Source organism: Trachinotus anak, unplaced genomic scaffold, assembly GCF_046630095.1.
Source record: "Trachinotus anak isolate AG129_WGS33_773 ecotype Australia unplaced genomic scaffold, CSIRO_AGI_Tana_v1 ptg000001l, whole genome shotgun sequence".
In the NCBI taxonomy this organism is placed as follows: domain Eukaryota; kingdom Metazoa; phylum Chordata; class Actinopteri; order Carangiformes; family Carangidae; genus Trachinotus; species Trachinotus anak.
This window is the reverse complement of record NW_027273852.1, coordinates 17,158,774-17,445,905: the sequence shown is the minus strand read 5'-3', so window position 1 is coordinate 17,445,905 and position 287,132 is coordinate 17,158,774. Positions and strand designations below refer to the sequence as shown.

The following is a 287,132-nucleotide window of genomic DNA, read 5'->3' as shown; positions in this document are numbered from 1 at the left end:
CAACAGTTCCTGTTCCCTTGCGTTACACTGACCTGTAACTGGCCAAGCAATATTTCACCAGAGAAAAGAATGAGGTAGCAAACTGGAGCAGAAAAATCTGATGATGTCATGTATCACCTTCCTACATACTAGAGGAATAAATCATCTCTGTCATTTCCTGTTTCAAAAAAAAAAGGGGTGCTGTAGCTTTTGTGGCTGGGATCTTGCTCTTAGCATCAGGGAAATGTTAAGGTTAGAAAAATTGAGGTGAATATTGACGGGGAAAGGAGGTTTCAGTGAACACTGAAGCTGCATTCGATGAAAAGGTGTCACCTCACCATACACAAGACTATTAATTTTGACTATGATTTGAAATTGAAGATTTAAAAAGCATTGGTACTGTTAATGGTATTAATATTGGTATAGTCTTGCAGCTGCGATTTTCTGCTCCAGTTTGCTACCTCATTCTTTTCTCTGGTGAAATACTGCTTGGCCAGTTACAGGTCAGTGTACCTCAAGGAAGCTAGAAGCAAGAAATGTTACTCTTTTAATTGCCAGTTGCTTTGGCACAAACATGACATGCGTTGTAATGATTGTATGAGGTAGGAAATGTTGGGCACAGAGTGCAATAGATTTTTATTGGCCCTGACAGTTTGCTTTAAAGACAGTTGTCATAGAAATATATCAAATATCCTCAAAGTAAAAGACACATAGTCCACCATCACCATCAATGTAAGAGAGGAATAAACAGCCTCAACAACCAGCCAACACCTCACTGCCAACAGTCGCAACAAGTCACAGACCCCATTACAGCCTATTTAAAGGCCTATAACTTATGGGTGAAAGAACCTCATAAACCTATTAATGCCACCACCATGAGGAGTGTGGTGTTTCAAACAGAAACAGCTGGTACCTGTACTGTGTGTAAAGAATACAGGGAGTCTGGTAAGATAGTCTGAGCTTTCTGTGTAGTTGCAACGTGATACAAGTGACAAACATCTGATTTAACTTATTCTAGAGCAAGGATGTGAGGTATCTTGGATCGCCTTTCGTTTTCTGAAATAAATCACTTCAGATTAGTGGGAATGACGACACACTGTGAAGATTTACAGACTAAATGCAAGCCAACCCATTCTTTTTTCTTTTTTTTGCTTCAGAAATAATAAAAGTTTATCAGCTTCTTTTTTTCCTCAAAAATATCAAAGTGCCCATAGACACATTATGTAGGTCTCCCCAGCTGTAGATCCAGATGTAGTCCGGTCGTGTTAACCCAAGTTTTGGTTGTGAAATGACCAGTTTCTGTGTGGTTGAAGGACCAGACTGATGGAGTTAGCCAAGGTCCAAATGTATCCAGAAATGTGAGAATTTAACTTTAAGGTCACCTGAAACAGACCATAAAAATATATGTATATTCATGTACTGACGCATGTGTGTGTGTGTGGGTGTCAAAGAACAGCCAGCAGACAAATGGAGTTCATGGCATGTAACAACCAGAAATAAAACAGGATTGATGTGACTGCCATCAGATGACAACAGGAATCCTCTGAAAGGAACAAAGTGAACCAGAAATGTCAAGATGTCTTCTGAGCTGTTCACCGCCGACGGACTGTAATGTTAGAGGTGAATCTCTCCGTGTCCTCAGTGACCCAGAGGATATTGTAAGCAGGGAGGGGAACAGTAGACTAACTGTTGGTATTCATAACTCAACCTACCTGACAAGTGTTTTACTTGGAAAGGTTACAATGTACAAGAACGTGGACTGAAGTTGGGCGTGTTTGCCTCCCCGGTCACATGCTCACGATGGATTGATGGCTCAGAATCTGTGGGAAGGTGTAAAATTTACTGTCTCTACTTGCTAAGGCAAATAATTCTAACTTAACCTGCTCTGTAACAAGCACTGATTTTATCACTAGACATACCTGACACAGCGAGCTTCTTGTTTCAGAGAGGAGATGGTTTTAATCAGTGATCTGTGGATTTGTAGTGTTACTGGTTATATATACATCAACAAATATAATTTAACATTGGCCTCTTACACACCTGTTAAAGGCTACTGTTTAGTGTAAGCCAAGATAAAGTGAAGATTACCTCAGCACAACACTATAAAATGTGAATCTTATTAATCACATCAAATAAAGACGTAACACTAGAAGCTGCTTTTTACTGTCATTTACGACAGGGAAGAACAATATAAAAGGCAAGTCTGTAATAAACTTAAATCATACTTGAGGACATTTATATCCACCAAATGGCAGGTACTGTAATCACTGCCTCTCCAAGCCCATTGTTCTGAAGAGGCCCATAAGCGTCTGAATCTCTTGACTTCATGCTGACCCACACAGAGAGAAGTGCATCTGCAGCAGCTGTGGGATCTCACACAGCTGTATCAGCCTGGTTCCTGCTCATTCTGTGCTGGTTCCAGCAGAAAGTATGAGTGAATCACACCAGGGTGGAGGGGGTTCATTTCCCTCTGGGGCGTCTCCAACCAAAGACAACTGCACTGTGCATGAATACCATGTGCTTTTGATAAACCACGAGATACAAAAATTCCCCTGTTTCTTATTATGCGCTGAGATGTAGAGTAGGTCAGCAGCTGAACCTTCAACCTCACTCACAGAGCACCTCCGGCAGTACTGTACCAGCCCACTCTATTCTCTTGTCTGCGTCTTCACCAAAATGTTTTCAGTAACAGTTACTGCTTGTATATCCTGAGGTTGGCTCTGAAAGGTTTGTAGAGGACAGCAGCTGTAGCCAGCATAGACTCACAACATTAAAAAAGATTCTGAAGTTTAAAAAGAAAAAAAAAGAAATGTCTTTTGACACTATACCTAAACCACTGCTGCAGCCACTAAGCCACTTCCTGGGTCTGTTGCTGCTGTTCGTTGCTCGTATTGGTTTGTGTTATTGGCTTGCTGGGCCTCTCTGTTTGAAGCATTTTTTCCCCATGTCTGCGTGGACTTTCTGCATCAGTTTAAGGATGGCTGAATGTTAAGCCCAAGGTGGTGGAGTATTTCTTTATGCTTGTTTTCCTGTTCCTCTGCCTGAAGGCTTGTTGCTGGCTTTACAGGTGCACTCTCAAACCCCTAGCTGTCCTCCTGGCAACAGAAACGTTTGCTTTTGTTTTCCAGGGGATGATAAGGGAAGCTTGGCTTCGCTGTGAGATTCCTCAGCCAGCATGCAGCTCTCTGTGCAATGAGGTCACGTCTGATATGATCTATGCCACTCATGAATTTCAGTCAACAGCTATTACTCGTGTTTTCCTCCCTATGCTTCCACTGTTGACCCACTCCGAAAAGCATGTAACTCCCTTCTAAGGAACCCTGGTGATATTTCCCACATATTGTTTTTCTGACACACTTTTCTGCAGCTCTGGTGCAACAGTTGTGTTGTAGTGAAAAGCAGGCATGTGTAAACTCCCCCTCTGAGCCCCACCGGACCCTGCATCTGATGCTGATTAAGTTAACATGCAGAATATTGTATCACATAGTAATGGCACTAACAGAGGAATATCTCTGTGCCAACTTGCATCCACGTTTACAGTCCTGTCTTGTAATGGAAGTAGCTGCTGTAAAAGAACCCAGTGTGTTGTAGAATTGTTTCTTCCAAGCTGAAACCCACAAAATATAATTGCGCAGTAGTTTACGGGGCTCTGTAGTGGAGTAGAGCCATTTGAAGAAAAACATGTCCGCTTTTTGTTTGACATTTATACATCCAAATACCACAAATTGCAGCTCAGAAGAATCTAAGACCTCCAACAAAGTTCAGTTGCATAAGCGAAGAGAAGATTTATGTGTCAGGACCCAGATGACCGAGAGGAACAAGATGCAGTGAGAAAAAAACACCTGTTAGAAAAGCCAGTGAAGAAGAGTGAACTGGGCTCCTTGTTCCCTCACATGGAATGTAAAAAGGTGCATCAGTGCACGCCCTCTATAGGTGACCTGTTTGACTGTGATTGCTGATAATCAATGTCAGCCGATGCTGATGAGCTGACAGTTTTCATGACTTTACTCTGCCAGAACAAATGCAACCACTCATTAAGAGTCCACAAAACTGCAGGCAACAGCAATTAATTCACATTCAACTAAGACAACACAGTTTTAATTGGTTTAAACAAAGTGATTTGTTTAAAGGTCAAGTGTGAACCAGCCATCCCCTAAGTTTCCTGTTGGTCTGTGCTTAAACTGCACACAAACACGCTGCTGTGAGGCACCTTGGATAAAAGCTTCCAACAGGAGATGGACTCTGTGGCTGGAAATGACCCTGCCGACTCTTCCTCTCATTAACAAAGGCTGGAATCCCTGTTGGATTCCTGCCCACAGTTCCCTTCACCTGTGTGTGCAGCTTACACACCCAAACACACACCCACACATTTCTCTACCGTACAAATGATGATCCAAAAAATACAGACATTCAAGCACACATTTAATAGCTCCCTGCCTCAAACATGTCATCAAATCATTATGTTAAAATGTAAATGCACAGGCATGCACACACAGGGACACACCCACAGACACATGTCACTCTCTTATCTGCAATATGGGGGAACCTCGGGGCAGCTTCCCCACTGTTTTGCACATGCCAGTGTGTATGCTTTTGTATTTGCGTCCCTTTCATGTGTGTACCAGTGAAGGTGGGTGGGAGAGCATGAGTCTGTCCTCTGCTAACATTAAAAGAGGGGGGATTAGGCTGAACTTTCAAATACATCACCACCACCCTCGTCCACGATGCCTGAACGCTTTGAAGCTGTCCCACAGTGACAGGGGAACCCCAGAATGTACCTTAGGAGATTCCATAAAAAGCAATCTTGAATCTTGAGGACAGTAATTTGTTACTGAGTAACGCGTTAGTGTCCGACACTGTTCTTGACACAGGGAACATCTTCTCACCTTGTTTTCAGTGCAGTTTTATTTTGAACCTGTCTTTAATGTGGAGCCCCATGTCAGTCTGCAGCTCTTCTACAGCTCCTCGTTTGTTGCCCTGTGCCTCACCTCTGACTTTTCTACCTGCCTTTGCAGGAGGTGAAAGAGTTTTCTTGTGTATCAATAATGAATTACATTTAGGATGCACTTTGTTTGCAACAGACAGTGGAACAAGGAAGGAAAACATGAGTGGGCAGAAAATGGCAGGTGAGGTGGGGGTGCTGCCATGACCTATGAGTAAAACTGAAGACATCAAGAACCACTAACACCCCCCCACCCAACATCAAGGCTTTGAAAGTTCCCCCACTGTCAACACCATCACTGCATGTCCCTCTGTGATGGCTGACACGTATGTGAGTCATGGTTGGTGGCAGGTCAGAGTTTTTCATGTTGAGGGAATAAAGCTTTATATTTATAGATGGCTGCATGTGTTGGCTATCTTGCTGTTTTGATCCTGTGGCCACTTTAATCATTATGCAACAGATGGCAGACTGTTTCTTTTTTTAAAGATGCTGCAAGTTCACATCCAGACTGTTCTCATAACAAAAGGCCTTTGGACTGTGTTTGACAGTGTAAACCTCTGGTGGATCTGAAGGAAGATTTCCTATTTCTGTATACACCATCGGTTTTGACTGTCATTGTCAATATTTTCAATACTTTCATGTGTGTGCGAGCATGTTTGCGTGTGTTTGTCTGCAACATCTGCAGAGGATGACATAGACGAAGCCAAATTTATGCTTAAACTCTTTTTTTATTTTTGGAAATTTCAAAAACAAAAGAGATGGATAAGAGAGAGAGAGAGAGAGAGAGAGAGAGAGCGGGTCACTGCCCTGTTCAGTTACTGTGTAATTTACACCACAAAAACCATCCGTCTCACTTATTACCTCTTATTACCAACTAAACCCTTTGATGTGAGGCAGGCATGTACCTGCACACACACACACACACACACACACACACACACACACATGCACACTTCCAGTGTTATATAATGCAGCACCATAACCTAAACTAAACTAAGCCCATTTCACAGTGAAACTGTTAAACACATGATGGCAACACCAGAGAGTTTGCATTAACAGCAAATTAAAACATTTGTGGGTCAGAAAAAAGGGAAATGTTTACCATAATATCATATGATGTGATTATATAATATACAATTAACCTGGGAAAATTAGGAGTAAAGGCGTTAAGTTGTGTGTGTGTGTGTGTGTGATTCCAGGGGAAATGATTCAACAGCATCACCTCAAAGATCTTTGCAGGTGAAGTATAGTTGAAACCGTGGCCAGATGTTAAGAGTAATGTGGGTGCATATGTGTGTTTTCCCTCTCATTACCTGGTCAAAGATGGCCATTATATTCATGACCCCCCAACCCCCTTACGTAAGATTCTTTGTTTACTACACTCAGACCTTCTTACAGTTCCCCAGCATGGGTGTCCAGAATTTGATATGGCCAAAATATAAGTGTGTTTTTTGTACTTCAGGCCAAGAAGTGACTTGGAGCTGGCTTTCAGGTGATATAACACATCCTCTGCAGCTCTTGTGCAACAGTGGCTTTGTACGGCTAATTGAGTTTGAGAATGTACAACATTACCTATGAGGTCTGGGTACTGACCAAGAGAATGAGCAGACACAATAGTACAAGAATCTGGCAAAGATGCGTCTGCAGTGCCTCGGGCAGACCGAGATCAAGTTCATGGGGTTTTCACATCCCGTCTGGTGTGGGAACATCTTATGAGTTCCCAGGAGAACCTGGACAGTGTGACAGTGCCAAAAAAAAGTAAAGCTAAACAGCGTAGTTACTCTGTGTTTCTGATTCCTCAGTAATCCAATAAAGAGTGCTTTGGATACAGTATAAATGTCACGTTATGTAATTAGTGATGTAACCCACTGGACTGATCCAGTTCAGTTGAACATTATTTTCATAAATGAAGAAGTGTGCGCTGTGCACACCTCCGCCAAGTCCTTAAGGTTCCCCATCTGGCCATTAAAGTCAACATTGTAGAATACGTTATGGTTATGTAACACAGACCAGAGTCGGTGTTGACTGTAGAACAGAGGGAACGGTGACGGTCACCAACATCTCGAGCTTTGCTAGGACTGTTATGCACTACACAGTAATGTAAAAGTGAATAAGGAATGCAAACATGCAGGTCCGTTCACTGCAATGGAGGCTGCTCAGCCAGTGCATACGCTGACCCAGTCCATTCATTTCAATGGAACTGACACTTATGGATATATTGGGTCTCAGGGCGTCAATGTGACCTGCAGTTCAGGCTGTGGCCTCTATGCTGAAAACATCAGTTTGTGAGAGTTTGATCACTATATAATTAGTTAATACTATTTGTATATTTACTTACATTTATCTCTGACTTCTCTAACATCCAAATATGAGCAGATGTTAGAAATTCACAATTCTCTTGTGATATAGTTTTTTTCTAAATCTACCAAACTATTTATTTTTGGGACAGAGAAACTATGGTAGAAGTTTAAAGAGGAACTGGAGCATCTGGTACAGATACAGCAGGAAATGGTTTCCATAAGCCACACAAATAATAAAACACATTAAAATTGTCCTTTTCTCGCACTGTAAACTGACCCTTGACAACAAACGTTCATACCTCCACCAAAATAAATCTCATCTTACTCAATTGTACAATGAAATAATTGACAAGATGTTACCCAGAGTAGAATAAGTAGACTAAAACATGGATATATCACAGATGAAACAGATGAATACACTTAAGTGAAAAAGAGAGCATTTAAAGAATTATGCTTTGGTTTCAAAATGTCAGCAAAAATCAGTGTTGTGTGACACAGAATTAACATATCTGTTAATTAACATTTCACATTTTTTGACTCATTTATGGCCTTAATATATTCCAGCAAACATCATCAGACAACGACTTCAGCAGCTACCACAGTGGAAACAACTTGCAGTTTTCATCAGCTCAATAAATCCCTCAGAGGGATTTGATTTACAAATACCTTCAAATCAGATTAATATAATCATCATAAGTGGCTCTAAGAGGCTTTGGGCCAGTGGCGTTTATATCTGACCAACTGAACAATAAGAGAAGGAAAACTAATATCCGGGCATGTCTCCATCACTGACGGGAGAATAATCCACCATGCTGACCCACTTTCTGCTTTTCTATTGGCTCACGGCCCAGCAGTTGTCTGGGTAGACAGAGTTCACCAGCTGTCATTCACCAGCCTATTTGCAGGGATGCAATTCAGATAATCAACATGCTTATCCCCCTTATCCCCCATGTGTGTGTGTGTGTGTGCTGGTGCTGGTCCATAGACCAGGTCTAGTGTGTCCAGCTCATTAACTGTAACCTATCAGGGTGTGCATATCCTGTTTCATTGTGAGAGCTGGTGTGTATAAAAGTTCTTTGATTCATGAGTAAAAAACACAGATATATGAGACAGAAGAAGAGCCTTGTATCCTTGTATGTGTCGAGGTAAAAGTCACTTTTCAGCAGAATGTAACAGCTGTTTTTGGCTAAAAAGCTCCAGGAGCAGTGGAACCACAAGAACTAAACTCAGGAACTAAAAGTCCCTTTTGCTCTTTGCTCTGTTTCATTTGCATCTGAAGAAAATAACAACACAGAGTAATCATTGTGCCTGTGATAATTGAGCTGGATGTAATTAATGAAAAGTGCCTCTCTCCAGTTGACAACTCGCTGTGTGTTTCAAAACTACAATTAAACAATTGGGAAATGAAAATTTATTTCTCTTGTTCACTCGTTCACTCAGTTCCCTGTTGTTCGCTCATGCTCTCAGCTCGCTCACACATGGTTATTTTTTATGTATCTTGCCTTTTTTTTAAGCTACTCAGCCTAACTTTGGTTTTAATGTGAATAAATAATAAGAAATGCCCACTCTAACTCCTAATAATAATTTTCAAATTTTCTGAATGAAGCGGTTCACAAGTTGAAGCATTTGTAGCATCTGTTTTTGTCCCACTGGCAACAGTCAGCCCTGCAAACTCTACCCTAATAGATCCTGAGACGTTACAAAGTCTAACTTCCAGAGCCGGGACTTGTTACTCACACCTAGAACTGTCATACAGGAAGAAATAGTTGTCGCCGTTTCCCTCAGTTTTTTCAAAGTTCCTTAGTTCTTTAAAAGGTTCTTGGTCCCCTGGGAACGTTCCTGTGGTGGAAATTCAGTGTGTGTGTGTGTGTGTGTGTGTGTGTGTGTGTGTGTGTGTGTGTGTGTGTGTATGTGTGTGTGTTGCCCTTAAGCTCATTCTTACAGAAAAAGCCCATCTTGTTTTGCTGTTTATTTGAGGTGCCCTACCTTGCCAGTTCTTCCACTTAAGGACTTAAAGTAAAGCTGTTACATAAAGTGAAATATCATTGGGAACACAAGACAAATGACTGAAATAAAACCACTACAACAACAACTATGGGAACTCTGCAGGCTCTGGAGAGAAACTGTTTGGCAGGCTTGCTTCTTAGACTCCAATTGGAAAGCAAGAATCAAGTAGAAGAGACATGCATGCAGAGAGGTCATCCAAAAACCAAGCCACCCACTTTCCTGACCAGAGCACTTCCTGTTTGGTCTTACAAACCCAGCATTCCTCCCACAACTTCATCCCTCCATCACACAAAGTGAGACAAGTCCTCTCTGAATTTTGTGATGGTCAAAAAAGGCAGTTCTGGAAACAAAGAGATGGACAGTAGAGAGACACGGGGGCATTTAAATTTCTCTTCATTCAACTTTGCTTGACCGATGTTCTGGTATCCATCATTATAGGAAATAAAAAGATCTGATCATTGCTTTCATGAAAAGGCCATCAATGCATTTATCTCCTCCATTTATCTGGACCGCTGCAACGCCTTTCATTCTGGTATCAGCAGGGGAAACATCCAAAGCTGATACTACAGCCGATACAAAAGCTGCTGCCAGGCTTTTAACTTGCTCTGAGAGAAGCAACCACATCACACCAGCTCTTGCTACCTTTCATTGGTTACTTGTGAGTTTTAGAATTGATTTAAAGATTTTTAAAACCTTGAATGTTCAGCTTTCTGCCCATATCTGTGATCTACTAACTCCCTTTGAGCCTGATTGCTGCTTGACATCCAATGGCAGGGCCCCACCAATGCTTCCGAATCTTGACTTATCAGTAAAGGTAACAAGACCTTTGCTGTCCGGGCCCCTCAGCTGTGAGACTCACTGCCTGAGGAACTAAGACAAGCAAAGTCTTCTTGAAGCTCACTCTTAACTTATGGCTTACTGATGATATTTATTGTAGTAGTTTTAATTGCTTATCCTATTTTTACTGTAAAACATTTTGTAACTGTGTTCTGAAAGATTGTCTCATCAAAACCATCACGATTATCTAAAATCAGTATTTATTTATTCTCCAGAAAAGCAACATCACAGGGAGTCATTCGAGTCCGTTTTAATAGAAAGGTTTCGTTGAATGCAGCTTTAAGGTATCGATAGATGCTACACTGCAGATCTGCCTGTGCCTATACAGTTTGACCCCACAGACACCAAACAGTCAGGTAAATGCTGTAACCCTGAGAGGAACAGAGGAGCGTAAATGTCTGCACAGAAAAAGAGAAACATATTTCCAGATCTTGGGAAAGTTTTGAACATCTGCGCAGTGGGACTAATTGCAGATACTTCCTCTAAATATGATGATAAGAATAAGATTAATAAGACATCACCTGGCTCGCTGGTGTTGCCTGGCCGTGCAGGAACCAATCAGCCATTCCAGTCATGAAAATCATCTTGGTCTGTGACTGGAATGTAACTCCATACAGCTCGTTTTTTTTTGTCCAGCTCACGTGTTGCCATGGGGGCCAAATGGGGCCCTCTGACGGCATCCCTCCCACTTCAACATCTGCCATCTTGGATCTGATAGAAACACATGCCGTATGTATCACCTCCTGCTGATCCCTTGTGGCATAAAATTGGATGCTTTGCTCCAAAATGGAAAAATTGAGACAAGATGACTTGAGAAAAGAAGTCAGTTTCAGAATTCCATGAAATAAGGGAGAGGTTATAAATACTGTGTGAATGGTGGCACCTGTTTTCTGTGAGGGCTAGGTGAGGAATGTGTTTGATTGTGAAACTGAGGATAGTTTGAAACAAGCCAAAACAAAACAGGAGGATCAGGAGAGACCTGGAAGAAAAGGAGTGAAAGAAAAAGAAAAATGATTTAGAAAACCAGGCGGAAAGGAAGACAGAGTGAAGGAGCTGTCAAGTTCAAAAAGCATCAGCGCGTTGACTCCTGTCAGGGTTGAAAAGAGGTCATAACTGAGAGGAGGCTGTCGACGAGGTCAAAGGTCAAAGCTTTAGAGCAGAGAGAGAACCTGTTTACAGTCTTTTCGCTTCTAAAGCTTTTGCTGATGAAGCAGTGGGAGAGGACAAAGACATTAAATGAGTTTAAATGTTTTATTTAGCAGGATTGTTTGCACCTGTTGAGCCTCAGTGGTGAAATCAGAGGGAATCAATGGATCTGAGATCAAATGAATTTCTTGCTCTTAGCAGCTGAACAAATGCAGTTCTTGGCCGACAGAACGATGATCAGAGGTTTCCAAGCTTCCAATGTTAATTTTTTACATTTCATTTAAATATGTAGAAGCAGGTGTACACACAATATGACCCAGAGAACAGTTATATGCATGAGCGTGAGTGTGTGTGTGTGTGTGTGTGTGTGTGTGTGTGTGTGTGTGTGTGCACAGGACAGATTCACACACAGACCAGAGACTCACACATTTGGCAGCAAGCCTAGATTCCCAGGATTATCTACCTGTACATATAGAAAAACAAATGAGCGCAGTATAGAACCTGCAAACACAGAGGTCTGCAGCGTCTGTGCGTTTGCCAAGTCAAATATAGAAATGACATTTAAATAGCAAACCCTCTTGTGGAAAGCCGGGGCAGTGGAGCAACAGTGGGGTTGCCTGGAGAGCAAATAAAAGGTCACTGATAGAAAAGCACATGCATGCAGCCTGTCTATATCTGACTTTTTTACCTTCACTCAGGTCTACCAGAGAGGTTTGAGTTGATTGTGGTTGGTTTGTTGGGCCCTAGAACTGTGTCATTGTTGTGTACAACTTGCAACATTTCTGCCTGTGCTTCTGTATATTAACTATTTCAGAGCTGTGAATTGTTTCATAATTTGCTTGGTTTTTTTGGAGCTTTTTTTTTTCCTAACTGTGAGTTATATAAGGAAAAATTCATGTAATTTGCTTGTGACTATTATGTAATTTCAGGTGACTCTCAAACAGAATTTAAAATGGAAAAAGCAGAGGCTGAGATATCCAGACCTTTCTCTGGTCTCTAGTATGGGACATTTTCAGCCTCAGCTTAGTGCCGTTTCTGCCTTTTATCCTGAATCAGATGCAAATTTAAGCCTCAGCTTTTGCTGTCATCAAATTGCTTTCTCTGCATCTGTGTGTGAGCAATTTGGAAAATGTAAACCAGGCATGATAGAAATCCAAAAAGACTTAGTCATGCTCGCCTTCCTTTACAAATATTTAGACCATAATACCTTTTTTAAACAACTCTAAACAAAATGAATGTGTTTACATCTGTACTCGTGTTTTTTAATGGAGTTTACTGGCAGTCTGAGTCCACTGTATCTTATAAATTTACCAGAGTGAAATATTATATTTTAAGCTTTGTGACTTGACACAGTTTACATCTTCATACTGTGAGCAGGAGGATCCCAGTGTATGTCAATTAATTAATAGGACATCATCAAATACAATGATCCACTCAGCCAAACCAGCCAGCTGCTCTGTTTTAAAGTCATATTGGGTCATTGGTTGAACATGAGTTGCTTTACTGAACTGCATCAGAGCAGTGTGACAGTGTACATGAGCCTCTCTCTAATGTGTATAAAGACAAACACAAGCCCTCTCATACTGAGGGCAACTGAGTTCAAACCAAGTGCTAACTTTCTCCCACTCTCTCTCTCTGCATGAAGATTCCCAGGAAAAGAAGATGGTATCATCCTAATACCAAAATAGGTCAGAGCTGCAGGACAGTGAGGGAAAGTGGAGGACGGGGACGTGACAAGCAGACGACCTTGGTAACACTAACAGAAAACAAGTAACACTGATTATTTAAGGCTGCACTTACCCATAAAAATTTGTGGTTTTTTTACCTTCATGTCTGCAAATGACAAATATTCAGTCTTTGATGATAAATGTGCACAAAAATGACTAAAACTCATAAACAGGTGAACAAGGATAACTCCAGTTTATTACAACTTGGATTGCATTTTTGTCATTTTTCCCATCTTTACCTTTGATGATGATTAAATAAACCTGACACTCACCAAGTTAATTGCTATGATGCAGGAACATGCCTGAAGAAGTGAGATGGGACATGAAACACAAGCAGTAAGACAATCAGACAAAGTGTTAAACACACATATAGATTAGATTTATCTGGTCCAGAAAAAAACAGCAAAGTTATTATCACCCAAAGACTTCATCTCTTCACGTTTTACAGAGCAGCTTCCAGGTTCCGGTTCGACCTGCTATACTTACTGTACTTGTGCGCACACATAGTTTTACCTCCACAAATATTTTAACTAATCTTGCTAAACCGTTGGCTTGTTCATAACATTTCTGAACAACTGATTGCTCATGAATTTCCTTTTTTTTTTTTTTTTTGGCACCAGCTTTTGCTCAGCTATTAATTTGAGGTCAGTCTTACCTTAAACAACAGAAGCAAAGCTGTATTAAACTAGACAACAAGAACTGTCAGATGCATATCTCAAACAAAGCCACAACACTCAGCAGTTGTGTTGTTGAATTATTTCTCCTGTTTCCCTGACTTACTTTTCTCCTGCTGTTTTCTCTCTGCCTCACTCCCCTGCTCGGTTTTCTCCTCCTCCTCCTCCTCTCCTGCTTCTTGTCACTTTGAATTTCCATTTCATCCTCATTTTGCATTTCGTCTTCATTCCCTCGGCCCGCCCCCACCCCCACCACCATCTTTTCCCTTCACCTCTGCGTTTCTGGCCTGTGCTCTTTGATGCTATGATTCCACCATATAAAGCCATGGAAACACCGAGGGTCCTGGGCTGACGGTGACACGTGTCACATGTCATGTGACTGACGGGGCTGCATGTGAAGGTGCCCCTCTGACTAACACTGTGACAATAATCCTACAATACCTTATATGGCAAAACAACACGCAAACAGCTTCCTGCTGGCTTCATGTTGCAAAGGCCTTTAACAATTAGCAACCAGGGTTTATGTTTATTTATGGGATTTATTTACTTGAGTATTATCACTGCAGACTGTATAATATACAGAATCATTAGACAGGGCTCCTGCATGTGTTCCCCACCCCTTCAATGTGCCGACTGCTGAGCAACTCACAACATTTTCATATGATTTCTGTCCCCATTTTACATCACAATAGACACCACTACAGTAATAACTGTGAGAATGACATTTACCATTCTTGTCAAAATTAGAAGTATAACTTGATTTATTCAGCACTTTTCTTGCCAGCAGCGTATTATTTCACTGGAATAATATTTCATTTGGCATTCAGAGGCACTGATGGCTGGTTTCCCTGTTTCTTCTCTGCACTGCTGAAAACATCACGTCACCCTGCAGGCAGAGCCAAACTCTGTGTTGACTATCCAAGTCCAGTGGTGGTCTGGTTACCAGAGCTCGACACCCAAACAGACCTCAAGTAAATGACATTTATAAGATGAAGTGAACTGTGAGATGATTGAGATGATGGAGCAGCAGATATTTGATGAAAGTTTAACTCGTGTCTCTAAAAACAAGAGGGACATTAAGAAAAGCAGGTTTGTTTTCTGTGAGGTGGTGGGAAGCATTAAGGTCTACAGGAAGCAACAACTGAAGTGTTAGTGGGGCTGTAAGATGATGGATATGAGGAATAACTGTGACAAACTGTGTTTTCTCTGGCTAATGTGAAACAGATCTTGTACCATAACTTACATTAAATGTATTTTAAATACATTTCACGTGCACCAATGACAAGACACATGTTAAAGTATCAATCACATTTTCATTTGTAAGGCAAGAATGGTCTGTTCTACATTTTCTTATTGCAAAACCTCTGAAAATAACAAAAACAACCATTTTTTCCAACCTTCAGACATCCCTGTTCTGTGCTGTGGCTCTCAGCCTCAAACCCATTTGTATTTATCGAAGACATACAGTACATATTTACAAAAGGTTTACAAATATAGTTTAATTTCAAAAAGTCATTTCATTTAACAGGTGGGTACTATGAAGGAATATGTATGTATTTTTAATGGAGCTCTATGGCAGAGGAATAAGATGCAGAATATCAGGCTTTGGATACACTGACGATACTTGTTTGTAGGATCAATTAATTCAGTAACTAATTAGTTTTTTCTTTTCAGGGGATTTATTGACAAGGACAATACAAGAATATTGTTTGCCTTATCCTTAAGTTGACCTAGAAAGTTTCATACAATGAGGAAGTTTCTGAAAATGTTCTGAGGTAAGAACAAGTTACTATAAATCATTCACAGTGTCTGAGTTTGCTGTAAACTCTGCCTGCTGTAGAAATGCCAGAAACTTCAATCGCGGTTAGAGAGCATTCAGTCACACCAACTTACAATGTCAAACCACCTCCATGTGCAAACACACTGGCTATTGTAAGCTGTACTGTACTCATAATGTGGACATAATGGGATGTGCGAGCCGTGTTGACTCTCCTGTCAAACAGGACCAACCTCTGTTTGCTTAAAACTTCAAGGAATCAATAGACAAAGAATGATACAAGCAAACACCAAGATTAAACTGTTTGTTTAATATTTCAGATGACCATTTTCCATTTTTATCAGTGGACTGATTAATAAGACAATAATTTCAGCACTGTCAAACACAAAATAACTGTCAGTTGTAACCTTGTCTTATAATACAGGAAACCAGATGTGTGCTCCTCAGTAAGAACTGCTCTGCTGTAAGACCTGCAGACTCGCAACAACCATCATGGCATTGGAAGATTAGCTTGAACCACTCCTTGAAGGTCAGTGTGAGGTCACCTTTTCTGTCAGCATAGATTTTTATTTCAAACATGGATGTGCACTACAAACAAAGTCATGTACAGAAGATGTGATTCCTTCAGCGTTTAAAAGGTGAATGTGTCAGATTGTTGAAAACCTTGATTCCTAAAGGAAATGGAGCATTCATTTAAGAGGTTACTTTCTCCAAGAGGACCACATTTGACTTATAATACAGTACAGAGGAGCTCAGGATAGCGTATACACTGTCAGAAGGTAATCTGTAGGGTGACATACACTTTGTCATTGATTTGTTTTACTTCACTTTGCATTATTAGTTTCAGTAACTTGAATTACTCATGTTTTTATTTCTTATGAAGATTAATTCTACAAAAATGTATCAGTGACACATTTGCCCTGGAGGCAGGAATAATCTCATTGGATGCTTTAAAAAATAATGGATAAGGTCAAAGGTCAACTTGAGTTTCAGATAATGGGGAGGAAAATTGTCAACCTACAGCCTTAAACAGTCACATGATTCCAGTCTTTAGTCATATTCCTGGTGTCAAACATTTGAAACGATAACATATCATGTTTTTACTTAAATCTTCATCTCTACCTTAAACTACCGTCATACTAGCTTTAAAACACCTACACTGAAAACTCAAATCCTTCTTTTTCTTTTCTTTCTTTGCACTCAGAGCTCAGGTTCAGCGAAATAATTCAAGCTTGTACTCAGTGTCCTGCTCAAGGACAGCAGAGTGGGTGTTTGACTTGGATTCATCTGTTTGAGGAGGAGCACTCGAATGTCTTAACAACACCCAAACCACATCTTTACTCATTATCACAGTGACATTTCGTTTTACTTTAAGCTACAGATCTTCACAAAGACCATCAGGAACACACTGATGCTCTCAACGTTACAAATGACGGTACAATAAAGAGTAAGTTAACATACCTTTTACAATTATATGATTATATATCGTATATTTCACAAAAAAAAAAAAAAGATTGATGGGCTTACAGGTGTATGAGAATACAGATTTCATCTTTCTCATTTCTGATCCCATATCCCTACAAAAAGCAACATCATGTTGGTTAAGAGACAGATTTTTACTGCAGTGTCTTTGTATCTCCTGTTGCACTGGAGACTAACAAACTGATGTCATAAGGTAAATGACCACAGGGTGTCAGTGTTGCACAACACAAAACACCCATGAAGCATTTTAGTTTCAGGTTGCTCAAATCTAATGTCAAACACATTGTAAACATTCAACCAAGCAGATAGTAATTATATAAAAACTGTTTGTGTAGCATCTTTCATACAGCGTAGGGTGCTTTATATAAAAGTGCAAAAGGAAAGGTTCAAACAAAGCAAACAAAGAAGAACTGAGTAAAATACAAACTGTAAAATTTGATTAAATTAAACCATCAAACTATCAAACAGATGACTTAAGAACAAGATTTTACACTGTTTTTGAAAGGATAAGCAAACTATTCCACCATTTTGGTCCAGAATAACAATTGATGCATGTTTAAGTTTAATTAACTGGGCTTCACATTCACTGGTTACATTTGAAAAAAAAAAAAAGCTCCAAAGACTTCAGTTCACCTGGAAGGCAATTACGACCAGCTGTGTCACTGGAGTGCTCCCATGAGATTACTGTAATCCCATTTAATGTATTACATTACTTCCTTAAACTGTTGACTGAAAACACACTGGTGAGTGAAAGTGAGAGGACATGGCAGAGAAGAGGTGAGAGAGAGAGAAGAGGAAGGAAAAGTGGGAGGAATGTGAATAACATCAAAAATGTGTAAGGCAGCGCGTGTTTTAACCTGCTGCATAATGTTGTAGAATGACAGAGGACAAAAAGAAAGAAAGCACTTTCATCTTCCTCACAATGTCTCACATTTATGTCAGTGATATTAAAATAGGCCCAAGAAGCAAACTGATGAATCAACCTCCCAGGAGATCTGTCATTATAATCTGGCCTCCATTTTCAGCCGACTTCTTTCTCTCTTTCTATGTGTAATGAGAATGTTGGCATTCGACGCAGGAGCATAGTGCCACACATTCCTTTAGTTTGCTGTAGCCTGTATTCAGCCCTGACTTTCAACACACGCTCTGGACCAACTCAACCTAATGTATGGACGGATGCTCCCATATGTTTGAGCAAAATGACAGAAGGATAAAAGGAGACACTATCTGTCACTTCTGGTGCTCCATACAGTAAGAGTGTGTATATTTTTTGCTTTTCAGGGAAATCACAACTTTCATTATCAGGAGGCAGATATCCACAGAGATTGACTTATCATGTTGCGTATATTAGTATTTCTGTATTTAAAAACATATACTTAATAATCACATTTGAGGGATCCTTCCATTAATTACCATTAATATCCCAATGTAAATAACTAACAGGGAAAGTCTGCTAAGTGAGGATTCATATCAGGATTTAACTGCTCTAAATGTTTGTATGACCACTGGCTCCAGTCAGGCAGATCACAGATCACAGATCACAGATTACAGATCAGTGATGCTGGTGTCCTGGTGTGTTTTTCTCATCAGGGCTTCAGGTTGAGGCTTCATGCCGGTGACTCACAGCTCAAAGATGACACATCTCTCCTCCTCACAACCACACGAGCTGTTTCACAACGTGACTATTTTCGTGAAGCCTTAATTTACAGGCGGTGATGAATGGAGAGCTTTTTCAGGAGATGGAGATGGGCCGCACTCCCTGGTGAGGTGGTGAGAAAACTCGAGAGGAGAGTGTGGGTAAGGTATTGTTTACTGAACGTCCCCTTTCAGTGAATACATTTCTCATCACAGTCAAATGTCACAGGAGTTGTGAATGCAGCTCTGGAGAAACAGAGTGGCCCTGGGTACACTCTTGAATCTGTGTCGTGTTGAAAACCTTTGTTTATTCAGGTGAATCCCGTTGAGATAGATATCTCATACACCTGCTCGTCCATAAAATATAAAATTCAAAAAATAATAAAACCGTTCATGAAAAGAAATTCCAGAAGGAATTTACAATACAGTTTAAATAATAACAATAAAATACAAACACAAAATAACAATTAAATATGAAATTGTAATCAAAATAACACAGTAAGAATATTAAAATCAATAAAATGCCAAAATTAAAAACTCATTCATCCAATGAGATAAAGCCTCGTCAATCCCATATTTGTACCACTTAAGATATGAAGAATTCCTTTGTAATATAAATATCAGTGATAGCTTCTTTAAAAATATCTCACATGTAAGGTTGATTGCAGTATGTTCTGATTATTGAGCTTCTTATTCTCCCTCCTGGGTTATAGAAATGTAGCATAAAGTTTATGAAAGCATCAGAGGGGACTGTTCACAGTTATATTCTGGTGAAAGCAGAGTTTGCTCTGTTGTCACTGACACTTCTGTTATTGGCACTGATGCATTAAAGAACTTGTTCTAAACCCACCGGTCACAATAAGGAAGAATAACAACTAACGCAAATACATATACATGGAAATATCACAACGCTCACCACCTCTGTGTTTGTTTACTACAGCACCGTCCTGTAAGAGCATGAGCTACACTGTACAGACTGCAGGTGATGATAAACAGTGCCATACAGGACGAGTCTTGCCATCAGTCTAGTGCTACACTACAGCAACATAGCTGTGTTTGTATAGGTCACTACTGGCACAGGTGTCCTGACCACTAAGATGAGTCCTCCTATAAAATATCACAATATTTGGACCAAGGATAACCTGTCTGTTGAAAAAAAAAAAAGTCCAGGTCCAGGATAGAGTGACTTGCCTTGTGCCATTTATTACCTCCCCACAAACCAGGCTGTTATTCTAAGTCCACCTCAGAGATCAGCCTGTCCTGGACACTGAATATCTGTTTCACACTACATGTCTATAAACATTGTAGTGACCAAACTATACGCTGTGTGAACTACTCTAAATAAACTGTGACCTAACCCATTTACCCGAAGGGCATCCGAGGTATAACACGTCTCCTTTTTGGGTATGGTGAAGTTTGGGACCCCTGCTTTTACACTCCGCAGCAGATAGCCCTGCAGAGTTTCAGTCACGGGGTGAGGGAGGGGGTGAATCTGCAGGACTCTGCTCACCACGCCTCGGCACGGTAAGTTCGTCAGCCATATTGACTGTCTGTACCTCTTCTCCGGTCGTGGGAGCCTGGCGGAGGAGTCTCCGCCGCTGAAGCCCGTATCAGCTGTACACTGTCGGTGCGCACCGAGTCCGGTAAACAGCGCAGAGGACGGGAAGGTGAAACGCTCTATTTTTACTCGCTGTGGATATATAAAGTACCAGTGCCAGCTGGGGGGGGTGACAGTTGGACACATCCTCAGCGCAGCCAGGCGTTAGAGGTGAGTGTGATCGCCTTCATCTCTGCCTGCCTTTAAGCCGTTCAAGTGAGGGGGATTTATTTTCTTCTCCGGGCTTGAGAGCCTTTAACGGTGGTTTTACGCAGGCCCTTTAACGAGCCGTGGGGCTTATAACTTCTGTTACAGGTCACAGCTTACCTATGCGCCGGGCAGGTTGGACGCGGCGTGGTCAACCGTGCGGCTTACATTTGCCTTTACCTCCGTTTTTTACCGGCTTTTTTTGCACGTTTCCGGGCGGGAGGACGGGTGAGTAAAGTGGTGCCACTTCGCGCTGAGGCGCGGTGTGTGGTTGAGCATGTTGTGCAACAGAACATTAGTGGTCGGGGTAATTAGATGCTCGTCCTCTTTTTTTCCTCCAGCCTGACCTGAAGCCGGTTCACAGACCACCGCTCCCGTGAGGAGACTCTCTTCCACAGGCTTTTTCGCGGCTATGGGCGGATTATTTCAGCAGTCACTGAGACGAGCATGGACGTGCCCAGCTTCGGTGCTGAAATTCAGCGGTTCAGTGACGCGCTGTTGGGGGGTTTTTCCCCTGCCGCTCTGTTAGGAAGCTCGGAGCGGAAACAATGCTTCTTGCGCCGCAACTTTTGTAGCGAGTGCCGCTGCTGCTGCTGACGACGCGCATTTCTTTCTTTCTGTCCGAAACAATGCAGAGAGCAGCAGCTGCTAAAACAGCGAGCCTGTCGTGACATTCAAGCTCCGTTGGCCTTTGCTGTCAACCTTTATCGACCCGCTCTTCGTGCTCAGGGGACTCTGAAATTCCGCTATTTGTTCTTGCGCCTGCCCTGTGAAAGCATTGACAGAGGCCGCTCTAACTTTCCAACCGTGCCCGTCATGTGAACAACCACAACGCAGATGTAGCCAGAGATTATTACAGATGCTGCTCTGAGAGGGCTCATCTGCGCTCGGTTCCCTGCGCAACTGAGTGAGGTTTACGTGTGCTCAGGTGAGTTCAGCCTCCGTCCTGGAAACCACGCCGGACTACAGGGCGGGGAACACGGGCTAGTTGTGCTTTTGCGCGTAAGCGACGGTGCTGAATACAGTCAGAGAAGCGCGCCCTCACATGACGCCGGCGGTCCATCTGGCACGAGCAGATGCTCCGTCGGCGTCGGGGAGGTTAGTCTGCCTGTGATTGGCTGTTGTCCCTGTCGCTCAAGTCCTCCCGGCGCTCCTGGTCCCGCCCCCTTCCAGGGACCAAATTACAGCTCATTTGAGAAAGAGGCTCCGCATCATGACATGAGATACCTGTGACTGCTGGTTTTAGATTTCTCTCCTTTTTGTAACCTGTTGAATCATCTCATAGCTCTCGACCTGAGAGGGAGGATGTGGTCTCATCCTGACCAGACCTTTGTGTTAATTTGTGCAAACAAAAGATAATGTCAAGGTTTAAATTCAGTTGAAGTTAGTTGATTACTAATAAGCCCTAGAGTCCGTTTTTTATGTAAGTTATACCCATTTTGAATAGAAAGGATTGACCTGAAAGCTGGTTACCACTGGAAAACTTAAGTTTAAAGTGACATTTTGTCCCAGAACACGAACCACGTTATGAATGTCTACTAAATATCAATATGGATGAAGAGGAGAAGGCTTGAGATGAAGGCTGTAGCCCGACCAGTGACCTTTAACAAAGCAGCGTCCACAGCAGTGCATCTAGTGAAGAGCATGAGGACAAATTTGCCTTGGTTTACTTCATGCAGAAACAAATTCAAGCCACTTTTCACAAATAAACAGACACATTAAAGGGAGAAAGCAAATTAGCAAATTGGCCTCAGATTGAGCGTGAGGAGCTGGCTGGATCGAGACTAATTCTTCACACACCAGCTGCCTCTGTGAGACTGTCTGAAACTGGTCTTCAGTGGCAGGGTGTTGGTTGTGATGCCTGTGCAGCTCCTCGTGTTGAATGGTTGGCAGTTTGTCTCATTGAGCGTGTTAGAGGAAAATGTGTATCTGTCTCTGTCTCCCTGAGCTTCCAGTTTACATTTGCACTGTAAATGTGTTTAATTTTTGTCTTTTGTTCTACCAGCCGTGGTGACATGCCCGGTCCAGTTAAAGCCAAAATCAAAAGAAAGGGATGAAACAAAAGTGAATGTACCAGAAATAACCATTATAATCATCCACTGTATTGTAAGAGTGCATTCATGCATTAGTAATAAGTACAGTAGGTCAAAGTTGAACCGGGAAGTTGATCTGCACTGCAGTAAGCATTAAACGGTACAGTTTGAGTAACAATCAGTGTAGTTATCATTTCCAAATCTCTTTGTTAACGTCTGTTTCATGGACATTTATGTTCGTACAACTCTCTTCTTGTCTCCGGCTTCTTTTCTCTTTCATACGATAGTAAACTGTGTCACTTTGGACTTTGGTTTCAAATTCTAAGCAGCATATTTCTGATATTCTGTATTGTACATACAAAATGAATTGATTACTGGAGAAAATAATCCGCAGATTAATCAATGATAAAAATAATCATAAACTGTGGCAGCGCAGATGTTTTGCTTGGTTTGGTATCAGTTGGTGACAGAGAGCAAATGCTTTAGTTTCACAACCCACATCACAGCCAGGTTCACTGACAGACGCTATCCAGTTTCTCTTTCCGTCTCCTCACTGTCACGTCTTCTCCTGTTTGATTTCTCTCACTTTCTTTTTCTGAATCTGCATCTCTATCAGCCCTGTGCTGTGTCTGTGAAACGTGATGCAGCAGGTTATTTTTCATTTCAGTTCATTTTGGGGGTTCTTCTGATTTTCTTCCTGTACCTACACAACAGATAGTGGTCAGTCCATGATCAGTTGAAACACTGAACATCAACTCTGTAAATCCTTGTAAGTCCACCTGGATGAGTGTCAGCTGCATGCAGGTGCAGACAGGAGAGATGATGCCTTTAACCTCAAAAAACAGCTGCTCAAACCTGTTTGTCACTGTCTGTTTAGCCAAGTGAATATTTATTACAGTAAATATGGATCACATGAATATGAATAAATCTGAGTACACCAGCCTGTTGTTGTTGTTGGACTCATCAAAAGATTAATAAACCTGGCAGGAAATGGCAATGTCAGGTAGTCTGGGGTCTATTTCCTCTTTCATTTATAATGTACCATAGAACAATGATGTTTCATCTCATTTTTAATTTAGACTGTTGTCCTTATGAGCTTCTCCGTATGTTCAACAACAAACCAGTGTTGGACAGCTTGGGAGAATCATTTGTCACAGGGGCTTAGAGGTTTGTTAGCTCTGTACGTGACCTTATTTACCCTCGATGCAACTATGCCAATCCGGTTTAGGTGAACTCGTATCCATGTGTTTGTTTATATCTGCTTAACTTTAACTGCTGCAGTTGACTGTCGAGATCCAGACTGATGCTCCATATGTTCCTCTGTATCCTGCTCATTCTCCATCTTCTCCTCTTCCCTTCCCTCCAGTGTTTGGATGTGACACTGAAAAGGAGTCACTGCTCACAGTGAATAGTGCATCTGGTTAAAAATGAGGAATTCCCCGCGGCGTGAAGGCAGTATTCATATTTCAGTTTGAAGGACTATGCCAGTGATTTTTATCATTATATCATTTCCCAAAACATGCAGCCACGTTTTCACTTTGGTAATATTTTGTTATATGGTAATATTTGGATTTATAATCCTTTAAACTGGGGCTAATTTGCACTGATATACAGCACGTTCCTTCTGTGTAGCTCTGTGTTGGATTGGTTCGCTGGGCAGATGTCCCGCCCACGAGTAGTTCTGGTTGGACACATGGTGCTCCATGATGCAAACCACATTTCTAAACCAAAACATTGTAGCTCAGTGAGATGAACGACTTTGTCAACTTTACAATGTACTTGGCAAGTGGACGCCCATGAAACCATGAAGTGTGTGGTTCCTGGGTGTGAGAAAGGAAGTTACACATTTAGAACACGTTAATTTTCACAGTTTTTTGACCAGCACAGGTTAGCTCAATGCAATCTAACAAGAAGAATATGGTGTCAGCACAGTGGAGGAGGTAATACTTATCGAAGGATACAAGGAAAGGCTCCAAAAGAGGATCTTGTCATGGAGTTAGAATATGTCACGATCTCAATTTGAGAGAAAATATACATCAAGTGAACAGAATTTGTGTCAGTAGCTTCTGAAAGGAACCTTTCTTTTGTGTACCCAACATTTTAGGTTACCTGTTGTTACATTACAGTCAAAATGTTTTGGTTGATGTTTGTTGTGATTTTTATGGACTGAATTAAATTTACTTTTGTGGTAACTGTAATCGTGACATATTTATTTTACAGTGCAAAATGTATTTTCTTTTTAAAAGTAGGACATGTAGAATCAATTGTAGTGTTATGATGCATCTTTACTATAAAGGGGGAATTTATAGGCCCCTATTAACAGGTGCATTTAGTTTTTTCTGTTATAAATGTTTAGTTAATTTGCAATTAGGTATAAAAGTGCCAGTCTGTGAGTTACATCAGGGCTTTAACATTGCACATATCCTTGTACCCAGAGAAGGTGCCAGTAGTAGAGGGATATTTGGCTCTGACAGCCAGTGCAACACAGGAGGGAAGTACTCTCCTCTCATCCCTGCCAAGACAACCTCCTTTGAGAAACCACTCCAAGGTGATGAGATAGTCCACCAATCTGTACTGGCTGAAAAAAAGATGTGTGTATACATAATCAGGTTACATCAATGTTAATGTATACCATCCCTACCTATCAGTAACCAGAGGTGTCAAGTTCACTTATTTATTAGAGGAGGCATCATCAGGGCCTTCGAGTACAATCCACCATGTCACTTCGCTCCAGAGTCCGGCGTTCTGGTTGATCCGATGATGTAGCAGCAGCGTCCCCTCTCCTTGGTCTTTCCCTGTCTCTCTCTGCTCGCCTCTGCACCATTTCCCTGGCTCAAAATGATGGGGCAGTTAGTCAGACAGTGTGATCATTGGAGCTCCTCATCATCATATTCTCTGCCTGACATTTTCTTTACCACTTTAGATAGATAGATAGATTTACTTTGTTGATCCCAAACTGGGGGATTCTTGAATTCTTTGCAGAGGTACTTTTGTGCTAACAGCTGTTTGTTAACTGACCTGTATGCAGATTAGCCAGCTCTGCTCATCCAACAGGAGCGCCTGTCTCGGTTGGATGTGCTGGAATGCAGCTAAAAGGTCCACAACTTTCATACATCATTCAATACAACTAACTGTCAGAAGTATAAGTTTTTACTACACTCTTGTCTGGCAGGTGCTTGTATTCCCTCTTGAGATTCCTAACATCACTGCCTGTGAATGCAGCTCTGTCGTCAGACCTTCACTTGAGCTCTTGAATGCACCACCACGGAGGAGTCACAGTTCACTTCACAATTTTAACACTAATAAAACTACAAAATTAACTAACTTAAACACAATCCAATTAAGATGTGTGTCTCATTGTGCTGCTTTAGCTATGCTGAGCAGGTTTCAGGTCCCTGAGTAGATTCTGATAACGTACTGAAAAGAGCTGAAGGAAACACTGATTTCAAAATGAGATGGCTGTCTGTAATGCCAGCTGGAGGAACGCAGGATTCACTGGACTGGTTGTGCAAAACCACTGGAGTGATCCTTTAAGTGGCAACATCAGAAGTGTGTTTATGTTTGTGGTTTCACGGGTCACACCCTGGACAAGCCATTTGTGCTGTTTGACAAACACTCGCCTCCTCACACTGGATGACAAATTACTGTCCTCCGTTGTACAAGTGAAGCCTTGTTGTCAGGCGAAGCAGTTGGTACAGTTTCCTGCTGTTAGAACAGCTGTTGGAATGTGTGTGTGTGTGTGTCGTCTCCCGCTCTCACAGCAGGAGATGTTGTTGCCTCTGCAAACACACACATAATAACAGACATAACAAAAATAAGGAAATATTCCTCTTTTGTTTTTAACACATGGACAGTTTCATTATCATCTATTAGGCAGCTTTTTCTTATCTTTAAAATATCTGTGCGTTGATATTTAGACCCCAGAGGGCTCAGGTTGAAATACAAGCACACACACACACACACACACACACACACACACACACACACACACACACACACACACACCAGGAGATAAAACCTCAAACCGCCACTCAGCTTTCACTTTCTCAGTGAGAATTCATTTAGTGAGAAAACACTTCAATCATAGTTCAACGTGTGCGGTCTTAAAAATTACATTACAAGAAAAGACACAAATTGTTCAGTTGTGCAGTGATTAATGATTCACTAAGTAAAGCAAGTAAGAAAAGTCAAAAGTCAAAATTAAAGATGAAAAAAGTGAAACCGTTGCCAGAATCTAAACAGCTGAAGGAGAATCAGTCAAAAAATCAAGACCTCTTGTTAAGAGACCCACTTTTGAATTTTTTTTTAATCCACATGCTGCTCCAGTAAAAACAAACATAAACAGCCAGTATTCAACTTGTACATGGAAAGACAGAGAATATCTGCATTTGCTTTATTTTCTCTTTTCTTTCGTCAGCCTGAACCTGCAGAAAACTCAGGTGGTTTGTTTTTTTTTTACTTAACTTGAATATCATATCTGAGCTATGACTGATGTCACTGATTGAGTTATTTAAGGGGAGAGGAAGCAGGAGGAGGAGTCTGTAAAGCAAAGTGTTTACAACACAACAACAGTGTGTTCACATTGATTCGGACAGAACAGAGCGAGTGAGTGGAAGAGTGTAATGTGCACAGAGAGAGTTTCTTTCTACGTGAGTGGTGACCTGGAAGCTGGATCCACATGGGAGCGACCCCCTGGTTTCACTGAGTGAACGCACACACACACACACACACACACACACACACACACGCCCTGAGGGCTTATCGAGGGTTACGAGGCAGTGGGCTGCTAAACAGAGCAGACCTGTGTTCCTTTGGAAAGCTCCAGATGCTTTCCACTACACTACAAGTCACCCTCAGGTGTGTGTCGGCGTGTGTGTTTGTGTGTGTAGGTCAGAGGGTCATGTGTTTCTGTAAGAGCCTGGAGCATTACATTCTATTACATTTTGTAGATGGTAATCACTTTCACCTTGTCGAATGGAGAACAAAGCAGATGTTATCATTCAGGCCACTGAAGAACCAACAGGAAAAAAGGAGACTGAAAGAAAGAATGAGATGAGGTGTAAATTTACCCAGAATATATTCAAACATTTTTCAATATGGATGAATTACGCTCTTCTTAGTAAGAACCACCATCTCCAGCTTCCTGCTCCAGTTTTTTGAAGGAAAGCTGTTTTAAATCTCCTCATTATTTTAGTATTCAGTGTCTTCACCTATCTCCTGGCTGCAGGTATATGGGTCAAGGCAAGCTGTGAATTCTTATGTGTCTCCCTCTGTTTTTTTCCTCTGTCAGTGCTCTGCTCACTCTCTTACTGTCAAACCATTGTTGAGGTGAAATGGAAAGACACAGCACAAGAAAAGGAGCTATAGAGATTGCACAGGGAGACCCAGCTGATAACCACAGGCTGCATATTGTGCAGATTTATTAAGTTGACCTCCTTCAGATTTTACGAGTTACCTTCAGCGTCTTGACCCACATGTGTGGCTGTTATTAAACTGGGCACCAACACCACATTTAGGGTGTGTGTGTGTGTGTTGTGCTTTTATCTTTCCAGGCTGCAGCCAAACTACTGCAAGGAACCACTGGACTTAGAGCTGGAACAATTAATTTGCTGCAACTGTGCATCAATTATAAATGATGCCGATTCAGTCCGCTGTTTAATGTGCTGAAGACTTCAGTGTTTTGTATCATATCGCAGTATTATATTATTATAACAATCCTGGGTTAGTTAAGCTGCTTTTGTGCCGAGGCGGTTCTGATTGCTGCTGCCGACTTTGAACAAAGACATATTCCAGGGCTCATATACCTCAAGGATTTGACCTCAAAAGGACACTGATGGGGTGATGGGAGGTCTCACCGAGCTGTGCATTGATTTGCAGGACATGCCCTACAGTTATGTGGCACATCAAAGTGAATTTCCTGAAGACTAATGTGAGAGAGAGAGAATTGGGGCTGAATTAGGCCACTTTTCTCTAAGTCGATTCATAATGCTCTCTGATGTGATTATACAATTTGGCACTTTGCCTCAAGAATATTCAAAGCACATTTCAAATATGTGGAAATCTCTTTTCTCCTTCTGCAGTAGGATTCTAGAGGAAATGGAAACATATAGATGAGTTAAAGAAGCATAAAGAAATCTGTGACCTAAATCGACTTGTGTCGTCGTATTGTGTCATATGAAGTGCACAGTTCTGCAACAGTAGTGTGTAATTAACATGGCTGATTTCATGAGTTCATAAACAAACCAGAGGAAAAGCCCAACATACAAAAAAATGATGATAATATTAATAGTGCAAGTCATTTGCTTTGTGTAGCCTTTGTAATTTATGTATAGTCTATTAATGTGATAATAATCAGTGTAAAGCCATATTTGTGTGTCTCTGTCTGAGTCCACCTAAAACGGTGACTTATTTTTAATTGCTGTATTACACAGCACTGAGACGAGCCACTTTCAAAAGAAACAGAGTAATGAAGAACTAAATACCAAGTCTGTTTTTCATTTTTAGATCTAACCCTGATTTCTTTTTTTTTTTATGACCTGGAATTTACCTCAAACCGCACAAAAATATTTGTGTGCCAGTTTAGAAATCATCCAGGCCAAACCGCAGAAGGTTTGGTTAAACATTTTAGAAATGAAAATATATTCACCAATGCTCTGTACAAGAGCCTGACTAATTTAGATTCAAAATCTTCCAGTTTAACTTAAGGTTTCATTTTGTTTCTGCCCTCAGACTGAGCTTGTGATTGAGCCTGGTTTAATTCTCTGTGCTGACACTTGAGAAAGGTCTATTTCTGGCCTCGCACATCACAAAGATCTGGCACCTATGGGACGCCTACCAACTGCCCTCTCTGTTTTACATTCTGGTCATTTAGCTGACGAGCAGTTCTACATAAACCCACACCACCCTGATATCCCTCACTGCATCTAGCAAAAAGGTCATGGGTCACCTCAGAGGGATCATGTAAATTGTTTCTCAAAAAAAAAAAGGGAAAGAGAACAGAGGAAGCTAAGCTTTTTCTTTTTCTGTTTCTCTCTCTGTGATTTCTGTCTCTATTTTTGGAGTTCTTGTTTTTCCTCTCAGCTAACTTGCCCACTTCTCTCTGTAACTGCCTGTTCCTCCTTCTGTCTCTTCTTCTACACTCTGTGTTTCTCATTTGTCCCAAACGGTCACTCAGCGTGTTGTGTTTGGTGCTGGTAAAGGTCCAGGGACACTTCTGCCAATCTGGACTCTGGAGAATTTTCAGCTGTGGCCGGAGTAGTGGAGCTCGGTAGCAGCTGTTAACATGAGTGTTTCTGTACGTGACAGTTTCTCATGTGGAAAGAGAGGAATCTCTACTGGATTCAGCTGAGTTCAGTTAAGTATAATTTGTTCCTGTCACTGAAGCTGGAGGTAACACAACTGTGCAGCAGTGTAACTTAACTAGTTTTTAAATGGTGAAGGGATTTAGCCTTTCAATACATTATTGACTTTGACCTGATGGTGATGTTAGCAGTGTTCAGTTTGGTGGTGGCTTTTGCTAAGAGCAGTAAACTTAACGCTTCTGATGTTGATTGAAGAAATATGACAATTGAAGAGTTGTTGATTTTCACCTGCACAGCTTGTACAACTGTGGCCATTTGTTTCTCTGGTTCTAGTTCATGCTTTTATCCAAAGCGACTTACAAGTGAGGGAACTCGCTAAAGCTTCAGTGCAGTAGGACAACTTGGTATAAGTACTGAGTACTACACCTTCCCAATAAGTGCAGGGAGATCCAGTAAAAAAGTGCTCTGATAGTGAATGGTAACTGCTTATTGGTCATGTTAGGGTGTTAAAGGTGTTTGGAGAGGTGGTGCTCTCAAAGAGATGCTTGAAGATTGAGGACGTCCCTGCTCTAACAGTATTCGGTAGCTTGTTCCACCGTCATGGAACCGCAGACGAGAGCAGTCTGGACTGTGATCGCCTTGTGTCTGGCCTACAAAGCTCTGATTGGCTCGGTTGTTTTCCAAGAGGGGAACCAGCTGTCAATGAGCCCTCCAGACCTATGCACTGGAGTCACTGAAAAAATCATAGCTGTGGAAAAGACCTCAGAAATAATTGATTAATGGGTTGAATAATATTTTATCAAGCAAAAACGCGAAACATTTGCTGGTTGAAGTGTCCGATTATGTGAGGATGTGCTGCTTTTCTCTGCTTTACACCAGTGTAAACTGAATATCTTTGGCCTTGGGGCTGTTGATAGGATGGAACATTGAATTTGAAGGCTTGATCTTGGCCTCTGGGAGCTTGTGACAATTCTATGACATTTTAAAGACGAAATGACGAATCGTAAAGACAAACAAATGGAAAAAATGGATTGAGAGAGACAGCAAAGCCACTGCATGACCACCTGAAGCGTACACTGCATCCAATGCTTATGTTATTTGTTTGTTGACATCGGTGCATTTGTTTTTGTTGGTGTTGTGTCTCAGGCGCTGGAGCCCCGGAGAGAAGCAGGAAGACGGAGGACGACTTCTTTCTGGTTTCTCAGCAACAGGGGACGGGCGGCGAGAGGAGAAAGATGCCCAAACCGGTTAGTACCTAACATACTGGAGATTAACAGCTGATTTACAGCACCACCCCTGGGTACATCTCATGGAGAGAGTTACTGACTGCACTGCTAGTATTTAATCCTACAAGGTTTTCCCACCTATCTGCTGCATTCCTCAGTATCAGATTGCAGGAGGGAGCTGTTGTCGCACATTTGCAGTTATTACCTGTTTTGTGTTCCCTGTTTTGGAGAACTCTGGTCTCTGCAGCATATGTGGCTCCTGAGAGTTTAGATGTGTATTTTCATATAGTTAAAAGAGTATGATGTCTGCATGGTTGTCTGCTGTTGAAAAATAAGACTGCAGTTGCACTGGGCAGCAGCTTGTTACCGATCCTGCAGTCAGCTCAGAAACTTCCACAGGAAGTCTTAGATTTTCTTTTTTTCAACTTCCACAGATTAAAACCAGCATAACAATATCAGTGTATTTCAACTTTAGCAGTAGCCTAATTCAAATGAAGCAGGAGGCTTAAAAAAGACATTAAGATGCACTTCTCTGTAAGCAAAGAAGCCCAGAGGAAAAGAGACAAATAAGCTGAGGAGGTTAAGTATTGGTCCAGAGGCCTTTACATGATGGAATCAAAAGAAATGCAGTGAAGCCCACAGTCCAGTGTGTGACTGAAGATTTTGTCCTTGACAACAATGTGCAAACTATTTCATCTTTGAAATACCATATTAGGCTACGTCCTCACTATTATTTTTTATTTTGAAACGCATCTCTTGAGCTATGGTTTTACCCCCTGCCCATGTTACTTTCGAGGTTTCGAGCCCTGAAAACAGAGAGTTTTGGAAACACTGCAGACTCTGTTTTAGTTTGAAACTCCAGGTTGCATTTTGGTCTGGACAGACAAAAACACAGAGCTTTGGAAATGATGACGTAGTCACACCAAGTTGTTTTTCCTGACTGGGTCTTATCAGCCTCGACTACCAGTGGTGAAAGCAACATGAGTAATGAAATATAAGTGTTACTGACCTTGTTGTCTCTGCAGCTGTTCTGCCTGTTAACGCTACACCTGACAGTAGACAATCTGCTTCCTGTTTACACCAGCTCGCACATGCCCAGTGTCTGTGAATGGTCACACGTGTATGCGTTTTCAGGTGTGATAACATGGATGCAGAATGCGGGTGAGTTGATGTAGCCTCAGAGGCCTGTGAATTTGTGTTCTGCTGTTAAACACAAACTCAAACATATTATCACAAATTAAAAGTGTGTTACGTGGTAAAAGATCAGGAGCAACCGGTCTGCAGCCAGCTGAATTTATGTGTTTTATTGAACCGCTTTAAACAGGCTAATACCGCGTCAGCTGTGATGTTGATCTCAGGGTTGTTTCACACACAACCAGAGGTTTTGTCTCACAGCTACACAAGTTCAGTCAAAACAGAAACCCTGCCATAAAAATGGAGGCGAACAGGAACTAGGGCTTTTACAGACAGTCTGTACTGATTACAGCTAAGATCATCAGTCCAGTTCAGACAGGTACAATAACTGCTGAGCTCCACTGGAACAATGCCCTGTGTTTTGCCCACATTGAATAGTACTCAGGAGGTTAGGGTTTTGGCTTAAACGAGAGGTTGACTCTAAGTTCAGGATGGGTTTCAGGCACTGATAAGAAATAGGTGAGAAAGACATAGAAATGAGCCATTGTTCTTTTTTTTCCCTAAAGCACAGCATGAAGCCGTTTTGGTGCCACTCGTACCTGCTCTGGCTCTGCCTGTCATCAGTTCTCCCAGGCAGAAGTAATCCGTTACAGGAGTGCACAGAGTTTTGGGAAAACACGCACACGCACAGTCCCACAGAAACACAACAGTCGGTCACTTTGTGGAACTGTCCTGTCTATTGAAAAGAGCAAACACAAAGAGGGCTTTCTCTGCTCTATTTTTGGACCGAAGGACACTGGGAGCTTTCATCTTGCTCTGACACAAACACACACAGACTGGGTTCGCAGTGCAGCTTAAATAACAGGATTATGCCCTGATGGTTGTGGACCTGATTGTACCTTTTATTATATTACCTTTATTATATTTTAACCTTGGAAGCAGGAGCATAAACTCCAGTAATCTCCTCAGTCACACAGCACTTTGAAACTGAGGCAGTTTTAAGCCTCGGTCTGGAACCTTGGTGTTGTCTCAAAGTAAAAAAAACAGATTTCAGTTCGACTGATGTTTTAACATTTTAATGAAATAACTTAAATACTTATATTTTTGCTCCAACTTAAAATATTTAGCAGTGCTGGGTAGACTGAGATTTAACGTTCTCAGGTGCAGTGATCATTTTGAATAATGACTGTTTCAGTTGACAGAAACAGTAAAGTGAAGCAGCATTAGAACAACCTAAATTTTGTTACCTAAGAAAATCAAGGCCTGGCTGTAAACCTAATACTCACATCAACTAAAAATAGATTGATAGAGGTCAGAGAAAACTAAAGCAGGGATAGGAAGCTTGCAGTCACAGGGTGTTTACAATTCTGACGCTCGTGCATGCCGGCTGCTTACACAGTTATCTACAGCCAGCCAGCAATTGTACTGAGCCCCTGGTCCATCAATCTCAGTAATGGGGAATTAGGCCAGGCCCAGTTCCTGGAAAGAGACGAGGGACATGCGATGGAAAAACGTAGTGAGAGGATGGAGGAGGTGAAGAGAGAGATAGAAGGTCAAAGAAATGGAAAGAGGAGGATGAAAAAAGAGGAGAGAAGATGAAACTGCTCATAATAATGAAAAAAAATGACAGAAGAGCTGAGGAAGCGACAGAGGGCTTGATTTTAAACAGGTGGTGGTCAGTGCATTTTGAGCTTGTGTCATAGGTCAATGTTAAACTGGTGCAAATCTGAAAATAGCATAACAAAATACCTGTGTAGAGCAGCCAAATGAACATTACATCTATGCTTAACATTTTGTAAAGTGATTTAGCTGCACTGACTCTGAGAAACACTGATTCAAAGGCGTCGATAAATTGAATCAGAGAGGAACAGTTGGAGAAACGCTGTGGCTGGAGATAAGAGGCCAAGCCATGAGGATGGACAGATGGAGAAAAATTTACAAGAGTCAGAGCAAAAAAAAAAAAAAAATTGGAACGAAGGAGTAAAGCTCAGATTATTGAAACGCACCGTAGGGAAGAAAAAAGGCACACAAAGGGATAAAAGAGGATTTGGGGGAGGACTGAGTGACAGGCACTTTGTTCATATCAAGCCTGGAAAAGTGACACCCAAGCTGCCCTCGAGGGGAACTCCCACTCCGGTTACATCAGGCTCTACTTTGACATTAAGCCCAGCAGTCGGACGGTAAACACGTCAGCCCTTTCGCTGCTTCATCTGTGCATTCCCTGGCTGGTTTTGCCGTGAAAATGCTAAAATGTCATATTGGATCAAAAGCTAAAGCCGAGTGGCCCCTGCGGGCGTGCTTGATAGCCACTGAACACATAAACTGGGCTGACTCCATCAGCTTGTAGATAATGACGAACAACAAGAATGAAATGTAGGCCGGACAAACACAAAGACAATTTTGCAGGTGGGGCAAGCAGACAACCCACAAGACCTAAAGAGTCTTTGTTTTGTTGAGCCACTTAGAAACTCTCTCTTGTCAACCCTAAAGGCAAGACAGGCTATAAGATAGTTAGCCTCAGGCAGGCCATTAAAAAGTGAATTTGGTCTGGACCTTATCCCTCCCCAAGGCTGTGTTTTAATGGTGTTTTTGTGTGTACATACACCTCTAACACTCACACAACATGGGTTTCCCCTGGTATTCACTGAAAAGGGGGTGGGGGGTACAAAAGGGGCTCTGTGCCAGTGGCCAAACAGAAAGGGATCACTGGACAAACAGGAGGTGATTTAATCAAATTAAGAAGATTTTATCTCTACCTGATATTTCACTGTGCTCTACATGTAATGTTGATAATAACGTGGACACAGGACTATCCTAACGTTTGTTTTTTTTGTTAAGGTATTTTTATTTGATAGGACAGCAGAGAGTCACAGGAAAGGGGCAGAGAGGGGGAATGACATGTGGAAAAAAGTCGGACCAGCTGGTGACTCGCCTGCTAAGAGCATTTGCGTTCATGTGGTACGCGCCCTAACCACTCGGCCATCGGGTCGCCCCCATCCTCATGTACAGTTGGAAACTGTAGAAGTGACTCTCCCCTTCATCCAACTTCAGAAAAATCTCAAGTGCTTTGATTTTGACGTCGTCCACGTGATGTTGGGCATTTGTTGTGTCATGATACATGTTTATGTTGTGATAGACTTGACTTGAGTCTGTCAGACACGTAGTTCTTGAGCGGCAGTTTCTTGATGTAGACTTTCAGAGAATATGACAAATGAGACCTTGTTGACCTCTAATCACATTTCGTTGTGACTTTCAGGTTGTAAGTTTTGAGCCACAAAAGTGGATTTACTGCCCCTCACAAGAGCTTTCTGTCTTTGAGTCAATCTCCCTGTTTTCCTGCAGTTTTACACAACTGTGTACGCATGGCCAGCATACGTGAACAGTCATATGTGTTTTGAGGTGTGTTAGCATGGACACCTTTTTAGAAGGAAAATGTATTAGTGCGAGCGTTGCCTTAGTTGGAAGCAGACTGATCCCTTTACAATGCAAATAAAACTTCTTAGATGAAAGAGGTCAAAGAAAAGAAACATGGGAAAATAAATAGAAGAGCAAACTTGGAGAGAATACAGAAAAAATCATTCTACTCATTCAACAACACACACCCTGTGGGGGGGGGGGGGGTAAAATGTGGAGAATCCTTTAAAAGATGTATTGATTTCCCCTATGTTGTGGTCAGTCTATGTATTTCCCCAGTGGCACTGTGAGAGTGTGTGTGTGTGTGTGTGTGTGTGTGTGTGTGTGCACGAGTATAGATCTTTATGTGTGTACACGTTTGACATAATAGAATAAAAGATTCAGGTGTTAATACATATTGATTTTTTCACTGTATCCATCTGCTTGAATGGAGAGTGTGTTTGGACTGTCACAGTTTGTTTGGTTGTTCAGTATGTGTGTGTGCATGAGCATGCAGGCCTGTTAATCCAGGGTGTGAGATGTGGTGGGACATCGTACATTATTGATTTATCGCTGCGTTTTGCACATGTTCCCCCTCCTGGTGATGATGTCCCTGGGGGCCAGGGGCTGGTGGAGGGAGGGGGGCAGCAAGTCTGCGGTGGAGGCTTTAAATATTTCAGAGGGCCATTTTCATTTATATAATGGGAATTATCCAAGTCACTAAATCTAATTAGAGAGAGGGTGTGAAGTTCACCCCCCCCCCCCCCCCCACCTCCTAACCTCAACTAAATTCAAGTCACTGCTTCATTGTAATGTATTAAAAATAGCTGCACTGCCAAAGCATCAGGATAAAACATTAACATTACAACCACTAAAGCTGAACGCAGTGTGATTCATAGCACAGTGATTGAAGACCTACACTATATGGCCAAAGGTATGTGGATAACACCCTGTACCACATGTTAGGTCTGGGATGTTTCATATAGGCTCGTCTTAATGTGACAGTATATAATGATATTGTAGACAAGAGTAAACATAAACATGGAAATGTCCCTGTGTGCAGATACAGGTCAAAAAAGAAAAAATGCTTTTTTGGCATGGAAGAATGTGTCTGGTCTGCAAAGACCCAGACCTCAACCCTGTCCAACACCTGGAACGCCTGGGGAGCCAGGCCTCAGTGTTGGACTTCACTAATGCTCTTGTGTCTGAACAGATGCAAATCCCTGCAGCCCGGTTCCAAAATCTGATGGCAACTTTCCCAGAAGAGCTGAGGCTGATATATGGGTTTAAAGGAGATATTGAGTTTTGCTACTGCTACACAGCCAACGTTAGCATTAACAGCTGTTTACTTGCCCGTCTTTGTAAGAGCTTTAGTCATTGTTGTGTTTACAAAACAAGAGGTTATAATACGTCCTCTGAGCAGCTACTTCTTCAGGGCAGACTGGACAGTACAGTGACTCAGTATCGGAAAGTGATAGGACAGTCTGGACTAGGCTGGAGATAGCTGGTTAGCATGCTAACTTCAGTACAAGAAAAGATACAAATAGAAGCAAATTAAGAGGATTGCTTTCCACCTCTGGAGACAGCTCGTAGTGAGTAAAGGAATGAAGTTTGATGCCGAACTCGCAGTTATCTGTTGATGCTAACGCTGGCTCTGTAGTTAGAGCTAGACTTACAAGTAGCTCCTTGAAGAATGAGAAGTTCAACTATTACATGTTCAATTCCGTTTTATTTGTATAACACAAAATCATGGCCTTTCCACAAGGAAAGGCCAAGACCTGAAATTATAGAGAGAAACCCAACAGTTCACACAATGAGCAAGTGCTCGGCGACAGTCAGGAGGAAGAACTCCCCTTTAACAGGAAGAAACCTCTAACAGAGCTGGCCTGGGTTCAGGGTGGGCGGCCGTCTGCCTTCACCGGTACATATGGATGTAATGTTCAGATGTCCTCATGCTTTTGGTCATTACAGGATTTCCTGCGGCATATTATAGTGCTGGTACCCCACCCCTCAACACTGTATTAGGATTATTAGACTTCATGGAAAACAGGTAGTGATGCTTCTGTGCTGCCAAGGCCACAGATTTTATGGGTCAGTCTATTCTTTAAGCAATAATCCACTGACTACATGATAATTATTATTATTATAATACATTGAGATGTATTGTGTGCTGTGCTACTGTGTCATCCTTTTTGTTTATACTTTGAAAAGCATTAGTTCAAGGAGATGGTGGTGTGACCCAGTGCTGAGGGATGGATCACCTCTTATACGTCCCTGATACCTTGCCTTGAGTTTGAAAATACAAACGGCTGTTTTGGAACAAGCTCAAAGCATGATGATGAATAAATACTGTGTACGCCTGGACCTAAACATGAGAATAGAAAACAGAGGGGGAAGAGTGGTTTTGGAGTGGAAAAGAAGAGTGGCAGGAAAAAAAGTGTTTTGAAGAGGAAAATTCTGAAAGAGAAGTGGAGAACGCTAAAAAGAGTAGAGGTGAAGAAAGAAGAGTGTCAGAGAGGTAATGTTAAGTAGATGAGTGGAGAGAGTGGATGAGGCGGGAAAGGAGAGAAAGGTGAGGAAGGCAGTGTGCCCCTGGTTGCCTCTAAAGCCTCTGTTAACCAGCTTAGCTACCAACAGCTTTTAATTATGGCTGTCTGAGTCTCTCACACACACACACACACACAGTCAACAGGTGGGCTGCATGCGTGGGCAGCCTCTGCCTGTACACACTAGCCTACTATTTAGCTGTCACTACTTGTTATGAATAACATTGAGGCACCGGAGGATGCTGGTAACCGCAGCCAGCTAAACTGAGGCATACACACACACTTTGTTTTCTCCAGAGCCTCCGGAGCAAAGATTTGGCTAGAATCAGTTAACAAAAATCACAAGTTACACCGCCAGAGTTTGTAGATAACATTGTAATTATAACAGCTCTAATCCCTGTTGCTTCTGTTGTCTCGTAAATAGAATAATATTCTGCAAGTGCCACACTAATTCTCTAATAGAAGCTGCACTGTAGATTGAAGCGGTGTGGTTCAGGATTTTTTTCCCTGTACAGTCTCTAGTGGCTCCTTCCCAGGAAAAATCATTTGGTTCCCAGAAATTTCAGTCACTCTGCCATTTCATAAAATTTGTTACGGGAACAAAGTTGAAATTTATAAACTCACCAGATGCAGTGACGTTGTTTTATTGACCTATAAGCTGGAAAGCAGCACTTCAATGAGTTAAACAGACATATTGGTTTTGTACAGTTTGTATTGTCTTCAGTGGAAGACACCATGGATGTTTTAGGAAAACTAATTTCTAAAGCTGCTCACTGGGATCATAAAATAAAAACATTTTTCAGGCTTCCAGTTTTTATGACCATAGTGTGTTTTCACCAGAGTCCTAATCAAGAGCTGGTTCAGAGCAACTATGTTAGACCTCCTCTGGCTGGGCAGAGTGACTTCCTGTTGGCTCCCTCCTTTTTTTTTTACCAGCATCCTCCAGTACCTCAATAACAGTTAAAATCCCAATGCTTCTCTTGTATCATAAATAAAATAATATTCTGCAACACTTAGACACTAATTCTCTAATAGAAGCTGCACTGTAGATTTTTCCCTGTACAGTCTCTAGTGGCTTCTTCCCAGGAAAAATCATTTGGTTTCCAGAAATTTTAAACACTTTGGCATTTCATAAACATTTTTGGCTCAAATTCTGATTATACATATTAATAAGGAGTTATTTCAGGGTGTTTCTAGATGCTCGGAAAAATGCATTCACTGTTTTACAGCTGTTCCTTTTCTAATGTTTGTGTACAGGGGAAAAGCCGTTTTTGACCAGTGTGTGTCCACTGATTCTGCAGTACCAAAACTGACCACTACACTAAAACATGAGAGTAATGTTTGGTTTACTCTTGATAACACAGATTATGAATCCGAGCCATAGAAGGTATATAAAAATGGACATAGACTCTGGGTCTGAAAAGTGAAGCTAATGGAAAAGTGCCTTAAACCTGCTTTCTATCTAATGACCATCAGGGGGTGACTCCACTGGTTGTATAAAGAAGTCTGATTGTATTGAGGTCTATGGGAAAATGTCTCTACTTCTCACTTGATTTATTACCTCAGTAAATGTTTTCCTAAAGAGTTTATGGTCTAAATCTCTAGTTTCAAGTCCTCTTCAATGTTCAGTTTTTAAATTATGGTCCCATTTAGAGGAAAATAGACGATAAAGCTGGGTATGCATTAGGAAGGGGCTGACAGACTGACAGACTGTATCACAGACAACAACCTGCCTGACAATCAGGATAGAGAACAGAGCAGGTCAGCTCCACCCCTCACTCCTCCTCAGCTCCACCTTCTCCTCCAAATATGGTTTCAAAAAAAACAAGATAGTGACAGGCAAATTACAAACTCAAGGTTTCAAAACGGCCGTTCACAAACCAATGAATGACGTCACGGTGGGTCACCACTTAATCAGAGCAGGGCTACAGCAGAAACTGCAGCAGTGAATGAACAAACAAAAAAAAGTACCTCTTAGATCTCCTGTAAGATGTTAGTGTATGGAATAATCTCAGAGGTACATTTATCATTTCTAGTTTAGGAATTGAATTGATGCCCTCTCAGTCACAACCTAAGAGATTAAAAGTTAATTTTCAATCTGTAAATTTTCAATATCATCCACCACCTTAACACTGTGGGACCTGGATGGTAGTTATTGACTGAGTCAGTGATGTTGATGGTTTTTTGCATAACAATGACTAGTGCCCACTTGCTCTCACTCCATCTCTGCAGTAGGTGCTAATAGGTTTTTAGCATCAGTGTAAAACGCTGTGTGGTAGTACTAGTAGTAGTCATGATCCCCTTTTGAACAGCCTGTTGGCATGCTACACGTCACACCTCTGATTCTCTAAAATCACACAAAGGGGCTGGGTAAATGCAGGCGTTGTGTGGTTCAGTGTAAACAAGCAAAGGCGGCTTAACAAGGAGTCTTCTTAACAACGGTGCAGCAGGATCTCTGTATAAAATACATATGGATTTGTTGTATACGTCAAAGAGTATACAATGTGGTTTCTGCTATGTCATTCAAATGCTGGCCAGAGCTTCCTCCGTATTTAAACCACAGAACTTCCCTCTAAACATAATAATATTGTTGTGGTTATCCTTCTGCTGCAGAATCAGATGTTTTGCCTATTTGAGTTTAATTTGAAACAAACCAAAAGTGCCCATGATCCTGTTCTGTAAAGAGGAGCTGAAGTGGAAAACTAACTGCATTCACTCAGTCAGCAAATTACTTTGTGTCCTGGAAGATTCAAACTTGACCAACACTGTCACTATTTTATGCAGTTTAATCATTTTTTTAATGAAAAATATTTCTGAATTCACAGCCTACCGAGGTTTGTCACAGTACACAGCCTGAACTCAGCCTCCACAGTTTGCATTATTACAGTTTGCCTCCATATAACACCACTGTGGAGAAGTCGCCTAGAATTTTTTTTTGGAGTAGTTAGCAGTGTATGTATTAGCAGCATTTGTACAAAGAAGCACCCATAAAAGTAGTACTAGAAGCATAAGTACAGGCAGTAGTGATCTTTACTAACTTCCTTCAAAGGAACAAAAACGCTAGAAGAAAAAGGACTGTGGTAGCAGTCAGTTAACGGTAGGAGAAAGGACTGTGGTCAGAGCGCCTGCTTTATCTGCTAACGCTCTGTAGCTATCAGCTGGAAGACATGCTGCTCTCTGTCTGTTTGCACCAGCAGTCTCTCTCTCACACACACACACACACACAAAGACACAATGTCAAACTGACTCACACTTGAAACAATTCCTCTTACAAACCACAGTACACTATATTAGAGGGGCTTTCTGCTGCAGTATTGCACAAATGAAATTGATTATTCTTGTGCACAACAGCAGTGTTTCCACAACTGGTGTATTTTTTCTTTCTCTCTCACCTATTGTGTTTATTCGCTGAGGCCATTAATTAAAAGTCTAAGTTTTAGTTGGTGTTTATTATATACAGCATGTGTAACTTATATTTAATGTGAGCAAATGATCTGCAGGATATGATCTGTTCGTATCCTCTTTTTCAAACACCTTTTACAATGCTTTGATGCTCTGCTCAGGGTAAAAAACGAAAATGGAAGATAGGAGTCCTGTGTGTCGTTCTGTACACATTTCTCTGTCACTCAGCCTCCTCAGCCTTCACTTTGGGTCTTGAATTTAAAGATGTCACATTAGACTCTGTTAAATCTTACTGGCCACTTTTCCTCGACTTTCTGATGTGTTATTGACCAACAGATTAATCAATAAATATAAAGAACAAACGAGTAATCGAATATTCAGACAAACTTTAAGGTTCAAACTTTACTTGCAGCCTGAAACAAAGCGAGCTGCAGTTTCATTGTTGGCCTCCTGTGTTGCTGTTGTCTCTGTTGAACAGCTGATATCTCACCTGAAGAGGGTCAATCCTCTCACCCTGTCACCCTGTCAAGTGTTTAAATCCCTCTCTAGGACGCCCACAGGGCTTTTTAGAAAATTACTTTAAAATCATTCACAAGGGCGTTGCTATGGAAACATTATCAGCCTGAACACAGACGCATAGCATGCACTGATGTGTAAACAGAATAATGCCATATTGTGTGTGAGTAATGCACACGCATGTAAAAACACCATATGGCTGCGCTCCCATATATACACCCAGATGCCAGTGTGGCTGAAGCACGCACACACACACACACACACACAGACACACACACACCGTCACCATATGGCTGTGTTCCCATACTTTTCCAACATCTACTAAACAAACTGTTTCTTCTTTAGCTGGAGCTGAGCAAATGCAGAACACACACTTGGAACCAAAACCCTCTGACTCTCTTATTGCACGTGTGATTTTCATGAGTAGAAGTAGAACACACACACGCACATGAACAACAAACAGGTTGAAATGGAGAACAGCAGCGATATTAAGTTCCATGGACCCATTTAGTCATGAATTTGGATCTGAATTTCTTCCAGTGAATCAGTTACTAAATTGACAGAAAGTGAAGTGAGTATTGAACATCAAACAGTTAATCATTTATCAATCAAAAATGTTTGTGTGTATTTGTGTGTGTGTGTCTATATGTGTTTCTGTGTGTGTATCTGTGTGTGCGTGTGTCTTTTTGTGTGTGTGTGTGTGTGTGTGTGGTCTGTGTGTATATTTTTCAGGTCAGTGGAACGTCTGTCAGTCTTGTGTTTTCTGATGCTTGGTTTCTTGTGATTGATGTACTGCTCACCTCAGGCGTTATCTGTCTATCTCTGTCTGTGTTTTTGTCTCTCTGTGAAACACACACACACGCACACATGCACACACACAACTTGATCGTGCAGCATTTTTCCCCTAAGGCAGTTTACAGGTTTTTACTGTACCGTTCTCTCTCTGTCTCTGTCTCTCTCTCTGTCTCTCTCTCTCTCTCTCTCTGTCTCTCTCTCTCTCTCTGTCTCTCTCTCTCGCTCTCTCTCTCTCTCTCTCTCTCTCTCTCTTGCTCCGTCAGGGTTACTTGAGGACAGTTGGTTTCACTGCAGCTGGGTTTGCTTACTGCAGCACAGAACACCACAGCCCACTGCACAGTCTAACATATTACACCTCCAATGGGAAGTGATAGGGACACACACACACACACACACACACACGAGCAGACATATACACACACGTCATTACTCTGACTAACTGTTACTGTGTTAATGCTGTTATATTCAGTTAAAATTCAGGTTCATCTTTCCTTTTGAGGCAGCAGCCCTGAATGAAGTTTCTAAATGGCTCACACCTGGCTACATAACTCCCAGAATCCCTTTCTGTACCAGCGTTTTTCATGACTGTTTTCTTATTTTTGCAGCTGAGCAGCACTGCAATGCACCTCACTGCTGCCTCCCAAGTGGCAATATGTTGATTTTTTTCATTATGAATAATTGCACCTATATTTGAGTTGAGGCACCTGTTTTTTTGGAATAAACTAAATTCAAATGACATAAAACTTTGTGCAGAGAGAGGAAAAATAGTGCATGTAGATTGTGTTTCAGCAAAACTATAGAGATGTCGTTTTAACCAAATGAGAAAAAAGAGTTTGATGCTGGAGTCCAACATCTTGCATCTTACTTTTCAAAAAGTTTTGAAGAAGAGGATGAAAAGGGTGAATCTGTAAATTACTTTGGACATAAGAAGCTTGTTATGTGATCATATTACAGGGTTGCCATCCGCCCTGGAAAACCTGGAATAGGGTTGACCAGTTTTCCAGTCATGGAAAATGAGAGAAAAAGTAAAATGTCCAGGAAAATCATTTCAACATTCTCTTATTTTCAGGCAAAGTTATGTTCAGGGTCATGTTGAAGTTCAATTGGTAGGCTAGTTCATGGACGACAGTATTTTGAAAAGGCTGCTGTCGGTTTTGTTTGGCCGTGAACACACACTGAAGTCACATCACATGTGTACAGGTTGGACGACTTACAACTTAAGTGGCTGAAAAGAATCATTGCTCGTTCAGTCAGTCCTCATTAGTTATTTTAAATCTGATTTCCGCAGATAGGAACAGTTTGGTGTATGGTGTGATTCCTGTCTGTCATATGAGCTAGATCACCACCGAAAACATCCTGGACAATGATCTCTAGAAAAATATCAGTTTTATTTTGGCTCAGTTTAAACATCCATTAAGCTGTTATTTATTTGTTGCCGAAAGGGAAATGTTGTTGCGGTTGTTGTGGTGTAGACTGTATGTGGCCTGTGAAGAACCAGGAGAAATGCAGAAGTCATTGTCTTTGTGTTCCAGTCTCACTGAAGACCCTCAGTGGGTCTCCTCATGTCTGTGTGGCTCTTTTCCTCTTCTCTTATCTGTCAGATACAGCACACAGTTTATTTTTGTATAAAACACAACAGGCCTGTGAACATAATTATAGCTCATGTGTGGTTAAGGTTCGGCTGCTGGGAGTCTTCCTCATGATTTTCCTTCATTAGAGTAAAGTGAAAGCGGCCTCCCCCCTGCAGCTTCCTGGCAGAAGGATGAGCTGCATAAACATCCTGCGCCTTATATGGACACTGGCTGTAACACAGAGGGTGTGTGTGTCTGTGTGTGTTCACTATGTGTGAAGAATATTTATAGAAATCTGATAGGAGAACACACACAGAGCTGGCGCAGGCTGTCCCACCAGCAGCCAGTTCATGCTTCCCCAGTTTGTTCTGCGTTTGATTTGGACTTTTCCATCTCACTCTCTTTGACAAAGTGTCTTCACATTTAGTTTCACCTGTTATTCAGCATCTTTACCATTTCTTTTCCCTCCTACTTCCACTTGTTTATTCGGTGTCTTTTAAATAATTGGTCTGTGCTGGAATTGAAAGTGTTGTAATTCACCATCACTGTAATAATGTATTACTGCTCTGCCTGTGTAGCTGTGCCAGTGCTGCATCATATTCACATGCTACACGCCAAACCTCACAGATTTGCTTTTACAAGTTTCATGTTTCAAGTATTCAGCTGAAACTGTCACCGTTAGTTCAGAAATTAAGTAAGCTTCTCCTCTTTATGAAGCAGAGATTATACTCATCTTGTATTCTTTCAGAATACATTTTTTTTGTCTCAAGTGCATCAAAACCCAGAAAATGATGTAGTTTGGTTCATATTTTGAGGAATTAATGCCATGCAAAACTTTCCAAAAGGAAAGATTCCTCTTTGTGTGTTAAGGCCCTTCACTGTCATATCCTTATATGTTTAGGATCTCCCATTATGACCGAACACAACCGCTCTTTCAATTTCTCATAGCAGGGAATTTTATTTTCCAGTCAAGAAATGTATTAAATTCTCCAGAAAAAGATTTAAAATCAGCTTATTTTACAAAAGGATGAAGTAACAGTAACAAGTAGCTGAATTTTACTTTGACAGGAAAACAACAACAAAACCAGGAAGAAACTGCATTTTTCTTCAAAGCATGGCTCCACTGCGATCACAACTTGTCAGCAGTGCAATGTTTTTTGACTTTAAACCTAATTTATGTATTTGTTCTATTGGTTTTATTGGTTCATTTATTTAGTTGCATTTCCTTCTTTTCTGCAGATCAATGTGCGCGTCACCACCATGGACGCTGAGCTGGAGTTTGCCATCCAGCCCAACACAACAGGCAAACAGCTCTTTGACCAGGTAAGAGACACACACACACACACACACACACACACACACACACTTTCTGTGAGGACCAACACTCCTAAAGCAGCTGAAAGGTGCAGAAAATACATCTATCACCAGGTGAGAGAAAAGAGTAAGAATACTTACTCTTCCAAGTGAAGTCACAGTGGCAAACAGCGTTATTGATTACTAATGAAGAGTAACACTGAAAATGAGCGAGTGTGTGTGTGTGTGTGTGTGTGTGTGTGCCAGTGGGTGCTTGGCTTGGTTTGGGTTGGTACTGGTTCTGTACAGAGATGACACACAAAGCACTCTTTGTGTCTTTGTCTCTTTGTCTGTCGGAGCTTTTAGGAGACAGTGGATCTAAGTGGTGTGTGTGTGTGTGTGTGTGTGTGTGTGTGTGTGTGTGTGTGTGTGTGTGTGTGTGTGTGTGTTTGTGTGTGTGTGCGTGTGCGTGTACGTGCTCACTGTCTGCTGAGTAAAGGGCAGCTTTCAGTGTTGTTTCATGTCAGGCTGTAAAGGTTTGCTGAGGTTGTAGAGGACAGAATGAAAGAGATCATTTTTATCCACATCCTGCTTTTTACTGTGAGATCAAATTGCAGAATACACCTGTCTATGAAGTGTGACACCCTTCATGTCACTCCTGTCCAGTCAAATTCAGATGTTCACATAGTTATTTTGTATATTTTTCACATTGTTGTTGGCCAAATGTCACATTACTCAGCTGGGCCGTGAAAAGCTTTTTCAGAGCCGTCCCAGAACCGTCTTGCAACATTATAGCTGTGTCTGAATTCAGGGGCCACATCCTTTGGTGGCTGCATTTGAAGACTGATTGCGTCACTGCAGTGCGACTAGGTTGTCTCATTTCAAAGGTCCCTTCAAATGTGGCTGACAGATAATGTGGCCTTCTTCTCCTGGGCAGCTGAGGCTCCAACAGGTGGATCCTTCGTGGCCCAACCTATCCCGAGATTCATCACACGCTGGTAATGAATGAATGTTACTGAGAGCCCAAGGATAAGAGTTTTAAATGTGATATTTCTGCTCAGCACAACCGCTAACAATACAACTGCCAAAAAACCAAACAAAATAAAAAATTACTTGTTGTCAAGGTTGCTAGGCAACAGGAGCAGCATGGGCACAGCTGGTGACGCAAAATGGAAAAACCTCCGTAGGCCAGACCAATTCGGCTTTGTTGGTCTGGCCTACGGACAGATGTGACCCGGAGTTGGGACACAGCTTATGTCCGTTCTTTAAAATGTGACCTTAACAAATGAGAAATGGCCTTTTGCACATATATTGCTCATTTTATTCATTAGTTGAGATATATGTGTCTCCCTGACGCCCACAGCTGCAGTAAGTGTGGTGAGGACCCTTGACACAGTTTCATGTTGTTCTTGCTGACAGCGACCTGTGTGTTGGTTTTTATTCACTTCCTTCCTTTTTCAGTTTAGATAAATCATTGAGCTGATCAGGCAGACTGCGATCATCAGATTCTGCAATGATTATTATTCATGTAGTAAGAAGGTCTAATGAAAACACATCTTCAGTAACCTACCAAGCTACTTTAGCATGTGGCTGTGTGTGTGTGTGTGTGTGTGTGTGTGTGTGTGTGTGTGTGTGTGTGTGTGTGTGAGAGAGAGAGAGTTTCTATGTGACTGTGGCACTGGAATAAGGCCTGGTTCAGATCCTCTTTTGCTGAGTCAGCTTCTGCTTTCCCATCAGCTCTTCACACACACACACACACACACACACACACACACACACACACACACACACTTGTACTTCTATCTTTGTGAGGACTCTCATTGACATAATGCATTCCCTAGCCCCTTACCCTAACCTTAACCATCACAACTGAGTGCCTAACCCCAACCCTGACCCAAACCTTAACCTAAACCTAATTCTAACCATAACTCTAAAACCAAGTCTTAACCCTCAAAATGTGATTTGAAGGTGTCTCAAAAAGTGAGGACCGGCCAAAATGTCCTCACTTTCCCAAAATGTCCTCACTCTGTTAGTAAAATACTTTTTTTGGTCCTTACTATGTAGCAAGTACAAGTACACACACACATACACACACACAAACACACACACACAAACACACACACACACCTGTTGCTGCTTTCTGTTTCTCTTGTAGAGACACTGTTATTTTCACTCTCTCTCACACACAGACAGGCTAGCCCAGCCTGAGGCCATGTCCTGACCTTTCCCTGGGTTCAGGTCTGGCTTTTCTCCCGCAGCTCCAGCTCACTCTACCAATTTCAGTTTCAGCTCAGAGGTGTTGTATTTGCAGGAACTTCCATCATCATCTGACAGATATTATTGTGAAGAAAAGTAAACGTTCTCTGTGTAGTGAGAGTAGAATAAAGCCAGCACCGGGAGGTTTCCCGATGGGTCTGTGGCTCCCTGTCAAACAGAGAGAGAGCAAGAGAGAGAGAGACAGTTGTGGGGCGATCGGCCCAGTAGAGCTCGCTCTGGTTCTATGAGGCCGTCATCTCCCTCACATCTGTCTCCACTGCGTCCTGTTCGACGCCGCAGCCCCGCCCACATGCCTGCTGTTTATGTGTTGGTTGGACCTTTGTCATCATTTAAATGCTGAGGGAACCAGCAGAGGGCTGCAATCTTCTATACCGGAGAGCACACACACACACACACACACACACACACACACACTGCCTTCTCGCTTTTACCTCCATCCTTCTCTGACACTCTCATACGCTCCTCTCTCTCTCTCCCTCGTTTCTATCTCCTTTCTATCTATGACACACACACACACGCAGCTGACTCACCAGATCTGAATGTTTCAGCTTACTGTGCCCATGCATCGTCATAGCAACCAGCTGTCAAATGTCCAGTGATGTCTGCACACACTCCTGCTGCTGTATAGTAACATAGTGCTAGTCAATCTGCCTGTGGACGCTTGTTTTACTGTGTATGTTTACACTCATGCAGTTCATATCTTATATTAGTGCATTCCAGCTTCTCAAATGTGAGGATTAGCTTGGTTGTTCGGTTTTGTAACTTTTGTTTGGACAAAACAAGCAATTGGAAGACGTCTCCTTGTGCTCTGAGAGCTAGACTAAATGATGAATCACTCAGTTTATAAAACCCTAAAGATCCTAACCAGGGTCGACTTGAGGAGCGTGAGGAGCCCTCTGGCTGCTACAGGAGAATGGAGAGGAGACAGGAGAAGAAAAGTGAGTGAGCAAACAGGTGTGGAAGTAACGATAGACGCCAGCGGTGGACGGCGCTGTGAAGTTTCATATGTCCATCATGAGCTAAAAATAGGTGTGGATAAAATAGTTAGGACTGTGTTTCATGGTGACTGCCAGCGTCAAAGTAAAACACATGATCGGGCTGTGATGAAGTTGTGTGACATCCTGAAGGAATACGTGGAGGTTTGGGGGAGTCTGTAAGATCATGAGTTGATGAGGACAGAATGCAGCTTAAAAATATTCACTGGATGTTCTGCAAGAGGAGCATTGTATTTCTACACTGCACTGATTCGGGAAGATGCTTTGGAATAGGATAACTTTGTCAGATAATGAAATGGGAGAAGTGACTGATGCTGAAGTTGCCTCAGTATAATTATCAACAACCTGCAGTATGATTTAAATATGCACATGCTGTGTACTGTTGTGGGATGAAAACACTCTGGTCTCCCTGCGATCATGTAACATACAGGAAGTCACTTGTCCAGCAGTGAATGGTGAGTCTGTGATGATGTGTAAGTGCCAGCAGCAGCTTTCAGTCGGGCCTGGGGGCTGTTTTAATTTCAAATGGTGCAGATTCACATGAATGAAGAGAGGGATCCATTGATAAAGAGGCTGCAGAGCTAAATATAAACACCCATAATCTCACTCTAACACACACACACACACACACACACACAATGATAAAAGGCCTTAGTGAGATAGGAAAAACTTTAATCAAACATGTAAACCTGCCTCTGAACACTTTGATGGACCATAATCACACACTTTAAAGTGTGTTTTCATCTAATATGAAAGTAAAGAGTCCTGTTCAGTGGTGCACTCAGCTTGATTTTTCCATCCCTTTTATGTTGCCTGTCTTTCTTCTCCTCTCCTCCACTTATTATTCCCTTTATCTCATGCCGACGTTCCCAAACCGTTCACATTCTGAGGCTCCACTTCTAAATCTGCCTGCTGAGCTCTCAGCATCCGCATAGCTGTCCCTGCATACCGCATTCCCAGCCCCACTGGAGGCCCTCTGCGTGTGGGAGTGTGTGTGTGTGTGTTTTAGAAATGTGACTGATTGTACCAGTTGCCATTGATACGGCATGTTTTGGATGGCTGTTTCATGGATGAGTGTTTTTGCATTTGATTGTGTGATTATTTGGTATTTAATGAGTTTATGTGAGCACATCTGTGTGTGTGAGAGGGTTCATTATTTTGCAGTGAATGCTGTTGTATTGACTGTGTAAATCACATTAGATTTACACGGTCAGTCTAATGTGAATGTAAATGGGACGCTAGTTTGTAAATGGCAGAGAATGTGAGCATGTCTGAGGGAGCAGGGAGGGAAGACAAAGTTGAAGTGAAGGGAAAGGACAAAAAAAACCACAAAAAGCATTTGTGTGATTTCAGGTGGTGAAGACGGTGGGTTTAAGGGAGGTCTGGTTCTTCGGCCTGCAGTACACAGACAGTAAAGGCTACGTGACGTGGCTCAAACTCAACAAGAAGGTGAGAGACCCCGAACACAACCACATCTGTCCAAAAGAGCTAATCTGTCACTTTTCATATTTTGTATTTTGCTCTTGTTTTTCTCATTAATTTCCACAGCTTGAAAACATGACATGAAACAGTAAACAGCCGTCCTCCTGTGGACTCGGCGCTTTAGACTTTATCATGGTAGAAAGCCTCAGAAGTAAATTTAGTATTCTGTTTGCTGAAGGCTTCAATCCAAATAGCCTCAGAGCAGTGAACACATTTTGTTTACAGAAATATCTCTTTAATCTTGTTTAAAGATCACACAGACGTGTGCAGGCAGAGGGTGAGGGGTAAAACATGAAAGGTGGTGTGTGGGTGTCTTCCCCAGGTGACCCAGCAGGATGTGAAGAAGGAGAATCCGCTGCAGTTCAAGTTCAGAGCAAAGTTCTTTCCAGAGGATGTTTCAGAGGAGCTGATCCAGGAGATCACACAGAAGCTCTTCTTCCTGCAGGTACTGTGCAACTGGTCTGCTCAGATGATTTGGTGTAAGGTCACTCACTAACACAGGGTGGACGTGGGGAGTGATTTACTGCACCTCACTGCAGTGAGCTCATTTTGGATTTTTTTTAAAAACGTGTTTTGTATTTTTTTTTGTTTGATTTCAATTTTATGTCATTTCTTTATTGATGTCCAACAGAGGTATACGTAGACATGTATTTATGCAAAAGTGAGTATGAATAAAAATCAACTTTTTGTGCTTTATTGAGTCATTGTTATGAACCGTATGTAGGTTTTTTATTCCTGTGAGCCATCAGCCAGTCTCAGCCTGTCTCCCTGTTACAACAGACCAGGATAATAACTCCACTGCACGTCTTGTTTCAGTGACGTGGGAATAAAAATGATTCAGACATATGAATATTCCAGCAGAGGTGACTATCTGTGCAGCGTGTGAATAGCTTTGGTTTCTGTACAGAAGCTTTGAGCTGCTGCTGCTCTCCTTCTATGGTGGATCCCGTCCTTCACACAGCAGTTTATAGCGACTATGAACATAGCACCCCAACTCCTCCAGAGTGCACTCTGTGTGGCCTGACATCTGACTCTGCACCACGCTGCAGGGAGGGGTAGTTGCTTGTCTTAGTGTGTGAGCAGTGTTAATGATCATTTCATCAGATATTTTCTAATTTACATAAACATTTTTAGACTGTATGCTATTAGGCAAGTTGTGTTAGTGTTTAGCATTTCAGGCTAGAAAAAGCTCAATAAACAGTATATTTTAATTTATATTTGTCCACAAAAACTATTGGTTTATTTATTTATTTAAAAAAATCAAATAATACCCAGCTTTAATCACCCCTGTGGGAAAAGAGAAGATGTATACCTGCTAGTGCTAAAGGGGATCCCCTGACTTTCTATTAATGCCTGGACTAAATTTCATGGCGATGCCTCCTTCAGTTCTCTAGATACTTGCCTCTGGACTGACAGAGCGGCAGATGGACTCACTGCTGCTCTATATATACTCTGAGGTTTATTAACCCAGGAAAGGCTGACTGAGCATCTGTGGCGTCTCTGCAGGGGAACCTCTGGGGTTCTGAGCATAGACTTGTACTGACTGAGAGTGTGTGTGTTTGTACATGTTTGTGCAGGTGAAGGAGGCCATTCTGAATGATGAGAACTACTGTCCCCCGGAGACCGCCGTGCTGCTGGCCTCCTACGCTGTGCAGGCCAAGTATGGAGATTACAGCAAAGATATTCACAAGCCTGGCTACCTGGCCTCCGACCGGCTGCTGCCACAAAGGTACAGTGTGTACACGTACACAGTGTTCAGGAAGAGTGACAACCATCATTTACACAAATAGTAAATGGACTTATGTGGTGTTTTCCTGCCTGAGCTGTCAAAGGACTTTACTAAGAGACTGACACAGACAGGAGGAGCTGGGGGTTGAACCACTGACCCTTCGATTAATAGACCCTCTCAGCTCTAACCACCCTCTAATATTATACATATTATTCTGTATCATCGGTTATTTTTAGGATTGTATTCTGAGTTAAATTTGCAGGTCTGGTCATGATGTGGGCCGTTCAGCAGCTACTGGCTCACAAAGAGAATGTGTTCTGGTGATATTTATTCCTCATGTTATTATATTATTATTTTCTTATTTGTTTCCCTATTTCTGTGTGCGTCCTGTAGAGTTCTGGAGCAACACAAGCTGACGAAGGAGCAGTGGGAGGACAGAATACAGACCTGGCATGAGGAACACAGAAGCATGCTCAGGTGAGTGTGTGTGTGTGTTTGTGTGTGTGTGTGTGTGTGTGTGTGTGTGTGTGAGAGAGAGGTGAGAAATCACTGTGTAATTGATAAGATAAAGATAAAAAATGCTTTATTAAATTAATAAATTCAAATTGTCCAGTAGCTTATTCGTGTATTTAGTGAAGATATGAGTCAGTGTCATGATCCACTGCCTTTGGCTGAGGTGTTGAACAGCCTAATGGCAGGGGGACAAAGGATTTCCTGAACCCTTGAGTTTTTAAGACGTTGACACCTGAATTCTCAGGTCTTTCTGTCTGCCATTGTTTTTATGTGTGTGTATGTGTGTGTGTGTGCAGGGAGGATGCAATGATGGAGTATCTGAAGATTGCTCAGGACCTGGAGATGTACGGTGTCAACTACTTTGAAATTAAGAACAAGAAGGGCACAGAGCTGTGGCTTGGGGTCGACGCGCTGGGCCTCAACATCTATGAGCACGAAGACAAGTAACCAAACCACACACACACGCACTGACTTTGATTCTTGTAAATAATTGAGTAGTTTTACTTCTTTTACAACTCATGTAAAAAATTATAGAAAAATGAAACAATCTGTGAAGTATTACTCTTTGGTGCAGCTGTTCACACATCTCAGTGATATACAACGTCTGACGAGGGGTCACCGGTAGAGGTTGCTTCATTTTATGGGACCATGAGGCCAGAAGGCGGAAAACCACTGGTCAAGCTGATGTGATCAGCACGTAATCAAACCAGAGAATCGAAATGTGAAAGAGAAAGAAAAGAGAAGAGAAGTTGTCTCTGTCAATGACACCAACACCAACGCCCACTCACTGTGTTTATTTTAGGAAGATTCTCTGCTACAGTTCATCCACCACTGCAGTTAAATGACACCTGGATTGCAACTTTATGTGCAATAAGCAATAAATCTCATATCAAACTGTATGATGGGGAAACATGTCTGTCATTAGATAAGTAAAATTAAGTTTTAAACAGTCTTAAACAGTGGAATAGAACTTTTGATCCCCTTCATTGATAAAAGCATGTCACATACAACAAGCGTTTTGTTTTTGTTTTTTTTAAGTCTACTCAGAAGAAAGTCTGGAAAATATAATCTGCAGTATTTCTATCAGACGGGGGATTAATGCATTGAAAATGGAGCTTCTACATCAGCTGCTACTGCAGCTACTTTACAGCCAAAGAATATGAACTGAAGACTTTCCCAGCTCCCTCACTCACCATGCATTTCATTGACAACAGCGCCCTCTCTTGGTGTTGAACAGCACAGAGGATGAACATCCTGAAAACAAAATACCCCTCACAGAGCTTCATCCTGACACCCAACATTAAAAATCATTTTTGATTTTGAATCTTTCAAAGAATGCACATGTGCTAGAGTTCACTAAATCATGAAAACTCTCACCACTTCCTGCTCAGGTTGTCTCCAAAGATCGGCTTCCCCTGGAGCGAGATCAGAAACATCTCCTTCAACGATAAGAAGTTTGTGATCAAGCCCATCGACAAGAAAGCTCCAGTGAGTGTTGGAGTGATGTGTGATTGATGATCATTTTTTTACTGTATGGTTTTGGTTACACTAAACCTGTTTTCTCCAGGATTTTGTGTTCTACGCCCCTCGGTTGCGGATCAACAAACGCATCCTGGCATTATGTATGGGAAACCATGAGCTGTACATGAGGAGGAGGAAGCCTGACACCATCGAGGTGCAGCAGATGAAGGCCCAGGCCCGAGAGGAGAAGCACCACAAACAGATGGAGAGGTACAGCACATGTTGCTTTTCCTTTCATTTACTCCTCTGGATGTGACGGCTTTTCTGTTTATTTATTAAACAAGAAAAGATAACTATTAATAATTTTCTTTTGCACTTTTTTGTCTGTTAATAATAGGTGTAGCAACGCCTGTACAGACTGGCACAAACACACTTATTGTAAATTATAACACTGACAGTCACATCAAATATTATATATTATATATATATATATATATATATATATATATATATATATATATATATATATATATATATATATATATATATATATATATATATATATATATATATATATATATATATATGGCTTCCTTACTGTGATTAGGTGTCACAGATCAGCATCAGCTTGTGTGAGAAGTTACTTGGCAGCTTTGCCGTCACTTTACCGTCAGTGCATATCTGAAATGGTGAGAGCACGTAGGGTTATAGGTCAGTATTCATCCTGACCCTGTGCATGCCCACATCCAGTGTGCAGTGGTCTTCATGGTGTATTAAAGGACCACATATGAGCCGATCTTTGAAGTGGACATTCACTGGTGAAGCTTTGTGATCAGCAGGGGGCAGTGTTGCATTAAAAGAAATCACACTCACACTTAACACCTGAAGGGCTGAATCTGTTAGTGCTGGAACAAACTGCGTTTTACTGTGGTGACACAGCTTAATACATTTGTTATAAATATGATGTCGTGCTGTAGAAAAACATGACACAGCGATCAGCACTACAACATCAAGGAGCAATGAACACAGCAGACAATATACAATATGGATCTGAAGTTTGTTTTTAAATGTCATTGGTGAGTCTCAAAGGAGTTTTAAATCGAAAGCAACTGGACTTGGTTATTTGTCTAGGAAGACGTTTCACCTCTCATCCAGGTCATTGGTGTGGGTTTCTGTTGCCGTGGAGACTGCTGCTTTAACTTGTGTATTTGTTGATTGTTTGTGGGTGTGTTGGGTGTGGATTTCTCATATTGATTTGTGAAGTATTTAAAGGTGGAGTAGACGATTCTGAATAAAGACTCAATAAAAACTCAACAGCAAAACAAATACACACCCTCATTCAGTGCTTCGTCATAAGCTCCGCCCCCTGAATTCATGGAGACGTATTGCCAAGACAACCACACTATAATATAATACGTCATCAAACAAACAACATGCACACAAACACCATATCCAAAACACAGTGGAGTAAAAACCAGTGTTTCTACTACATACATTTCTTGTTGACTATTCTGATGGTATATAACTTCGAACGATCAGCTGATTAGTCACCAGCCGGGTGTAACGTTTGCTTCCTGTGTGTCGTCGACAGAGCGCAGCTGGAGAACGAGAAGAAGAAGCGGGAGCTCGCGGAGAAGGAAAAGGAGCGGATAGAGCGAGAGAAGGACGAGCTGATCGAGAGGCTGAGGCAGATCGAAGAGCAGACGCAGAGAGCTCAGAAAGGTGCGACTGGACCAACACCACACGTGCACAGCAAGCGGGCACGTGCTCTCCTCGCCCTGCCTCCATTCACCTGCCATACAAGAGACATGCATTGTGTGAAGTTTACACAAACACTGTTCAAAGTCAGATGCTGAGAGCAATGACTTTCCCAACCTGAAAAACAACATTTTGAGAATTGAGGAGTTTCTCAAACAGCTGTCAGAGGCTGAACAGATCATACTGGTTTAACTTGAGCCAGAGCTTTGGCCATTTAAAAAAAAAGAATATTAGTTGTAAAATCGTTGCATTCACGTGATTTTGATACCAACTCAATCGTGTCTGTAAAATCTCATATAAACAACTATGTTAAAAGTTCAATGTTTTGCCAGGGTCATAGTTTCCTTTACTTCTTTTTTTACTTCTTTGACCAGATACTTTGTGTTTTAAATAATAGTTTAAACAATTTTCTAGTTCACTAGTGGACAAGGTTGATGTACAGCTGCTTGCGTTTAGGCAACATTAAACATTTAACAACTTTGGCTTCTTTTGTCAAATGAGAAAAAGGTTTTACAGGGAGGCATAGTTGTATTTTGTCAAAACATCAAAAAAGTTTTAGTATCAGTAACTGAAAGTCAGGTATCATATTTACACTAGTATCAAAAAATTGATTTGACACCCAGGCCTGTACCTGATGATACCTGGCCCTGTATGAGTCTCAGAATATTATATTGCTACCATGCAAACTTCTCTTCCTCTGAGGACCTTGTCAGCTCAGTATGGGTGTTCACAGACTGCAGACTCATGTCAGGCAAGAAGACACACAACCTATAGATACTTGTGTGACACCAAATATCTTATGTCCCATTTCTGTGAATTTGCATAAAGTTGAGGCTCCAAGACTGTGGGAGGTGGAGGAAGTGCGTGTGTGTGTGTTTTGGGGGGGGGGGGGGGGGGGGGGGGGGGGGGTTACAGCCTCAGGCAGCAACAGCAGGCTGTATTTTTACAGCTTCACATAAATCCTGCAGGTTCACCATGGTCAACCTTGTCATAAAATAACATTGTACAAAGAGATGTAAGGAAAGATAAGTCGTTTGCAAGCCTCGACTCCACATTCAGGGTGTTTAAAAAAAGAAAAAAAAAAGACAGAATGTTCAAAATCTTCACCTGTAAAATTAATTCAAAGCATGTTTACATCTGACACCTGTGAACTGCTCATGTGGAGAAGAAGGTTGGTCTCAGTGCAACATGCATACACACTCCTGCACACACTCACACTTCATCTACATTCATCTGCTCATGTACGAACAGCAAAGACAGTGAGGTGAAGATACGGTTTATTAAAGCTGTCTAAAAAATATTTCACTGTCACACAAATTTATTTTTTGATTAGTTTATCAAATAAATATAATCAATATGTATCATTTTAAAATGTTGTTATGCAGAATGTTGAGACCTGAATGTCATTAACAGATCCTCCAGGGCTGATTAAAGGAACATGATGAAACTGATAAATCTGACTGCGTGTGTGTGAAAATGAACATACACCTGGTTCACACACAAACATTTGTAAAACTGTTGTGTAACTCTGGCTTCACTCGCACAGCTTAAGGATGGTACATAACCCATATTTTTATGTGTGTGCGCGCAGAGCTGGAGGAGCAGACTCGCAAAGCGCTGGAGCTGGAGCAGGAGAGGAAGCGAGCGAAGGAGGAGGCAGAGCGTTTGGAGAGGGAGAGGCAAGCGGCGGAGGAGGCCAAGGCATCGCTGGCTCAACAGGCCGCCGACCAGATGAAGAACCACGAACAGCTGGTATCAACCACAACATATCAACCACACGTTTCCACACGTTTATTCAAATTCCTTTTGTCTGATGCTTTTGTCCAGGTACAAATGACAGGTGACAACAACTACAACTGACATTGCAATCATTCATTTAGCTCCTTCTTAACCCTGGACTGTGATGTCCAAGACGACATCATTGCTCAAAGAAAACTACCAACTTTAAAATATGAGAAGTTTCTTATTCCGCCTGTGTCATGTTGTTGAAAATTGCAAATAGTGTAAGTTTGGGTTTTTGGACTGGTGGCTAGACATCACATTGGATTCGGTTTTGGCATGTGTTTTTTTTTTCAATAGGCTGCTGAGTTAGCAGAGTTCACTGCCAAAATTTCTCTGCTTGAGGAGGCCAAGAGAAAAAAAGAAGAGGAAGCGACACAATGGCAACACAAAGTAAGTGTGACCCCTGAATATTAGTGTGTGTGTGTGTGTGTGTGTGTGTGTGTGTGTGGTGTTTATGTACGTTTGGGCTCCACCCTTTTTGAATCCAGAAAATTTAAATTTGGTGTAAGAAACAATTGATTGGATCAAAAAAAAAAAAAGGGAGTAAAAATCTCATTTTGTGGCCCCTAGTTGGCCTCACTCACACCAAAAACATGGGTGAGCTGTATCAGTGCCATCACCGTGCCCAGGAGCTAATTTTTTGGGATCACGTTTTCTGTCTCTCACTCCTTGTAACTGGCCGTGAGGCCTGCAGAGTGAAAATGGAACGGGGAGGTTCCCTCACACCCACAGTTAGCAGTGATAAAGACTGCAGTGCAGAGGAAACCGGACACTCCCGTCGGTTAGAAAAAAGGGAAGAATGCAGATAAACAAATAAAAGTGCACAGATTATAATATCATGTGCACATGCTGTGCTTTTAGAAATTAAGAAACTGGTTGATCTGCAGTATTATCAGTTACTTCCCATCATCCTCTGCCAAGTTCTGTTACCCATGAGCTGAGGCCTCACCTCCAAACGACCCTGTTAACTGCAGCTACTCAGGAACAGTGTCCTGGCAGCAGAAAACAAAAACATTTCACTCATATATTCCTTTTAGCTTATATTATTTGTGTAGTGTATTATTACAATAGCAGGAAATAGTTCCAGACTAATTATAATATAGTCATTAAAACCTTTATTTAAACAGGTATTCTCACTGAGATCTGGATCTCTTTTTCAAGAGTACAAAAATGTGTAATGTGTACAAAAATAAACATGTACAATTTATACCTGGACAGAGACACACAAATTATATTGTACAGGTTAAACACTGTAAACAAGTGTAGAAATTGTAGGAAAATGTGTAAAATTGCCACATGAAACATTTTTACTATAAAGAGACATTAATTTATTAATACATTTTTCTGTAACCTTACAAATAACCAGACCCTGAAGAAGAGAAAAATAAAAATCTGAATATCATAAAATATCATATGCAAAAACAGCTGACAGTGCATATAGGCTTGATAGTTGATACATGGGTTTAAGAAAAGAAAAAAGTTCATTTAAAAGTTCAGTTAAAAAAGATTAATTTAGTTTTATTCTTGTCTGAAAGAGTTAAAAAAAAAAAAAGCTCAGAAACAGACAGTAAATGTGTCCATATTTATCTTTGTCAACATCTGTAAAGAGTCAGTGTCTATGCATATGTGTTCTCTCCAGGCTCTGTCAGCACAGGAGGACCTGGAGAAGACCAGGGAGGAGCTGAAGACGGCCATGACATCTCCACCAGCGCCCGAACACGACGAGCACGATGAGACGAACGCCGAGGCGAGCGCCGAGCTGCTCAGTGATGGTGTCACCAGCCACCGCAGTGAAGAGGAACGCATCACCGAGGCGCAGAAAAACGAACGTGTCAAGAAACAGCTACAGGTAGAGCAGCGGTGCAAGACAGGAAGGACGGCCCATAAAACATAATTATTACAATGTGGTTCAAGAAGTTTTGTTTTGTGTAATGCACTGAAACTCAGTTCAATGTGTTATAAATCTATTTTTTAATGTAATACTTTTCTTTTTACTCCCATTTTTCTTGCGATTTTTTTTCAGTACACACAGAAAATACACACGCACGCACATACACACCCATTGTCATGCTATTCATCTGCCACCATTGCCTCATGTTGCAGCATGATGTGCACAAGCTTAATGCTTAAAACATCCCAGTTCCTCCATTGACCATGTTTGGGATACTCTGTTTCACTTCCTGCCAATGTCCAGCAACTTTGCACAGCCATTGTAGAGGAGAAAATTCCACGGCTCACAATCAACAACTTGACTGACTTTGTGCAAAGGAGATGTGTCGCACTGCATGAGGCAAATGGTCACGGCAGAAACTAGGGTTAGGCGATTGGTCGAATATATTGGTTATCTGCAATTGGCTGAGTCCATTGTGGTTGGTTTTTTTGGGTTATTTTGTTATTTAACGGTCTGTCTGGTAAATAATGAACCTGTACAGCACAATTCAAAGTGTGCACTAATAGGAACCGACAGTTGGAGTTGGGATATATTATGCACATTCTTGTAGCACTGATTTCCGTCTTTCACAAAATAGCACAGTGACTAAATGACATTTAAGCCGTCGTGATAGGTTGCTGTCTGATCAGTTGGTGCAGAAAAGCATTCATAAATCTGAGTTCTCACATCTGAGAACTACACCAAAAACTGTAAGTGCGGTTGTGCACCCTGATCATCTAATAGCATGTTAACCTCACCTGTTTGTTCTTTTGGAGAGTGGAGGCTTCTTACAGCAGCATGCTCAGCAGGATGGTGAATTCGCAAATGCTCAAGCAAATTGGTAGCAACTTTTGCTGGCACTATACGTTTGCAAAGATGGCAAACATATATATACCCTGTTTAGGTCCCCTGGCTTGCCAGTTGCATCAGGTTTAAAACCAAAATAATCCCAAACTGGTGATTTTGTGTTTTTCCATGATTTGCTGATTGTGCGAATATATCAGCCAGTTGCTGGGCTCACAGTGGCCGGCTGGAAAATTTTGACAACCCTACTAGATAGTGACTCGTTTTCTGATCCACCCAAGCCCCACACCCAATGCATCATCGCCTGAACTGTGAACTGTCATGTAGTTTTTCTGCTGTCTCTCACCACCTCTCTATCTGTCTCTCTCTTCTGTCCAGGCTCTGAGTTCAGAGTTGGCCGAGGCCCGTGACGACACAAAGAAAACGCAGAACGACATGCTGCACGCTGAGAACGTCAGGGCAGGAAGAGACAAGTACAAAACCTTGCGCCAGATCCGCCAGGGTAACACCAAGCAACGCATTGACGAGTTTGAGTCCATGTGAGCCTGGAGGAAGGGCGGACACAACGATGGAGAGGGACAGTTTGTCTCGTTGCCATGTCAATGCCTCACTTTCCTTGTAAAACCCAAAACCTGCTGCCACCGCAGGAACTCCAGCTCTTGTTCTATCGGGAGAAAGACCAGCTGACAGGCTTTGTAGCTTCAGCCTCGCCAAAGCTCTGCCGAACAGCAGTTGGCCAATCACACTGCTACCTGCTTTTTAAAGCTCTGCCCCCGCCCCAAGGAAGCACATGTCTTTTAATCTGTTGGAAAAATAGCAAGCAACGTATCCGGTCAAACATGGACTCATCCCTTGTACAATACTGACAATATTAATGCTTGCATGTATGATAATTAAACAACAACAGGACTGGTAGACAAAGTAAGACCGGACAGAATTGGCTGATATCGTTGCTTGTACTCAACAAAATAAAATGCCCATTTGTAGCTTTTTGATGTTGCTGGCACACTTGTCTGTAAAGCTTTAATATCTGTACCTTACTTTTACTTCTTTTGTCATCAGTTGAACAATTTAAATAATTTGTTTAAAAAAAAAAAAGAGAAAAGAAAGAAACGCCTTATTCGCCTCATTTCCTTCCCATCTAGTATTACCTTTTGTTATTCTGTGTAGAGATAGTTATCCTGTTCAGTTCTGCTGTCAGTGTCATTGATCTGTTTGTGTTACGTCAGATAACTTATCCTCTTGAACGGCTGTCAGTTTGCAAACGCTCACTCTGAGCAAACAGATATGCAAACTAAATCTGCTTGGTTTTAATGCTAACTCTGCTGGCGTTCTCCATCCACTGAAACATTTGTTCAAATATATATTTTGCCCCATAATAAAGAATGCATTTATATTTCCAACTATAAAGCTACAGTATGATCTTAAGGGTATGATCTTAACATGCCATATTCTGTTATTTACTTAGAGCGATTAGAGTAGATTAGATTGTTCTGCATATAGGAACACATCCATATGCACAATTAATGCGACTACAAACAGTGTAAGCAACAAACACCAGTGTGTCTTTTTATGCTTTAGTACAACACAGATTTAATTCATTGGCACAAGAAGACATTATTGCTGGGCCTCTTCAAAGGAGCTATTTTGGATCACTTAGTTATTTAGTTCTCACGGATATGCTTCACTGATACCAGTGACAGCTGGCTGCCATTATAAATAAGAATTCATTTTTAATTACTTGCCTGGTTAAATGAAGCTAAACGAAAAAAGAAAACAACAGGAATCTTTAAAATGACAGCCAGAACAAACTCCAGAATGAAAGATTTCTACACATGAAAACTTAAAAAAAAACTTTTTTAAACATGTTCTTATGGGGGGTAAAAAAAATTCTATTTGGATTCATTATATATAAAATCTTATAATGCGCCTGTTTTATTAATCTACATAATCCTGAACCGTAGTTCCTTCCATCAGAGGCCCTCAGTGTCAAACCGAAATATAGTGTACACACCGCTTCAGAGCCAGTAAGGAAGCTCACGAGGACCAAACAATCCATGAAAGCTTGAGTAGGACTTTTATTGCTCACTTATACATCACACACAAGAACAGTCGGTTCACAACAGCACAACAGTTTCCCAGATTCAGTGGGTATGACAGGTTGGTTTTATGTTTCATTGCCTAAAACTCAGTAGAGTTCCTTGGCCCTGCAGCGTAAAGAGACCCACTCCCAAAAGACTTTTTCATACGATATTGGGAAAATGAAGAACAAAAACATAATTAATGACATGAAGGTAAAATTCATTTAGGGAAATACGTTTCAACCAATTTCATTTGAATCTCAAGTTTGTTATCTTTTTTTTTTTTTTTCTAAAACGGATTATTTATTTGGGCTGTACATAGAAAACTTTAAAATTCAATACCACCTTAAAGCAATACCTTTTGTCAGCCTTGCACATTATGCTAAAAAGTAAAATAGATAGACAACAGATTTTGACTGGGCTTTGATCAGACCATCGTTTGGAATGAAACTCTTCATCTGCCCCAGCAGGATGCACAGTGAAACAGCAGCAGTGTAAAATACTAAATTTTGGTTTAATATAACCACCGTTGACCTGAGCAAGGGAAAACATTTGAAAGCAATACAAAGCCTTTTACTTGGCTTTGGTCCCTGAAGAGGCAGCACTTACATAATTTCTGTAGCAGAAATGAAGCTATATTAAAGCACATTAGGAGTAAAGGTGAGAATGGACTGTGATAAACAGGGACATTGTTCTAGATATTTTACACTTATTTTATTCCCATTGGATAAAACAGCTGGATTCAAGGCCATTTTAGTCAAATGAGCTACAACTTACATCTGTCTAGAGGAAAGCCACACATACATTTTTAAAGGTGTGCTCAGAATGAATATTAAGCAAATTTTAGACAATATATATGAGGATGTGAGCAGAATTTCACTTTGGAAAACCCACTGACCTCAGAGCAAACTTTCCCCCTACTCAGTTTCCATGGGACTCAAGCATCTCAAGGCATTGTGGGATAGCTGGCAGCACAGGATTGACCTATACCAAAGGATATATTTGTACTATAATTGCCCAACAGCTCCGTGATGATCTGCCAGAAAATAAATAAGTAAATTAATAAAAAAGTAACGGTGATGTAGTAGTGGGCAGGAAAGCCCTGACTTTTACTAGACGGAACTGCAGTTTTGTGCGACCTATGTCATTACACGCACAGGTACAGGCAAAACTGTTGCTTTGCTTCTGCCTTGCTGAAGTCATAAGGCCTTCTTCACTGAGATATACTCACATGTCACAGTAGGAAAACTACAGGAGTGAAAACATGAAACTAATGATCCATGAAGCGGCTTCAGTGTCAGCGGGCAGGTGTTGTGCAGGCCATCGTTAACATCAGGAGTAATACCTGTGCCCGCCTGCACACGCTCCTTGCTAACGAGCCAGCTTCCTCCCACACGTGTGCGGTTTGATAAGCAAACAGTCCCACAGACAGCGTTGCTTTCAGTGGATCCTCACTGCTAAGGCTTAAAGTTAAGGCGAACACTTAAAACGTTCTAGACAATATCCTCTTCCTGAACGCAGAGAAGACAAGAAGCTGCTGAGGAATTACAGAAAGAACTGGAATTCAGTTCTGAGGTAAGTCCAACACAAACACTTACCCAACAGACACGCACACACGCATTTGGTGCGGACATTGCAGACGAAATGAACAACTACAGCTAACAAGTGTGAAAAAAAAAAAACACTGACCACAAAAATATTCATACTTGTGTGGGGGGAAAAAGAACAAAGCAAGGCAGAAATTTGCTTCATGTTCAGTCTGAACTCATTAAGTCAAGCAACACTTGTGGAGAAGTCAAAACACAACATAACAGTAGCACGCTTAGCAATGTGTACATCCCCTTATCCAGCAACACTTAAGTTTCCTCTTGTAGATAAACATCACATACAATTAGAAAAATAGCTCTTTAACAAGTTCATGACAGTAGAAAAATAGTTTTTGCCCTCATACACTAAATGTCAACACAACACCTTTAGAGGTTTGTTTAATTAAATTAGAGAGTGTCTCACCGTGTGGCAAACACTGACACACGGTGCCAGATGAGCCAGATGAGAGCCCCTCAGTTATGACTGACTAACTCGGCCGTCACACCACAGCACATCAAGGCCGTGAGAGCATCGGAACAATAATTCAACTGACAGATGGTTTAGCTGCGTGATGACTGAGCTCTTGTTCCTGAGAGTGACACCTTTCACGTCGCAGAGCAGCCCTGGAGAGGAGAGCCTTTCATGGGAGACAGAGCTCGGTCATAATAAAGGAACAATTGTTGTGGTGTGGTTTTTAGATTCCTGGCGAGGGCATCATTAAATATTTGGAGCCAGGGGCAAGAATTTGAAAAGCTTTGAGCTAAGCTTCTTATAAAGCTCTTTTCGCTGCACCCACACGCACAGTCTGTCTCAGCTCCAGCCGTGTTCTGAGTAAATACTCTTCTCAGGTGCAGTATGACGTGAAGAAGCTTCAATATGTCTCAAACACACCTCTTTATATATAACACTTTTTAAAACGGGTAATTTTCTGCCACATACTGTGAATGTTTTGGGCTGACTCCTCCTCTACCCAAACCACTGTCTCATAGTATTCAAGCTACACAATACCAAGGTTTGACATATAAACAATGTGTTCCCAAAAAATGCATTTGAGACATTCTCTTCCCTGCACTTGGAAAAACAGGGAATAAATACCCCCTCATATAAATAAAGGCTAAGTACCAAAGGTGACAAAGTCTGCCACAAATACTCAAAATATTCAACTCGAAATATTTTTTTTTTGTTTAAATATTCTCATATAAAACAATGATCTTGTTTAAAAAGTTTAAAAGGATACAATTTGTATCAACAAAGAGAGGCGTCATCTGGCTACAAGATATTATACCGACCAGGCAAGAGTTTTGGCTTTACAAACAGTTCCTTGGACAATTACAACAATCCCATTGGTGGAGATAATAATAATAGAAATAACAACATTATTATTATTATTATTATTATTATTATTATTATTATTATTATTATTATTATCATTTCATACAACAAACACAGCCCAAAGTGCTTTACATTAATAGAACACAAGCTACAAATACTTTTTAAAGAGAAAGCAGACAAAAAAGAGAAAGCTGAGTGGTTTAAAAGATACTGATACTGATACTAAAATTAATTATAATAATTAATTTTTGTTAGCAAAAACAAGCAATTTGATTGGGTCTGAGAAATTTTGATGAGCATTTTCACTATGATTTGATATCTTATAGCTTTTATGATGATTTGATCAATAAAGTGTTGACAAAAATGACTGTTGGTTGTAGTATGTTTTTATGTTTACAGTATATATTACTTAAATCGGTTTTAGTTGAGTTTGAATTTAGCCAATGAGATTATTAATGCCTCTAAGAAAGGTTTGTACAACTAAAAACTACTATATCTATTGATGTTCACTGTAATGATATCGGTAAAATGCTCTGTGGGAAGATTTTAATTTTAAGAAAGTGTTTCCCAACTCTTGCCAAACTGTTCCTGTCTTTTACTGCAAAGCTTGTGGATCTGTGTATTCAACAGACAACGACATAAGATTTACATCCAGTGTTAGGCAGCTAAACCCTCCCTGATGGTGACGCTGACAAAGGAGACCCTGTTTCTCATGCACAAGACATTCACACACATTAAAAATGGTAATAAATTAAGACACATTTTACATTAAAATGGAAATAAAACCAACAATTCTATCTAAACATTTCTGGTGACCATGGTCTCAACAGCCACCTTCATGTGACTTAGAAATTTTATGTGGTTTAAAGAGGGAAAAAAAACAGAAGGTGGGTTATGAAAAAATCAGTACTGAAAGCTGATGAACTGTGAAGTCAGCTGACAGTGAACCAAGCAGAGGAAATAAACTGTCATTCATAAGTGAACAACAGCTTGGGGTTTTCGGGTGGAGTTTTTGCGATCTTCTCTTGCGGGTGCCGCAGAGTTTCACTTCCCTGTGGGGGGAAATCCACAAAATGTCACCACAGCATCTGATCTGCCACCTGTCAGACTGGAGAGAAACCCTTGAGCTGAGCTAATCTGAGCATTAAATGCAGTAGGAATGTTTTTGCAATGGGACAGTGATATTTTACGATTGACTCTTTTTTTTTTTTACATACTCCATGTTGTCATCTCAGTGACTGGAAAATTTCACTCAGATGGAAAATACAATTTGAGCAGTACTTTTACCCTGATATGATTGCCCCCCCCCCCCCAAAAAAAAAAAGAAAAGAAAAAAGACAAGAACAACAAAAAGTGCCAAAAACAGAATAATTTTAAATAACTTAAAATGTAACAAATAAATTAATTCAAAATGAACAACACTGTCACTCTTGACACACATTAAAAGTCTCCTTAAGCACACCGGTGCCTTGACAAAATAAAGTTTAAGACATGCACATTAAACCCCAACCTTTCCTGATCTTAAGTGCTGAAATAGCAGGCATATCCATAGAAAAATATGGCAATTTTTAGGACTTCCCTTTACAAAAATACCATTAAAAGTAATGAGACAACTTCCCTGCAGTGAAAATTAGCAGTTGATTAACAGCTTGAGGAGTCTTATATCTTGTTTTGGTTTGTGTATGTTCAACCTGACTTTAATCATTAAGATTATTGCAGGGGATAAATCTGCAGAGGAGAGCCGGGTTAAGATGAAGCTGTAACTTCACCCTCTGGCTACATTCAAGACCCGTGCTGCGTTTTCTCCAACAAAATTGCAGCTGCAAGTTCCTGAGCATCCATCACGTGAGGGTTTCTGGCCATCACCATCCTCACCAGATCTGTAGGGAAGATGCCACACAAGTTAACAAACATCCTCTCTCTGAGATCCTGGTATCGACCCAAGGCAGGGGGCTCCCGGTGTAGGGGCAATGAGGGCAGATGGCTTTTGTGTGAAGTGGTGGATGGAAGGGACAGCTGCGGGGGTGGTGGAAGACTTGATGTTGAAAGGCCATGGGGTGATGAGTGGGCTTGCCTGCCCCAAAGAGGGTGCCGATCCTTCTCATGGACTTCTTGATGGCCCTGGTAGGTAAACAGATCGTAGCAAGGCTTATTGGACTGCTGGTAACGGGGGTCCCAGTTTATCTGATGCTGTGGTTGTTGGTTTATCCCAGCATAGTTTCTTCTGGAATGAAGTGGTGACCCTTGGTACACTCGGGAGTCCTGGAGCCCACCTTCCTGCCAAAGGGAGCCCATCCATTTGTGGCTCAGGGGAGAGCTCTGAGAGTGGGAGTGAGCAGGGGATGTTTGGGGTGGGCATTGCGGACGAGTCGTGAATTCACCTGGGAAACTGCTCAGCAATGGATGCTGAAAGTGGGGAGAGATGTAGGCTGACGGGGTTTTGAAAGGATTTGGAGATGCATGAGGGGTCACCGAAGCTGAAGAGTTTTCCAAGCCGAAACCATGCTGTCTCTGGAGTGCTTGAGGAGTGGGATAGCTATGAGGAGCATGCTGGCCCAGTCCAGGTGGAACACGAATTGGAGAATGGTTGTACTGGCCAGAGCAGTGATGATGGTGATGAGGATGGTGGTGGTGATGGTGGCATTTGGGGCCATCATCTAACAAAGGGTCAGGGGAAAAAGAGTCAGAGCTGACACTTCCTTCACTGCTACAGTCTGATGGCAATGATCCAGCTCGCAGATCAGCTGGGAAGAAGCATTCAGGACTCTGTGGGACTACCAGACTGAGGTTTGAGTAGGCCTTTACCAGGGAACTGCAGCCCAGCTCTGGAGACTTGCATCTGTGGAAAGCATTGGCCTGGCTTGGTCCTGAGGCTCCAGCAACCCTGGTACCAGGGTGCTCCCATCTGTCCAGGTTTCCTGATGAAGGGGGGCCCCCTGGAGCAGGATGCCCTAGAAAGCTGCTGCTACAGCTACTGCTGCTGCTGCTGTTGCTTCCTCTGCGTCCTTCCACTTTGGACTGGACCCGTAGCCTGTCCTCAAGGAGGTCGGTGAAGGAGCTTCGAGGACTGGGGTTTGGCTGTTTTTTTGGAGTGCCCCGACTTCGCTCGGCCTCAGACATTCCTTGACTTTGGCTCTTCATCATCAGGGCATCTTCCAGCATGCCTCTGGAAGCTACTGATGAAATTTTGGCACTGGCACGGAGCTCATCAGCCACAGCACGCTGGGGCTGGCTACCTCTTTCAGGGTGGTAAAACTTGCACTTGTGACCATATGTGCACTTCTTCCCTAAAGGAAGAAACAAAAAAAGTATCTCTTATTAATGTGCTGGAAAGTTAGCTAGTGGATAGTATTTGCATCTTTTTTCTACTCTTGAGGAAAGTCATAATCTCTAGCATAAAAAATAAACATACTGAACATACTCCAGACTCATTATTTCTCCAGCAGCAGTCATAGCAGTTAAAATATTACAGGTTTTTGAAGACTTGTATGACTCCATTGACAGAACAGAAGTGTATATAAATGCATGTTTTACCATATGGACATGGCTGCTTCCTGTGTTCAGGGATCACAGGTCTCTTCCTAAGAAAGTTCTCCAGACTGGGACCATGGCGTCCCAGCGGGTCATCTGGTGGCATGAATCTAAATACACAGTTAATAGATTTAAACCCTTGTTAATCCCAAATTAGGGTTCTTTAACAGGCAGTGTGAATTTCTAACATCAGGGATGTGCTGCAGTGAGAAACCTGAAGACGCTTACGGTCAGTTATTGGATCGGAGATAAAAGATCTTTGTGCCTGCTAGTTTTTTGTTTTTTTTTACAGTGTATTCATATACCAAGTTACTGTGGAAGCTCTACACTTTGTCTAAGCTGAAAACAACAATTTCACATTTACATTTTAGGCATTAGGCTGAGCAACACAACAACAGCCACAAAGCAAAAGGTCTTCTAAGGAGAACACAGGAATAAGTAGATGTTTGGCACCCAAAAAAAATTCCTATGACTATTGATCATTAAGTAATACAAAGACTGGTCTAGCATGTACACAGGGGATTTGATCACTGGAGCAAAAATGAAGAGAAGTAATAAAGATCAAAAGAACAGCGGTGAGGAAATGAAAGTGTCTAAAGTAAGAAAGACATCCTCGGATAATTTCCCAGCAAAATTGCTTTGTGCTTTTACACTAGTGTTTTGGACACACGCTAGATGAAGTCATTACTAATTATTAACCTTTTTAAGTTGAAGCATTTTTTGGACAGGCAAAATGCAACTTAAGGATTTATGTCTGTTTTCTATCATCTTGCAGTTTCTTTTTCCTTCTCTCCAGTAGAATTTGTTCTTCTTCCACATGAGTTACTTACTTGTCATTTACAAATGAGTACATCAGCAGACGCTCATCAATGAATTTCTTCCACTCTGGCTTCTCATTGGCTAGGTCACGGTAATTGTCGTTGGAAACAATTATGCCGTCTGACTCGTACGCCAGTTTGACAATGAAGCGGTCATCATAGCAAACCACACGACGACCCTGCACTCGGCGAGATGGTGTGAAGACCAGGATCTTCTCTTTCTCTAGTTGCCGTAGGATCTCCTGGTCTGAAGAAAGAGAGGGTACACAGTTAAACTTCAAAAAAGGACAAGAGAAAGTTGATAGATGTTCTACTTGATATTGAAGTGGAAGCTGAGCAGAAGATTTAGGCACATTCCTTTGAAAACTACAGCAGCTGTTACCTGTGATGAGAGCATCAGGTCGCGACTGCTCCTTTCTCCAGGCAGGAACAAAAACGGTGATGTCACGGTGACCTCGCTCCAAGAACCAATCTACAGCCAGCTGGATGCCTTGACAGGAGAACACTTCCTTATTCCCATGACTGCAAAAACAGAAAAAAAATGTTTGAAGCATAACCAGTGATGCAAAGGCAAACACAGAGGTTTCCTCTTTAAAAAATATTTTTTAAGAGTCAGATCTCAAAAACCCTGTTAAATCAACAAGTGTAACTTCAGCCAGAACATGGCCTGTATCACAAAGTGAGGCTAGGTTTTGGGCTGAACTTATAACCTATAACTAACCTATATATAACTATGGTAGTCTATGCTGCATGGCTAACCTGACAAGGAGACTCAAGCAAATAATTAAAGTAAATAAAGACTGTGTTTACACGTATAAAAAAAACTTAAATCATCTCCCAGTGCATGATGCACACAGTTCAGACATTTCAAGATCTATCTGAATAAATGATCAAATGGCAACAACAATGTTCTATTTTCTCCATTAGGCCTGATATCTATATTGTACTAAATTAATTTACACACCTGTCAACATTTAGTGCTTTTATGCTTTTCTTTTGTTTTTTTGTATTATTAGCAATGCATTATTCTGTTCCAGTTTTTATTCTTGTTTTTTGCCTTCAATTATTTGGAAATTGTACTGGAAAACCAAGAAGTAAGAGGGCCAGTTGGTGACCTGCACTGTGAGACAAGTCACAGTAATCAGGATAATAATGCACTGCATTAACACAGAGAGCCTAACTAGGCTCTGCATTCAAGTTCAAAATGTGAATTATCAAAGACATTCAACTTTTCAGTCATTTATGAGACACAAAATATTTTGCTATTTAACATCTGTCCCTGTGGTTTTCATTCTCGGCTTAATTTAAGCTGCGGTATGTCGTAAGATATACTTCCTGTTTCTTAAACCACAGTAAAAGTTGATCAACACAAAAACTTCTGGCTAAAACTTACTTCCCAAAACATGCAGAAATAATATCCACACATACAGTCCTATTATGTGATGTCAGTGGGTATGACCCTGTACTTCTTCATTGTTTGTATAGGTTCCCTCCCTTGAAGACATTTTAATTAAGTATGCCATATGCTCATATGGTTGCTAACTTGGCTAGCATAGCTGGTAATAAAGGCCATATAATGTTTGTTTCATTTGACCACTCCAAAAAAGCAGGTATTTTGTACTATTTTGTCATAGCCACTGATTTTACTCATGGAGTGAAGCCATGGCGGACAGCCCAATCGGGAGAACCGGGACATTTCCCAGTGGCCTGAGGGTCGTTTTGCTCTGTGCATTGCACGGTCAATTTAACCAGCAACAATGTAACAGGCAGGAATGACTTCTTCCACCTCACCTGTGAATGACGCTACCTCACAGACACCTTGCTGCTGCACTGCTGCCGCCTATCCTATCATTCTACACCGAGTTTGATTATTGCAATCAATAATAATTAGTATCTATTGTTGATGAGCGTGTAATAGTAGAGTTCAGAAAGCAGTCAGGTGATTTTTGTTTACCCTCGTTTAGAGCCATAGAGAGAGAGAGAGAGAGACTGAAAAACTTCTTCCCTTGACCTAATGTTCTGTTAACTTATTGACATAATCATAAATAAAAATAGACATTTAAATATTTCTGCAGTGACTATAAAGTACTTATGAGCCTCGACTTTGTCCTGTAATAATATGCAATTATTTTTAATTGTAAAAAAGTATATATATATATATATATATATATATATATATATATATATATGGTATATTATACTAAGAAATACGCATAAAATACAATTAATAATAATAACAATAATAATATTTTCATATTTATTGGTCAGTAACACATTTTTGTATTTTGTAATCAGGATAACTTTGCTCTCAGTTGAAAATAGTGGCCAACTAGTGTGGTACTCAACATTGTTGTTCACGTATTGTTTCAGTCTGCCTGTGGGGTGAAGGGATCAGTATAATGTGGCTACATGTATGTGTGAGCCTAAGTGTAAGGCAGAGGAGCATAAACCTGACATTTCCAAAAGCTTCTCTTTCTCACCTCATGGCTACATTGCTCCCGTCCACCACAATGGGCCGAAGGTTTTCTTTGTCCTCCAGCAGCTGGGATGGACACCGCAGGCGACAACTGTCCAGAGAGGAGTTGAAAGAGGAGGAGGAGCAGGCCAAAGAGGATGATAAAGAGGTAGAGGGAGACTGGGAGACAGTCGGACCTCCTTGCTGCTCCATCTCTGTCTTGGTTCCCAGTTTTACCAACTCTCCCAGGATGTCATTGATAAGTGCGTCTGCACCCAGTTTCCTCAGCACCAGCAGCACCAGCTCCTCAGAGTAGCCCAGCTTGAGAGCAAACTCCACCTTGGTGCGGCAGTCTGCAACAGGGTCAGTAGACAGTGATGGTTCTGGCTGTGTGGGTTCTCGCTTTAGGGTCAGGTCCAGCCTGACTGGCTGACAGACTGAGGAGGACTCTTGGTGGTGTAGATGAGGCTGATGTTGATGAGGATTTTGAAATTCAGAGCCAGACCCATTCTGGAATCGTTCATCTTCACTGTCGGACACGGCACTCTCCTCAGAGAAGTTACTGCAACTACTGCTGCTGCTATAGATTGAATGAGTGCTAAAACTAGTGCTGGTGCTACCAGTGCTGTCACTGCTGTTACTCGAGGCACCAGTTCTGACCTGCAGGACTCCTATATTCCCAGCACCTGTTGCAGTGCTCAGGCTGCCCTGCCGCTCAGTGCCTTCCACATGGAGATAGTCCAGATCCAGCTCCAGGCTGAGGATGTGGCCTGTCCCATCCTCCAGATGGTCCTTCAGGCCCATGAAGCCGTCTCATACATCCAGCTCCCCGTCCTCCGTGACCTCCCAAGCACCTAACAGACCCCACCGTTACTGCTGATAGTTAACAGCTCACTGACTGGTCCTGGGAGTGAAACTGGATGGAGACACAAGAAGGTTTCACACAATCACTTAATTCACTATAATTTACCAGATGCATAAACCAGCTTATATATCATTATCGGTAATAAAAAGCCACCCAATAAGTTGAAAGGTTACCAGCTCCACCTGCCTAATTTGCATATTGAGATCTTCCAGCACAACTGAGATAAAAACATTTATTTATACCACACCTTAAACAAAAAGACCCATGATCATGGAAAAACTAAACTGAAAGTGGAGTAAAGGCTTTATGAAGTATAAAGGACACAACAAGCTTTCAAGAGGTAAAAGGGCAAGCTGGAAACTGTAACCTCTATTACCTGCTGCTCCACTTCTACTGATTTGCATTTTAGCAGCAATGAGTTGTCAAAGAAGCAAATTAGACTGGAGGCAAAATACCAGATACCTTAGCCAAGTGATGCTAAACCACTTCACTCTAAGTACATAATTACTGGGAATCATGGCCAAGAATCACACTACACAGACATGCAGGATGAGAACACTGCTTAACACTGGCAATTTGTTTTTACAGAATATATTACTTTGGATTCTCGGCACATAAGTTTTTATTACAGCCGTGTGAGAGAAACACAACATGCTTCAGACCTCCTGGTTAGCTATCTTTGCATGCATTGATATATAACACCTTCATCAGGTACATACTGTATGATGTGCTGCTATTCCTTGGTATGTGATCTGTAGGGTAAAAGCTGTCAGTCTCTTCCTGAGTTATTGTCAAATAATTCATTTGTCTTTGACAAATTACTTTAACTCAAACTTTGCACCCTCCAACTATAGGCTTGAAGCAAGCTGATGTCATCATGAGCAGTAATGTCTGGAGTAAGGTTGTGAACATATTTAATACTGGCTGGTGTACGTTTTTAGTTGTCACCTCAAAACAGGCACATGCACAGACAAACCTGAGGTGGTGCTCAAGCACTGGACCTTTTGGCCTCTGACTAGATGAGCGCTCTTTTAGCAGGACATTTTTTTCTATTTCTTTTTCTAATTTTCTGTTTGAGTTTCTAAATTTCATCCATGGCATCAATTCTTAATTAAAAGCGTGTTGTAATGCATTTAAGGTCCAGTTCTGCAAGATTCACAATCCCCTTCCCCTCCCTTTTTGGCTTGAGCCACCTCAGTTAATGTACCCTAACTCCACTCACTGACCTGCCTTCATTATACAGATAAAGATGGTGTTTGCCCTAAGCCAAACATACTAGGTCCAGACATATTCTAGGCCTAAACCTTGTATCTTTCTTATTGTGTCACACAGCTAACAGCCTCCGCTGGATCCACTTTTATTAGAGGCAGGTCTTTATTTCTATCTCCCTCTGTCTGATGTGTAGAATTGGTCACAGCAGTATTTTAGTACGAAGCCTCATTTTAAGTCACTCCAGTTTGCTGTGTTAAAGGTACTGCATTACAGATGAATACAAAGTCAACACTTCCTTTAATTGTTTAAAAATATTTTTTGATTGTTTTATTGCTGAGCTGCAGTGAGTGTGTTGTCTCACTTTCTCTTGCTCTGTTTCTGCTGTTTGCATGTTATGCAGACCTGCTAGTTTCATTAGCAGTTAGCGATGACTTCTCTCTCTCCCTCCCTCTCTCCTGCTCTCTCTGCTCAGTGTGTCTTATATTTGGTTGTTCCCCTGCCTTCTTTATTAATAATACATGTAAGGAAATACATTTGCAGTAATGTAGGCGAAGCTCAGGGCTGAGTGAACTGGAAGAGCTACTATTTACCTTAGATATTATTAAATTGTGGGAAGTGACAAGAACTCATCAAGATGTAGCTTCAGAAAAAGCAGGTGTGTGGTCAGGCACTGACAGTTACAGTCTGGTGAGGCTCACAGTTGTCATCCATCAAGCATAAACATCATATTCTACTGTTGGTGTCTTTCTGGGAGATTAACCCTTAATTATCATGCACAGAATTGATTTAGCTAATTTACCAATAGCAGAATAATGCGCCCTTCCCCTCAGGACAGAGAATGCACTTGTTGGGGCAATGTTGTAGTTTGGAGGATAGATTGGTTGGTTTATAGACCACATGCAAACAAACCATACGAGTGAAAACCCCTTAAAGCATGCACAGTGTGGTGCACAGTGTTCTTTGTTGTTGCCAGTTCTTGTGATAAATGTAGAAATGGTCAATGCTAAAGCGCATTGTCTCTGTGTAAATCTGTGGAGTATTAAACATTTGCATACATGTATGGGTATCAAAATTAATAATTATGTAAGCACTTTACTTATGTCACATATGTAACTTTATTTTCTATCAATAATTGAGAGTGATGCCCTTTTTTTTTAGCTTGAGCTACTGCCCTGCAAAATGTCTATGCACTGCCCTGCCTCAAAAGCTATCTTGACATACCATCAAGAAAATCAGACAAGCAGACGAGGTTCTTGGTGTTTGAGTGTACACAGTGGTGCACCATCAGGGGGGAAGAAAAACCAGGCAAATATTTGCCCCCTCCCCCCAAGAAATCGAGAAAGGGCCCTGGTTGGCCCCTCAAACTGGCACATTTTGCAATGACAGCTTAAACTTCCCATAAGGGCACGGTGCAGTGCACTGCCACTGCCCCTTTAGAGGGGCCTCTGATGATGGGGATGTGTGTCTCTCCAAGAGAGATGTTGCCTATACAGTGCTTCCCATAGAAAGGATCTACCTTACCAGCCTGCCCAGGTAGACTAAGACCAACCTAAGTAGATAAAATCACTCAGTTTAAATGTAGATAAATCTCATGTTAGAATGTTTTGTTTCATTCTTTTCTAAGTAACTAATTTTTGGCCACACACCTGTTTTGAGTTGTGTGTGCTGCAGTAACTGAGTGGGGACCACAGGCTTCTCCATGTACAGCCTACCAATAGTCTGCATGCATACATGCACATCAGTCACACGCTGCACCACCCACCATCACAAGTCAACTCTCAACCTGTGGGGAACACTAAAACATCGCTGTTGGTTACACATTTACATGTTACTCAGACGTGTGTGTGTGTGTGTGTAGTGTATGTGGTGTTGCTTATTAATAATTGCAATAAATGGTTATGTCAATTAATTTTTTAACTGAACTGACTGAGTGTGTGTGGACAAATGGTTTTACCTTTTTATGTGCATTGAAAAGCAGATTTCTGTAGGTGCGGCTAATTGTAATTGTAATTGTGTTTTAAGTGTTTGAAGGGGGGGGGGGTCCTAGCAAAGAGTGGGTGATTTTAGTAAAGTTACAGCATAATTCAATTCAATTTCATATTTTATTACATATTTAATAGCCACATATTTTACGTGGCTATTTAGAGGTAAGAAACTGTGATCTTTTCAAAACAGTCTTCCACCGCTTGATGCGTGGTTTTATATTTATTTATGATGTGTGTTTTATGTTGTGTGTTTGTATTTATGACGTGTTTGTATTTAGTTTTTTTAGTTTAGTTAATTTGTTGGTTTATACCTTTTAACTTAACTAAGCTTTTATAATTTCATTGTACTGGTAAAATTACAATAAAGGGCTTTCTATTCTATTCTATTCTATTCTATCCCTTCTTATAACTAGAAAGGCACTCAGTAGAGGACATACCTCCGTCAGGGCTACACAATCCTACACATGTCTGTCAGATCTGGATTATTATCTGGATTTCCACCAATGCCATAAATATGTCTGATTTTTTTTACATCAAGATCCAAACATTATTTCCTGAGAAATTGATGAAAATGTTGAAAAATGCCCTATCTCACAATGTTAAGGAACCTGTTTAAACATTCTTGGATCTGTTCCTTTAACTGGAAATTTGTATTCTTCCCTGGCCCATCCCCATCCCTCCACCAAGTTTAGTGTGAATCAGTTCAGTACTTTGTGTTATCCTGCTGACAAGTAATCAATCAAACTGACAAGGGTGAAAATATGACCCCCCTGGTGGAGGTAACTATGCAATAATACCGTAACTTTTACAAAAAAGACAAAGATGTGCAGTGTCACTGATGCCACATATGCCAGATGATGTTAAGTACCATACATTTACAGAGCCTCAGCACTAGCTGCTGTCCTACCACAGCAGTTTCCCTTAAAAATTCACACTCAAAATAAAGTTGAAATTCATGCTCATGAAATTAAACCACAGTCTTTAAAGCTTAAAACAATAAGGTCAAGGCAAAGGTGTAGTTTCCCTCTATAGCTGCAATTTGAAAGAACTTCTGAAAGCCCCTTTTTCCTCTCTGAGTGGGACCTGCTGACCTTGTGGGGGTCTGAAACAAAGAGCAATCTGTTTGGATGGGAAATTGCTTAGTGACCCTTTATAAAAAACAACATGTGTTCCATTGCTCACTCATCTCCACTGTATTAAGGACACACATATGCACACATAGCCTGCATTACAACACAGTCAGTAAAATAACCATACTTACAAAGGCTTCCTTGAAGGTTCTTAATCCTCAGATCTAGTTTCGATTTTGTTAGTTTGATGCATAATTTTCCCTCAGTACAAAAATCAGGGCATTTTGTTCATTGTTTGGCAGATTATCAAAAATGTGAACAATGAGCGAGCTCATTCTTTCAGTTGCTCTACTTGCAAACACAAAAGCTCATTCTTTAAGAGGGCGGTGTGAGAAGGAATTGACGGTCAAAGATCAGTCATACGGTAACTGAATTCAATATAGCACCTGTGGCCACTAATATGATATGGACAGAGTGGCTGTGGGCTTGCTTGGGTTGTTTTTGACACCAGTTCACACCACAAACAAATCAGCATCAGTGTATTTGTGTGTAAGGTTGTTTATCTGTGGAAATACCCATAAAGGGTACTTCCAAAACATCAAACTGCTCCTGGACTGTAAAAAAACTATTTCTCAAATGTTTCCGCTATTTACAGGTTTGGTGTTTGTTCTTTAAACTTTGCTCCTGCGTGTCACTGTACCCTGCCAGAAGGTGTGTTTCCATTAACCTGCTTAATGCGCAATTTGAAATTGCGAACTTAAAAACAAGTAATGGAAACACATGAATTTTGTAAAAACTGTCAAGTGTTGCAAAAAAAAATGTATATGCTCGCATGAGGTGGTTTTTCAGACAAAGCAATATTTCGTAGACTTGAAATGGAAACACTTTTTTCACATTCAAGCTGTGGCACCTGCTGTATCATTCCCCAACGAGCCAGCTCCAACCGAGAGGCAGGTTACTGGAAATCTGTCGTCACGTTTAATTGGAACGATATCGCGAGAGGAGAAAACCCAGCTTTATTTGCATAATATCATTCAGTGGAAACACAGACCATTCGACTTTTCTAAAAAATTGCTTCTATTTTGCTCAAATCTGCAAAGGAAACCTGGTTTGTGAAAGCATTATAAGGTCCCTGCTGCTCTGGACAAAGTGGAAACCTCTCAGATTCAGTCACAGTGGCAGTGCGAGGCCTCAGAAGCAAAACAAAAACTGTACAACATTTATGTGAAGCAGCAGGAAGTAAAGTGAGACCATGTAACTTTGCTGAAGAGGGGCACAAATGGCAACGATTTGAGAAAGATGCACCATATGTTCCTTAACTTTTTTGGTGATTCAATTGAAAGAGTTGCTTTAAAGATACCGTCTTTATTTCTGACTTGGCTCAGAGCCAGAGGGAGCAAACAGCAGACATGTCTCGTAAAGGAAAGAATTATACAGTGGTTGAAGCGAAATGTCAGTTACATGTTACCATTGAAAACTTGCTCCACACAGTTTGTTTTTTTATTGCTTAGGATTTCAACTTTTAAATTTGAGGAAGAGGAAACTCCACAGTCTAACTTTAGATTAAGAATAAAAAAGTACCTGGACATTAAATGTCTTTAAATATACATCAAGTTCAGCACATATTTCATTAGAATGCTTAATAATTATATTCTGTAGAGTTGTTTTAAGTCTCTGCCCATCAGTTCAAAAGAGTTCATTTTGAAACACTGTATGCATGCATATGTGTGGCTATATTTTAGGGACAGTTGTAATGAGAGGTCTCTTGGATCTTGGACTAAAGCACCGCAAAGCAGGGGCCTCTTAATGTCCTGACCCCTCATGTCTAAGCTGCCGCACCACTGTTTGTCACCCTGAATGCCACAAGAGAGCTGGAATAATTTAGTCCACCCTCCACAAAAGAGGCACAAAAGGAAAGACCGAGAGGGAGTGTGTGTGTGTGTGTATCAGTGGGTGGGGGGAAGAAGTGTGTCTGGCTTGCTGTCCTTCAACAATGCAGCTGCCACCCAATCTGTCCCTCTGTGACGGGAGTATTGTTCTCTCGGCCTGAGCAGCGTGCACAGACGGAGGCTGGGGGATTTTTAAACCCATTCACTCCCACCAACACACACACACGCACACACACATACACACACACACACACACACACGATGCCTGGTAATGCAGCAGTCACAGCAGCCTCAGTCACAGGTTACCAGACAATCTTTGAGGAGTCAGCAGAAACATGACAGTGAAACAGCAAGTGTAAATGACCCACTCAGGGGCAGGGAAGTACTATATGTATGATCATTGCGGTCTGATTTTAGGATTTGGCTTTTACTACCCCACTGTGACTGAGATTTACAAAAAACTAACAAGGTAAAACAAAAACCATTCCCAGAGTATCAGCGCTCCAGGCACAATCCTGTGGTGGTGAAGGAAACTCAAAAACTGGAGAAAAAGAGATTTAGTCACACATGAAATGACTAAATCTCATTTTGGAAAACAAGACCCACATTACAGAAGTACTATTGCATTAAGATGCTCTCTGTTTTTGATCAGATGAGTTATTCATTTCAAGCAAACTTTGTTTTCTGACAAGTTGATAAAACGTTTGCAAAGATCCATTTTTTTATGATACATCCCTAAAATATCTAATATCAATTATCAATATTTAATATACTATAGAAAGACCATCACAATAGTTAAGTAACATTGTCTGTGTATTTTCTATTCACAGGTCTTTCAGCAGCAAATAACACATGAATAAATATGTGGAAATATTTAGAAAATTACAGTAAAAATCTGGAGCATTAAACATTTTATTTGTGAAGAATATAGATGTAAAATCTATCAAAATTATCAATAGCAATTTTGTATGATCAACAATCAGTGAAATTAATAATAATGAATTAATAATACAATAATCTACGAGCTGCGAAACTATTGGTTCTTATACTTCAGAATATTAATTATGAAACATTTTATAACTATTTTCTACTATTGACAGATTACAGATTACTTCAGTAAAACACTGACATTAACGCAGAGAATAAGCTCTGTGAAATGAACCGTGGTCTATTTGAAGAGAAAACAGATCAGTCTCTTTGGTTCAGACCTGGATTTACATGCTGCAGAAAAAATATTCAGCACCAACAAGATTCATTCAGATTAACTGTAAGCAGTAAGGTACAGCTGCACAGGAACAGTTTACACACCGTTTAGGTATTTTTATGAATATGAATTTGGGCAGATTCTGCAACACACACTGTTGATATTTCAATATAAAATACCACGGATGGACATAACAAGCCCCCAGTCACTGTTTTATGGTTTTCTCTCTGCATCAAAGCTACAAATCCACCACAATATTGAACTGTGACATTTTCTCCTCACTATTCTGAACTGACAAACCTTTTCTGTATCATATGAATTTGCAATGAATTCTGATTTGTGAATTACAGGCTTAATGTAACATTTTCGATTTGTTTTGATGTTCTGAAAAAAATCTCTACACCTCAATGATGTTAAAGGATAATAATGATTCTTTTATCAGTTCCTTTGGTTGATAATTCAGACTCTGGGAACCATCTTAATAAAAAATGTGAGTTTTCCACTCAAAACACATTATACAGAAAGAATAACTCATTTCCCAAATAACTTCTGTAGGTGTGTGTATGTTCAGAGGGAGGAGGGGCCTGAGTCCTTCCATAGTGAGCAGATGCTGCAGCCTCCACCTCAGTGACCCAGCCTGCCTGCACTGCCTCTGCACTGTCTATCTCTGTATGTGTCATGATCCAGGGTTAGCTCCCTTGGGGCTGTATGGAGAGATGAGCTCCCCCGAGGCCAGACCGGGGGACCGGTCCCCCAGGGCTGCCGAACGGCTGCCATTTGCTGGCTGAGCCCAGCAGTGAACCAGTCTGCCACACCAGTGACCGGCTGGGAGGGGGACAAAAGGGGTGTAGAGGGAGGGGGTGGGGGTATATATATGGGCAGTGGGGGCAACAGATGCCTGCTGAAGCCACAGGGGACCCCCGTGAAAGCATCCTCCTCCTCCTCCCTCCACTACGGCTTTCCTGCAACTGGTGGTGTCCAGCTTCGTCCTCAGTGATACATATCACCACTTTCTGTCAAGTGACCTTTTAGGGAGGGGCTGTGGGTGGCTCTCACTTTCACCCTGAGCTGTGCAGACTCTCAGTTGGTTATGTCTGGTTCTGCCTCATTGGTGTAACTAAACCCCAGGTCAGACATGTCACAGGCCATAATATGTGGGCACACAGTGGTGAGAACTGAATCACTGATCATCACCGGTCCCACTCCCATACACAGTATTCTCTAATACATTCTCTTTGCTGGGATGAAGTTTGGGATGAATTAAACTGGAGTGAAATTTAATGGCTCCTGGTACTGTGGGGGAACCCCAAGGAATCCCCCTCACAAAGACTTTCACTCTCAATTTCACTTGTGAACACAGTTAATACTGTATATGTACACTAAAACCTTCCAAGGTGAAGATTACATCCCTAAAAATCACACTAGGGAAATATTACACATTGTCTGTCTAGAAATAAAACAATTTGAGTGTTGTGTTAATAAATCAACTTTCAATATGTAAAACATTTGAGCTACAGACAAAGAAACACAATCATCACAAATTTGGAAGTTGAAGTGTTTTTGTCTGAATGACTCATGAACATTATGTTTGCACCTGCAGGTTGTTGCTGCTGTTAAACTGTTACTGTGAGATGAGTACAGACAATGCGGTAAATGAGATTTTGAGCTAAAAAAAAAAGATCTACAAACACAATAAACATGCAAAATGTAGGCTACCCCAAGCCAAATGCACAGAAAAAAGAAAAGAAGAGCACTTACCACACAGCTGCAAGAGAAACAGCAGGACAGCAAAACAGAGATAAGGCAAAAACTCCTACAATTTCTCTCCTGAAACGCTGCCTGTGGTCATTCCAACAGAGAAACACACGGTAAGAAAAACTTCAAGGGGAATTTTCCAGTGATGGTTCTGATAAAGTAAGCCTGGATGTATGACAAAAAAATCCTTCTTAAAGCACAAAAACATGAAGTCAAATTTTTGTATCCACTAGAGAAAAGGTAAAGCTGTCAATCCAACTGGGGCTGAGCAAGATGAGTTTCCTGGTTGAGTTTAGCAGCAATCCTATGAGATCAGCCTTCAAGTTCTCATTTTTGGTTGAGAAGCAGAGTGCAGTGTCCTGAAGCTGCAGGTTTGGTGGTGTGACTGACAACAGATGGAGTGTAAGGCATCTACCATCCCCTCCTCACACTGAGTCTGCTCATGGACCAATACGAGCGCAGAGATCTGACCACAGACACACACGTCTCACTTTCCTGTCTTCACCAAAGCTGATTCTGTACACAAACCAATCACACATCTCTCCACCAACAAAAAGGGACACTAAGATAAGCTAGGATAACTCCACCCCCTCCACCCCCCACCCCCTCAGCCAAAACCTCACACACACACACACACACACACACACACACACACACACACACACACACACACACACACATTCACCATCGCCAGCCCATCCGCCGGCTTGAGCCATGAATGGACGAGAAGGCGTGAGCTGACAATGGTGGGGAGAGGGACACAAAGGAGGGCCCTCGGCGGGCAGCTGCACACAGACACACCATGCTTAGGGCCATTACACACACACACACGCGCACACACACACACACACATAGAAATACAGATACATGAGGAGAAAGAGCAAGTGAAAAAAAAACACAGAACCCAGAACTGAGCCCTGTGGAACACCTGGCCTGTTGGGGACGGCTGCCGCCTTCGACCTCTTTGTTTCATGGGTGGGGGATTGGTTTGACTCAGACAATGAGACGAATTATGTTAAAAGTAGTGTGTGCTCCCAAAATGGGTGTTAGGAATGTAAGTGCCTGTGTGTGTGTGTGTGTGTGTGTGTCTGACTGACAGAAAGTTAGCAGGTGGGGAAGGAAGCTGTGAAGGGAAAAAGCCTTCAAACTAACAAGAGGCAGAAAAGGAAACGAGTAGGAAAAGACAGAAAAAGAGGGAAAGAGAAGGAGTAGGACCTCATTGTTTGGACACGGCCCTGACAAACTCTTCAAAGGCCCCAGATTGTGAGGAGGGGTATTACTTTTAGGCTCAGAGGAGATTAGAAACAAAGACTGGCTGCCTGTCAGGCTGAGCTTAAACAGTTCCAGTTACTAGGCCATTTCATCTTGAGAATGGAGGGGGTTTATTATTTTTTCCAATAGTGACAATGGAACAAAACATGATTTACCAGTCAACAGAGAACAGTGCAGAACAAGTGTGATAATATACCAAAATAACCTGTCAAGCAGAAACTGAACCCCTGTCTAATTATGTGTAACTAATTAGTGCAAATGCCCAAATTTAATAGATTAAAGTAAATCATAGAGCATTATTTTTACTAAAGGGGAGATGTTTTTTCCACCATTTCAGAGCAAAGGATTAAAATCTTAAATCTATTTGAGCTGTTCGGTAAAGTCAGCATGACACCATGTTGACAATCACAATGATCATTACAGTCATCGCAATCCATTCAGTAAAAAATATCAACTTCATGGTGGTAGAAGAAAGTCAGAGAATCACCAGAATCAGCAGGATTTATCCTCTGGGAACCATGAATGTCTGTACAAAAAGCCAACTTTGTCTCTGAAGCAAGTGGCAGCCCACCGTGATGTCACCCACTGGTTTGTGAACAGCTGTTTTGAAGCTTCGAGTCAGAAGTAGGGACATTTTCCCATAGACTTCAATATTATCAGGCTTATTTTTGCGACCAGTGGAGTCGCCGCCTGATGGATTTTAGATGGGATGCAAGTTTAACGCACTTCCACATAAGCTTAACTTTCAGACCCGGAGTGTATGTCCATTTTTATGTACAGTCTCTGAAGCCTGAAAACCCATGTTTGAGGAACATGGTGGGGGAGGGTTAGGGTTAGGCTGAGGAGAGTGTTTCCTGCCTCAGTCCATCACCTGCACTCTCCTGTCTACACACCTGCTTCCCATTAGTCATCAAACCCAGTATATAACCACTCCTCCGCCTTAAGTCCCTGCTCCCTTCAGTTTTATCTGCCTATCAGACCAGCTCCCTGTCTTTATACTTTGCATGAGTGAAGACTGTTTTTGCAACTTCAACCCCTGCCTCAAGCCTCCTTTGGCAGACACACCAGCTGAAACAAATATTGTCACTTTGTCAATGTCAACTTTGGAGAGGGTTCCTGATTTAGTGCGGTCACACACCAAACTTAAAAAATATCCACACAGAAAATAACAAAAACCTTACATCATCTGCTCTAGCTCGACACCAAAACCAGCCCTCACCTGACACTAGTGACTAACCGTCTGCTCAGGTCAGTCAGCCCTCTTAATCCCATACATTCCAAATACACACAATAATTTAGTATGCAAACATTAGTATTTTGATTAATTTTTTTGGTTTAACGATCAAGTTTGCATTTTTTTTTTTTTTTTGTCATTTCAACTACATTTATTTATTCAGGACAGCAGACTCTAACTGATAACACATCACATAATATAGAGCACAAACAAATATTAAGTATATGGGTGAATCACAAACCACCTGCAATAAAAGATCTGAGTGTGCCAGGTGCACAGAATCAACAAACTATTTTGTGTATTTATTACACACGTTAATCAGTTTTATTCTTGAATATGAGATCAACACCCTTTCACTTCTCTAATTACACCAACTGATTCTAACAACTTTGGCAACCAGCACTGATGGTTTGCCGCTAGCATGACAAACCTGGCGCAGGCCTTTGGAAAAAAAACAACAAACTGGCATCTTTAATTTTCAAATCAAATCTACCGTATTTTCCGGACTATAAGGCGCACTTAAAAGCCTTTAATTTTCTCAAAAAACGACAGTGCGCCTTATAATCCGGAGCGCCTTATATATGGATTCATTCTGGTTGTGCTGACTGACCTCGAAGTGATTGTGTGTGGTACACGGCGCTCACGGCGCTCTGTCAAAATGTTTCAGTATGACTTTGGTAAACTACAAAGCCGCACCGCTTGCAGCATTACGGCTATCATAGTCAGGAGCGTCGCGGAGTAATACATACTGTGCTTCACCATAATATTACGGTGTGTGTGTATAAGGACCTATAAGGAGTTACTGTGAATACGCTAACGTTTGATTTAGCGGTATCAGACTGTGGTTTTTTTTTATGTGTTACAACTGAACAAGGTTGGGAGTTACTGTGAATACGCTCATTAACGTTTGAACAATGTTGAGAGTTATTGTGAACGCGTTTAATAAAGTTTGACTGACTTATCTGACTGTTTTGTTTCGCTTCATGCACCTTATAGTCCGGTGCGCTTTATATATGAAAAAAGTTTGAAAATAGACCATTTATTGACAGTGCGCCTTATAATCCAGTGCGCCCTATAGTGCGGAAAATACGGTAAGTTTATGACATAAAAAAGCAGCCAAGCTTCCTCTGGAAAGCCCAGGTCAGAACGTGCAAATCTGCTCGGTATAGTTCCCATTTCAGTGTTCAATTCAATTTTCAATTCAATTTTATTTGTATAGCGCCAAATCATAATATACATTATCTCAAGGCACTTTACAGGGTAAAGAGAAAAGCCCAACAGTTCCCACAAAGAGCAAGCGCTTGGCGACAGGAGGGAGGAAAAACTCCCTTTTAACAGGAAGAAACCTCCAACAGAACCGGGCTCAGGGTGGGCGGCCGTCTGCCTCGACCGGTTGGTGTTAGTGTGTGCATGAATCTCAACAGGTTCATTCAAAGTTATTAGAGAAAGTGCCATTGATATTGCATAATGCAAATTCACCTCGATGGGAGAAAGTTTCTGTTTGGCTTTAACCACGTGAGTTGTCAAAGACCTGTTCTGGGTCAGTTTACAAAACACGCCTACACAGTGATCGACAGTCATCACTCTGATTGTACTCTCTGATTACAAGGAGGCATTAAATTGGCTGCAAGTGGTTTTAAGTTTGTGAAAGTTACAGACAACACCGATATTTTAGACTGATGCTTCATAGCTGATTTTTGTGCTGGTGTCTATATCCAAAATCTGAAACGTTTAAAATGTTAAATCCTAAAATAATTTCACCAGGATGGAAATGCCTCAGTAACTGTGTAAAAATAGCAACTCATCAGGGAATTAAAATCATTTTATGCTTATCATCCCATCACTTCTAGCCATCAGTGGGGTAACCTGAGTACGCACAAAAACATAAACCAACCACTCAACATTTAGGTGAGTGTGTGTATATATAACACATAAATGTACACACAAAGAGGACATTTTGTCATATTAGAAGCAGACAACACTTCTCCCCTTAACCATCAGTTATATGTGGAGGAAATCACATGCATTTGAAAATTCTGTCAGTGTTTTTCCTTCTTTTAAAATCAGACCTGAGTTTCGGTGCAACCCAGCAGCATGATTTTAACTTGAACTGATCATCCATCCATCCATCCATCCATCCATCCATCCATCCATTTTCTATACCGCTTTTCTGAAGCGGGTTGCGGGGGGCTGGAGCCAATCCCAGCTGACATTGGGTGAGGGCGAGGTACACCCTGGATGGGTTGCCAGTCTATAACAGAGCTGACACAGTACCCGGAGGGAACCCACGCAGACACGGGGAGAACATGCAAACTCAAAAAAAAAGGCCCCAGGCCCAGGGTTCGAACCCAGAACCTTCTTGCTGTGAGGCGACAGTGTTCACCACTGATCATTTAAGGTTTTAATGCTGAGTCTTTCCTCTGATTGATTTCACTATATTGTCAGAGTTTTTCTGAAATTTGTCCTGCATCAGAAGGAGTACAGTGCCAGTAAAGTCCCATATGAATAAACCCTATGTAATAATTTCTAGTTCAGTTAAATTCTTAGGCTCAGTTACACTTTTTTAAGATGCATATTAACTCATTAGGTGAACTTCATTAATATAAAACATTTCTCTCACAGGGAAGCCAAGCATTAAGAGTTTACAAGACAAAGACTGACTTAAACAAACACTACAAAACAAACTAATTAAAACCTAAGAATACAAACTGTGCAACAGAGATTAGCTTCAGGCAGCTTTTTACACTGTTAAGGAAGCTTCATAGTAAAAGCACATTATATCTTGTCATGTATCATTCCACTGTGGGTGGAAGTCACTGTAAACTTGAAAAGAAAGGAAGCTGTCAAAGTATAGGTATTACAAAAATCCCATCAGTGAAACAGTTCATTTATCACATTACAGTCATTTCATTACTGATTTTCCTCTCGAGCCTCTGTCACCCTCCCCTGCCCCCGCTCCTCTCTGACTCACAGTGACTCCTTAATTGGGGTTCAGCTGACCGGTTTTCCCCTCAGGGAGCAGGAGCCATGTGGACCATCTGCTTCTAGTCGCAGGATGAACAGGTGTCCTGCTCCCCACCGCCTGCCTGCACCTCACCAAGCCTCTCGAACGCAGCCCAGCCCAGCACAGCACAGCGCTGCACTGCACAGTGTAGCTGCTGTTTACACAAGATAAATCTGAGTCATTCTGTTTGACCTGTGTGGCATTTCTGCCGCAAACAAAAGAGGAAACATATGGAAATACCATCTAATCTGACAGAATGATCACAGCCCTGAAGCAAAGAGTGAGTTTAACTCTTTGTTTGACCAATGTATCTGTTTTCTAAAAGGTATCCATGCACCATTAATAAGCTTCTCTTACATCTGCAAACCTATATAATCCACAATTATCCAACTTAAGTTTGTACAGTTTTTTGTCAAAATATTTCTTCATTTTATGTGTTTTATACAACAAACTAAGTTATAAATTAACTGATAAATCAATTTAGATTCTCATGACTGGCATGTGTTTTGAATGGGAGGAAACTGGAGCAAAAGCACGAGAAGAACATATGAACTCCAACACAGAAAGACCTCATCCAGTTCATAGACTTTAACTCAGGACTGTCTGTAAGTTAAGATTGAAAGCATATCAAAGGAAGGAATAAAAATGTTTGCGTTGGATTTGCAGTGGAGAGGAAGAGGATGAGAAGAAGATGGAGACTGTAAAAGTTAAATGATTCTTTCCCTAGCTGTTTTCTCTTCTGTTGGCCTCAGGTCTTTCTTGCTACCTGATTTAAATGTTATATATGCAGCAGCTACAACATTAACCACGACTTAATGCTTCTCTCTGTCTGAGCTCGTAGCTGATGAATTGCTGATGACCTGTTCTTGTTAAGTTCCCTCTTCAACATTTTATCTGAATCTGAACCGCTCAGCTCATTCAGGACGACTGTCATCATGAGCAGTGCTGTCCAGAGTGGGACAACATAGATCAAATAACAACTTCCTCCCCAACACTCATGTTTCAAAGCAGATTGCTCCAGAAGATAACGGGCTTGATTACAGTGAAAGTCCAGTGCAACTCATTTTACCCTGATAGAGGAGGAAAAAGGAAGCGAAAGAGGACAGAAGAAAGAGTAGGGGTGAAGATAATCCCGGCAGAAGGAACAGCAGGAGCAGAGGCTGCAGCCGCTCGTCCTTCAGCCCACTGGACAAACACTGACCAAGGCAGCAGGGATTACTGCAGCCCCTTAACAAGGCCTGAGAGGTGGATACAGGGAGAAGAAGAGGTTGTCCAGCTGGTATCATCCGCACACACTTTACAGGCATAATGCTATACTAACACCCCCCACACATGCTCCTACCTATGAAGAGGGAAGCCAAACAAACCAGACCGGACCACATGGTGTGTGTGTGTGTGCTTGTGTGTAGAGGGGGATGGGACAGGGTCATCAGACTTTGAAGGCACAAAAGGTTGGCCTTAGGCCCAGTGCCCTCTGGGTCACTGAAGGAGGCAAGGAGGCAGCATGAAAACATGTGCGCACACACACACACACGTACCACCTGCTGTTCGCCCAGGCTCGTGTTTGGTGTAATGAAGATGGAGTGATTCAGCAGCCACACAAAGCAAGACACATTGCTGGGATTTACCACATAGCTCAGGCCAATAAAACCGCTACAGAAACCTGGTCAGCATCTTTGGAACTGTAGTTTCAAAGAGGAATGTAGGGCTGAAACTAGGGCTACACAATATGAAAAAATCATACCGCGATTATTTTGGCAGATATTGCGATTGTGATATGAGTCACGAGTTTCAGTTGGAGTGATTGTTTTCTCATTTTCACAGAAAATTTTCAAAAATGACGATGATGTGATTTTTGTTGGGGCTTCTACTAAACAAGTATGTTCCTTTACACCTGGAGAACATGATCTGTAGGCCAGAGTGTCTCTGTAGCACCACAACACTCATGGTGCTAACAACACACCTATGGTGCTAACAGTGCACAACAATGTTGTGACACATTTTTACCTTTCTCAACAAAATTGCAATTTGAATATTTGAATACAGCACTTGGCTATTTTGCGATCTGGATAATAATTTGATTAATTTTGCAGCCCAATCTGAAACTAAGGGTCATTTTCATCAGCAGTTAGTGTGTCTCAATTCACCATAACATCTTCAAATTGCTTGTTTTTTCTGACTATGACTCACTTTCTGTGTCTGTGAGTGTGCGAGGGTCAGCTGGCATCCAAATGATGTGAATTTCGTCACTGAAGGGTGTATGTGAAGCTGTGTTTGTTGTGACTGCCTCACGATGCTACAAGGGCACAAAATGCACATGTGTCCTCAAAGCGGACTAGACTAGAAAGTAGTATAAGAACAACTACATGTAAGGGAGTGTAACTGAGCCTTAAAGCCAAAAATATCACAGATATTCAACTTGTTATCATATATCAGAGAAAAGCAGCAAATTGTCACATTTGATTTTCTGGCACATGCAAAATGTGTGATATTTGATAAATAAATAATTAATCGAACAGGTCCAGTGAATTCTTATCATGAGTTTGAACTGAAAATCACTGCGCCAGTCAACACGCACAAACTTCCACCATGTTTTTGCCAGCACAGTATCACACAACATGATGCACACTTGGGAATATGAAGAAATACTTTCAGACGTGTTTCAGAGAAAAATAAACTCTGCTGCGACCTACACTGTTCTGTCTCCCTCTGCCAGCTCTGTTTGAAGAGATACTAAAAGATTACTAAAAAGAATATAAAATCAACCCTAATGTTCCAGCTGCTGGGATTGTTGGAGCATAAGAAGTTTGTTCAAGAGAGAGAACATCAGGACCTTATCATCAGTTCCCACAGAGTCAGGAGAAACTGGGACTTTTCAGACAATGACAAACCAGGAAGGCAAAGCACTGTTTAGTCATGGAGCTGTGATTATGGCAAATGGTGGAAACATCATGGGAGTTCCCTTTCACAGCTCTACTGTTATGATGAGATGTTTTTCATAGACCGCATACAGCGGGTTAGGCACACACACACTCTCGCTCTCTGTCAAACACACACACACATAAATTTACAGCACCCTGATTAAGTCATGATTTATCGTGCCCACAGGGCCTGGCCTATTGAACGGTTTGTGTGTATGTATGTGTGTATCTGTGGTGTGTTTTAGCGAATTTCCACATTTACATATATCCCTGTGTGTGTGTGTGTGTGTGTGTGTGTGTGTGTGTGTGTGTGTGTGAGTGTGAGTGCATAAGTGCGGTCATGTGTTTGACTATGTGCAGGTGCGTGAAAGTGTGTGTGTGACATCAGGGCGAGTGCCAGGTCAGTGGGGTCAGCGGGGAACAAAAGCACGGAGCAGCTCCCAGCTGCCGGGCCAAACGTCATCCAGCAAAACCCCACCCCTCCCATCCCCCTTCCTTTTCAATGGGAGCGTGCCGCTGTCCTGCTTCTGCTGACACATGCACATTTACACACACACACACATGAAGAAATATACAGACGCACACATGTCCTATCCAGCAGTCCACCATCATGTCTGGAGCAGACTGCAGCAGGCTCAGGGGGTAAAAGGGCACATGGGGACATATGCAGAGCAGGCACGGATGCAAATGCACAATAATTATCTGAAAGTGTATTGTGTGTTTACAAAACTAACTAAAATAAACTGAAATGATACAGAAAGGGTCTTTAGTCTTCTTCTTCTTTGTCAATTTATTTCATACACAAGCCGAGTATTTTGGCTGGATGTGAAATCGATCTCAGTGTGCGACCAGTATATGTGCACTTTAAGGGTTCAAAACATTCATGTGTTAATGATGTCAAAGCGCAACGTGTAGTATTTTATTGTGAATTAACTGCACCGGTGAGCCACAGAGCTGCAGCTCCTACGACGAGCGCTGGATAGTCCTGTTTCATCTTTTTGAATCAAAGGTCTAGAGTTTGTTGGGTTTTTGAGTTTTTTCATGTTTTTTTCTTTTTTTTTGCTCAGATGCACAATAACACATATTTTGCACTTCACACATTTCACTTTAGACTGCTTCTTCTGTCGACTGTTTACATCTACATTTTATGTACTGCTGTTGTTGTTGTTGTTGTTGTTGTTGTTGTTGTGGATGTGTTCAGATGATTTTTTTCTGGTTAATTACACAAACACACTGACTAACAAACATCTTTTATAGTTGTCTTATGTTTACTTTTTTGGGAATGGTGTGATGTTTTGTTGAGTTTTTATTACACAATACGTGTATAATATGAATCTCGGCCCCGACAAATCCCCCATGTTACAAAAACTAACTAAAACTGAAACTGAAAAAAACTAAATGAAAAGGATTTTCAAAAATAAAAAACTAAACCGATGAGTAAAAGTGTTTAAAAAAAATTAGTAAGACTAAACTGAAACTGAAAACTTAAAGGACGGGAGGATTGTGGTTTCACTTTTTGTGTCTTTGCAAATAAAAAGTTTAAATGATTAAAATGCTTTTATTTGTGTTGATAAAAATGTAGCAGACAGCATAACATTTCTTGTAAAAGTGCATTACTTTAATGTGATGTAATGCTGTTTCAAAGTTGTAGCATAACACTTCTAGGAGACTTCTAGCATTCAGTGGAAATACTCAAAATACACAAGCCTTAAAATTGGACTGAAATACACTGCTTCATTAAATGTACTAAGTTAATTTCCACCATTCCTAGAAGAAGTAATTCATTTTTATCACTCATTTCACAATAGGAGGGCCAAGTAGACATCTTCATAACTCTTTATGTGCCACAAACACGTCTCTATAGCTTAAATGTCCAGTTAAATTTGATTTACTGGACAATACTCTCTGGTTTTGAAATGAACCTTGATTAATGTTTAATAATTAGAGGGGAAAAACAACAATCACATTATATTATTATTTATTCTGCCAAAAACTGCAACAGAAGAGGGTGATGAAGACTTAAAGTGATGTAGTTTACTCTAAATAAACAGACATGTCCTGCAGTACAGTGAAGGTAAACATGTATGTACTGCCTCAAGCTGGTGCTCTTTAGAGAGCTGGGGTCTCTTCAATTTGATTGGTGCTGTCACAATTTGTTCCAGTTTCAATATTGGAAAATAGGAAGAACTTTACATTTCTATTTAAAATTTTGGACGTAGAGTTGAATAAAAGTGCAGTAGTCGTACTGTTGTAGTGGTCGTATTTGAAAAAGCTATAAGTCTGAAAGCAAATTAAATCTACTCATTTTAAAAGTAGCTTAATCTGTGCCATTGATGAAAGTTACTGGGCCCAGTTTCTGTTCCCTGTCATCACAGCTGTCAGCTCACAGTGACTGGAGGTTGCTGTGTTTCAGGATCAGCTGAGGGACCAGACACCACAGGCGTGATGACATGTAGCTGTCAACAGCCAAATGTCTTGCTCTGTTTCAACAGTCAAAACATGTACTTTGCATATAAGTGCAAAGAATACTGTGTGTGTGTGTGTGTGTGTGTGTGTGTGTGTTTTGTGTCAATGAAGTTATTGAGATTATTCCCTTAAATTTCACAATTTTCACAATTTAAACCATTCTAATTTCTGACTCATTAATTCATCAAACATGTTGTTTTTAAAGGCCATTTCTACTGCATCATGTTTTTTCTTATACAAAAACACTGTTCTCCATAGATTTTATACAGACTTAACTCTATTAATGACAGTTCATATATGACTTTTAGACCTTTTCTAATACCATGACTTGAACTCTTACATAAAAATTGCATTTTGACAATGACTCGTAGCCTATGAATGATATCTTTGGGTGGTATGGTTTATTAAATTGATAATGTGCCCACAACAGGGAGAGTATCAATTTAGGTTTTTTTTTTAAATTAATTATTAATATTTCAGCCTACTCTAATACCTTAAACTTTCTGTAGGCTCCTAATACCCCTGTGAAATCATAGTGATGTTTAACGTTTACCACTCAGATATATTGTCTTGTGTGACTGATTTAGTTCTTTCACGTCTGAAATATAAAACATGTTGTGAATCGGGAATAAAAAAATTAAAAAAAAAAAAAAAGTCACCACTTACTGTTCGTCCACCCATCCGGCCCTGAATCAATCCTCCATCACACCCTGAGCCAAAAGCAGAAGGTAGAGCAGGGCTCCCAGGGACCGGCTGCCGTCTCTGTGAACAGAAAGTGGGAAAATAACATTGCCATCAGCCGCTTGCTGCATATGAGAGAGAGAGAGAGAAAGTTGTACAGTAGCAGAGGTACTTCCTCCACCTGCCTGACTGTCTCCACCCAGCGGCCACGATCCGCATCTGTCCGCCGTGCAAACCCCGTGTTTGTGTGCGTGTGTCTCTTGCACCCACTGTATGAACAGTTACAATATGAGCCTGGCACCACATGTAATACTACCAGCTAACAAGCTAACATGCTAATGTGTCAGATCTTATTGTCTTGTTCAGTCTGTTCTGTTTTCTTGTTCTCTCTCTTCCACTTTGCACCTTCTACATTTCTCAGAATCACAGAGACAACGTTTTTGCCTCTGTAGATTTGTTCATCGAAGTCTTTTCCAGCGTAATCTCTCACAGGATAGCTCGTTTAATGTAAAGTAAATCATTCTGTACACATGCAGAGAAATCCCTCCGGAGAAACCAGCGTTAGTTATTTCATACAGCTCATCTTCGCGCTGATGAATGGACGCGTTCGAGTTGTCGGACCACTGCCTCAGATTAAAGGCCTGCGTCTCCCTCTGCTGACAGACGCTGTGACTGCAGTTAGTATGGTCAGGGCCCAAAACCAGTGGGAGTATCACTGTAGTATATAACATACTAACCCGTCACTACATTCCCGATTAGATATATCTGTACTTCACCACAACATAACATTTAACACGTTATCAAACTAATAAGGACAGAGCACAGGAAACCACTATAGTAGCAACTTCTATAATATTTGTGCCATTTCTTAAAACTTCATAAGCTTAATTTTCACAATGACTGTAAAAAAAAAACAAACAAACATAACCTTTTTTTTTTAAACCTCATCCCTCTTATTAAAAAGAATTACATTAGTTTATTCTATACTGACTTGTGTTTTTATAACTTAAGGGATTTTTATTTATGTTCTGCAAAATAAGAGAACAATCTACGATGAATACAAATTAACAATATTGCCATGTCCTTATTAATTAAACAATGGGGATTGGACATAAATGGGTGGCCTTTAACATATGCTACACCTATGTCTCTGTGACACATACATTTCAAAATAAAAGCTCACACAAAAACAGGCATAGAAAATAAATAAAGACAACGTATAGAGTCCTATAGAGATATGAGTTTATATACGTCAGTCGAGAAAAAAATACAATCTGCAGGAAACACATTTCCTCTGGACTTATTTGCATCATTCTGACATACATACAATATAACCAATGTCTTTGATACACATCTGTATTAAGGGACAAGTGAGTCTGGACCTTCCTTCACATTTTTTAAACACGTTACATAGCTGTCATTCCAGGAGGGGCAGAGCAAATCGGACTGCAAAAGAGTTTCAAATAACAGCAGACTGTGGACATTTATTGGCAGGCGTGGCAGGCATTAGGTATCGCACTCTTTTCCAGAAGCGTGAGTTCCATGAAGCAGCAGCCCGTGAACCCTCCGGCCACCTCAGGGGGGCACTCTTGCGAATCAGGTGCTGCAAGCCGGCGGGAAGGTGTGTGTATCCTTGGGGCCCAGTGTCCCCCAGCTGGATCAGAATCACACTCATCTCCCTCTGGACCAGCGCATGGTGGAGCCCCACCTGGAAAATGATCAATAACTTTTTTTTTTACTCCTCTACTGGTGGTGGAATCAAAGAATTCTTAAGCTATATAAAACAAAATATCAAAGCCAAGCTGGATGCTCACAATGGTTTTTTTTTACAGTACAAGGTCATCATATTGTGTCAAGATATCAAACATTTCTATGATGATTCAATCTTATCTCATCATCTTAGGATAAAAAATTATAATTTTCTGGTGAAATTACTTTTTGGTCAAGAACCTACAAATAATTGTTTGATCATATTTTAAATATAAGAGATATTAGAGATATTTTGAGAAAAAAATCAGACATCTGCATACTCCACTGACACAGATAACAAGCAAAATTATGCATACATACACCAATCCACTGCTCATTACTCAGTGCAATAGGCATAGTTTTGGGTGTGGACCAAGTTGCAACAATAATATTTTTGAACAAATTCAAACAACCATGTCGTCTTAACTCCACACATAGTTAACCAGTATGGTCTGTGCAGAGTTGCTGCCTTGATGGATTTGCTCCACATTTGCAAGTCTCCTACCTGCCAGTCAAATCCTCCTATTACTGAGTTTTGGGTCGAGGTGGGACATTGGTCTGTGTTCTCAGACCCTGATGATGACCCCGGGGTGAGGATGACCATCAGTCTCCTGCTCTGCTTTATGCTGTCCTCCACCCGCTCCAGGCGGTCTGTGGGGTCGGACAAAATGGTCAACAAAACACAATTTCATGTAATGATATGATGGGTCCATTTTTGTTGTACCACAAAAACAATGGGCCCTTTTTAGAGAGATTCCCCATGTTGGTTCTTTACTTAGCGTTACCTTTTGTAATTTTAGCATATGTGATAGCTGTTACATCCTGAGTCCTGTAAACAAATGATTTATTGACAGCATAAAAAGAAGAAAGAAGAGGAAGGAAATGTAAGGGTGAGGGTGTGAGAGGGAAGAAAAAAAATGGAAAAGATCCATGATTTGCAGTTACTTCATTGCTACTATGACATCATAGTGTCTCATAAAACAAGCCTCTCTGTAACTGTGTTTTGAAGTTGGCCTCTCCTGTGGTTTCCAATATATACGAATATATATAAGAAAAGAAATTATAAGAAAATATATAAGATAAAATATATAAGAAAAAAATTTAAAAATTGAATAAAATTCAGACCTTCACCAGGTATGTCATCCCTCCCGTGGATGAATAGCCGATATCCACACTTTTCCTCGAGGACCGAGGGCAAAATCTGTGTGACAAATCGACTCAGTGTTTCCTCAGTGGCCTTGTCCATGCTCAGCATCTGGTAGACCACATAGGCATCGTACAACCTTGCATCTGTTAAATACAAATAAATCCATGGAAGCTGAAGTGTTCCATATTTTTGACCAATATTACCTCATGCAACTCTGTCACCACACCGTACCATGTGGTGTTAATGCATGGAAATTATGTGACTCATAAAGCTAACTTTGAGCTGTTTCACACACATAAAGTGGTGGAAAAACTCCATGAAAATGTTTGGTCCAAATATGAATAAGGAGCAAAGTTCCAGGAAAATAAAATACAGCATTTTCCTCAGGGAAAGGGAGAGCCCCCTCCTGGAGCCAGAACTGGGACGGGACCTCGCTGGTGAGTATCTGGTGACCAAGTCTTGACACATAAGGCCCTGTGGGGCACGGCCTGGAAAAGTTATCCTCACCATTATAACCAGGGTCAGGCACTATTGGAGCACTGGTGTGGACCAGTGGACCACACCTTTGGGAAGTATGGAGTACCAGGGCCACTATCACAAGCCATCTAGTCCTTATATGTCGAGTTGTGTTTGGCAGGAAGTCAGAAGGTAAAAAAAACACCTACATGCATCTCCAAAACTAACAAATTGTCACATTGTACCTCATTTGTTTAAGCTGTACATAACCAGAACTGTAAAAGCAATGGTGACCTTGACTTCTAAACCTTTCAATTATTAGAAAAAACATCTTTCCCTCCTTACCTTTATTGTGTCCACTATGAGGAAAGTAGGGTCTGAAGAGGAGAGCGAGGTCGATAGCAAAGCACTTCACCAGCACAGCAGCGAACACGCAGAAGAAGAACACGAACACTGCTTTTAAGACCAGTGGAATAATTGACTCTGGAAAACAAACAAAATGAAATTGAGTGAAATGCGTGCATGTACATACTGTATGTATCACTAAATTATAAGGCTGACAACCAAGACTAAAGCCAACAATTATTTCTGCTAACAAGTATTGCCTGTGTAGCCAAAGCCTGATCATTCCTGTCACTAACCTCTCCGCTTAAGAGTTAAAGTGGCAGACTTCTCTTTGAAAGCACACGTGCCAGTGCATTGAAATTCACTGACAAAATCCTCAGCTGACACTTTTTCAATGGTGAGGATCGCAGTGGAGATGGCGCTCTTTGAAGGGTTCTCAATGACTCTAACAGAGGACACAGAGTTTGGTTCATTAAAGAAAAGGAAACAAATTATCATTAACCTTGATTACAGTGACACTTATGCTTCATAGATGATGTATCCAACATTCACTTGGACTCAAAGATGACCTGAGTAGATTTTGCTGGTTAAAGGTGAAAGTTCAAGGTCACTGCGACCTCATGAAACGCAACACATTTTCGGCCATAACTCACGAATTAATTTGCTAATTATGACACAATTTAACTGAAATATCTATATGGATAAAATTAAGTCATGGCATTTTATATCCAAATGGTCAAAGGTTAGCTTCACTGTGACATCATAATGCTCTGCAAAAACACCTCTGGCCATTATTCAATGCTGTAACTCACAAAGGGAAGATTGTGACCTGTAACTTGGCTGGTTGTTGGAGGCATACAACCACAAGGCAGTAATTTAATAGTTTTATTAAATAAATGCTTTTTTGTAGTCTTACAGTTTGGTGGTTTGATTGTATCCATCCTTCTGGTTGACAGGGACCCAGTCTGCCTGACAGTCATGGTTGACATTAGTCCCACAGAAAACTGAGCAGTTCAACTTGATCCCATATCCTAGTAGAAAGAACAAGTCATATTTTATAAGAAACCTAAATTAAGTGTGTGTCACCTTACTGAGAAGTTTGAGAGAGATTCATTGAGTCATTGCAACAGTTCCTCATTTATTTCAGAGTGATATTGTGGTTTCCTGTTAGAGCAGTACTTATATATGAGTAAGGCTTCATGTGAGTGTTTTGTGGGCATTTTAAAGAAATTGGGGTATGTACAAATTTGATGTTATAGAATGCCCAGACTCAACTGCATGTTCAGTTGGTTGGTCTAATACTTCAGACCAAAATATCTCCCAAACTCTGAAATGGAGTGCTTGAAAATGTATACAGTCATTCATGGTCCTCAGAGGAGGAAACCTAAGGACATTGGTGATTGCCTGATGTTTCATCAGACACAACCCGCAGCTCAAAGTCTATACTTATCCAGTGAAATATTTCAACATCTTCCCAATGAATCAGAACCAAATTTCATACAGATGTTCTTGAGTTCAAGAACTGTACTCGAGATGAACTCTGCTAGTCTTGAAATCAGCAGGGATGCCAAAACTCTGGATCCAGGTAAGTAACTATCTGACTTTGGAATCATTAAGTTTCTTAACTTTTAAAGGATCCCTGTTGGTAGTGCCAACAATTGCTCTTTGATTCAACTAAAACATAGCACAATTCTAACAATTTACAGTTCAGATATCTGATCTATATACTAATACACTAACAATCAGTAACATGTAGGTGAGGTGTAAGTGGTTATCTCAATACAGGAACTGCTGTACTGCTGTACACACTACTGTGGAAGCAGACATTTTTCTACCTTCATCAGCAAACTGCTCCATGTTGATCGGAGAGAGGATTTCGCAATCGTGGGCTTCCAATTCTGCAAGCAAAAATAAAACACAATGATGAGTGCTCCCTTCTGCTCTGCATTGTAACCGTAATCAGTATTTATTTATTTATCTATTTATTTATTTATTTATTTATTTATTCATTTATTTTTACCTGACATTACATGAACTTTCTGTAACTCAGAGGTGTCTTTACACAACCAATGTGCAATCTACAGTGGCTCCTTTAAATTCCCACTATCCTAACTAAAGGTTTATAAAAAGTTGAAAAAACTCTCACCATGAACTATTAGCATCCTGGAGGCTGATGAGTTGTACACCTTGTGATTGTGTGTCCAGGTGCAAATGCAAGTGTAGATGCCCTCGTGATCTTTGATGGCATTTTTAACCCACAGTTCAGCTAGGTGGTTACCTTGAAGAAGACTGAAGTTCTGCAACCGAGGCAGAAGGAGCCACAAACAGTGAATATAAAAGACTCACATAAATATATATGGAAGGAATTTTTTAGAGAGGACAGTGTAATTTGGTAATACCACATCAATGGAAATAAGATGTATGTCTCTGGAAGTAGGCCTACCTACTAATTTCTAATTTATTTGAGTTTGTAAATAAATAATAAGAAATTAGGTAGCAGTTACATGAGAGTTGGAGATTAAAAACAACTGTAATGTCAAAAATAAAAAAAAATTAAAAAATATATAAATTCTGAAAATAGTGAAAATAGCTGCAAAATCCAGTTGAATTCATACAACTAGAAAACTGATAAAGACCAATTTGGTTACCAAATGGGTAAATATGGGTAAGTACAACTGTAATTATTCTTGCCAGACATCATCATCTTTGTAAGCTACAGTTGTAACTGAAATAGTGTCAAACTAATGTATTAATTTTTTAACATTTCATGGAGTGGGGTTGTAAATCATAGTGATTTAGTACTGTATGTTTACACTCTGTGTAGTTTGTACACATTATACCTACAGTTACTCAACACCCAATTTCTAGAGAACTTCACAGGAAGTAACAATCATGTCAGTTACTGCTTTGGAAATGAATAGGAAACTGTGGGACACCTACACAAAGAGTCTCAAAGAAAATGGTCATGTACTGCCAAATGAATTATCTCATGCTCATGTTGTGGGCTGGAAATTGGGTCAACACATAGATATACAAAAGTATTTATGTTTAAAGTGGCACTGTTACTGTTTTATGCTACTGTCACAAAGCACTGTTTCCAACTTTCAACAAACAAACATAATTGTAACATAAAACAGAACTGCTATTTACTGATATTCATACTAGGTGTCACTGTAATCACAAGTGGCCGTACTTTGTACCAGGTGAAATTTCCTCCAAACCTATCACATGTCTTTGTGACAGGTTCTGGACATGGGACTTTTATGTTCTTGTCAGAGCTTTCAGTATCTCCATAAAAATAATCAGGGTTCCTTCGGTCACTTGCATCGAAGACGTCAACTTCTATGATGTAGTTCTTGCACTCTCCTGATGGTTTTATACGCCTAGAACAGAAGCAATCCCAGATTGCAAATTTATTCTGGCAATTACCTGAGTCACATTTTTGCGGTTCTCTGGGCTCAACATACACCATTTTCTCTTGTGTAAAAGTAAGGATAAACACATATTGACAGGGAAAGAGACTTCAACACAAGACCAATTCCTCGGCCCAATTCTGGCCCACATACAGTAAAACTATCAGATGCTGCTTCCGCATCTGGACTAATTCTTGTGCACAAAAGAAAAGCTGGCTGGTTGTCAACCAACACTGGAGGACAACAGCCAGATTCAGCCCAGATGTGGATGTACATGGGCCAGACTGAGGATGCAGGCATATATTATATCATATCATCCACAACAAGGACAGTATACCAGTATATGTAAAGGGACTGTAGATCATCTTTTGAGAAAGAACACATTTTAGAGTTGGCAAAAAAAATCAAACTATGACATGAATTTGAAGACACATGTAATGATAGAAACAAGTAGAACTTTCTAACTTAAGTATCCAAAGATGCCAAAATGTTTTGTTGAGGCAAGTATTCTTACCGGGCAGTGTAAATGCCAGAGTCCTCAGGCAGGAGGTTTAAGAAAAAAAGCTCTCCACCGTGGTAATGTACCCTCTCTTTCTCATCAGATGAGATATACTCAATCTTGGAGTTATTTTTGTACCATGTCAACTCTTCATGTGTAGGTTCGTTCTGGTCATCAAACTTATGATAAAACGCTTCACCCTCAGGAAGGTAACGTGAGACCTTGTCTTTGTCCACACATAAGGGATCAGCTGTTTCTGAAAACGAGTTAGAAGATAATGAGAAGACAATGAGAAGTGAAATGCACAAAATGAATAATCCCACAGCAATTCAGGTCAATATAATTAGGCTTTTTTGACAAGAATTTACAAAAAAAAATCTCTTAAATGTCAAAGTGAAAACAGACTTTTACAAAGTAATGTCAATTAAAATAAGAATAAATAATGTAAAGTAATGTAAAGAGTTGGGGTTTTTTGGTAAATTCTTGTCAATAAAGCCAAATTATATTGACCATGATTCCATTTATAAAAGCAATAAAAGGGAAAGACATCCAAGGGGGTGAATACTTTTTATAGGCACTGTATATGTAAAGCTCCAGCAGTATTGTGTGTGGGTCTGTGGGGATCCACTAACACACTTTTCTTCTTCATCATAATGTATACACTACCTGAACATTCAGATGTAGACATCACCACAAAGATGAGGAGGAGAAGTCGGGAGGCATCCATCAGCTGAGAGGTACGGAGCAAATAAATAGTTAGAGCGCATTCTTCTGCTTCTTCTTCAGTAATGAATGTGGCACCTACAGGGGTTAAAGTTGTTCCTGCACCTTCAATTACTAAATAAATAAATCTAAACAGCGAGAGACAAACAAGCAAACAGAAACACGCATACAGGCAAGGGAGAGGTACCTCCCAGCAGATCACCACACGAGGTGATGGTCCTTTTAACTCATTGCTGCAGAAGAAGCAACACCCTGCTTCTCCAGGAACACACAGAAGCTTTATGTTATAAATTCTGGAGGCTATTCTGTTGATCTTTCTGCGCTGTCTTCCAGCTCAGCTCCACTCAACCACAATGGGCCAGCACAACTCCCACATTAACGCTGATGTTGCATCAATCATCTGTCAATCATACACTCCGCTATACTTTCACCTGTGAACAAGACCCCAGGAGTGTGTCAGTTTGAGCACCCCAAATTTATGCTGGAAGTCACATGCACCTCCAGTGCAATGAATACAAACACAGCTCACAATCTGGTTATATCAGAATCAGAATCAGAATCAGAATCAGTTTTATTGCCAAGTATGTTTTCACGTACGAGGAATTTTTTCTGGTGATTGGTGCAATTGAGGATCAGGGGGATCAGCGACAGTGGGGCTCTCTAGCCTTGTTGATAAGGCTAATAGCAGATGGGAAGAAGCTATTTTTGTGGCGAGAGGTTTTGGTCCTGAAGGACCGCAGCCTCCTGCCAGAGGGGAGTGTCACAAAGAGTTTGTGTCCAGGGTGGGAGGAGTCAGCTACAATCTTCCCTGCACGCCTCAGAGTCCTTGAGGCGTACAGGTCCTGGAGGGATGGAAGATTGCAGCCAATCACCTTTTCCGCAGAGTGGATGATACGCTGCAGTCTGTTATTGTCCCTCTCCGTGGCAGCAGCGTACCAGATGGTGATGGAGGAGGTGAGGATGGACTCAATGATGGAGGTGTAGAAGTTCACCATCATAGTCCTTGGCAGGTTGAACTTCTTCAACTGCCTCAGGAAATACATCCTCTGCTGAGCTTTTTTGATGAGGGAGCTGATGTTCAGCTCCCATTTGAGATCCTGTGTGATGGTGGTTCCCAAGAAGCGGAAATGCTCCACGGTAGCCACGGGGGAGTCGCACAGGGAGATGGGGGTGGGTGGGGCTGGGCACTTCCTGAAGTCCACTATCATTTCCACTGTCTTCAGAGCATTTAGCTCTAGGTTGTTCTGCCTGCACCAGGTCACCAGACGCTCAGTCTCCCACCTGTAGGCAGACTCATCGCCATCAGAGATGAGTCCAATGAGAGTGGTGTCGTCTGCAAACTTCAGGAGCTTGACAGACTGATGGCTGGAGGTGCAGGTGTTGGTGTACAGGGAGAAGAGCAGAGGAGAAAGAACGCAGCCTTGCGGGGATCCAGTGCTGATGGTCTGGGAGTCAGACACGTGCTTTCCTAGCTTCACGTGCTGCCTCCTGTCAGACAGGAAGTCGGTGATCCACCTGCAGGTGGAGTCAGGCACGCTCAGCTGGGAGAGCTTGTCCTGCAGCAGAGCCAGGATGATGGTGTTGAAGGCAGAGCTGAAGTCCACAAACAGGATCCTGGCATAGGTCCCTGAGGAGTCCAGGTGCTGGAGGATGAAGTGGAGAGCCATGTTGACGGCGTCATCTACAGACCTGTTGGCTCTGTAGGCGAACTGCAGGGGGTCCAGGAGTGGGTCAGTGATGGATTTGAGGTGGGACAGGACAAGGCGCTCAAATGATTTCATGACCACAGAGGTCAGGGCAATGGGTCTGTAGTCATTTAGACCTGTGGGCCTTGGTTTTTTGGGGACAGGGATGATGGTGGAGGATTTGAAGCAGGCTGGCACGTGGCAGGTCTCCAGTGAGGTGTTGAAGATGTCCGTGAACACCGGAGATAGCTGATCAGCACAGTGCTTCAGGGATGATGGAGAGACAGAGTCAGGACCATATAAGGACCAGATGGCTTTTAATAATTGCCACGGTACCCCATACTCCTGCAGTGGCCCCACATGAATCCACAAGGGACACGGTCATAAGTCTAATTTCCAAGTCCACAAAACATATGAAGACTGATTGTGCAAACTCCCATGATCCTACCATCCCCAGGTCAGAATCTGGATTGCTCCTCCTGGATCTGAGGTTTGACAGTCAGTTGGAACCTCCTTTCAAGCAACCTGGTATGAACTTTCATGGGGGGTGAGAAGTGTGATACTGTGATAAACGGAATGCACCCTCCGAGTGCCCCCTTTTTAAAATGGAAGCCACCACCTCTTTCTGCCAGTCCACAGGCACTGTCTCTGACCTCCGTGCCAATCGAAGAGGCATGATGGCCAACAACCACAGCTGCAGCTCTTTTAGCCATCTTGTACTCATTTGCTGCTTCAGGACACACCTCTGTCAGCCTTTCCTGTAAAACCTCCATCTTCAGCTTGAGGGCCCTCAGATGTGGTGTCCACCAGCAGGTTCTCAGGTTGCCACCACAACAGATACACAGTCTCTATGACCCTGCGATCACAACTCTGAACAGCTGACTCCGCAACTGATGCTCTACGTTTGGTCCACTCGGATTCATGTCCCCAATAGTAAAGAAGTTCTGCAACAGGTGGCAGTTGAAGATCTCACTGACAGGGGCCTCAGCCAGGCTTTACCAGGCCACCCTCACTACATGTTTGGGTTTACCAGGTCTGTCTGGCAGCCTTCCGCCATCTGATCCAGCTCACTACCAGGTGGTGATCAGCTGAGAGTTCTGCTCCCTTCTTCACTCAAGAAGCAAAGACATACAGCTACAGAGCAGATGATATGACCATAAAAGTGGTAATTGATCTTCTGCCCAGGATGTTCTGGTACCGAGTACACTTATGAACCATGCTTTGCTCGAACATGGTGTTTGTAATGGCCAATCCATCCAATAACAAAACCCCACACAGGTTTAGATCAGGCAGGCCTCTACTCCCAATCACTTCCCTCTGGGTTTCTCCGTCATTGCCCATGTCAGCATTGAAGTACCCCAACAGGACTACAGAGTCCCCAGGTGGTGCCCTTTCCGGCACCCCACCCAGAGACTCCATGCAACTTGCAGTGATATGTAGGCGAATCTTTTGTTCTCCACTGAGATCTCATTCACCACGGAAATTGTAAATCATCAATAAAATAAATTACTACAACTATCACAGATGCATTTTTACCTAAAATATATTTTTTGATCATTTACCCTAACAAGTGTCAAATGGTGAAAAGTGCATATCACAATTTCACAGAGTAACACTCCCTGTCAAGTGAAAAATATGTTTTAGAGGTGAAAAATTAGTCCGTGATCAGTGACAAACAAAAACCACAGCAGTTGTAAAAACACGCAGTGGAAAAAATGATGTCCTAAAATCTTCTCTGCACAGGATAGAAGGATCTTATCTTGTACAGAGCAAGTTCCTCCTCTGATATGACTGAAAAACTGCATGGTCAGTGAAACATAAAATACACTATTTGAAAAAAAATATAAAAAGAAGAAGAAGCAACCAGTTGATTTCCTGGTTGTTGAAATGTAGTAGACCTAGTAGTGTAGTACAGTGAGGTTTAAAAGTCTGAGGCAACACTGGTGTCAGACTTTTGCACTCCAGTGTTAGTGTTAGTAATCAGTTCCCTGCTCACACATCCACCACGCAGAGTAACACTTGCCGAGGCCAGCTGGCAGATGTAACCCATTACATGTCGGGCCAAAACATAACCAAAGGCTAATTTTAAGAAACTAATCGATAAAAATGCAACTGAAATTTACTTTATTGTGTAGCCACAGTCACATAATACGTTTGACTGATTCATTGAACTGGTGTTATTTTTTCATATCACAGCACATGTCTGCTGTTTCAGAGGTCTATCAAGCAAGCGACAGAACCTTTCATAATAAAAGCTAAAAGCTTGTTTGAACGACAGAATTGCAGAAAAAACGAACGTTCTTGCGCTTTTATTTTGTAGACAAAAGTGATTGTGTGGGTAAGTGTTACTGCTGTGACAGGGACCTGTTGTACAACCAGGCGCTGAGCGCTGCTCCTGGTCTGACAGGTTGTGTCTGTCATTCACTCTCAGCGTGGATAAAAGCATAATAATCTTCAGGTGGGGGGAGATTCGCTATTTCAACATCAGCTGCATCTTGATGTGAGACTGTCAGCTGAATATTGTAAGATTTAAAAAAAAAATCAGATTATCAAAATAATCTGGCGGGACAGATATTATTAGTGCAGGACCAGTTTTGGCCCGTGGGCCACCAGTTGCTGACCACTGCGCTAGGTGTTTGGTGATGGGCAGGAAGAATACGAGAGGTTTATCAGAGCGTCTTCAATTAATGAAACTGCCGCTGGCTGTTGGGAGGAGTGCTGGTGAGAGTAGAGTTTGTGGGACAGAAAACAGGAAAGAGATCTTAAAGAGGCTAGAAAGCTCCGTGGAGCTGCAGAGGTGGATAATTCACAACAAGCCGTTTCACATTATACATGGTCATTTGAGCCCCTTTTCTCAGACGAATAACAACTTTGTAATTGGCGTGTGTAGATGCTGTTGAAATGATTAATCAGCCCAAATAACCAAATCTATGCACCGTCTCTATGTGCCTCTCATCCCGTAATAAACTCTCCAAATAAATTCTATTTAAAGGTATTTGACTCTAATGAAACATATTGAGTATATAACATGTTTCATATCTTTTGATTTGGTCACTCCTGACTACAGTTGGGATTCTTTTACCTGTAAATATTTTTTTTTTAAATTGCTGCAACTATGTGAAAGATGGCAACACTTGTATACCTTATGTTCCGTCAAATAAACATTGATTAAATCACTGTCATAAAATGCATCAATTAAATAAAGTGCAGACTTCCTGTACACCAGTAAGTTTATATGTTATGTTTTGCCTTAAGTTTTTAGTTTCTCATAGTTAGTGGACACTATACTCACTAAAACTATAGATAAACATAATACAGTAAATACAGTATGAAAACACTGCAGTACTATTGAACAGGCTTGCTTACCTTTATAAAAGTACACGTGTTGACAGCTGCAGTGGCTAGAGTCAGACTTGTTTGTGTTGTTCTGCTCTGTGTGGTTTTATATCTTCTCTGCTATCACTGACTTCAGCAGAATGAGATGAGTGAGCAGCATCAGCTAGACTTTAGCATGAAGAAATCGAGTTATGCACGTACACACACACACACACACACACACAGACACACGCAGATACTGTCACATAATCATGGACTGAACGTATCACACAGAGTCTCACTCCCAACCTCCACACCAGTGTGCAATGCCTCGTTTGAGAGTGTGGATGTTTGAGGGAGTGTCTGGCAAACCTTACACTCGCCCAGACTGAAGTGAGCAATGTTCTTGTAGTAGTGCACTGAACTGTGAAGTGATGCAAACATCCACTGTGGCCAATGCTACAGTTCATACTAAAGCATATACCATGTACAAGTGTGTGTACTAACATGGAAGTTTGCACACAGAAATTATTGTACTTGACTTAACAGGAAATTATGAAAGGTATTCACTTTTTTTTTTTTTTTTTGTAGACTAAAAACAGCCAAAAGAGTGCATTCATACTGCTTCATATTGAGCAAACTGAGTGTGACAGGTGTGTTTAAGAGGACTCTCTGAGGTGATATATGTGTATAGTGAGTTTATTCAAAGTGTATCGGAACAGGGGCAATGTCGGTTACCTCCCTGTTCATGGGGAAATATTTACCTATTATCTCAACACATTAAGTCACACGACACACCATGATGTAAGGTGCATTTAAAAGAACAGGCTGTCAGAGAGGATGTCAGGGAAGTTGGTTTTTGTGTTCAGCATGATGATGTTTACACCAATTTACCTTTACAGTCTCACTGTGTTTATATTCTCGCTTTTGCAAATAATCACTAACTTTGTAAGTAAGAAGTGTAGCAGTGGAGTCGTTGGAGGCATGTAATGGTTGTGTAGTTCGTTTATAGACTAATGTTGGCTTTTACTTCTGGCGATTGTATTTAGGCTTCAAAAATCATAAAAGTGGTATTCCTTTGTGAAGATTATCCTAAGAACAAAATGTCTATATATCAGAAACTTTTTTTTTGTCACAGATCTTATTTTCTAAAGTAATCCAAAAGTCCATGTAAAAATCCCACTGGCTCTTTGTCGAGGGAACCAGGGTGATGCTAACATCCAGGTTAGCCTATAAAAAAGACCATTGCATTATCCATGCGGCACTCTATTAGTGATTTGCCTAAAGCAATATATTATGTAAAAAGTGTGAAAATAAGGTTTAAAAAGAACTAGAACTAGGAAATACATTATACTTTTCCTGTTTCCATAGAAAATGAAGGGAGTGAGTCAGGGGAATGTGGATTTACTGAGGGCAGACCAACCCTAAAACTTTCACTATTCCAACACAGGCTCTCCTGCCTAAAGAGCATCAGTTTTGCCTCATGTCATGTTTACATGTTTGGGTGGAGGAATGTGAGCCTTGTGGCCAACAATAGCAGACCACAGTTTACTATGAAATCAAATAGAATAGAGTGCCTTTACTGTCATTGCACAAGAGTACAACAAAATGGAATTTACTATGGAAACCCAGTGAGTTTATTGCATAACTGACACATTCAGGGTGCAGCTTAATTATACATGTAGCTTCACGCACCAAATTTGAAACAGGTCATGGGATTCCTCAAGCTTGGAGGCTTCCCACAACTAACAAATGGATGGTTTTGAACAAATAAATCCCTCTGGCTCAGTAACAAGGAAGATGACTTTAAGATGTTCCCAGTGAGAGGAATCAGTAAGTTAGAAGAGCTTTTCAACAAGGAAAGAGTAATTGGATGACTATGTGCCTCCTAACACCACATTTCATTTTCTTTTTTAGCTAATTCAAGTTCAGAACAACAATATTGTTCTCACCTGTGACTACAGTCACAAAATTTTACAGGTGTGTGGTTAGTCACAATAAAGGCTGAGTTCGAAGGTGGTTGAGGTCTGACCCACGAAGATTGAGTACTCATGTAATAACGCAATAATGACTACTCAGTCATGGTGGCTAAAGGGCACCTTAACAATACATGTTAGCATATATATTAGTGACAGGGGCCAGGGTCTGTGACTGGCTCTCAGCCATGACTGACGTCATTGGTAGATTCTGTTGGTCAGAGGACTGTGGCCACAGGGGCAGATATCACCAAGTGTTTGGGAAATATAATGAGTGGATAAATGACAATGATGCATGGACACTTGAATAATTGTGAGTAAACTGGTCACTGGATGTTTGACCTGAGTTATTCAGGTCCAAAGATGACACTGACTTATCTATTCATCCATCCATCCATCCAGTTTTTGCCACTTATATAGATCTGAGTTGTAGTGACAGCAGGCTAATCATGCTTCTAAGACATCTCGCCACATCGATTAGTTCCTACTGCAGGATCCCAAGCAGTTCCCTGGAGGGAGCTGTAGTCCCTGCATTGTTCTAGGTCTGTCCTAAAGTTTCTTACTAGCTGTATGTGTCTGGAAAACCCCTAGAACCTCTAGAAACAGGGAAATATCAGGTAGAGACAAATTAACCTGTCAATCAGGGCAAATTAACATTTTATCTTCAGAGAGCTTGCAAGTTTGAGCAAAGGTGCAGTTGTCAAGCTAGTAGTGTGATGTTGTGTAATGTGAACACTGTTAATAGATTTGGCATCTTGTAGTAGAAACTGTCATGTGCATGTTTTATTTGCTGACACCATGTTTTCCAATTTAGAAGTCATGTTTCATTTGACATGTGTAATGTGTAAGACGTACCTCACCATATTGAAAACATTCTGAGCTAGAACAGGAAACCAAACGCAAGCAAAACAGAATAACAATATTTTTCATAGGACGCCCATCATGACCTTGTTACAAAAACAGGCTGCAGTCAGTCGTGGGAAACAGAACCCTCTGCAATCCTTTTTGATAGAGCAATACTTCTCACAATCACCACAACAGAAGAAACCAAATTGATTAATTAAAACCAATATATGGTGAAACCAAAATCCAAGTTATTCAACTGGAGCAAGCAGGTTAACGACATGCATAAAAACAGGGATTTACTGTTTTCAGTTATGTGCTGTTTTTGGCCCCCATGCTCATTCGTGTCATTTAGCTTTTCTCAGAGCCCAAACTGATGTAAGGCACTGTTTTTCTCTCTTTAAGGCTTGTAGCAGAGGGATGCCTGGTCTGTCTTCTGTAGATCTGTGCGAGGGGTTCTTTCAATCAACCTCACATATCTCCGCTCATCCCTACACTGTTCTAAATTTTCCCTGCCTGTACCTGGGCAGCTGCTGACATTGTTTCCAGGTGACTGTAATAAACATAAATAAGTAAAGTGCTTCCAAATGCTACAGACACACGGCATAATGATGTTTCAGAGAACAGTGTGCTTCCAACTTTTTGTGGAAGCAATTTGTTTAAGGCACTTTACTTTTTTTTTTTTTGGTGTGGAAGAGCTTAATTGGTCTGCACAGATCCCTGACCTCAGCCCCATCCAGCACCATTGAAATGAACTGGACACTGGTTTCAAGACGAGCTTTATTAAGTTCCAGCAGGACGCTCAACTACTTGATGTAATTGGATGACAGCCAAAACTTGGAGCTTTGACAGATCATAACAAATGGCTGTGTGAGAACAGGAGTTGATGATGGGTGATATTTACTTAAAAACTGACTGACTGAGATGGTTATTGCATGTCAGCACTTGTAAACAGGTGTTTCTTTTATGCTATTGTGAGGGACCGAGTTGTAAGGCAATGAGGAGTCACAGGTTTCTTTTCAAAAAGAGGGTTTATTTACTCCAAATTAACAAACTTCAAATTACAAAAAATGAACCAAAACAGTCTGGGCTCATAAAAGAGGTCAACGTAACAAAACTAACTGAGGCAAAATAACCTCGAGCCAAGCTCAACCTACCTCAACTGACCTACAGACAAAGAACACAAGGGAACATATATACTGGCTGATCAGACCAGCTAAAACACACAGGGGGATAACATAAAAACTAACAATTTAACTAACAAATAAACAAACAGGACAGTTGGTCTCAAGCTTAAAACAATATCTAATAACCCTGCACAACAAAAAGAAATACCCTACTATCAAACTAAGGTCTAAATAAGTAAATAATTAAACATAAGAACCCCAAGCACCAGCAAAACAGAAAGAAGAATTAACACATCTTAAGGCAACTTATATAAATAAACACAAATGTTAAATGTAGAGAAAATTAACTAAACATGTGTACTACCAGTTAAACTAAATAATAAAATATGAAATAAACCATAAGTATGTCATATGAAATTAAGAACTATGTGTCCTTCTTTATGTGTTTACGTGTATGTGCAATATGGGTGTAAAGTGTAAAGAAAACCTAAAATAACTAAAGAGATGTCAGTGCATGGGGTTACTGGCTTTTAATGTGTAGCTGCAAGTGTGGCCATCACAGCTATCCTAGCAAGCTTCCTCATGTCCACCGCAATAATGTGGATTAAGGCACAGTTGTTGTACAGGTTTAAGTATTTAAAAAATGCAGGTGTTTTGATTGTCATTATATTGTGGGCATGTGTTGCCCTGTAGAGTCAATACTCAGAAGTTGAAAATGGAAATGTCCAGAAAGTAAAAACATTCATTTGTGTGTCAGTTAGCAGAATCTTCATTACAAAAGACAAATCAGAATTAGCTAAATTGAAATGGCACATATGATTAAAAACTGGACGCAAGTCAAAATTTTGAAAAATAGCCAAGAAACAAAATGTTACATAGGTCTGGCAAACATATAAATGCTGTTGTGTTATTTTTCAAACAGACTATACTAAACATCATAGTAGAAAACAGGTACAGGATACCTAAGATAAAATGACATAGATAAGATGCTTCTCTGAAAGACTGAACGGAAATGTTTGCTCAAGATTCATAGAATCTATTTAGTTTCTAACTTATAAGTCTGTGGGAGCAGACTTGGTCACAATTGAATTCTAAATTGTTAAAGTGAATCCCAGACTAGAAATTCTGCAGGGTGAATTTGTTTCTGATGACATCTCAGACAATGATTCCCCAGTTTGTGTGCATAAACACTTCAGTGAATGTGTCATTTATTGCCTTAGAGAATTTTTGTGAATTAAGCCCCTTGTAGTTAGAGTATTACAGAGTATTTCATATTTGCCCTGTCACATAAAACATAGTCAAAGGCAGCACCTGAAAAGGCAGAAAGGCAGACTAGACAATGGTTGTCTTCCTACCAGGCACTGCGCAATATACCCCAGAATCTGGAGATGTAGTTGCTCAGATATTTCAAATTATGATCCATATATGATGAAATCTGGACTGGACATGCTCCAGTCAGTATTGTAAGATGTCATATAAAAAAATCTCCTGATATGTTCCAGATATGATCCAGATTCTTGCGAGAACCTAAAAAGGATATCTCCAGATTCTTCTGCGGATTTTGTGCAGTGAGGGACCTTTAGTTTACTTGAAGGTGAGGTTAACAGCCTGTCATCAAGAGGCATGAGGCGATAGATATTTAAATATGGGGATAACAGCACTCATTTTCAGAAAGTTCCTCCTCAAGGACATTCATAATGTTGCACTTGGTCGTACTAAAGCACGAAGAATAGTTGTGTGAAGAATGAAAAAAGAGGGCTTATGAGAGAGATTTAAACCCTTCCTACTTTCTCGCCTGCATACATCTAGCCAGTCACCACACAGCATCAAAGGTCTGGAGAAAGAGCTTTCCAAAACTGTTTCCTGCCATTGGTGGAAATGGCCTGTCTGTAAATGTGAAAAATCTTCACCACAGGTTCCCAACACCCTCTATCTTAGATGTCTGACTAGGGAAAGCTGTGGAGTACTAAAAAGATTATATGTATAAAAGTAATTCTGAAACCTGCTCCATAATGCAATTGCTACAGTTACATTTTATTCATTTTATTTTTCTATATTTTAACGGGACATCCCATTGAGATAATAAAAAAAAAAATCTCTTTTACAATAGAGACCTGGCCAAGATAGCAGCATTACAAATTCAACATATTAAAACTCAGCCTAAAGCATAAAATACTGCTTACATGACATGACAACAATTTGATACCCTTAAATGATGCCCCTAAATTTTTCAATGGATAGAAATATATCTAATTTGTGTAAGGCGCATAATGAAAAAATACAGTTTTCCCCAGATCTGTCAGTGGGACGCTCTTATACCACTTGTACTATAGAGGGAACATCTGTATAAATGAGTGTCATCGGCATATGGCATTCAATAAATAAGCGTTTCTTTAACAGCCTTAGTACTGAAGCCACCATACAGTTTGGTCAGCAGCAATTTATGAGCTGCCATATTCTCTCCAGGGAGATCATTTAAAACTAGACTGAAGATGTCATTATCAATTAATAACTGTTTTAACTGCAAGTTTACCTGGTATTCAAGGATCCTGACCAATACTGAGAGTTTGGAAATTGGATGGTAGCTGGTCTCCACCTTTATTATGTAAGGGGAGAACATAGACAGCCTTCGAAATTTCATGTTTGGAGTTGCGCTGAAGACTCAGATTAAAGATGTGAGCAATAAGCTCAGCTAAGATATCTGACATCATCTTTAACAGTTGAGGGTCCTGCTTGTCTGGAACTGCAGACTTTTTATGATCAGTATTTTTTAGAGTGTTACAGACTTAAGCAGCTGAAATAGTTTAAAAGTCAAAGAAATCAGTTTCCATCAATTGCAGTAGTGCCATAACTTTGGGCAGGTTTATTTAGATTCAAGCTGTCAAGTACAGGCCCATCTTTTAAGATTCTTTTGAGATACTTTTTTTTTTCTTTTTTCTTTTTTTGCAGTAAATATCTCAAACTTGATGCAGTCAGTCTATGATGAAGCCCACAAAAGGATACAATTATTTTATGAAGATCTTTATAACAGATCATGGTTTCATAATTGCATTTGCTGTTTTGTGAACAATGTTTTGGTATTTGGTGTCACCTAGTCTCAAAATATTGCTAACCATGCAGCTGCAGGGTGTAGAAATACTGTAACATGACCTTTGTTTATCTTAAATAACCTTTTGCATAACATGAATATGGAAATCCCCTTGTACATGTCAAAAGGTTTCCAAGGCAAGGTTTCAAGTAAAATTTTATTTATATAGCGCCAAATCACAACAGAAGTTATCTCAAGGCACTTTCCAGGTTTCTGCTCTGCTAATCTGTCTGTAAAGATTCTCATCCAGATCTATGTCGTGGTCATCCAATGAAAGTTAAATCGAGGACAGATGGATTTGGAAAAATAGGGTTTTTTTTATACACCTGACCAATTTGTTTAATTTAATTCAGTTTAATAATATATTACAACCTTTAGTTCTACTGTTTCAAAGTAAGACAAACATTTCACTCTGCACTAGGTGATTTTATTTTTTATTATTATTATTTTTATTATATTTTATTTTTTATAAAGGAACTCTGAGAAATACATTCTTTTTCATAGAAAATAACACAATGTTACAATAGTGTGTGTTGTAGACACAGTAGGGCAAGGGCACGACGCTGGTGATACTATATATTTCCAAGCTGAGGCTGTGTTTTCCTATACTTTACTCATGTGATTCAATGCCCCATACAACTGCACAAATATGTTAGCCTGCATGGCTGATTAGATCTCTGATGAGGCTGCGGTATGATGGAGTCACCAAGAAAATGAGTATTGCATGACAAGCAAGGAAATGTCCATCTTTGTCTCCACATGCCAACACGTTTCTTCAGTCAAAATCACTTAAAACATTATGTCTAGATGTTAACTTTTGGTAGCACAAAATGTTTCCATGGTCATGATCAAAAGAAGCTGAGTGGCACAACTAATGTGTGAGGAATAGTTCAACATTATGCAATACATTCATATTTCCTTTCTTTCAGAGCAGGTTAGCTTAGCTTAGCATACCGACTGGAAGCAGGGGAAATAGCTTACTTTGTGCTGTCTCAAGATAAGATAAATCCTTCAATAAAGTGGCAAATCATAATTATTATGCTATTGTTTGTGTACAGACAAGACACAGCATGCCAACGAGCTTTACAGGCTGTGGTAGACTTTTGAACTTGTTATAGCTCCAGTCTTTAGGCTAAGCTTGGCTGACCACACCTCCAGCTCAATATTTTAACACACAGACATGAATCTGGTCTCAATCTCCTGATCTCAAACACTCAGAGAAGGCCAGTAAGTGCATTTCCCCCAAATGCTGAACTATTCCACAAAAATAAGTAACATGATGTGTTAATATAACTATCTGACACAAAAGAGACCAAAGGCTGAAGCAAAGTTTCAAATCTTTGGAAAACCATGCAGCAAAAGTCAAACTTCAGTCAACCTCATGTAGTCTGTGTGTGTGTGTGTGTGTGTGTGTGTGTGTGTGTGTGTGTGTGTGTGTGTGTGTGTTGGCAACTGAGAGGACGTGTTGCACTGGCATGAAATATAACATGACATTCAGGATTTTCCCCATCAGTGGTTCAACTTGGCAGGTTCCTAAACATGAAATGGCTCATTTGAGTCTACAGAGGGTGGGTTCCAATTTGGATTAGTCAGTCAGACTCAAGGAAAACCTTGTTTTAAAGGAACTAGAATATGTATCATATGTCTTACAGGTATTCTGGCTAAAGCTTATCTGCTACATGACTGGTAATGTTAATCCCTTGTATCATTTTCCCTGGCAAGCTGTCATATTCCCGTTTTCATCAGTGTTGATAAAAAATTACCTTGCCTTTGGAGCAAAATAATCACAAAATACATTCCAACTGTTATGACAACAATGTTCCTAGTAACATAAATATGCCAAAAAAGTGTTCTTGCTTTTACCATGTTTTGGGTTATTTTCCTACTAAAATCTTATTCAGGTATCAGAGCCAGGATTTAATAAAAATCCAGAACCAATAAGCAATATTGGAAGTAAAATTAGAACCGATACAATCTAAACAATATTCAGTCCTAGTGATCATGTATTGCTCATCACTCACATGAGCAACACATTTCACTCAGTCAGTAGGACTTCAGTAAGAGAACAAAATGCCACACACATATTAGAAATGGTTTCAGAAAAGAAACCAGGTTCAATCGGTAATTGCAGGTTTCATGCTGGAAACACTGAATGCATTATTTTCTCAAGCAGCAACCTCCAAGGCTGAAAAATGAAGCCAACAAAACTGCAATTCTTCGAATGGCCGCTTGAGGCCGGCTCCAGAAGCAGAGAACAGTCAATCCGCTTAGACTCCAGTGTTAATGTCCAATGTCCAACTTTACAGCAGAAATTAACATGTTTACAGTCTGGTATTTAAAAAAAAACATTTTTGGTCTCTTTAGCCAATTTCCCTCTTCATGACAACTGTACGGAGGGTGAATTTTTTTATAAATCTGTTCAAATTTTATTTAGGCTTAAAGTTCTGCGTAATTGAGTAAAAGGAGGGGGAAGCTGAGACATTATCAATGTCCTTCCGCACCATGACCACGAGGATATCTACACTTCATTTTGTTCTGATCATTATCTGATTACTGGAAACAGTTAAGCTTCTCATTTTCTCAAAATCAGTAGATGATACTGGCCCTATTTGTTCCGGAGAGCAGGAAAAAAAAAAGTATTTCCTGTTTTGTACCGAGAAGAACATATCCAGCAGATGTCTTTCCAAACTGATTGCACACAGTAGGAAATTCATTGTGCAGGTTGCCAATGAGCATGGCAAACAGTTTTGTTGGTTTACAGTGAGCCTAAAGTCACATAATTCAGGTGATGATGAAAGACAGATATGTTTTAGGATGCCATCTGGTCTCCACAGGAAACACACCTAAAGGTCCTGATGAAACAAATTAAACATGTGTGTTTGATCCCGTCTGTAAAACTTGAGGATAAATTAAAGTTCTTGGGTTTGTTTAGACAATAGTCTGGAGTCTTTTTGCAGGCACTGAGGGCATGTGATACCTCAGATTCTTCCAGAAGTTTCTGTTTGAGCGCAATTCAGTGAGTCTGTGGGTTTCAGAAGAGGCGTTCTTCCACTTCAGAGCTCCTTGTTTCCTCTTGATATAGTGAAGAGACTCTGGCAGGCGACCGTAATCCACCGGGCCATCTGGTAGAATTGAAGAGAATGACCATATATTCATTTTAAGACATAAAATGTAATGACATTGTATTCGATTGAACAATAATAATAATAATTAGTGAAATTTAGCATGTTTCCCAGTAACACATTCTAGAGCTCCTGGCCTTTGCAGTTGTTGGTGTAACTTTGATTGTAGTGTAACGAGCCCAGAGGTTTATACCCACACTTTTGTTGTAGATGGATGAAAAATGGGGAAAAAAAACTTCTAAACTTAAATATTAGAAGTTTTCACGGGTTTACTCACTTTCTAGAATCAAGACCAGAGTGGAGCCAACCCAAACAATCTTAAGGCTAACTATTTCTGACTGGGGTCCTGTTCTTTTGCCACAGGTCTTGGGTCCGTGTTGAATGTCTAATATCAAAGTGGATTCAAGTGGACTCACTATCAGCTCTGGTCATTCTCATTGATTCTGATGTGATTCCACACTTTTGGACCACTGGTGCCATCAGTATTGGTGTCCTTTCTGTATTGGTCTCCTCAGATCAATTGTATTTGGAATATTCTTGGGTCTACACATCTCAAACTGAGGTCCAACAATTAGGACCTGCTTGTGATGCCTTCAAAGCACCACCCATAACTACATCTAGAGACTAGTTTGCTAGGTTATGCAACTTTTAAGACCTGAAAGGACATTTTACATCTATAGGCAACAATGGTAATATGTTCACTTCTGAGGCAGAGTAGGGCTGCTGCTTATGTAGCATCCTCATGACATCTCTTCTTATGACTTAAAGACTCTTTCTAGGCACAGCAGAGACTGTCCTCACCAATTTCCAACAGAATCACTTGGGGTTCATTCTGGGTCAAAGCGTCATAAATGCCTATTTTCTGTTCATAGCACAGTAGATTTTGGTCTTTAGATAAGGGTGAGGCTTCCTCCGTTCTGCAATCAGCCGAGGATCTTGCCACAGGTGACAGTATGATTATAAGTCTGCGGCACTGATGCAATGTAGCAGCAATGACGTCATGCATAGCTGTAACAGATCAAACACAGGAAATTAATGAACTTCTGACTGCAAGGTAAAACCCCATCTTTGCAAAGTGAAAAACACCTCAATGCAGCAAATGAACACAGCAATTGTAGAAACACATGACAAAATAGGGTAAACGAAGAGAAAAAGCAGAAGTAAACCTCAGGTTTGCACAAGCATGTCCATGAAACAATAACATTCCTGTCAACTGCAGAGAACTGCAGTGCAAACTTGAACCAGGTGAGTTTCTGCTCCTGACCTTCTCCAGGGCAGTCGTCCCGTCCTCTGATGTACAGGGAGTAACCATGTTTTTTCTCCAGCTCCTCAGGCAGAATCTGCAGAGCAAAGCTTGCCATCTCAGCTGAACTCAGGGTGTCAGGATGGAGGAAGCTCACATAGCCATCATAGAGCTTCCCATCTGGAGCTGTAGAGAAGACAGCATTGTTTCTGTAAAGCGTCAGATATGCAGAGGCTCAACCATCATTGTATCTGTCAAATGTTAAGGATTCACTTCAGCTACATGAATCTATCTCTTATTGCCTTTTGAAATTCCTCCTTTTATCCTTACATGGAACTTGTTTTCAGTGTCAGTGTTTGTCTTTTCTTTATGCCATGTAACAGCCAGGCCACTCTTAAACAGGCAGGAGTGGAAAATGAATTGTAAAAAATAATTGATCATTACTCCTCATCTCATTTGTAACATACACACAAAAAAAATCATCTTAATATTCGCTATTAAGGTGTAAACAGAGTGAAAATGGTAAACATGTTTATTACTACATATACATGATTTATTATTTCTATCAAAGTATAGGCCTACAACAACCCTCAGTTCTGCCCATCCAGTGAAGGGTAACTACATATGAATGAAGTTTGATGCTGAACTCACATCGTTTCTTTTTGACTGGTGAGTAAACAGCTGCTAATGCTAATGTTGGCTATGTAGTGTTTTGACCAACTTTCTAACCCTAAGCAAATTTTTTCTTCATCAGTATATTAAGACAATAGTCATAATTAGTTTTATGAATTTATATTATTGTTTTACTCAAAGATTTAATTACTTAACAGCTGATCAGCATGTCTTGCACTGCTGGCGGCCATGATGATTTTTCATCAGGCTGACTAAATGATAGTACAATATTACTTGATATGTTGAAACCCTCATGCCTCCCACAGGATGTTAAAGTGGTGAAGTATCCTCTGGTGCATGTTGCTCATTTCCAGATTTTAGATTTGTGCAACAAAACAAAATGGTGTGTTCCTGGCAGTACCAAGATTCAACAGAAAAAGCACACGTTCTACAGATAAATGAAAAAAAACTGACCTTGTTTGGAAAAATGTCTCAACAGTTTCCTGTATGCCAACACCATATCTACTTTAAAGAAGAGGAATGCCGCGGCCAGGGCCAGAGTAGCCAAGGAGGCAGTGAGGCAGAGAGCAACACTGGTGTAGAGGGCACTGCGGTCAGCTGGAGACAGGGGGAGGCAGGCAAGTTTCATCATTTAAAACCGTGGTTTGCAGACACATATCAAACCAGCTGTAAACAAGTTTACTGGGAGGCCTGTCAGGGGTGACTCATAGAAATATTTCTTGGCAACTAGTAGTTTTGTTTACCACATTTCAAACAAATTAACTTTGTGAGGCTTTAAGTCCTAAAAAACAAACTATGTGACATTTAAGCCTTAAAAAACATGCTATGTTAAAAGTTATTCATGTGTTGAAAATAATACTTTTTTGGCATAAAAAAGGGGATTAGCACAAAACTAACAAATATCAAAAACATGTTTTTAGGGGTTTCAGTATTGTTAATACTATGTTCTGAAAAGTTTACAAACAATGATATTTTAATTTGTGGCCAAACATATGTAACAGGTCTCTGAGACTGAGGTATATAGGACTGCTCGGCAAAACAACAATGTCTTTAAGGGGTAAAAGAATGAGATAAAACAATGTCACATAGAAATAAAAGGTTCCGGAGTAGTTTCAGTAATAAGGTTTGGTACGCAAAATAAGATTGCAGACACCCTAACAATCATCGTAAAGTGATTGCTACATCTCATTGCACAACCATGGGTATTAATCTGCTATCTTTATGCCCCTGGTTTTGTGTCTGCAGGCACTGTCATGTTGAAACAGGAGAGACTTCCCTGAAGTGCTGCCAATAAAACTGAAGGAATAAGATTTCCCTTAACTGGAATTACAATAAGAGGCCAGGCCCAAACCACAAAAGACAGCCCCGAGACTCAAAAGTACACAAAGGTGGGGTGGGCCAGTAGCCAAGTGGTTAGGGCACATACCATGTGAGCGCAAGACACTCTTAGCAGGCAGTCGCCGGTTTGAATCCCGACTCTCTTCCCTGCATGTCATTCCCCTCTCTCTACCCCCTTTCCTGTCAGTCTCCACAGTACTACTTTTTCTTTTTTTTCTATTTTCTTGCTTGTTTTTTAAAAATATTAGAAGTTAATATTTATAATGTAACATATGTGTTTATGACATTGTTCAAAACAGTTTGTAAATCTGGCCATTTCTGTGAAGAGAGGAGAAGAGAAGAGAAGAGAAGAGAAGAGAAGAGAAGAGAAGAGAAGAGAGGAGAGGAGAGGAGAGGAGAAGAGAAGAGAAGAGAAGAGAAGAGAAGAGAAGAGAAGAGAAGAGAGGAGAGGAGAGGAGAGGAGAGGAGAAGAGAAGAGAAGAGAAGAGAAGAGAAGAGAGGAGAAGAGAAGAGAGGAGAGGAGAGGAGAAGAGAAGAGAAGAGAGGAGAGGAGAGGAGAGGAGAGGAGAGGAGAGGAGAGGAGAGGAGAGGAGAGGAGAGGAGAGGAGAAGAGAAGAGAAGAGAAGAGAAGAGAAGAGAAGAGAAGAGAAGAGAAGAGAAGAGAAGAGAAGAGAAGAGAAGAGAGGAGAGGAGAGGAGAGGAGAAGAGAAGAGAAGAGAAGAGAGGAGAGGAGAGGAGAGGAGAGGAGAGGAGAGGAGAAGAGAAGAGAAGAGAGGAGAAGAGAAGAGAAGAGAAGAGAAGAGAAGAGAAGAGAAGAGAAGAGAAGAGAAGAGAAGAGAAGAGAAGAGAAGAGAAGATACCTTCTTGAAGCAACACCATGCCGGCTTTCTCTCCCACTGGGTTTTTCACAATGCAGCGAATGGGCACATTCAGGAATTGATGACGAACTTTGGAGATGAACAGACTGGACCGACCATATACCTTGCCATTATCACAAAAACTAAAAAGGACAGGACCAGTCAGTCAATCAATCAGTCTGTCAAACAGTGGATCATTTGGTCAGTTAATAAGTCAGGCAACAAGGCAAGAATGTGATGAAAATTTTATGTCTTCATTGCTTTTGTTCTGCTATGTTTAAAGGTGCATTTGTAATATTTGGCAACTAGAAGGCAGAAAGCAACTTCAGAGTTTGAGTCCTTTTTCCAACAAGTGTTTAGTGTTTAACGTTGAGGCAGACGGCCGTCCACCGTGAGCCTGGTTCTGCTTGAGGTTTCTGCCTCCTAATGAAAAGTGCCTTTAGATAACTTCTGTTGTGATTTGGTTCTATATAAATGAAACTGACATGACTTAACTTGTTTTGTTAACAGCACCGTCCATAACCATGTACAATATAGAGTAAACAGGTAGTTACAGGAAACAGAAACTCACTATGTCTCGGACTCCTCGAGTTCCTCGTAATCCTCACTGAAGTTATCGTCAACAGTCCAGTACATGGAAGTCTGGTTGTCCTCACTGTAGCCTAAGTAGGCTAAACACGTCAGCTCTGTTCTAATACCTGGTCATCAGTGAAATTAAAAAACAAAACAGCTGTCACTCCACACATCCTGGTATTTTGATAAAATTGTCATTGTTGGATGAAATTTTTTTTAACTTCACTGTCATCAGTTACAGAAATCAGTCAGTGAAAACGTTTAACAACCAAGTTTGGAAAAAGTCTAAAAAACCCACACATTAAAGCCTTCATATGTCCTGCTGTAAAAAAAAACAGGCCCATAGATCGTTTGTGCAGCAGGTTATTATGACCTATAGTTATGTTTTGTTGTTAGGCAACATCTAGTGGCTGTAATAGTAATGACAGAGGCAAAAGGAAAAGTGGTGACGCAGTATATAAACCTACTAAGTCCACCTTTGAAAGAGGTTGGGGTGGATGGATTGGTCAACAAAACACGTGATTTGATACAAAACTGGACCAGTGTCATGTCAAATTTCTCACCAAAAAAGATATGTAAATGTATATGTCATTGCCTTAACTTCAAGAGATTTGAGGTATCCAGGGTAATGTTACAGATGAGTTATTCTAAATGGCAGCAAAAGGCAACATTTAAGCCCTACATTGCCTAGAGTTCCTGCATGTTGGTATCAGCAGAGACCAATTTCATGAATGTGTACATAAAGCATATAAAGCTGAATTATATTGTTGCAGTACAACTATGCAATACACACAAACGTTATGGGAAATGTAGGTCTTTCAAGGTTTGAAGATGTAAGGCAAAGAACTCCAGAGGTCTAGAACCACACACTCTTATGCAACACTCGTGACATGTTGGTAGTGCAGATAAAAGGTGTGAGTTGCTCAATCCAAGATTTGTTGGCAGACTTATCTTTTTAGAGCCCTAAAGAGGTGCAGGCCTGCAGCATGCCTGAGAAGGATTTTTCATTAAATGAAATGAAAGATTTAAAACTTTTCCTAAACAAACAAAAGGCTTCTTTCAAGTTTAAATCCGTGTTAGTTCTTGTCAAGACGATCCATCCACCTTACAGGTGTGGCAAGATGATGATTGCAGAGCATAATTACTGCACAGGTGTGCCTTGGGCTGGTCACAATAAAAGGTCACTTGCCTCATACAGTGCTAACAAATCTTTGTACAGAGTTGATCACGTTATTCATTATGGCCTGTGGAATTTTGGACCGCTCCTCTTCAATAGCTGTGCAAAGTTTCTGGATATTGGCAGAACTTGGAACATGCTGTTGTACATGTAGATCCGTAGCATCCCAAACATGCGAGAGGGAGATCAGCTTCACTATTTGGTTTCACAAATTGTCTTTGGGTTGAAACAGATAGTCCCATGACTCTTTTCAAGCATATGGTTTGAACATGCCAGTGGTGCGGCAGAGAGAAAAGTGTCCAATCCTTCAACTTGTACTAACTCTGCAGGCAACTTTCACTTGATTGTTAGAAAATACTGAGGCATTGTTGTACACAGTCACACAAAAGTCATTGAACCAATTACCAGAAAGTTCATTTTAGTATCTCAGTGTTAAATAGAGAACAGGACATGAGTCAACCTGCAGTCACGTTTGTAGTAGATAGACACATTGTGAAGTCATACCCGACTGACGTATACAGTATGTGTGTATCACTATAAGGTGGTAGTTATAATTTGTGAGAGACTGTTACTTGCCCACTTCAACCACGATCACCTTCTCTTGAGGGTACACCAGCTCAGGGACTGTAATAGGTGCAACTGTCAGGATTAAAGACAAATAATCAATGTGACAGAAAACAATACAGCACAATATCATACAATCTACTGAAACTGCCCCAAAAGGAAAAGCCAAATAAACTAAAATGAACTCTGCAGGGAAGTTACTGTAGTTGTGACACAATGGCCGATGGGTAAATCAGAGAAGCTTTCACAGACCACAGTTTCTCTGCTGCTGTGGCACTCTGTAACTCTCAAAACGATAATCCTCAGAGAGCTTTTACAGCCTAGTGCAAGTATTTCCGATAACTAGCACTGCAGATAATATAAATAATTTCTATCATAACAAAAGTGGTCTCTTGATGAAAAAAAAATGCAGTGTTGATAGAAAAGTGAATGCAATCAAAGTCAGTGTGATGACACTCTAGTGACTAACAATACATACGCCTATTAATAGTCAGCCGGATGCTGCGTGCAGCGGTGTACTTCTTGCCATCCAAGCTAATGTCTACCAGACAGGTGTATGTCCCAGCACTCTTCTCTGAGACTGAAGGCAGCCTCATGAAACCATCCTGTTCCACAGCAATGGGCTCCACTGGGTGGCAGTCCTACACACAGAAACACAGACTGTAATTATTATTTACAGCTGTGGGAAATGAAGATTTTAGATTGAGGTATTAATGTATGGATCTGGTGTCATTGCATGGGTTTGAGTGTGAGGATGTAACACGAGAGCCAGCTGAAAAGTCAACACCAAAGGGTCACTGTACTGAAAAGGCACAACCACCTGTATGTATGGCTGTTTTTTTTTTTTGTTTGCTTGAATGTATTTACAGCAAGACACCCTGAAAGTCTTGAGAGAATGAACACGTTAGGGTCTTCTCATCATGAAAAAACAGCACATGAATGTCGTGGAGTTGTTTATACCTTCATCCATCGTATGTTCCTTGTGTTATTCAGTCTGAAGATCTCCGTCTGTTTGCAAGGAAGACCCTCACTGTTGCCCTGGGGGATGGATATGGTCTCAGGTGGATCAGGACACTCTCCAGTGGACACTGACACCCCAAATATCACCTTCAGTGATCCAGTCTTGTCCCTAAAGAGAAGGAGATAAATACTGAGAGAGCTGCAGAAAAAGCAAACCTGACCTCCCATAATATATATGACCTTATACCATATAGGTCTTGTTTATTTTACGATTTGCCAGGTAGAAATTATTTTTGGAGAATTATGTTTACCCACAATTTTTCCCCTCATAATATAGCTCTTTGGAATATCAGGGTTATCAATAATATAAAGTAATCTATATATAAGCTTGATTTGTATGAAAGGGACACTATTCTGACATCATTGGCCCCTCACCTCCCCAACAATGACTTTATGTCTCAATTTAGTGTGAAGGCTATTGCCAAGACCTAATAAATTTAGTTCCTGAGGAAATTCCACAGGCCTTAGTGGGGCTTATATGGAACTACTCTTATATTATATTGCTCACTCCCACAACCTGTGATATAAACTTGTAATGTAATTCCAGACCCATCTGTAGGAGTTTTAATGAGTCATATTTTGGATATTGTCATTTTTCTTGATGCCTTGGTGAGAAAAAATGAATTTTCTTTTTAGTTGAAAAACGCCTTGTTTCTCCAAATGTAAAGGAGACCCATCACATGAAACAGATGCCACTCTTATAATATATTTCTGCTAAAAATGGACATTGGAGCTGGGCCTGTATCACATTTTTCTACTTTTTCGTTTTAAACTCTGCATTTCTCATCAGCTCCATTGCTTTGTGTCCAACTTCCCCGAAAAAAGATGTCAATAATCTATATCACTGATGACTTACAGATTTTAAAATTCTTCACACAGCTGCTTTGAGTTTTTCATACCATTAGGATTAGATGTCGTCAGACCTACTTAGTTATACAGGAGTTTCTATACCTTTTCTCACAAGTGTAGGTTCCGTTATGAGATGTCTGTACAGGTAGAAACCACAGCAACCCATCCCTGACTTCCACTCCACTGGGCAGGCTTACGTTGTGCCCCCCTGCTCTGCTCCAGGTCACATTGGCATGAGTATCAGCAGTGAGGCACCTCAGCAAAAAGAGGTGGCCGACACTCACATGGTAGGTCTCTGTCTCCCCGCTGTGGTCTGGATGTGACAGTGCAAAGGGAGGCCAGTCATTTAACTTCAGAGCCAGATACAAATTTTAACATTAAGACACCAGTATATATGGACCACATACTGCTGAAACAGAACAGTGGATATACAATTTCCGAGGTGAATGAAAAGCCTTCAGATTTTTAAGTGTTCTTTTTCAGAAACTAGCCCTTTACATACAATGAAAAGTGTAACACAACCCTTAGTATAATTTTAATCCATTCATCTCTGGGGGGTTATGCTTTTTTTTTCTTTTTAAGATAAAGACAGCTTTTATTAGTCCCACGGTGGGGAAATTTTTATTTCAGTTGAAACTGAACTGAAACTGTTTCAGTTTCAGTCCTCTTTTTGGTTTACTTGTAAGGCATTTAGCATAATGTTTAAAAAACTATGTGAAAACTATTAGGAAGTTCATGGACCATGGAGGAACTGATTAGTTTCTGGAGAAGACAGCACCACAGTGAGGACAATTTGAAAGAAAGAATTTCATGTTTTGTCCCATAACGTTTTAACCAGATAATTTCCTGACATTTATCGATATCAAAGCAACAGAGTATCAGATTGTGCAACAGAGCTGGAGGTATGTTCTCTGACTGCTTTCATATGCGGTGATGCAAGCTGTTTCAATATTTGCATGCCTTTCTATTTTCTAAAATAAGTTGACAGTGGACAATATGAAAGAGACTGACATACTAATACATGACATTTCACACTGATGATCACTTTTGAGCAGCTCCATTGCAGAAACAATTGCAAGTATTGATGATGAGGGAAAGAGAAGATGATGCTCATTCATTAGACTAGATGTAGCAAAAAGGTTTATACTCAGCCTTGTGAGGATCATCTGCTTTTTCAAAAAGTTTGAAAATTAATTATCATGTACAGAACAACAGTGAGGACTTTTGCTGTTAAAAAACAAGAGCTACAATGAAAAAAAATACAAGGTACAACAGGAAGGCAGGAAATGAAGGGTTTGCTGCCAAAATCTCAAAATGACTGTCAACAGAGATGCCAACATTCACTGCCCACACCTTAGGAAAGTTGCGAAGTGAAATGACTGTTCAGTAACATGCTCAGAGCAGTTATGATCCACATTTTCAACTGTAAAACGGTGTACAGCACACTGACCCTGGAAACAACCATTTGGAGATATATACTTGATTGTTTATGCCAGAACCTAGATATTTGAATAGCAATACGTTATTTACAAAAAATAAATAAATAAATAAAAGAGGAATATTGCCAATAATAGAAATCTTAAAGAGTGTTATAGGTTACTTTTATACTTGGGCCTTTTGGTTCTGTATCAGCTCTACATCCTCATTTACTCACTTTTGCACCGTCTTGCAATGCTGCATTCACGTACAGTTGGCAGAGTGGGAGGAACGAGCATGTTGGTGTTACCAGTGTAGCCTTTATGTCGCAGCCTCACGAAACCATAAAAAAAAGATGAATGGAAATATAGCCTAAATTTGTACAGGTTAGTTAAAGTCAGATATACTGTATGATATAGCCTACAGCCTATATCTGCATTGATAGTATTGTTGTTAATATACATTTCTGTTGTGAAACTGGAGTCAATGCAGACACCAGAAATTCGCTAGTTGCATTGTTACAACTAGTAGGCTACAAGGGTTTTCCCGCTTGGATGATCGTATTTATGATCGCACGTAAACGCAGCATTACACAGATTGCAAATGGCGGGCTAATTAAACGAGTAAAACTTCTACTAAGACTCCAAGATAAACTCACGCTGGTAGAAAGAAAACAGGCTACAGGACTGGGAGAAAATGAAGCAACTGAAGAAACAGACAACCACAACAATAAAAGTAGTAAAAGGGAATACGGTCGCGCAGTGGCTACGGTGCTGGAGCTGACATTGATGCTATAGTTGCTAGCTTAAATGCTGCTACCCTCTGTGAAGTAAGGAGTGCCGTCTCCAAAGAAAACCAAGATGAGCTCTGGGGTTCAACATGGCGTCTCCGCACTGAAGAAGAACAAACGCAAGGTAGTACCACGGAGTCCGTTACCACCTGCCAATGTTAACTGCAGGTTTGTTTGCTTGTTTGTTTGCACTGGTGTAGTGTGAAAGGATTATTTGTGGAGTTGTGCGTCACTTGCAGGCGGGTTAAGTGTCAAAGGTATGACTGACTTTACCAACATTTATACTGAGTGTAAAAGAAATATATAGATATGAGTCGTACTTTTTGTGGTCCTTGCAAATGTCTACAGTACCTTTTTTAATTTTAATTTTGTCTTATCGTGTCCTGGCATTTTAATTTTCATCAGTTTTCAGTATTTAGTGTTGTTTAACTACATTAGGCTTGGACTGATGAAAAAGACTTGTAGGTGGCAGTTGGTGTAATCCAGGTTTTTGGACATCATCTGATTGATGTGCACAAGGAAGTTGCTGTCTCTCCTTCAATGTTTTCCTGCAGCTGATTCAATGTACTGGGTAAATCCTGTATTGACACAAACGAGTGCCTCTGAATGAAGCCTCACCTATGTTCAATGCAGACAGTAGCATTACACATCTGATGTGTATGTCTTTAGGACTACCTGCATAAGTTGCTCTCCTTTGTGTGTCACCCTACAGGCTTCTTGGTGTTTGTAATCTGGGGTTGATGGCAACCTCATGTTTTAAAGTTTCTCTTTGACCAGTATACCTGTTGCAAAATTGAATGATTCCTATTTCTTGCATCCATCCTTTAGCTATACATGCTTATCTTTGAAGGGATGCCATGGGTGCTGGAGCCTACCCCAGCACACACTGGGCAAGAGGTGGAGTACACTGTGGACAGGTCACCAGTCTATCACAGGGCTGACACATTAAGACAGACAATCATTTGCGCAAGAGTTTCCAGTTAGGCTACATGTCTTTGGGCTGGAGCATCCAGAGTACCCTGGCACTTGGAGAAGATGCAAACTCCCCAGCCAGCTGGCAGGTTTAAACCCATGTCATTTTTTGCTGAATGATGAATGATTAATAGATTTTTTAAATTATAGCCAATTAGTTTCATGTCAGTTGAGTACCCATTAACTGAGGGTTTCAACTGTACATAGAAGAGCAGAGTTTACAGTACAGTTCATAGTATATAGCAGTGATCGTCAACTGGCGGCCCACGGGCCGAATCCGGCCCGCCGAAGCTTCCAATCCGGCCCACGATTGAATTCTGAAATAGTGAGGAGGAAAAAGAAAATCTCTTGTGGTATTTAGGGTATCTTTTAAAAAACAAAAAAAATCCCCACTATTAAAGCAACCCAAAACGCAATTGAGATCGAATTCTCCTCCTTCATCTTCTTCATCTTCTCTGTGAAGTTGCCACAGCAGCCTCCTTAACAACAAATCTGCCTGGAACCAATCAAGTTTGTTCCAAAACGCATCAAGTTTTTCCAGTGATGGACAGGACAGCCCCACAAATATCAAGGCAAAATATCACTCCTGCTGGCAGGCAGCAGTATAGGTGATTAGAGCCTGACTGATAAAGGCAAAAAAAATGCCATCAATTTTGTAAGAAAATTAAAATATCAAAACAACAATACATTAATGAGGCCAAAATGTAAATTTTACTTCATTTTATTTTAAGGTCTGCCCCCCACAGTGTCTGCCAAGAAAGATTCTGGCCCTTCCACAAATGTAGTTGATGACCCCTGGTATATAGGCTATGATGATATTACAGGTGCAGCTTGATTTGTCTAGCATTTTGTCTTTTCCTGGATTGTCACCTCCTGTCTAGAGGTTTTTCTAACAAGGAGGAAGAGCAAGAGCTTTGTCAGTGTCACAGACATAAATCCATTACACAGTTAAATGTTATCAGTGGGAGAAAGACACTAATCAGAAACTACGTTGCCGTCTGAGTGAAATCGCAGTGTGTTATCAGCTGATTGTGCTAGTTTATTGCTGTCAGAAATATAAATATAAAAATACAAAATATCTGGTGAACAATCCATCACGCTTCTTCTATGTCAGTGTTGACATTTTCACTGTATTTAATGCAGGGCCATATGAAAAGTAAACTGTGACACAGTAACATCAACACAAACACCACATTCATACAATCCTTTCCAGGGCCACATTTTTGCCTAACTGGGTTTTTTGTCAGCAAAACTTGCCAATGTGGTGCTTTCTTTAACTGACTCATATGTCAGTGATGTCAGAGAATCCCTGAATGCTTCAACAGGAGGGTTTCGAAAATTTTACTTGCTTCCTCCTTCTAGAGATTATGTGATTAAAATTGAGTAGCAATATTATCTCTGTTCCCTCACGCTGACAGAAAACTTGACCAAGCTGCATTAAGCTACTGTAGAAGTTTAAAAAAATGTATGTCACTGATTTTTAGCACTTCAGCACCCCATTCAAAGCTGATGTATATTGTGTAACTTTACCTTGAGTCATTCATTTCCTTTAACACACTGCTGACATCTTTCAGGTAAGGGACTTCCTGGAGATTCAACCATAAAAGTACAAGAGTAAATGTGTGCAGTCTTTGACCTATTTTAATCAACAAGGGGCAGGTTGAAAAACCCACTTACTGAACATCTGCAAATCATTTTTTGTCATGAGACAGATGTAGTGCATGTGGTCTGCTGTTTGCTGATAAGCCAGATGCCTTTGCACTGTGATTGGGCAACTATCCATATTTTCAGAGTGTCCTATCATTATTGTTAGCTCACTGATAGCTGATATCAGTGGTGGGAAAGAACCACGGTTTGTCTCAGCCCTCTGGGTGACCTAGTTCAGCTGGCACTTTGTCGGAGACATGCTGCTGTTGATGAGAGTGTGAGAAATGGGAGGTGTAACTAACATACATGTCAGCTTCGAGAACGTCTGTGAGATAATTATAAAGTAACCAAACAACATAAGTAACAGTAAAACTTGTCATTTATGTACAGTCAATATTTTTACATGTTATTAGAATTAACTTTGTTCAGTGCACACACCAGAGCTTTTGTCATTAGGGTGAACAGCAGACTTTAAAAGTAGTGAGCAGACAGAGCTGGTGCTGGCTGAAACCTTTGTCTGATTTTCAAAGGTACCAAAATACAGGAAATACACAAGTCATAAGTGTATTTTGCACACCTTACCAATCATAAATTAAAACAAGAAATTGTATTAAAATCTGCATCATCAGTGGGCAGTCGTTTCCAATCCAACTGATATTTTATATTTCTTTGGAGGGAAAATACGTTTCAAATCATATCTGGTTAGCTATACCAGATATTTCTAAATTTAAAAGCATCTTGTAACAGAGGTGTAACCTTTGGTTTTGCACCAAAACAAGGGTCAGCTCCCTTAGTCGCTACCCCTTTAACCCAAATCTGTAAGTTGTATGAACAACTTTTTGTCTGTCTGAACTGAGTGCTTAATCAACCAGATCACTCAGAGAAACCAGGTTATATGGGCAACAGGAGAACCTGTTTGCATGCAGTATAGTGACCTGGGGCATCAAGTACAAAGCCTTGCGTAGAATTCATACAGAGTTGGGGCATACGCACCAAAAAACCGTGTGCACACAGGATTCCACGCACATTTCTTTGTACGTATGTACATAGAAATATATGTATGTATGGGCTACCCCTCTCTTCAGAATCAGGAAAAATGGCATAACCAAGCGGTAAGTCGGCCCAAAAGAGAAACTTCTGAGCGTGCAAGGGGGAGGTCCTGTTTTCAGAACTAGGTAGGAGTCCAGACAAATAATTTTGGGTTCTGAAATGCCTTGCAGCAGAATGGAGTATTCTCCTTGTCCTTATGATATATTTCATATACTGTTTACATCAACCATACACTATCTTTGATATACACTCAGATGGAATGAAGCAGTGCACCAAGCAAAAGGTGAGACTATCCAAATCCTTTCCAACTTTATGCATTAGTTTATTGAAGTAAATGACTCACCCGGGGCTTGCCCTGTGATATTTTGGGGGTGCATGTGGTCCTGTGTGCTTCAGAGGAGTTGATTGTGAATTAATTTAATTTATGAATTTATTACTTATCCAGAAGCCACGCATCACTCACCCTGCCAGCATGTAGCCTGTCCCCAACCATGCTGTTTGTTAGAATAAATGAATCATGGGTCACCTTGCAACAATATTAGTCAGTTGCATTTGTGCATCTTATATTTGCATGTTAATAGGATGAAAATGCTTTTCCGCTGACATAAGCAAATTCACCCTCTGATGGTGACTTTATAGTAGTGTGTGTGCAGTCAATCGTTCCAATTATATCAGGGAAACTGACTGTGGTTGCAATTGCACAAATTGCACTGTAATATCCGCTTGGTCAACTACATTGTATGAGAACTTAATACAACTGTTTCCCTCTAATTCTGCCATTCACAACGTCCTCTAATAAGGTTAAAGCTACCATTGTAATTAGGGCATGTACAGCATCTTCTTGAACACGCTTTTATGTCCACTTATTTAATTGCATACACATTGATATGTTATTGTTGACAATCATGCCAGCAGACTGTGAACCAGTTCCTAATTTTAGTAGCTTCACTGCATCATCTCACTAGTTGACTGAAACCATTAGAAACATGCATACACCAGACATGAAGCTGGAGGAACACAAATTCTCACATTCATTTCACTCAATACATCTGACCGGGAGAGTGAAAGATGGCAGACACTGCGACACAGTTGTGCGTACACAACTTTTGTACCTGAGGCCCCTGGTTACTACATGCAGCAGGTAGTTAGATTTCTCCCCTGATCCTGACCTTACTTTGGGACCATGTCTTGCTTATTTTAACTGTATTACAGATAGAAAATGCTGTACCTGACTGTTTTCTCAGTTTTTTGCTCTGTGCTCTGTGTGTGTTTGTGCCAGAGCAGCCTGACAGCACAGTGTGAGGACAGTCTGACAGCAGAGCTTTCCCTCGCAGTGCCAGTGTGTCTGAATTCTTCTTTCATCCATTCGTTCTGCTGTTACTTTTGCGGTCTGTGGCCTTTTATCATGTACAGGCATACTTAAAAGAAGCAGATCCAAAACACAGTTACCTGTATATGGCAGAGAAATCAGTGTCCTCCTGGTGAAGTCTATCTGGGGAAATCAGGTTTCTCAAAACCCCTACTCTGAAAGTGTACTTGAAAAGAAAACAGTTTACTGGAAAAAGTCAACTATAACCTTATTATTTAAGTGCATGAGAACGCACTGAGAGATTAAGATGGACAGAACAGATGTAACCTACTCTATTTGCACCTTGACTCCTGTGGTAACCTGTATGTCTTGTATAATGATAGTATCGCAATACAGTGGACATATCCCACAACAACTCATCTGCAAACTGGACCAGTTGGGGCTCAACACCTCACTTTGCAACTGGATCCTGGACTTCCTCAGTGAGAGGCCACGAGCAGTACGAGTCGGCAACAACACCTCGGACAGCATCACACTCAGCACAGGGGCCCCACAAGGCTGTGTGCTCAGTCCCCTGCTCTTCACCCTGCTGACTCACGACTGCACACCAACCTACAGCACCAATCACATGGTGAAGTTTGCGGACGACACAACTCTGGTGGGTCTCATCACCAAGAACGACGAGACCCACTACAGGAAGGAGGTCAACCTTCTGACCACGTGGTGCAGGGACAACAACCTCCTACTGAATGTCAGCAAAACAAAGGAGATTGTGGTGGACTTCAGGAAGAGCCACACTGAACACCCACCACTGACCATCGATGGTGCTGCTGTGGAGAGAGTGGGCAGCGCCAAATTCCTGGGGGTGCACATCAGTGAGGACCTCTCCTGGGCCACCAACACTGCATCACTGGCGAGGAAAGCCCAGCAGCGCCTCTACTTCCTCCGCAAGCTGAAGAAAGCGAAAGCTCCCATACCCATCCTGAACACATTCTACAGGGGCACCATTGAAAGCATCCTGTCCAGCTGCATCACTGTGTGGGGCGGTGGCTGCACTGATTACAGCAGGAAGTCACTGCAACGCATAGTGAACACAGCTGGCAGGATCATTGGTGCCACACTCCCCTCCTTGGAAGACATCTATACCACCCGCCTCACCCGGAAAGCCATCTCAATGGCGAGCGACGCCAACCACCCTGCATACAGATTGTTCAGCCTCCTACCCTCTGGAAGAAGGTATAGGAGCCTTCGCTGCCGCACCACCAGACTCAGCAACAGCCTCATACACCAAGCTATCAGGAAGCTAAACTCTCTCCCCTCACTCCCCCCAGCCATACCCCCCAGACTGACAGGAAGCTGACCCCCCCCCCCCCCCCCCCCCCCCCCCGAAAGGAAAATCACTCAGGACTCTGTCCCCTGCACTTCCGTTACCTGTATTCCGTTTATATGATCACTTACCACACGAACTGAAACTGCACTATTAGTGTCAAATTGCTGCCTTTACTGAATCACCTTTGCACTACAATAACCTAACTTGCACAGAAACTCCTGCTGCTACTCCCAGTTATTCATGTATCTCATTTAGTTATTTTTATTTTCTTGTCTTATCTGTCGTGCTCTTGTCTTATCTGTCGTGCCTGCGCAGTGTGCACTTTATATGTTTCACCGCGGGAGAGTGGGAAACGTCCTTTCGATTCCTTTGTATGTCTTAACGTGAAGAAATTGACAAATAAAGCTACTTTGACTTTCACTTTGATTTATATTGTGGTCTTGGTTTCAGAATAGCTAGACCCCTAGTAGTGCCACACAAGTTTATGAAAGGTTAGATTAGTACAGTTATATCACAAACTGCTTATCTTGTCTTTCATAGGGAATGTGTGCCTAAAGCAAGCAGGATTTGCTGGGTGTCGCACTTTAAAAGGAAGCTCATTACAAGTAAGGCTCAAACAGGTTTCTGAAATGCCTGTTGAACAGGTTATAAACAGGAAATGCTACACAAATGTTGCAACACAGGCCATAACTGCTAACTTTCAGTTTGTTATTTAACAAATTTTGCATAGATATACCTCTGTCTAACAAACCCTATGTTCAAATCTACAAAATAGTCCATGGTTCTCAGCTTTGCATTTGTATAATTTTTTCTGGGACAATAGTGAAACTAAAAAAACTCAAACAAGAGTCAGCAAATAATTTCAACCACTGGACAACATCTTAGCGTTAAAAAGTATTCCTGTAATTCCTGTAAAACACACTGTGGCAGGTTTTTGGACAGTATTTCCAACAGCAGAAGTTTTTCTTAGTTTGTAAAATGTTTAGGAGAATTGTAGTGATCAGTACTCACTGTGTGCCACAGAAAATCTCAGAGACAGCAGTGCAGTCAACAAGTAGACCCAGCCTGTCCTCGACATGGTTCTCGTCTGTGGGATTTAACAGGTTGCATTTCATTAAAATCCTGTGTGATTTCTCAGACATGGCTCATACTCTCAGCCACACCGGCTCTCTGCAATAAATAAGGTTTCTTGACACATTTCCTGACAGGTCTCTGACTTGAACAGACTCCACAGTAAAGGGAAGTGGGAGAAACCCAGCTGACACATAGAAGGCAGGGCAGAAACTCTCCCAGTGAAGTCCGAGGAAGTTCCACTAATTGGGTGTTTTATTTGGAAAAGATCAAACATTTAAAGAACCTTTCTAGGTGTCTGGCTCTCTTATGTATCTTATCTCTTTGATTTATCTGAATCTCTATCTACCACTGTCTCTCTCACTATCTTAATTTACTACTTCAACTTTGTCACTGATAACAGTACTTTTGTTCTAAATTGGTAGTATAGTATCACTATGATACTGTCATTGGGACTCATTTTTCTCTCATTTATGTTGTATCCTGGAGAAAATGAATATATCCTGGAGTAATTCAAATTTGTACTGTGCTTTTTAAAAATAGGACTACATTGACCGCTTAAGTGTACCGCTTGGTAGTTAATAAATAACATATTAAAACAAAACAGGATGTTAATAAGGAGATCTTTTGGTATTATTAGTGGTTTTTTTCCCCTAAGAATATTCATTGGACTGACTAATGTAACATTTTTAAGTAAGATGCAACACATGTCTTTATCTATTCATAAATAAAAAATGCACATGCAATACATTTTATAAATATACAAATTAATCTAAAAATTACAATAAATGCAATGACCATATTCACCTAAAACAGCGGGTTGTCTGTATAAAAGCATTGATGTGTTTGATTTACAAGTCCTTATAAACACAAACAAACTTGGTGGCTAAATTTGTAATGAATAAGCTTTTCCTTTATATGTCACTGTATCGGCTGTGAGTAATGCTAATAAGTTTTACTGCTGCACTTGATCTCCAGTCAAAGCAGTCTTTCTTCTAATATGCACTTTAAACCAGGCAACCAAATATTTCCGTAGATTAATTTGTAATTGCTGAGAAATTACTTTGTACTATAATAATTTGTACTATGAAATTTTTTTTTTGCCTTTGGTATATTATTTTGACAATGCTCTTAGATATCCGGTATGGTTTACTGTAAAATGGTACCCCTCAAACACGGTGAAGCCTCTGAGAATCTCTGTTTTATATCACAGAGATATCTGAGTCCCTCTGTTCTGGCACTGCTAAACATTAGAAAAATATCTTGGGGTTTCATCAAATGGATGTTTAGACCTGAGTGCATTTGTAAATCCAGTGTGGGGTACCAAAGAGCACAACAAGAAATATAGGATATTATATGACATTATAAGAGATACACAGTAGGAAAATTACTATAAAAACAACTGAGTCAATATGAAACCAATACTAAATTTCACTGAAACAGTGAATACAAAAAGTAATCTATAGATGTACTGTACTACAGAATATGTAAACCCATTAAGATTATCAGTCCACAGTAAAACTCTTTAAAGGGCTAATATAGGAGAGAACACAGTTTTTAACTTACCAATCTGAGTGATGAGACCTAAAGACAGCTCCTTGTTACCGGAACTAAAAGTCTGAAGAGCTGCTGGGTTTTCCTTTCTCCTGCCCTCACACTGTTTTATACTGTTCCACTAACCCCTGCACAGAATTTCCACTCAACAGAAAAGTTTTGCAGTGTTAATGCACTACAGTGATCCACCCCCAGCTCAAAAGAGCTTTGGTGCAAATATAGGTCACCACACCTCATTTGCTTCAGATCTGAAAGTTTCAGCTATCTATTGCCCCCAATTTAAAGAATAAATTCAAAAACCCATAACAATTTGTATTCTTTGACTTTTAAGATATTTCCTCTTTAAGATGCCCATCCTCCAAGAGACAGGCATATCGTATGTATGTAATCTTTTTGGGTGATCTCAGTGTGAATTGATAGAAATTAAACCTCTAACCAATCTGACCTAGCCATAGTGGATTTTTAACAGCCTCCCTATCTAACCAGTTTCTCTCTTTATCTGATTCTGAAATTACATTTGAATACTACTATTGAATTACTATTTTAAAAATGATGGTACATTCAAAGATGCTGCAATATCCAAGATTTCAGAGATGGCCACCAACCTGTAACTTTATAGCTAGATAGATAGATAGATAGATAGATAGATAGATAGATGACTTTATTCATCCCCGAAGGGAAATTAGGTTGTTACAGCAGTCCGGTGTATTAGAATACAAAATATACAATAGAATAGAATACTGAGGTAGACAGAATAGAAATAAAAATACAGAATGGCAAGATATAAATAATAATATACTATGTATATGCATATGTAAATAGAAAGTGCAAAAAGAAGGATACAAATATTGTATGATGCAAAAAGAAGGATACAAATTTTATATGAATATGATATATAATATCAGTATTTGTATTATTAATATTAGTATTTGGAGTGGAGTGTTGTGATGATTTAGAGTGCAAAGGGTGACAAGTCATCTTGTGTCATCTTGGCTCTGACAGAGGTAGATGAGTTGTACTGTCTGATCACAGTAGGTAGGAACGATTTCCTGTATCGTTCCTTAGAGCAGCGGGGTTGGATGAGTCTGTTGCTGAAACTGCTCTTCAGCTTGTCCAGTGTTTTGTGGAGGGGCTGAGAGGGATTGTCCATGATTGCCAGCAGTTTTGCCAGCATCCTTTCCTCCACCACCTCCTCCAGGGTGACAAGTTTAGAGCCAACAACAGACTCTGCTTGTTGCTTGGGGAAGCGTTAGAGGGGCTGCCGGGTGTGGAGTTGAACCTATTGAAAAACATGTTCAACTCGTTCGCACATCGTTCGTCCCCCTCAGCTGCACCCCCACCTCTCCTCTGGAAGCCGGTGATCTCTCTCATCCCACTCCAGACGTCCCTGGTGTTGTTGTCCTCCAGTTTGTGCTCCAGTTTCCTTCTGTAGTTGTCCTTGCTCTCCCTGATGCTGCGCTTGAGCTCCCTTTGTACCTGCTTGAGTTCTACTCGGTCCCCTGATCTAAAGGCCCTCTTCTTCTCGTTGAGAAGGGCCTTCAGGTCGCTGGTTACCCATGGTTTGTTGTTTGGGTAGCAGCGGACCTTTTTCGTGGGGATGGTGTTGTCAATGCAGAACCCAATGTACTCAGAGACACAGTCAATCAGGCCATCAATGTCCTCACCATGTGGCTCATACAGAGCATCCCAGTCTGTGGCCTCCAGCGCTCCACGCAGTGTTTCCATGGCCTCAGGAGACCATTTCCTCACTGTCCTCACTATGGCTGGGTGTTGCTGAACCACAGGCTTGTATGACGGTGAGAGCAGGACTAGGTTGTGGTCTGACCTGCCCAGTGGTGGCAGGGCAGTGGAGCTGTACGCATCCTTAAAATTTGCGTACAGCAGATCCAAAGTCTTATTTTCATGGGTGGTGCATTTAACAAACTGGTGGAAGGTTGGGAGTGTGGATGAGAGGGAAACATGGTTAAAGTCACCTGTGATGATGATGAAGGCCCCGGGGTGTTTTGTCTGTAATCTAGCAGTCACAGTATTAAATACAATAATTGACTTCACCCAGACTATCCTTTTCCTATCCACCCACATTTGCTTGTTGTTTGCTTTGTGGGTTTGATTTTGTAATATTTTATGTGAAATACTTTGCAGTGGCCACCTATATCACCTCCAACTGAACATCATATTATCTGTAAAGGCACCACAATGAACAGTTTTCATTTAAGTCCCTCTTTGCAACTACATTACAACACGAAAATTGTGTAACTTTGATTAAAAAATATTACCAAGCTCAAGTAAGGTGTACAAAGAAAAATCTAAATCTAAAATTTAAAGTGTTTAGTAGATGAAATGTGTAAAATTTGCTAATTCACTTGAACTACTGTGTTTTGTTTTTTATTTTATTTTTTTTTTTCCAACGAGGAAGGAAAAAACAAAACACTGTTTCCTTTGCACACTTCCCATGTATTGACAAAAGTAAGCTTTTAAACAAAGACCCTCACTGGGGAGTTAATCTGGTTTCAAAGCTGTACTTTTACCCAGACTTTCCTTTCCACTGAATATACTGTATGTAGTCTTGTGGCAGTCTTGTGTGACAGTCAATGCTGGCTTTTGCATACAGCTAAGTACAAGACTTTAGGGGAAACATAAAAGTACTTAAACTTAACTTGTTTAGTGTTAAATGGAAAATAATGTATGTGCACAGTTTTGGTATTATTATTTTATTTTTAAGAATTTGGGATGGACAATTAATTGAAATATTATTGAAATCACAGGAGCTGCAATTTTTTTTCATAAAGGTAAAATGTGTCACAACATACTATCCCATGGCCTTCCAATCATAATCTCCAGATGTAAAGGAACATGCTTGTTTGGTGCAAGACAAAAATCACATCATAATCATTTTCATCACTGAAAATTTAATTAAAAAATCAATATATTTTTTACATATTAACACTTTTAATTTTACATATATACATTTTCTTCATGCACATTATTTTTCGGTCTCCACCTGCCAGGGAAAGTTAACAGTTCATTTACTGGTGCAGGCAAACTGAAGACAGCCCAGACTCTGTGATTAGTAGTACACCAGGAGTGAGCTGCTGTCATCGAGTCTTTGAGCAAAGCATGTTCCACCTTTTCTTGATAAGTCACTCAGCCTGCGGCACATGCTGTACATGGTGCGGCTATGGACCTTGACTTGGAGCATGCACCTCACAGCTTCTGGTGACAGCACAGTCTTTCTGAAGTGTCTGTGTGTGAGGGGTATTCACTATCATACACATGTGCAATGGAAACCAGCTACTCTCTGGTTCAACAGTTGACACATACATATCATAACCCCATCATAAGTTCAACAGGGCAGTTTTCTCTGGGTAGACTGCCCTCTTGCCCCTCACCGGCATATAATACCTCATCTCCTTCCAAAATCTGGAGGAAGGAGAGAGGGATGGTGTCAACTGTGTGTCCTGTCCACCTGTCTCCTCATCCTCTCTCCTCCTCATACATGTCCTCTGCCTTCGCCTCGTCCTTAGGTTCTTCCACCAACGCACGGCACCCTGCTTCTTCCTCAGGTGACGCACTGACTCTGGGAAGAGAGCCAGCTGAGCCGGGGTAATCTCTTCCAACTCAACCAGAACCACCTGTAAACCAGAGCTAAAATTAGAACCAGGTGCCTTTTTGAGCATTTGACCATGAACTGAAATAAATGAAACTAAAGAAATATGAACCAAATTAATCAAACCATCACTGAATCATCCTGAATGGTTTTCTGTCTTTTGGGCAGTTACAGTTAGATGCAACAATTGAAGCCATAAACCTGCAACCTGGGCTTTTGTGTCTTTATTGAATAGGACAGTGGAGACTGATAGGAAGGGGGCAGAGAAAGGGGGAACGACATGCAGGAAAGAGTCGGGCTGCTCGGGAGTCGAACTTGTGACTTGCCTGCTATGAGCATTTGCGCTTATGTGGTACGCACCATCATCATCTGGCTATTGGGTCGCCCCCACAGCAGTCATTTTTAATTCAATTTTTTTTTGGCAACTTTGGGGCAGAAGAACTCCACATCGAGCTGACAGTTACACAGATGTGACATTTTCTCTAAGGTTGTTGGCTCTTTGCACACAATTCACATCAGGATGTCCTGAGCTTTGGTGCTAGTAAATCAGTCATATCCCAAGCTTCTTTCTAATTAGCAAAGAGCAAACTTTTTGTTTTTGTAGTTCCCACAACCCCAACACAGTGATCCTTCTTCTCTCTAGCTGATCACATCAGTTTTAGGTGTGACACTCTTCCACTTCATCTCTCATTCATATCAATAAATTGAACAATATTATAATAATTTTGAACCAGGACCTCATTCAGATCAAGTAGCTCAGGAATAATAAGGTGTATATCAGTTTCAATGTGCCAGGTACATATTTGATAAACATTTAGGTAAATATAAGTATCAGGTTGGTCTTGGTGTAGACAGATACTCAATATTAAAAGGACTCTGATTAGGATTGGGGCAGAAACATGGCACTTATGTCAATTTGATAAATGTAATTCAGTCTTCTTTTAGCCGTGGTTTGGTCTCTACAAACCCCTGGCTTTCCACTTCAGCATCTAACCACTAATTGAGCTGTTTGATGCTGTGTACAGTGGGTTTATAAGACATTGTTTGCTGAAAGCAGCTGTCTGGAAATGGGATTGATGAAATCACAAACTTAACAGGCTGTAAAATCTCTGTGGATTTATTACTGAGAGCCAACCCTTTCACAATACTGGTTGGTAAATATTGACTATTGGAGCTGTAATGAGTACTTTGCAGTTAGCCCAGGGTAAATAAATTCACTAAATCAAGTGTGACTGGACTGCATGCAGCCTGGGATTAAGGTTAGGGTAGAGTTCAGTTTCATTAAAGCACTGAGCACTTGTACCTCCGCAAAATTTATCTGCGGTCAAGAATATGCATCAACAAGTCTATTTACTCACCTTGAGCGATCCCTCCAGCAGCACTCTGTACATTGCTGCCACACACTCCAACTGTTGCCTTGTGTCTGGATAGTCTTCATCACCACCATCATAACTTGTGCTGGTAATGTTGTCACCGGTCTTGCTTTCGCTGTTATCCTTGCTATTAATGTTCTTGGAGAGGTTGTTGTTATTATTGCTACTGGTGCTGCTTGTGTGTCTTTTGCTGATAAAAGTGGAGGCAGTGTAGAGCAGAAGCAGGCGGCGACTGGCTTGTATGTTCTCCTCCACTGAGTCCACTATGGCTGCAGGGAGGAAACGGAGGAAAATGTTAATAAGTGATTAAGATTAAGATGGCCTTTATTAGTCCCACAGTGGGGACATTTTCAGCATTACAGCAACAAAGTGGACAGTGCAGGAGAAAAAAAAACTGCAAATGTCAGTAACAGATACTGAATATACACAACAACAATAGCAGCAGATAATGGATACTGCACGGTTGGTTTGTGAAAGTATTGCACATGGTGAGTTGTCAGTCTTTGGTGTGTGTGTGTGTGGTCTACTGAGTGCAGTGGTTGTTGTACAGTCTGACAGCAGCTGGAAGGAAAGACACGTGGTCTCTCTCCTTTACACACCGTGGGTGCAACAGCCTGTCATTGAAGGAGCTGCTCAGTGCTGTCAGAGTCTCTTGCATGGGGTGGGAGACATTCTCCAACAGGGATGATAGCTTAGTCACCATTCTGCTGTGCCCCACTACCTTCACTGTGTCAAGAGGCATCCCAGAACACAGCTAGTCTTCCTGATCAGCCTGTTTTTTTTTAGATTGCATTTGTGTTGTAAGTCCAGTCCAGTTTATTGTTCGGGTGAACGCCAAGGTACTTGTAAGAGTCCATGATCTCAGTGTCCGTTTCCTGGATGTTTATTGGTGTGAGTGGAGAGCATTTGTGCCTGTGGAGGGATGAGTCCTAACATAGCTCTACATGAAGGGTACATTAATGTAATAAATCTAAGAGTGTAATTAAAACCAGTGGCTCCTAACTGTGGGTCTGTGCCTGGAATATGAGGCAAATAATACTACAATGCTGTCTCCACCATGTAGGTGACTTACCCTGCCCTGGTTGGCAGTCACGACCTGCTATGAAGAGTTTGTAGCCACAGGCCTTTTCCAACACTTGAGGCAGAATGTTAAGGGCAAACGTCTCCACTTTCTCGTTGAATCCGATGGTACAGGGTTGTGGGTATGCCACGTAGGCATCAAAGAGTTTCCCATCCAAATCTTACACAGGAAAAAAGAACATCTTATTTAGGGTATGTGGTTAAGTCTTTTGTCATTCTAAACAAGTCTGAACTGACTTAAATCAAGTTGAGTCTCATTTCTTGGCACATTGCTTTATTCTTAAAAGCAAGTAAAGATGCAAGTTCTTCATTTTTATTTCTACAAAATGCAAGAAGACTAGAACATAATTGAAATATAGTTTTTAGGACTTCGTATGTAAGATATTTTTGCATTATTAGTAATAGAAAAACTGCTAGACTGTCTTCTCTATGCACATAAAAAAATACAGGTTATCCCCACACAGCTATGGGCTGTCAGTGCAAGATGCTTCAACTAAGTAGAGAACAAACATACACTTCAATTAGAGGGGGCAGAAAAGTGTGTTTGTTTTTCCTGACATCAGCCTCATATCTTAATTCAGCCACACCATACTATTCTGAATGTTAAAGGTTCTTCCATTGCATAATCAGCAAGTGACATTTAATGAGAAGTAGTGCAGGTGGCTCTGTGGTTAGTTTGTTTCCTTTGTTTGCTCTCACCATTGACACATGCGGTCAGGTATGAGGTAGATGTAAAGATGTGCAAGTTGTGATGTATGTGTGGGTACTGTGTTACTGTGTGTGTGTGTGTGTGTGTGTGTGTGTTCTGCAACATTACTGAGTGCGTTTTTCCAACTTAGTGTTGTAAGCGAGCTGACATTATCATTAGATTGCATACATGCATATAATAAAGAGCATGTGACTAATTACACACCTGCTGTGTGAATTACCTTTATTTGTATAGAGGATTGGAAACACTCCCCTGAACCACAGGACAATGTCAACCTTGAAAAGGTAGTAGATGACAACACTGATGATAAAGAGAACCATCACACCAACAAACACGGATCCAATGGGAAGTATGATGTTTGGATCTGTAGAGATAAACATAGAGTATCTATCAGACGTGCAGTTTTACATAGTTTCTCCACCACGGATTAGTTAGGAGCACTGGATTATAATTAGATGACACTTCGTCATCGTCACAGTGTCATAGATGTTATTCTTGCTTTTGTGCCCTACTCTGGCTGAGCCGTCTCCGCAGACACATGATCGGCATGAAAATAATCTACTGACATTTTATGTTTTATTGTAGCTAATGGCATCAGTAGTGATAATACTGAATATAATAATGAAATGCAATGAAATGTGATTTGCATCTAAAATCACAGCTTCCATTGTCTGTCTTTTGGTTTGCGTTTCTCATTTTTTGTATTTTTGTGCATCTGCGCTGGCGACAGCCAGAGCAAGGTCAGGTTGTCCATCCCATTCTCGTGGACATGATATCTCAGTAACCCCTTGAATTAACTGAATTAATTGGTTAATTGGAATTAATTACCCCTTGAATTAACTGAATTAATTACATTTTTAACCTTACCTCTTTTACTGGTTACTGTATTACCATTTAATGTTATTCACTGGACTTGAACTGCTGAAATTTCAATTAAAACTGGGTCTGGGTGCTCTAAAACGTTTGATCTGTAGTGCATGTGCTTATTTTCTTAGTCTTCTGTGATAGAAACTGATGATTTAAGGGTTTTTGACTCATACTTGGATCAAACAAACTCTCTGACAACAGCCCAAAGTTATAAGTAAGATTTTTAAAAAGGAGGCTTTTTGTGTGTTTTTTTACTGGTGGTCAACCAATATACATTTTTCATTGGCTGATGCCAATCTATAGAGAGCAGTGTGGCTGAGGATGGCCAATATATATAATACTGATATTATGTAGTTGTATTTATGTTCTGCATCTGATAAAATACAATAATTTAATAACATTATTTGTTTATCAGCCTTGTGAGGCATCAGCCACTACCAATGGTCTTAAGATGCCATATTGGCCTGATTAATTGGCCAACTGAATAATCACAATCACTATTTTTACCTGCTGGTAGCAGAGTAAAATATCCCTCAGGATTGCCGCGGGAACTGTACACTCGACAAGTGTAGTTGATGTGGAAATCTTCCTCCCTCAGCTCAGAAAACAGCAGCAGACGCTCCAACCACACACCTTTTTTAGGAACCTCCTGGATCCACGAACTGGGGAGAATGGGGAAAAGAAAAAAGACAAGTAATGCAACAAAATGTGATTCTACTGTGCTTGGTTAGAGCAGAGGTGTCTTAAACTTATTTCTCACTTATAATACCTCAAAAGCAGCAGATAAAACGACACAAATAAAAGGACAGGTAAAAGTACTGACCGTTGTTGGGATGTGTAGACCCGGTCTGAGGGGAGGAGGTTGAAAATGAAATCATCTCTGGCTAACCAAAAGATATCAACGAAGGGCATCCCAACACCCGGCACAAACACACGGCACTGTTTGGTGAAATTGGACCCTAAACACATACACAAACAATAAAATAATTTCTCTTAATCTATACACCTATATTTTATTTTCCAAGTGGTGTTTCTCAAACAGATTAGTACACATCAAACATATGCACAGAAGGGGCATTAGACCCAAAGTGAGCGTTCAGACCAAGAGTAGCGCTGTGTTTGTGTGAATAAATGTTTCAGGTAACAGTGAAAAGTTGAATTTTGATGATCTAGAAAATCCATTTTGCAGTTTCTAATTAAGTGAGACAGAACTTTACAATCCTGTGAACTTGATGACAGTCGCGAGGATAACAATGTTACATGTTACAAAATATTCTACCTGAAGTGTGCACTTGCATTTACTCACCCTTTGGTATCAACAAATTGTTATCACTAAAATGAATGAGGAAGCTGTGTTTTTAGCCATAATGCAAATGTTGGTGTGAACAAACCCTGAGTCAACAATAAACATTTCAACTGTAAAACACCATATTTCTCAGAATATGTTAGAGACAAGGACTCACCCATCTGTACCTTGATTATTTCGTTGGCTGGTTCAAGCATTTGTGGAACCAAAGAGTACACATCTGAAAAGACAGACATATACACAGACATTTTACAGAATATGGAATGACACCAAAGAGTTAGTAGCTCTCTTACAGCTCCTCCCACTCTGTTGCTTGTGATCACTTTAGGGTCATGGGAGTAATTCTCGCTGTCTGCTATGTTGTGGACAAACCTAAAGCCTAAAGGCCCTCTTTAGCACGCTCAAGTACTTATCTCCATTCTAACCTGTGACCTCTGCGACAATTGTCTCTGACACGGATCCTGTGATGCCACCAAGGGTGAAGGTCAGGGTACAGGTGTGGTTGCCGTTGTGTTGAGCTTCCACTCTCTGAATTGTCATTTTGGTCATATCCCTGTAGCTATACCCGCCTGTCCCATCCACTATGGGCTCACAACCCTAGATGAAGAAAAGAAACACAAAAGTCAGGCTTTTTATAATGACAATAAAAAAAATGTTTAAAAAAAAGTTGAAATAGTGGCAGTAGATACTAGACAAAAACATCATAACATAATTATTGAATCTATGTTAGATTACTTATTCACAGTAAAATATAGATTTTTTTCAATTTGCCAAACTGACATATTTGTTATGTTAAATTGAGGCTCTGGAATGATCTTCCTGAGGATATCGGGTTGGCTAACCTCTTTTAAGACACTTCTTAAAACATACCTTTATTGAGAGCTTTTCCTGGTTATACTTTCCCTTGAACTGTTTTATTTCTATAAAGTTTATAAAGAAAAATAATTTTTATCTGTTTTTCCTCTTTTTGAAATTGATTGATTTTATTGATTTTATTTTGCTGTGGTTGTCAAGCACTTTGTAATGCAGTTTTTGAAAAGTGCTCTATAAATAAAGATTATTATTATTATTATTATTATTATAGAGCTGGCCAAGTAACAACATCTGGAATAAAGTCATTGGGTTTATGAGTGTTTTATGTCAGTGCTTGATTTTTCCATAACTGACCTTGTACCACTTGAGGGAGGAACTGATGTTATAGCTGTCCAGTTTATTAATGTACTCCTTCAGAGGGCAGGATAGGGTGTCCCATACTCCACTGGTAATCGTTTGAACAACTTTCCTTGGCCTTCCACACTCTCCAGCCACTGGCAGATCTACTACGAGGCTGGTGGCCTGCATGTAGCACTGAAACGGAGTTCTGTTGAAAAAAATTAGAGAGAAAATTAGCTTATTTTTAATATTACAACAAATAATAGAACCAAATCAAGAATCAAGTGTTTCTCAGGTAAACGGCATTTTAAGGACTTTAGTACCCATGATATCATGAAACTGCACATAGCACGTGTTCAGCTCTAAACATTCGAGAGTCCCTCTTTACCTGTATCAAGGCTCATTCACTGCTATTTAGAAAGTTGCATGTATTTTACTATCAGTTGCCTTTACTGAAACCTGGCACACTCAGAATTCATTTTACTTAGAGCAGCTTTAATTTAGCTCCTTTCTTTAGAACAAAAGATTACAATAATAGCAATAATGTAGAATTGTCACTATCCAGTTCGCTATCCAGTTCTGTCACTATCCTGAAAACCTTCTCCCAAAACATTCCCAATGGGCTGCGTGTCATTGCATATAAATCTTCCAGTCAGACAAGGTTGTACAATTGACATTGCTCTACTTATTTTTAAAACCTCCACTGCCTATCTCAGGTTCAAGCAAGAAGGTCAGTCCTCAGATTTGTTATCATTAGGTGCTGTTATCATTTAACTGTTTTTATGCCTGTTTTCAATTTGCACATAAAAAAAAAAACAATGCAAATAAATTATGACAGACAAAAATCACATGACTGAAATATCACGCACTTTGGCCCCAGGAGAGACGAGAAATGAAACACTTGATAGGGAGACGGAAATGTTCCTTGAATCAATACAAGAAACAGCAGTTTATATTGCCCTGTGTGCTCTTCATCACCAAGCTTTCCGTCACATTAATACATACATGGTTTTCCTGTGTTTGACTGCATGGTGCTTTTTTAATTCTAGTTGCACCCTCTTCTTCTGCAGTGGTATAGTGGCACATGAGTGGAGAATTGGTGCCACCTACTGCTTATCTTGGTGAACCTATTCCTGGTATCCACACAACTGTTTTGGATGGAAATGGGCATAAATTCCTGACTTTCTAAAAATTTGGTTAAAATTTGTGATACATTTGGATGGAAATCGGACTGTTGTGTAGCACAAGGCAACTGGTTTTTACAAAATCAGCAAGACACCTTATGCCAGTTGTTCCCATCTGTGGGCTAGGCCCACTGTTGCGCCAACAAACCATTTGCAAAAACGGTCTAAATTTGGTGAAAAGAAGCAATTATAAAAAAGAAAAAATATATAAATGTTTTGGGGTTTTTTTATATTTTAAAATGGAATGATCTTTAAAAACTAATTCATTGTTTGTTTTTTGCCTCCCCTCTTCAAACAAAAAAGAAAAAATAAGCTTTCCCTGCTTTCAGTTCAGTCCTGGTTATTATTACATTGAAAAGTGCTCTGAGAAGGCATTATTTGGCCTCCATGTGGATATGGGGTTGGATGTGGGTTGTCAATATTTTGAAGATTTTTAAGCCGTGAGTTGGAAAAGGTTGGGACTCACTGCCTTATGATTTTGTGTCAAGATTATCTGATCAGCACAGCTTTGCTTGATAGTGTCCTCTTCCATTTTTATTCATTAGTGTAGCCTACTGATTGGTCAATAGGAAATGCAGTATATCAAGCTGATCACGCCCTCTGCTGGACCATGAGGCAAACTACTCTGAATGGTCTGTTGCAATTCAAACAGGTCAGGATGTTTGAATATTACGTTTTTCTCACATTTGAATTAATGTTTTCAAAATTTGATGAAAAAGTGTCAGCCCTAGTAGACAGACATTCATACAGTACAGACAGACACACAAACACATCAGGACAAATTTTCTATCGCTTCTTTCAAGTTCTATTGATATTGATATGCTGATGCTACCATACCTCAGTACGCTCACATATTCCCCACTGTCGTCCAGCTTTACGTTAAGAAACCACAGAGTCTCCCTATTCACCAGGATTCGACCTGTCTGGTTGCTCATTTCTTGACCCGTCTTTGAGTCATACCAGGTGATGTTGTATGGGACGCTTGTGAAGTTGAAGACATCTGGAGACACTAAAGTGCTATTCAGCATAGCCATATCCCCAGGAACAGAGAAAACCCTCTCAAACTGGATCTTGTAGTTGGTACAGTTCTCTGCAACAAACACACAACAGTGGAGAATGGATTTGTCATTTATTCAGCCATTCAGAAGACAGAGCTCCGAGCAAACTTGTCTATGTCAAATTAAGAATTTTTCCTGCAAGAAATTAGATTTAATAACAAAAAAGAGAGATAAACTTTGGTTTGCTTTACCAAACTTTGAAGTGATTTTAAGAAGGACAGGTTAGGTTTGGGCTCTTTACTTATGCTTAGTATTTATATTTGCTCTTACATATATTCTTACTCTCATCGATTAGAAAAAAAAGGTATGTCACAAAAGAGAGAAAGTCTGAATCAGACCATGTCTTTTTGTTGGACATTGTTTTTGGCATGCGACTAGTAGCTCAGGGATTTGGTGATGCACAGAGGACATGGTGTCTGGCCTCCAGTATTTTTCCATGATGCTCTGTGTCACTGAGATGGATTCTTCCAATTCCCTGGCAGCCTTAACTGAAACTACGGTGCCTTTTGTTTTGTTCACATTGTACACCTAGAGTATTAGAGAACTGGGGCTGCAATGAGAATTAACTATTTGGTAATGAGCATGTCTGCTGTCTGCCTCACATTCACATCTGGAGCTGTCTGGTAATATTACTTCCAGTAATGGTCACTGAGCTGTTGAGGAGTGAATACCTTTCTCAGTGACACTGTTTTTAAAGTAGACTTAATCAGATTCATTTCAGCAGGTAGAACAAGTCAGTCCCCTTACAGTTTCTAAATATAAAAACAAACTTAACTGGTAATGTGCCATTTGGCAGCAGTTACCATTTGCAGAGTTAAACGTTGTTTTTCTGGTCAGATTCTAATCTCAGCTCAGCTACTACAGCACTAAACACTAGTGTGTTTAGTGCTGTAGTGCCGCATCTTATCAGTTTGATTACAATAGCGGCCTGGCAGTCTTTGCTTTTTTCCAGGAAAAGTCATTAATCAATGAGAGACTTCTGAGGAGCTCACATGTCAAAACAGCTACACACAAGTTGCTGCAGTTACAGCGGAGGCCACAAGGTGGCAATAAAAAGCTTCTGTACAGACTGGAGACAGATGTTACAGTGAGACTCAGCAAAACATAAGGAATATGATGTGTAAAAATACTTACAAAATGTATGCACAGTATATATATTGAGACCTCTAGTAGTATTTATGTAGTTCTGAAAATAGTGTGACTCTGCTCACCTTGTTCAAATCCTGTACAGATCCCATAAAACCCCATGAAAATCAGAAGACTTCCCACTGTTGAACTCAGGCCCATGGCTGAAAAACACACATATAAGCAACAGTAAAAATCAGACTGAAAATGCTACAAGAGAAAAGGCTGCAACAACAGCCTGAAACAGAAGCTGACAACTTACTGGAGCACTTCTGTCCAGTGACACTGACAGGTCACAAGAGGCTTTGAAACACAGCAACAATCAGCAAACACAGTTTTCTTTCCTCTTTAAGCCAAACTTCACACTACCTTATATTTCTAAAACGCTGTCTCTTTTCCCCTCTCTGCCTCTCTCTACCTCTCCTTTCCCCTCTCTTCCACCCTCCCTCTACCGCTGTACCTCAGACATAGATGACAAATGTTCTGGTATTTCAGGAGTCATTTGTTTGGAAACCACTGACAAAAAGCTGCGTAATATGTAATACTGGAAGGACGCCCAGTCTGCTGTGGGTGAGCATTCCTGCTCAGTCGTGTCTGTAAATCTGTGAATGAACACTGTAAACCCTTGTGGGGAATTTGCTTCCTCTTTTTCTCAAATTTGTACAGCTACTACAATTACTGTGCTGCTGCGAACCAGTCAAGGTTTTGACCTGAGTCCAGAGAAAACTATATTTGTGGAAATATTATTGTGTGGCAGTAGTACGATGCATAAAATCCTGCAGATACAGGTCTGGAGCTACAATTAATGTTGGCATAATTGTTGGTGCCAGACGGGCTGATTTGAGTATTTCTTAAATTGCTGGTCTGGAATTTTCACACACAGGTCTTTAGAGTTTACCCAAAATGGAGCCAAAAACAAAAACATCAAGTGAGCTGCAGTTCAGTGGAGGGAAACACCTTGTTGATGAGAGAGGTCAGAAGAGAATGGCCAGACTAGTTGGAGCTGACATACAGGCTATAGTAACTCACTGGACTTTTGAAGAGTAGAGCGTAGCCTGTTGTGATGAATCTGGTTTTCTGCTTATATTTTCTAGGTTCACTTTGGGCCCTTAATATGAATGACACAACCTTCTGGCACACATCTGAGGACTGTTGCTGACCATGTGCATCCAATGGTCACAATTTACCATCTTCTAATGGCTACTTCCTCTTCCGGTTTCATGACCATGACATTGAGTTCAGTGAACTTCAGTGGCCTCCCCAGTCATCAGATCTGAATCCAGGAGAACACTTTTGAGATGTGGTAGAACAGGAGATTGTCAGCATGTGCAGCTGACAAATCTGCAGAAATGAGAATCTCAGTGGTATATTTTCCACATCTTGTGGAATCCATGTCACAAAGAATTGAGGCTGTTTTGGGAGCAGTGCCTCAGAGTGTTTGACAGTTTTGCTTTAGTCTGTTAAACAATGTGCAAGTCAAAGCATATTTGTGGTTACTGAAGCTTGTGAATTTTGGATATCTTGAGTTGGTGTGAAAACGGAACGGTAACAACACTGTGGAGGTTACAGTTACTTGTACAAGCATGTGTACACTTAAGGGTCATGATAAAGTACCTTTTTATGTTTCAGTATGTTACTTTTAGAAATATAACAGTATCCTTCTAGAAAAAGAGAAGAAACTATACATGTGCTTTTACTAAATTTTTTTTAGAGTTACAAGTCAATATGGGGTCACTATTGGTTGGCTGTTAAAAAAACAGTTCTAGCTAGTATTATCATCAAGTACTGGATGTCCAGTCATCTGGGTGGATTGTAATTAAAGTATGTGACTAAACCTGGAAACAGATGTATTTAAGTGTGAACTGACTTAGTTGAATAGAAGTCTGAGTTTTCTAGGTAGATGTGAAATCCAGTGACTGAAGCTCCGAAGGGAATTTGAAGGGATTCCAAAAGCATCTATATAAAAGTATTCATTTCTCAAAGACTCTTGACAGCAAGTTAAGTCATCCTTATCCATGGTGTTACTCATTTTGCTGGCCGGTAGTTTTGAAACCAGATCCAAAATTAATTCAAGGAAAGCCTCTTTAACCCTTGAATTAGTTGTTTCTATGTTAACAGTGTTTTCAAGATAAAAACAAAGAATACAAATGTTTGTGTTGGGAAACAGGACTAATGAAAGGGTATCAGGCATTCCAAAATGTGTCTGTGTTAGTTATCAGTCTTGAAGTTGTACTCTGACTAGAGCTCGAGGAAAACTGGAGGAAACTCCTTTGAAAATGTGAGTTGATTAAAATGAACTAACTCATAACATACTGTTATGAAACAACATATGGTTAAATAGGTTGAAACAGCAGCAGCTGGGGTGAGGCCATATTCAGATCGGAAAGCCCTCAGCAGATAGCATATCTTATCTAACCAGATCTACCATCACATGCATTCACAATGCTTAGCATTTCCACTACCAGTTGCATTTTGTGGCTTCTGAACTAAATTTTGTGCAAGTGCTTCACTGGCAGTTAGGATGATCAGGGTTTCTGGCAGTGTATTACAAGCCTCGTGTTTTCCTGGTGGAAAAGCCAACAGAGACATCTGTTGATCAAAACACTTTGTCGACCCCCTGGGTCAACCTGACGATGTGTGACTGAAGACAAAGGTATTCTGCTCATGTCAGTTAAATCCTTGTATCTTATTATTTTCTAAGTGTTAAGACAAACACAAGCCTTTGCATGCAAACAGTAGCAGCAAAATGAGGAAAAAACAAAGCAACTAAATTTCTCACATTGCTACAGGAAGAGACAGATGGAAACAGAGCTTTGTAGATGGAGGTGTGCTTGTGGTTTAGCTGGCTGCTGTGAAAGTAAGATGCAGATGCAGTTTGACTTTTACAAACCACAGCATTTATTGCTCACACTTTTCAGATCAGCATCTTTCACATCTCTAGTTCAGTTCACTTGGTCCAGACCAAGGGAAAGCATATTAGTTCCCAGAGGAGTAAACATAAGACTGAAGTAACTGAATGACCATCTTCCTGCATCATCAATGCATCATCAAGACCCACGTGAAGAGTGACTTGTTGCTTCTAGTATGTTTAATTTCTCTGGTGTCAAGAGTTCATGAAAAATAACAAATTATAAGCATTATTACTATGAATAGACTGCACATCATCAAATGTCATGACTAATGACTAACGGGCAGAGATAAGACAAAAGGGCATCTTAACTATACAGATAAGGAAGACACATGCACAACACATCAAAGTTTTAATTAGAGACTGACAGAATTTTTAAGGTCAATGCTAATTTCAGTATGTGATGAATTTAAATAAATCTGATATGTTAGTCGATAATCATCTTTTGAACCAAATCACATAACATAAAAAACAATGTTTGATAAGGATCCCTTATGTTTAGTTAATAAGAAGCTCATGGGGAGTGTCTGTAACTGTACTGACATGTGAGCCACATATATTTACCATAAAGTAATTTAGGGTCAATCTATACATTAATGACTCTTTAGCTATCTTGATAGTATAAGCTACGTTCGTGGCTATTTAGCAACAGATAAAGGGATAAAACTCTTGCAGTGCTCTGTAGTGGAGAAATTACACAATAGTGACACTGGTAATATAACTACAGCACCTGTTTTGGCATTCCAGTTTTTTAATATCTTGTTACTTATAAACTGTTATAAACATGGATTCATCTGCAATAAGCTTAAATTGGCTGATAAAGTCAGCCTGCTGTTGTATCGGTCAGGCTCTACTAATTGTTATTGACTGTCTGATTGGCCGGACACGCATCTGTGTCATTTTAAGTTTAGTTTAATTTAATTTAATTTAACTCCGGTTCAGTTGGTTTTATATGAGATGATAAGCAAGTGTTATCTACACGATGGGCTTGACTTGTATGTACATTGCTTTTTATGATTGACCATAACACAGTGATTCCAATTTAGAAATATATAAAACAGGGAGAACCCTAACATTACAATAGCAGGAGACAGACGATGTTTGCCATTTTTCTTGATAAACATACAAGATTTTTTTTGTTTTACAAAACTGTTACCACTTATTTTCTGTTTATTAACTATTCTATCAATTAATTAACCAAACATTTCAGCATCAATGAAATTACTAATAAAAAAGCATTTGAAACTATTCATATATATACTTTTTAAATTGCCTCATATATTAGCCTAGAAATGCACAAAGGCATAATCCATGACATAACTAAGTGGTATTCAAGTGAATCAAAGTTCATTACAAAATATTACATCACATGTTGTAACACATTAAGAACCATAAACCATAAAGGAATATCAAACTTTCTTTATTACACCAATTTCAGCTGCTGCTTCTGGATGTTGTTAGGGATTTAGAGTATTACGACCAGTTAAGCAGCATAGTTTTACTCTGGGACAAGCCCAGGCAGAGAGGAGCGTGGGAAGAGCGCTATCAGTTCAGCAGGCCATGGTACGAATGGAGACGTGGGAGCATGGGAGGCTGAGGTGAATGGAAATGACTGAGTCACATGGAGGAGAGCAAAGCTGCTAAATGTTTTTCCTCCCGACTGGAGGCCCAGAGGCACTGACGGTTGGCTGTGCAAGAGGTTGAGCAGTGGTTTAGACAGTGTTGGTTTTCCTTCTATTCCATTTTGTTAACCAAAGGTTGAATGACATATAACACATAATTTTTGTTTACTTTCAATGTATTTAGAACCACACTTTGACACTTTGTAAACTGAGTATGTAACACTTATGGTTAGAAGCAGCGTGCCATCTTTAATCTTTTATTTTACTGCATTATCTTCTTTCTACTCTGCACTGAACTGCAGACAACAGTTAATGGATATTTGTCTTCCTGGTAGGAAACTGTTAAGATAAAAGAGGCTGCCGCTGCCTCCACGTCTGCTTATTAACGTTGTGACTCCCAAGCCCAACACTAACTTTTCTACTTGAGCATGAAGATTCAAATTGCAAGACAGCTGTATTTTTAAGGACCTTAATTTAAAAAGGCCATCACATTAAAGACTGACTCCCTTTATCAACTTCTTATCTCCTCTGGATGTTTCCTGAGTTCAGAGGCTGGATCCTCTGAAGGTGTGTCCCTGAACTGAAGACGAGGCTAGACCTGTCCAGAGCCTGTTCTGGCTCCACACACAAAGACAGTCTATAGGGTCACAGAGCCCACAACTAATAGTACATTCAAAAACTCGTTTTCACCTTAAGTCAGAAGTTTCCAAATGGTATCATGAGAAAGTTGCTCTCAAGTGAATTTTTGGCCTCTATTACCCCCATGCAGTTTTTGTCTCTGAGTGGGTCTCAGGTGTACCACAAGTAACAGCAACGATTGCTTGTAAACGTGGATGTCAAACTTTTAAGAAAAATCTGATTGGCATGTGTGTTCATGAGGTAGGAAATACATTCTTGACATTTGTTAACCCCCGAGAGTACACACAGTGTATTTTGCTGAGTAACACTGAATGTAAACGTGACTTTTGTTTGTTACTGTGCATTAAAACTCTACATGTTGACCTGAAGCTAACACGACTCTATTAAAAAACGCAAGGTGCCGTGATGTTTCAGGTCCTGAACACAATTAACTGTGTTCAGGACACTGGTCCTGTAGTGTAATGTAGTCTTTGGGGGATCCAGCCTCTGGAATGGGACACAGGTATTTTAAGACATTAAGTCAGATTTGGAGGAGACTTTTCCGGATTCCTTTAAGGCGCCAGAAAAGAGGATGGCACTATTAGTTCAGAGGAAACAAGGCTAAAGCTTCCAGTTTCCGGTAACAGCAGACGGTGGAAGGAGCGAAAGGCTGATGGAAATGTTACTACCAATGTGTTTGTCCTCTTCAAGGAGGGGAAGTGTGGATAAGGACTCGGGGGAAGGCTGCTGGGAAATGTGGAAAATTTCTATGTTTATTAAAGCAGTAACTGTTACAAACTTTAGATGGAGTCTGCTGATCGTGTTCAAAATTATTTTTTTTAATTATAAAATATACACTTGAATTAATAGTAATACACAAAGTGATATGTTGTAACCTGAGCTCTAAAGCAGGGTTGCAGAAAATGCTTGCATGGCAGAAACCACACAGACTGTTGGGAAACGGGCCTCACTAACTGAACAAATTTGTGCAATGTTTGATTTCACTACAGCAAACTCACAGAAGGAACAAGTGTCCATTTGTTTCTGTTTGCGTTCAGTGAAGAGGTCGTTGGGTGTGTTGGCCTACAAATCTGCTCAGTCGCGCGAACTTTGTCCATCTGTTTGTGGGCCTGCGGTTGCAACATTGACTGAAGAGTGATCACAGGTCCAAGGTTGTGACAACATGAACATTTACAGATGGCTTGATAAACAACATGAAGTTAATGTTTTTATTACCAATTCCATGTTATATTGGCAATCTTAGAGATAAAGTATGTGAATAAAGAATATTTCATTGTTCCTTTTATTGTCAATGTAGACAGACTTAGTTCAAAATAATGAGATGTCCAAGTTTGAATATGAAACCAGTGCAGATATGAAGCTGAGTAATGCTACAATATTCATCACAATTAAAGATTTAACTGGAAAAAAAGACAATGAAGTGGAAAGCGATGATGGCAGTGATTTGTTTTGGTCGATGGTTAAATAAAGCCCACCGAGGTGCCGTACTGATGTGAGTCATTATGAACATGCAGTCTCCAAACATGATTCACTGTCAAAACAAACGTGAGGCAGCAGCAGTAAGATGTACTTCCATCTGCCGTTCTTCAGTCACACTCATAGCTGAAACTGTGATTGAACAGCAAACAAAATGTGCAGAGTGGAACAACACCAAACTCCAAACCGGAGGGAAAATATTACAGTGAGTGCTCCAACATGGCCTGCCCTCCATCTGGTCCACTGTGTCTCATTTCCCTTCACAGCACCAAAAATTAAGAGATTTTATCAATGTGATTAGCAAAACTGTGAATTTATGTGAATAACTGAGGGCTGCAGCATTATTTTTTTATTTAAATAATCTGAATCCATTTCTTTATTGCTCTGTTTACAAAATGCCCATTATTAGTTCCCAGAGCTAAAGATGACATCGTCAAAATGCTCGTTTTCCAAAAATCAGTCCAAAACCCAAAGATATTACATTTACAGTGATATTGAGGCTGGTGAGGTTATTTTCTTGAATAATTAATAAATCATTTGTTCTATAACAGGTCAGATATCGCAAATCCAAATCCAAAACATTTAATTTAGTATTTCATGACACAAGCTGGTATCAGAGGATGTCTCGTGTAAAGATATCAACCTTCTTTGGCCCCATGCGGATTAGCACTCAAGTGAATTTAGTTTTGGAACTGATGAACTCAACAAGGTTGGGGCTCATCTCTTGAAAGTATTTTAAAGAGTATCCTCCTTCTAAAATCTAGCAGATTGTGATATAGCACTGAGATGATCTCAGCCCATAGAATTAAAAAGGGACAAAGATCAACTTTAGCCTTAAGATGCTTTTGAGAAAAAAGGCCCATGTCGGCTACATTAGTGTAATATTCTCATGTTCCTAGAATGATGAAGTGCTAAGCACAGCAAAAAAAAATTGGTTTATTTTGTTTTTTTGGAAGGGGAAGAGGATGTGATCCCAAGTTAAGATGGAGAATTGAAACCCTGGTCCTTGATGAATATCCTCAATACAATCTGCAGCACATACAACAGCTTGCTTAGATGAGTGACTCGTCATGTTTGAGAGTACAACCATCACACTATGAGTCAGAAGCGGTGACTTTTATCTTTTATTTCAGAAGCACATACCTCAATATTTGCAAATAAGGATGTGCTATAAATATAATAACTTTATGTTGATCTATGCAGCATGTAGGTTATTTTGCATCATAGTTATGTTAATACATACTAACTGTTAAACATCAGGTCAGGACTATTTTCTTTGGAGAAAGGAAATGTGCTAGCCATTTGTGGAACACTCCACATTATTATCTACTGATGATCATGTTCCGCAGCTAAAGCATGGTATTTTTAACCATCTCTGGGAAAATATTGCTGAAAGTAAAGACACAGTATTTAGCAGGCACCGGAAAATTTTGGAGATACAGCAGAAAATGCCTCTCTGCTGAACTGATTTGGTACAAACAGCGTGGGAATATTCTAATATAAATGACAATTTTCAGCCCTCAAGAGTCATAAGAAGGAAACTGCAGATATTATGTTGGAAATGTCATTTAAGAGCAGTCTGTGTGAGCAGCGCAATCTTTGAATTAGGATTAATGGAAAGTAAGTAAGAGGGAAAACAGTGGGAGTTACCCTTCCTACAGCAGAGCATGAGAATGACCAGCATGACCTCATGTGATGTTTGACACTGAGGTCAGTCTCTCGTATATTTCTCAGTACTAAACATGTTTTCTGTTTTGGCCTTGTGGTGAGATGCTGTGTGTGACTGCTGGCACATTTTTTTCACTTGTGCTGATTCCACTGTGGCTCTCAAACTACACAAACACTACACAGAAGAGCGTGCACTAACAACATACTGTGCAATAATGTAAAGTTGTGAAAGAGACTGATAATGATAAACAGCTACGTCTCCTGACCTGTCAAAGCAAATCAAATCATTTTAACAAACAACAAGAATTAACCTTCTTTAGTTTCACGGCTGTGCTCTTATTTATGGGCAGTTGATGTGTGTTCTTGTTATAGCTCTAGCTGTGTTGCAGGTACATGGCTCAGCTATGCAGGATGTGACAAAATACACCAATGAAATGCTCAGACTCTTTTGTAGAGAAAACACCTGCACGGCTTTGACAGTGAAAACACAAGCAGAGAGAAAAACTGCATGGTTTATCCAAATATTTGACATAATGTGCTGGTCTCTAGGAGGCTCTTGAGGAACACAGACCAACATTGAACAGCCGTAATAATACTTCAAATATTAAGTTTTTTTGATTTTTTTTTTTCTTTTTAAAAAAATGATTTCAAAGCAGTGGCACTGATTTTAGGTATATTTTGTTGCTTTAATAGTAGAAAATCGAATCAGTGTAACTATCAATACATACCTTAAAATTAGATCATTGTGTAAAAGGAAGTGCGTCTCCTTTGGGGTTAGAATTACAACACACCTCTCTAAAAGTATATACACACATTCCTTAATAGTGTGCTCCAAAAGCAAGCAGAATATATTGACTCACCTCACAGAAAGCAACACACAGCCACCGCACAGACAGAGGAAGGATGAATGAGTTTACACGAGACAGCAGAGCTGACAGAGGAAACCTCAACTCTGACCTTCGCGTGCAGATTGTAGGCTCGACCACACAGCTCAACCTATGATTCATCAGCCCTGTCCCACATCCATGAAATGAAAGCACAAACAGCACACAAGAGAAGGAAGAGCATGTTTGGATTGCAACTCTCGACTCTCTGTTCACCTTCCTTTGCATTTCAACACTCTGTAAAACCATCAACAGAACCTTCTGCTAACCCAAACCAATCTTACTGTAAGCTTGTCGAAAATAACTTTCATTGATCAAAGCAAACTGTGAACTTGCCTTACAAGAAGCTTAACCTCAGTGGCAAAATTTCACTTTAACTTCAGCTCACATACAGTATTTTAAAACAAAGTTCAGACCAAAAAAAATTAGTTGCAGAACAGATGACCAAACAGTTATAACTTCAGTTTATAGTACATACAGAACATAATCATGTTTCTAGATGTAGATATGACCGAAAATGTACGTCTTTCACCTTCTATCTCAACAAACACAACACAAGACAATATTGCTGTGAGAAGATACAAAGATTGTAACATCAACTGAGTTACAGTAAAAAGTAAAAAATCTTGCTTTCAAGAATCTATAATTACACATAGAGGTTTAATGACCAACTCTTTGATAAAAATGTCTACAATCTTTAAAAGAACCAAAGGATACAAAAGACTAAGATGAAGCATTACATCTACCAGGGAAAATTTTCAGTTCCCATCACTTAAATGTTAAACTGATTAAGGACAATGCAAACAATGCAAATGAAAGTGTAGAAGTGTGAAGCCACACCTGGGCTTCCCCACAGGGCAGAGGAATCCCCAGGAGACAGGCAGTATTTCAGCTATGACTCATTCCCTGGAAACCTGTCGAAAATGTGAACTACATTCACGGCCACAACGTGGCAGTTAGGGCACAGATCTCATGCTCCACTCTCTTTAGCAAAAACGCAAGTGTCTGTCTTGTTTTGTTTTTCTTTTGCCTGTACACCAGGGGACTTTTTTGTGGTTAGACCAGACTTTGGGGCAGGGGGGATTGTGGCAGTAACGTGGCGCGTTATCCTGCTGGAAGCGGCCGCATGTGTTGTCTGCTCGGCCTGTGGAGCACCTCCGACACACGCTGCAGCTCACGGTGCAGCTCACGGTGTTGCATAAAAGCCAATCTCGCCTCACTCCCGTGTCACTAAACAACTAACGTTTTCTCTCAGGTGCAGCGGTGCTTCCGCAGCTTTCCTCGCTTTGTCTCTTTGCTGGTTGCTGTTGTCCGGCAGTGTGTGGCCACATACTTGAAAACACCCAGCAAATATTCTTGTTCAGCGAACCTTACCACTAAGTAGCCCCGTTGGCTTTCTGCCTGCCTGCCTGAAGGCTGAGCTGAAGTTATAGCAGAGACCTTGGTGTGTTTTTGAATGCTGGGGCATGCACGGTGGACAGCCAGGGACAACTTCGAAATCCAAAACGCGATCAGTAGACCTGCCGTAGCTGTAGCCTATGTGTGGCGAGTGACCCAATTATTTTATCCGCCAAAACATATTTTACACGCATTTGGCGGGCAGCGGGTGCTAATTTAATTAGCACTAATTAATTAATTAATTAGAGGTGCCTTTGATTCATGGCCCTGCTCTCAAATCTGAGTTAAAGTAATTAAATGGAAGTTCAAAAGGAGGATTTGACCACCGGTCGTGTTCTGGAGCAATTTTCTGATGTACATGCACATGCTTGCAGGTGACTCAATACTCAATTTCTTTTTCTTTTTTTTTACCCACAGTAGACCTTCATTTGTCAAAAGACCCATTAGGGTGGGAATTTCTGCAGGTGGGGTCACATGAGCACAGTTTTGTTAAAAATCTTTGGAAAAAGTTACATAAATTTCGTCTGTCTCTGCAGTGCCTGGAATCCTGATATATATGTTAAGTTGAGTTTGGGTTGAACTACAAATGTGCTAAAGCAGCTCTAGTGCTTGGTGACCAGGGGGGCCAGTGCTTGTCCCAGCAAAATCCAGTTTGGTTGACATTAACAGTGATGTCAAGATTTCTGATTATACAGAGTAGTAGAATTATTCCAGCTCTTAGTTGTTGTAGATATTGCTCTTAGATCTTGTTCAAAACACAGAACTCACCAGCTTGATGTTAGTCTAGTCCGTTCGTAAAAGCAGCAGCCTCCTCAGGTCACACATGAAAATCCTGTAAAACATCCTGTAAACATCTTTAAAAAAAAAAAAAAAGACACACTTTAATCTAAGCTCAGACGTGTTCCCCCCGGCTTTGACTTCCTCTTCTGTGAGGACTTCAGCACATGTTGCAATTTCCTTTTCAGGGATCTTTTGAAAGCCAGCTAGTGTCCTAATCTGTTGCGCAATAACTGGGAGGAGAGAAGCTTGGATCCTCTTGTTCATATGATTCACATCATACACAGATCTCTTGCACAGCATTTACAGCACTTTTTTTCAAAGGAAACAATTTAATTTATATAACTACACTGTTAACAATTATCTGTGTCCTACCTTGTTCTGTCAGATTAATCAATGTTAGCACCAGTTTAACCAGACCTGCAGTGTGCAGTTGTCTCCCATATGGTTTATATTATTGAGTCATTGGAGGCTGCATTAAAACACTGTCATGTTGAGACCTCTTGTGGTGGCACAGAGAAACAACTTGAGATGAAAATACCTGCGAATGAAGTGTTAAACCAAATCTTAACCAATAAACCCACCATCACATTATTAAAATATGATCTAAACACCTATAAGGTGAAGTTGTGAAATCAACACTGTGACGGCCCACATGTTCTGGCTTCCTGTGCTGCTCTGTTTTCTTCTTGGAGGAGCCCGGGCGAGTCGTCAGAGCAACCGCCTGCACCTGAGAGAAGGGAGGGGCCATCCTCATGCCATGCATACATTTGTGGTTTGGTTTGGGCTTGCATCTGTTACAACACTCACATGCATACTTTCATTCATCCATACATGCCTCACCCTACTGACTACATCCATATCTTCACTCGCCATGTTATTTTTCTCATGAACTAAATGAATTAATTTGGCTTGGTGTGTGGACCTATGTTGTTTCAAGCCTGAGCCAAGTTGGTAAAAATGACAGTTTAATTTATTACTGTTTTAATCATAAAACTTTATATTTCTGTAAATGATTCCTGCTTTGTGTTTAAATATATGCTCATTAGGTTTATGTTTTATTATAATCTTTATTAACTATTTGAACTTCAGCAGGTCGTCTTCATCATGTCTACACGCCTTAATGCATTGAATTGCTGCCATATGATGTGGTGATTAGATATTTGTGTTAACAAGCAGTTGAATCAGAATCAGAATCAGAATCAGAATCAGTTTTATTGCCAAGTATGTTTTCACATACAAGGAATTTTTTCTGGTGATTGGTGCAATTGATCAGCAACAGTGGGGCTCTCTAGCCTTGTTGATAAGGCTAATAGCAGATGGGAAGAAGCTATTTTTGTGGCGAGAGGTTTTGGTCCTGAAGGACCGCAGCCTCCTGCCAGAGGGGAGTGTCACAAAGAGTTTGTGTCCAGGGTGGGAGGAGTCAACGGAGGAGTGAACGGCTGTACCTGTGTATTCCTGTGTACACATTATAAACACATATAAACATGTAACACACATAATGTTTGTGTGTAAAAAAATGAGAGTGCTTAACCTGAATGAACATTTATTTAAAAGAAATGTATTATTTATTCAGAAAAATGTGCATTCTACTTATGCACTGTACTTATTATTTTTTTTAAATGCACAGTTTATCAAAAAACTAATCTTTGTAAAAAAGAGAGAGGAAAAACAAAAATGAAATGTCTGCAGATGTGCATCGTGAGTCATCGGCCAATTACAATTATCTTCGGCTGACCGATTAATCACTAATAGTGACTACGATTAGTCACTATTTTTACCAGCTGGTAGCAGAGTAAAATATCCCTCAGGATTGCCGCGGGAACTGTACACTCGACAAGTGTAGTTGATGTGGAAATCTTCCTCCCTCAGCTCAGAAAACAGCAGCAGACGCTCCAACCACACACCTTTTTTAGGAACCTCCTGGATCCACGAACTGGGGAGAATGGGAAAAGAAAAAAAGACAAGTAATGCAACAAAATGTGATTCTACTGTGCTTGGTTAGAGCAGAGGTGTCTTAAACTTATTTCTCACTTATAATACCGCAAAAGCAGCAGATAAAACGACACAAATAAAAGGACAGGTAAAAGTACTGACCGTTGTTGGGATGTGTAGACCCGGTCTGAGGGGAGGAGGTTGAAAATGAAATCATCTCTGGCTAACCAAAAGATATCAACGAAGGGCATCCCAACACCCGGCACAAACACACGGCACTGTTTGGTGAAATTGGACCCTAAACACATACACAAACAATAAAATAATTTCTCTTAATCTATACACCTATATTTAAGTTGATAAATATTTTCCAAGTGGTGTTTCTCAAACAGATTAGTACACATCAAACATATGCACAGAAGGGGCATTAGACCCAAAGTGATAGTGTTGTCACTAAAATGAATGAGGAAGCTGTGTTTTTAGCCATAATGCAAATGTTGGTGTGAACAAACCCTGAGTCAACAATAAACATTTCAACTGTAAAACACCATATTTCTCAGAATATGTTAGAGACAAGGACTCACCCATCTGTACCTTGATTATTTCGTTGGCTGGTTCAAGCACTTGTGGAACCAAAGAGTACACATCTGAAAAGACAGACATATACACAGACATTTTACAGAATATGGAATGACACCAAAGAGTTAGTAGCTCTCTTACAGCTCCTCCCACTCTGTTGCTTGTGATCACTTTAGGGTCATGGGAGTAATTCTCGCTGTCTGCTATGTTGTGGACAAACCTAAAGCCTAAAGGCCCTCTTTAGCACGCTCAAGTACTTATCTCCATTCTAACCTGTGACCTCTGCGACAATTGTCTCTGACACGGATCCTGTGATGCCACCAAGGGTGAAGGTCAGGGTACAGGTGTGGATGCCGTTGTGTTGAGCTTCCACTCTCTGAATTGTCATTTTGGTCATATCCCTGTAGCTATACCCGCCTGTCCCATCCACTATGGGCTCACAACCCTAGATGAAGAAAAGAAACACAAATGTCAGACTTTTTATAATCACAATAAAAACATCCAAAATGTTTATTAATCCTTTAACACCTGAGCCTCAAAATGTCCGCCTGGATTTTTTTGCTTATTTTGACTATAAAAAGGTCAGAAAGTCCTGTGAGTAAGTGCTTTTGTCCATTTTTCCAGAATACTTGGAACTTTCAATATCTGGCAGTTCCAATCAAAAATTTGCTGTATTTCTCCACTCTGCTGTCTCTGTATTCGCCGGTAATGAAAGGGCACTTTCCCGGTCTTTCGGTAGAGGCGGGAGTGAAATTACCATAATGACACCTATATACCTATAAAGCGCAAGGTCTTAGCTTTCAGAAACCGTCAGAATTTTTCCGATTGCTCAAACCTTGACAGAGTTACAGTAATCCAAAGTGTGCTTGCGCAAATGTGTCGTCGACAACACACTCGTTTTTAAAGGGTTAAGGTAACCTGAATCTATGTAAGATTACTTAATCAAAGTAAAATATAGATTTTTAATTTGCCAAACTGTCATGTCCCATGATTGTTATGTTGAATTATCTGTGAAGATCTGGCCAAGTAACAACATCTGGAATAAAGTCATTGGGTTTGAGTGTTTTATGTCAGTGCTCAATTTTCTTATAACTCACTTTGTACCACTTGAGGGAGGAACTGATGTTATAGCTGTCCAGTTTATTAATGTACTCCTTCAGACGGCAGGATAGGGTGTCCCATACTCCACTGGTAATCGTTTGAACAAATTGCCTTGGCCTTCCACACTCTCCAGCCACTGGCAGATCTACTACGAGGCTGGTGGCCTGCATGTAGCACTGAAACGGAGTTCTGTTGAAAAATTAGGGAGAAAATTTGTTTATCAATGTAACAGTACATAAGCAATGAGCAGATGAATCAGGTACTTCTCAGGTAAAGGACCAATTCATACAATAAAGATATATTTTAAACAGCAGAACACTTTAAGGACTTCAGTACCCATTACATCATGATACTACACACAACGCATGTTCAGCTCTGAAGATTTAACATTCGAGAGTCCCTCTTAACCTGTATCAAGGCTCAATTGCCTTTATCAACACTAGCACACGCTAATGAGACCAGTTTTAATTTAACTTCTTTTTTTGACAACAGAAGACTACAATAATAACAATAATGTACAATTGTGCTATCGCTGGCTTCAGCTCTGTCACTATTCTGAAAACCTTCTTTTGAAACATTCGCATTGGGCTGCATATCATTGCATGTAAATCTTGCAGTCAGACGATGTTGTCCATTCATTTTTCATGCCTCCGCTGCCTCACGTGGGTTCCAGCTAGAAGGTGAGTCCTCAGATTTGGTGCATTACCATCCGTGTTCATGCACATTTTCAATTGTGCATGAACTCGGATGGTATAAAAAATATAATCAGAATGGAAATGCCAAAAATTTGAAAAATCTCGCAAAAATCTGGGAGGTGAAAAAGTTTGTTTATTAGTAAAAGGTAAATGTGAGTAAGTGCAATGGAAACAGATTCATTGAAATCATGTGATCAAAGGTTACTCAAGCTTACGTTCCAGGAGAGTGGACTGACTCTAACGCTGCAATATTCCGGAACATTCCCTGAATTAATACAACAAACAACCATTTCCATTGTCCGGTGTGCTCCGGTTTAAGTATTTCATGTCATAAAATAAAAGGTGAAAATGTCTTGTGCTTATGTTAACCACAGACCTTATTTCAGTCATCTAATCAAAAACCCATTCAGAAAACCCATAGACTTCAACAAGGGGAACTGGAAGTACTAAAATGCTTACTAATTTCTAGGTTTAGGAATCTTTATGCGGCCCTGAGCAGCACTGACTTCACCTAATGCATGCTGGTTAGAAATTTTGTCTGACTTGAGCTGCGGTATTCCGTGTGTGACCTTACCCCCCATACACCTACAGTCTTTCCTGAATTTTTTTTAGTATGTATGTTTGGATGAATAAACAGTGTTTATAGGTTTGCAAAACAGGCTGAGATATTGAGGATAATACTTGTAATTTTTAGATATGAAAAAACAGAACAGTTCTGCAGTTTTTCATCAGTAAGTTGAGTGAACAACCTGCTGCTGTGCAAGTGAGCTCAACCTGCTGAGACTGTTGTCAACGTCACGTTGACCATTAAGTCGGGCTAAGTCAGCCACAGCAGATAAAACACATCTAATAGCACATAACTGAAGCATTAGTGCTGTCTACTACTTATCTCGATTAACTAACTCCTAATAATTGCATAACAGTAGTGGATGGAAACGCGCATAAATTTGCATTTTATTCTGACGTCTTTTTGAAAATTCAGTTCAAATTTGTGACACATTTGTATGGAAATGTGACTTTTGTAAGGCAGCTGCTTTTCTACAAAATGAGTAAGGAATCTAATGCTTTAGTACCAGCATTATCTGATCAGCACAGCTTTGCTTGATAGTGTCCTCTTCCATTTTTATTCTAATAAGGTATAAGGAAAGCTTTGGGTCAAGCTGATCACGCCCTCTGCTGGACCATGAGGCAAACTACTCTGAATGGTCTGTTGCGCTTACAGACTAATTTTCTAATTCAAACAGGTCAGGAAGTTTGAATATTTAATTTTTTCTCACATTCGAATAAATGTTTTCAAAAATTGATAAAAAGTGACAGACATTCATACAGTATAAACAGACACACAAACACATCAGGACAAATTTTCTATCGCTTCTTTCAAGTTCTATTGATATTGATATGCTGATGCTACCATACCTCAGTACGCTCACATATTCCCCACTGTCGTCCAGCTTTACGTTAAGAAACCACAGAGTCTCCCTATTCACCAGGATTCGACCTGTCTGGTTGCTCATTTCTTGACCCGTCTTTGAGTCATACCAGGTGATGTTGTATGGGACGCTTGTGAAGTTGAAGACGTCTGGAGACACTAAAGTGCTAGTCAGCATAGCCATATCCCCAGGAACAGAGAAAACCCTCTCAAACTGGATCTTGTAGTTGGTACAGTTATCTGCAACAAACACACATCAGTGGAGAATGGTTTGCAAATTTATTCATTTGACTTCTGATATTTGGCATCGTGCATCTTAACAGATGCAGTTTGATTACAATAGCGGCCTGGCAGTCTGTGTTTTCCAGGAAAAGTCATAAATATGTGAGACTTCTGAGGAGCTCACATGTCAAAACAGCTACACACAAGCTGCTGCAGTTACAGCGGAGGCCACAAGGTGGCAATAAAAAGCTTCTGTACAGACTGGAGACAGATGTTACAGTGAGACTCAGCAAAACATAAGGAATATGATGCGTAAAAATACTTACAAAATGTATGCACAGTATATATATTGAGACCTCTAGTAGTTTTTATGTAGTTCTGAAAATAGTGTGACTCTGCTCACCTTGTTCAAATCCTGTACAGATCCCATAAAACCCCATGAAAATCAGAAGACTTCCCACTGTTGAACTCAGGCCCATGGCTGAAAAACACACATATAAGCAACAGTAAAAATCAGACTGAAAATGCTACAAGAAAAAAGGCTGCTACAACAGCCTGAAACAGAAGCTGACAACTTACTGGAGCACTTCTGTCCAGTGACACTGACAGGTCACAAGAGGCTTTGAAACACAGCAACAATCAGCAAACACAGTTTTCTTTCCTCTTTAAGCCAAACTTCACACTACCTTATATTTCCAAAACACTGTCTCTCTTTCCCTCTCTCCCACCCTCTCTCTACCTCTCTACCTCAAACACAGATACAAACACTCTGGTATTTTGGGAGTTATTGTTTGGAAACCACTGACAAAAAGCTGCGTAATACTTTGGAACTGGAAGGACGCCCAGTCTGAGCACTGGGGGTGAACATTCCCGCTCAGTCTTTCCTGTAAACTGTGAATGAACACTGTAAACTTTTGCGGGAAATTTACCTCCTCTTTTTTTAAATTTATACAACTACTACAGTTACTCTGCTAGTTCACATCAGTCAAGGTTTGGACATGACCCCAGAGAAAACTATATCTGTCACCATAGCAATTTACAAAACATCAGACTTTAAAAATCCCATATTTTACACTTTTATGGTGTTTTATTTTTAAGTTTTGATATCCATAAGACGATATATTTGTGCTTTTTAGTACCAGAAACCTTCTCAGTGTAGTTTTACATCTCCCCTTTCAGGTTCTCCCTGGAGCTCTAATAACAACAGGTCAGAAGAGAAGCTCTGAGCCTCTCTGAATGAATTAATCTGGATTACTGCTGAGGCACACAGATGGTACAGTCACAGTTTGGTATCAATAGCATCCGTGAATCCATGGACCCAACCTGCCATGTGTCCAAGCAGGTGGTGGTGTGATGGTTTAGGGAATGCTTTCTTGGAACACTTTGGGCCTCTTAATTCCAATCAATCATGGTTTGAATTCCTCAGGCTATCTAAGCATTGTCTGTCTCTGAAGTGCCTGAAATCTTGACAAATATATTAAGTTCAGTTTGGTTTGAAGAAAAAGAGGGAAATAATGTGATAAAGCAGCTCTAGTGCTTGGTGACCAGGGAGACCAGTGCCTGTCCCAGCAAAATTCAGCTTGGTTGACATGGCAAATCTAAGCTCAGACGTGTTCCCCCGTCTTTGACTTCTTCTGTGGAGACTTCAGCACATGTTGCAATTTCCTTTTCAGGGATCTTTTGAAAGCCAGCTAGTGTCCTAATCTGTTGCACAATAACTGGGAGGAGAGAAGCTTGGATCCTCTTGTTCATATGATTCACATCATACACAGATCTCTTGCACAGCATTTACAGCACTTTTTTTCAAAGGAAACTATTTAATTTATATAACTACACTGTTAACAATTATCTGTGTCCTACCTTGTTCTGTCAGATTAATCAATGTTAGCACCAGTTTAACCAGACCTGCAGTGTGCAGTTGTCTCCCATATGGTTTATATTATTGAGTCATTGGAGGCTGCATTAAAACACTGTCATGTTGAGACCTCTTGTGGTGGCACAGAGAAACAACTTGAGATGAAATGTGAAAATCTTTGTTTTATTATAATCTTTATTAAATCTTAGTTATTTTCGAATCCCTTCGTGGTACTACTGTGTACGCTGTGGAGTAAGCTGGAAAAGTTCAATATGAGTAATATATACTCTATATAATATACAGTACGCGTTGTCATGGTGGCTCAGAGGTTGGGCGAAGGCCTCTCTGTGTGGAGTTTACATGTTCTCTCTGTGTCTGCGTGGGGTTCCTCTGGGTGTCCCTGTTTCCTCTCACAGTCCAAAGACAGATAAGGTAGAAACTCCAAATGACATTTTGGTGTGAATGTGTTTGACTATCTATATCTGCCTTTCACTCAGTGCACATTGGGGCATACCAGTCCCACACAACCCTAAAAACGGTGTGGGAGGGTGGATGAATGTGTTGGTCTTTGTAGTTTTTAGAGTGACCTTATTGTACTGTACTGGTGATGAATGATGTTTCTTTAATGGAAATTAAACTGTTTGCATTTGTGGAATACAAGTTTTTAATACAGTGCATATTTAACTCTCTGTCTTTGAATCTGCCACTTGTCTGTCTCTTGCCCCTCACCCCTCTATGTTTCAGAGAAAAAACACATCATATCTTATATGCAATGGCCACATAAAATGATGCATTGTTTGAGTTTAGAATAGTCACCAGAACAATTAAACCATCACCATCATCAAATACTTTTAATAGAGCAGTAATGTAACACTTCTGTTATAACATCATCACATTAAACATGCTACATTCAATCAAACATACACATAACACAGTAGGTACACGGCATTTTCTCAAACCATTTTTCTTTAGTCAGATTTGACATGTAAATGTGCAGACATGTTGATTGGCAAATGGACTGAACATTTTTCTACTTCACAAGATGCTTCCCTCAGAACATTTATTATAGTTTGAAAGTAGACACATATAATTCGCAGTGGTGTTGGACTGGACTCCATTACACTGAGGGATTTTTTTAGATGTTTTTCCACTGCAAACTCAATAACAAACACATAGTTACATCTCTGACAGTGTCAATCAAAAATAAACATTGTTATCTTTGTAAAAGGCTGAGGCTGAAAATTTATGGCTGAGCTGTTGTATTGGATTGCATTAAATTTTACAGGTGTCCCTGATAAAGCTGCCACTTAGTATATTTTTAATGGAGTGTTAGAACAAAATAAACAAATGAATTGACTTCATACACTCTTATATGTTGTATACATGTATATGCAGATGTTGCCATGGTAGAAGCCTTCACTGAATTTACTGAACTACTGCTTGACTTTTGTGAAGCATCAGTTTGGATATTGTGTATTACATTTCAGCAGGACATTTCTGCTGCACCAATGCAAGATAGAAGCATGAAGGAAAGCTTCTGCAATCACTACATGAGCACAAAGTGTGTCCATCAAATGTGACAGCAGTGTCTCTGTGCAATTCTCTATTGAGTGGACGACAGCGGGTAACGATAAGTTACTGCAGCTGCTGATTTAAAAACACTGAATCCTCGTAAAAGGAGACTTTATCAAAAACACTGTATGGTGGCGTCACTGCACAACATCACATGCACACAATGGATGAAAGACTAATTTGATGTAACAGCAAACACATTAAAGAAGGTCTGTTTGTGGAGGAAATGTGTTCAGTAGCAGAGCTAGAAGGTGCTGTTCTGTCGAGCCAGAATGTAATCCATTTTCTTTTTTCTCTTAGGTTTGAAGAGGATGCAGAGGAAGATAGAAACCACTGTCAGGAAGCAGGATACAGCCACTGCAGCCACCACCAGCCATGTAAATGTGGAGTCTGCAAAGACAGAGACAAAGGTAAATGAATATTTTGATATACAATTCCACTGCATAGGTGTCATTTACACTGGGGACACTGGTGACATGTCCCACCACTTTTTAAAATGGCCAACCTGTCACATTTGGTGTATAGCATAGCATTTATCGCATGAATTTTACATCATAAGTACTTGATAAATTGCTTATCTGATCCGAGGAGGATTAACATCCTTGATTCTAATATGCTCAGTAACAAAAGTGTTTCGGTAAGGCTCTCTCATTTATGTTCTCTACATAAACACAAAAACACTCAACTTACCCTCTAGTTGAAGCTGTGCGACAACTTCATGTCTTCCTCCCTGATTCTGAGTGACACACTTCAACTCTGCCTTCACGTCTTCTTCTGTCATTGCTACAACAATGAGCCTCAGCTCAATCTGGCAGCTTTCAGACACTTTGGTTACCCTGCAAACATTGAAACAGACACAGCCATCTGTTTACATGGTATGATTTGCACATAGATAGACATAATGAAAATCCAAGATGGTCCTCAATGGCAGCAAGTGAAAAGGTGATATCACTTTTAACTTTGTTTTGAGTATTTATAGTTACACTGGGAAAATTAAGAAATAAAGGCTACTAAACTTATATGATCATGCATCATATAAGTCATGCAAACACTAAAAATGTTAATGTGTTGTTGATGGACCCAATTGTCCTCAAGTGCAATGCACATCTAAGGCTACCCATCAGTCATAAAAAGTATTTAAAAAAGATTAACTTGGTGTGATGGCTGCAGCACCACACACACACACACACACACACACACACACACACACACACACACACACCAAGTGATAAAGTCAAACATTTGTGTGAAGTTTTCCAGTTGGAATGTAGATTTCAAACTATTATAAAGTCAAGTGGTCATGTCTCTAGGGGGCAACATACTACTTCCCACTTACAAGTTTTTTTTGACCTCAGGTTTCAATACTAAGAGGAAATATCCATCAAAAACAAATCAAAAATTACCTGCGTCCCCCTTGCAGAGCCCGCCCATCGAGGTATGATGACTCCACTGTTTGACCATTGACCAGCCATGTGACCACAGTGGAATCTGCCATTTGACATTCAGTAAGCACCTTGCAAAGCAGCTCCAGTCCTGAACCTAAATGAAGTTAAAAGTGAATTGTCACTTATTGTCAATTTATTCATTAATGCATTTTGCATATAAGCAGGAAATGTGATATATTAGGACTAAAAAGAACATTTTTATCACTTACCATGTGCACTTTCAAAAATGGTTCCATTCAGTGGTGAAATAATCACAGGTGGATAAACTATTGGAGCTAAGACATAAAGACAAATAACATTTAACCAACGGACATGAGCATAAGGAATTCAAAAATTAGAACATTAACAATCTACGAGCAGTAGCATCATTTTTATTGTCCCCTCAGAGAAAAGTAAATTATGAACACCCCAAAAAAACAAACAAACAAAAAACTCACCGTCACCGCTGCTAATTAGCTCTGGGTCGTAGGTCATAGAGATGTCAGGAACAGTGGTGGTGACTGCAGGGTCTGGACCTGGCAGACACAAATTCACATACAACAGCTCTTCAAATTCAGCAACAATGACTTTTTTCACTCAATAGTAACAATCAGTGCTAGTGCTCTTCTGGATGTTTGGGGGGTTTTGTGTTCTGTGTGGACTGAGTTGTCTGGTCTAAGTCACTGTGTTGCACCTATTCTGCCAATAGAGGGCAGTGCATGCTAAAACTTTGTGATGACGAGTGTTGTGACATCACACATCACCTACCCTCCACTTGGAGCCGGATGGTTCTGCTGACTTTGTACTGCTGGTTGTTGATGAGCACCCTTAGCTGACAGGTATAGAGGCCTGCATGGGATCGCCTCACAGCAGGAATAATCAGTTTACCACTGTCCCGGCTGAGGGAGCCCACCCTGCTTAGCTGAAGGGCGGTGGGGCTGGAGTCCTGTCAGGGAAACACATACTGCATCACTTATGAGGAAAGAGCAAGGCACTAACAATGATGGTCCAAACAAGTTGAATTGTATTGACAACTGATTGAATGTTAAGTAGAGACAAAGTAAAAGACAAAAATTACTTTTTGTAACAAGGTTTTGGTTCAAAACAGATTGAAGTCCAGTCATCCTTTTGTATATGTCACAAATTTTAAAATGTGTAAAAACGTAAAGGGCAGAAAATAAGTTTTAAAAGATCGAAGTCTCAGCAGCTTCCTCTCACCTTGTACCACTCTATCAGTCTGTCTGTCTTGTTGAAGTGACTCAGAGAAGGACATCTGTACATCAGCTTCTCTCCCACTGTGGCTGAGATGGGATAGTGCACTTTCCTCATGTCCGGAGAGCCAGATTCATACACATGTAGCCTGATGCTCCCAGTTACACAGTAGGTTTCGTTTCTGGAGAGAAAAGCAAGGACAGAAATTTTAAATTGCAGTTAACAAGAAGGTGTAGCAAGTAAAGCTTCTGCCGTGCTGAAGTTCCTTTAAGCAAAGAGAAAGTGAAAATTAAAGTTCAGTTAGAGTTCAATTTTTGCATTTCCTCTCATTATAGTCTGTAACATAACAGCAGCAAGTTATAAAAATTGAAAGCAAAAATTTCAAAATACTATACAAAATATAAATGTTTTGGGAAAAAAAGCTGTTTGTCTAGTTGTTGTTCTAAATTACTCATTAATCTGGCTCATGGTTCCCTGTCTCATTGCATTATTATGTCTTGGAGATAAAGCTTAAAGAACAAAGAATATAGTTTCCAGAAAAATTACATGTATCACATGTTAGTGCATGCTCGTATAACTGGATTGATATAAATAGTTGGTTAGTAGTTGTTGGTTGCGAGTTTGTTAAGTTTGTTCAGTCACCATTTGCAGTGACGTTCAGTAGAGCCTAAGGAAAAGATGTGAGAAGTGTTTTAATGGTTACCTGTAAGTGCAGATATATTCCCCTGAGTCTGAAGCCTGAGCTGGGAGGAACCACAGCTGTGTGTCGTGCTGCTGAACACGACCAGCACCCTCATAGGCCTCACGCTCAGTCCCATTGTCCTTAGTGATGAGGTAAGTTGCTGCTGGGGGGGCTATGTTGCGTACTTTGAGTGCTCCCTTGAACATTGGGAAAGAGAGGATTACAGCCTCGCCCTCCACTCTGAATATATCCACCTCTGGAGACACCAGATAGCAGCCATCTGCTGTGGAAACAACACCCAGAAACTTCATTATTACAATTACACTAACATATTGTTATAGAAATACATGAATTATATTGATCAATTCTTTAATAGGAGACATTGATCAGACAGTGTCGTCTGGTACTAAAACAATAGGAACAACTGGATGAGGTCAAACTCATTGTTGGAAGAGATAATATACTAGACTTCTTCACCTCCACCTCATCCAATGTTTTCTTTACCAGGTAATCTTGTAGTTTACAATTTAGCTTATACATTAAATTATTACATTATATTAACATGCATATATAATGCATAAAATCAGTTAAGAAAGGCAGGACACGGTTAAGTGATATATGCGAAAGTGGTCTCAGACCGACTGTATGTATATATATATATATATATATATATATATATATATATATATATATATATATATATATATATATATATATATATATATATATATATATATATATATATATATATATATATATATATATATATATATATATATATATATATATATATATATATATATATATATATATATATATATATATATATATATATATATATATATATAATATATATAGAGAGAGAGAGAGAGAGATATTCAGGTTTAACAGACCAAAGAATAATTTGGTCAATTTTTAATTAATACACAATATGTGCAGCTACATAATATATACAGCATGCTCACCTTTCAAAGGCAGGGTAGGTAATGGAGATCTTCCATAAACGTGTTCAATGATGACCACAGTAAGCATCAGTGCCAAGCGGACCATGATGGCAGTCTGCAGGGACACAACAATCTGAAATAAAAGATTCACTGATAAAATGTGAAGTGACGTCTAACTAGTGCTTTCAGCTTCCAGTGAAAATAATACTTTAATAATACTGCTTAATACTAGAGAAGAGCAAAGGAGAGGAATAATGATCACAGTGATGATGACAAACTGCCACTAATGGAAAAAACAAAAGTATTAGGATTTCGCCGATGTCGATTCCTTGAGTGGCTTAGAGTTTTAGTGACGTTTAGCTCTAATTTAAACTCTCTTGTAAACCTTCTGACATCACAAGAGTTGTCATCTGACACTCCCATTCATCCCGCCCTCACTCTGATCAGCCAGATTTAACCAAAGGGGTTTAACAAAAAGATGAGTCACATTAAATGGTTAAAGGCCACTCATATCAGAGGTCAGCGAAATTTAACAACAGAAATAATAAAAATAAAAAGACATTTTGTTTTCAACTAATTATTTTTAATCAAAGATATAGGTCTGTTTTTCTTCTGTTTAAATAGTTTCTGAAAACATTAATAAATGAATAGATTAGAATAGTTGTCCAGTGTCAGTTCCACTAGTAATTATGTGTCAATTCATCTCAGGAGCAGGTTTCACCAATGATTTTTGGTGATTAAGGATCAAGTCATTAAATGTGATAGAATATATATATATTTAACCATGTCAAATCCAAAGAAATCTAATATAATCAGTCTAGTTAAGTCTGTTTAGTTTAGTTTACTATATTCTGTTTGTATACATGTAGTAATAAATAACATAGCTATTATTCTGACATTTTACATTCTACCTGTCTTGGTTTAACAAACCCTCAATGTAGTTCATTTCTACTCCACATTATTCTATTCTCTTCCAGTCTATTGTATTCTGTTCTTCCTCAGTTGTGGCTGGGTCTCTGTCAGACAGGAAGGTAAACTCTCGTGTTCGTGCAGAGAATTTTTGCCGCAGAATTAAATCATCATTTCCATGGAAACAAGCTGATTTTCACTTCTGCTTCTGTTGCCTCACTTGTGATTACAGGATCAGGCAACTCTCTCTCTTTCTCCCTCCATCTCCATCTGTCTCTCTGTCTCTCTGTCTCTCTCTCTCTCTCTCTCTCTCTCTCTCGCACACACACGCACACACACGCGCGCACAAGTGATAAATCTTTTCCCCAAGAAAACCTTTGTTTCATTGTGTCATCAAAAGCGTTCCCATTCATAAAATCAGTGGGAGTGCTATTGCTGTGAATTAATGTCTATACACATGAGTCATGTATCAAGTGTGGTAGCATGTGGGATTTAATGGAAACTTTGGCCCATTGATTTTGCCAATAAAAGCAAAAACTACTTCCTAAGCTAAATTTTGATTTGTCATATCTTACTGTTTGCCTGTTGCATAATACACATATTATGTTTGTCAGAGTTTTAGTTTCTGTCAAATAAGAGATATATAGGCAGGTTTCAGTGGTCCTCATTGCAGTACTTCAGCTACATTTGAACCGACTGTAAATATTACTAGATTTTTAGAATAAAACTATATAATTTATTAATATATTTATGTATGTAATTAGTATTTTCTATAATGTAAATTAATTTTGTCAAAAGTGTATACATGGATCATTTTAGCATTAAAAAAAAAAATCTTAAGCTGTTGTAAATGAACTGAAAATACCCACATACAGTCTGTGCTCAAGCTAGAAAATAAAAGCAGTAAAGCAAAAAAATTCAAAAAGAGCAATAAGATGAAGTAAAAAATAATGTATTAAAAGTATGTTTATAAATACAAATGTCTATGTATGTAGATATATACAATTGTGTTTGTATTTTATACACTGTATAATACATAAAAGCAATACTAATTATATACATATACTGTATAATACATAAAAGCAATACTAATTATATACATATACTGTATAATACATAATAGCAATACTAATTATATACATATACTGTATAATACATAAAAGTAATTCCACATATATACACACACATATACATTCATGAAAGTTAATTAGTCTTAGTATTAGTCTAGTATTAGTCTATGCCTATACACCTGCATATTTTAACCCCTACAGCAGCAGAGTATACTCACGGTGTACAGGTGAGCGTGGCGGCCCCGGCAGTGTGACAGTAACGACAGGCAGATGAGATGAGAGTAAGGTCTGGAGCAGCATGTGGTCAGTTTCTTGTCCGCTCAGGGGAAACCTGCGCTTTCTTTTCAAGGTTTCCACCCCTCTGAGATGGAAATTTCTCAGGTTTCCCAATGTAACGCAGTGTCTTGTACAGCTCACCACTCATGTCTGCTGACTCCTCGACACACTTTCTCACATACACACATACATTGTAGGAGAAACGATACAGATCAATGTATTTCCTGCAGGGTTATTCTGAAGAAAAAGCAGTGCTCTAGTTTTTCTAATGTTTACAACCATTTTTGCTGTTCCTCTGACATCATTTGCCTCTTGCGTCATTGGTGGACATCTGTTTGTTTTAGCACAAGAACATAGACAACACACGCACACGCGCGCACACACATGCACATGAGGGAAAGATCATCAGTAAAGGGTTGTTCACCCACATTATCAAAAAAAACATTCTCTCACCACAAGCAGTATCTGGCCGTGCAGATGCCCAGTTATTGAGCTTTTCGTCTGTGACATTACTGTTACCACCACAATATAATGGAGGCATAAAGAAGTTTGTCTGTGGTTCTGAAATCATCAAAGGGTTCTAGATGTAGAAAAACAGTTACTGTTTAATCAGTTTGTTTTAGAGGTGGTGGTGGCTCACTGTTTACTCCTGCTTCCACTGCTTCCAGTCTTTATGCTAAGATAGAGTCATCATCTCCTGGCTGCAGAGTCGTATCAATCTTCTAATCTGCCTCTCTGAAGTGTTCCCAAACTGTTCATTTAAGTATTGGTTTAGTATTGAAATAAAGAGTTTGGGTTGCTGTTTCATTGACTCCATCTCTAAAAAATTTTTGTTGTTTATTATAGATGATTATAATCATTTAATTGAATTGAACTCAGCTTGTTTGGTTTGTGTTTGTCAGTGCACTTTTTTTGGTATTTTGATGAGCTGTCATTTTGAAGTGAAAACTAAAACATAACTAGTTCCAGAGTTGTTGACTCAGTCATTTGACCAGAGAGTAACATTTGCTACTGTTGTACTAAGTGTTGTACAGCTATTTGTTGTGGTCACACTGGAGGAGTGGCACAGCTTATGGGGTGTGGTGACAGCTTCTCTATTGTTTTCTCAGTATTTATACCTCATTATTAGTAATTACAAGGCAGCTGGACTATAATGAAATGTGCAACATTACCTGATTTTCTGATGAGGCAGTACTTGATTAATCAGAGCAGGTGGCATTTGATATTGCAGCAAGTAGAAACCAGGTAAGGAGTGGCAGTGTAGAGCACTTTTGGTTGATGTAACAGTAGATTTCTGCCACCAGACCCAGACATATTGTTGAGAAAAGCTGTAGGCTTAGGCTGGGTGTAGGTCTACATCCATGCAAGACCTGGTGGAAGACAGATACAGGGAGAGTGCAGCCATCAGTCATGCTAGTCTGGCTTTTTTTTTTTGTAACGCAAGTAAAACAAACATTATTGTTTATGAAATTGTAAACATCATGGCCAGTAACATTAATATAGACAAATATATACTATCTTTAATTAGATTAGGAAAAAACTCCCAACTTTGACACTGGGTAAAAATCTTCTTCAGTGAGAGAGAGTCATTGAGGATTTTTGGAAATACTTTCAAAAACCTTTATATTAACCTTATTAACCTTTTGAATTTTTAAAGATCACCACAGAGGCATCTTTCACAAAAATGGAAGCTTGGCCTTATAATGCACAAGAAGGTCAAACTGTGGCAAGTTTCATAGTAAGCTTGTATTTAATTATTTTTTAGTAAGTGGGCATTAAAGAACATTGCCTCTTCACATTTTAAATCGCCTCCAGTGGAAAGTGGGATGACTGCAAGTATCGAAACAAGCTATTCTGAAGTGCACAGAGAGTAACAGGGCTTCATTTTATTTATGCAGTTTAGCTATTTTGAAATGTCCAGTTTTTGAGATGGTGTGAACTTTGTCTACTTTACATAATCAGAGGAAGGATCTTATCAAATAGTTGCCTCCATTCTAAAAAGGAACCCAGGAAGTTATTTCTTTATCTGTGCTTCTAGTAAATAGGACGTGGGCTGTCCTTGAGCAAGTTCATAATCCAGTGAACCTCTCTGGCTTTGTATGAGTGTGCAAGTAAGGCTGTGACTAAAAAGCAGTAAAATACTTGCTCGAGTACTTAATAATTGACTCTGAAGCAGATTGTGCCTGAACAGGAAAATCTGGCACTCAGACAACCCCTCCTGCATAAACAAATGTTTAAAAACAGCTGTGTAACAGTGGTGTGACTCACTGATCTGTCATTGTCCTGGACAGAAACTATGGCATTCACCATTGTGCATTCTTGTGCATTACTCAGTTTGGCTGACATATTGATCATGATTTGGTATTTTCCAATAAAGACATAGTCATGCAGGTGACATGAGTGCCTTTCAGTGATGCAAGACGTAGGGTGACGAGGTTGTCATTGAAACAAAACTGGGGGGTTCTGGTTGGTCCTGTGCAAGTGAGGCAACACAGAAACTGTTTAAATTAGTCTCTGGTCTGTTTGGATTCACAGTGATCGATTCCAAACAGAATCAGCGTGCGACAGAGATTTGGTAAAATTATGTCATCCTGTTAGGGTGAGGCCACACTGTAATCCAGTGTTTTAGCAAATGCGCTCACTTTATTAGGAACACTTTACTAATGTTTGGTATTTCTTCACTTTGCTCTCAAAACGGCTGAAATTCTACCTGGCATGGATTCCTCAAGATGTTGGAAACTTTCCTCTGAGACTCTGCTCCATGTAGACATGACTGCATCACATCATTTCTGCAGATTTGTCAGCTGCACATTCATGCTGCCAATCTCCTGTTCTAGCTCATCCCAAAGGTTTTCTACTGGATTCATGTTTGGTGCCTGGGGAGACGACTGAAGTTCACTGAACTCACTGTCATGTTCAGGAAACCAGTATGAGGCTACATTTCTCCAGTCTTCAACTGTCCAGTTTTGGTTCGATTTGGTTTGAGTCTGTGTCCACTGCAGCCTCAGATTTCTGTTCCTGGCTGACAGGAGAGGAACCTGCCATTGTAGCTCATCTGCCTCAAATATCAACGGGTTGTTCATGCTGAGATTCTTTTCTGCTCACCACAGTAGTAAAGAGTGGTTGTCTGAAGTAACCGTAGCATGCACGTCAGCTAGTCAGACTAGTCTGGCCATACTCCTCTGACCTCTCTCATTAACAAGGTGTTTCTGTCCACTGAACAACTGCTCTTTGGCTTTTTTTTATTTTTGGCTCCATTCTGATAAAAAAAAAAACTCTAGAGACTGTTGTGTGTGAAAATCTCAGGAGATCAGCAGTTTCAGAAATACTCATATCATAATATCTCATACATCATGATAACAATCATGCCATGGTCAAAGTCATTGAGATCACATTTTTCTCCCATCTGATGTTTAATGTGGACATTAACTGAAGCTTCTGGCCTGTATCTGCATGGATTTATGCATTGTACTGCTGCCATATGATTGGCTGATTGGATAATTGCATGTATAATAAGGCGTACAGGTGTTCCTAATAAAGTGCTCAGTGATTGTACTTAAGAGACTTTAGTTTGTCTACCAGGCTTCTACACTCTGATCAGGAATTTTAAAACAAATCTGAATCCAAGTCCTGTAACTAAGGACTAACTGAAGTGTAGGAACTGCATTATTTGCCACCTTCTGCCCATGAAACCTTGCACACTGATTTCCTCTGCAGCCTTATTCACAACTATCGGCTTTGCAGCTGTCATAGATGGAGAGAGATAAGTATATTAAGGTATTGTGGTGTAGCAAATATGAATTACATTGTTCACCCAACCAAAGTAACCCAAGCCATGAAGAAACACAGATGCATTTTCATGTTAAACTTGAATTAAAAGAGTTCTCCAACGATTTAGCGGAGCTTGTCAGAACAAGCAATATCACCTTTTTCATCCCACACAATCTTCTTCCATGTCTGGTGCATACGTGACACAATGCAACTCCACCACTGACAGTTTGTTTGGAGATTCAGGTGTTGCTGCGTTCATACCGAGTAAGAAATTACAAGCTCTGACTTTGAAAAAATCATTTGAAAGCATGAGCAGGTTGAAATGTTCGCTCAGTAACACGTCATAACAACCACAATCATGGCGTCCTCTGTCCTGACTGGTAGTGAGAGTAATTTTACAAATGCTATTTAATTACTTTTAACAAGTCATTTGCTATTTACTGATATATTGACATTCTTAATATATTGGTGAAGTCTGTCTTGCTGAACGCACGCAGCTGCAATAATTTATTTGTGTTCTTTGTAAAGACAATGTGGAAATTATTAGTTTACACATTACATAACTAACAATTAATGTACCAGTTTAAAATCAATCCATTTTTAAATGTATCTAGTTTGTGGACATATTTAGTGTAATTCCTGAGTGACCACTGTCGTGTTGGTAATGAGGCTTTCTCTACTATTTCTACAGTCTTTGCTTGTGGTTGACTTGAAAAGTGTCAGATACATGTCTAAATTATGAGTGACTATTTTTAAAACCAGAATAAATAAATACATCTACTCATAGTCTGGTTGTAGGTCTAAACAGTTTTCCTGCAATCTGAGCCTCTCAGATTTGATTAAAATTTAATTTCAACATAACATTAACTCAGAGTAAGGTGGACAATTAGACACTGAACTCAGCAGATTCTATTCATGTCTTAGCCTCTATGGAGCATCTGCAGCTGCAAAGCAGAACTTTAAAATTAATTGGAGTTCATGTGTTTAATATTGTAGTTTTGTTATGGGGGAGATAAATGCATAACCATAAATACAGACTGAGCAATAAGAAAATAAAGACCATTCACATGCAGTAGCACTGTTTTTCCAGTGTCTTTGACACAGGCAGGTTAAAAGGTGAGTGACACAGAACACATCATTCATTACACTCAGACTGGCCGTTGAGAAATTCGGATATGTTGCATGTATTGGGAATTCTCCAGATCGCCTCATTATCTGTGATACCCTGGTGCTCAATAACACTGGACAGATGAGTAAACAGTTGAACAGGCCTGCTTTGTTTCATCTGCTTAGAAATTTACCTTCCAGCCACTAAACATATGCGTATAATTACACTGTAAGTCCAACGTGACCCATAGCTATCAATATACTAGATAGATAATTTTGTGCATCTCTGAAAAAAGCAAAAGATCAGAATTTCCTGACAGAGCCATAATGCAGCAGTAAGAATGAAGCTAAAGTAGGTATTTTACAATTATGGCATCTATAAATTAAATATTCTGATGAAGCAATCGTTTTAACATCTTAAAATTAGTTTTTTTTACACTAGAGATACAGTAGGGCATAGTGGGGAGATTTGAAGACACATGCCTGCTCTCACAGGAAGCTGGACAGAAAATGAATCATCACCAAGTATGAAAAACTCCGGGCTGCATGTACTCAGAATAGTTTTTAACACTGAAGTAGGTGAAACCCTGACTAAAATCCTTACCCAAACCATGTCTGCAGTAATGCAATTGCACCGTAACTGAATGACCTTACCCTAACTGGAACTTGAGATAAAAACATTTCCAGAAACGTGTTGCAGCACTTTCAGTCGCTGCTGAGAACAATATCAACTTTTGTAGAACATTAGCCAGAGACTGACTGCAGTAATAATGGTCAACTGATACAAATCTTTCCTTCTTTGAAGACCTTTCCTTCTTCAAAGACATCTTCTTTGAAGATGTTTCAATTAGCATTCATTCATTCTTTTATTTTTTCCACACATACTTAGTAATACTAAACAATTGTTTAAGCATAAAATCTAAAATAGCCTTAAGTGATGAGTGCATTTTATAAATTTGAAGATGGGCTAAGTCAGCAAGAAAATAGGCTAGTAATGCAGAGACCAAAGGGTCAAGTGCACCAAACTGCTTGAGCTAGATCAGTTGCTTCTAAAAATTGTCCTGACAACTAGATAATGTCAATAAATGACCCCTGACACCCTCAGAAAATTACATTTATCATTACTTCTCTTTTCAGCAGGGCTCAGACGCCCACTCACACTGAGATCAGACATACAAACATCACAGGATGGCCTCAACAAGAAGTCAAAAATTACAACACAGCGATACAAATTTCTCTGAAGCAGATCTTCATGTGAATGGTGAATTCAACAGAACTGCATTGTGGAAGACTTTAAAATGGCGTTCCCACTGAAATATGATGTAGGAGTCAGTAAAAATGAAATCGTGCAACTTTGTGAGAAACATGTATTACAACATGTCTCTTTTCATCGTATGCAGCCCATCAAAGACAAAGGACAAACTCATCTTTTAAAATTACTTTTTAAAGTTTATTCAAAGAAAAAAGCTTTCAGGAAAATACATGACTTCCTGTCATACACAGAGAGGACATAAGTTAGAGTAGCATGGCAGAAACAGCAGAGGAAAAATACGTCGCCTCACGTCCAAGCCTGCAGGGAACGCTACTGCGATGTTTCCACGTTGAAGCAGCGCTATGTGAATACCTGAAATGAACAACATGTGTGTTCTTTATTGTTTTTGTAAGTAGGTGATTTAGTGGGGTGGGGGACATGACAAAAAAAAGAAAATATCCAATAAAAACCGGGCTCAAAAACAAAGAATTAAAGAACCGAGACGCTTACGCGTTAAACATAAATACTGTGATGCACATTAGTGTAACAAAACATTGCCCCTGTAAACATTTTCTCCACCTAAGGTGAGCGGAATAATATTAAACCACCGCAGTCGCATATTTACGTGTATGTAGACTTACAGAAACAACAGAAACTATAGTTAAGCCTCTCAACTAGCTCTAAAACTTAAGAATACACAATTCTTCAAGTGATTTAAAAAAAAAAAAAAAGGATTTCCAAGTAGTGGTTTTCATAACAATATGTTTACATGTTTTATATATTGCCCTCTTGGCACTTTTTCCAATGTGAGTCGGCAAGTAACTGCTTTTTCTCATCAGATATAGACTTAAAACTCATCCTATTTTTAGCCCATGAAGAATATCAATAATAACCACAATTTTTTCATGAAGTCAAAACAGCCACTCATCAAGGCCTTGATGCAATAAGAGACACACACTGGGTACTACTGCACACACAGACCTCAGACGACACAGCACTGGGGTCCACACAGCTTCTCTGTACAAGGGGGAGCGAGTGTCAAAACACTGCTTGTGTGTGTAGTTGTTATTGACAGGGGAAAACTTGTTTGTCACCTGACATGATTGGACATGAAGTCAGCGCACAAATTGAACTCTCCCTTCCCCTCCACCCCCTTCTTTTTCAGAGATTTATGTGCAATCTTTCAGTGTCGTCGTGGAAACGGAGGAAAATCTAACCCAGCAGATGGCCTGAAGGAGATCGATGCTGCAGTTTGCTGCTCAGTCTTTCACATATACAGACAACTTAAATAACAGCTGGAGCAGGAAGTGGAGAGCACGAAAGAGAGAAAACTATTTCTTCCCAAAAAGTGGGTTTCCGTCTTCAGTTTCTTCACAAACAGCCGAGTGAGGAAAAGTTCTGCTCCATGTTGCCTGTTTTGTGACACTTCATCCCAGTAACACTGAAATCCAGAGTCTGAGTTTTGAATTGATAAGGTTTGTGTCCTCATTTGATGGAAAAAGAGTGCCTGACATACGCGAAGTGGACTTGCATGATGTCGGAAAACTCTACTCAGCTCTGATGCACTCAAGGCGTTTGCTTCCTCACAGAGTCTCACAGCTGTGGAAAAGGTTCTGATCGTCTTTAACTCGAAATTGAACATCTAGGATTGATCACTTGTGACAAGATACAAAGCAAAAACATCATCTCATGCCTTAGACCACCACACAGTAATAAGTCTTTCTACATTCTGGACACTTAGTGCATTGCATTCATACAATTGATACAAATGAAAAATGAAAAGATTTGCGATAATGAAATGGAAGATAGAAAAAACGCTTTCCAGAAAAACTGAATCAAGCCTGCTGACTGTACGTTTACCTCTCTGCCTCAAAAATCCAATTTGTCGATGACACCAAACTCTCCGACCACACACGCGCACACACTTACTGAACTTTCCCTTCTACTTTATCGCTCCATTATCATCTTTTTTTTTTTCATTTTATATTTGACTATTCACAGCAGTTCAACTTTCCCGAGTTGAGTTTAGGTCGTCATGTTTGACTGGTGGGGGGGAAAAAACATGACCACTGACACTATCCAGAAGCTTAAATTAACTTTTATTGTACATAGACACCTTCTATTTATTTTATTTTTTGGACCACACCCACATCACTTTCTTCTTAGACAAACACACCTCGCACTTCTGTGGGTTCAGAGTAAAAGCAAGCAAACTGTGGACTGTGGGTGGATGTGCGTAAATCTTAAAAAAAACAAAACAAGGTAAAAGACATGTTCAACTCCACATAGTTACACTTATCTTCAAGGAATAATAATAATAATAGTAATAATTCAAAAAATACTATTCTGAAATCCATCTGCTTCAACATCTTTTTCTCTCTCTGTCATCCCCCTTTTTTAAAGCACCTGTCCAACAACACAATACTTCAACGACACACGCACACACACCCTCCTGTCAAAATCCCATCAGTCAGACTTACAGTAAAACCTCAAACTTTAGGTCCCTCCCACCTGTGTGTCACCGTGATGAGTCCCACCAGCTCTGGGGTTTTACACTTTCCCCCTGGCTGACAAGTCTTGACCTCTAACCAGCATGTCAGCAGTAATTGGACCAAACAGAAGTACATTTACACACACTACTGTAGCATTAATACAACAGACTCTGACCCCACCGGCCCCATGAAATGCTCGCAAGAGAGGGCGGAGGGCAAGAAGATGGGGCAGAGGGGCAACTCTCTGACAAGAGGCAGACCTGCAGAAGGTAGTAGCAGTAGTAGTAATAATAGTGGTAGCAGTTAGAAGACCTCAAGCTTACTGACCAGCCCAGGAGCATGGAAATGATGCAGAGGTACAAAATCTATCCCATCGCAATCTGATGAGCACCAAGAAAACGGAGAGGGAAACTAAAGGTTGTTTGTCCCCTTTTCTTGAATTCACATTAAATTTATTTCTACTTCCTTTCATGTATTAATTAATCACTGATTTTGTTTTGTACGCAAAGCCGTCCCTTCAGGTGTTTCAGCGGGTGATGACTGCGTGACCGGTTGTCACTGCGTGGCAGGTGGCCCCCAGAGCTTGGATGCAGCAGAGGAAGCTGAAGCCACAGTTGTCGACTGCTCCTAAGGGCTGGTTGGTGGTCGTTTTTTGTTCTCTTTTGGTTGTCCAAGGGCTGATGAGACATCGACGGTGGGTTCTGAGATCCAGTGTTAGCGAGGGTGGAGGACAATGAGGAAGATGAGGAGGAGGAGGAGGAGGAGGAGGAAGAGGGCAGTGTGTGGACCTCTACCAGCTGAGCAGGTTGCTTCGGCCCAGAGTCATAAAGTAGACTTGGCTGGAGCCTCCGGACCGAACGGAGGCGAAGAACACCTGAAGAAGAGACACAGACAGATGGATGAGGTATGATCACACTCTCCTTTCACTCCTTTCATTTTCAGGTACAGTTCAAATTTGAATACTTCTTATATCAACTGATATAAACATATAAAATGTGTTGTTTGTTCTCAGGTCTGGATCTGGATTTCTGACTGAATGACAGTATCCTTAATATTATTTCAAACTAATATAACTGACGATAAACTTAAATTGTGTGTGCAAATACAGCAAGATTATCGATATTTCCCATCTTGGGTTTGGAGACGAGTCCTAACTTGCGCAATTTCATTCTAATTTCATTCACATTTTACTTTGATTTGTTTGGCTGTACAAGCACTTTGTTACTTGTATTGAAAAGTGCTATACAAATAATTGGTCATAATAATTACTGTTAGATATTTTCCATTGACCTTTTAGCCATTATTCAGTCCATGGTCACAGGATTTCTTTAAATAACTGGTCAGTAGATTTAAATAGAAAAATCAGTCACATTATTTCTCCAGTGCTAAAAATATATGTCAAATGTCATGTACTTGGGTCTTTCAAGTTTTACTGTAAAGCTTTTTCTTTATATGCTGACTGGAATTGAGCAAACCTTTGAGAAGACAAACTAGTGCGGTTTTAAAATTACTTCTGCAGCTGACAGAGCTGAACCTACAGAGGCCGAGCAAACTGAAAGTGACTTTGGAAACTTCAAATCTGTTGCCTAATTCACTTTGAACGGCGAGGGGATATGAGAGCAGGCTCCTCTGTGTCCTCTCAGATGCCCTGCAGTGATGTCTGACAGCACAGTCCAGCATCCCAAACAAACAAACAAACAAAACCCTTCTTGTATAATGGATGGTTTAAGTTTAAACTTTTAACACGCTGTGCTGTGGTTTCCAGAGTTGATCCTTCACCACAATTTGTGCCTGTTCAGTTTTATCTAGCGAGCCAGCAGCTGACTACAAGATCCCAGATTTGCAAGAATCATAGTCTCAGGTGAAGCCACTGATTGCAGTATTGATAAGAAACTCATTCCATCTCACAGATCAGATTATAATGTTCTGTTGAATGTCTACATGGAGGTCTCACCTTGTCATTTCTTTCACAGAGGAACTTGAGTCTCTGGGCTCTCTTGTGCATGAAGACACCGTCCAGATGACCAGTCTCCACCGAGCGGATCTCTATGGCCTTCTCCCCCCAACCCATGATCTGGTTGGAACGAATGTAGGCTGCGGAGAGGTATTTAATTTAATCAGTACACTAATATTTATGAAAAATATGTATCTTCATAGACATACACAAGGTTTACTGAACTCTTTGTCTGTATATGTATTTCCTTTGCAGCTGCACAACACAAATGATCAAAGCAAGTTGCTTGTGTAGGTGAAATACAATAGCAGTGTGCAGGTGTAATTGTGTGTTAGATAATCAATGTTAAACAATTCATCATGAAGAATCTGCTCCATCAGGAATGTATTGAACAATAAATGTGTAAACTTGTTGTGCCACATGTTTGAGAAAGTAACACAAAGTGAAATTCTCTGTTCATTAAAATAAAGTGAAAATAATATGGGTTCTGGATCAGTGGTTCTGGGTTCTGGGTCACACAGGTCAGGAAAAGAATATTTTTCTCAGATTTTTTTCTTCTAAAATAAATTGTACCTCTTTAAGACCTCAAATAAAATCTGTTAACAACTGTTTAATACAGTGTGTGGAAAATTTGAAGAAGTAGACGTGTATTATTTGATTTTAGGCAGTTGTGGGGTAAAAAGTTATTGAACCACTCATAAACAAAAAAGTATAAAGGGTAGCTTTTGCCCCCATCACTCACCCACTGAGGTGGGCATCTCGCCCCACTGCAGCACCACATCCTTGGTGATGCGTCCATAGGTGTTAACGTAAACACCCTCGTCCTCGTAGCACACCAGTAGCTCGATGCCATCGGTGTTGGGCAGGATGATGATGGCGTGAGACTGGATACTGGTTTGGATCTGCAGGGAAACAACACCAACATGGTGTTGAAGTACGATGAATAGGAGGAAACTCCAATCACAGCCGAGTTCTCACGATAGCTCCGCAGCCCGGGATAAAAACTGAAAAAGGATTTAAGACACTGGCAAGCATGCAAGTGAGATGTTTGTGTGTTCTTACGTGTGTGGGCAGGTAGATGTCATAGACGGCCCCAGAGTCAACATCCACAGCATGGAAGCCTGAGCATGAGCCATAGATGACCTTTAGCCTCTGACCTTCCTCCACAGTCAGGTCGACCAGCAGGGGTTTGTGCACCAAGTCACCGAAAGACTGAAGGACACAGGTCAGAAAAACAAGTGTGTCACTCAGCCAGCAGGAGCTTGAGCACCACATCGGTAAATATTTGCCAGGGCACAGATTATCACTACTGATAACAAGCTGTAAAAACAAATGTCAGTGAATCTGTAGTTAAAACAACACATAACACAACTTTCTAAGAAGATCATCTTTGATCCGTGTTAAACCCTGGCATCAGCATGCATTCTGGGATAATACAGCGATAAAAATACAGAGACACACTAAAGTTCCCATCCACCCAACCAACTTTAGAAATATCATACACACTGGCTAAGCTAGTCAATTTACTCACTTTGAAAGCCATGAATTTATGGTAGGGCTTAGGTGCCCAGGCGTAGACCTCCACTGAGTTCTTCAGGGCCAGAACCAAGAACTTGATTCTCTCATATTTCACTGGGGAACAAATATCACACAAAACATTAGAAAAACACAAAAGTGCATCAGGGTAAGTAACCAGCATCAGCTGACTCTCCCTGCCACTTTGATAGGTTTTCTCTCCTCTGATTGGTAAAATCTTCAGAGATACAGCTCAGATGTTAAAGTTACCAGTGCTGTTCGACAACAGATTTTTTGGTCAGACAAAGTAGCAGTCAGGCTCATATTTCCCAGCAACTGATGTTTTTTTTCTTTTTAAAAGCAGGAAAATCAATTTAAACTGATGTCTATTTGGATTTCATGACCCCATGTATGATTAGGTCATTTCTTTTTCTGATGCAATTTTCAGTTTATAGAAAATGCATAAACTGTACAACTACAGAGTGCTTGCATTTGAATAAAATTATCATTATTGGCCCTAATTTTCATATGATCTTATCTTAAAATTCTGGCTTGTGTGTGTCAAGCCAGGGTATGAATGAGTTCATTTACTATGCACTAAATATGAGAAGAATTAAAGGAAAAGATAGGGATTCAATTAAAAGCCATTTAGAATTTTATGAATGTATCTGAACAAGATAATTTTTCATCTCCTCTTAAATCAACATAGTTTTGACTAGTGTTTATATTTTCATTTGCTTTTTCTGTTCATTAAAATTCAACCAAGATGCATCAGTGGGAGACAGTCACAGAAAACTGTGCAGAGTTGCATGTGGGCAGTGTGTTTCCCACAAATATTGACACACATGAAGAAAACTCCTTGACAGGAAATGGATGACAGCTCTGATCGGTAGAGAGGAGTTTCCAACAGGAAGTGCCTGTCTGTGGTCAGTGGCTTTACCATCACCAAGGACATTCTGAATTTTAGACAGGACAGCTACATGTCCACTCGGGTGTCCTTACCGCATTATTTCTTAACTGAGGGCTTTCCTTCCATCATTTATCAATGACATGCTGTCGTACACATACACTCCCTCTGCATCTTAAACTGAGTTTGGGATGTTTGTAAACACACCATGTCTCTGTCCAGATGTGGGTGGGTTTACTACTGATGGGAAATGTGGACAAAGCAGCAATGGTCAGCTGAACAGATACCTTTGTGTTTGAGCTTTAAAGCCGACATATTGTAAACACAAGGTCAACCAGATGAATTAGTGATGAAGTGATGAAATGGTATTTAGACACTGTCACAGATTTCAGTGTAGTTATGGGTATGACATTAGTGCCAACCATATTCTTATACTAATCCTAACCCTTAACCTTATACCAAACTTTACTAATCATTACATTATCATATCCATTATCAACACAGGAAACGTGGGAAGAAAGTTAAGAGGGATGATATGCAACCAAGGTTCCCAGGCAGAATTGAACCAGGAGGTTGCGATTGCAAAGTAGCTCCAGGTCAAAAGGAGGCCCAACCGTAACCGTCCCTCAGCCCAGGCTGTCATCCAGTTTACCATCTTGAAGGGCTGTTTGCAGGAATTTCTGCACAGAAATGTGGTGAAATCCCTATTTTTTTATTTAGGAATATGACCTACCAACTTTGTAGTGGACGCAGCCCTCTAGGTCTCCTACAGTGGTCCAGCCCTGTTTCTTCTCCACCTCAGGGTCATTGTGCAGGATCTTGTTCCTCAGCCAGGACAGGTAGTAGACACGGAGCTTGTTCTTCTTACCTGCCGTCAATTGAGAAAGATCAAGTCAGGATTACATTTCACTTCAAGTGTTGCAGGCGTTTTTACCTCTTTGTACTTGGACTAACACTGAAAGCCACATATAATGTCCTTATTGGCTGCTGAGTACGTGCTGAGATTTAATTCTAGCTACAATGATTCTCAGTGTTCAATTTGACCTGTCTTGCCTTCTTGCCTTCTTGCGTTCTTGTCTTTAATGCTGCAATAATCAGCCCAATTAACGTAATATTTTAGAAGACCCTGTGGTGGGATTTCTCTCCTCCATCCTGTATGTCTGCAGTATTTTGCAACATTTCAGGAAGTTGGTGATTAAGTGTGGGTCAAACTGGGACAAAACAACATGTAAGGGAACACTGTGTGACTAGGAGTCCCTCTTTTTACTGTGCGTCTTGTTAAAAAGAATAACAACAATAAAAAAGACAGAGGTTTTCTTTGTTTGGCTATAGGATGATAGGAGAAGGGTCAGGTTCATTCATGATATATTCAAATAAATTATTACTTTCAGTCAGTTGTAGAGTCAAGGACCTGCCCAAAGAGGCACAGTCAGTAACCTCTTTTAAATCACTTCTCAAAACTCATTTTTATAGACTTGCTCTTAAGTTATGTCATCTTTTTATTTATTTTTCATTTCTTTTTATTTTAATCTTTTCATTATCTCTTCTTTACTTTGCTGTTTTTACTGTGTAGTGCTTCTTCCTCCTTTACATTGTTATACTTTTTCTCTCCCCTCTGTTGCTTTTGACTAGCATTGATTTTTAATTGTCTGTCAAAGCACTTTGTAAACCCTTTTTAAAGGTGCTTTACAAATAAAGTTATTATTAATGTTATTATTATTAATGCACATATCCTTTAAGTGATAAGGAAAAATGGTGAAAAATCTGCCTTTGAATGTGCATTGAAGCAGCAGTTACACAGCCTGTGGCTTTTATGTTAGATAACATATTCTTGTATGACCACTGTAGGTAGGTAGGTAGTAGCAGGCCTGACAAAAGGTTGTTGTGTACATCCTAAATGAGATCTATTTCAAAATGAATATACTTGTATCCATCAAAAGCATGCTGTAAGACCAAGTATGCTTTAGCACTAGCACTAGTTATCCATTTGTGAATACTTGCAACTGAACCCAAAACGCATCTGGAAAAGACACCTTCTTACAAAGATAACTATTGGTATCTTTTAATCTGGTGTTATTTTTAAAAATTGCTTTAATGTTCCCTGAAACACAAAAGCACCAACAGTATCAGTCAATAATGCAGATAAAGTCTTTTGATAACAATGAAGTGCATGGTCAGATCAAGAAAGCTCATACAGACAGAGAGCCTCATTTATACATCAGCCTTATTAGCGCACCTGTTTGTTACAGTGGTAGCCCACTCTATCTGCACTGCCACTATTTCCACTAATGCTCTGAGAAAATTTTAACAATCTAAGCTCCAGTTACATGTGGTCTTACAAACTATTTGTCTCTCAAACAGTGGAGTGATACAACTTTCCATGACGCGTATCTTTGCATGTTGGTAACGCAAACACATTCTGTGGCATTTCATTCCATCATGGAAAGCGCAAGTTTGTGTCAGCGTTACATATTGTGCACACACATGACGTGGTCTCAACAGGCGAAGATTTACTCAATATCCGTTTAGCTCAAAATATTTGTTGTGACACTGCACTGCCTCTTTGTGTGGGTGAAATTGAGAAAGAGGAGAAGTCAGAATGTGGATGCACTTTCAATCTGAGAAATTTTGGAACTTAACTGTGTGTGGGGACAAAAATATTTATGCAACTTATGACACAGACACACAACTTTTCTCACAGTATGTTGGTTCTAGCAGGTTTCAGTGTGTATTTGCAGATGTGTGTGAACACGTGCGCAAGTCTGGAAAAGAAGTTAAACAAGACAAACAGTCTCCTGACACAGCAGGCGTAAACAGAAGTGAAACTCTTCTTTTAGTCTCATCATTAACTCACACTACATTATTTACACCTAACTCTGTTGGTGTGCGTCTGGGTGTCTGTGCACAAGCATCTGCATGCACGATTATATTTGTGTGTATTTTAATTGTAATTGTGTCTGTCCATATCCCACTTATGTGTGTTTACACATTGGTTTCATTGTATCTCATTGATCAATCCTACACTAATTTAGCTGCAAATGTAATTAAACTATCTTTAAAATGTTTGTGCACTCCGGGTCTTACTCCTGTTGTGGGGACCAAAATCTGTTTATACAGTCACATTAAGGAGACGTGTCTTCTTTATGGGGACAAAAAGCAAGTCCCATAATTTAAATCATTACATTTTAAGGTGAAGACATGTTTTAGGTTAGAGTAAGGTTATGTTTTGGTTAAAGGAGCTGTTTGTCAGTTTTGCTGTTGCCAACATTAGCATTAACAGCTGTTTACTTACCAGTCTAGAAAAAAAACATTGTAAGTTAAACATCAAACTTCATTCTTTTAGCTGTCTCCAACAGTTGAGAGCATCCCTCTTGTGTTGCTACTATTACTATCACGTCTTTTCTACTGAAGTCTTATCACTTTCCGATACTGAGTCACTGTACTGTCCAGTCTGCCCTGAAGAAGTAGAGCTGTTCAGAAGACGCATTATAACCTCTTGTCTTGTAAATGTCACAATGGCTGAAGCGCTTGGCAACACTGGTCAGTAAACAGCTGTTAATGCTAACACTGGCTATGTGCAAACTTCCAAGTAGCTCTTTTAGGGTTAAGGTTAGAGTTAGGCAAGAAGTAGTTATGGTAAAGGTTAAAGTAAGTCTCCAGCAAATGAATGTAGGTCAATGTTTTGTCCTCTGAAGTCACAGAGACATGAGAGTGTGTGTGTGTGTGTGTGTGTGTGTGTGTGTGTGTGTGTGTGTACCTGATATAGTGACCAGTACGTTGAGTCCCTCCAGGACATCCATCTGCTGGAAGCGCCGTCGGTTGATCAGAGGGTAAACCTTCCCCTGACCACTACGATCTAACAGCATCAGACCGCTCTCTGTTCCCACCAACAGGTTCACTCCTGCACGCACACGCACACACGCACACACGCGCACACGCGCACACGCACGCACGCACGCACGCACGCACGCACGCACGCACGCACACACACACACACAAATTTAGGACAACACCAACAATAATGACCACAGTTGGAAACACACTGTGCAGTCTGGACAGACAGATGGAGTACAGTAGGTAACTTTACCAGCATTTTACTGCCACCAGGTGGTGAAGACTTTTATAGCTACAACTACCAGAAAAAACAGATTATTAATAAATACTGGCACACCATCTACCAAAATCATAATTCAGTAACATTACACCTGTTAATAAATATATATTTATGGGAAAGTATGTGTGTGTGTGTGTGTCAGCATCAGTTCTATCTAAATCACTTGGATGATAATGGGGAAAGCAAATAGTGTGATTTCTGGAAATGTAGATGATATATTTAGACCTAATAATATAATAATAAAATTTACATGAAAACCTAAAAAAGTGACACATTTGAATTGTGTTTCTCAAAATTTAAAATCTCCCGTTACCCCCCTTCCTTCCTGTCCCTCCCTTGTCCTCCACACACCTCCAGTTCTCCAGTTTCTTCATGGTGATGTCACAGTTAACACGCCACTTATTTAATGATGTGCTGATCTGCTAAAATGAGTTTCTTCTTACCCCAGAGAGCAGCACACAGGATCTCAGAGTTGAACCTCTTCTTGTATTTGCGGATCTCTGGCGTGTCGCTCTGAGGGCGAGTGTTGACCGGGTTAACGTTGACCACGGAGCCCTTCCGAGATGGGTCGGCCCTCAGCGCCTCTGCCAGCCGGGCGTCGTTGCCATAGCCTAGAAGGTCAAAGGGAGGGGCTTAGGAAGGAAGGTGTAGGATGTAGAATTTACCAGGCAGGGTGGGGGTCAGTCAAATGGTCAGCATTAGAAAGGTGGATGGATCTCCTTTGATTGCTTTTGTTAATCATGAGTGATTGAATTTCATAAAATAGTCTGAAATCGAAAGCTGTGGAAGTTAATGTAGAGCGGAGTCTGAAAACAAGCATCATTTCACCATTTCACCAACTGATCTACTCTAATCCTGAAGACAATTGTCCATCCAAATTTCTTTAGCAGTGGTTGTAGGCCACTTAGTTCAGGGCAACAGAGTGACAGATATGATGAAAGTATCTTGTTTCTTATGTAACCTGGGACACATAACAAACTGTGCACCCTCAAAACGCCTCTGCAACCACTGCAACATATTATTTGATGGTATCTGGGGGCCACAGCTTGTCTCCACCTCTTAAATTGCCGTCTGGACTTAAAACATCTGTAGGAAAATCTAAACTCATCAAATCAGTGATTAAATGCAGACTGAACAATCTAGTATGCTAAAGGGGTCAGTGGCTGGTCACCAGCTGCATCAGGTGAGGTAATGACTCAGCATACCGCAGTCCTTAGGGCTGGAAAGATCTGGTTTTGGTGATGGCCAATCCTCTGAGGGATGGTGGGAACAGGAGGATAAGAAAGCTTTGTTTGTAAACTGTGGCAGCTAACAAGCTCTGTGACCTCTGTGAGTCCACGCTAACCAATTGCTTTTGGTTTGGTTTTGAACTTTTCTCTGAGAAACATACACACACTTGATCTTTACCTCTGTTGTCCCCAGGGGAACCTGGTTTTGATTTTGGTTCATTGGCCACAGCTCAAAAGTGCAACTTGTGGCTTCAAACTACTGTGGTGGAGTTTGCAACAATAAACACTGCTGATTGGTCAAACACAAGATCAATGAGAATCTTGTTTTGTATACTATGTAATAAAAAACTGAATTATAACCCAAAAAAGTGAAGATAAAAAAGTAAATACTGTATTTCGTCAACCCTGACTATCCCACTTCTCTTAACTTATGATTTGTGCAAATTGATGTGCAAATTTTAAGTTTCTGAACTTTGTAGCTCATAAAATTTTTGCTCCTCCAGTTCCTGGAACCTTTGATGGAAAGGCCCTATGGAGGCCTGGGAGTGAAGTTACAAAAAGCACATCTTTATGGTTGTGAACCTTTTGATGTCAGATTTTTTCCCCAGTCGCCACTGGGGGAAGGGACGTACCGACATTGTTGAGGGCGCTGCCAGTGGATGGAGAGACCTGGAGAAGGCGTGGGTCGATGAACGGAGTGAAGGAGGAAGAAGACTTGTGTTTCTGCATGTTGTTACTAGACTGGCTCTACACAGAGAGAATAAGAGTCAGTGGAGACAGAATATCACAACTCTGAATGTCATTTTGAAAGATCAAAAACATATTTATATCATCAGATAAATATCAATGTAAACAATTAACAAGACAATGTTGTCAAACAAACTGGCAAAGTGAGGTGTCTCTGTATGGGTTGCATGCAAACACAATGGGGCATTCAATCACAGGGTAAAATTATAAATACTGAGGAAAAAGGCAAAAAAATGGTGGAGGGTGAAAACATATGGAGTGCTGTTGGCAGGAAGAACAAAAGGGAAACGAAACTAAAGTATTTCCATGGGAAATATACTTGCCGTTATGCTCCTAACTGCCCTGTTCACTATGATCTATTGTCTGGGGAATGTGAGAATATGATGCGTTTGCTGAAAATAGGCAACATCAAGGAATAAAATGAGATTTAGATGTTTTGGGGGAATGCTTGTAAAACCACAACTAGCCTCAGAGGACACTTCAGCAAAAAACTCTAAAGCAGAGCTAACAGGCCTGATGGAGCGATGGGACTGCAGCTGGAAATCCTTCCCCTCTAGTAAATTTGATATTTTTGTACTTCAGATTTAAACCTATGTAAAATAAACTTAACAGGATGTTCACAGGGCAAAAAATGAAGATTTGTTTTGTGCTCGTATTGTACTTCCAAAAGACTCCCAAAATACAGCTCTCCACCAACACTTCCATCTCTCTGCCAAAAGCTTGTGTCAGTAGAGAAGAAAATCAAGCGCCTGTCATGGCCATGTAGAGCTAGTGCCACAGGTGATCAGCAGGGGGCGCCCTTCCAAATCCAGGAAATAAAAATCGATGCAGGAGAAGACATCATGATCGTGGCTCGTCAGAAGCAGAATTTCACGTGTTTTTAAATAAGAATGTTAGTTTTACTAATGAACTGGGTGAACTGATTTCTACTGTGTTCTCATATAGCAGATAATTATGATTTTGACTTTTCCTGTTCAAGATTACACAAGAACTGGTGCCCCTAAACAGGCTTCCGTGTTGGGGCTGAGGGGACATACCTCTGCGAGGATGCCGAGCTTGTCCAGGGGACTCTGGGGGGACATGGAGGAGGGGCTGGCAAGGCTGGAGGAGGAAGGGGAGTTGGATGCAGAGGAGGAGGGGGAGGAATGGTGGCTCTGCTGGATCAGGTCAGGGAGATGGTGGATGCGGCCGGCAAAGCCGTTCCTGTCCGTGTGCTGTGTGGGGTGATGGTGATGGTGATGATGATGATGGTGGGGGCCGGGGGTGTGGTGGCCAAGACCTGGGCCCGACACTGAGCCAGGGCTTGGGGCAAAGCCTGCAAGCAGGCCAGGGGTCTGGGCTTGGCCCGGACCAGGGCCCGGACGCTTTCTGTTGTCACCTGCACTCTGGAAGTAGAAAGAGGGGTAGACGACTTTGGGTCTAGATGTGTTCCTGATGAGTTCAGGGGAAGGGAAGGTGTTAGCTAGAGCAAAGGGCAAACTACAGTGGCTACTCTACAGGCGGAAAGAAAACTCTTGTTAGTAGTCAATTATTTGGTATGATAAGATGGTAATTCAGTTTGTGGTGTTTATTGACACTAGAAATCTTTTGTGGTGTGTAGCAGTGCTGACTGCATGTCTATCAACTCGACTTGAAATAATTCAAATTCAAACTCTAAATGTGCTAAATGAACTGAAGATGTAACAAACCTGAATAAATGTTTGATAATGTAATAAATCCCCATTGTTGAATTAACTAGCAGTCTTTATGTGCATAATTAAAATCTGTGTACCCAACCTACACTAAGCTGCTTTGTAACTCTGGTGTTACACTCTGGAGCTACAGAGGATGCAAGAACAAAACATGATCAACACAACATACAAACAAAATGAAAAAACACTTGGGGGTATGAATGAACAAAACACACACACAAAAGCAGAACTGAAAGTATGTGGTAAATGACTGATGTGTTTGTCCGATTAGTTTTTTTGTCTTTTCAGCCTGTACCTGTCTGACGATCAGAGTGCTGTCTTTGCAGGGCGTCGAGCCTGCATCGCTCTCCCCTTCGTCATGGACGATCATGGTTTTCACTGACTCCGTCTCTCCATTGCTCAGCCTGGAAGAACTGCAGGACAGAAAGAGAGCTGTTCAGCACAAACACAGCGTGGGAAAAATTATTGTATATTGTTCTACATTTGTATAACCTAAGAAAAAATACAATCACTATATTCCCTATTTTAAGGTTTCATGTTAACCAACATGTGGTTCTGTGTAAGAGGAATCTGACCCACTGATGAACACTGTTGTGATCAGAAGTTAAGCTTGAGTACATACACAGCTCTGGAGTCCTCCGGGCCAGAGGTTGACTCTTCACCTGCCTCCTGGTCCACCTCTTCATCGTCATCTTCATCGGTGGTGTCTGACTCTTCACTGGAGGATGAGTAATCCGTCACTTTATTTGGGGGGCGAACATCATCCACGGCACGCAGCTCCTTGGCCAGAGCTGTCAGGTCCTAAAAGTCAGGTGGTGAAAGGTGAAACCTGAGTCAAAGGTCTTTTTTTTTAATGTCGTTGATTTCTATTTTTCTCCCTCTGTTGGAAGTTTGACCATTCACTCAGTCAACTGTCAGCTAAGATGTCATGTAAGAGTTTCAGTTAATCGTTGAAAAAAAGTAAAGCAGGAAACAAAAAGCTGCTGGAGAGGAAGAGAGGTTACAGAGGTACACCAGCCAATGTGAAGCCAACGTGAGAGCAGCAAAGCCAAGAGATGAAGCCAGGAGAGAGATGACTGTCGAACAGCTGATGCTCTTCAAGCTACTGTAGCTGAGGTTAGTGGATTAATTCTAATAATGAGACAATTATTAGAGCTGCAAAGACGAAAAATTATAACAGTATAGAGGAAAATGTAAATTCTGTATTGAGGTTAGAGAAGGCATGAGTTAAGAGGCTGCTGCCGAGTCAGAGAGACCAGTGGAGGAAAAGCAAGCGATACCATTCAGCCAGTGATCAATCCAAAGACAAAACAACCATTTCACAAAGTCTCCAGATCACATGACACAATCCAAATGATTCAGTTTATTACTATTCTCTCACACACACAAAAAAAGGAGAAAAATCTCCATCAGGCCACGTCAAATCATCACTCATCCAGCTTCCTGGGACACTTTGTAAGTATCACCACACACAGAGCACATCTAGATCTATCCCAGCTAGCAAGCTACAGAGCTGGCCAGTCAGCTTTGAGTCAACTCTCACCGCTGGTCTGCTCGGCCTGACCAAGTCCCTCCTCTCCTCTGGTTTTTTCCCAGCATTCTCTGGCCGTTGGAGGGGTGAGCCCTCTGATTTGGAAGATGCTGAAGGAGGTGGAGGTGAAACGGTCAGTTTATTCTAAAAAGTGATGTTGGACAAATTCAAAATTATTTGAATTATTAAATTCAAATGTTTGTGAGTGTTCACCTGCATGTTTGTTAAAAAGATATTTACTTCAGCTCAACTGTATGTTCAGGTGGTGTTTTAGTTACATCGTTCACCTCCTGCAGATTTGTGAGTGCTGATTTGTTAAAGTGTGTGTGGACTCACAGCGGGCCCTGAACCTCTCTCCAGAGCCGCAGTGAGAACTGGGCTGAGAGCTGCTGGAGCTGCTGGAGGAACTGGAGCCTCCGCTGCCGCTGTTACTGGTTGGTCTGGGAACCAGTTTCTCGACTCGCTCCCACAGCAACCGAGGCTCCGCTGCACTGTAGAGCCAAGACAGTCAGAGATGAAGCCATTGTAGAGACAGCAACGTTTAACTGGTAGGGTTGGAGAAGTGCCGTTGCACCTACTGCACTTTGATTTTTTTTATTCTGACACAGAAATGTATAGTTTTAAAGTCAAGATGCCAATTGCTAATATTTTGGGCTGATATTCAATATCTTGAAATTCAATTGAAACATTACTGTTTTGGCTGATGAAGAGCAGATCTGCTCGTCAGAAAACAATAAATGGTGAACTATGAAATTCACGAGAATTTTTGCACAATTGGTTTTTCAAACCAGTTTTTGCTTTTCCACCCTTTGGTTTTGAGAAAAATAAAAGCTGAATGAATGCTACAATGCCTTTACAGGCTTCACAGCACACTCGTACACAAAGCTACTCTAAACCACAGTGGGAAAGACAGACTGTAAAAGTATAATGTGGTTTAATATTAAACATAAAAATGAATATTCTGTTCAATAGTTTAAAAAAAAACATGTATTATTTTCATTAATCATTTCTCTGTAATGGCCATTAGATAATATTTTAAGTTCATGATGAGGAGAACAAAAATGCTTAATCAGTAATAGTGCAATAAGAGAGTGTGTGTCATTCTAGAGATAAAATAACATACAGCACTGCAGGGCGAGAGGAAGAGAAGGAGACGACATAGAATATCTCATAAGGTGGCTTGTGGTTTGGAAATAAAATACTGTGCCTGTGAAAGCACACATTCACACACAAGTCAAGAAGTATCACAAGGTTAGGCAGCTAGCACTATTACATAAATCCTCTCACACAACTCCATACACAAAGACTGTAGCAGCACAGACAGACAGTGAAGACACTGACTGCACAATCCTCTCTCCTGTCTGTGTGTGTGTGTGTGTGTGTGTGTGTGTGTGTGTGTGTGTGTGTGTGTATGTGTTAGATCTATCTCAAAATAAGGCAAGTGTTTGTTTTTTCCTCAAGAGTCTTTGAGAAAGTCACAATTTTTCATGTCCTTTTAATGACATAGTTGGAAACAGCAGCCTGGATTCACCCTGCTTCACAGCACCCTGACTCGTCTCCTGAAGGCTGCAAATGACTTTGTGTCAGAGACTGATTCAGATTCAACTTCCTTAAAATCTTCTGTGTAAACATACAGTCGTTGCACTAACATATTTTCCTGTAATGATATAACCAGTGAAGACCTACAGAGCACTATTGTGGACCCAGGTCTGTCCTATTTACTTTTCTCTCATCTGTAATTTGATGCAGATTTTATGTTACAGACCCTTTATGTACTGTGTGTAGCTTCAGGGATTTTCATCTACTATCAATACATTTACAAATTTAATAAGATATTGCAAAAAAAAAAACAAAAAACAGTTTCTCCCTATAATTGTGTAACTCAGACGCTTCACACAGTAAAACTCATAATGCTCAGTACTGCTCTCTAACTAACAACCTACAACACTAATCACTAAGCCGCTCCTCACTAACCATATAGTGGCACAAACCAAGGACTGAGCCTCATAATAACAGCATCTACATTTGACAAATTGTGAAATACATGAAGTCAATGAGTATTAAATGAATATCGTATTACAGCAAGCTTTTTTCTTAGGAAATCCTTTCTAGCCCATTTAATAATATTATGAACTGTGTGTATGTTTCCAAACCACAAGACTAATGAGATTTGGTACTTGTATTACAACAGAGAGGGGACTTGAATAATTGAGACAGAGTAGAAAAAGACCGGAAGAAGTGTGCCTTATTGAAGCAAAACAAAAATGTCAGTTTACCTGGCAGCACTGCGATGACCAGCATGGCTGCTGTGTGAGGCGTTGCCATGGTGATGAGGCGAGTCTCGCCTCGACAACACTGGAGACCTTGATGTAGTCCTGACAGGAACCTTTTATGATAAAGACAGTGACCAGCTCACATATACACACTCTCTGAGCACGAGTGCACTTGATAGTACGGTGAATGCACAAGATACAACGAACCTATTTCAACCTATCAAAATCCCTTTTCTAGCAGTTTTGTAGCAGCATCACAAATACCCTGACTGGCACCATCCTCGTCCTCTACAAAACTAAGATGATATCATTCTATCTTGTCTAAAGCTCAGGGATGTTACCTGAACTGTGCATATTCATTTCACCACAGTCACTGTTGCTTATGAGCTGTGGATCTCTAATATGGCAGCTCTTTCGCCTGAAATCACACTGTGTTATTATCAAACTGGCTACTGCCTGCTTGCAAAATAATCTGCAAACCAGGAAAATATGGGACTTCTCCAAAATGCACGCTTGTAAAATTCCACCCATGTATCACAAAACAAGTCACCCTCCATCATCTGAGTCTTGATCTCTCCCTACTACACCCAGAGCACCACTGTAAAACACACCAGTAGTCATCGGTCACACTGATACTGAGCATCAATTCATGAAAGCAAATGCAGAACATTTGATGGCATCCACAAGCAGCGCATCACAACACAGCCGTGCACAACATAACTCAGCTCAGTCAGTGCAGCCAGAGTCATTGAGAAGAACATAAACAGCCATTGTTTTGCTTTGTTTAGAAGTTTAAGTTAGGGGCAACATGGAAATGGACTGATGTTAAAGAAAGGTCACTCTTTCCTTAGTAACATCTCCCGTATTTCAGACTGAAATCTCTCCTGTGACGTCTACCATGTTTATCTCATGCTTGTGGAGACGTTTATGTTGTACTGGAAGTCTACAGTTAAGTCTCGGCAGGGTTGTGGTTCGGCTTGGCAGCAGTTCTGTTCATAACAGAGGGTTTCCTTTTCTGGAGGACAGATAACTTTGGCTCTGAGGACTAAATTTAGATTGTCCTGAACATTTTTAAATTTCTCACTGCCCACATTTGTGGGTAGTGCCAAATAGCTTTCCTGTCTTTCCTATACTTAGCCAGAGCATCCAACGCCCTATACATTCAGGTGGAAAAAACAGTTTTCTTCTCCTTCTTGCTTATTTTTTTCTCCCTATGTAGTCATTTGATGTCCTTTTTATGTCCTTGTGGTCATACAGTGAAGGACTAAATCTGTCTGAAGAGGGAAGATAAAGCAACATGAGAGAGATTGTCTCAACATGTCCTGCTGTTCAACATTGTCTCAGTACTTGCAGCTGGGTTATAAAGGGGTCACAGACTGAGTGTTGTGGTCATGCTACCAGCAGGTCACCTCTGTTTGTGTCAACACTGATTCATATCACACAGAGTGATGTTAACTTCCTCTGTCTCGTGATATTCTGTGAATCAGGGGAGTAGATTCGGACAATTATCTGATTTCCTCAGGAAAACTGTGGTAGACACTGAATCTTCTATATGGGGAGAAAAGTGATTTAAAGCCTCCAACCAACCTGCTCATTTAAAAAATTTCTATGTTAATTTAATGTGGATTTAATTAAATCACATATAATTCCCCTAAAAGCACCACGAGAAAAGAATGAATTATTGATAGCAGATAGAATCAGGCAGAGGGTGGGAAGCTATTAAAGTGATAAATTGAACAGTTCTGGATAATGACAGTTTGATCTCTTGGGAACTAGGACGATCGTCCCGTTCGGTCAGTTAACAAATGATTGTATCAAATAACTAACTACTGCTGCCAGGCTACACCGGGGGTCTTCCTGTCCTTACCCTGGGCGGGACCTCCTCTGAAGGGGCTGGTTCATGGGGCAAGGGCCTAGGCTGAGGGTGGGGTTGTGGGTCAGTGCGTGCAGGCGTTGATGATGAAGAGGATGGTGATGAAGATGGAGGATGATGGTGTTGGTGGGGTTCCTGGCTGTTGCGAAGGTGAAGATTGTCAAAGCTAGGGGCGAGCGGCTCGCTGAAAGAGTGTGACCGCGACACAATGGGTGGGGTGGTAGCGGAGGAGTTTGAGGCCACACTGCCACTGCTCTTTAAAGCAGCCAGGTGGGAACGGACCTTACAAACAACAAAAACAGAACACATTGGGGGAGGACGGGTCAGTCTGCATGCAAGGCACTCTGAAAAAAACAGGGGCTTCAGGGTTTCTTCAGGGGTTTGTCAGACTAGAGCCATACAGGAGCCTAAAGCAGTTCCTTGAGGAAGCCCTCTGTAAAAGCTTCAGTGTAATGTGATAACATTACTGGCTTCATGTTGTCCAAAATTAGGTCTTCATTATGGTTTTATTCAGACATGACACACCCAACATTTCCCATACAAAGGCTATACTTGGCCAGCCCACCCAGGTAGATAAAATCACTCAACTTCTGTGAATCTTACATCAGAACGCCTTATTTCACTCTTTCATACTGACTAATTTTTGGTCACACACCTGTTTGAGTTTGACAAGTGTGTGCTCCCATGCTGTGCCACCCACCACCACAAATCTAAATCTAAATCTGCACTGCACACCATTACTGAAACATTCATGATTTCAGCCCAGCAGTTGACATGGATGCAAATTTAGAGATTAAGATTAAATATGTATAGATGTATTACGGCGCGTGCATTTAGCATTGATTTAATCTTCTGCTGCTGCAGCCTTCAGGTTAATCTGCCCACACTCAGTTCAGACCTTGCTCTGTTGAAAGTGATGGAGGGCAGAATGTAAAGCGCCTCGGGCTCTTCAGATATGAATGTAATGTAAAGTTGGTGCCACGTTTACTCAACACAGTGCATGTCTGAAAGGGATTTGAGAGGTTCTTTATAGCAACTTTTTTCTTTTCCGTAACTAATGCAGTGATTTTCAATCTTAGTCCTCAGTGCTCAGAGCACTTCTGATTAATATTCTAGACATGGTGTCAGAAAGAATTTAAAACCAACCGCCTTACAGTACAACCTGGTAAAAATATGTATTCAGTGCTGAATACAAGAACCAAATTTAAGAACCACTGCCTTAAGATAATTTCAGTATCAGCTCAACATCACAGGAGTTGATTTCAGTTATTAGTTTGACTCCAACAGCATAGGCGGGATTATCAGAGAAATCAGATGGTGTAATGTTTGTTTGAAGATAAAACCTGAAGACATTTTGGTCTTTAGGTATGGCTCCAAATCTTAGCAGAGCCCCTAAAGATCCCAGGATTTTAGTGCGCAACAGGAGAAAAGAAGGAACATTCACAACCTGTTGTTACAGAGGCTGCACTTTTCTGAGAGAAGATTTTTCACTGTAAGAGTTTTTATTCCAGCCACAACTTTACTTATCAATTGTTGGAGGAAAAGTTGCAGCCTGAGCAACAAAAGGTCATTCTTTGGATTTTGGAGAGTGACACAGGGGGAAAGATTTCTTTCAAAGACAGTAACAACAACAAAAAGCACAGGTGGTAAATGGGGAGATGAAGCTCAGTGAATCCTGAGTCAAACTGGGGTTAAACTCTGGCTGCTCTCCTCACACTGTTTCTCATTTTTTGATTCAACTTGTTGAATATTCAGAATAACTGATAAAAACTAGTACTCTTGGGTAAATCGTTAATAACAAGGACAAAGTTAAAGTATGCAAACTATTGACTTACTCTTCATTTCACAAAAGACCCTCAGCTGAAGTGATTTATTTATTATGAATTAAAACTCATAAAGAGAGGTGTCTCCATATGTGTTCAGCTTTAAATTTAGTCTCCCATCAAGTTTTATTTACATCAATAGTGAGTGAGACTGGACATTGAAATGACATTGATATTCAGGGTCAGACAACCTCGGTCTCACCAGTTTTATGACTCAGGAGGACTGAGCCTCGTCACCAGTGTAGCATGAGCATTAACACATTAACACATGAACACAGGCTGGCATGCAAACATACGTGTGGGCAGGATCACATACAGGCCATACAGCATGCACACATTCATGGTCGAGGCAAGAAGGCTCGTAACTTTGTCACTGGACACAATGGTTCACATCGTGTCTCAGTTTTAGTTGTTTAAACTTAATGACAGAGGCCGGGTCAGTTAAAGCTCATATGAGATGTTTCAGAACAGTCAACTTATCTTGCTATTTAGTACGAAAACTTGCATTTAAATGTCAGTGAAGTGTCTGGAAACTGGGTACAGCATGAAAACTCCCTGACTGCAGCTTCTTATTTGGTTTATTTATTTATTTATTTAGTTCATGCTGTTATTTTCACTTCTATGAAATTAGCCTTGATCAGAAGACCTCAAGATGAATCCATCCATGATTGATTCAGAAGTCAGTGTATGTGTGTATCAGTGCTGAAACACCACAGCACATCTGAGCCTGATGACTCGTGGCTAATGAGAGAAAACTGATTAATCCACTTTTAACACTATGGCAAACGCACTAGTGAATTACATCATTACCCCCACCCCCATTTTGCCAAGTTACAGCATCGTGTCTGTATAATTTAATCTGTGTGACAGATTCAAAACAGATTCATTGAACTGTGATTATTCATGCTTAATGGATTGAAGATGACTAACACTGCCTGAGTCACCCTGCTGCAAAACTGGGTGCCCATGAATTATGGATGTTTTTAATCACCCGCACACAATGAGGAGGCACAGTGTGTAGAGCTGAGATGTACAAACCCCCAACATACAACCATACAAACATCCTCATGTTCACACAAACACACACACATACACACAATCAAGTAACTCTGTAATAATTACACATTTGACAAGTGGGAGGACAACCTGTCAATCAAAGAGTTAGTTTAGGAGAGGAGTATATAATCAGGGTTGTGATCATTTTGTCTCCATTGCCTCAAAAAGTTTAGTAAAAAGAGAGACTTCTTTTAGATGAACAAAAACACTGACAACCACTGGCTTTGTTCTCATAACGACAAGATGCTCTGTCTGAAAATGAAAATGAGCACTGGAGGTTTAATGCAGTGTCACGGTTTAGTTAGTGAAAATGAGGGAGCTGAAATAGAATTGATGACAACCCTGAAGTAGAAAAGAGTCTAGAGAAGTTCAACAACAGCAGATAGCTGGATCCATTATCCATATGACACAACCTAAAAGAGCTGAGCTACAGGCAGAGCACAGGAAGGAGGAAATCACAGTAAAGCAACACAGCTAGTGACAAAATCTACATTAGGTTAAAAACAGATACAAGCAAGTCGTCCACAAAGAGCAAGAGCAAAGACTCAAGTATGCTGAAATCACCTGAAAGAGAGACCCTTACTGCGAGATTATGATAAGAAAAAGGTTTTAAAGGCACAGGCAGCATCTGGAGGCAGTGAAGATGGGGGGTACGGCCACAAGAGGGTGAAGCTACAAACAAGGCTGACGTTCTTGTTTCCCAGTTAACTGGCATTATAGAGAGATACAAGGTTTTCAAGTCCCTGCTGTGAATGACGGCACCAGAAATCTACCCAATCATCAAGATCTACAAAATGTGAAAGTACCAAGTGTACATACTGACTTGTTTTGTACCTAATCCTCATGCAAGAGAAAAAGCACAGGTGGACTTAAACTAGTGGCAAATGACCCACATGACCCACCAACTGAAAATGCTGCCTGTGAACAACAGCTGTGACAGTAAAGAAGAAGGAATAACTCAAGAGAAGGGAGAGAAGCTTGAGGCTACTGTGGTTACCTGTGGTTCCACGGGGCGGTGCATGGCTGGCGCCTCAGATGCCGAGTTCCCGTTGGGGTAGGAAGACTCGGAGCGTGGCGGCACTGGAGGCTGCTGTGGTTTGGTTTGAGCTGCCTGAGGAGAACCCTGGATGTTCTTGCGGTACCGCTCATCAGCCTAAGGAGGACACACATACAGATGAAGGACACCCACACAGACAGCAGCATTAGCGGTGGTTTGAGAGTACAGGTTGGTGTGTGTCAGTTCTTAAAGAGCAGGGTAAGTGGAAAGAAGCCATCAGACGCTACGGTTTGTTAGTTTCCTCCCACAGAGAAGAGACAATTTCTAGTAGCAGTAGTACAAGCACATCAGAAAGTCATCTGCTGATACAGGCACAACAGCAGGAACGACAAAGCACTTCCTCAAAGGCAGCAATGTTATTGTTGCCACAATACTCCCACATCCCTGCTAGTAGGACAACAGCACCATGACCGGCAAAGAGCGTCATGCATTTTTCATGTGGAGAGAAAAACATTCATGGTGAAAACAGAAAGGTTAGGACACACGTCAAGGTCCAGGACACTGAGCCACAGTAAAAACTGATTGTGTGTGTTTTATAGACTTAATAATTATGGGCAAGTCTTTCAAAACAAAATATCCAATTATCCAATCTTTAATTTGAAAATTTAACTTTGAAAACTACTCAGCAAATAAAAACATCTCAGCATTAACTTGGTGCACTAAGAATGAGAATGAGACAGAAATAAGACACAAGTTGTAATAAACTAGAATCTTCTATGTTAATCTAATGCTACAAACAGCTGCTGTTCACAGTCCCTGACCACCAGGTTCATCCTGCAACATGGCTGACAGATCACCTGACAGAATTCAACTTTTGAAACTTGCTGAATGTCCTGGTAGTTTTTGAGTTGCTCCATAAAACCCCACCTGCTCCAGAGCACAGAAAAAACCAGCAGAAGCTACGTGTGAACTGCATGTGGTCAGTCAGGTGCTGTTGGATCTGGTTTGTGTCTCCCTCCTTTTCCTCCCCCACCAGGTGCTAAATGGCAACAGCAGGAAGCCAAAAGGAGAGAGACAGGGAGTCACACTGAGGACTAATGAGGTGGCTCATTATTACAGTAACGTCATTAATGTGGTGGCAAAGAAAACAGTGAGGCCAATTAGAGGAGCAGTCGTGCCCCCGCTGAGGTGGAGGAGCTGTTGAGGTAAACACTAAACTGCTACTCTGCAATGGTCAAGAGGGAGAAAACAAAAAAAAGCATAGGGCATTCAGCAAATAGTCACATGATGTTTTCTAAAATAAATCCAGGAAGCATGAGCTGTCATTCTGAGGAGTGAAGAGGTGGAGATAAGAATTAGGTTTGTCATTAGGCCCTAAAGTTCTCATTGTCACTGACACAGCCAGAGGAAGGCCTGAGAGGAATTCAACAATAATTTACCAACAGTATGTGTTACCAATGAAGCCCAAAATATGTTTGTCGAAACAAACTATTGTGTCCCTTTCGATTATATATTTGTACAAATTGTTTCTGTTTGCTTCATCTATTGATTCCTCTGGTATTCTCATTTTCCTGAACCAAGTATGTTATCTTGAGTTTATTAGTCACAAACTATATTTTCAACGATGTGAGATGTTTGTCTTCTGAACCTAATTAAGCTCTGAAAAAATGTCATTACTATTTGGGAGGAATTGAGCAACAGTGGGTTACCTAACATGTTGACTCTGCTGCACAAAAACTTTTTTTGTTCTTTTTTTAAATTGCATCTCCTGTTGCTTCAGTTTTCCATGAAGCAATCAATCAAGAAATGTCCTTCATCTAGAGGTGAATGTAGAGAAAGGCAACCCAGTCTTTGTCCAGCATCACTAGAAGGAAATTGCACCATGGACCTGTTTAATTGTTAAACTTAGAGGTTTAGAAAGAGACACCAATAGATTCTGGTTACATAGCTCGTCTACAAAGCAACCACACATCCCACACCAGCAGCTAGCCATCACCATGTACACACAGCACACCCTGAGCAGTGGGAGTGAGTACACAAAAGCAAAGGGAAGCATTCTACAGCAGTCAGTCAGTGCCGGCGTCGAGCTGTGAGGGTTCACCTCTCTGACTGACTCAGAGTCAGGGGCGGGGCCTTGGAGGTCAGCCACAGGTAGCTTGGTGTCTGTAGTTTTCTCCAGACTGTGGTTCTGACTCGACTGTGTCTTCTCACAGTCGGTGCTCTGTGGTTGTTTTGTTGTATCCAGGCCAGGGCTCTGCGGGGGGTTTACCCTATCAGGTTCAAGGTTCTGTGGGGGTTTGGTGCTCTGTTGCTGGGCTGTTTTGCTACTGTCCAGGTTCTGGTTTTGCTGGAGGGACAGCAGGTAGGCCTGCTCCTGCTGCAGCTGTCTCTGGAGCTTCTGTGCTTGGCGCTGCTCCTCAAGCTCCCGCCATTTATACTCCTGAGTACAGGGAGGGTCAGACTGAACCAAAACTGCTTCCACAACATTGTGCGTTTTTAATACTTGATTCCTTCAGGGACATTTAGGTGATGCCTCGGCAACTTTAATTCCTTCTCTGACCTCCACACATTCATACCTACAAGCAGTTTAGAGTCCAACTGAGAGCAAACCACATTAATGTTTTTCTTGCTGTAAAGTATCAGGAGTTGTAAACCTCATGATGTTGTAATGGTGTAATACCAGGTGTAAACTGAAACTAAAGCACTGTATGAAAATGATTAGGATTGCGAGGTGGTCTCTGAGGAGGGGGGAAGGTCATGTAGTTTTTGCTGAAGAGGGCCTTGTCTGAATTTTTTTTTTAGGAAAGCAGGGGAGAGATTTATAATGATTTTTTTCCTTTTCTTACAAATGTATCCTTAAAAAGATTGAATAGTTTTCAGAAACCTGCTTTTTCTATGTGCCATGGATCATTAAGATGCTTTTAGACAAATGCAGATGATCATGTCTCTAAATTGGGCATGATATGCATCATCTAGAGTTAAATTATAAAATAATGAAAAACCCAACCTCCTGCAATAACGAGCGCACAGATTTATCAGGTTTGCTTTGAGAAATGAGAGGAGGGATATTGCAGGCTCCAAACCAAATAGTAATAACTTTGGCAAGGGTTTTACTTTTTGGAAAAGTCAAATATAAGATTCAGCCTCACCCCCAACCTCAATCATTTTCATAAAAAAGAAAAAAAAAAAAAACAATAAAAAAGTGTTCAACTGCACGTCTGTTAAAGCAGTTAACTTTGGTCAAAAGCAATCAAACCACAGAGCTATTAAATCAGTAATGACTTTTATGAGTTTTGATACTCATGCCCGTTACCAGAAGCTGCATCTATATATAGCAAGACATTAAATCTAAAGTATAAAATTCTCTTAAATCTTTTCAAAGCAAATGTTTTCATACTAATACAAGTGTGAGAGCCAAATGTGATGTAAGGGAAACATGTTTTTTTCATAGTAAAGTTTATGAATGGTGACAGAGTGGGAACCGCAGAGCGCAGCCAGTGATAAAGTGATGGTGTGAAGTGAAGCCTGGGAGTGGGGATATGAGTGGTCGTATCCTTTCATTATCTGAATATCCTCTGTAATCCCCGCAGGAGCAGAATCCTTAAAAATGAAAAACATCAAGTCATACAGATCCTCTCTTCCTGTTGGATGACTGGTTTCCTGGTGATGACATCACCACCACTGAAGCCCTGTAAACATCCCAACTTCCCCAGCAACAACCTAAGAAGAATTATTATGTCTTGACCTCAGCTGTTAACGGCTCCCTGCAGATCTACAAAAGTCATAAGTTAGCTCCAGAATCTTGGTTTGGTTTAGATTTGAAGGAAAACAGGAAAGTTTGTGTAACGGAGGAATAATAAGTACCTGAATTATGAAATTTAACAACCTGGGAGTTGTGGAAACATAACCACCGGGGCACAGGAACAGATGGGATAACATTAAGGAAACAGATTTAGAGAGGCAGGGGGAAAAGAAAGAGTCTCTATTTGATGAAAGACATGGGGGAGATAGGAGAGGAGGAATGAGAACAGGGGCCACTACTCAGAGAAAGAATAAACATTTTCTATATTTTTATAAGGAAAAAGTGAACAGATGATTTTCCAGGTGTAGACAGGGCAGCCAAACACTCACCAGCAGCATGGCCTGTTCATGGAGCAGCTGCTGCTGCAGGATCTCCAGGTGCCTCTGCTCCTCCTCCAACTGCCGACGGATGTACTCCTGTCAGTCAGACACAGCACAAGAGTTCAATGACAGGAAATAACAGATTTTATTTCCACATGTTTGCTTAAATTATGTGAAAGGTCTGAAAAATATGGCGGAACACACACATCTGGAAACAATGAGCAGCTCCTTTGTAAGAATTAACACAAATTCAACCAATTCTTGTTTTTTTTCCCCAAAACGCCACATTTTTTCCACAAAATACAAATAAAACACAAATACAAAATACTTATACTAATAAAAATCAAGCTTTTTTAAAAAAATTTTAAGCACAGGTAATTTTTTTTTTTTTAATTACCACAGTTAATTGCAAAGCAACACAATCACAGTCCCAAAATTTTAGGCATTAAATAAAAAAAGAAGCAGCAAATTTATATAAAGTATAAGAAAATATTGTAATGACATGCGTTGCACTTAAAAGAAATATTACAAATCCCACTCAATATATCTGAATTCCAAAGTTATCACTTTATTTTGGATTTATTGGATATATTCATAGGCATGAACATAAATAAGATCTAAATATTTAATTAACTTCCTCAAGCATCAGGTTTTTTTTTCCCCTTCACGGTTCTGGCTTGTACCTGTTCTCGGTCGGCCCTCCTCTTTTCCTCCTCGGCCCTCCTTCGCTCCTCCTCCTCTTTTCGGCGTCGCTCCATCTCTTCGATGCGTCTCTTCTCCTCCTGCTCACGCCGGCGCTGCTCTCGCTCCTGCTGCCTCCTCATCTCGCGCTCACGCCGTTGTTGCTGCAGGAGGACACAGAACAAACCTGTTTACTGTCTGAGGTCTAGTCCTGGATTCTTTTCTACTGTTATCAGACACTGGGTTTGTTTTTATTATTACCATGGTGAATGACCCGTTTTTGTGTGTGTGATACTGTCTAAGTATCCAAGACATAAATGATTAAGGTTTAACTACTTTAAAAAGTGTCACGTACGGAAATGAACTGAATAGAAAGGAAGAAGATGGTTATTATGACAGAGTCCTTCATCAGCCTCTTCAGACCATTCAGCAAAAAACCCAACAATCATCCTGCCAGCAAAACCAACCTGAGCCAGGTCGAGGCCTGACACAGATGATCATCTGGGGTGACGATCAATCTCTTTCAGACCATGGAGACAAATACTTGTGATAACTGATCATATTTACACAGTGGCACAAAGCACAGCAGTTTCTGAACTGAGCTGTGAGTGACACTGGTCTACATAATCCAAGAAGTCTTTTCTTGAGACTTTTACAAGACATTATTGATGCTAAAATGATTAGTTATATTATTCTATGTTATGTTGGTTGATAGTAAAACTAATTGCAAAAAAAAAACTGCTTCTCTTCTTTGTCATATATAAAGTAAATCAAATATATTTGCATGTTGAGCTGTTGGTTGGACAAAATAAGCAGTCTGAAGATATGAAGGCATATTTCACTATTTTGTTACATTTTACTGAAGAAAGTGTCAACAACTTAATAAAGAAACCCAGTTTTAGCTACACCCCATTGGCTCCCAGTATCCTAGTATATTTTAAGGTCCTTTTACTTGTTTATGAAGCTCCTAATGGTTTGGGACCAGCTTACATTGCAGATTCTCAGTCGTTTTATAATCCTCACAAGCTCTTAGATTCTCTACTGCCAGGCTTTTAAATACACACAATCTTACACACAAGAAAACAGGCAGTGCAGCTTTTGTTGAACTATCCTCCAAAACTATGGAATACTCTGCCAAGAGCTATAAGAGAAGTGGCTCTGTGAACATTTTTAAACAACAACCGGAAACCTATTTATTTTATATGGTTTTTCTAATTCTCTCATATTTCACTTTTCTTACTAGTTTCTGTTTTTATTTAATTTCCATATTTTATCATCTACTGTCTTTATATTGTCTAATTTCATTGTCCTATCCACCCTTATTCTGTTGTACTGTTTTATTTTTTACTGTACAGCACTTTGAGCTACATCTCTTGCATGAAAAGTCCTCTACGAATAAAGTTATTATGAAATTAAAAAATTATAAATAATAATAATGATAATAATGATAAACTGATCAAAAGTAATAAACTAAAGTAATAGTAATAATAAACCACTAACACCAGCAGTGGTGTACAAAGACTGAGTGCTACATTCAAAATTTTTTTAAATCCAGGACATTCAAGGCCATCTATTCAAGGACATGTGCTAACTCTTCACAGGCAGTCAAGGATTTTCAAGGCTATACTAATTTGGCTTAAACAAGAATTAGGATTTTAGCAGCTCTTCACATAGTCCAAACTATGACGCTCATTCTCTGGATGGATGGTTTTTAGTCTGGGGGCACGAGCGCCTGTATTTACCAGTCTGAGTGGAGCATATATAAATAAATACGAACACTGGATGAGCTGAAGTGACAAGGAAGGAAGTTAAAATGTCAACATTACAAGCACTGCATGAAGACTTAATGATTTAATCAGAGCGATAGTATAAGTCTGACAGGCAGTCATCTCACACTTGGTTCTGTAAGCAGACAGATGAAGAAATTACACTGATTTATGTCTGTCAGTGTGGTATGAGACGGTGCAGTGGAAGCTGCAGGACATCAGCTGTGGCTTTAGCATCATGATGCATCATGTTTGCACAATGTCAGCACAGCATCGAGGAATCCACAGGAGGTAATCTATCGAAACAGGAGAGCACATGTACAGTCCGTGGTATTTCTGTGTACAGCTGTGGCTTCTACAAGAACACGGTCGTGAATCAAGCAAAGCCCCGAGCTGAGACTGCTGTGAGAAAACATGAGCTTTTTCTCTCTCTTTCTTACAGATGTCTTGCACCTAGGAGGTGCAGTAAATTTACATCTGCTGTCTGTCTGTTTGCAGAAAGTCACTGCACCAGTCTCATTTTAGATTTTCTTATTCCATTTATTTACTTCTTTGTCAGTATTTAGGTCTCTCTCTTTAGCTCAGTCTACTTCTGTCCAAATCTATAATCATCTCTTTCTGTCTTCAGTCCTCCCTCCACTTCCCTCTCACTTCTATCATGATACATTTTTCTCTCTCCTCCAAGAGAAGTGAGGAGGAAATGCACCCAAGCTCACACAGACGCTAATACAAAGGGACCACAGCACAAAGAGATAAAGGATGATTACAAAAAAGGTTTTCAAACTCGTCCTCTGGGGATACCAATTAAGTTTTCTTCACTGCAGCCTGAAATTGATTTTGGAGTCTATTATATGAAGGTATCAAGCAAAAATCTGACCACTAACCTCCAGGTCAAAACTCACTAATCTTATTACTCAGAGATAATGTACACATATATAATCTGGACCAGACTATCTGGGTAAATCCCCCTGGCTTCTCACGCTCATCATCAGCTGCACAGACAGCCTGAGACCAGAGTAGAGTTTAGCTGTCCCCAGTGGAAGGATATTTGAGTCAGTGACAGTTATCTCCTACTGAACAAATAGTTCCTGAAATTCCTGTGTGTTTGGAGATTATCCAGAGTAACTGTCTGCAGGTGTGTAGTTTAGGTAAACCAAGCATTTCACTCACTAGAGGAGCAGAGGCTGATTTTTCCAGGTTCTCTCTGTCTACTGTTTTCATCCATATATCTCATGTACAACAAAAGTCCTCTCAGATTCTTCTTCAGTTTGAATGTGTGTCTTTGTATTAGAGCTGCAACTTAGACTAACAATTTATCTTATTAGTCCTTTGGTAAAATATAAAAAAAAGGAAGTGTCATAAGTGTCAGAAGTGTCACAATGTAATTGCAATTTCCTACAGATCTACATGACGTCTTTAAAGTTGCTTGCTTTATCTGAGCAACCCTCAAAGAAAAAGTCAGACATTCCATTAATGATGAGATTAAACATAGAAAAGCAGCAAATTACCAGTTTTAAGAATCTGGAACCATCAAATATTTGGCTTTTTTCTGGTTAATGTCATAAAAACAATTAATTGATTATCAGACATTCATGTTGGAGCTAAATTGACTGATCGTTTTAGCACCACAGTAGTTATGATAAGGTATCAGGCCCTATCAGGCAGATATTTTAGTTCTGTAATATAACTTTGGGCTGTGGTTAAGTCAGAGTCACCCACAAGTCAGGATGCAAGATGATGCATATTTTCAAAACACACATCACAGGACAACCAGTGTGGTCTGCATATACACAGCTAAGCATGGGAAGTGCTTAGCTGTGCGTAGTGCGTAGTGTCTACGTCTATATTTACTGTTGCCTCTATTTATGAAGAATTTCATTTAGCTATTCATCAGCTGTTTTAACACCCACCAGGTTTTATCAGAGCAGCAGACATTTGTTAGGAGTTCCCTTTACCTGGTATCACAGCAGCTTCTTATACTTCCATGATGCATCCATCCTAATGTGTTTCTTTGTTATTGCATCAAAACAGCTCTGACTTTTCAGTGTGAAACAGGTGACTGTTCAAGCAAAGTAACAGTTTGTTTTTCTCTTTTTTTAATAGCAGTTCGGTGGATCAGAGATTTTACAAACATTTTTCTGATCATTTGAAGCATTTGCACAAGACAACAACTAAAGACAGTTTCACTTGGTCAAGTTAAACAAGTTATGAGATGTCCAGTTTAACTTTTTTAAAATCATCTCAACTAAATTATTTGGAAATTTAAAAAGCAAGTGTGTCCAAAATGCCCACTACAATTATGCACTGCAATGTCCATAATGAATTTCCCTGCTGGACCTTTACAATAACTTTGTATTGTTCATAACTTTAATATCCACCTTTAAAAAAAGGTGTTTTAGGTATTAATGTTTGTGATCCTGTCCCAGTGATGTCACCACATCCCCAGATCTCCGTTAAGTTGTCAGTAAAAAATGATCATAACTAAAAATTATAAGCTTCAATTTGTAAAGCAAGCAGATTACATCTGGACAGGAAGCCAGCAGTTTATAGCCTCTTCTGTTTACACAGTCTGACCACACTGCTTTGACTCAATCCTTCTTCTCCATTATTGTGACGTTAATAAAAATCATGTAATGATTAACTCAGCTTGAGGTATGAAAATGTATCTGTGGAGCCTTTGTGCTCACCTCCTCCAGCCGTCTCCTCTGCTCCTTCTGCTGCTCGATACGTTTCTGCCTCTCTGCCAGTAGTTGGCGCTTGTACTCCTCCTGCTCGCGGAGCTGCTGCTCCTGGAGGAGTTGCTGGCGGCGCAGAGCCTCCGAGCGCTCCTTGTTCTCCTGCTGCAGCCGGATGAAGTCACGACGCAAGGTCGACTCACCCGGCACATTGACTATGGAGCTACACAGTGCACGCAGAGACAGGAGGGGGTTAGGGCTGTCACGATATCAGATTTTCACTATACAACTATCGCGGCCATAAGAATTCATGATAACAATATTATCATAATATCTATAGAGCATTTGAGAATGATAATAATAATGATGATACTACCATTTAAACTTATGAAATTAATCTTTTGTTGCGACTGAATTAGACTCAAAAACAAGTGTAACGAGAGAGTCTGTAACCATAACTGTACAAAAGTGCACAAAAAAGAACAGGCCTAATATCTGCCATCACCATATCAATCATATGTGGATTAGTAACATAATATCAATATTTCATTTTTTAAATATCACAGTCACAGAGGAGGCACTCAAAGTTTTCTTTAGCTCAGGACAGAAATGCAATCATATGACTTCCCCATGTAAGGACAATGAGAGTCTGAAGTTTAAGTCACAGCCACATTTCTACACAAATTACACTGCACTTGTAATTCTAAGAAATGAACATGTGAAAATCGAAACAATTATTCATCCATGGCACTTTTTTTCCTTTAATTTTTCCCTTTTTATTATTATTATTTTAAATAAAACATACAAGTACTCATTATTTTATTTGAACAAAATAATAATGGATGTATCTTTAAGACTGTCGTTACCTTGGCTCTCCTTCTTGCTCAGATGCTTCTTCCTCCTCTTCTTCACTGCCGCTGTATTCATACTCAGTCTCATCTGTGAATAACAATAATATAAGAATAATAATATAACAGTTAGGCAACAGTTATTAAAATGTTAAAGTGAAATTGAAACCATCATTTTGCAGCAGATATGTCCTTTTATTATGTCCTTCCTGCCACTGATAGAGACATTTCCACAGAGCAGCTCCTCAGTGATCATATTCAAGTGTTGTCTCACACTAACAAATGTTGGATGGTTTAGACCAGAGCTGCCGAGGACTTCCAGTTTCTCAGAAGTGACAAACAGCCCGACAGCTACAGCTCTTCCTCCTGGACTCACCCTTCTCACCCCTCTTCTTCTTGGTTCGGTCGATATGGTCTTTGAGCTGGATGCGGACCTGCCTCTCGTTGGGCTGGTCCCGGATGAAGGGGTGTTTCAGCAGCTGCTCGGTGGGGGGACGCTGAGTGTAATTCTTCACCAGGCAGCCCTCAATGAAGCTAAAGAACTTCTTTGACCTGTTAAGTTGAAGGTGAGATGTGTGTGTTACATATTCAGCCAGAGGTCTGCTTTGTTAAGGTGGGAGGTACTTCTGGCCGAGAGGATAAAGATTAAAAACTTAGCCCACCATTTTTTGGACTTGAGTCGAGGAGGAGGGTTTCTGGGAATGAGGAAGAGGGCTCTCATTGGATGCATGTCACACAGTGCTGGAGGAAATGAGACGAGAGGGATCAGCGAGAGCAGAAAACACAGTGAAGTCACACATTTGTGTATTCATGATACTGTCTGAACAGGAAGAAGCAGGTTAATTAGAAAAGTTAAATTCAATAATGAGTTTGTTTTTTCTCTGTTGGGATGAAGTGTTTGGTTAAAAAAATAACATGTTATTGTAACATTAACTGTGGTACTTTGGTATGATCTCTTGGTATATGGACTGCAGTTATACAGCACTTTTATAGTCTTAACCACCAGCTCCTCTGTTTACACCACTTGTGACCCATCTATCTGTCACTGCTTCCACTATCTGCCATCAACATGTCGGACCAACACAGTGACAAACGATAATTCATGCAGAGCAGAGACTAAAACATGTCAGTGATGCTCTGATTTTTTCACAGTAATTACACCAATTTCTCAAAATTACTATAGTAATAGAGCCAAACAAACCATCTTTAGGTTAATGCGAGTGTACTTACGGGGAGCTCCCTCAGCCATCTCTATGGCTGTGATTCCACAGGACCACAGGTCACTCTGAAGGACAGAGGAGAGGATTAGTCAGAGTGAGTTTGTGTGCACATGAGTGTGCATGTTTCTATTCACACGTCTATTCATACTGAGGAATAAACACACATATATTTGAAGTGATTTCAGTTCTCACAAGAGCAGACTTGAGCAGACCAAACTGTGATTTCTGATACGTCCCAGTGGATAATCCACAAACTACTTCCTGCGGAGGGTGTGTGTCTATAAGGCCCTGTTTGAGATCCCATCACTCAGACCACATTCGGAGGTGGTCTGGATCACATGTGGCCACATTCTTTTAGGAGTGTGGCGTGAATTCATCCTCAAGGACCGCCTTCTCCACTGACGTCCTCTGCCACAGTCTGATTTGCCCCGTCACAGTTTCGTTTTGGACCAAAAATATTTTACTATCTCTAATGGATAAAACCTGATTTCACTGTAGAGCTGTGAGCAGCGCATTGATTCACTCAAGCATTCTCTCTCTCTCTCTCTCTCTCTCTCTCTCTCTCTCTCTCTCTCTCTCTCTCTCTCTCTCTCTCTCTCTCTCTCTCTCTCTCTCTCTCTCTCTCTCTCTCTCTCTCTCTCTCTCTCTCTCTCTCTCTCTCTCTCTCTCTCTCTCTCTCTCTCTCTCTCTCTCTCTCTCTCTCTCTCTCTCTCTCTCTCTCTCTCTCTCTCTCTCTCTCTCTCTCACAGACACACACACACAAACAGACCTGTCTGTCAGATTTGCTAAAAACAATAAAGCATACATGTTTATTTGCATATAAAGTGAGGCACATTTTAAAGCTAGGTGTGACCTGACGTACTTAGAGCTGACCACTTGTGATCAGATCAGTTAATACCAGGTGTGAACAGGGCCTATAAAACCTCACTTCCATTGTGTTGGGCTGTTGTGGCGGTAGAGGTCTCAGCCACAGAGATTCAAAAGTACAAAAGCAAAATCCTGAACTATGAGCCTTTGAAAAAATAGTTTTTTGTGTTTTGGTTGCACTGACATTTTAATTATGGACAGAAAACTACAGCTGTAGTTTTTTGTAGTTTCATCCCTTTCACCTCGATTAAATGTGTTATAATCTATTCCTACCACCCAGCCCCTGTTATACTCAAAAACAGCAGATCCACTTTTTCTTCTTACCCTGTAGTCATAGGTAGCATCAGGGTTTTCATCACAAGCAATGACCTCTGGAGCCATCCAATATGGCGTCCCAATGAAGGTGTTCCTCCGACCCACTGTCCGGTCCAGCTGAGCACTCACACCAAAGTCCACTGGGAAGAACAAGATCAAAATTGGTTATGATGGATTCAGGTTCCTTCAAGGAGCGTTTTGTGTGTTTGTGTGTGTGTGTGTGTGTGTGTGTGTGTGTGTGTGTGTGTGTGTGTGTGTGTGTGTGTGTCTTATATATTTGGGTTTAAGTCAGTAAACTAATCAAGTATGAACAGTTTGTTTGGGAACATAGTGACAGTGCTCAACTTGTGGATTATACCTTAAAAATTTCATTTGAACAGTTCAGATCCTGTGTGAAAACAGATTAACACAGGGGTCATTTAAATTTCAGCCTCTACGCCACATGAAAGATCCAGTCTCTTGTCCTCGGACCTTTGTTAATTGAAATTTTACTCGTTCTCTTTTCACGTTGAAAGCACCACCTCATGGTCACAGTCCATGTCGGGTCCTGACTCGTAGCACGAAGGTCAAAATGCTTCCGCCTGTCCAGGCTCTGTCATACCTCCTTTTAGCGAAAGTGTCTTATTGTGGCCACAGTAGAGACATGTGGTTTATACTGTGTGTCACAGGACAGCAATAAACAAGGCCAGAAGAAGTGACGTCTTTACAAATAGTAACCTAATTGTAGATATTAGATAAATAAAAACAAGAGTGATGAGTGGAAGATTAATAAAAATGAACGAAGGAGCTATTTTAGTGCAGATGTTTTAAAATAAAACATCATGTTTGACAACTTAAAAGATGGGAAAGACCAAGAGATTAAAATAAGAAAAAATGCAACTAGACAGAAAAGGTCCCAAACAGGAAATATTCAATTTTCTTTGATTGGCTCAAATGTTTTAATCATACACAAGTGACCAGAGGTAGCCTGAATATAGAGTAATGCATTTCATTTCTCTCTCTTTTGCATTTTGATGGTTTGATTGTCAGAGTGAGGAAGCAGCTGAGCCAATCAGATATTCGTTGGTGGGATTGTGAATGGCAGAATCATTTTCTGTGTCACAGCCGCGACTGCTTGTCACCGTTTTCACTGCAGCAACGACACAACTATGGGCTGCTGTAAGAAGAAGAAGAAGAAAAAAAAAACCCACTGACTGATTAAAAACAAACTTAAAAGCAAAATATGACTCAGACTGTCAGGTTAGATTATAGAAGCCAGACTCTGGGAATCTTAGTTACAAGGTAACACAGTGTATTTATCCAATAAATTGGCTATTAGGTACTTTATTAAATGATGATGATGATATAAAATGTATTTAAAGTGTGAGGGTAGTTTCCACCTGCCAGCTGGTGCACCTGTCTGACATTAGGTTAAAGTGAGTGTGCTCACTGACACTCAGCCAGAGAGAGGCTGCGATGTTGTCCAGCTGTTTAATCAAAGTAATCTGAGCTGTGGTTACAGGCTCTATTTGTGTGTCTGTGCGGTTGTGGTTCTGTCACAAGATAATTTGCAACATAATGATCAAATGATATCTGCGGTGTCATTTTGTAGTAAAATTACAAAAATACTAAACTTTGCACCTGCAAATGATGGTTAAAAATTTTACTTATACAACTGTGCAATCATATAAAAATTGAAATGAAAAAGCCTAAGTTGGCACACGTATGACGCTGACTCAAATCTGGTGCTGCAGTATTTTTTCAGTGTAGATGTCCAGACATCGGAGCATGCTCAGCTCCCGCTCCACACACCCAGTCTAAAGTCTGGGCCCACAGTTCAACCATAAAAAAACCAGCACATACCCAGTTTCACCTCGGCGTTTTCAGTCAGCAGCACGTTTTGTCCCTTAATGTCACGGTGGATGACGTGATGAGCATGCAGGTGAGCTAATCCCTGTAAGAATAAACAGGGATTCAAAAACATGACACACACAGAGCTTCACAGAGCAGTTATGCCAAGAAAACAGAAAAAATGAACCCTATGAAAGATCGAAAATTGAATTTGGCAACAGGATTGATGGACACACAAATATATTTGCGTCATTATTTGGTGTCTTGAAATGTATAACCTCCTTAAAATTAGAGAGGGGAAAATGGTAGGATTATATAAATCTGTGTCAACAGGTCACTGATCTGTATCAGCATCGAGTATCTCCACTTTTGGAAGTGAACTCAGCAGCTGTATGATCTGTCTTCTCTGCATTACATTCCAGGTCCAGTTGCCTTTTTGTCCAATTAACCAGCTAAAATCCTAAATTTATTAAATAACTGTGTCAAAACCACACATCCCATCATTCTGCAGTGAAGTTAGCGGTTAGCTGTGACTGACCCTGAGGATCTCTCGGGAGATGTAGGCGATCCAGTCCTCCTTCAGTGAGTTGCCTTTGGTGTTCTTCACCAGATCTGTGATGGAGCCGGCGCCACAGAACTCCATCACCAGCTGGAGGACAGAGGACAGAAGATACTCAGAAGACTGTGACATTCAGACACACACGTGTGTCATCATTTTGTGTGTTACAGAGATCATCTGCGCAAGTTCCTACACACCAACACACTGCCTTTTACCATTAATAAATCATCACCACATTCATTTTGTAGTATAACTACTAACCACAAAGGAGACAACCACTGAGAAAACTGTCGGTCTCTATCAGCTTATACTTTGCATTTTCCACTGATGAGCCACCAGGATGGTCTGAATGCAAATCTGATGGACTGCTCTATGCACAAAACACTTTCATAGTATCAGGTGACAGGAAATGGTAGCAGCAGCAGCAGAAGTGGCCAAAGAAGAAATCCCTTCAAACATGTTTACCCTGTGCAGTGACTGGAAACAGGAAACAGCAGGGCTAATGGGTGAGGTGGTTTTCATGTGTATTAACAAACACAGCTCATATGCAAGGACTAAATTCTGCATGGTACATCCTGATTGTCCTCATCAATGTGTCACATTAACACTCATTGGGGGGGCTTCTTCTCTGCTGCTCAGTCAGATACTTCCATTCTACGATTTACTTAGAACATCATGGGGTCAGTAAGAAAACTTTTATGACATCCATGCACATTGTCATCCAGACAAACTGCCAAACTGTGTAGACATTGACAACAGGCTCAGGAGGTAAAGCAGCTCATTCACTAATCAGAATGTCGTTGGTTCGATTCCCACCTCCTCCAGTCCTCATGCAGAAATGTCCTCGGGCAAGATACTGAAGCCCAAATTGCTCCTGATGTATCTGTGTGTGTGTGTGTGTGGCAGAAAAAGCTCTATATAAAGCACTTAGACTGGTTGATAAAACTAGAAAAGTGCTACGTGGGTGCGGTCCATTTACCTTTCTGACAGACTGTTTATTCTACTTACAGTATGTGTCATCTATAATTTAGACTCACATATAAAATAATCCAATAAATGTTTACATACAGAAGAAATGTTTGCTGTGCTTCAAATAAAACTCTTCAAACGTGTCAAACTAAAACTTCAAGAACTAATTTTATTACTTTTTAACTACAGTTTCCTTGGATTCATTGATGTGGACAACGGCATCATTAGCACATCCCATAATGATCACATCATGATAAGATTCCACTTAATAATAATAATAATGAATATTACCCAGCCCTATAGACTGGGCAACAGAAAGTTTATATTTAAAGGGAATATGGAAATATGAAGAAATAATTTTTACACTTTGACCAAATGGTCATGATATAAACAGAACAATTTGCTGTGATATAATCAATCAATTCCATAGAAGCTGAGCCCCTCCCCCCATATCTGCCTCTACATTGTGCATTATTTTTAAACAATCACAAAGCTTGTCATGGTTTGCGTCGGACATGGTGACCCAAAGATACATATTTTATAAACACACAACCTGGTCTTCTTCAGAAGACAGTAGTCCTGACTGAGGTCAGTGCAGACAATGAATATCAAGAAAGTGACACTTTTACTCTCACTCTCAGACAGCATGAAGCCAACAGTGGGGGCTGTGAAGGGGTCGTGGAAGCAGCTGTAAAAACAAATACAGGGCTATGTTGTGGAGTGAGAGTGAGATTTCTCTTCCAGGATCAGCAGAGCTGCTGGGTCATAAAACCAGGTCCTTCTAAACCGAGAAGCTATAAATCTCCCCTGCTGCTCCTCTCCTCGTGTTTCTCTCACTGCTCTCCGATTTAATGTTGTTTCTCATTTTGCTTTATTTTTATTTCCTATTCTCTGTCTTGTTTCACTCTTTTTGATTTGTTATGCCTTTGTATTGCTCTCTCCTTCTTTTTCCCTTCCAAGGGAGGAGAGCCAGTCGGGGCTGTGACGTTGGGGAGAACACATTTATTATTGTCTGCAAGTAATAAAGTGTGTGAACAGATAGGGTATGTGTAAGCATATTCACTCTGTATATCGCCCTGATGTACTGTAGCCAAATCAAGCCCCTTATCTGGACTTCCTAATGGAGAGTTTGTTGAGTGCTGATCTGTAATATCTCTCTGATAGAGTCGAGGGGCTTACTAAAAATAACACTGCAAATATCATGTGGAGACGCCTAATAATGAATTCCTAATTTTTTTTAGACTTCACTCAGCAAATATATTTGTTTTAGTAAACATCAAAACATTTATGGTAACATAAATCATGTAAATTCAAGTAAATTCAACTTTATTTTTTCGAAAATGTGGTGTAATCATCATTATGACAGAAGACAGGCAATAAACCACTTTAAGGACTTAATCAATCATTTTTCCACAATTGATTTAACTTTTTTATGTTGCTTGTTAATTTCAGCGTCACAGAGCTGTGTTACTAATCTAGACTCTGTGATTGGTCAGGACCAGTTGAAGAATGACTGCTACAGTAAGTTTGAGGTGAATTTAACCTAAAAACACTTTGCTGTGAAGACATTACATCATTATTAATGGTAAAAAGAAAAAAAAACTACTCACCCATAGCTGGTCGTCGTGGCCTGGTGGACTTTTTTTGATGAAGGCTCCATAGTAGGTGGCTATGTTTCTGTGGTGGGAGTACTTCTTCAGCATGTTGATTTCCAGCTTAATTTCCTCCTCTTCATCCTATACGAGAGACAGAGGGAGACCCATCAGTGTGGAAACAATTATGTGAACTAACGGAGCAGATCAAAACAAAAAGTATGAATCTATTTTCCTCTGGTCAGGCTGTTAAAGTGGAGACACAGAGGGAGGATGGAAGATTAGCACCAGGACATTTGAGAGATAAATAACAGTTATTATTGAATTTTCATCATGATCAGGTCACCTGGAAAAGTGGTGACAGTGGCAGGAGATTTTTGGAATATATTCAGTTTTTGTCCTTTTAATGTGTATTTGTGCCTGAAGTTCAAGCTTGTTATCAGGAATTTATGCAGATAAGAAAAAATACAATAATAAACCAGCATCTAAAGTGTTGTGCTGCTTGTTGGCGTTCAGTCCCTCGATGAAAGACCTGCTGCGGAGCCAAGTAAGGAAACAAACACGCTGTTCAAACCAGTCTAATAAACACATATTACTCCAAACAAAAATGCAGATACAGCCTGAACTCAGCCAAACAAACTACGCCCTCTCCCTCTCACACACTCAGGATATTACAGACTCAGACAGGCATACACACGTATAACAAGATCAAGTGATTATTTCTCAATCATTGCGGCATCACCGAGACTGTGACATTTATTTGCAAGCACTTTCCATCAGCCGAGCCTGTGAATCTCATCCCACAGGCCAACTGGGGCAGACACGACGTGACATTTTCACTGTTACAACAGCCAGTCGATAAGCAGGAGCGTGATGGGCAGCTGCGGCCCGAACTCACGAGTCCACAAAAGGAGACGCTCTGAGGACCTGTGGAGGGGGGTGGAGGGGGGTGGAGGGGGTGGGGGGGGTGTTTGGCTTCTCATATCGACACTTGTGACATTTTGGCAGTTTGTAGTACAAATGTAAACAGCTGTATATCATCCACACTCGTTTCACTGTGGCTGCACTTTGGCTCCATTTGAAAAACATCAGATCAGGATTTGCTTGGTTTTTACAGGATATAATGATGTTTCAGACAAAAGTGTGTCTCCACTCTTGTGTTTGTCTGGTGGAAAAAGACTTTGTAGTAGAGTAGAAGATTAATGCCATCACATATGGGGGTAATATCAAAGTATCCACATACCTTTGGTTACATAATGTGGCATTTTGAGGGGCCAAACATTTAGTGTCTTTCTGGGTTTCAATAATGTTTCTTCTCTGAGATGATAAACAAAATTACTGATCAGTGAATCCTATTGGAGTGATGTTTGGTCCATTTATCTTGTCTGCACTAAGAATTAACACAACTAGCACCAGAAAGATGTGAGAGGAAACACAAGAGGCTCCAAGTAAGCAAATCTTTAGACCAATCTGAAGCAGATCACTTCACTGAAGACGATGACAAGCCGGACTTTGAGCTGGTTTTCCAGGAGCCAAGTCCAGACTGCAGAACGTTAAGTTATTTAAGAACAGTCTTTCAACTGTAGCAGCCACATTACCTACTGGCAGTAATGCAACTACAATAAATACGTCTTCATGCTGGTGAATTAATGCTGCTTGTGTGCCAAGACATTCACCACCCAGCACATTTACCACTGCTGCTAGCTACCTCACTCTGTCGGCCGTGAAGTTCAGTCTGGCTGTCAGAACGAATGAAACAGGAAATGATTGGTGTTACATGCTGGTACTGGAAGAAACTAAAGCTCACATTTCTTATCGAGCGATGCAGCTGCAGAGGTGAGAGATGACAGGCAGCCAGTGTCTCCGCTGACATTTCTGAGTCAGGTCCAGAGGTTGGAGGGCAACTCTGCCAAACTTCAGCATTTACAGATGAAAGATGCATTCGCTGTCAGCCTCTCCGTGTCTTTAAAAACACATCACCTGCAGCTCAGTAACGCTATCTCCGAAACACAGAACACCCTGTAAACCAGATGTTTGGTCAACTGACAATCAGACTTATCTATGATTATTTAAAAAGTAGCAACTTCTACGCTGTCAGTCATTTGGAGAGCGCTTTCAGATGGTAGGGGCGTCATTTTGGAACAAAACTGTTCATACGTTCTTGTTAGGTTCTGCCACAACTATTTTTGCACTGTAAGCTGTTATTACTGTGACAAAAGTTTAACCAAGCTGCTTCTATATGTCATCCTGTTTCCGCAGCTAAAAATAAAGGCTTCTTTACTCTCAGCTTGTGTTCGACAGTCTGAGCAGCTTTCAGTATATACATGCTACACTCATCTTCTCATGAGATCTGTAACTAAGGAGGTTTTCATGAGAGGACACCACAGAAAACGGTTTGCCTGTTATTTACTTTGCATTAATCTGCTGCTGTTTAAAGAGTTCAGCAGGAGTTTGGACTGCCCGTAAAGATGATGGGGTCAGTCGGTCAGCCAGCCTGTCAGCCAATCCCTTGAGTCACCGTCAGTCAGCCAGCCAGTTGGTTACTGCTTCAGCCAGGCAGCCAGTCATTTAGCCAGGCAGCTGGCCAACCAATCACTCAGGAGGCCAACAAACCAGACTGCTGGCCAGCCTAGTCCTTCTGTTAATCCACTCATCAGCATCAGACCATCAGTAAGCAAGCAGTCATCCAACCAGTCACGAAGCAGGTGAGTCAGCTGACCTGTCAGTCAATCAGTCAGTCAGATATGTAAACTGTGAAAATGCTTCTGTGGAAATAAAAGCAGAACCACGCGAGATCGTACAGGAGATGTAGAGAAAATCAGCTCACACAGACACCAGGACCTTCTGTGGTCACCAGAACATCCCATCGCCCACAAACTGTCAGTCATGTGAACGTTTTTGGAACAAGTCAGCATAATTACAGATGCCGCAGCCAGACTGAAGGAGGAGGGATACAGCCGAAATGTTCTTACGCATTATCCTCCACGGGACATGAACAGAGGGTCAAAATAACAGCTAAAAGAGGGGAAGAGAAGGATCACCTCAAACTGACAGAACATAAGGACGGCTACACTGCTCATGAGAAAACATCACATCCCAAAACATCAGACCGACATCAGACTGAATCAGCTAGTTAAAAAGGAGGAGTGTCATCAAACTCAAATCACCGGATAAAAAGGAGCAAATCATGCACTGAGAAGTGGCAGCCTGTTAGCAGTTAACAGAAGAAACCTCACACTCGCTCCGGTAGACATTAGATATCCTGATGTCCCGATAAAAGTTGCAAGGCAGAAAGAAAAGTCACTGCCCTGCATCTTATGGGAAGATGGTGACAGTAACTTTGGGCACTGATTCAAAAATTGTGTTTGACACCTGAGTTTAAATTTGTTGGTTTTTTTACACTTTCACCCCTGTCTGTTTTGTTTATCAGCAGGATTATGCAAAAAAATTCAGACTGATTATTTGAAGAATTTGATGGGGCTTCAAGTTATGTTTTTTATTGATCTCTCTGATAATTATTGTCAAACTAAACAATGTATCTTTTAGTCTAAAACGAGGAAGAAAATGCCCAATTTCCCAAGGCTCAAAGTGAGGCGTCTTATTTTGTTCAGCCAAATGTCCAAAATCCAAAGTGGCTCAATATACTTGATATAAAACAGCAAAACAGAGAAAATCCTCACATTTGAAAATATTTGTATTTTAATAAATAAAAAATGAGTTAAAATTGTTCTGATCGATGACTAATAAAACTGGTTCGAGAAGAATAGGGGGGAGCAGTTGTTGCCATCTTTCAGTACCTGACAGTTTTCTGCACTGAGCTCTACCAGTCACACAGTCACTTAGACTTCAGCCTGTCAGAAAGCATCATTTGAATTCAACAGAGACAACACAGAAACACACAGAAAGAAATACACACACACACACACGCAGACAGAAACACACACACACACACGCAGACAGAAACACACACACACACACACACACACACACACACACACACACACACACACACACACACACACACACACACACACACACACACACACACACACACACACACACACACACACACAGGTTGGTGCATGTCTGTGAGACAGGCGGACAGAAAATGACCTGGAGGTCAGAATACAGCTGCTTGGACAAGGAGACAGTGACATCATCATCATCTCTCTCTCTCTCTCTCTCTCTCCCTCTCATATATTCATTCTGTCTATTTCTCTCCATCTTGTTTCTACACTGTCAATTTATTTTGGACAGTCATTGTCTGTGTCCCTCTTGTCCTTGCAGCATCACTTTCCATTACTGTCTCCTGTAATGACTTTAGTCCCATGTTCATGAGTCCCATCACAACGACACCTCATCTCTCTTTCTCTCTTTCTGTCTCTCTCTCTCACTTTCCCTGAACCATATATTCACAGTCAGTCGTTCAAAACAAGGCGTCCTGAAGCTACTCATTATCATTCCTGGGCATGAAATGGTGGGGAGACTCAGCGGCGGCCATATTGCTGCTGAAGTATTACAGCACACAATGTGAGTGGAGCTAAAGGACAGCCGCAAAATGGAAGCATAATGGAAAATGGGAGCTGAGTGGGAAGGGGGGGCTTTGGCTTTGATGGAGGCCAAGAGAGGTCGACACGTCTCTAACAGGCAACCAGGAACCTGGGGGGACTTGTTTCATTGATTATTTTAAACACTCACTGCGATCCTGTCATATCTGAAGAAGCCTCAGGCTTCTAATGTTCATTACTGCTGCCAAGTTGTTTCCTGATCATTACACAGATCAGGGAAACTATTCAGTTTACTTTCATTGGGCATTCACAGGAAAACTTGAGCACAGGGTCAATCTGTTGTTTGTGAGGGGTTTTCCTGTCTGATCAATCAGCCAGCAAGTCAAGACAGATGCCTGAAATCAAATGGGAACTACACGCTCACAGTGGCTGAGGTTGTAATGTCACACAGAGCATACTGGTAGATGGATAAACACTGAGTTTGTTTTGACCTTTTACTGATTTTTTTTTCAGTAAAGGTGATGGGGAGGTGATGACAGTCCTCGTTCCCTGTAAAAATAAATTCTATATCTCATCTGAAGCCAATGTGAGGCCTCAGCTGTCTGAATTAGACACATTGAGCAAGTATCTTATTAGGTTACGGTCTTATTAATACCATATTCTCTCTTTTTGCTTTCCCTCCACTGCACCGGACAAAGCGGGATTTTCACACTGTAACTTAGAAAGAGCCCCACCTGATTTCTCTAACTTGGACTCCTGAAGCCTAATACAGTAAAGGACCGTGGACTTTACTCCACATCATTTACATTAAAATCATTTACAGGAACATGAGAAAAAATATAGTGACCAAGAACACTTTGAATGAGTAATACTGAAATGTTGGGGAGAGATCCATCTGTAAAGCCACTTATGAATAGATTCTAGCAGTAGCATTGGCAGGAGAATGAACAGCTTGCAGGCTACCTTTAGGTTACCCACTAATGTTGCCACCCATCCTGTATAATACAGGATCGTCCCATATTTGAAGATTAAATGCTTCATCCTGTATTGAATCATTACAGGACACAATTTGTCCTGTGCTGTGAATAATGTAATGTCAAGTAAAACCAAACTAGTTATGGCCTCTGTGTGCTGTGAGAAAATATATGTATGGTCGCCTTTTATACAAAAGTGACAATACAGTGAGGTGGACTGATGGCTTACCTCGTAGAACACAGGTCTTAAAGATTTATATTTACCTGCAATGATCTGCTGTCCTCTATAATACTGATAGTAAAGCAGTAGTACACTGCATTTTTTGTTACCCTTTATTTTTGGGTTATAAGCAAATGAAAGAGTGTGTATCAGTATTTTGAAATCTCTAAAATTCTTTGAAAAAGTCAGCATTAAGCAGGCAACTGATTCCCTCATTTAGCTAAATAAACAAACAAAATCATAAAAAATGTCCACACTGTGCGTACAGGATTACAGTTGCCTCCGACACTGAATTCAAGTAACATTGATTATTATGCATCATCATCAAAGTCATTACAATTCATCCTGAGTGGAGCAAGAGTATCTCTTTCAAATCTTGTGCCGATCCATCTTGATACATATAAATATTCAAGATATCTCAATGCTGAAATGACCTAAAAAAAACATTGGGTTCATTCTCTGGGGAGCCTGAATGTCTGGACAGCTTTTGTAGCAATCCATCCAACAGAGGTGTTTCACTCTGTACCAGCCACTGAGCAAAAATTAAGTTACTTCAACGCTGCAGCTAGTTGTTGTTCAAGAAATGCAGACTTTGTAAAGACGTACAGATGGAGAAAACAGAAAGTGTTCAAATGTATCTGCATTTGTTTTGACATGGGTGGACAGTTTTAACAGAGTCTGCTTTTATTCTTCAAGACAAACACAATCCCATGCCTTCAACACCTTCCTACTTTTCACTTTCACACCTCTGAATGGACAGGGAGGGTGGGAGGTGAGAGAGACAGACAGACTGAGTCGACTTGCTTTAATGTCTCTAGTTTGTTTTATGTGCAGAATCCACAGAAGGAAGATACAAATTACAAATTATGGCGACACATGCAACTCATTCCCCGCAGACAGCAAAAAAATGAGATAAAGATGCCGGCTGTGAAGTTTTTCGATTAACCAAGATTGATTTTTTCCAACTGAATCCCACTGGATTACATCAAGTCAGCAGCAGCAGCGAGAGATGCAGAGCAGCAGCTTCTTTCTCTCTCCGTCCTTCCTTTTCCTTCCCACTTCCTATTGGGATGAAGATGACTTCATTCTTTCTTTATTTTTTTCCACACCCACTCATTTCTCAAAAGAAAACCGAGGTGGTGACTGAGGAAGGATCAGTTCAGGAAAAAAAAAAGGAAGAGCGAAAAACACAGGGGAGAATGTGGATGAATTCAACAAGAAAAGAATATGGAGCAGAGAGAGAGGATGGATGGAGGAGAGAGAAGAGAGGTGGAGGATGGATGTGAGCATGTAAGCAGTGATAGACCCTCCCACAATCCCACTGCACTTCAGCTGAACCTTCTCAAAGGGGAAAAAAACTCCCCAGTGGATTTCTCCTCCTTATCTAAGTTCTCTCTCTCTCTCTGTCTAAAAGGTTTCACTCGCTCGCCCCCTCGCCCCCTGCCCTTCTTCTCCTCTTACAACACATTAATCACGTACTCAGAAGTGTTCATTATAACATACTGTCGACATGCTGCCCTGCTTGATCATGCACAAACAGCCAACAGTGTCGTCTGCATCAAACAAGCTGACTGGTTAAGCTCTTCTCGGGAGTCAGTTTGAAAAGCAAGTAAACTCTATGCTGCATGAGTTGGACATAGTATAAAGAGGAGGACTGCAACTAAAGATGATTTTAATTATCCATTAATTTGCTGATTATTATTACTATGTTTCCATAAAACACCAGAAAATAGTGAAACTAAAACCCAAAGATGTTCAATTTACTATAATGTGAGACAAGAAAAAGGAACTCCTCAAATTTGAGAGGCTGAAACATGCTAATATTTGGCATTATTGCTTTAAAAGATGAATAATCAAAATAGATAAATTTTGTCCACTAACTGAATAATGGTTTCACCTCTCTATTAACAAAAGAGCTTCTCAAGCATCTCCAGCCATGCATGGTCACCTATATTCAGCCTGAAGACAGGTTTGAGCCTGAACACATCACACATGATGTTGGTCTTATATTGCAAAGACATGATGCTGGTACACAAACTGCTGAACGCAACTGACTGGTGAAGGTTACTGAACTGCAAACATCTCACACTATGCAATTTTAAAGCCTTTCAAATGAAAAGATTTAAGATTTTGTTTGCTTTTGTACAGATTTTCTGTTTGCAGCACATTTGTCACAGTAATCTTAACACTGAACTGATTTATATCACAATATGTATATTCAGTGCTGCCTGATATGTCAACACAGCCCTGCCCCTGCATTTCACTCGTTGTCCACTTGCTCTTTCCTCCTCTGTCTGTTTTCCCCCTCCTTTCTGCTGCTCTGTATATGGAACAGGAAGTGGTATGTGGGTCAGAGCACATATGCCGAGAAGTGCACGAGGAGCCGACAGTGGACTTGTACGCACACAAAACCACGCACACAAACACACACAGGAAAGGAGATGTATAGCTGTGTTGTTTTGCACCCACACACATGAGTGTATGAAAGGCTCTTGTGGTTCCCCTCAGATGTCACACATACACACAAATAAATGTTGTATGCGATTAGTGTGTATGTGTATGTGCATCTGAAAATCTCAAGCTTTTCCAACTGCAAACAACTTCCTCTCCTCAACCGTCATTCTTGGCAAAATTCCAGACGACCTGAGTGTGTTTATTGTAGAAAACGGTTGAACTGTGTGCTAAAGGACCAATCTAAACAGTTTTGATGGAGTAGGAAAAAAACATAACCGTCATGTCTTGAATATTCCCTACATGTGTATTTCTCCTCAGTGATTCAGCTCGTATGAATACATAAACACATTCCCATCAAATATTCCTGACCCTTCTTCATGTCCTGTCTCTAATCTCCACAGCTGGAGACGGAGATTTGTGCCTGCAGGTCACAGTGAGAGGTAAACTCCCAAACTGCTTTTGCAACATTTCACCATGAACTCGATTTTTTCAACAGCACTTCCAAAATGTGTCTGGTTATCTGCCACAGTGGCAGCTAAACTCAGTAGTAACCACTATTATTGAATTTCCTTTCATTTGGCATCTTTCAACAGTATTTAAACCATTCTTAGACACTAAGAATGGTTCCCACTAAACCCCATGTTGATTACATTTACTCAGCATTAGGAAGACAGGAAAATGGATAACATGACTAATCGATACTCATTGTTAAATAAAAGGCTACAATCTGCCCAGCATCATCATCATCATCGAGACTATCTCCCAGTAGTCACTTCTTTCCTTTCCTCCCATTGTCCCACTAGATATATTCGGATTGTAAAACTGGAAATGAGCATTACTAATAAAGTTAATGTTTATCTTAAGATGAGTCAGTCCAGTAAATACAAGATATCAGAGGTGGGGAAATGAAGTTTAACATGCTTCTCCTGCCCGTTACTCTACTTGAGATGTAAAGTGATAACAGTTTCATAATGCTCCCCTTCAGAGCTCCCAAGATAAATAGGGAGGGTCACAAGACGAGGACATGGATGAGTCAGGAAATCAAATTTTTTTCAAATTGGATTTAGTTGTGACTTTCACCTCTTCAGGCCTCTAAAAATCATTCAGGCAGTTAAAAATTATTCAAGTTAAACTGCTAATAATTCATATCTACACTAAGGCCGTGAGGTCACAAGTAGGCCTTGCTTAATAAAGTCAAAAACCAACAAGGCTGGGAACCACTGTCCTAATCTATGAGAAATCTTTAAGTAGATCTGTAAATATCATGTAGTCCTGACATGATTATCTAATGTCAATGGACCTGAAAGTCTATATAGACCTAGTTAATATGGTACTACTGAACTACATTTGCTTTTCAATTCCATATAAAGTGATTGTTGTAAGACTTATACTTCAACCACAGCCAAAGACAAGGAACAATTCTGATGTTGAGACTCAAAACTTTCGACTCACAAATCTGAAAAATGTACTCTGGTACATCTCACTATTTCTGGAGACTAATTACAGCAATATCTCCTGTTTATATCACAGATTACCTACTTAAAGACCTCCTCTGAAGAAAATCTAGTTTTTAACCTTGTTAACATGTCCATATGATGTTTTTTATACAATACAAGACATGTCATGAGCTAAATAAGCAGCCAACACCACTGCTGTGCATTTCAACCTCAGAACTGTAGTGAACCTATTTGTAAAACAGATTCAGACAGCCAGGGATTCATACGTAACATAACTAAGGCACCAAGCCCATCAACGTTCGGGGACGAGGGGAGGGCAAAAACAAACCTGATCTTGTCGTTAAAGAAAGCAAGAGTACATTAGCACAGCCACTTACACTGCGTCAGCCACTACAAGTTACAAGCTAACAAACAACATAACCAAGTAACTATGCTAACTATTCTGATTCATCCTCAAACTCCTGAGTCTGGGTCATCTCCTCCACTAATCATCTTGATACTCTGCTGTTTCACCTGTCAATCTAGCGCAAGCTGCGGTGGTGGGTGAAGCCTAAGGATTGACCCAGTCCTTGAATTTTTTTTTTTTTTTTCACATTTTGTGTGGGAATACCATGGTGTCCAAAATGTCTATCGTAGCAGAGTATTTTCACATTGTTTAAAATGTGAAATGTTTGGAGAAGAACTTTAAAACAGGACTAAAACAGAACTATTAGGGTTTTTATAGATGCAGCTAAAACCATTGGGGTCCTGAAGGACAGACAGTACAATCCTCTTCAGTGGTTCACCCAGATTAAAGGATTTTATGCTTTGATGATACACTCATTCCTCTTTAAGGCGTTTGGGCAGGAAATGGTCAAGTGGCCTCAACTATGTGTTTGTGAATATTTTTCTCATTCTCTCATTTAGTTATTCATTCAATGATGAGTAACACGAAAGGCAGGAAAAAGCGGCAAATACTCTTCATCAGCGTAGTTAGACGCAGTTTTACTGTAGGAGACTACCAGGACATTTCTGCATGTACACACTCCAAGAAAAACAGGCTCCAATTACACAGGCAGACGCAGCCCTCTGGGTCCTTACTCGACTTTGTGGAAGCTGGCCAGCATGCACCCATGGACTTCAATACACGCACACAGACACCAATGTTCAATCTTTAAGACTATTGCTAAAATGCCCTCAGGCAATTGGAAATCAGTTGAGCTTTAAACACAAACTTAGCTTTATCCAATGAAAAAACTAACTACTAAGAGGTTTGGAAGCTGTGTGATTACAAGTCTGAACACTATGACTATTTTTGGAGAGAAAACATTGACATAAGGGTGTAGAGTAGAAAGAGGAAGGGGAGTCGGAGAAACTGTTTGTTTTGGTGTTAACTGTTAAACTGTACGTCTGATTTTAGAATTAGTTCTGATTTATTCCATCCATTGCAATGAATCTAATTTTGGGATCAATTCCAAATCTGCAAAAGCTGTATTTTGTGGCTGCTGCGGTGAGTCTGGTAACTGCTGCAGTCCCACTTCATACATTTTTCATGCATCTATTCCATGTTGCTACTGTCTACAATTCTCTCTTCACAGTGGAAATATTTTAATATAGCTGTGTAAAACTGTGACATCTCTCACACAACTGAGTCAATGTTTGTTTCATCCACCACTAACTGTGGCAGCAAAGAAAAATCAGCTTCCAAATTTATGAAAAAGAAAAAAAACAGAATACAATGATGCTGCAGTTCAAAATGAGACGTCTGTACTGACAACAATAACTTGAAATCGACACAGAAAATAAATCCTTACATACATCAAGCATCTGACTTAAATGTGCACTGAAGCTTTGGCTCCAATGACGAGATAAAAAGCTGTGGCAGATGAAAACACCATATCTGTGTGGAGCTATGAGGAGACTGTAACGTTACACAAATAAATACATGAAACAAACATGTTATGTTATGCTGTGTTTCACACCATTTGAGGTTTGGCTGGCACTGTTTTAATTACATCATCTTGTTGTGCTCTCTTCCTCTGCAATTATTTGATAGCACACGACTGGAGAATTAGCATGACCATATGTTTATCTTGATGCACTCCTAATACTCACATAACAGTACTGGATGAATAGATGCATAGATGGGTGTATGAATGGATGGATGACTAATTTACCGAAATTTCTGTTTAAATTTATGATGTTTACTGACCTCGGTGACATCCATGACCTTGATGGCCGCCAGTTGTCCCGTCTTGACATGTCGACCCTGGAGAGAAGAGAAGAAGAGAGAGACATAAGGACAAAATAAACCAGTAGTTTTTTTACCCATGCAGCATACACAGCATCATGGTCATTTACTAATCTGTGTGTCTATTGTTCAGATATGAATAGCACAGTTATAGGTCAGTTTAGAGCACAATATGACAATAATGATGGTTCTTTTTTCTTTTTAGTTTTGTTGAAAGAAGCCAGAAAGTGACCAATGTCATGGCTTTGCAAATTGTTAGTAGAAATCAAAAAGCTTTCCAGGCGTCACCGGCTGAGTAAACATACAGGCTGATTCAGTGTGTCATAAAACAAAAACCAGATTGACAACAAGTTATTTTCCTCTACAATAGTGTGGAGAATCACGGGCGACGCTCCAAACCATCAGCATTCCTTAACAGACTTGAGTGTTTTCGCTGTGGACTGGTGCAAGGAATTAAAACATAACTCTCCTCTTTTTCAGTGAACACAAAACACAAGTTAATGAGAGAGTTTTCAAGTCAGAGCTGAAAAGTTAAGGCCCTCTTGTTCAAGTCAACATTGCAAAGAGATCTGCCTCTATAGCACCTTGAGTAGACGCTTTATGCTAACAGTACATACATTGTGGCGAGTTGCCATAAGACCCCACAGCCACACTGGAGTTGTTACAGTCCACTCAGGGTTTATTTTGTAATCACCACAGAGACAAAACAGCTTGAACCAACAGAGGAGGTACAGTGCAGTACGCCTGCTGAACACAGCAGCACAGACCCTGCTGTTAAAGCCTGTTTTCACCCTACAGCCTGAGCAGAACGGTTCAGTTGTCTCTGTGGGCTAACAATGCTATCTCAAATGTTTTCACAGACGGAAAACTAGGGGGAGGACAAACAGACAGAGAGAGATAGTGTGAGTGGAAGTCTTTGCAAACCTTCACAAGTCTGCATCATATGTTTGATAGCCTGTGTCTGTGCATGTGTGTCTGAACTGCCACATGATCAGGTTTCCTTTGTGAGAAACAGGACTGCGACACCTGAGCCACCGGCCCCTGTTCCTGAATGAGTTGGCGCAGTCCACAGTTTGAGTGTTGACGGATTAGCCCATTTTGGTTTTAGCCACGGGGGACAAGTGTGTGTATATGTGTGCGTGTGTGTGGAGGTGGGGTTGACTAAAAGGTCAAGGCTGATTGAATGAGCGAACTGCAAAGATGACAAGGAAGCAAATCTCTGCTGGTACCAAACTGTGGGAACTACACTGTGGGAATGCAAAGGTGAGGGAGGACAAAATTGTCAACTGTCAAAAAAATTTTAAAAAATTTAAAAAAAGAAGTAAGCATGAGACAAAACTCATGACGTAACAAGCAAACAGAGAATTTAAGAAATAGTAAAGACAGTGGGAGAGGATGTGTGACTTTTTTATATTGTTATTGTTTTGTTGACATCTGAATCTGGCAGTAGTGTGCGAGGGGAGAGGAGCGTAGACAATGAATATGGTGACTAATTAAAGTGGAGGTGGGCTGCTGTCGAACCTTATCAGCTATAAAACACAAAGGGAAAAGAGTGACCATAGAGGAAGAGGACAAACTGGAGCGAAGGGGAGAGGAAGGGAAAGACAAACAAAGCAGTTTCAGTGCAGACAAGAGACTGAAAATAACAAGAGTCATTAACAGGATATGTGAATGGGAAAGTTATTTTAAAAAACCAGAAAAGATAATGGTATATTATAACAACAAAATATGAATTTGTGTGTGTGAGCAGTGTGGGCAATATTTATAAAGAGACAAATTTCTTCCAGGAATTCATTTGCAAACGTTCAACTCCACTTGAGAAATGTTTCTGTAATAATGTGAGTCGGATGATGTTCAAAATGCAAAGGACAACGGCTCAATTGCATTTGATCAAATCTGCTCATAGAGATCCTTTCAAGTCATTTGTTGAATTTATTATGATTTAATTTTTTTTTACCATTTTAAAATTAAAATTAAAACTCAACGATTCACAAACTGAAACTGTCACCAATTAATAGCTTTTTAAATAAACGCTTAACAATCAGATGACTACATGTAATGTGAAAGAGTTCAATGACAGTAATGATCACTTAATCATCACCAACTCTTCAGTGCTTAAATACTTTTAGCCTCTTTTAGCTCACTGTTTTGGTTCCAAGACACATTAAAGCCTCTCAAATGAATTTACAAGAGCAGCAGGCAGCTGTTTTCAGCAAAAAACTAGAACTACTGCCTCACAGTTGTATCCCTCCACCAACCATTTCAGTTGCAGGAAATATGGTCACAATCTCCACTCCCTATGTTACAGCTTTAAATAATGGCCAGAAGTGTTTTTGCAGAACATTATGATGTGACAGTGAAGTTGACCTTTGACCATTTGAATATAAAATGTCATCAGTTAATTTTATTCTTATAGACATTTGAGCTGAACTGTGTCATAATTAGTGAATTAATTTGTCAGTTATGGCCAAAAAATGTGTTTTGTGAGGTCACAGTGACCTTGACCTTTGATCTCCAAAATCTCATCAGTTCATCCTTGCGTCCTAATGAATGTTAAAGCCAAATTTGAAAAAGTTCTGTTAAGGCCTCCTGCTCTGGCTGTCAGCGGCGTGGAGGCATACAAAAAGAAAACCATGACATTCTACATCTCCAGCTCCAAAACAACGGACAATCAAAGTTAGTAAGTGGCCAGTAAACACAGCGGAGCGTCAGCTAAAGAGATCGAGAGTAAACACTGGGCCTACGTTCATCATGTGGTGAATGATAATGTTCCTTCTTGTCTGTTGATGAGGAAAAGGGCAATAGTTGGCTAACCTGTTATCCAAACAGCCTTACAAGGTGATATAAGGTGATTATATGTCAGGGCTAAACTTTGTTTTGGTGCGTGTCAGACTTTGCAGACTTCATCAACTTGGATCAAATCCAAAATTAAACCAAATCACCAAATCCTACAAACACCCAAAGTCCTCAAAGCTAAGTTGGAAATCCTTGAACTACAGACTGTAGTTAAGGTAATGTCGTGGACTAATGCCGTGTGTGCTACGTGTGTGGTGTCTCTGTGCTTTTCAGCCACACCAGGCCGACCTCCATCAGCCTCCATTAGACTCTAGCATCCATCTTACCCTGGCACTGCTGAGTCATCTGTCTCTAACTCACGACACACACATGCAGAAGGTATTTCTGACAACACACACAAACTCAGCAGCACTAATGAATTACCTTCCACACTTACATTTAAACACACAAAAAGTGTATGAATCATAAGATTTCCCCTGGCTGACTGCGTACTCTGTCTGACCTCACTATCTCAATCCCAGAGTCTGCATTTCTTTTTCTCTGGTGACAACAGACTAGTTCAACAATATACTGCCTCGGGAGAACAAGAAGCAGCAGCGGGCGTGTGTGTGTGTGTGTGTGTGTGTGTGTGTGTGTGTGTGTGTGTGTGTGTGTGTGTGTGTGTGTGTGTGTGTGTGTGTTAAAAGCGCGCGTGTGGTACGAGTGTGAGGAGGTTCGGGTACCAGCACATCTCTGCTGACGATGCAGTTTGGTGAAGGCTTAAGAATGTGTGTCGACTGGGATTATTCATAATTACATGTATAATGTATTATGTATAAATGAGCACATCATTTGGCCGACCTGTAATGTTAACGTCACACACTCTACAAACACTACAAGAGCTGCACACTTTACCACACTCAAGTAGACGCACACTTCACATTCCTCACACACACAAACACACACACCCTGAGGCTAATATACTGTATAGGAGCTGCTGTATGGACACCAGTGACGTCATGACAGATGCTGATGAATGAACAGCTTTTAACACACACACACACACACACACACACACACACACACACACACACACACACACACACACACACACACAACAACTTGTCTCTTTCCTTGTTGAGGTTTAATTTCATAAGAGTCCATGAACTGAATAAAACCACTCAAGCCTGGCGCCCAGTTGTTGTGTGCATGTATGTGTGTGTACATGTCTTTCTACGGTTGTGTGGACATAGTTCTGTTCAAAAGCATAGTTGCGAGGACATTTGTGCTTTGTGAGGACTTCTGGGTCAGTCCTCACACCTTTTAAAGGTCAGTTTGAGGGTCAAGATTTGGTTTAAGGATATAAAGTTAGAACTAGGTTTAGTTTATGGTTAGGGTTAGGCATTTAGGCGGGATGCTTCAGGTTCGGGTAATGGGGCTAGAGAACGCGAAATGAGAAAGACCAATGTGTGTATGTTTTGCTCAGTTTTGTTCTTGGTTTGTCCCCTGATTTTCCATATTATATTACCATTTTTCCTTTCGTGAAGCTGCCTTTTGAAAGGAAGAAGAAAAAAAAAAATCAACACAATGCTGCCTAAATGATGAAAAGTTCTTGTGTGTGTGTGTGTGTGTGTGTCCTCTCCACGTGAGAAAGGTGACCTCAGAAAACAGACTGTAATAATTACAGAATCCCCCCAACTGCCAACACACACAGCACAGCACACACACACACACAGCACAATGGCTAAAAGATGACATCATCTTCTCTGGTTCCTTTGTTCAGAAACGAGACACAGACACACTCTCACACCTGGCCAATATGGACACATAAAAGCGGGGAAACAGACATAGGGACAGTCCGTCAGTCTGTCGAAGGAGCAGAACTGAAACAGGGACCATGGCTTTTTCTGGCTGCAGTTTTGTCCATCATTCCTGTCAGTCATGATGTGATTTTTTTAAACAAGTTAATTACATCTGGGGAAACGACGACTTTGTTCAGTGTTCAGATTAACACAGGTTGTAAATAAACCCTCAGTTTAGTCACATGATGAAAACCAGCAGTTCCAGCCTGGGGGTCAGCAACCTTTGAGGGGCTGAAAGGTAAATCTGAGGGGTCACAGGATGATAAAAGAATAAGAAAGCAGAAAAGCAGAACATTTTTTCAGAGAGTCCTCTAATCTTTAAATTGTTTTTGTGAATTATTGGATAATTTTGACCTCTTCTGAATATGTATGAGGTCAAATATATATATATATATATATATATATATATATATATATATATATATATATATATATATCACTCACTCAGATATATATCACTCTTTGGTTCAACATGTTATAACCACAGACATGGACAATTAGCAGGGAGACTTTGCTTCATTTCAGGGAGTTACAAGCCAAAAAGATTGTATACTACTGATCTAAACCATTTATTTGAAAGAGGAAGGGAGCCACGTGCACCTTAAATCTACATGCACAAACACAGTCAGTACAAGAGGTGAAAGCTGAACAAGAAGTCAGTCTACAAAATCAAATTTCCAGTGTTTGAAGTTAACAAATTGGGCAGTGGTTTTTGCCTTTGTTTCTCCTCCGTATAACTTTGGCTTTGTTTACAACCTGTCTGACAGCTTCCTGCTCTGTTAAGACTGTTTTTGCAGAAGATCTAAGCAGAGAGATCTAAACTTAAATAAATCTCTCATTGAACTTTTTTCCAAGAACTTTTATAACCATCAATGTAGCTATTGAAACTCTTAAAGCCTTCAAGCTCCACTCCAACATGACATAATCCTTCTGTCATCCGACTCTCCCATGACTTGCACCATGATCTCTCTCCACTGTGGTCAGGTCTATGTGGGGGATGTTTGGACCAGAGTTTCCCTGATCGTGGAAAAGCCTGGAGGGCCTGGGAGGTGATGGCCAATGCGAGTCAGTTTCAATGCCTCACAAGGTCTCAGCATATTTTTTCAGACACCCTAAAGGTAGGTTTTTATTTGTGGAAGAAGAAACCATGTCTGAGATAACAATACACCCTTGGTTTTGGCACGTGGGGTGAATGTACTAAATATTATCTTTAAATTCAACAGAGATTCAAAAATTTCAATCTAGTCGGACCAAATTTTTTATGTTCCCACAGGTGAAAACTCTCCATTGATTATTTCATAACAGCTCTTTAAAAAGTAACTTTACACTGAAAAGTATTACCACAGCGTTTGGCTAGGTGTGGGCGGAGGAGTGCTTTAGTGCACCAGCAACCACAACCAAAAGTGATGTGACAGTGTCCAGCTCAACCTATTTATGTGTCCACTGTTAATCCCAAATATTTTACATTTTGGGAAAAACCCCACATTTTCTAAAGATGCCAAATACACAGGCTGAGTTTTGAGGAAAATGTACAACACATTTAAAATATTTCTATTTGATTGAATGGTCCTGCCTTGAAATGCATGTTATTTTAGGCTTTAATATTTCATTCAATAAAACTTCAACACAGCACTGTAACATGCAGATACAGAATATATATATAAAAAAAACTTTGACATATGCATTAAACTAACAATTATTTTAATTATTGATTAAATGTTTAGGGCTGCAACTGACAATCATTTTCATTATTAAGTAATCGCGTGAAGATTTTTTCAGTGAACTGATTAATTGTTTGGTCAAAGACAATAAAAAAATCTTCACGCGATTACTTAATAATGAAAATGATTGTCAGTTGCAGCCCTAAACATTTAATCAATAATTAAAATAATTGTTAGTTTAAAAGAAACGTTTGGCGTTTTTGCTTGAAAAATGACTTAATCATTAATCAGTTATACAAATAGTTTCCTATTAATTCTCTGTCAACCCAGCATTTAATTAATTGGTGACTGCTGCAGCACTAGTCTCTTTGTCTGACAGAAAGTTCCAATATCAATAGATATTCAATTTCCAATGTTATAAAAAAGCAGCAAACCCCAATGTTTAAGACACTGGCCCCTGACAGTGTTGCACATTTGTACTTGATAAATGAGTTCATTTCTTGTTGACAGATTTTCAGGGTTTTCCAAGTTGCCGTGCCTTCATCCCATCAGAGCTAGATGACAGTGAGAAGTCTAAATATTTAATTCATGGTTGTAAATCTGCACATGTTGAGTCTTAACCGGGCTTTGGCCCAAATACAAACGACAGAGCAAATGCTCAGTCAGCAGACTGATGAGGAGCTCTGGGCTTGAAAAGGTCATGTGCTGAGATGCTGATGAATTGATTCACTCTGGGAGCATTTCACTTCAGAGATTCTGCTTTGGGTTCAGGGCATCACTGACTCACCCGTTTCCTCCCCCGGCAACCAGCAGTCACTTTAATCCGCCGGTGTTTGCCAACACTGCCCGGCCTGTGCCTCCCCACAGATCACCAGCTCCGCTGATGTCATTTTTTTTAACACTTACACTTATCAACTGCTGACTGCAGAGTTTCGTTTTGCTGAGCTAGCCAGACGATTTCATCATAAAAGTTTAATGAATTAGTCTAATACAGAGCGATAAAGACAAAATGTCTAATAATTACTGGGAAAACCTGAGACTGTGGCCCAACACATTTCCCATCAGCTCTGTTGCTTTGTGTCAATAAAACATACTGGAAAATTGCAAAAACTTAACCTTACATATTATTTTCGCTGAAAATATCCCCCAAAAAAATCTAGTAGTAGGCCCAAACTTCTGTCTTGCTTTAAGATATTGACACCCATTTCTATTAAAAACAAAGTCTGTAACAGAAAACATAGCTGGGAATAAGTAGGATTTCATAAGTGTAAATACAGACTTAAAGAGTGACCAGATAAATGAAACCAAATTACAGTTGCACTGATCAATCTTTTTAAATTAACTGTGGGTAAATGACTATGTGTAATGAGAAAGGGGTCCCATGTAGTGATGAATTATCACTGGTCTCTGCAGTTCCCCTCAGCTCTACATGAGCATTTCAGTGTCTTCCAGCTCATTGTTTTCCATGTTTCCTGCGCTCTTATCTCCACATTTCCTGAAGCAGCAGGTGGCTGTTTCTAAAAGACACAACTCAACTATACACTACCTGTCAGCCACCGAACAACAGACAGACAAATTAGCAACTAGCTAATGAACATAGTGGAACATTTGGCAGCAGAACATCACTTTCTGTGAAGTTGGCACAGACCAAAAACAGATCTAGAAAAAGAGCAAATATGGGACATACATTCACCAGGACACGAAAATGAATGCTAATGTTGCTCCGTGTCAGCTGGGTGTGTAAGTAGCTAATTGTTTGCTAACACATTTAGCATATCAACCTTATAAATGTCATAATATGTCCATGCTGTGTTTAAAGCTTGTTCTGCTGCCCCAAGTGGTCAAAATTCAATTAGTGATTTTTTAGCAGTGTAATTATTTTTCATCTGCTTTTTTAAACAAACAGCACCCTCTGTTTATGTGCTGTAAAACTATCTTTCACATTTGACCATTCAGACCAGATCCTGTTTGCTCATTATAATTATATGCAACTGTCTCAAAATAAATCCTTTATTCATTTAATGTTTGTAAAATCTCGTATCTTCATCAAATGCTCATAACCTGTAACCTACCAACCATGTGATATTTGGAGCTATTTTGTTCAAGTGCTGCAAAAGTAAAAAGTAAAAAATAAAGGCCAGTAATTTAAACGACAATCATCAAAGCTGAACGAGCCCCAAAGCAGACATTTAGAGAGGGTCAGTCATGTCCCAGTGACCTTGAAAGCTTCCTTCACTCTGATCACTCCTCTCTCCAATCAGGACCCAACAAAGGAGCAGACATCAGCTTTAATGACGACCTGACCCCAGAGTTCATAAGGTAGACCTTGCCACGGCCCAGCTGTTGTGACCTTTGACCTAAAGCTTCCACTCTGGGGTGGGGGTGGGGGGGTGGGGGGGGGGGGGTATTAGTGATCTGGGGTTCTCATTAGAGGAGAAGAGACGGAAGCTGAACCCAGGTGCTGATCTGTGGTCAGTTTCCCATCTACGTTTCAGGGTGATCAGAGAAAATCACTTGTGTTTTGCAACATTAGGAGAAAAACTCTATGAAACTATGAAAGTAAAATCTAAGCTCCAATAAACAAGACACAAAAGAGAGAGAGAGGAGTGTGGGCTAATCACATGCAACAAAGTCCAACAGCTGTTATCAACCAGGATTATTACACTCGCGCCCCATTACACTATTTGTTGATACTGTGTTTTCATGTTGATATTCCCAATTCCCTGCTGCCCTATCTCACTCTTGTCTTTTCAGATGCAACAGAGAATCATTAGATTCAATGGCCAGAAATGTATCACAGCAACATTTCTCTCCTATTACTTTTTACAACCATTTTTGGTGCTGTGCTTTTGCTTTTAAGACCTGGAAATCTGTTTTCCGTACTTTTTCAGGCTGCTGCCAGAAAACACGGGAGGTCTGGAGAAGGACCGAAAGTGGGATGAAGGACGATGAACAGGAGGAAGAGGGTTGAGTGTCAGAGGGTTTAAGCAGGGACAACAATATGAGTTTTTGATCGTGTGTGTGTCTGTAGAAGATGGCCAGATATCTAAGATGAGGGAAAAAGGGAGCTGCGCGACTTCCCCACAAGGAAATGCCAGGGGAATGGAGTCATCCTGCACACACACACACACACACACACACACACACACACACACACACACACACACACACACACACACACACACAGAGGAAGAGTTTCTCATCGCATACATGTGTCATTTTAAACAGGTAACATATATTTCCACATAATAGTCTGTTATCAACATACGCACATATTTTGTGTTTATCCTAAATCTGGACATACATCTGGCTACACTGAGAACGTGTGTGTGTGTGTGTGTGTGTGTGTGTGTGTGTGTGTGTGTGTGTGTGTGTGTGTGTGTGTGTGTGTGTGTGTGTGCATCATGGTTTTTGGGACAAGGCGTTCTTTATTGCACCTCTCTGGGCTTTGGGGCATAGACAAGGAGCCAGGTGCAAGCTTTGGTACACACACACAGACACACACAGACACACACAGACACACACAGACACACACACACACACACTTTCACAATACACACAGTGTCACATGCACAGATGCACTAACACAGATAAACACACAGAGAGACACTGGCACAGAGAAAGACACTCTCAGACACACACACTTCCTATTTCTGCAGCTCGGCAAGTGCGAAAACCGTCTCGCTAATAAGTCTGTATTGATCAAAGCAGTGATGCATACTGAAAAAGCTAATCATTGTCATAATGATGGGGTTCCACATTTCATGGTGTTTTTCACAAACTGAACAGCAGCACAAACACATCATAAAAAAACACACACACACACACACACACACACACACACACACACACACACACACACACACACACACACACACACACACACACACACACACACACACACACACACATAGAGAAAAATGGTGAGGTCCAGAAGAGGAATTAAAATATTTCTGGATGGTTCCAGACGAGCGAACAGACAGCAGCTGCCGCTGAGTTCTGTACATCCTGCTACACAACAACAGCAGCAAGCACAGCTTCACTGAGCTACAACCAGTTCTACAGAGTTTCCACTGAAATTTCAAATGTACTATTAAAAACACTGTTAACTTCATTGAGGACGATAAAGATCAGATTTGAAGAGCAGATTTCCCAACTGATTTTAAGTCCTCTGATCTTTTGCCTTTTAAAGAGGCCATGATGTAGGAATTCACACTTTCTTCAGTTCATGTGTTTGTGCTTCACGTTGAAACTCATCGCACGGCTGCAGGCACAACAGGCTGTTACATCTCAGCAACTATTACAAATAACAACACATTTTCTGCTGATCGACTCAACTGATGACGAATGACTAATTGTTTCAGCTGCAGTCTGGAGAAACGTTTCCAGCAACTAACTTTCTACCCTCTGATGTCAGCGGAAAGAGTTTTATCTTTGTTTGCATTAGAAGAACAACACCCTCTGCCTGTTTCTACCCAGGTGATTTTACAGTTGAGAGCTGACAGTCTGCTCAGTGATGCTCTGACTCAAGAGTAAATCATATTTTGCTGTCAAGGTAAAGATTTCCTTTATGTACTTGTACGGATGATCCCAGGGATTCATCACATTTCTTTACAACTTCGTGACTGGCCTGAAAAACAGCAGGACTTATTTCCCCTCTGGCTTTTGAGAAAGCTTTTCAATGGTTGTCACTGTGGCAGGTTCGTAGATTCATAGTCCATAGGTTCACAGAGTTAACGGAAATAAAATATTCATTAACACCACTGCAACCTGATCTTTAACTATCACACATTCAGTCAACACTTCAGATTTTACACAGGTCCCGCAGCACCTGAAGCTGCATGGTATGACGTGGCACTGTGCAGATGGACCACATGCAATTTGCACTGATGCTGCTTCCTTACAACAGACACACAAAAACACACAGTTAATGTAAAAAGCTTGTAGTGATGAGTCATGTTTAACAGTTTTCCCTGAGGACGGCCACTGCTGCCTTTATTTTAAATTTGGGAGAACAGCACAGTGACAGAAAGCAGAGAACAAATATCTTCAAGGAAAGCAGTTGCGATGTCTGGTATCAAAATTCAAAGTCAGGACAACGTCTAACGCCAAGGTCAAATTGACGTAGAATACTGACGAGCTGTAGGTTTTAAGTCGTGCTGTTAAGTAACCAAAATCCAACGTCATCCAAATTTCTCATGCCAACGCCATCTTGACATATAAAAGACCGACATTCTAGTCGCAAGCAAAACCAATCGTCTGCTAAACAACGTCGATTAGTCGATGCTGGGTTTTGAGGTTGACCCAATTTTCATTTCCAGCGTAAGACATCAGAGTCGTTAGAAACCATGGACGTCCGGTTCTGCTGGGTGAGGACAGGCCTGTAAGAATAGTTTATTTTATATAATTCAAATAAACTGAAAAAGAAATTGAAATTTAAGTGGTTAAATTCAAGACACGTTTTAGGTAAAAATCCATTGGTGAGACGTGAAGAGATGTTGCTCTCAGGCTCAGTTTCTGTTGCAGCTTTGCTCTGACTGAGTGTGCAAACAGGGAGCTCTGTGTAAGTAGGCCAAGAAAACAGCCTCACTCTGGGGAGAGAGGCTGAGACAGACAGAAAGAGAGAGGCTGGTCAATTATAAATCTCTATTGATCGCTGTGTGCAGCTGAAAAACTAGGGGCCTGTCTGCTCCTTTGATATAATGGTAGGCACCACATACAAATGAGGAAAAATCAATATGTAATTTCAGATTTTGATATTAATAATAATTCAAATTTACATGTCTGATAGCAGATACACTGTATTCACCTGCGTGTAAGGTAATTTTGTGTCTCTTTTAGAGATTTGCAGAGGGAGAAAAATCAAATGGGTCAAGAAGTAAGAAAGTCAAAGAGTCAAAGTCAGACACACAGTGACATAGTGTTAGAGAGAGGAGAGACAGGTAGTTAGAGAGACAGACAGTATTGCATAGCTGCGGTAATAAGATCTAGTAGTAGTAAGGGGGTTACATTCTGGGCACTGCTGCAACTTTCCATAACGTAACGGTCTGTCACCCCATTTTTAGCCACACGAGGAGGAATGACCGTCAGTGAAATGGATATCGCTCATAACCAGGCCGACAAACCACTAACATCAGGGCTTTTCCATCGCCATGCAGAGGCAGCTGGGAAAACGCTGAGTCCCTCGAAAGATCAACTTGAAGTACACCTAAAGATGAACTATGTTCTTTTTAATTGCTGTCCAAAACATTCACTTTAAGATAGACCCCAAGTCATACCAAGCCTAACAGAGTGCAGTTTTTGTACAAGGCCCAAGTGAAACTTCTGCAAATAACATGGTCTAAGAAACTTCCTCCAATTTTAGTCTAAATGTGCAAAGTCGTTGAGAAATGAAATCCTTGAGATGTACTGTAGCTCAGTCACCAGTGACCCTCGCATTCATGCAGGTATTGTCAAAGTGACAAAGCCGATGCATTCCCTGACTGTAAAGTCTGAGGACATCCAGACACAAGACGACCAAACGTCCTCTCACTGTTGCTTCCATCATGACATTCCTCCATCAGGCTTCTGAGCCTGGAGGATCAGCAGGGAAAACATACCGACACAGTGGAGACAAAGGCAGAGAGAAAGGCATAAAGGAGACTAGAGAGATGGATTAGTGAATAAAAACGTGAAATAGACGGAGAGACGAGCAGATTAAGGCAGTTCTCTGGTTTATTCCGTCCAGATGAGGGGACAAGTTCCTGCTTTGTTTGTATCTGATCTGCTTCACAAAAGAAAGCCATATTTCATTATCCAAAGAAGCAGTCAACCCTTTCATTGTACAGAAATTCAGGGTGGAAAAGTCTCTGTGCCCATCTTTCCTGTCTCTATCTTTACTCTTCAGGCATCAGCATCAAGATTCAACCAAGCCAGTGTTCCTGTAGATGAGTCGAATGCCTGACGTCGTGACTCCCATCAAAAAAGACAGTGAGGCCACTGGTTTGTTAAGATGGAGATCCGGCTAAAGGAACAAGCACTGGTGTACATCTGACCAAAGAGTTCAGGTTTGGACATGTACCGAAGAAGACAACCTCCGTAACAGCAGCCTCAACTGTTTTGCACAACTGCTAACTAAAAGTCTTTGCCGTGACTCTCAAATGGATTTCAAAGCGTGCCACTGCATCAGAAAAAAGTTTGTTGACATAATCAGTTTGACAAAAGTGAAGTTTTTACATTTAGTATAATTAAGAGACAGAAAAAAACTTGCTTCTTCAAACTCTATCTTAAGGTATGAAGACTCTGGATGGAGCCCAGATGAAGCGGACGAGTACACTGGAGGAATTAGCTCGCTGTCGGACGCCATTACCTCTGTTGTTGCTGAGATATGGCACTGACTCCTCCTCCACAGGCTGTCCTGCCTCATCCAGAGAAGCCACACTCGAGCGACTGCTACAAGCTCATTATTCTCTCTCAAAGGCTCATTAGTGTTGATCTTGGCTGACTGGGGGTTGCAGAGATATGAATCAGGGAGTAGTAGACTATTAAACAAATCCTGTTAGAGAGGCCTGCTTGGAGGCTCGGGATGAAGCTAGATAAAGTGATAGAACAATGTTTTGTAGGAAAGAAGCTAATGCTACTCCCTAGAAGGTAATTAAATTCAGTCAAAAGCGGGAAGTAAACAGGGATGTTTGTGAAAACTTCTCTGGGGTTTACACGCTCATTTCATGTATGGCCACATCAGTCAATTCAGACTGAAATATCTCAACAACTGTTGGATTTGAAGTGATTACTGTGACTTTGGTGATCCTCTTTGGTTTATGACCAAATATCTGCAAAAATAATGACATTCTCTTGGTCCATTAACCTCAGCTATACTTTGTGTTTAATGCTAATTAGCAAATGTTAGCATGTCAGTATATACTTAGATGGTCTTAATGCTAAACATTAACCCTGCTCTGTTGGGATTGTCATTATGAGCATGCAGATGTTAGCCTATAGCTCAAAGCACTGCTGGAGTACAGCTCTGAGCCACCATCACGGCTGTAGATTTTCAGTCTTGTTTGAGTTTTTTTTTAATGTAAAACAAAAATTCTTCTGACCTTCTGAGTCAAATAAAATGTTATCTTCTCTCAAAAATTAGGAGAGAACTATCTCTTAATTATCGTCTCTAGGTGCAGCTCCACACAGGAGACGATTCACACGTTTCATGTCAACTGTAGCAGTTGCTGTTTTTTTTTTAAGGCAAACAGCAAAGTTCTAGCTTGTTGATGTTAGATAGGAGCTGCTTCTTAATGTCTAGTATTAGTTATTAGCCATTTCATTAAATTATTTTGCCCACAGACGGATTAATATGAATTTGAATCTTGTTTCCACCAACTTCTTTTGTCATTTAGACTTTTGGACTTCTGGCCTGACTAATAATAATAATAATAATAATAATAATAATAATAATAATAATAATAATAATAATAATAATAATAATTTTTTCACACAGGAGATGTAGTTCAAAATTATTTACAATAAAATACAAATTTGACTTGATAAATACAGTGGTTTTAAAAATACTTATTATTCTCAAATTATATTCCACCCTTGCAGTTCATTCTTCCTATTCCAACTGTTATGAGCCACTGAGTTTATTCTGGCCAGAGGTTAAGTCTGCAAAATGTATGTAAATGCTCTTTTAAGCTAATGTTTTTATCTCTTTGTTCAAGGATGTATCAACAATGACAATAGCGGGAAGCAAAGGTGAAACAGAGGAATGATGATGTCCACAGGCTGAACACTCAGGAACAGAGTTGGACACAGGTAATGTCGACTACAGAGCATCTGTTTTTATCTCCTGGTTGGCTCACTGCCTCCTTCAGCTCCCTCAGTGACCCACAACTCCTACACACTCTATCTTATCTCCTGCCTGGCTTAAAGTGAACCTCCGCCTACCGACCCAACATCAGACGAGAGCCTGTGACTGTTTATGTCCTGCTTATAAACAGGAGTGGGAGTTCATCGAGGGGACGCTCACAACTACTGTTTCTCAAAGTTTAAAGTATCCTGGCACAGATTTGGTCAGCACGCCTACAGAGAGATTCTCAGATCTTCGTTATTGTAGTGAATAAGTGAAATTCAGTCAGGAAAGATGGCTCTGATTCATCATGACTCAGTAACGCTAATATCTAACACAGATTCTGTATCTAAGGGTTGCTGAATATCAAACAGCACATCCGCTTTCTATTACAGGGATTTTGTGTAGGCATCAGCAGCTTAAACTATTAATTTTCCCGCTTAGTTTGGGGATTTAAATCCGCTCACGACCCACCGTGGGCTCCCAGCCTAATTTCTGAAAAACGCTTCTCCAAAATGCAAATGATGGGAGTGAAAATTAGCGGTGAAACAAGAGGCATATAACTGACTCTGAGCAGTGTTGAAGCGAGGCTGACTAATCCACAGGGGCTAAAAGCTGCTTACATTCAACCTGGAAACCAATGCTGAGCTTAATCAGAGCAGGGCCATGGCAGGCTAAAGTGCTACCTCAATTAGCTTGTTAGCCGGGGCTGGCTGTGTTTTCAGCCTGTGAGTGGGGGGTACAACAGCTAAGCAACCAACCAGCTCTTCACTTATTAGAGATCGGCAGTGTAGCCAGATAAAATGATTCTGTGAGGCTCTTAATGACAGAGGGACATTCTTCTTCTTAGGGATTCAAATATATGATGATGAAGTCTAATAGTGAGGAAGAGATTAAAACAAAACCTTTAGCAAGAGGGAACTACCTGCTAAACGCAATCATCGACAAACTGTATTAGTGAATGTAGTGAATCAACTCAACAATCTCCAGTTAGCGATAATATCTGTATGCAACTGAAACTGTTGCCGTTAGCAGTACTGCTGCTTATCATACTAGACAAGCTCTGCACACAGGAGGTTCTCGTTGTTCACCAAATTTGGAGTCGATCAGAACCAGATAATCTACCCGAACTTGACGTGCATACATTTATTTTCAAGAAAAGGGAGCTGACCACAGTCACACCTGGTCTGAAATACACTGTAGTCAACCCAAAATGCTAACATCTTACTATGCAGACCCAAGACCTAAAACCATGAAGCAAACCCCAAACAAAAATAATTTGGTCTTGGGTCCAAACTTGTATCCCAGGTCAGATATAGACTGATGAAATATTAAGGGATCTATCTTTATCAGACTATAATTCTCAAATATTGATATTGATTGACATTTGTGCTGGCTTCAATCTAACACTATAGCAAGTTATAATAATGGAGCCATCCCTGAAACACATCAATCACAGGGCCTCTGAATGTAAAACAGGACCAACCACACATCACCCCTCATCGCGCTGCTCCATCTGAGGAGGGAAACGCTGCGCAAGTTGAAGTGTGGCATGTGCATGCAGTCGGCCATGTCAGACACGGCTCGTTTTGATGACACAAGCGTGCTGTGGAGATCAGCTGTGTGTCCGCTCGGCCCCGTTTTCCTGTGTTGTGTGAAAGAGGCCGGTGGCCTACTTTCCCCAGCCACTGATGCAAGATGGCCACTCCTACAGCAGACTATTCAGATCCTAAAGGTACACGGACCTGCACACCAATATGATAATAAATAAATACATGCATGACTGCATACATGTTGGAATAATTAATTATGATTAGATGATTTCATCAGTAGACGCAAAACTGACATTAATAAAGTATTTATAAGTTAAATGCAAAACAGCTACTGATTTCAGCTAGTGTATAGCAGTTTTTGTTTTGCTTTTCTTTTTTAAATTGTTGTTAGTCCAATAAAATAAGCAGTCTGAAGCTGTGAAGCAGGCAGGCTACACCAGCTCTTTGACTACATGAAATTCACCATCATTGCCAGTCTACAGGTAAGATGTGGGACTGACTGACTGTTAAGTTTAGTCTGATTCTGCAGGTAGCATAACTGGGTAAAAGCCATGAATATAACAGGACTTCTCCTAATTCTGAGTATTCTGCATTTATGTAAATACAACAGCAATAATGTGATGCAACTTTGCCCAATATGTTAAAGAACCTCTGTGAGCGTGTGTGTGTGTGTGTGTGTGTGTGTGTGTGTGTGTGTGTGTGTGTGTGTGTGTGTGTGTGTGTGTGTGTGTGTGTGGCAGGCCACTAATGTGCTCATTCCCATAATGCATCAGCCCCCTCAGCAGACACTGCATTGCCATGGAAACAGAGTAAACTATGATCCTGTGGAGGCAACAATGTGATTTAAATTGTGGGGGCAGGGGGTGGGGTGAGGGGGTGGCGATGTGGGGGGGTCAAAGGTCATGAACATTGTCTTTTGATTCTATATCACCTGGTCTGAGACATCAAAACCTGGAACAGGTAGAAACACCTACATACTGAGAGCCTCAGACTTATGACCGTGGGTGTACCTACATATGGTGACTTAGATTATGTGCAGTGAGTGTATTTATTATGTGTATTTAGTTTTCAAATAATTGGATGTGTTGGCTTGTCTAACAAAGATGGAGTCATAAGACTTCACACACATGCGCTGCAGTGAAAGCCATTACAGCTGCTTACATGTAATCTGCCTTCCTAGCATTACACATGGAGATGTCGTCTGGGCCAGTAAACAGTGTTTAACATGTTAGTTAGTTAAACTTTTTATAGTAAGTAATTGTATCTGTATGTAACTGCTAATACCCAAGCTACAAGCCACAAGCTAGCCACATGATGATGAGATTAGAGTGGGTTGAGTGGGCTGCTTGCTGTCCAAGCTCTTTGTCCTGCTTCACAATCACGGTTGCATAGATTTGGATCTAAGAGCTTCCCAGTAGCACCAGATGAACACTGTCCACCACTGTGCAGCTTCACAAGTACGTTTGGGGATATTTAAGCATATTTTCTGATTCAAACTGGCAACCCTCCTGTTCAACAGCCCAACAGGATGGAAACTAATGCGACACAACAAGAAACGCAAAGGCAGGCATGGGAAAAGACAGAGGGGGAGGAAGATCCCCCTGCAGTGGGTAATATATTGATGTATCTTACTGAGCGAAACAGCGAGGCCCAGCTCCAAACCAAACCTTAGCTCTCTTTATGATTTGGCCCTTTGATAGATGGTGCATAGGGTGCTGCAGTGTTTAGTGGGCTGGAAGACCTGGCAGATAAACAAAATCCTCTGAATGTACAAGCGGAAGGAAGATGGGAAAGAAGGAAGAGAGGAAGGAGGAGATCTTCAAAGAGTGCACTCCTGTGCCAAGCTTTTCAGAGAGGGCCAAGGAAAACGACTGCTCTCCTCGTCCGACCTGCTCTGTCATTTAAAGCAAAAGTCTGAACCGCATTCACCTCTGCAGCCTCCCCGCAGGGTGATTTCTAGTCATGCTCAGCTTCCTCTCTGCATCTCACCAGACAGGAAGCTGTTGTCAGACAAACGGTCAAAGTCACAGGAAGTCAGTGGTTTGGGGTACGTCGCTGCTATGGAGAGATATTTTTTTTCTTTTTCTTTTTGTATAATCTGATGATTCGGTGTTTTTCAGTCAGTGACATCTCCTTGTGATGACTTAGTTGCAACCAGGGACACACACTACGCCCTTCATTTTCAGACACAAGGGCAGGGCGATATCCAAACCACTGGAACCTTCCACACTGGCATTTTTCTCACCTCTTCAAAGGCCCAAGAGAGTAATGGGGGGGTTTAGCGGGGGGGTGGGTGGTTGCTCTGGTAAATATAGGGCCCTGTGATGGTGAGGAGTGAGGTCTGAATGAGGTTTCACATTCACAGCAGGCCGTAATAAAAGAGAGCGGCTCCTTTTTCAGTGCAGGGAAGGGTGAGGCGCACTTAATTAAGACGGAGATGCTTTAACCGCCAGTGAAAACACACAGCTGAAAAAAGAAAAGTGGGGCGGCTGGCAGGGAAAGAGAGGGGAAATTTTAGACCGAGGATTGGATAACACTGGGTCTCTATTGTGTGAGACATCCTCCTTTACTGTTCAGCACTTTCCAGTTCTATTCTGTTTAGACAAGTGATAGGAGGCTAGAAAAAGGGACGAAAACCAGCACAGAGATACTAAAATCCTCAGGAGGGCTTCAAAAGAGACAAACACAGCTTCCAATGACAAATCGTGACATTAAAATCTCAACAAGGAGTAAATAACATAAATCCCCTCAGATATCCAAGTTTTGAAGCTGACACTGAGGCACTGAAGGAGATGAGCTTCTAAAGTAAACACCTTAAAAAAAAAAAAAAAAAAACCACGATGAGGTGCAATGAAAGATATGAATTTAGTTTGGCTTTTGCTGGAGCTTTAGTGAAAATTTTGTCAAACAACAAAACAGACTCAGTACGACACCCTGAAGACGCAATTAGTGAGATTTTTTTCCCAGTTCACAACACAACTATGACTTCTCTCCTAAATATTACTCAGGGTATCTGCCAATACCAATCCCGATTCAGAATTAGTAGTCTCTATCTCTATAAAATCAGTGTACCATATTGGGTGGAACGGGATAAATCTTATGTGGGCTCAGTGTTGGTGGCGTATCCAATTGATGCAGCTCAACATGTGACCATAACCAGAAGTTGATCAGTCAAGTAAAGTGGCCTTTCTACCTGTCAACTTAAAATTTATTCTTATTTTGGAAAGTTATTGTACAGCTTCTCGTGCCTAGAAAACATTCAACATTTGTTTCGCTGTTTTCTTTCAGCACAGGTATTTAACATATTAAAGCAAACCTTTCCTCCAACAACATGAGATCATCAGGCTCAGAGGTTGGTGGAAACATTTGTCTGTTCAGCATGACCAAAAAATATCTGATTCCTCCACTGTAGCAATAAGTCAGCCTCTTTACTTTATTTTTAAATATAGAGGACAGTGCAGAGTCTGTTGGAGCTCTGAGTGAACAAGCACAAAGAGGGTTTTCTGCACGGCGGCCCTTGTGACAACCATTATGAAAGGTCCCCATATAGACGCCAAATGTCGCTGTGATAATGGTGTGTGATCTATCTCTCCCAAGTGCTTCCACATACCAACACGTCAACAAAGATAGATTTAAATAAACAACATATTACCGGCATCCAACCTTCATAATTTACCTCCAAAGTAGCATCTATAATTTCCACTGGGAATATGACTAACCCCTTGTGATGTTTGAATTTAAAAGCTCCTGCCAGCATCATGTTCCGTAAGTCAACTTGCAACACAACATCTTTTCCGTCGCCAGTTTTCTGGCTCAGACACAGAACAAATGATGCCTCCATTCTCAAATTACATCACATTCAAAGAATATTACTACTTTTGCTGGGGCTTAGTGTAGTGAAAAGGCCTTTGTAGGGCTTCAAAACAAAGAATTAGGACCACATATCTAACTGCCACAGTGAAAACTATTCATAGCAACGCCAGAGAAAAAAACGCAAAAACTGTTCAGTTGTGTGGGTGAAAATGCTCCTTTAAAGCGCCACAGAGCTGCTACGCACAAAGCTATGGGATTACGGGGAATAAAGAGTAATTCAGTCAAAGCCTAAAGTCAACAGTAACTGCACAAACACTGGCTGACGGCTGACTCCTGGGCAAGCTGTGCTGCTAAAGGAGAGGCTGGTTAGCTGTTAGCATTAGCTGCTAACATAGCCATGACCCAAGACTGTGCTGCTAAAAGCAGGCTCCTGACAATTATACACCCTCTTTTTGGTTTTCTTTTTGTCTCTTTGTGTCTTTGTCTGTTCATTTTGAACCCTTTCCAAGTATAAAGGAACACATTTTTGGGTTGGGGTGCTAGTTCCTGATACATCAACGTAAACCTCAGATATCCCAAAATTCACAATATGTTGTCCACAGCAATAGTGTGCAGTCTTTGTTTTCAGGTGACTAATATTTGGGTGGAGGTTATTCTAATTAAAGTTCATCACCTGCTCACCTGGATTCAGCCCTACCCAACTTTTTCTCTCTGTCAACATCAGCACACCACAACAGGCTGTTTGACAGGTACAGTAGGCTGTGTGTGAACAATATGACCATGAATGAAATGAGGAGGACCTTTGTGGTTCTCCTGTTCCTTTCATAGCTTACTTTAATATACATGCAACAAGTTGTTTTTGTTTGTACTTGCAAATTCCCAAAAAAGACTATTCTCCTCTTTGAGCAAATACGGTCCATTTTTTTTTTCTCCTTCATGACATGAAGCCATGCGAGTTGTGATGCGCCACGCATCAGCGGTAGCCTCTCCTCCCTCTCAACATACTGACCCACAATTCTTCTCTGCTGCTGCACTCTATAAATAGACAGAGATTTAACCTACAGCAATGGAGAGAGGGAGGGTGGGAAAGAATGAAAGAGCTGTGCAGAGGGATAAAGAGAGATGAGGGCAGAGACAAACATGAGCAGAGAGGTCTTCTAGGTCCACTCTGACATTATTGATGTTCATATATCTGATTTTGTTTTGGGTGATATTGTTCCCGCAGATGCACCTCATATCTGACAACAATATGAAGTGACAGCGATGTCGAAAAGGCCTGGGAGCCACCAAAAGCCACAGGAAGTCCCATCCATCTGTCCTCCAGACAAACTAGTTAAAGAGCATCTTTTTTCATGGGAAGATGGGAATTTAGGGAGGGGGAAGCTGGTCAGAAGATCATGAAACGGTCTCTCTCTTATAAAAGTGACAGTAAAAACAAGACTGATAACATGATAAAACAGAGAGTTTGCATCAAGGTTAAATGATGCATAACACAAAGAGGAATGTGACACTGATGTCTGAAACAAATTTAAAATTTTCACTATTCGTTGATCTATTCAATAATAATTTGATGAATCAATTAATACTGTTAATACTAATTTCACTGACTGACAAGTAGAACAAAACCCCAAAGAATAATCATGTTTATGGTCCATGGGGATATTTGTTTTCACAGCCTGCACATCAACCTATGTCACACACAGAACACAAGTGTTGTACATACTCATGCATACAACGTTATATATTTTTAATTGATTAATGGCTAAAATTAACAATAATAGGGTTGCAAATCATTTGAAATTTGATAGTAGTGCCACTACTATACCTTAAGTACGATACTTTTTTCAATACCTTACAAACTCTGCCGATAAAACTTCTCTGTTGTCTAAACACAGTCAGTCCATCAAGAACTACATTTTTGGATTTATATCTGAAAATGACCAGGCACTCGATGCCAAAATTTAGGTTAGTAACAGTGAAGTTAGGTTCAATACCAGGACAGAACTGATTTCATCAAAAACGTTTCATCAGTCAAATAAGACCAAACTGCATTAGTGCTGAGATGTGACCAACATGACACAACCTAAATGTTTGGTCAGAGTCAAATGTTGGTCTGAAGTTGAACACCTGGCAATATGATGTAATGAGTAAACTTAGACTTCAGAGAAGTCACACACCTGATTACTGAGCCATCTGACTGGAACAGAAAGAGTTCGTGCAGTTTTCTTCTGTTTATACTGAGGACAACAAATATTCAATGTCACAGTGTGAACACAGCCAGAGAAGAGGAGAAACATTCAGGTCCTCTGTTCTTCTCTGTCTGATAATCCTCGCAGCCTGGCTCCTCTCATCTGACAACACAAACCCTCCAGCTCTCCAACGTTGGAAAGCCTGGTATGATTTATTTAGCCAGCGAGGGGAGAGTTGGGATTACAACAGAGAAGGAGAGGACAGGAGAGGCGGAGAGAGCCTGCACCGTCTGCCCAGCGAACGACTGTAAATCCTCCTCAGGTCTTCAGGTTTCCACTCAGGTGGGTTTGCACCAGGCTTGCATCATCCACCCTTCATCTGCCTCTGGTTCATTTTTAACCTCAGGAATGATGTCACCCTCTTGCCCTCTATGCTCCCGCCTCAACCCACATGGCGTGACAGCAGGACAGCACGGCTGGCAGAGAGACAGGCCCTACTGTACCAATCACGTCCGACAGCAGACACCCTCCCTGCCGAAGGGACTTTCATCTAGACCCGGACTGGCTGAGTCATTGTGAGTGTCGACGCAGGGATGCAAATCCAAAAATGTTGCTTAGAAGTGACTGACAATATTTGTTGCCAATATTTATTCTCTGGAAATCTGACCATACTTGTCCCTAAAGAAAAACAGAGTATTAGATTTTCAACCCCCCTCTGGAATGACTTTTCTGGCTTACAGAAAAAAAAACCTTTGATCAGATTTGGTCCCAAGGTGCCCATCTGATAAAATGTTTTGCTTTTAGATGTTTTATTACAGAAAGTGTTTGAAACCCATGTCCAAATATTCATACATGCTGTCATTGTGTTACTTATGGATGGAACTGTATTGGAAATAAATGATTCCCCTTTGTGCTGGGAACCCCCAGGAACCAGCTCAAATACCACAAGTGGTTCCAGATCCCACTTTGAGAACCACTGATTCAAAGCACCTTTTGCCCCAGAACATGGTTCATTCAAACAACTTTATTGAAATCCTTTAGCTCCTTTCATACATCCAGCTGGGAACAACGGCATTCTGACTCAGGTGAAAGTAAAGAATTGAGATAATGAATATGTTGATTATTTTCCTAATCGACTAACATCACAATTATTGAATGAATGAAAGACAGTTTTACATCACAATCATTCAACTGTGTGTACACTGACATGTACAGCAGAATTTCTCAAATTGATCAGACCCAAGGCTGAAGCCCCGAACACTGCAGGTTTACTACCACACAACACAACAGGACACACACTGTAGGCCATAACATCGAAACCCATTGACCCGAAAGAGACAAAGAAAAAGCATAGCATCACTTTGCCATTAACAGCTCCACTGAAAGCGTTAACCTTTTCCTGTCCAAGGCCTGCAAAGCTCATCAGCTGAGTAGCCAAAAATAACCAGCAATCCCAGCATGCCTCACAAGTTACCATGGAATCAAACAACAGGGGGAGGAGGCTGGACACCAAGGGTTTGTTTAAATCACATGGTGGGGGGGGGGGTGTAATGGCCGTTAGAGACAGTCAGAGAAAGAGGGAGCATGAGCGATCACAGAGTGATTTCACTGCAGAGCAATGTCGTGCTGATAAAAGATGAACAATAAGCCCTTTGGCTTGACTGAGATGATTGACTGACAGATTTACAGTGGAGTAAATCTGTGTGTGTGTGTGTGTGTGTGTGTGTGTAGAGTGTTTTATGACTAGGCAGATCCAGGTCTTTTATTTTGTCCTTTATACTGTTGTCAAAGTGCCAGACTTCCATGGATGCTTTCACTGCTTGTAAATATGCACACGCACATGCGCGCACGCACACACACACACACGCACGCACGCACGCACGCACGCGCGCGCGCGCACACACACACACACACACACACACACACACACAGTCTTTCCCTTGTATACATGTCAAGTCAAGTTTATTTTGAGAGCCAAAAATCACAAGTTTGTCTCTGAGGGATCTACAATCTGTACAGCTATCCTTAAAACACTTGATTTTTATAACAACAAAACAAAACAAAAGAAACATTAAAATCAGTTTTTCTTTTACATACCCTAATCTGTAGAGGTAGTAGACACAGACTCATTGACAGTTGTAGTCACGAATCAGTTAGGTGTTGCCTTGCATAACAAAAAGCTCTCAGGCTGGGTGGGAGTCGTTTCTGTGAGTGTTTATTTGGCTTTGTATAACTTTCCTGAGTGTGAATGACCCCTGAGCTCTGTGCAGGCGCCAATCAGAAGTAGGACAAGTTACAGTATGTAGGACGGAGTGCACACACCAAAACCCTGAACACCCACCAGCATCTATCACCAGTGCCACTGTCCCCGCCATTGAGAGACAGGTGCATGACAGAGGGCAGACAGGGAGAGGTCTTCAAACACCAGGAAACTTTCCAGAAAGAGCCAGGAGTGTCAACAAAATAGTATTGTCATGATACAGATTTGACTTTAACACCAGTATTAATTTATCATCCAACAGATCAATGTTCTCTGAGCCAACATGCTGGAAATAAGGTTTTATTTTAAGAAATAATTTAAATCATGTTCACATAGTTATAAACATAGTCCAATTATTTTCTTTAATTAAATGCTGTTATTTTCTTTAAAAATTATAAGAACACTCCACTCAATTTCTATTATAATACTTGTTGAAAATCACAATTTTTAGTGTCTAAGTACTTTTTCATGCCACTATGTTTAACTGGCCAGCGCTGCCTCATACAGGAGTGATGCCAGTTTGAAAAACATATAATTATTGATGCCCCTCTCCAGAAGTCTTCTCATAGACAGAAGAAATGTGCAGAAAGAAAACATTTTAAAGCAGAATGCAGCTCAACAAAGCTCAAAAATACATTTTAAACTGAAACTCAGCAAACTCCCACATCTGCAATATTGCAGAGAGTGAGCAATCCATCAAGACAGATCTAGGAGGGGTCAAAGTTATTTCCAAAGGGCACTGAACACACTCACACACACACATGCTCACACTATTCAACTGGTGACAGGTGATATTCCCCTGCAGGGTCACATTACTCCACAAAGAGTTATTTCACTCTTTTTACACACCGTGCCCTCCCTCTATTTCTCAAGTTCAAGTTGATATCTGCTTTAAATCCCTTTTCTTTAAACTGCAATTCCTCAGAATGCCTGTTAATAGTATGAATATCAGTTTTGTATATGTTATTTTTCAACTGTTGGATGGAAACATACCAACAAACCTCCTGTGTCCCAGTTCCATACTTTATCCTGATATAGCTGATAATGATCAGGAATTAGAGCTGCTGCCAGTTTTAAAATGTAAACCTTCAAAAAATAGTCAGCAAAATTGTAATTTTGCGTGTTTCCAGAGGGGCAGGAGTTCACATAATCAAAACACTTCCAGAGTGTATCGTGGTATTTTTAAAGTGTAAACGTGCAGCGTACTTCGTGTGCAGTGTGTTGCATACATCACATATAGCAGTGTTATCCACAGACATGTCCAGGCTTGTTCTTGAGGTTGGTGGCATGTCAGTGAGGTTTAAAGAGACAGAAAAGAGCAGGTCACGGATCAAGTGTTTCCAAGTAGCTGAAGCCGACTTGTCGCAGCTCACTGAATATCGAAAGCCTCGAGCAGTCTTTCCTTTTTTTTTTTTTTTTTTTTTTAACTCAACTTCACCTGCAGCTAAACAGGTGATCTGCTGATGCAAAGAAAAAAAACTCAGGGTTTGTACTAAGTTCCTGCTGTCTCACATGTGTTATGTTCTGAGGAAGTGTTTTGTGACAGATGACCCCGGGCGATTACTTTAGAAAACTATGGGGCTCTGTCTGACAGGTCATATTTTTGCTGAAGCTAACTGATACAGAGGAGGTGGAAAAGTACAGAGTTTTACATTGAAGGTAGTCAACGTGATCAGTTGAGCAGCTGTACCGAGTAACATTTCCAGGGCAACAAATCTTAGCACATCCACAAAACACAGACTTCCAGACTGCTGGTTTAAGAAAGTTCCTCAGGTTGGGCGAACCGATAGCTGAATGGTTATGGCGCATACCACATAAGCACTGATGCTCTGAGCAGGCGAGTTCCTGGTTCGACTGCCCGGCAGCTCGACTCTATGCTGCATGTCATTCCCCCTCAATCTGTCCCCTCATTTCCTGCCTCCCTACACTGTCCTGTCTGATAAAGGTGTAAAATGCCCCCCCAAAAAACCTTAAAACCACAAAAAGCCACATGATGCTAACAAACTGCACTTGAAAGTCAGGAGCCTATCTGCAGGATTGGGATTAAGCCTGATATGGTAATTTTGATGGATCATTGTCAGTTATATGAGGCTAAATCCAATTCCAGTCCTTTGTTAGTTTGCTTTGGGTACTTCAGCTGAAAAAATGTCAATGCCATGTCTTTATCATTATTGCAAATATCCCACATCTTTGTTGTATATTTTTTATCTTAATTTTATTTTAATCTTATTTTAATTTTTAACTTGTAAATTCTACTCTTATTTTATCCTAAGTCTATTTATGATACTGTTTGCACCAACCACCAGCACAAATTCCTTGTATGTGGAAACATACTTGGTAATAAAACTGATTCTGATTCTGATTCTGAAAAAAACACCACATGGTGGTCCTTTAAAAGACTGGAACCACAATGTTTTCTGCATGTGAACTGCAAAGCAAATAAAATATATTAACTACAGCTAGTACTTCTAAATGCAAAAAAATAAATCAAATTCCTCTCTCCATGGAGAAAGTACTACAGGAGACGCTACAAAATATCATAGAAAATCCTCCAGATTCTCCTCACTTATGCTTTCAGACATATTTGAACTGCTTCAGCTCTTTTAATATGAGTCAGCCTGCTGTAGACTGAATGTGTACTGTGTAACTATACGATTAAGCAAATAAATATTATATATTACATCATAATATAATTACTAGGGTTATATAGAAAAATCAGTGAATGCTAAGACATAAATATTAGATTGGCAGTGGCACACTCAATATTTAAAGGATGTGGGTCAAAAAACATGATTGGAAATTCCCTGATTATTGCCTTGTTCAATCGATTGATCCGCACATGAAAGGAGATGTCACATCTCTGAACATCACAGCTTATTTTGCAAGATCCCCTCCTTTTATCAAGCACAGTTGCACTGCTAAACACTTTCCAAACCAGTCTCCAAGGCAACCTGGTGAACAGAGCACGGGTGGGTGGGGATGAGGGGGGGTGGGGGGTTGTACAGGCTGGTAGGAAGACAGCAGTAGGAGGGTATAACTGCCACATCTGACCCTACAATAACCTGTGTACCAGCTGCTGTCAACATGCCCAGGGCAGAGCAACAAGCGTCCAACAGCCAAACGCCCACAACAAGAACAAAAAAAGAGGCTCCCTGCACGAGGAACTTTTGAAGAAGCTGCATCTGCCTGGTAACACAGACAGTCTCGGAGTCGAGACAACGTCGCCTGCATTCGTGAGGTTTTCCCATATGTCAGCGCTGTCGGGTGAAAACCTTGTATCTTCACATTATTTTCACATCAGCTGAAGGACTGTGTCTCTCCTCAGCTCAGAGAACCGTCTCGTCTTATTAAAGCCTTTAATAACAACTATGTCAACATCAGGGGTAGCAGTGTCATTAACATTAAAAAAATAAATAAACAGCTGATATTTGCAGCTCCTGATACATTGATAGGAATCATCTGACAAATGAAACTTAAAATTCATTCACTTGCCCACTGCATGGTTACCTAACTACTGTAGAGGATTCATGTACAAAACGCTACTTCTAGCTGTAACTGTCAGTCTCTTGACTGCAGCCTATATGTGTTTTCAACCCCTTCAGTGCTCATGGGAGTTTGCACAGAGTCTGCCTGGCTACAGGAGGAAGTGCTTTTAGAAACTCTGGGCCAATCACAGGCCTAGGTTCTGGTCAGCTGGTTGAGGCTCATCGCTGCGGTCCAACCACACAGCAGGGTCTGTGGTCAGGTGACAGCTCAGGCCGGCTCACAGTGTTTTGAAGCTGATGAAAACAAAAGCAAGTGAGGCTGTCAGTCGTCCCAGCCAGCTGCCTTGTGTGTGCGCGGCTGAAAGAAGCTACACAAGTCCATGAAAGAAAAAAGAGATTTATTATCACTGCAGCAACAAGTGTGTCTGTGACAGTGAATGACAGTGAATGAAAGGCAGGGCAACAAGCACAGAGGAAGGAAAGTTTGGATTTGTACTTTCAGTTCCATGAACATTTTTTTGTGAAAAAGGAAAAAGAAAACATGACACTTACTATTAATGTTTTATGTTTAGAGCTGAAACTATTTGTCAACTTATCAATTCCTAAATCAAAATTATTATTATTATTATTATTATTATCATTATTATTCCATCTGTATATAAGCATTTCCTCCTTTTCTGCATCTTGTGGGGAAGTAAAGAAAATATGTTTGGGCTGCTGGCAAAACTGACAATGTGAAAACATTCATTTGGGATTTAGTAAATTATGATGGCAGTTTTCTTTATTTTCTGACAATTTAAAGGCCATACAATTAATCAACTAATTGTGAAAATATTGATCAGATGAATCAATAATGAAACTCCTGCAACTCAAGAGAAACCAGCTTCTAAGTGGAAGCTTCTGAGAGGACTGAATCTGTTAACATCCAGTGTGTACTCGCAGCGTGGCTTCACCGAACCTCTCCGTTTGTAATAACAAAGCAAGCTTTCCACAAAAACCTCAGGACTGATTCAAATGGCAATATGAAAATTTGCTGCGTCAAAATGACAAACAAACAACATGTTCCCCATTACTCTGTTGTTTCATGGACAAAAGAATGATGGTGGTCACCTCAGACTGTGGGAAGTGGTTGTTAGTTGCTGCCCTGAAAGGACCTTTTCTGTGCTACTGGGGACATTTTGGGTGTCATGCAAGCTCTACAAGATTACCGTTAGTCTGGTTTAAGTCTGGAGGCTAAAATAGATACTGCACCATTCACCAAACATCCAGACGGTGATAAAGCTGGCTGCCCTCCCTGCATGTTCTGAAAACATAATTACTTCACATGACTGTAGATTTAAAAAGGAAAAAAAAAAAAAAAAGAACCATGACTCTGCAACTACATGACCTATTTTCACCCTAAATCTGCCCAGATACTGATCTTGGGAGATTGTTTGAAGAAATATGACAGCATTTCCAGGACCATGTGTTTTTTCACTTTGAACAATGGAAGCAAAGACAGATGAGTGGTGCAGATGTATCACAGACACGCTGACTGTACAGTTTGATATCATATCTTTGAGCTACGAGACAAACTTCTCCCTCAGTTCAACAATATGCTCTCCAAGACAGCGCTTAAGCTTGTACCCAGGACACACAGTCCACCCCCCCTTACTCCAGAGCAGCTTTGTTTTCCCTATCCAGATGGCCGCTATACAGTAACCGCCCCCTTACACCACACACACACACACGCTCACACAGAGTCCACCATGTTCACCTGTTTAAGCCAGAGAAGCTCAGACAGGCCAACAACTATTAAGAACATGGGCCAGACGCTGAGAGTTAGCTGGCGTGTGTGTGTGTGTGTGTGTGCATCCAGGGGGAGGGGCCATAATAAGCCAACAAGAGGAACATTGGGGTCGTGCCTCTATGTGGCGGGCCAGTCAGTCCACTTCTTATTCAGTCACACTACCCAGAGCCAGACTCACTGACCAAGGTCCAGCCACAGATTTGTCTGAAAAGAAATATTTTTGTCTCCAAACAGGATCTCAACCTCAAAAACTATTTTATAAGCCGAGGATCATTATTCAGCCCCCATGTAAACTATTCACAGGGTCATTCATTTCCTTTATCATAATGTGTTGGATTCAACAAACCATTTTCAACCACCTCTTTCAAGTATTAAGTCTGAAAATTATGTTGCGACTCGTGGCTGTTTCTGGTTTGTTTTCCATAAAATATCAGGATAATTTCATATGAGGTAATTTTTAGTCAGAAATAAGGACAACAGTTTAATTGCAGAAAGGTGATTTGTACTACTCACATTTTCTTGATAAACTTCTGATCTGCATTGGTGTTGTGCCAAATCCGCCTTCTTGCAAATTGGAGCAAGCAATCAAAGGATAAAGGATGGGCAACAAAAGGTACAAACAGAAAAAATAACAAGCAAGCAACAAATTGATGGTCCTCAAGAAATTTCAAACTTCCAAACTGTTTCATGAATAAAGTGGATCATAGCTGTATGTCTACATAAAACCCAGTGATACACAAGACACAGTGAAGTAGTATATGACAGATATTTTAAACCCTATAACAGACAATAACACACAGATCTGCAACCAAAAGCATTGTGATATCGAGAGTGTACAAGACTTGCATACAGATCGTACACCACAGTTACAACCAAACGCAGTGAAATAACCTGAAAACTACTACGACCAATGTTCCAGATTGTTATGGTTTCAAAAAACCAAGATGGTGACGGCCAAATTACAAACTTGAGGCTTCAAAACAACAGTTCACAAACCAATGGGTGACATCATGGTGTGTTGCCACTTGGAACGTTCTTGAGTCCAAGTGAACATCTATACCAAATTTTAAGAAAAACCTCAAAGTGTTATTGAGATATCACGTTCACTGGAATGGGGCAGATGGACAGATGACCTGAAAACATACTGCCTATGGTCACGGATGTTTCCAGTGCAGAATTAAAAAGACAAGTTGAGTTGTTTTGAAATATCATCACTGCTGATTGCATTTTCACTTACGTAAACATGCACACATGGCCAACTAAAGCCCCCTACTCCCAACTCAGGGCATGCGGCGCCCAGGTGGCGGCCATTTTGGTTATTAACAGAGAGGCATTCAGTGGGTTTTATCAGCCAGGAGCAGGTCACAGATAACAGAATGAAGGGGCTGTTGTACGAAATGCTCTCTTGTGCAGTTGAAAATCAATAAGGGTAGAATCCTGGGAAGAAACAGAGGGAGAGAGGGAGAGGGAGGCACGAACCTCATCTAGAAACACAGGACGCGTGGGACTGACACTGACCTTGGAAATATGTGTGTGTTTTTGAATGTGTATGTGTGTGTACTCAAGACTCTTGATCATTTAGCCAATTGAGCCCAAATTCAAGGATAGGAAAAAAAACTCAATTATTTTTTTAAGATAAATGTGAAAATAATATGTAAAGGTATTGCTGCTGCTGCTGCTGAAGGGCCTTCTTTTATCTCCTAAAAAATAATTTCAAATTGTCTATTGTGAGGTAACTATAACAAATCATCACTAAATCCTAAATTCCAGACTCAGCACTAATGTATCTAACATACTTTCAGCTCTGAATGGAGATACTTCTTCAATGCAGCAGCTACAAAGTCTTACTGTACATGTCCTTACGTATCAAATTCCAAAAGTTCCTGCTTTATTACTTTGGTGTGGAGCTTTAACTGGACAACAACAATGAGCAATATTTTTTTTAAAAACATTGAGGACTTTCCTTTTTTTTTTCTATCATGGTTAAAATGCTATGCTAACAAGAGAAGCCACAGGAAAGCTTGTATTAAAGCTGAGTTGATATAGCCTACGATAATGAGGTTTAAGTATTAAAAGATCCATTTTAAGAATGAGCATGAGAGATGAATTAGTATAATATAGCAATATTAAAAGGACCAGTTTGTAGGACTGAGGAGCTCCCCTCATCCCTGCCTTTCCAGGCCTGTAGAAGAACCTACGGTGGCCTGCAGGTAACATAAAAAAGCAAAGATCCCGTTCTAGAGCCAGTTTTTCGTTTGTCTATTCTGGATTACTGTAGAAACACGGCAATACAACACGTCAGGCTCTGTGGAAGAGGACCTGCTCCTTCTGTGGCCAAGCTAACGAAAACACAACGATTCTTAGTTTGAGGTGATTATACACTAATGAAGACATAATTATAAATAATTGAATATTATATTCCATTTCTGCCAAAGGATTCCCACATTATCCTACACACTGGTCCTTATAAAATCTCGTCATGTCATTACACTTAGTGTTGTCATGTGGCGCCAGCTGTTCATCAGATGGATCTGTTATTTCTTATTTTGCTGGATGATCCATTTTCCTGAAACTGACTGAAGTTTTCCTGCTGCTCCTCCATCTGGACTTCAGTTTTGGTCACATGGATATTTAGAGGTTGTGGCCCGTCAGCAGTTACAGTAGCATGATTGATCTAACACACGGAAAATATTGAGCAAGTTGAAACAAAAACAAAACAAAAATCAGCCAGCTCAACAGTGCCCATATGTAAAGCTGTAGCTAGTAAGCTGGAAGCTTGGGAAACCTGAATTGTAGTCTATCAGCACATCTGCTGGTCAGTATGACTGCAGCAGAGGAGTGAAGAGCAAACACAAAGGGATGTCTGTCCATAAGGAGGCGTAATCAACCGAATAAACTACTAATTGCCTTCCGTCTAAGTCATACAACAGCTTCTTCACACAGAGAAACAACCCCACAACCCCTCGACTACCAAATTACATTTCAGGCATTTAGCTGACACTCTTATCTGTAAAGTTGTACAATGAGAACCACTGAAGCTCACAGTTTGTAGCCAACAGAGTCACCTCCATGAGAATTAGGTGAATGTTTTTGAAGAAGAGTGGGAATCAAACCTAAAATCCTGGCAGAGTTAAAGTCCTGTTCTACTCACTGATGTAAACAACACAGATTTAAGAGAAATTTGACCAAAAATGTCATGTAAAATAATTAAAGTTTCTGTAAACGATTGTCATTGCCCCAAATGTCGCACTAGACCACCAGCATCTCAGACCAAAACAAATGCTACATCACCCACACCTCCTACTTCCATTCACACTTTAGCAGCTCATAAGGCTCTCTGTCTCAGCCAGGGCAGTATTGGCTCCACAGTCAGACTGGGAAAGAAACTCAGCCTTGGACTCTACCCACTGGACCAAGTAAAGACACTGATAGAGCCAGTAAAGACATTGATGGAGAAGGTAAAGACACTGATGGAGCTGGCAAAACCTTAAAAAAGTTTCTGGATGTTTTGACGGTCTATCTGAGCTGGGATTTCAGCCAGTAGTCCCTATGGCCTCTGGTCTTAATCTCTTTCTTTGTCAGAGGCCTTTTCAAATGAAAAAGTAGTTTCCTCAGTGGAGGAAATTATGTTAGGTCACTTTAACCTGAAGGCTGCATACTGCACTGTGTCAGCTCAAGTGTGGGCAATTCCTGTGTGTTTAAACATGGGGAGGGCCAACGGTTTAACAGGAGGGACTCAAATGCATTAACATCCCATATTCCCAGCCCAGTTACCAGAACAGAGAACCGAGAAACTCAGATTACACCCCACACAGACGGGGTGTGACTTCTTTCTATGCTCAGGACTATATCTTTTAATAGAAAGTAGTTGTTTACTCCTATATTATTGTTGTTGTAAAATGTTGTTTACAGAACCTTCAGTTAGTTTTTTGTTCAGATATAAGAAAAGATGAGGAACAAGAAGAGGACAAAGAGAGGGGATCACAGGATATAAAAGATGAGGATGATAAGGAAGAGGAAGGAAAAAGAGGAAGCAGAATCAGTAGACGGGCAGGCTGGGATAATCAGCTGAAATTTAAAGACCGACATCACTCATCTGGAAAAAAGTTTAATTCTCAACTATCAAAAGTTAATTTTAATATTTTAATATGCTGGCTGTAATATGCTCACAGCAGATGTAAAAATGTGAAAATAATACCTTACATGATACCTTACTTTTAAGAATACATTTCTACAAAATAACATGAAAGGTGTCATTTCAGTCAGGAATTATGATGAGAGAATAAGACAAGACTATGAATTATGACCAGATATTAAATTTGAGTACATATTTGGATATTGCAGCTACAGTGTGTTTTTTTTCCCCTTGGAGACATTGTCTCAGCAACACCTTACGCAACAGACACAGAGATAGTTCATACTCCCGGTCTCTTCAGCATCACTGCCTCCGCACTACAACAACAAACCATCTGTTTGCACTGTCTGCATGCATCAATCGCTCCACCCAACACCACAGTAACACAGTGTGGATGAGAGTATTATATAACAACCTTTACAGAAGCCAACAGACACAAAACCAGAACAATAAAAAAGAGGTCATTTGTTAATTATGAAGAGTTTTTTTTAAAGGAAAGTGTCAGTGGGACAAACACACAGCTGATGCTGCCGTCTGGATTTCCACTTCAGTTCAGTTCAGCATTTAGCTGAGCCTGAGAGACTGTCAGAGTGTAACAGCAGAACAAGCTCCTACATCATCATTACAAATGAAATTTCCATTTTTTTCAGATTATCTTCAATTCATAGTGACACTGGTTTTTCAATACATGCTCCTCTAAAGTCTCCAGAATCTCAAAGGTGTGAACCCTTTTCAAACTGGATAATGTCAAAAACAAAGCTAAAAAAAGATTTTCTAATGATAACATAAAAAGAAAAGAAAGGACTGAACTAGAGCTGTATCTAACGGTTACTTTCATCATCAATTAATTTGTTTTCGTTTTTATTCAGTTAATTTTGGTTTATAAAAAATGGTGTCACATGCATGCTACAATTTCAGTTCAAGGTGACATCTTCAAATTGCTTGTTTTTGCCCAAACAACAGTTGAAACTAAACAGTAAAAATATATTCAACTCAGTCTCCGAATCACATTTGAGAAGCTGGACCAATGAATGTTTGGTATTTTCGCTTAATAAGTGACTTCAAGAATCAATTATCAAAATTGCTGTCAACTACTTCTTGTTGTCTAAACAATGGATTATGTAATTGTTTCAATAATATACTTCATAAATATCACATATATAAAAAGCCATGTGAGAGAGGGAAATTCTGGTGGTAAAAAAATACAAATGTACTCCTTTCAACTGGTTTATTTTCTTATTGAACAGTACATACAGTGTGTGATCTGATAAAAATAGGGAACTTTATTTCCAACATTATATGTGACAACAAATTGAGTAGTGAGGGTAACTGTCTTCGAATAATGCTGGAATGCTCCCAAGTCATAACAATGGTAAGTTTCTAAAGAGTGCAATAAAATGTATTAAGGCTTTAAATGTAATTTCGCACATTTAACACATTTTATATTTCTTCTGCACAGAGGAATCATAATAAAACAGCATCTTATGAGATAAAAAGTAATTACATCTAAATAAATGTTTAAGTGCTTGATAACTGAAGAGCAGCTAGCAAATGATTTTTAATATGTCTTGTTCTTTATCCTGATTGCTGCCTCCTTTTCCTCTCAGCGTGTGCTGTCTCATGCTTAGGGATTAAAGCCGCCATGTGCCCCCCCCCCACCTTGAAACTCCTCCTCATCCCCCTTGAGAGGCACATGACCAGGGTTGAGAGAGAGGGATGCTCAGGAGCAACGACCTTCCTCTGCTGCTCTTTTCTACCTCCTTCTCTTGAATCCATCCCTCGTTCCCAAAGCCCTTTTCCTCCACTGCTTGACCCCAACACCTCTGGCCTCGTTCTCCCCTTGTGGAAGCATCCTGACCCTTGCATTCCATTTCAAGGATGGGCTTTTAATGGTTGGAGAAGGTTTTTCCATCCTCAACCAGTTTCAGGACTGGGCCTGAGTGGCTGGGTGGACTGACGGAGGAGGAAAAGGAGAAACAGAGAGCTCTTCTTCTCTCCCCTAAACTCATGTTTAACAGTGCGTCTCAGCAGCTGAGTAAGCTTACTGTGAACTTCCAGCATCATGATCTGTTCTGTCTCCGCTCTCACACTCTGCTGCTTACCGGCTAATAAAGCAGAAATCCAGAGAATACAGGTGGTGTGATATGAGCTTGTGTTGCACCTGGAGCACGTCAGCAGGGAAACCACATGATGGTGACAAGGTGATAAGTAAGACAAGATGTGGGAGTCCTCAGTTAACAGATCATGAACTCTACATGTTAAGAGTTCATGATGAATGCAGCGCTGAGACAATCAATCACTGAAATTAAATGATATCTTTTTAGATAAATAATTAATCATTTGACTTTTTTATGAAGCAAAAAATGTCAAATGTTTTCTGGTTCCAGCCTCTCAAATGTGACAACTGACTGTTGATCAGACAAAACCAGCAATATGAAGGTGTAACATCGGGGCAAACAGCATTTTTTAAACACAATTTTTTACATTTTGCAGACTAAATGATTATTAGCAAATAAACCAGAACTACCTCCTCTCGGTCGTCTGCCTCGCTAACCAGTCAAGTTGCAGCACATATGGTCACAATCTCTCCTTCTTTTTACTGTGTTTACTGTTTTTACAGAACATTATGATGTCACAGTCAAGTTGACCATTTAGGTATAAAATGTCATCATTATTTCATTTGATTAGACATTTTGTTACATGTTGTTTCACGATCAGCATGTGAATTCTATAGTTATAGCCAAAAACATGCTATTGTGAAGCCACAGTGATCTTGACCTTTGACCCATGACCATCCAATTCTAATCAGTCCATCCTCAAGCCTAAGTGGACACTGGTGCCAAATTTGACGAAATTCCCTCACAGCAGTCCTGAGATATCAAGTTCACGAGAACAGGACGGACAGATGAAGGCTCGAAAGAAATTATGGTCAGATGTCACTATAACTGCCAGAAATCAGTGCCGTGTTCAGGTGAACAGAAAATAATCTGGAGTATAAGGAGAGGGCAGTGAGTCAGAGGTTGAGTCTCCACACAAGATAAAAGTGATTCTCTTGATCTCCTGCCCGTTGTGTCAAATACATAGCATCTGTGACAGAAACATGTCAAAAAGCCAACAAATATGAAACAAAACAGCAATTTTGCTGCTGGTGTATGACTGTGTCCACAGAGAATCACCAGCAGCAGCACAGTCACTGCATCAGTCCACAAAGTGAGCATCAAAGAACATGACCCAGATACTGTCTGAGGCTGTGACTTATTTTTAGCTTAACTGTAGCTAGCAGGCAGAGCTGGTCACTGCTAACTGACTCATTAACAATGGTACGAAGAATTTCAAATGTGTGCAAGTAAAAAAAAAATCTCCATTGTAACTTCTATAATTATTTTATGATATCACTTGTGCTTGTGTGCAATATAACTTTCAAAGTATAATCTCTGCTGTAGTATTCTTAAGTTCATCACATACCCTTTGTCAAACAGCAGAAGCTTTTTAATAAAACAGAAACTTTTCTTAGTCAGCTCAGTAAGACGAATAAACAGGCTTAATAATTATCTAGTAATGTAATCAAAATAAGCACTAAATCTATAATTGTGCATTTGTATTTCTAGCAATTAATCATTTAAGTACTAAAAACATTTATGTTTTCTATGCATTCTGCAACATATTAATGCTGTAAAGAGCCATAAAAAGCAGCTAACACTGTAAGGACACATCATGGTGGACAAACCAGTTTGAAGCTCAGCATTGATCAAATTTGAAATGTTTCCAGCATCTAGCACCCAGAGCTGAAAATTAATATAGCTTGAAGAAATCACTCTGTGTTCTGGTGTTGGGTGTTGGAGCACTTGTGGTGGAACCTTCACACTGAAAGATTCAGTATTTGTTCATCAGCACTGAAAACAATGATTATGTGCAGCCGCGGGTGGGAACACATAGCAGCACAACTTCACCACCAAATATCATGACAAAGTCAAGTTCCTGTTGCCGCGATTAGCAGCAGAGCTTCCACTTCTTCTGTTTGGAAAGGTCATAGTAGATAACAGTAGTTTTGATTGTAAAGAAAAGTTCCCGGTGTAGACGCAGCCTGCTTTACTGCTGCTGCTGCTGCTGTTATTGGTTGCAGCCATGCTTCACTTCCTGTGCCATGAAAGGTCACATCAGACACGGCTAACATTCCAGTTTGAATAGCCGGAAGGTCAGTGAGCCAGCTTTGCATGAGTCTATTCCTTCTGACAGCTTTGTAGTTTCTCCACTTTACAGAGTTGGGACCAGCCTATAAATAGCTCCTCATACAACTGGAATTAGCAGAGAACAATTGAAATTGAATCGGTGTGCAATGCAAGGGTTTTTACTTTTACTTTGTAGGTGTTTTTGACAATTAGTTGGTCAACCAGAATTTAATCAACAAGTTTTGACAAAAGTGATTTATGAGAGAAAAATGCCAATAATTCATGGGTGTCTGCTTCTACAATATCAGGATTTGCATTTGTTTTATTTGATTGTTAATTTAATATTTGGACTGTTGCTCAGACATTGTTATGAGATTGTCCACTCTTATCTTAGTAATTTTGTCTATAAAATTTTAAATAATGATTGAGAGTAAATTCATGTAATCCTTGGTTGCAGCCCTTTACACCATCATGGGATATGAAAATGTAAGACTGATGACATTTTTCAGTGTTTTCAGTTTTTGTAAACAGAAGACAGGACATATTACTGTTTTAAATTAAGTAATGTATAATTTGTTTATCTATTAATAAGATAAGCAAAGAAAATCTAATGTCGTTGCAGGATTTACAGATTTTTTTTGTAGCTGTGGCCACTAATACTTGTACTAACTGTTCAATATCCAGTATTTAATGCAAGGCCAGTATTGTCCTGACAGCCCAGATTGTTTGACCTGCTGAAACATCACTAGGAATGCATATGTTTTGGCTCCAGAAGCAGATTTACAGGAGGATAGAGTGAGATGGAAACCTCCTCTCTTAGACGTGGATGCATCTGACAGATCTGCCATGCGTTCAGTGAAGTGCTGCAGTGCATTTCCTGAGGGACTTGCAGTGATGGTGCTGTGCTCTACTGATGACAGGCTGCTGGTGGAGAGCCACACCCGGCTTCACTTTGTCAGCAACAGAAAATCAAACAAGCATCCTTCCTGTTATAAAGTCAGAATGAAGAGAAGCAGAGGAAATTAAACTGCTTAGAATTGCTGTTCTTTATCTGTCTTATCTGTTTTTATGTAAGCAGCTTCTCAATAATGCAAATAACTATTAGCTGCAATCCCACAAAAAACATAAATGTCTCCTGCCTACAGCTGATACAGCAGTAGGCAGTTAATCAAATCTAAACAGCGTTATTACGTCACACCTACTTTTCGTTCTCTTCACTGGCTTCCTGAGACGTCAACAAAAAACTAAAACTGTGTGATTTGAACCAGCAGAATTCATACTGGTGGTTACTGAAGAACAACACGGGCATGCAGCCTTCATCTACAGTGGACACTTGTCACAGTGGAGTTCCCCTGGTAAACTTTAAGAAGGCTTCAGAGAAATCCTCTCATACCACTGAAATGACAGGTTAGGGAGCTAAGATTACAACACTGTGCATATCCCACCTCTGATACGAGGGTGGGTTGTCCTCAGATACACAGTTACAGAACATTGCTTAGATTACATTTTGCAGATTTTATCTCCGTTTATTTTAAATGAAAGGCAGTGATAACGTTTACAGTGTGGTCTCAATGCAAAGTTCTAGTGTCTCATTATTGAAATTTATCATCTTTGGTTTTTGCATATTTCCACATGAAAATACACACCAAGTACACTCGGTACAGTTGTATGATATGTAGATAATATATGTAGCATATGTAGCCTAAGTGGTATATAACTCCAGTTAGGTTTGATCAACGGGAAATAAATTATCAACAGTGTTCATAATTAATCATTTGAGTCACTTTGAGAAATCAACAATATCAGGCTGAACCCTTGGATTCTGGAAAAGAGGGATGGGTATTTTTTTTACTATTTATTAGACAATAATCATCATCAGATTAATCGCTAATGAAAATAATTATTAGTTACAGCCCTGGAAGAGTTTGAACTAATATTCTGTATTCTTGAGTTTGGAGATAATTAAATTAATTTCCACACTAACAATATTGAAGCAATTACCCCAATCTCGACACTACCATTATCTGCACTGCATTTCTAAATCCCAAATCTCTCAGTCAGCAGGATTGAGACAGTGTGTCAACTTGTCATTCTCCAAACTGCTGAGACATTTCATGTGGATACATGACAGAGCAACAGGAATAGGGCTGTGGTTTTCTAATCTAGCAATCACAGCAAAGCCACCAACTTCTCCTCACTGTGCTGATGACTTCCTCCGTTTCACTACTTCCTCACGGACATCCACCTGCTCTCTGCAAACACCCACAACAAGCAAGGTATCAACCAAAACTTCATTTTCCTTCAATTTGAGGAATCATAAAAAAGAAATGAACATTTTGATTTGTTTGCTCAAGTTGGACATTTTGTTAACTTGAATGTCGCCCGTCTCAGTAAGGCTGAAACTATTACAGCTGTGGTTTGAAGGGAAATGCTCTGAGTCTGAAACTCAGCTACTCATAAATGGGTTAAACCATTTCCTATGAGAGGGGGATTCCCAGCCCCACATGCTGAGTGTGATCTTACCCCAGAGTTTTAAAAAATCCTTTTGCCTCTCATTTGATTTCCCCCCTTTACCTCCCACTGTTTAATGGAAACAGAAACACCCTGACCCCCGACCTCTTCACTCTTGGTTGCTGTTAATGAAGTTCAGGTTCATTTTGTTGTTTGGATGTTTTCTGGTGTTTTTTTCTTTTGTTTGTTTTTTTGCATTCGAGATTATTTTTTTCAGTCACACTGACTGGTGATGTTATGTTCTTGATTAATGTCCGGAATTCATTGCCTTGTTTTGTTTTTACTTCCTGCTTTGTTGTTTAAAAAAAAACACAGTTTTCCACATTGTAGATGATTTATGCCTTAACTTTTTCATACAGGAGAATTCAGCCAATGAAATGTAAATATTAATTAAATAATTTAGATAAATTCCCACTGTCCCCAGATGTATTTTCTACCAGTTTTTGTAACTATTTTTTGGAAAAAATATAGCTGATGGTCACCTGTGGGAATGCATGGAAAATGGCGGGCGAGATGAAAATGAAAACATACTGGCAGACTAAGTGATTTTTAGGCTGGAGATTTTACAGTATGCAAACACAAGTTTGATGGTTGAAATGTTGAAGGTTCAGTATGTATTTCTCCAAACAGTGTGGGGGATGCATCCAGGTCCTTCATCATCCTGCTTTAGCAACTACACAAAAACACATTGGTGATTAAAGGGTGAGTGCGTCCCTCTTTTGTGGTTCCTCTTTTTTCTACATCTCTCCACGTCTCTCTCTATCCCCAAGCCTCCCTTCTGTTTTTTTCCAACAGCTGTTGTCAGTGCACACAGCTGCAACAAGCCTCAGTCAGTCACTCTCTGCAGCTATTCGCTAGCCCAACCAATCGCTACGTGTTGATCAAGTGCACATGTGCAGACCCAAACACACACACATACATTTTTGAGTCAGATGTTTGCAAGGCAGGCAGACAGAGGAGGAAAAACAAAAATAAAAAAAGTCCATCCTCACTCACACTCGCATGGCACACGTGGTTATGATTCACTGAATCCTGAGGAACTAAACTCAAAATGTCAAGGTTAATTTATGTTCCAGTGCATCTGAGCGTTTCCACAACCACTTGTCCCCCCGCTTTAATGAAACGTTTACAGCCACCGTCATCCTCCCCCAAGCCACAGAAAAACACAAATAAAGCAAACAAACAAAAAATTCAAACCAAATCAAGATGTGATTTCGGCGATATTGTTTTCTCCCAGCACAAAAGCAAATGACCAAACGCACCCCAACTGCCATCACTACGCTTAATTATAAACAAGACAAGTCTTGGTGCACGCTGAGGTAACAGCTGAGCTGAGCTGAGGAGCGCCTCAGGGCCGGCCCTAGTGTCCATGACTATACTATATGATTCAAAGTGACACTGGTCTCAGCAGTGGAATCGCTCAGTGCTGCTGGTCACTTGTGTAATCCTCAGAGGCAAAGATACAGTGGACCTTCAGACTGTCCCCTGGACATTAACACCATATTGTGTATTTGTAAAATAAGCCTTTAGACCAAGAGTTCAGGTGTCAGCACATTGCTCCTCAAACTCCTGGATGGGTTTTTTTTTTTATTCTGCGTAACTCTGATCATCATGTGACAGAAAGAGTTACAGGCTCTGTATGTGTGAGTTTACGTCTGAACAGTGATGATTCAGTGTCAACATCTCACAACCTAATTTTGTTGCAGCGGCTCAGGTGAGTAAGACCCCCCCTTCAGCTGTGCTTCCGCAGATTCCACCTAAAATGGCTCCTCATTGATACTTGATGGTTTCCTGGAGGACAGCATACTGTACGTTAGTTACTTGTCGTTATGTTTACCATGAGCCTCGGCCTACAAGCTGCAGAGCAACAGCAGTTTCATATCAAGCAAGAAGTAGAGTAAAGCTCAAACCACATTTTCTACATATTGTCTGCACATGTCTGCAGGGATCCATGTGGACCTTGCAGCAGGGCCCTGAATACATGGCACCTGGAGAATGTAGGATTTTTAAATCAGCCATATACATACTGTAGTATATCGTAAGCATTTTGTAAGTACAGTTGACTATAATTGTGCACATATACCTTGATCAACTTTTTTTCCACATCATACTAGGAGGCTGATGTGACCCTTTTAAAACCATCATTTGGGGCTGAGGGTGGTGCAGCGGTGGTGGAAAGGAAGCCTGAGGATGGAGATCTGTCATTTGCAGATCTTGCTGCTTTCTACAACACTGACTTGTCTCCAAGTGTGTGTTCTCATCCCAACCTCTGGCTCTGCTACACCAATATCATATGAAAGTTGGCACATCTAGCAGCATGTACAGCTAACACCAACATCCAACTGCTCATCTCATTTTACTGAAAGCTTGTACATATCCAGGAAAGTCCATCATTAAACATGATGTAATACTTATTCTGCAAATGCTGACTGTTTAACCCACACTTGACCAACTCAATCATACAACTAGTGCTCAGTGCTAGAAAACCTCAGTTTGTCTTTAAATTAAAGCAGCAATATGTAGGCTATGGCAATGATCATGTTGATTTAGCCTTGCACCACAAACTGCAAGTCAAGGTGTTCTATGTTCGCTGAGTTTCACTTGGATCTGTTCCAAAGGGGTTTGGAAATGGCTAACCCCATCTCCAACACAACGCAGAAGAAAAAAAGCACAGGGGTCTATTTTCCAGCCACAAGCAAATGAGAGTCAGTCACAGTGGGACACAGCTTTGACTTGCTGTTTGTGGTACGCAAAATGTCTGCAAGTAAGTTTATCCAGTGGTGTGAAGGCTTGCAGGTCATAACCATGGGAATATTTCCCATTGCTACCCTCTGTCTCACGTGACATTAACATGACATAATTCCAAACAAACCACTTTCCTGCAGCAGGCGCCACTGTTCAGAAATGCAAAAGCTTTGGTAAAGTATGAAAACACAGGGTCATGGTTTCATTCAGCCACATACAACAACAAAACACACATTTCCTCACAGGAGCACTGCATATGGTTGATTTCAAAGTAAAACAGCACAGTGCAAGCCTGGAGAGACCCAGCAGCTCTAGTCTGGTCCTCCTCTTTCCCCTGCTCTCATTTCTACCAGGCAACAGCAGGATGATGTCGCTGCTTGCTGCTCCTCTCCGATGGGGCAATGGAGGCAGAAATCTGGGCTGCAGAAGCACCAGGTCTCCATCAAATATCTTTTCCGCTAGGTGTGTATGTGTGATGGGATGGACGGGCCTGTCCCCAGAAATGCAGCACAGAGCCTCTCCAGCAAAAGGCCTGCTGGGCTATGGTGTGCACAAATGCGCAATGAAACACCGCCCACCCAATGGCGCACAAGTCGGTCAGCGTGGTGAAGGACTGTCATGCACGGACGGGGTTGGACTGATCGGTGCAAAGCAAGGCGCGCAGTATGCAAGGACTATTTTACTGGGGCGTGGATGAGAGGATGGGGAGGAGGGGAGGAGGTGAAGGGGGGGTTGGGACCTCCTTGGGACCAAAATAGGTGTAGCTGGGGTGATGTTTGCATCGGTAAAATAAAAAACTAACGAATGGATGGGAAGCGGTGAGAGGCCAAAACGCTATCTGAGAGATAATCCAGGCCAGACCGCACCGGTCCCGAGTGAAGGAGGGGAGGGGACATGTTGTAATAAACGTGTTCCTGTGACCGTGAGAGGGGAAAAAATACATAAATGCATGTTTGTGCTCCAGTTTCCGCCTGTTTGTTCTCTCGGTTGGGGCTTTAACACACACACACACACACACACACACACACACACACAGACAGATGGAGGCTCACACCAACCTTGTAGACTTGTCCATAGGTGCCATTTCCGACGACTTCGACCAACTCGAAAATCCCCGCAGGGTCCTGCATTTCAAAAGCATAAGAAACAAACACAGAGACAACAGCATCATTAATTGGTTCTCCGTGGTAATTACAAGCGGGTTAGTTCGATGTAAGAGCCGGCTGCGCCCGGTTCGCCGGCCTCCCATGCCAGCGGATATTAGACAAAGAGAAGCCTCCGCAGGGCTGTGTCAACAACAGCCCTTCTCTCTATGTTACTGCGTTTTTATTTCTCAATACGAAGAGATAAATTGCACCGTGGAAATGTCTGAGTGACACACACTCACCCGCAGGGATGCCAGGTCTATATCCACCAGACTTTTGGCCGGAGAGTCGTTCGCCATTTTCGTAAAAAACGGTGATAAATAAGCGGAATAACGGCGTGTTTTTGATTCTCCTTCAAGCGGACGGTGTGTGTCTCATCCTCGGCTGGTTTTATTTTTAATCCAGCTGCAGATATTTTTTATCCAAGGCGCGTTTTTCCCTCTTTGTAATCCCAGTCAGAGGCTCCGCTGCTGCTGCTACATACCGACCTACTGGAGCCGTGCTCGCTCTCTCTCTCTCTCTCTCTCTCTCTCTCTCTCTCCCTGCCTGTGTGTAGGTCTCTCTGTCTCTATTCTCCGCCCTCTCTCCTCGCAGGCTGTCCGTATGTCTCTCTCTCCCTCTCTCTCCTCATCCTCCGCCCCTTCTCAGTCACTCAGACAGGGGCAGCCCAACACTTTTTGGGGCCCTGAGCAGAGTGTCCCCCTCTTCCCTAAAGAGGGAACTGTACATTGACCAGTTCTCTCTCAGGGGTATTCCTCAGGTGTAACACTGGTTTATAGCATAGACTGTATATAAAGATGGACATTGCCTCCGTGATGTTACCCCATGGTGTGAACGCTCAGAGAGGGCTCCCAGCTAATCCAGATTGGGCTCCAACACCTGGTGCATGCCGGTTTAATAACTGTGCTCTTATTAGCATTGTTAGCACAGCTGGGCTAAACCAAGGCTGATTCAGTTGCTGCCTGGTTAGCGAGTTAAAACGCGAAGCTAACATGCCAGGTATGGTGAGCGCAGACACAGATACCTGCTCATTCGTGCTCATAGATCAATAAAATAATGTTAATAATAATTTTTAGCCTGAATACAATTGAAACGAGTGGCTTCTGTGACATGTATCTCTCTCCGTACAGCTGCCATGAAGAGGGGAATCAGATATAGAGACCAAAACCTCTTTTTGTACCTCTGCTGTGAAGTTCATTTTAACAGGGGAGTCTGTCGGGATTGAATCGCTTTTGGAGCCAGCCTCAAGTGGCCGTTTGAGGAACTGCAGCTTTTGGCAATTTGGTGTGTGAGTCAGACAGGACTCTTTGTTTGTTAGCTGTTAGCTGTTAGCATGCTAGCATGCTAGCCTGTTAGCCTGTGGCTATCATTCCTGGCTGCATACAGAGGTTGGCGAGACTCACCGCTGCAGTTTGGTTGAAAGTTAGACAGCTTTTAGTGCTTGTTAGTGTTTTGCATATTGATTTAAATAGTTTTATCGTCTACACACAAATTATCAACAACAATTATCACAGTAAAGTAAAAACAGGAGTAGTAGGCTGTAAAGCCACGCAAAATGGAAATACTCCAGTAAAGTAAAAGTTCCTCAAAATGATACTTAGGTAAAGTATTTTACTAAATAGCTACTTTCCACCTCTGGTAGAAGATAAACCAACATTTTCTGCTTGTGTTTCCACTGCACATGAAAAATGAATTTATAAATCAAGTGCTATATTGAGATATTTAAGAACAAGCACACTGAATTATAATATGTAAATATGTGTCACATAGGCGTCTGCTTACTTTGCTTTCATTACTTTAGTGTTTTACAGTGGATTTTGTCCTCCTCTCTCTGTTTTCTTCACGTCTCCTTCTCTCTCAGCCTTTGTATCCCCCCCTCTGTCTCTCCATCAGACAGATACAGAGCAATTAGAGCATGTGATATGGAAAACTGGTAAATATTTCAGCACCACTGTGACTGCGGTGCTGTTCTGTTGGAGGGTATGAGATCCACAGAGACTGGATTATATCCCGCCGCCATCACTCCTCTACCTGTCAGCTGCCCTGCCTGATTTTGATTAGCACTCACACTTACATCAAGAACAAGTGACACACGCAGATAATAAACTGTGTTACGTGTTTGTCCTGTCGAACTCAAGTCCTAGATGGGTTTGTTGACTGATGGTCTTGTAGTTTTTATGGATACTGTGTGGTTTGAATGTTCTTTTTCACCTCTTCCCTTAAAGTCTTTGGTTCTCTTTTAATTAGGTCAGACTTTTTCACTGCTCTGAATAAGTTGGATAAGTTGGATAAGTAAGATTTTAAGCCACGAGTAAGCGTAGCTTTATAGATAGGTCTGTCTGTTGGTTAGTCCACTGCTTCAGTTTAGACTGAAATATTTCAACAACTATTGGATGGACTGCCATGAAAACTGGCACAAAGATTCATTATCTACTTACTTTTGTCACTGCTGACATTAGCCGACATTTTTAGCACCATCACAGGGCTCATATTTTTGCTTTTGAGTGCAATATGGGTTGGATAAATGAAATTTGCTTCAAACATTGAAGGCCCCCAAAGGATAAAATCAAATGACTTCATTGATCCCTGAAGTCAGATCAAAATTTCAACTTGTCCCAAACTTTGGTTTATAACTAACATGTGTTGTACAGTTACAGCTCCATGTGAATGCAGCAGATTTCATTTCCTACACCCTCAACTGCTCTTTCCCTCCATTCGTCTTGTGCTTCTATTTTCTCATCCACTGGAATGTACGCGTGCCTCTCTCTAACACAGCTTTACTATTGCCTTTTAATGGTGGTGGTTAAATGCAGATGTTAAAGCTTATTCCATTGCCTCACTCACTTTAATTTCACTTTCCACAAATGCCAAGAAGTGAACATCTGTTGGCACGCACAGTAAAGAAACCGCAGGACTCCAGAGCCGTTGAACCGGAGGAGAGCAGGGCATTTATACAGCTCATTATCTGATTTATTCTACAGGCAGCACATTTACATAAAACAAGGTTTTATAATGGGACAGTCAGTAGACCTTGGATCTTTTGTATTCATCAGTAGCTCTACTAAACCTCTCAGATATACCTGCTGAATATTATTATTTTAATTTTATGCAAAAGGAGATGAAGAGTTAATTTAAAACAACAAAACAAAAACAACTTTAACTTTAAATATCATTTTGCCAGCTAATCTGTGAAAAATACATTGTATACAAACGCGTGTCACATCTTCCAGGAGTTAAATGCTGTATCATGTGTCATGTCAACTTGTGCTTTGGTCTGTGTTCTTGAGCAAGTCTTTCCTTTGAAGGTGACGGGTTGGGACCTAGACCTAGAAAATGTACTCAGGCTATTTGTTAGACTGACCAGAGTGGCTCTGGGAGTTACACTGCACAGTTCAATCCCTCTTGAAGGTCAGTGTTTAGATTTGTTATGTGTTAGCTACTTTCCATCCCGACCCTTCTCTCGCATCTTTTTTTTAAAAATCAGACTAAATGCACATACAGGTCAAAGTCTCAGCTGCTTCTTCACTTCTTCAGAGCTAGTCAGCGTATAAAAGTGTTTTTATTACATTCAGAAGGTCAAAAATAAAGTTTGGATGTTGGGCTATCCTCTATTTACACGGCTATCGCTGGGATGCTAAGCTAAGTACAGTAGGTATTGTGTTCCTTTGAACCCAAGTCAGATGACTTTGTCTGAACTATCCAGCAGATATTATGTAAGTGATAATACACGACCAAATGTCCTGATATACAAATATAATGTAAAGTCAAAGAGCTCAGTGAAGAAGACGCTTCTCACTGTCATTATTTCTGCTGCCAGTCACTCAGCATCACATGGTTTGTATTTTACTGAACAACAATAAAAATAGTGTTGTAGAGGAGAAGTCTAAAGAAGAAGCTTCTAACAATACAAGTGACCTGGCTGAGCCTGAAATTAGCAGCATTGCAGTTTACAATGTTACAGTTACACACACACACACACACACACACACACACACACACACACACACACACTCCCAGTGGTTGCCAGCATGGCTTTGTCAGGCGTCAGAGGTGATGGAGATCCTCATTTGTATTTGCATTATTAGACACATTTCCGACAGCATTCCAACACAACTTTAATAAACCACACAATTTGTATGATGCTATTTAAATAAGCTGTGGCAACATGGTATGGGTAAGACAAACAACATCCAGAACCTGAGGCAACTTCAATATCTTTCTGCCACTTCCTGAATCCGTCATGTCTTTTGTGTGTGTGTGAGTGTGTGTCTGGGGCTCTGTGTTTGGATGGGCCAAACACTTGGCAAACATTGTCTGTTTGTGTTTGATATGTAACTGCTTCCTCCTGTATGCTTCCCTTTGAGTGCGTGTGTGTGTGTGTGTGTGTGTGTATGTATCACAGTTATATAAAGACGGTGAGTAAGAGCTGCATCACAATGTTGAATTGGTATCAGTGAAGCTGGAATATCAGGTTTGTCACCACATTATACTAAATATTTTTTTGAAAAAGGATTAAAATAAACCAGCTCTACCTCTGCCCTGATGCCCATGAGCGAGCCAGGTAATTGTTTTCCTCTCCTGTACAGCCTGCCAGGACTGAAGGTGTGAACTGCATGAATGAAAAACAGGGCGGTGCTTGAAAACTGCACCACGCTCAGTCAACTGGACAAACAGAAGAGGAGGTGGTGGCATGTGGATGAAACTGAGAGTATCGATGAAAATTAAACAATAGCACTGTCCGAATTTAACCTTTCTCCACCTGTCATTAAAGCCTGAGATTCAGACTCTAGTCCCACTGCACTATTACCCAGCTAGAAGCCCTGTAATCTTTTCTGTGCTACTGGTTTGACGTCACTGGCTTCTGGTGTGTTTATAGGCAATATCTTTAAAAGATAAAACACAGTCCTGACAAATGTAATCCATGTTGTTGCTGCCTAAAATCTGGTCTGGCTTCCTCTCTCCCATCACAAAAACGTTGTCAGATTGCAGTAAAGGAAACAATTACACAGTTATCACATCAAATGTGGCAACTACCTCTGTGATAGTTTAGACAGATTAACACCTTGGTCATTTCTGAGCCAACCCATTACCTTCACTGCACATAAATCCTTAAACATACAACAGAGAGCATGCATAAATAAAGCTCCCAGCTATGATCAAAAACAGAGAGCAACAGACAAATGAAGTTAAATTCAGTGTGGTGGTCATTACCTTTGAAAAGAAAAGGCACTGGATGGAACAAACAGCTTACTAACACTTTTCGTCCTTCCTCACAGACAGGATTTGAGTCAACACTCAGCTAGGCTAATGGTCAGATTTAAAATTAGATGCAGTCTCTATGTGTCTGTCACTGCGAAAGGGAGAA

At 40.6% G+C, this 287,132-nt stretch overlaps 8 protein-coding genes and 2 long non-coding RNA genes across 28 annotated transcripts; 3 read left to right on the top strand and 7 right to left on the bottom strand.

Moving 5' to 3' along the window:
• The first annotated feature begins 20,014 nt into the window (after positions 1–20,014).
• LOC139623277 (radixin) lies at positions 20,015–61,661 on the top strand. Of its 4 annotated transcripts, none has more exons than XM_071481384.1 (15): positions 20,015–20,274; positions 30,791–30,891; positions 45,467–45,550; positions 50,146–50,241; positions 50,597–50,719; positions 51,852–52,003; positions 52,397–52,480; positions 52,813–52,959; positions 53,908–54,004; positions 54,084–54,247; positions 55,569–55,699; positions 57,327–57,487; positions 57,815–57,907; positions 59,157–59,366; positions 60,630–61,661. In XM_071481384.1, the coding sequence occupies exons 2-15, from the start codon at positions 30,880–30,882 to the stop codon at positions 60,792–60,794; spliced, it is 1,719 nt and encodes a 572-aa protein (XP_071337485.1). In that variant the 5' UTR covers positions 20,015–20,274; positions 30,791–30,879; the 3' UTR covers positions 60,795–61,661. The 4 variants fall into 4 exon arrangements, with proteins under 4 accessions (XP_071337485.1, XP_071337504.1, XP_071337476.1 ...); XM_071481403.1 differs by having other exon boundaries at positions 20,039–20,173; XM_071481375.1 differs by lacking the exon at positions 20,015–20,274 and adding an exon at positions 20,418–20,538.
• A 4,952-nt stretch (positions 61,662–66,613) lies between these two features.
• LOC139623264 (probable ribonuclease ZC3H12C) lies at positions 66,614–94,694 on the bottom strand. Of its 2 annotated transcripts, XM_071481355.1 has the most exons (6): positions 93,599–94,694; positions 72,081–72,971; positions 69,983–70,122; positions 69,613–69,847; positions 68,786–68,892; positions 66,614–68,538 (listed from the first exon to the last, which is right to left on the bottom strand). In XM_071481355.1, exons 2-6 carry the CDS (start codon positions 72,857–72,859, stop codon positions 67,034–67,036), a joined length of 2,766 nt encoding a protein of 921 aa, XP_071337456.1. In that variant the 5' UTR covers positions 72,860–72,971; positions 93,599–94,694; the 3' UTR covers positions 66,614–67,033. The 2 variants fall into 2 exon arrangements, with proteins under 2 accessions (XP_071337456.1, XP_071337464.1); XM_071481363.1 differs by lacking the exon at positions 93,599–94,694 and having other exon boundaries at positions 72,081–73,161.
• Positions 94,695–94,843: 149 nt separating this feature from the next.
• On the bottom strand, positions 94,844–107,283 carry il1rl1 (interleukin 1 receptor-like 1). The gene is made up of 12 exons (XM_071481415.1): positions 106,997–107,283; positions 101,889–101,952; positions 101,238–101,478; positions 100,504–100,693; positions 99,457–99,607; positions 99,146–99,208; positions 98,227–98,341; positions 97,607–97,755; positions 97,311–97,448; positions 96,488–96,652; positions 95,868–96,013; positions 94,844–95,321 (listed from the first exon to the last, which is right to left on the bottom strand). The coding sequence occupies exons 2-12, from the start codon at positions 101,947–101,949 to the stop codon at positions 95,073–95,075; spliced, it is 1,668 nt and encodes a 555-aa protein (XP_071337516.1). The 5' UTR covers positions 101,950–101,952; positions 106,997–107,283; the 3' UTR covers positions 94,844–95,072.
• Positions 107,284–110,778: 3,495 nt separating this feature from the next.
• Positions 110,779–137,338, bottom strand: il1rl2 (interleukin 1 receptor-like 2). Of its 4 annotated transcripts, XM_071481262.1 has the most exons (12): positions 136,507–137,337; positions 134,881–134,956; positions 125,458–125,668; positions 124,447–124,615; positions 123,965–124,127; positions 123,499–123,561; positions 121,744–121,870; positions 121,176–121,315; positions 119,431–119,574; positions 118,366–118,530; positions 117,903–118,109; positions 110,779–117,101 (listed from the first exon to the last, which is right to left on the bottom strand). In XM_071481262.1, exons 2-12 carry the CDS (start codon positions 134,945–134,947, stop codon positions 116,908–116,910), a joined length of 1,650 nt encoding a protein of 549 aa, XP_071337363.1. In that variant the 5' UTR covers positions 134,948–134,956; positions 136,507–137,337; the 3' UTR covers positions 110,779–116,907. The 4 variants fall into 4 exon arrangements, with proteins under 4 accessions (XP_071337363.1, XP_071337371.1, XP_071337354.1 ...); XM_071481270.1 differs by lacking the exons at positions 134,881–134,956; positions 136,507–137,337 and adding an exon at positions 130,064–132,916; XM_071481253.1 differs by lacking the exons at positions 134,881–134,956; positions 136,507–137,337 and adding an exon at positions 127,010–127,235.
• Positions 137,339–139,383: 2,045 nt separating this feature from the next.
• On the bottom strand, positions 139,384–161,511 carry LOC139623191 (interleukin-1 receptor type 1-like). 3 transcript variants are annotated; one of them, XM_071481227.1, is made up of 12 exons: positions 161,319–161,511; positions 150,042–150,119; positions 148,610–148,862; positions 146,604–146,796; positions 145,862–146,033; positions 145,594–145,656; positions 144,954–145,089; positions 144,638–144,792; positions 143,484–143,627; positions 142,547–142,714; positions 141,460–141,743; positions 139,384–140,126 (listed from the first exon to the last, which is right to left on the bottom strand). In XM_071481227.1, the coding sequence occupies exons 2-12, from the start codon at positions 150,115–150,117 to the stop codon at positions 139,830–139,832; spliced, it is 1,941 nt and encodes a 646-aa protein (XP_071337328.1). In that variant the 5' UTR covers positions 150,118–150,119; positions 161,319–161,511; the 3' UTR covers positions 139,384–139,829. The 3 variants fall into 3 exon arrangements, with proteins under 3 accessions (XP_071337328.1, XP_071337345.1, XP_071337339.1); XM_071481244.1 differs by lacking the exon at positions 161,319–161,511 and adding an exon at positions 159,129–159,280; XM_071481238.1 differs by lacking the exon at positions 161,319–161,511 and adding an exon at positions 150,218–150,397.
• Positions 161,512–162,856: 1,345 nt separating this feature from the next.
• On the bottom strand, positions 162,857–168,047 carry LOC139623247 (interleukin-1 receptor type 2-like). The gene is made up of 8 exons (XM_071481322.1): positions 167,868–168,047; positions 167,692–167,769; positions 167,054–167,306; positions 164,939–165,131; positions 164,115–164,286; positions 163,847–163,909; positions 163,425–163,560; positions 162,857–163,263 (listed from the first exon to the last, which is right to left on the bottom strand). Exons 2-8 carry the CDS (start codon positions 167,765–167,767, stop codon positions 163,092–163,094), a joined length of 1,065 nt encoding a protein of 354 aa, XP_071337423.1. The 5' UTR covers positions 167,768–167,769; positions 167,868–168,047; the 3' UTR covers positions 162,857–163,091.
• A 1,930-nt stretch (positions 168,048–169,977) lies between these two features.
• On the bottom strand, positions 169,978–177,496 carry LOC139623232 (interleukin-1 receptor type 2). Of its 3 annotated transcripts, none has more exons than XM_071481307.1 (10): positions 177,175–177,496; positions 174,999–175,092; positions 174,055–174,313; positions 173,358–173,532; positions 172,908–173,085; positions 172,598–172,675; positions 172,370–172,435; positions 172,119–172,254; positions 171,406–171,551; positions 169,978–171,105 (listed from the first exon to the last, which is right to left on the bottom strand). In XM_071481307.1, the coding sequence occupies exons 2-10, from the start codon at positions 175,081–175,083 to the stop codon at positions 170,960–170,962; spliced, it is 1,269 nt and encodes a 422-aa protein (XP_071337408.1). In that variant the 5' UTR covers positions 175,084–175,092; positions 177,175–177,496; the 3' UTR covers positions 169,978–170,959. The 3 variants fall into 3 exon arrangements, with proteins under 3 accessions (XP_071337408.1, XP_071337398.1, XP_071337392.1); XM_071481297.1 differs by having other exon boundaries at positions 174,055–174,316; positions 174,999–175,110; positions 177,175–177,494; XM_071481291.1 differs by having other exon boundaries at positions 174,055–174,316; positions 177,175–177,492.
• A 6,042-nt stretch (positions 177,497–183,538) lies between these two features.
• On the bottom strand, positions 183,539–282,358 carry LOC139623159 (mitogen-activated protein kinase kinase kinase kinase 4-like). Of its 7 annotated transcripts, XM_071481164.1 has the most exons (32): positions 282,010–282,355; positions 281,681–281,746; positions 236,813–236,869; positions 225,027–225,152; positions 222,427–222,537; positions 221,901–221,991; positions 220,068–220,198; positions 218,887–218,941; positions 218,319–218,397; positions 218,033–218,208; positions 217,675–217,747; positions 216,821–217,031; positions 212,370–212,531; positions 211,696–211,782; positions 209,666–210,004; positions 207,565–207,720; positions 203,683–203,970; positions 201,819–201,928; positions 199,879–200,033; positions 199,555–199,652; positions 198,634–198,812; positions 198,307–198,424; positions 197,358–197,705; positions 196,206–196,320; positions 194,788–194,955; positions 193,988–194,131; positions 190,964–191,098; positions 189,340–189,440; positions 188,871–189,020; positions 188,551–188,710; positions 187,809–187,948; positions 183,539–186,728 (listed from the first exon to the last, which is right to left on the bottom strand). In XM_071481164.1, the coding sequence occupies exons 1-32, from the start codon at positions 282,064–282,066 to the stop codon at positions 186,645–186,647; spliced, it is 4,470 nt and encodes a 1,489-aa protein (XP_071337265.1). In that variant the 5' UTR covers positions 282,067–282,355; the 3' UTR covers positions 183,539–186,644. The 7 variants fall into 7 exon arrangements, with proteins under 7 accessions (XP_071337265.1, XP_071337289.1, XP_071337274.1 ...); XM_071481188.1 differs by lacking the exon at positions 197,358–197,705 and having other exon boundaries at positions 282,010–282,358; XM_071481173.1 differs by lacking the exon at positions 203,683–203,970 and having other exon boundaries at positions 282,010–282,354.
• LOC139623252 (uncharacterized) lies at positions 186,622–194,135 on the top strand. Of its 2 annotated transcripts, XR_011691460.1 has the most exons (7): positions 186,622–186,758; positions 186,867–186,896; positions 187,152–187,193; positions 187,654–187,715; positions 187,828–187,958; positions 188,883–189,033; positions 193,997–194,135. It is a non-coding gene; the product is annotated as an uncharacterized lncRNA (long non-coding RNA). The 2 variants fall into 2 exon arrangements; XR_011691459.1 differs by lacking the exon at positions 187,152–187,193.
• On the top strand, positions 198,990–200,039 carry LOC139623261 (uncharacterized). Its single transcript, XR_011691461.1, has 3 exons — positions 198,990–199,127; positions 199,608–199,675; positions 199,903–200,039. It is a non-coding gene; the product is annotated as an uncharacterized lncRNA (long non-coding RNA).
• Positions 282,359–287,132: the final 4,774 nt, after the last annotated feature.

What these genes read in the sequence shown, in the direction of transcription:
- LOC139623277 (XM_071481375.1), top strand. Translation starts at nt 20,433, where the DNA reads ATGCGCCGGGCAGGTTGGACGCGGCGTGGTCAACCGTGCGGCTTACAT. An exon ending in GGAGAAAGATGCCCAAACCG is followed by an intron (nt 30,892 to 45,466) that starts GTTAGTACCTAA and finishes TCTTTTCTGCAG; the next exon opens with ATCAATGTGCGCGTCACCAC. An exon ending in GACGCAGAGAGCTCAGAAAG is followed by an intron (nt 55,700 to 57,326) that starts GTGCGACTGGAC and finishes GTGTGCGCGCAG; the next exon opens with AGCTGGAGGAGCAGACTCGC.
- LOC139623264 (XM_071481355.1), bottom strand. Translation starts at nt 72,859, where the DNA reads ATGGGCCTGAAGGACCATCTGGAGGATGGGACAGGCCACATCCTCAGC. An exon ending in GGGAGCAATGTAGCCATGAG is followed by an intron (nt 70,123 to 72,080) that starts GTGAGAAAGAGA and finishes CTGTTTTTGCAG; the next exon opens with TCATGGGAATAAGGAAGTGT. An exon ending in GAAGCAGCCATGTCCATATG is followed by an intron (nt 68,539 to 68,785) that starts GTAAAACATGCA and finishes TTCTTCCTTTAG; the next exon opens with GGAAGAAGTGCACATATGGT.
- il1rl1 (XM_071481415.1), bottom strand. Translation starts at nt 101,949, where the DNA reads ATGGATGCCTCCCGACTTCTCCTCCTCATCTTTGTGGTGATGTCTACA. An exon ending in TCATAGTGGACACAATAAAG is followed by an intron (nt 96,653 to 97,310) that starts GTAAGGAGGGAA and finishes TGTATTTAACAG; the next exon opens with ATGCAAGGTTGTACGATGCC. An exon ending in GGATGACATACCTGGTGAAG is followed by an intron (nt 96,014 to 96,487) that starts GTCTGAATTTTA and finishes CCGACCCCACAG; the next exon opens with ACCGCCTGGAGCGGGTGGAG.
- il1rl2 (XM_071481253.1), bottom strand. Translation starts at nt 127,235, where the DNA reads ATGTATATTAACAACAATACTATCAATGCAGATATAGGCTGTAGGCTA. An exon ending in GGTGATCGTGGTTGAAGTGG is followed by an intron (nt 121,871 to 123,498) that starts GCAAGTAACAGT and finishes ACTGATGACCAG; the next exon opens with GTATTAGAACAGAGCTGACG. An exon ending in GGACGACTGCCCTGGAGAAG is followed by an intron (nt 118,110 to 118,365) that starts GTCAGGAGCAGA and finishes GATCTGTTACAG; the next exon opens with CTATGCATGACGTCATTGCT.
- LOC139623191 (XM_071481227.1), bottom strand. Translation starts at nt 150,117, where the DNA reads ATGGGCCTGAGTTCAACAGTGGGAAGTCTTCTGATTTTCATGGGGTTT. An exon ending in CTGTACAGGATTTGAACAAG is followed by an intron (nt 148,863 to 150,041) that starts GTGAGCAGAGTC and finishes TGTTTGTTGCAG; the next exon opens with AGAACTGTACCAACTACAAG. An exon ending in TGACTGCCAACCAGGGCAGG is followed by an intron (nt 141,744 to 142,546) that starts GTAAGTCACCTA and finishes TCCTCCCTGCAG; the next exon opens with CCATAGTGGACTCAGTGGAG.
- LOC139623247 (XM_071481322.1), bottom strand. Translation starts at nt 167,767, where the DNA reads ATGGGCCTGAGTTCAACAGTGGGAAGTCTTCTGATTTTCATGGGGTTT. An exon ending in AATTGTCGCAGAGGTCACAG is followed by an intron (nt 163,910 to 164,114) that starts GTTAGAATGGAG and finishes CTGTCTTTTCAG; the next exon opens with ATGTGTACTCTTTGGTTCCA. An exon ending in GTCTACACATCCCAACAACG is followed by an intron (nt 163,264 to 163,424) that starts GTCAGTACTTTT and finishes CATTCTCCCCAG; the next exon opens with TTCGTGGATCCAGGAGGTTC.
- LOC139623232 (XM_071481297.1), bottom strand. Translation starts at nt 175,083, where the DNA reads ATGGTCCGCTTGGCACTGATGCTTACTGTGGTCATCATTGAACACGTT. An exon ending in ACCTACCCTGCCTTTGAAAG is followed by an intron (nt 174,317 to 174,998) that starts GTGAGCATGCTG and finishes TTGTTTCCACAG; the next exon opens with CAGATGGCTGCTATCTGGTG. An exon ending in GCTCTGCAAGGGGGACGCAG is followed by an intron (nt 171,552 to 172,118) that starts GTAATTTTTGAT and finishes CAATGTTTGCAG; the next exon opens with GGTAACCAAAGTGTCTGAAA.
- LOC139623159 (XM_071481164.1), bottom strand. Translation starts at nt 282,066, where the DNA reads ATGGCGAACGACTCTCCGGCCAAAAGTCTGGTGGATATAGACCTGGCA. An exon ending in GAAGAAGAGGGGTGAGAAGG is followed by an intron (nt 217,748 to 218,032) that starts GTGAGTCCAGGA and finishes TGTTATTCACAG; the next exon opens with ATGAGACTGAGTATGAATAC. An exon ending in ATAAATTCATGGCTTTCAAA is followed by an intron (nt 189,021 to 189,339) that starts GTGAGTAAATTG and finishes TGTGTCCTTCAG; the next exon opens with TCTTTCGGTGACTTGGTGCA.